This window comes from Drosophila serrata, unplaced genomic scaffold (assembly GCF_035046125.1).
Source record: "Drosophila serrata isolate PLE 108 unplaced genomic scaffold, ASM3504612v1 contig_125, whole genome shotgun sequence".
NCBI classification, from domain to species: Eukaryota; Metazoa; Arthropoda; class Insecta; order Diptera; family Drosophilidae; genus Drosophila; species Drosophila serrata.
The window spans coordinates 247,647-536,004 of NW_028257023.1; the positions used below are offsets into that span (position 1 = coordinate 247,647).

The 288,358-nt window shown below is 38.5% G+C and overlaps 9 protein-coding genes, 5 long non-coding RNA genes and 2 pseudogenes across 35 annotated transcripts; 9 read left to right on the top strand and 7 right to left on the bottom strand.

Moving 5' to 3' along the window:
- Nucleotides 1-13,346: 13,346 nt before the first annotated feature.
- LOC110188788 (uncharacterized) lies at nucleotides 13,347-122,212 on the bottom strand. 7 transcript variants are annotated; one of them, XM_086826032.1, is made up of 7 exons: nucleotides 91,100-91,334; nucleotides 78,314-78,509; nucleotides 38,807-39,012; nucleotides 38,641-38,752; nucleotides 14,453-14,608; nucleotides 14,233-14,400; nucleotides 13,347-14,179 (listed from the first exon to the last, which is right to left on the bottom strand). In XM_086826032.1, the coding sequence occupies exons 3-7, from the start codon at nucleotides 39,005-39,007 to the stop codon at nucleotides 14,013-14,015; spliced, it is 804 nt and encodes a 267-aa protein (XP_086682158.1). In that variant the 5' UTR covers nucleotides 39,008-39,012; nucleotides 78,314-78,509; nucleotides 91,100-91,334; the 3' UTR covers nucleotides 13,347-14,012. The 7 variants fall into 7 exon arrangements, with proteins under 7 accessions (XP_086682158.1, XP_086682161.1, XP_086682162.1 ...); XM_086826035.1 differs by lacking the exon at nucleotides 91,100-91,334 and adding an exon at nucleotides 78,746-78,889; XM_086826036.1 differs by lacking the exon at nucleotides 91,100-91,334 and adding an exon at nucleotides 78,726-78,831.
- LOC147644639 (uncharacterized) lies at nucleotides 14,616-27,474 on the top strand. The gene has a single exon (XM_086826052.1). The coding sequence runs from the start codon at nucleotides 26,290-26,292 to the stop codon at nucleotides 27,472-27,474; it is 1,185 nt and encodes a 394-aa protein (XP_086682178.1). The 5' UTR covers nucleotides 14,616-26,289.
- On the bottom strand, nucleotides 49,278-50,104 carry LOC110188785 (ER lumen protein-retaining receptor pseudogene; annotated as a pseudogene).
- LOC147644640 (uncharacterized) lies at nucleotides 51,677-56,090 on the top strand (annotated as a pseudogene).
- On the top strand, nucleotides 78,918-132,033 carry LOC110188499 (uncharacterized). 4 transcript variants are annotated; one of them, XR_015270174.1, is made up of 2 exons: nucleotides 78,918-79,344; nucleotides 102,828-104,433. XR_015270174.1 is itself a non-coding variant. In XM_086826040.1 (2 exons), exon 2 carries the CDS (start codon nucleotides 131,573-131,575, stop codon nucleotides 131,981-131,983), a length of 411 nt encoding a protein of 136 aa, XP_086682166.1. In that variant the 5' UTR covers nucleotides 78,938-79,344; nucleotides 131,570-131,572; the 3' UTR covers nucleotides 131,984-132,033. The 4 variants fall into 4 exon arrangements, 3 of the variants coding, with proteins under 3 accessions (XP_086682166.1, XP_086682165.1, XP_020813889.2); XM_086826040.1 differs by lacking the exon at nucleotides 102,828-104,433 and adding an exon at nucleotides 131,570-132,033 and having other exon boundaries at nucleotides 78,938-79,344; XM_086826039.1 differs by lacking the exons at nucleotides 78,918-79,344; nucleotides 102,828-104,433 and adding exons at nucleotides 111,602-111,729; nucleotides 131,570-132,033.
- LOC110188779 (asparagine synthetase domain-containing protein CG17486) lies at nucleotides 118,734-120,605 on the top strand. The gene has a single exon (XM_020958624.2). It carries the CDS (start codon nucleotides 118,833-118,835, stop codon nucleotides 120,540-120,542), a length of 1,710 nt encoding a protein of 569 aa, XP_020814283.1. The 5' UTR covers nucleotides 118,734-118,832; the 3' UTR covers nucleotides 120,543-120,605.
- On the bottom strand, nucleotides 131,530-175,733 carry LOC147644641 (uncharacterized). The gene is made up of 2 exons (XR_015270178.1): nucleotides 175,588-175,733; nucleotides 131,530-131,974 (listed from the first exon to the last, which is right to left on the bottom strand). It is a non-coding gene; the product is annotated as an uncharacterized LOC147644641 (long non-coding RNA).
- Nucleotides 132,176-135,616, top strand: LOC147644642 (uncharacterized). Of its 2 annotated transcripts, none has more exons than XR_015270175.1 (2): nucleotides 132,176-132,678; nucleotides 132,736-135,616. It is a non-coding gene; the product is annotated as an uncharacterized LOC147644642 (long non-coding RNA). The 2 variants fall into 2 exon arrangements; XR_015270176.1 differs by having other exon boundaries at nucleotides 132,748-135,616.
- Nucleotides 148,660-163,950, top strand: IntS3 (integrator complex subunit 3). 3 transcript variants are annotated; one of them, XM_020958604.2, is made up of 11 exons: nucleotides 148,660-148,956; nucleotides 149,049-149,659; nucleotides 158,410-159,043; nucleotides 159,100-159,298; nucleotides 159,961-160,154; nucleotides 160,217-161,029; nucleotides 162,811-162,968; nucleotides 163,032-163,176; nucleotides 163,248-163,373; nucleotides 163,432-163,620; nucleotides 163,673-163,950. In XM_020958604.2, exons 1-11 carry the CDS (start codon nucleotides 148,867-148,869, stop codon nucleotides 163,742-163,744), a joined length of 3,231 nt encoding a protein of 1,076 aa, XP_020814263.1. In that variant the 5' UTR covers nucleotides 148,660-148,866; the 3' UTR covers nucleotides 163,745-163,950. The 3 variants fall into 3 exon arrangements, with proteins under 3 accessions (XP_020814263.1, XP_020814264.1, XP_086682155.1); XM_020958605.2 differs by lacking the exon at nucleotides 160,217-161,029 and having other exon boundaries at nucleotides 148,669-148,956; XM_086826029.1 differs by lacking the exons at nucleotides 158,410-159,043; nucleotides 159,100-159,298 and having other exon boundaries at nucleotides 148,707-148,956.
- On the top strand, nucleotides 153,810-158,224 carry LOC147644643 (uncharacterized). The gene is made up of 2 exons (XR_015270177.1): nucleotides 153,810-154,453; nucleotides 154,552-158,224. It is a non-coding gene; the product is annotated as an uncharacterized LOC147644643 (long non-coding RNA).
- Nucleotides 172,370-174,213, bottom strand: LOC147644644 (uncharacterized). Its single transcript, XM_086826030.1, has 2 exons — nucleotides 172,640-174,213; nucleotides 172,370-172,575 (listed from the first exon to the last, which is right to left on the bottom strand). Exon 1 carries the CDS (start codon nucleotides 173,974-173,976, stop codon nucleotides 172,795-172,797), a length of 1,182 nt encoding a protein of 393 aa, XP_086682156.1. The 5' UTR covers nucleotides 173,977-174,213; the 3' UTR covers nucleotides 172,370-172,575; nucleotides 172,640-172,794.
- Nucleotides 175,734-191,393: 15,660 nt separating the features above from the next.
- LOC147644645 (uncharacterized) lies at nucleotides 191,394-192,901 on the bottom strand. Its single transcript, XM_086826054.1, has 3 exons — nucleotides 192,181-192,901; nucleotides 191,731-192,002; nucleotides 191,394-191,642 (listed from the first exon to the last, which is right to left on the bottom strand). The coding sequence occupies exons 1-3, from the start codon at nucleotides 192,899-192,901 to the stop codon at nucleotides 191,394-191,396; spliced, it is 1,242 nt and encodes a 413-aa protein (XP_086682180.1).
- Nucleotides 192,902-218,102: 25,201 nt separating this feature from the next.
- Haspin (haspin) lies at nucleotides 218,103-247,393 on the bottom strand. Of its 8 annotated transcripts, none has more exons than XM_086826042.1 (6): nucleotides 247,322-247,393; nucleotides 246,700-246,869; nucleotides 245,725-246,637; nucleotides 230,875-231,078; nucleotides 230,505-230,800; nucleotides 218,103-218,423 (listed from the first exon to the last, which is right to left on the bottom strand). In XM_086826042.1, the coding sequence occupies exons 2-6, from the start codon at nucleotides 246,762-246,764 to the stop codon at nucleotides 218,219-218,221; spliced, it is 1,683 nt and encodes a 560-aa protein (XP_086682168.1). In that variant the 5' UTR covers nucleotides 246,765-246,869; nucleotides 247,322-247,393; the 3' UTR covers nucleotides 218,103-218,218. The 8 variants fall into 8 exon arrangements, with proteins under 8 accessions (XP_086682168.1, XP_086682169.1, XP_020814313.2 ...); XM_086826043.1 differs by lacking the exon at nucleotides 247,322-247,393 and adding an exon at nucleotides 246,962-246,978; XM_020958654.2 differs by lacking the exon at nucleotides 247,322-247,393 and having other exon boundaries at nucleotides 246,700-246,924.
- Nucleotides 235,667-250,626, top strand: LOC147644646 (uncharacterized). Of its 2 annotated transcripts, none has more exons than XR_015270179.1 (2): nucleotides 235,667-235,742; nucleotides 250,444-250,626. It is a non-coding gene; the product is annotated as an uncharacterized LOC147644646 (long non-coding RNA). The 2 variants fall into 2 exon arrangements; XR_015270180.1 differs by lacking the exon at nucleotides 235,667-235,742 and adding an exon at nucleotides 250,108-250,377.
- A 9,262-nt stretch (nucleotides 250,627-259,888) lies between these two features.
- Nucleotides 259,889-279,789, top strand: cta (Guanine nucleotide-binding protein subunit alpha cta). 2 transcript variants are annotated; one of them, XM_086826047.1, is made up of 7 exons: nucleotides 259,889-260,026; nucleotides 260,223-261,229; nucleotides 278,157-278,295; nucleotides 278,356-278,561; nucleotides 278,648-278,779; nucleotides 278,840-278,979; nucleotides 279,041-279,789. In XM_086826047.1, exons 2-7 carry the CDS (start codon nucleotides 260,849-260,851, stop codon nucleotides 279,399-279,401), a joined length of 1,359 nt encoding a protein of 452 aa, XP_086682173.1. In that variant the 5' UTR covers nucleotides 259,889-260,026; nucleotides 260,223-260,848; the 3' UTR covers nucleotides 279,402-279,789. The 2 variants fall into 2 exon arrangements, with proteins under 2 accessions (XP_086682173.1, XP_086682174.1); XM_086826048.1 differs by lacking the exon at nucleotides 259,889-260,026 and adding an exon at nucleotides 269,873-270,218 and having other exon boundaries at nucleotides 260,386-261,229.
- On the bottom strand, nucleotides 277,371-277,791 carry LOC110188782 (uncharacterized). The gene is made up of 2 exons (XR_015270181.1): nucleotides 277,590-277,791; nucleotides 277,371-277,508 (listed from the first exon to the last, which is right to left on the bottom strand). It is a non-coding gene; the product is annotated as an uncharacterized LOC110188782 (long non-coding RNA).
- Nucleotides 279,790-288,358: the final 8,569 nt, after the last annotated feature.

Genomic DNA, 288,358 nt, shown 5'->3' on the forward strand with positions numbered 1-288,358 from the left:
TTCAGTTTTCAACAGAATTTGATCAAATTTGAGATATAGCCATTTCATATTATTCTTCAATTTTGTGTGAAATTGTATGAAAATTGGACGACTATATTATATAGCTCCCATAGGAACGATCAAAAAATGAATGAATTAAAAATTATAACGTTCTCAGTTTTCAGCAGATTTTCATTAAATTTAAGATATAGCCATTTTGTATCAGTCTCAAATTTTGTGTCAAATATTATGAAAATCGGACGACTATATCACATAGGTGCCATACAAAAGATCGTTAGATGTAGAGCAAAAATGCAAATCTGTGAATGTAAAACTGAAAATATAATATGTATAGGTGAATGAAATGAAAGCAGGTATTACTTCATTGTTGTCTAATATTAATATATATATTTTATATTGTATGGATTCCTAGTCATCGAAGTTCTATCTGCAAGGGTATATAAATTTCGGCGTGCCGAAGTTATCTTCCTTTCTTGTTAGAATTAATATTCACGGTGAAAACTTTAAGCGAAGGTAGAGCGAAGGAAAACATGTCCGACTCGTAGGCAAAAGCTTTGTTGAAAGTATAAGGTCTAAAAGTGACTCACCTCTGTCGTTTATATCGGGGATTCCCCACTCGCTGTGGCGCGCTTTGGCGTCTGCACCAACGAGTAGTTGCTGGTCCTTTGGGCTGAGTTCTATCAGGCTCCTTAGTTCTTCCGGAGGAGCTGGCCTATCTGTGCCATGTAGCAGGAAGTAGGCGCTTTTTCTTTATTTCTAGCAACACCACAGCCAGATCGTCCGAGCTGTAAAGAGACATAAGGTTAGCTTGAAGACCCTTCCGTACGAGTAAGGCAGTTCTGTTCCTGCTTTCCGATGGTTGGTGAAAAGCGTTGTAATTTGAGGACTTTAGTCCGGCGGCGACATTGCCCGAGTCTATCCATTGCTCTCGAACTAGAACTACATCGGCGGACCCGACGGATGCGACCTTACTCTTATGGAGATTCAGCTGCAGAACCCTTAGGGACATGGGTACCGGGGTCAACTCCACTCGACGGGTTGACTACTAACGTCAGGTCACCATTTTCCTCATCTTCGGACTCATCCAGCGTCAATTCCTGGGCGGCGTCGACAATGGTTTCCAGACCTAGGTCTTTCTCCACCTGGCCTGACTTCAGGTTGTGAGCATCTTTGTCCCCAGGGTGGCGTTTTTTGAGGTGCAGATGTACGCTACCCTTCTCCACGTATTCCCGGATCTGGGTTTATCAGGAGGACCACGCATTGGTCCCCCTCTTTCGGTAACGGGCTCATAATGTGCAGTACCTTCCAGTCTGCGGTTGGGATATCCGGATTCTGAGGCTGCCGCAGCTTCAGCGCTCGGTCCCCTTGGATAGCAATGGGGAGAGTACCTTCGTTTTTGGGATGGATTGGATTAGTTCCCTGTCCACCACCTTCAGGTTGCCGCCATTGGCTTCCTTGCTTTGGGTGGGGGGCCTCCCTGCTTGTGCCCTCGTTGCCGCTTGCTCATCGCAGCGTCTTTATGAACAATCTCGGCGGAGTATTACTGGTGCTGAGTGGTTTATTCGTAACATTGACTTTGCGAGGGACCTAAAAGTTCCCTTGTTAGGGGATATTATCAATGAACAAGCCGAACATTACACAAATAAGCTCATGTCTCACCCAAACATTGTAGCCAGAAGATTTGCGTCTCGGCGGGCAAGGCGCAGACTTTAAAGGATTCATCCCTCGGACATTCCAAGAAGGAAAATTTATTATACATTAACTAAACCCCCTGCCACTTGTTACACCCATCTTCATCTTCACTAATTCTTACACTTTTGTAAATTTCCATTGAACTCCTCCGCTCACTGTTGTATAAGTTGCTACACGACAGTAACGTACAATAATAAATTCAGCTCCAAAAAAAAAAAAAAAAAATGCAAAAATGAAAATATAATATGTATAGGTGAATGAAATGAAAGCAGGTATTACTTCATTGTTTTTTAATATTAATATATATATTTTATATTGTATGGATTCCTAGTCATTGAAGTTCAATCTGCAAGGGTCTTATTTTTATTCTTATGCTCTTCTATCATTATCCTTGCTCTTTTATATGCAACTTCTAATCTGTATTTACTTTCTTAAGCATAATCATCTATATTATATATAGTTTCTTTGCTATCTATCCTATTAAATTGCTTTGGCATATTACTTGTTTTACCAAATACTAGCTCATATGGACAATAATTATGTGCCATAAGGGGGGTTGTGTTGAAACAAAAGACCAAAGTATTGAAGACATACGTCTCAATCAGTTTTATCAACCGATATATAAGATCGTATGTATTCATTAAAAGTTCTATGACTTCTTTCTATTGTTCCAACTGTCTGGAGGTGGTGTTAAATAATTGCAAAAATTGTTTATAATTGAAATCTGTTGCTTTGTCCGTAATGAACGTCTTCATTGGACCGTACTTCGGGATAAAAGATTAAAATATTGCTTTAACGACAGTATTAGCGTTATTTGACACAGGTATGGCAACTAAATACGTAGTTAAGTCATATATTAAAGTGACTGCATACTCGTTGCCATTTTCTGATTTTGGAAGCGGTCCAATAGTGTCCACTATAACTCTGTCGAAAACACTAAAGTTTATGAAATGCCAGTATGACCTCCTTGTATGGGATCGTCAAGAAAATTAGACAGAATGGCTTCTTTATCTTTTTGTTTATCTATTAGAGTCACCGGGTTCCGTAGCGCTACTCTTAACGTTTTCAATATTTTTGCCCATTAATTTGAAAATATCTATTGAAATATATTCAAAGATATTTTCCCACGGTGCCACTTTGAGTTGGCTGATTTCATTTATACCGGATTGCAGTTCAAGCCTTTGGAAAAATGGACCTAAGTCTAGAATTCCATTGGTATATAAATTGCTAACATCGTATCTTGCAGTAATTTTTCTGCCATGTTTAAATAAACGTAACATATGGGCAATTCTCCAGAAAGGTCCACCGCGGCCAAAAACTTAAAATTGCTTAAAATCGAGTATTTTTAACATGATTACATAAAAAATTGGTCAGGATAATAAAGACTAAGAGAATTTTTAATTTTCTAAAATAAGTTTTAAAAAAATCGATGTGAAACACGCGCAAACGCAAATAATGTTGTTTTTATCAAAAAAGGCATAAAAAATGGAATGTTTGGTTTTGATGCCAATCTCTTAAACCGAAGCATTTTGCTTTGACTTTTGGTTTCTAATATAACATAAAAAACCCAAAGAGTCAATTTTAAATTCAAAAGAACATATGCGATTACCAATAGTCGTACAGTTTTAATTTAAATTATCGCTTTCCAAAATGTCCAAAAATTAAAATAATGTCTTGGCACATGTGTTTTTATACCCTTGCAGGGTATTATAATTTCAGTCAGAAGTTTGCAACGCAGTGAAGGAGGCACCTCCGACTATATAAAGTATATATATTCTTGATCAGGATCAACAGCCGAGTCGATCTAGCCATGTCCGTCTGTCCGTCTGTCCTTCTGTCCGTCTGTCCGTTTCTACGCAAACTAGTCTCTCAGTTGTGAAGCTTTCTGAATGAAACTTTGTAGTTAGCCTTCTATATACTCTCACTCGTATCTATGTCGGAACGGGCCGGATCGGACGACTATATCATATAGCTGCCATAGGAATGATCGGAAAATTTTTACAAAAAAATTTTTAACTTTTTCAGTTTTCAATAGAATTGGATCAAATTTGAGAAGTAGCTATTTTATTATACTCTACAATTTTGCATAAAATTTTATGAAAATCGGACTACTATATCATATAGCTCCAATAGGAACGATCGAGAAATTAATACAATTAAATTTATAACTTTTTCAGTTTTCAGCTGATTTTCATCAAATTTGAGGTATAGCCATTTTATATTAGTCTTAAATTTTGTGTCAAATTTCATGAAAATCGGACGACTATGTCATATAGGTGCCATACAAACGATTGTTTGGTGTAGAGGAAAAATGCAAATCTGCGAATGTAAAACTGCAAATATAATATGTATAGGTGAATGAAATGAAAGCAGGTATTACTTCATTGTTTTTTAACACAAATAAATATAATTTATATTGTTGAGATTCCAAGTCATAAAAGTTCTATCTTCGGCGTGCCGAAGTTAGCTTCCTTTCTTGTTTTTATTTGGTTCGTTAAACTTCTTTCTTAATATACGGGCAAATCGCCATAGTTTTTGGCTTCAATTGTTTTGAAAGAAACTTTCTTAATTATAAGGAGACTTTTCTTCAATGTAGAAAAAACTTCTTGTTTTTATGGCGATTTGCCCTAAAAAAAAAAAAAAAAAAAAAAAAAAACTTTTCTAAAATTAAAGGTACATTTTTTTTACATTCAGACATATTATATTAAGACATATTATATTCAGACATATTATATTATACAGGGTGCAGCACGAAAACTTGCTGATTTGGTTTTGGCGCCAAGCGGCGGGGAGTGGTCGGGTAAGGGTGGGGAGTGTCTCATGTTTTAGGGGACTTCCTGAAGTTTTGTCTACTCCGCAGTCAGTCGACATCATGCATTGGACGAAAGAGCAGCGCGCATTTGCCTGCGAGGCTTACTTTTCCAACGGTCGTGCCACTCAACTTAACATTCATCCTGCAAGTCGCGTTCCTGGCCGGCAGTCGATTGTTTCGTGGGCGAAAACATTTAGGGAGAGCGGGAATGTGACAAAATCCCATCCAGCTCACCGGAGTATAGCATTCGGCAAGCAATCGCAAAGATACCCGTCGATATGCTTGAGAGAGTTCAGCTGAGCTTGGAAAATCGGGTATCTCAGTGCATTGATGTCCAATGTAATCTTCAAAACTGTGTAATGAAAACCTCAGCATGTGTGTTACAAGAATAAAAAAAATTTGGAATGGTATGTCAACTACTTTTTTTTATAACCTTCTAAAATCACCAAATTTTCTTGCCGCACCCCGTATTAACAGTTTTACATTCAAAGATTTGCATTTTTCCCTCTATATCTAACGATCGTTTGTTTGGCTCCTATATGATATAGTTGTCCGATTTTCATAAAATATGACACAAAATTGTAGAATAATATGAAATGCCTAAAACTTAAAATTAATGAAAATCTGTTGAAAACCGAAAAAGTTATAATTTTTAATTGTATTAATTTCTCGATCGTTCCTATGGGAGCTAAATGATTTAGTAGTCCGATTTTCATAAAATTTTACACAAAATTGTGGAGTATAATAAAATGGCTATATCTCAAATTTAATCAAATTCGGTTGAAAACTGAAAATAATATAATTTTTTTGTAAAAATTTTCCGATCATTCCTATGGCAGCTATATGACAATCCATCATCTTTCCAAGTGAACGGACGTGTTTTTTTTCTTGCGCTCTCGTTTTGTGTTAAAGTTTCAATCTAACCACCGGGGTTAACTTAAATTTTCTAATTTGTGTTTATAACTTCCCGTTCACGTCGCGTGTGCATGCAGCTATCCTAATTTTGTGTATATAATTGGTTTTATTCTCCAATTTAGTTGTGCTGCTAGTGCTAGCTTTTGCATATTTTGAATTCCTTTTTGTGCCTTCTTCGTCTAGCTTTTGTTTGCGCCGTCGCAACAGCTAAACGTTTCATCTATTTATCTCCCACGCTCTCCAACTCTCTCGCTTTAGTTGTGCCGCTGCACTTCTTATCTTATCTAATCTATTACGCTCTCTCGCTCTCTCGCTCTCGCTCTCGCTTCTTTCTTCATTTTTTTCAATTGAAAGTACAGTGGTAAGTCTTTATAATGTCCTCAAATATTGTCTGTTCCGTTAAAACTTGCAAAAAGGCAATTGCTGCAGGTGACCTTACAATCGGCTGCTGGCTGTGCGACAACGTCATGCACGCCAAGTGTATTGGGGTTGCAGCTCGGACGGTAGACGATGAAAGGAAATATAAACAAATAAACAAATAAACAAATATATCTGCCCAGGGTGTTAGGCCCGGAATACCGGCCGACAATGGCACGGCAGATAACCAATCTGCCTTGCCAAAAGCCCTTATAGCTGTTCCACCAACGAGACATATTTTTGTCTCGCGGCTCTCCCCTGACCAAACATCGGAAGATGTTCTCGCCTTTATACAAGGCAAAACCAGAGCCGAAAAAATTAAGATAAAGGTGGAAAAGTTCAAATTTTCTTACGCAAGGGACATTTCATCTTTCAAAATAAATGTCCCTAACGAGCTCTTTAACACTATTTGCTCTCCCAACTTCTGGCCAGAGTACATAGTTGTTAAGGAATTCGAGGCGAAGAAAAAGAAAAAGCGGCCTGTAGGAATAACTCTTCCCAGGCCTGAAATTACCACTGCACCTTCTACGTCTTCCAATCCCCACCCAAAAAACTAACCTACTCCTTAGGTATTTCCTATCAGAATGCAAGAGGCTTACGTAGTAAGCTTCCTAACTTGTATTCTGATAGCCTTTCGTTTGCATCTCAGGTTATTGTGCTCACAGAAACCTGGTTAAAGCCGGAGATTCTGAGCTCCGAAGTTTTTCCAGCTGTGTTCACAGTATATCGGCTAGATCGCCCTATCAGACGCGGGGGTGGAGTTCTTATAGCGGTGGACTCCTCACTCGCGTCAGAATTATTAACCTTCGAGGAATGCAACGATGTTGAATTCCTCTGTGTGAAGCTATCTATCAAAGGTAGCTCAATTTTTATTACCTGTTCCTACATACCTCCACTGTCGGAACTTCCTATTTATTGGAATCACCTTTCCGCTATTCAGATGGTTTCCAGTAGACTTTTGGATAGAGACCAGTTGGTAGTTCTTGGAGATTTTAATATCCCTGGTGCTATTTGGTGCTCGAATAATTCCACCAATACTCTCAGTACACCTACACAACATGACTTTATCGCTGGCTTGTTTGACATTTCGCTGTCTCAAGTCAACCATGTGCGAAATTCCATACAGCGCTTGCTTGATCTTTGCTTCGTCTCTGATCCTGCGAGAGTCAGTTTAGCAAGGGTGGCGCCTCTGACGCAGCCCGAAGATCCCTATCATCCAACTTTCGATGTGACTCTTGATATTGGGTGTGACGTACAGAATATTTCTGACCGTCCAGCCAATAAAGTCCTATGTTTTCGCAAAACGGACTTTGAACGGCTGAATAATTTTATAAACGAGTTCAATTGGTCCGATCTATACATGTGCACTGACATGGCAGTTGCCGTTGATATTTTTTACAGTGCCATGAATTCATTTTTTACTGAATGTGTTCCGTTATATTATCCGCCAAGCTCGAATAAACCGACGTGGTTTACTAAAGAGTTGAGCCGACTTAAAAATAAAAAATCTAGACTGTATGCTAAATTTAAAATCACCGGTTCTCAATCTGCCCTTTCATTTTATTTATCAGCTCGGTCAAACTTTACCGTGCTGAACGCGCAGTGTTATAAAAACTATTTAACTCGTTTTAGGGCCCAGTTCTCACAGGACCCAAAACAGTTTTATAATTTCGTTAACACGAAACGTAAACCTAAAACAAATCCTTCCTCGCTTTCATTTGAAAATACTACCGCAAATAATGATCAGGCAATAGCCGATCTATTTTCGCAGTTTTTTCAAACAACCTATTCTAGCTCTTCGTATATATACCAGATTTATTCCTACGACATACCCAAATCGAACTTAATTTTCTGTCCTAGCCTAAACGAAAGCTCTCTCCTTTTAGATCTTCATCGTGTCAAGCCAGTTTATTCGCCAGGTCCCGACGGAATTCCTGGCTGTGTGCTCAGGTATTGTGCCGACGCCCTGTGCTGTCCCCTTCTGAAAGTGTTTACCTTGTCCTTAGAAACCTCCCACTTTCCCATTATTTGGAAGGAATCGTTTATTATTCCTCTCCACAAAAAAGGTAGCAAATTGGATGCCAGCAATTATAGAGGAATCTCTAAGTTGTCGGCCATCCCAAAATTATTTGAAAATATTATCACCCCTGACTTACAGCACCTTTGTAGATCGGTTATTTCTCCATGTCAACATGGTTTTATTAAGCGAAGATCAACAACAACAAATCTTTTGGAGCTCTCTTCCTATATTATAAAGGGCTTCCATAATAATTGTCAGACAGATGTAATCTATACTGATTTCAGTAAAGCATTTGACTCTGTTAATCATTCTCTCCTCGTTAGAAAACTCGATTCAATGGGTTTTCCAAATGATCTTCTTAGTTGGAACTCTAGTTATTTGAATGGCAGGACGCAAAAGGTCCTCTTTAAGAATAATTTATCCAATGTTCTAAGGGTTACATCTGGCGTCCCGCAAGGAAGCCATTTGGGACTCTTATTGTTTACATTATTTATAAATGACCTGCCCAAAGTCTTGACTAACTCCAGAGTGCTTATGTACGCGGATGACGTCAAGCTTTGCGTGCAATACAATGACGTTGCCTGCCAGTCGGATTTACAAACAGATCTTAATAGTTTTCAAACTTGGTGCCGTGTAAACTTATTAAACTTAAATGGCCCGAAATGCAAGCTAATGACATTCTCTCGTGTCGTTCCGAAGCTTGCTACTTACACGCTGAACTGCTGCTCTTTGGGAAGAATTAATACTGTTGACGATTTGGGCGTCCGCTTGGACCCAAAACTTGACTTTATTGATCATATTTCGTCTATGGTGAATAGAGCCAGGGGTGTGCTTGGATTTATTAAACGGTGGTCGAAGGAATTCAATAACCCCTATGTTACTAAATCCTTATATACTTCCTTAGTTCGTCCTATCCTAGAATATGGATGCTGCGTTTGGAGCCCTCAGTACGGCGTCCATAGTAAACGCATTGAGTCGGATCAAAAGAACTTTTTACTTTTCGCTCTACGCGGTTTAAATTGGGATGCAAACCAAAGATTACCTTCCTACTCTAGTAGACTCCTATTAATAAACTTGCCGTCCTTAGCCAATCGTAGAACGATGCTAGGGATAACCTTTATTTTTAACCTTATCCATGGTGATGTGGAAAGTGCTGACTTGTTGAGTCAGCTTAATTTCCATGTACCATGTAGAACCACTAGATCCTATATCCCATTAGTGTTGCGCCACTGTAGGACCTCCTTTAAACTGCATGAACCTTTTAGAGTGTTATGTGCAAATTATAATGATTTGTACACACTAATCTCTAACGTAGATTCCCTTCCCAAATTAAAATCTTTAATACTAACACACTTAGTAAGCATGCAAGCTAACAATCTGGCAGCACGCCGGTAGTCAATTTTCCTCGTATTCTGTCCTATATTTTCCATCGCGCCTACTAACACCTAACCCAAACAGGCACGTGCCTGGTGTCATACGGGCCACTTGTATGTACTGACCTTAGTGCATCAACGTTCAAGTATTTATATTTATATAGTCGCCCGATCCGGCCCGTTCCGACATATATAAGTAAGACCAACTACAAAGTTTCATTAAGATACCTTCAAAACTATGAGAGGGCAAGTGTTCATTAAAAAAACTGGTCAAATTAGACAAGTGGATGATAAACACTTCAAAGAAACAAATAGAGGCAGGAAAATCGTACATTACAAGTCCAAGTTCAAGAAACAAAAGAAAACTAACAAAAGTAAATACGATAATTCTAGACCCATCGAAGAAGATTAAGAGATGTCCCGTATTCCCCATAATGATTATATGTCTGGCAATCATCGCTCTCATCACCGTAGTCCAAGGCAGTAGCATAGAAGTAAATTCAATAAGTGCTAAAAATGGATACCTATTATTTCAAACAGGAGTTACGGAGATACTCACGAGTTACGAGTATCATTACTTAAGCATAAACATAACTAAGGCCATGTTAATGTTTGAGAATTTATTAGATGAAGCGAAATATTTTCTTGACGTAATCCAAATAGATTACTTAGTTGAAAAACTAAAAAGGGAAATAAATGGTTTGAGAATAATCAAGAGAACCAAACGAAGTCTAGTAAATATTGTAGGAACAGCGTACAAATATTTATTCGGCACATTAGGTCAGGACGACAGATATGAGTTAGAAAGCAAAATTAATAACTTGTCAGAAAATTCCGTTCAGAATCACGATTTGAATATGATTATAGATGTGATTAACATCGGGATAGATATCAGAAACAAATTCAAAATTGAAATGGAAAAACAACAACAGGTAGCAGTACTTATTTCCAACTTACAGCAATTTACTGAGTATATTGAAGATATAGAAATGGGTATGCAACTCACGAGACTGGGAATTTGCAATCCGAAATTACTTAATCATGATTATTTGAAACAAGTAAATTCCGAGAAAATGCTAAAGATTAAAACATCCACTTGGCTTAAAACAGATACAAACGAAATTTTAATAATTTTTGATGTTCCTAGGAGATAATGAGAGTCCCAATATTCAATATAGTCCCATATCCTGACGAGTCCAATTACATCCTTACCGAATCTGTATTTGATAAGTTTTATATTTACGAAGATAAGGTCTATAATACACATACAGGTAAACCAATGCTCGATAAATGTTTGGTAGGAATTATTAAGCAAGAACCTATTGAATGTAAACACACTAAAACAGACAAAAACTTCCAAATCAATTATGTAAAACCAAACATATTAGTCACCCAGAATATTCCAGAAACACTTGTTAATCAAAAATGCATCAATAATAGAGTTTCTAAACAAGGAAACAACATTATTAAAATAAAGAATTGTACTATGCAAATAAATGAATTCATAATTTCAAACAACTTTGCAGATTTTACACAGTCAATTTATATTGTTAACAACATAACCAAAATAGAACCTTTGGCATACATTCAAGCAAGAGATATAATTGAATCCCATGTAAAATATTACAGCATGTTTCAAATCATATGTCTTAAATCTTTTGTCATTACAATCCTAAGTTTAATACTGTATGTCAGTTATAAATTTAAGAGTATACCTAAGAAACTCATTGTTATATATAAGAAAACACAAGAAGAACAACCGATCCCGGAACAAATTGTAAATGATCAGATCATAGCGGAAAATAACATCATGATTTATCCCACATTATCCGCTTGAGAATAGGCCAAATTCAAAGGTTGGGGGAGTGACATATCCACAGTCCCATAGACTTTAGCACATGCCTACTTATTCCACATTTGTAAAACTATGAATCATCATCGAATGATAACCATACAGTCATCGGACACCACAACTCCACACGAGTCTGACAGTAGAATAAACACAAGTCCCCAGTAGTAGACTAAACAATTTTATTGTCTAAACATCCTTTCCTATTTGTCGCGGTCACACGCTTAAAGTTCGGACTCGTTAGCTCGAAAACAATATTATCAAATTTCAAAAGAGCACTTGTATTCAAGAGCGAATGCACTTGAATCCAAGAGAAATTAGAGAATCAATTATGCTCTCTCTCAGAATCTTTCGAAATCCATCAAGATCCACTAAAGCTCGAAACCGAGGCTTGATCGTCAGCCATCCTAGTTCAATAAGGGGAGTTCAGTTTGAGACACGAAATTATTCGGTCGGTGTTCTTCACATAAAAATATCTTGTAATAAATTCGGTTAAATAAAAATAATAATAATCTTTTTTAACTTACGAATAACCAAGTATTTAAATATATATATGTTTCTGTAGACGGACCTGGACAGACTGAGTATATACCCGTAATTCATGTTTTATTCCTTTTTATTTTAAGAATAAATCTCTCCAAAAATTATTAAACAACTGCCAATATATTTGAAAAGCACTTGTAGTAAAGATCAGTCTTGTTCTTACATCATTACCAAATTAACGCTAATATTCATTACTAGTTCAATTTGTCAGGTCCCGAAAAAATACCTAAATATCGAAGCCCTCTTCAATCCCTTTTTGAAAATGTTCACCTCATTCTTATGATCTAATTACTTTTTCCTTATTCGGGTGGAATCAAATCGGATCCCAACAACAGTAGAGGAATCTCTAAGTTGTCGGCCATCCCAAAACTTTTCGAATGTGTTTTTCTCATAACAGTATTTCTCTATTTCATTTTAATTTATTTTCAGTCCAGCATTTAAAATAGATTTAATGGGATTTCCGGTTGAACTGCTTGTATGAATCTCAACTTGTTTTATTGTCAGAACGTAAATATCCTATTGAAAATATACTTACCTTTTTGTTCCGCGTTACTTCTGTGGTCCCGCATAGGAGCCTCCTATTGTTTATATTATTTATTAAGGAGTAACTTACTAACTCTAGATTACTTATGTCCGGTTGGCAAGTTAAGCTTGCTTACCAGTCAAAAATTTCAAGGATAAACATAACGAGGGCTCAAATAATATAAAATAATACTATTTTTACTTGGAGAAATAAAAACAATAATAGTACAAAGTTATGACATTTTCTTCTCAATTTGATCGCAGCACCCACTTCCGGAACAAACATAAATTCAAATAAATGTAATGTAAAAAACATAAATGATTAACAACGATTTCTTGTAAACCAATTACGCAAGTCGATATTAAAATGAAAAAAGTTATGAAAATATAATTTTTCTTTCTAATTTTTAACAAGAAAGGAAGTTAACTTCGGTACGTCAAAGTTTGTATACCCTTGAACATTGCAATTCGATTATTAATATTTTATTTAAAATAACTTACATATATTTCTGTTATGTTTTCCTCTACATTTAACGATTGTTCCTATGGCAACTGTGTAAATGACATAGTCGTCCGATTTTAATAAATTAAAGCAAAAATTATAAAATAATACAAAATGGCTTTATCTCAAATTAGATGAAAATATGTTGAAAACTGGAAAAGTTTTCCGATCTACTATTGTAGTGGTACTGGCAAGGGACGGAACAGAAAACGTCCCCGTCTCCCTAAGAACGCTTTAAAGCGAGTTGGAGAGGAGCGCATACGCAGCAGCAAAGAGCAGATGGAGCAAAAGCTCCGCAACCAGCAACATATCAATAATCATGTGAAAAAAGAGCAATTATAAACTCAGCCACAACGTTCTGCATTTACCTCGGAAAGATTACAGACTGTTGGTGGGACTTCTCACAGGTCATAGTCTCCCCATCCGGCCTGTTAGTATTTCTATTCGAGACATAGTATAAAGAAGGCTATTTGCAAGGTTTCATTCAGAGAGAGACAAGTTGGCTAAGAAATTGACAGACGTACCTATCTAATTCGACTTGGCTCTTTTTACTAATCAAGAATATATATACTTTATGACTCCTTCACTGCGTTGCACACTTTTGACAAAAATTATAATTCCATGCAGGGGTATACCCTTTTATATGCTATGACCCTAGTATTTTTCATATTTTCGATTAACCTAAGGTTACAAAATAATTATTTTATATAATTTTAAATCATTATTTTATTTATTATAAAAGACTTTTTGTATAAGGAATTCTTCTTTTGTTTTCTTATATAATAAGTATATTTATATATATATTATTTAAAGGCGTAGGTATATCGTTAAATTATTCTCAGAATGTTTTAGAGATAAGCAAGTTTACAATAATTATAAAATTGTAAGCCCAAAAGATACGTTTTCAGTCATAAAAAGGATGTCTTAAATAATAAATATATTAATATATCCCGTAAAATATTTTCTCCTCTACAGCATTGAGATATTTGGATCTGATTCAATGGCCATTGGCAATGTGCTCGATTGTCGAGAGTTTTAAATTGTTCATTCGTTTAATAAATTAAACGTATTTATACATATATTCGCGATTCGAGTTCACATGCATACATACATTCGCATCATTTTTGGATGCCTTTTTCATTAAATAAATCTTTAGTGTTAATTTTTTGCAGCATACAAAATGAATGTTTCACAATATATTTAAGGTAAACACAAGTCACTTAACATAAACACGATCATAATATTACGTATTTTTTTATCTTTTTCTTGCTTATTTTATATATATATTGTTTGAAATGTAATTTTGCAGATAATTCTAATTTTATGCTAAGCTATAGAAAATAAAATAAGTGTTACATTTAATATATTTATATTCGTGTTATATTAATGGATTCGTTAATCGATTCTTTTCTTAAAAGCATCTTTGTATCATTTTCTATTTCAATTGGTGATATTCCCGCACTGCGATCATTTAAATATGGAGTGTCCTCTTCCACAATTTTTTCGAGAGGCACGTCACCGGAGTTGGCCAGACCTGAAAACTGATCTAATTAAAACTTGACTTACTGAAAAGAATTTTCTACAAACCATTACGTCCAATCATTGGTCCATTGGATATATTTTCCGAGGAGCCGCTATTAACCACAGCCACATCTGTCAGTGAGTTGGTACGTCCGCATTTCTGCAAGGCAACAGCTTTTCTAGCATGTCGTGTGGTTAAAACACCAGTTTCTACATCTCTCTCAAGACGGTGACCTTAATAATGTGGTTTAAACAAATGGCATAAGTACGGCAATATACAAATTACCGGAACGGGATCGAGTTAGCTGCCGTTGAACATAGTCCTCAAGATCTTCCTCTTCTTTTCGACTTATAAGGCAGTTCAACACGAGTAAAAATAAACCCAATCCTAGGGAAAATAAACCTGTACACGTAACATCATTCCACCAGGCGGAGCTGGAACCTAATAAGAAGAATAAAGAATTGTACCATCCATCCCAAAAGTAAGAGGTGGAAAATAAGCAGTAAAAAATTAATTCATGGGTATACTTCATTATAAAAAAAAAAAATTTGACTGCCTTGGGGGACACCAGAATACACATTAACCACAGACGATAATTGGTTATTGCAGAGACCGAAATCGAGAAGAGAAAGTTTGTGGAGGTGAAGGCAATGGTTTACCAAGTCAAAAGCTTTGTTAAAATCAGTAAAAATATTATTAGTTTGGCATTTGTTAAGGAAACCCCGGCGTCTGTATGAAGAAAATTCAAGCAGGTTTGTTGTTCTTAAATGAAAGCCATGTTGAGAAGGAGAAATTATGAAGGCACACATATGGTTCAGTTGATAGATTACCAGCTGTTCAAAAAGCTTCCGTAATGCTCAGAGCCACAATAAAACATGTGGAACATAAATATGGTTAATATGGGGTATAGGTTAATGATAAGAAATATTGCGATTGGGTTGGTCAGCAAACAGGTTGGTAATTTTCCAGGAGATGATTCAGGAGTAAAAAGGAGTCAAAATTGACTAGGGTAACTACGTATGTTATTCCTACGTTTAGCAACGTAGTGACCATAATACTAACTAGTCCCATGAATATATTCTGAACGGACACATTTTCCGATATGTCACAAGCGAAATAGGACTTAAGATATTTTTTGTACGACCTAGACTTTTTGTTTTTAAGATTTGACGAGTGCTTGTTGAACCAGGGGGCTTGCACGAGCTAAAACCCGTTCGAACATGAAAATAGACAAATACACAGACTTGTAAAAGGACGAAATTGCAGTTTCAAGATCATGACATTAAGGTCGACCAATCTGTAGTATAGTGTAATAAGTAACATGTAGAGTAGTGTATGCATATATGAGTTCATATTGCACAACATAAATATACAAAAGGGCATTGCCTTTGTCACTCATCGACAGCGTGCCAAGTACCTAAATACGTTTCAAGTGCAAACGTAATACGAGATGCACTTAATGCATTACTCGCATAAGAGCCGAGTCAGCATAGTTCCCACGCTGACCGCTCATATACATATGTGTACATATATGCATGCGCGACTCTCTTATTTGACTTTACATACTTTACTTATGTATAAGATAAAACGGCTGCTCTGCCGCTGCGCCGACAGCTAGCAAGCCTTAGTCTAAGATTCAATGAAACATTAATAAAAGACAAGCCGAACCAATCGGTTCATTAAAACAAATCCGGAGTGAAACTTATTTCAAAAGAAGGAACACACAACATGGCGACCGTGACAAAGTCCTCTGGGACTTAGGACAAGCTGGACAATCCAACAGGAGTAGCAGCAACACCTAGCTTGGCAGTTTGGCAGCGACGACGACGGCAACTACGTGGGAATAATTAAAATCAAAAATAATAAGTCTGAGTGAGTAGAGTGAGCGATGGTACGAGGGGGTCAAAAGAACAAGATAAATAAGAGAATAGCACACATAAAGTGGCTATTATACGCTCAACAAACGCCGCCCGCATGGTCGACGGCCCAAAAATTGCAAAACGAGCTAGATTTTTTAAAAGAAACCCTACTAAACAAAGTACCGAAAGTCGCAACTCACTCAGACAATAAAATACATATTATAAATGAAAAATTAAAATGCAAACCTAATATTCCAAAGCCACTACCGAAACAACCGAAGAGCTGCCCAAACGACTGCCCTGGACCCTTCTATTCAGTAACATGCGATTATGCATGTACAACGAGGAAACTAGCCAAGACCAGTGCGAAGACCAGCACCGGCACCGCCTGAGCCAATAGGCCCCGGACGTCAGTAGCAGAGCGATAGCGAGAGGGGCAAACCGCCACTTTCGCCTACGAAGGAGCGTCAGCGTAGCCAACCGGCGACGACCAGCTGACGCAGAGGATGCAGCAGGCACCACTACATATATATATATATATATTATAAAATTAAACCATTGTAAAATCGTGCGGAACCTTCTCCGCTCGGTTAGAAGTATAGCCCGTAAAGCTATACGAAAAATAGGCAGGACGCATGTAAAAAAAAAATATACAAATATGACAAATGAAACAAAAAAAAGCAAGATTAGATGAGAAGTAACGCTATAAGTAAATTCAGTAACGAAGTAAATGATAAGTATAATTATAAAAATAATTTTTGCGAAACCACAATGGGTTTAGTAGACGTTAAGTCAGTGGACTCCACTGCTAACGTAATAAATAAGGTACAATCAAACGAAATTGATATGGAATTTGTAAATATAATGCTAGTAATAATTGTTGTTATAATGTGCGCCAATTGTTTTTACAAAATATATAAACTACACAACAGATGCCTAAAGAAAAGGTATATGAGCCGAGCGAATGACTTGGACAAAATTTAAAAAAAAAAAATTTTTTCTTTATAAATCAGAACAAGCACACATCCAACAATTATTATCTAAGCAAAATATAGCGAAATGTACCTAAATAAGTAAAAAAAAAAAATAATAAAGAAAATGAAATAAAAATAAATAAATATAATTGAACCATAATATATATGTATGACCACACAAATAGCAAAAAAAAAAAAATCAAAAGTAGATAAAGAATAGATAGCACCCAACGTTAGATAGAGTAAATGTTATGATGGTGTCAAAAACTAATTCATAACCATACTATAATGGAATGGAATGAATTAACAAAAGAACTATCAAACATTAGATCAGAATTCGATAAATCATACAAGTCTCTAACACAGAATAGGCCTATACAAAAAACTACAGTTGAGAAACACGTAGAAGTATTAGTCAAATGCTTCAATGAAGCACGAACACTAATATACGAACATAGAGATAGATTCACTCAAGATCACTGGTCACAAGTATCAAAGTATTTGATCAGACTACGATCTAATTTAACGGCCATTAGACAAAAGTTTGAGCTTGAAATAACTATACCGAATATTCTCAATACTTCGATTGAAACTGGTGAAGAATCAGAGTCTAAAGAAGTTATTGATATTGACCAACACGGTCTTGACGAGGAAGATATTAACAATCTCACTATCCCAGCTATATTAATGTCTGAATTTGACAAGTCAATAGACTCAGACAGTAGCTCGAGCATAGTTGAAGAAAAATATATCAACATGGCACAATCAAATATCGATTTTATAAACACTGCATCTAAGCTTATACCACCATTCGATGGTAAAGCAGAAAATTTAACAAGTTTTCTCGATGCACTTGAAATAATAGAATCGATAAAAGGCGAACACGAGCAATTAGCTATTTCAATAATAAAAACAAAGCTAAAAGGTGTCGCCAGAAACTTGGTAGGAAATGAAACAACAATATCAGAACTCATTTCCGGAATAAAAAGCAATGTCAAAGGCGAAACTGTAGAGGTATTAACAGCCAAGTTGATGAACCTACAGCAACGCAATAAAACTGCTAACCAATATACAACAGAGGTTGAGCAGATGACAAAAGCTTTGGAAAGTGCATATATAACGGACGGCCTTCCACTAGCGTTAGCCAGAAGTTATTCCACACAGTCTGCAGTAAAAGCCATATCAAAGAATTGCGCAATTGATAAGGTAAAACTTATCATGCAGGCTGGCACTTTTAACACCATGAATGAAGCCATATCGAAATTTGTCAGTAGTTGCACAGAAGCAACTGGACAGCAAAATACTGTCCTATACTATAACAATTACCCACAGCGCGGCGGAAACCGCGGACGTGGAAACTTCAGAGGGAACTATCGTGGTCGTAGTAATAATAACTACAACAACTTCAATAGTTCCAATTATAACGATAATAATAGAAGAGGTCGATATATAGGAAACAATCGAGGACGTGGTAACTCAAACCGAGGCCACAATAATATTAATAATGTGAGAGTAGCCCAAAATACATCGGGAAACTCTCAAGTCCCTTTAAATACCCAGCAGTAGAGAATGTAACGGTTCATGCGATCAATCTCAGTCAGAATATATTTGCCAATTTTATTAATGTAACAACAGGGAAAGAACTGGTGTTTCTAGTAGACACGGGTGCTGACATATCAATACTCAAAGAAACTTCTGATGTCTACAATGACATAAACGTTAACCATATAATAGATATAAAAGGAATAAGTAATGAGATTACAAAATCAAAAGGGTTAACTTCTATTGAGATACAGACAAATAAATATATAATCCCACACGATTTTCATATCGTGGATTTACATTTTGCTATTCCATGTGATGGCATATTAGGAATCGATTTCATAAAGAAATACAACTGTCAATTAGACTTCAAGCCATCTGAAGATTGGCTTATAATAAGACCTGATAACCTTAAATTCCCAATTTATGTTCCAATAACATACAGTTCTGGCAACAACTCAATACTTCTGCCAGCAAGATCCCAAGTTATCAGAAAAATTCAATTAAATTCCCAAGAAGACAGTGTACTGATTCCAAATCAAGAAATTGACCATGGTATTTACATAGCTAGTACCATTGTAACAACAAAAAATGCATTCATAAGACTACTTAATACTACATATACAGATCAAGTAGTCAGTACAAGTAACCTAGCATATGAATCACTTTCGAACTACGAAGTAGTCAAAACCAATAATGGAAACAGAGAAACGACTGTATTATCTCAATTATCAAAAAACTTTCCTTCACAATTCAAGTCACAACTTTCAAACTTATGCACCAAATACAGTGATATATTCGGATTGGAAACAGAACCAATCAGTACAAATAATTTCTACAAACAAAAACTGAGATTAAAAGACGATGAACCAGTATACGTCAAAAATTATAGAAGCCCACACAGTCAGGTGAACGAGATACAAAAGCAAGTCGGAAAATTGATCACCGACGGAATTGTAGAACCTTCTGTATCTGAACACAATAGCCCATTATTACTTGTCCCTAAAAAATCACCTCCCGGTTCTCATTCAAAGAAATGGCGATTGGTAATTGACTATCGTCAAATAAACAAAAAATTATTGTCCGATAAATTTCCACTCCCTAGAATTGACGATATTTTAGATCAACTAGGGCGAGCAAAATATTTTTCATGCCTTGACCTTATGTCAGGATTTCACCAAATAGAACTCGAAAAATCTTCTCGAGATATAACGTCATTTTCAACAAGCACAGGCTCGTATCGTTTCACGCGATTGCCTTTCGGTTTAAAGATAGCGCCTAATTCATTTCAGAGGATGATGACTATTGCATTCTCTGGATTAGAACCTTCACAAGCATTCCTTTATATGGATGACTTAATAGTTATAGGTTGTTCCGAAAAGCATATGCTTAAAAACCTAGCAGACGTTTTTGAGAAATGCAGGAAATACAATCTAAAGTTACATCCAGAAAAATGTTCATTTTTCATGCATGAGGTGACTTTTCTAGGTCATAAATGCACAGACAAAGGAATACTTCCAGATGACAAGAAATATGACGTCATCATGAATTATCCAGTGCCGCACAATGCGGATAGCGCTAGACGTTTTGTAGCTTTTTGCAACTATTATAGAAGATTCATCAAAAACTTCGCCGAATATTCACGGCACATAACTAGATTATGTAAAAAGAATGTTCCCTTTGAATGGACAGTTGAATGCCAAAACGCATTCGAATATTTAAAAGCAAAACTAATGGAACCAACATTATTACAATACCCCGACTTTAATAAAGAATTTTGTATAATTACGGATGCAAGCAAACAAGCATGTGGAGCGGTTTTAACTCAAAACCATAATGGACTCCAACTTCCCATTGCTTATGCTTCTAGATCATTTACTAAAGGAGAAAGTAATAAGTGTACTACTGAGCAGGAATTAGCTGCAATACACTGGGCAATATTACATTTTAGACCATATATATATGGAAAACATTTCACTATAAAAACAGACCATAGACCCTTAATATATCTTTTTTCCATGATCAATCCAAGTTCTAAACTGACACGTATGAGGCTAGAATTAGAAGAATATGATTTTACAGTTGAATATTTAAAGGGAAAAGACAACTATGTAGCTGATGCGTTATCAAGAATAACCATCAAAGAATTACAAAATATAACTGGAAATATAAATAAAGTCACTACAAGATACCAAAATAGACAGAAAATCCGCGCGGAAAATAAAGAAAAAGAATTGCCAACGCAATCTTTAAGTACAGCTTCTAGGCCCAACGTATACGAAGTCATAAACAATGACGAAGTACGTAAAGTAGTGACATTGCACGTAAAAAATATGTTATGTTCATTTAAACATGGCAAAAAAATTACTGCAAGATACGATGTTAGCGATTTATATACCAATGGAACTCTAGACTTAGGTCAATTTTTCCAAAGGCTTGAACTGCAAGCCGGTATAAATGAAATCAGCCAACTCAAAGTGGCACCGTGGGAAAATATCTTTGAATATATTTCAATAGATAATTTCAAATTAATGGGCAATAAAATATTGAAAACACTAAGAGTAGCGCTACTCAACCCGGTGACCCTAATAGATAAACAAAAAGAAAAAGAAGCCATTCTGTCTAATTTTCATGACGATCCCATACAAGGTGGTCATACAGGCATTTCAAAAACTATAGCAAAAATAAAAAGACATTACTTTTGGAAAAATATGACTCGTGATATCACTGAGTACATAAGAAAATGTCAGAAATGCCAGAAAGCCAAAATAACTAAACATAGTAAGGCCCCACTAACAATAACAGATATCCCAATAAATGCTTTCGACAGAGTGATAGTGGACACTATTGGTCCGCTACCAAAATCAGAAAATGGTAACGAGTATGCAGTCACTTTAATATGTGACTTAACTAAATATTTAGTTGCAATACCAGTACCAAATAAAAATGCTAACACTGTCGCTAAAGCAATATTTGAATCTTTTATTCTGAAGTACGGTCCAATGAAGACGTTCATTTCGGACATGGGAACAGAATACAAGAATTCAATTATAGACAATTTGTGCAAATATTTAAATATTAAAAATATAACATCAACAGCACACCACCATCAGACCGTTGGAACAATAGAACGAAGTCATAGAACATTTAATGAATACATACGATCTTATATATCGGTTGATAAAACTGATTGGGACGTATGGCTTCAATACTTTGTCTTTTGTTTCAACACAACACCCTCTATGGCACATAATTATTGTCCATATGAATTAGTATTCGGTAAACGAAGTAATTTACCGCAACACTTTAATAGCATAGATAGCATAGAAACAATATATAATATAGACGACTATGCTAAGGAGAGTAAATACAGATTGGAAGCAGCTTATAAAAGAGCTAGAGTAATGATAGAAGATCATAAGAATAAAACGAAAGTACTATATGATCAGAAAGTAAACAATATAGATATATCAGTAGGAAATAAAGTTTTACTAAGAAATGAAACAGGTCATAAGTTAGATTATAAATATACCGGCCCGTATAAAGTAACAGAAATAGGAGATAGAAACAATGTCATAATAGTTAATGACAAAAACAAAAAACAGACAGTTCATAAGGATAGATTAAAACTCTTTATTTCATAATAGCACTAAGTATGGCCAAAAAAATACATATATAATAACATATATAGATAATAATACATATAAATAACTTTGAAAAAAAAATATCTTTTACGAACTCATTTCCTTTATTGTTAGTAAAAAAAAAAAAAAAAAAAAAAAAAAAAAAAAAACAATTATTATGATAATAAGAAATAAAATAACTCCATGAAATTACGTTATTTTTCAAAAGGAGGGAGATGTAGTATAGTGTAATAAGTAACATGTAGAGTAGTGTATGCATATATGAGTTCATATTGCACAACATAAATATACAAAAGGGCATTGCCTTTGTCACTCATCGACAGCGTGCCAAGTACCTAAATACGTTTCAAGTGCAAACGTAATACGAGATGCACTTAATGCATTACTCGCATAAGAGCCGAGTCAGCATAGTTCCCACGCTGACCGCTCATATACATATGTGTACATATATGCATGCGCGACTCTCTTATTTGACTTTACATACTTTACTTATGTATAAGATAAAGCGGCTGCTCTGCCGCTGCGCCGACAGCTAGCAAGCCTTAGTCTAAGATTCAATGAAACATTAATAAAAGACAAGCCGAACCAATCGGTTCAATAAACAAATCCGTAGTGAAAGTTATTTCAGAAGGAACACACAACAAATCAATAGAACACAAATAATGATTTAGGCCAATAAAATTTGCTCTGTGATAAGTTCGCATTAATATCTATGTTTAATAACAAGGTTAGGCGAATCCTCAGGACTAGAAAACGGGGAGTTGCTAGACATATTGACAAGGCATTCATTGTTAACAAATATAAGATTAAGTATTCTATTTATCTAGTTCATAACATAACTGATCTGACTCAGATCCCAGACACAGATTACTTCCGACCAACAGCAAAATATTTTTTGTTCTTTTCAGTCAAGAGCTTCCGAATCTCCATAAATCCAGCCCGAGTTTATCTCATAAAGGTACATCTCTCAACCTGTCCATTAAAACCGGCACCTGCGCATTTTACATGCGACCAATTGTCACATAACCAATAAGTAAGGTACTTTCCTCCAGTGATAATACCATTAAATACCATGCCGCGATCAGCGGATAACAATACCTGAGCAGCAGAAGGGCAAATAGCGTAGACGACTGCGGTGATGAAGAGATCGTTGGTGGTGCTGGAGCATTAATTGCAGTTCCGACGAGCAACAGTGGAACTATAGCAGAACTATAATTCAGCAATTCATATACTCCTATATACTATATAAGGGAAGAATGGAGAAGAGGTAGTGAGTGTACCCGACCCAGATAAGGTATCTACACCGATGGTAACAAAGGTAAGATAGTTTAGCGGTCATCAAATCTTTCGTAACGGCAAGGACTACATCTACTAAGTAACCGAATGCAAAAATTTGCTAAATAGACTCGTAGTAGATAACAGAGTATAAATAGCTTGTGTACCCGCGCATAACAACATCCCCGGTAACGAGAAAGCTGATGATCCAGAAAAAAATCAATTGAAAAGACATTCTTGTGTTTCTGAATTCAGTCCACATGGACTTTTTATTTCAAATGACTAGCTAGAAAGGAATGGTCGATGTAGACGAACTACAGAAGATAGAAACTTTGCTGGCCAGAATAAAATAGGGCGGGTCACCAAAGGAAGTGAGAAGACAGCGAATGACTGTCATCCTAGTTTACCTGAAAGAGACGGGCAGGCACTGAGACGGAATCGCTAATTACGACCAACGAAGGCGTAGAACAAAACAAAATTCAGCTCTAATTGAACGTTACCAGGGTAACCTAATCACTTAGATCTAAGTACAATAAAGACCTCAGCTAAATCAAAGAAATGTGGTCAAATGTGTAATTATACCTGTTCGGAGCAGAGCGCTAGCGCCTAATCATGCGCGCATGGGTGTATGGCTGCACCTGCTGCGCTCTTAGCTTTTCTCTTTCGTTATCTATTTATCTATCTCTTCTTCTTCTGTCGCCTTGTCTTTATGCTATGCTACATTGTAAGCGTTTTTATATGCGTTGAAGTCAAGCATTCGATCGGTAGTTGCAGCTCCGACCAGAGAAGTGAAAACGAAATACAGAGCATTTAATCAACCTAATTCGAACGTTAGTTATTTTGCTTAAGGGTGGCAAATTCGTTGTCTTCGCCACAAACATTTTGGTGACCCCGACGTGATTCTTTGGCTCGGAGCCTGCAACCCGGTGTTCGCTCTTTAATATTATTTAAACAAATCGCTTTGCTTCGCTGTCGCTTACTGACATTCGGTCATAAGCACACAAGCAAACTCACACACATACATTTTCGGTTACATCGCGCTGTTAAACAAAAGCTGTGTTGTGCCAAATATTATATACAAAGGTGGCTCGCGCTTAAGCGTCGTAAATAGCGCCTATTGAACATATACATACATATGCCTATAAAGCATAGACGCGCGTGTGCCAAAACTCCGCTGTTGCGACAATTACAACAACAACATTGTCGAGGTTCCGTTGCATCTCGGTGACGCTGATTAACCTCTAACTTTGCGCGGTGAAAACGAAACGGGTTCATACATACCGAAGCGGTCAGACATTTTTCTTTTATTAATTCTTTTCGCTTGAGAAAATAAAAATGTCTAAAACGGAAAACTCGGTTCGGCATCAAAAAGAACCGCCAAGTGACGTGGACTTCTACCGAGCCAAAGCCCAATCCCTTTTGCGGCAATTGAGCTCGATGAATTATTACATAAATCCGGAGACTGTAGATCAGTTTGATGAAGCTGATTTCCTGGCGCGGCTGGGGTGGATTAATTCATTAAACCTGGCCTTTGATTCCGCACAGACTTCGCTGGAAAAATTTAACTTTTCGGAGATAGCAAGCGACCATCGGATCGAATTCTACACGGCGTTCATAAATGTGAAGGCGAAGATAAATCGAGGTTTAGCGGCGCAAATCGCAACTGCCGGCTGCAACCGCTGCAAATTCAACATCCATAGACATTATTAATCATCCGGATATTTCTTTCCGATCTAGGAAGCCTCGGTTGCCAATTTTGGAGATAGCTCGGTTCCATGGATCCTATTCTGATTGGCCGGATTTTATTGCGACGTTCACCACGGTCATCGGAAATGATGAAGAGCTAAGTGATATTAGAAAATTACAATATCTAGAGTCAAGTTTAGGCGACGTGGCTTTAGAGACCATACGTTCGCTTGAGCCCTCGAATGCCAACTACAAAAAGGCTTTGGACTTACTCAAAAATCGATTTGATAATAGGGTTCTACATTTTCAGGCACACGCGAGTTACGTATAACCCCACTTCACTTCCCGCATATGTCCAAAACCCAATTTCTTCTTTACCACCTCTTAATAATAAAGTACAAGAATTGCTTAACTCAATAAATGCTAAATAAACAATATATTAAACAGGAAATGCACAGGTTAACGATCTGGCACATGCCAACCAAAATGAGTTCTAAGAAAATCCAAATAAGCAACATAACACAGTAAACAGGAAATGCATAGTTCATCGATCGTTATTAAATTCAGGCTAACTAAAGGCCAACGATCTGACACATGTAAATCAGAATAATTAATAAGCACTTCTGTAAACCTAAATTAAGTTTTCTTTAAAACATTATCAATAAAGAATAATCAGTTGATTTTTGCCCACCAAACCCGCTGGATGTGTTTTTATTCACGAATAATTTATTTTTTTTTAACTTCGCGACCCCTTTTAACAAAATTGGCGCAGCCGGTACGATCCTTTTTAATTAAAGAGGGTCCAGTGATTATTCAAATCGAACTTAACGTGAAGAAAAAAAAAAAAATATATATATATATAACAAAAATTTTTTGTGAAAAAAAAGAAAATACAAAAATCAGCGAACAGAAGCGAACTAAAAATCAGTCCGCTAAGTGAACGTGGTACAGTGCATAGAAAAGTGCATTGATCAAAGCAAAACCGGACCAAGCAGCGCAACAGCATTAAATCCAACTAAAAATCAGTGGATTAACGCCTGTAGAGATCGAACTAAAATCGACTTAGACAGCGCCAAGAAGGAAATCAACTCAACCTGGATATAAGAAGGCAGCGAAGGATCGCTTCATACGACAATAAAAGGATGGCTCACGATAACGGCCAAATGCCTCAAGCGGATCTTTTGGAACAATTGGCCATAAGGGAAAGACAGCTGGAGCAACTGCAACAAGCGTATGTACAGCTCCAAGGAAATGGAAACAACCCAGCCCAACAAGAGCGGTTGTTCAAAAACATCAATAGTTTGGCAACCTTTACGGGAACCGGGGAAATCTCCATCAACTTCTTCTTCAGTAGCGTGGAGTACCTGTTACAGACGATAGAGGACCCACAACTCAAGAGAGAAGCCACAAGGACAATATTCTACAGGACAATTCAGGGTCAAGCAAAGGATGCAGTAATAAATATCCCGGAGCCGGACAACTGGAACCTGATAAAAGCCACCTTGAAGTTAAGGTACAGACCAGACACGGAGCCGCACCAAATCTACAAGAGGATATGTGACCTGAGAGTGAATTCGGTGAGCGAGCTTGCAGTAGAAATTCAAAATATAAAATATAAAAATGATGAATTAATTGTGTATCATATGAATGATAACTTTATAGATTTAAGTAATGTCGAAAGCTTATTAGTTAACACAGCCAAAGAAATGACACAAGGCACTTTACTAGACAAGATCTACGAAGTCAGAGATTTAAGTACTATATTAAAGATGGTGCAACGCAGATATGAGAATAGTTGCATTAGGTATCAGTATAGGAAAGGTAGAACTAATCAAAACAATTACAGGAACAACAACCAAAATACCAATCAACAATATAATCAGCAAAACAATACAATGCAAAATGCACATCAAAATAAGAATACCAATCAACAATATAATCTGCAAAACAATACAATGCAAAATGTACATCAAAATGATCAGAGCAACAATTCAAGACAAGTTAGACAGAACAATACCCCTCAGAATTTTAGAGGCAATAACTCCGGACAAAGTAGACGATATCAAAATAATCAGTGGAATCAACAAGCAGGATCACATCGGTCTAGACAAAATAGGCCAGTAAATGTGGTACCTATGGAGGTAGATAACATAGAAGCCAACCAACACCAAAACAATACCGACCAAAGCAGATACGAAAATGACAACTACAACAGTGACCATAACTTGAACAATAAACATGATAATAATCAAATGGAAAACTACCCACAGGCAGGAGTCAATAATACGGTTTTTTTTACGAAGCCGCCTCGGATGGGTTACCATTAATAGAACTCAACATAGACAAACAGAAATACGTGGCTTAATAGACACAGGAGCCACCTTGAGTTTAGTTAGCGACCAGATTAACGGTTACAGAAAAATGAGACTAAATACGCCCATACCATACACTACAATTAACAGCAAAGACGTAATAACGTACGAAATTCATACCACAGCCCCAAAAGAATTTAACTTACCAAATAACGCAAGAGTACGATGGAAATTAGCCCCGCTTAAGGGAAGAAAATACAATTACGATACGACAGAAATTGAACACGAAATACGGACCAATACAGAGAAACAGTTAAACTCAAAACTTTATAGATACCCACCACAACACGAGGAAGAAGTTAGGAAACAAATAAAAGAAATGGAAGAACAGGGTATAATCAGAAAATGTAATTCAAGATACTCTAGCCCACTTATAGTAATCCCGAAGAAGATCGACAACTCAGGAAAGAAAAAGTTTAGGATAGTAATAGACTACAGAAAGTTAAATGAAGTAACCATAGACGACAAATTTCCTATTCCGAACATTAATTCTATTTTGGATAAACTAGGAAGAGCTCAATACTTCACTACAATAGATTTAGCCAAAGGCTACCATCAGATCTTAGTCCGAGAATCAGACAGAGAAAAAACGGCATTCGTAACGCCACATGAACTATACGAGTTTATAAGAATGCCATTTGGGTTGAAAAATGCCCCTGCCACATTCCAAAGACTTATGAATGAAATACTTAGGGATCACATTAATAAAAAATGCGTCGTGTATCTAGACGATATACTTATTTTCAGCACCTCATTAAAAGAACATATTCAAGCTATTAACGAAATATTCCAAATATTAGAAAAGAAAAAATTAAAAATACAGATTGACAAGTGTAACTTCATGAAAAAGGAAACTGAATTTCTAGGACATATCCTTACAAAAGAGGGCATTAAGCCAAATCCAAATAAGATCTCAATCATAGAAAAATTAGGGTTACCACGAACAGAGAAGCAAATAAAAAGCTTCTTAGGTATAACAGGTTATTACAGAAAATTTATAAAAGATTATGCTAAAGTAGCACAGCCAAAAACCAAGTATTTGAAAAAAAAATGTTAAAATAAATCTAAAAGACTCCACCTATGTCGAAGCATTTGAAAAATTAAAACATTTAATCAGTTCTCACCCAATTTTAAGATATCCCAACTTTGAAAAAAAATTTACATTAACTACAGATGCATCAAATTATGCAATTGGATCTGTCCTATCTCAAGACGGTCATCCAATCTTCTTTGCATCAAGAACGCTAAACAATCATGAAAAAATTACTCAGCAACAGACAAAGAATTCTTAGCAATACTATGGAGCGTCAATTATTTCAGACCATACCTTTACGGGAATAAATTCAAAATATTAACTGACCACCAGCCAATAAAATTCTTACACTCAAAACATAAAGGTAAAGATATTTCACCTAGACACCAGAGATGGTTATTAAAACTAGGAGAATATCAATTTGAGATAGATTACTTGAAAGGAAAAGAGAACAGAGTGGCAGATTTTCTTAGCAGACTGGAAGACAGCGACCTTACGAACAAAACCGAAAATGAAAGAGACAATGAATACAAAGATAATATTTCAGACATAAACATGATAGCAAACATTGAAGATAATCTCTCAACATCAACGGTACACTCAGCTGAAGAAAATTTACACAATCATTTTTATATAAAAGAGGAAATAGTTAACAAATATAAAACACAAATAATTATTACAGACAGTAAAACAGACGGGTATAAAACAATACATGGAAAAGCAATAATATTTATAGCAAAACATGACTTTCCAACAATGGGAGATATTTTCAGGAAATATATACACAAAGGAGAAGTCGGAATCTATTCAGAATAATAGAAATGTTTTCAGACAACAAACAATTAGAATTCATAAAATGCACACTCAGAGCTCAAGATATTGAACATGAAACAGAAGCAGTAAGACAAATTTCGTTTTATCATGTAAGAGAAAGTATGCACTCAGGAATTCAGGAAACATATAACCAATTGAAAAACAAGATTTACTTTCCAAAATTGTTAGAGTTGGTGCAAATGGTTATAAATCAATGCGATTTTTGCAAAGAAATAAAATATGATAGAAATCCTATTAAAAATAAATTCAGTAAAACGGAAACCCCATCAGATAAAAATCAGATAATACACGTGGATACATATGTAATAAAAAATACACATTTTTTAACGACCATAGATAAGTTTTCAAAGTTCGCAGCAGTATACCCATTAAATGATAGATATCATATCACTATAGTAGAACAATTGGAGGAACATTTTACGAAAATAGGCAAACCAGGTAAAATAATAGGTGATAACGAATTTGATTCATTCAGGATTAAAGAACTACTAAGACAAGAAGGGATAGAGCTACACTTAACAAAACCGAATAGTCACACTGGCAATTCAGATGTAGAAAGACTACACAATTCATTAGCAGAAAAGTTTAGAATAACATATAAAACGGAAGCGTCGAATATGTCAGTAAAACAAATTATGCAGAGAGCAGTGAGAAATTACAATGAAAGATATCACTCCACAATCAAATGTACCCCCAGCGAAGCACACAACAATAAGATAGAATTGACAAAAATAAAAGAAAATATAGATAGCAAAAAACAAAAAATGTTAGAAAAGCACAACGGCAACAGGGAGCATTATGAAGAAAAACGAGAAGAGGGTTTTATAAAGAACTACAAGGCAGTCAGACACAAAGAAGCTCCGAAATTCAAAAAAGCAAATCTCGGTAATATTGACCCAATAAATATTAAACGCCCTTATAAATTTACAGAAAATACTAACGACGACTATGTTGCTGACGACAATACTAATGACAATGGCAATAACAACAACAGCGGGAACACTAACGATTCAAGAAATACCTGATCAGGACGGGTATGCGCAAATAGAGATGAAAAATCAATATATAATTATCACAACAGATATAGTAGTACATATAATAAACTTAAAAGATATTGACAATATTTTGAACGAAATAGGAAAAAACATAGAAATGACAAACAACGACAACAAACACATATTACAATCGGAACTAACTGAAACAAAAAACAAATTGTATACCCTATATGGAAACCACAATCGCGAAAGAAGAGGATTAATTAATGTAGTAGGTAGTTCAGCAAAATGGTTGTTTGGAACTATGGACGATGAAGACAGGAAAGAAGTTGAGAATCATATCTCTACATTTAAAGAAAACATGCAGGAAACAGAGGAAGCATTAAACAAGCAAATTTACATAAATACGTATTTCAACGATACAATAAAATACATTGAACAAATAGTTAAATCAGATAGAGAGGCAATAGAGAGACAATTGAATGCAATTAGCAAATTCGAAAATAACAGATACCAGGAGAACTTATATTACGACCAACAGATAAAAATTCAGTTAATAAAAAATAAGATTGAACATTTGCAGGATAACGTTGCTTCTGCTAGATACAATATATTACATCCCAGCATATTAACAGATCACGAAATAAAAAAATACAATATCGATTTCAACAAACTAAACCATATAAAGTTAGCTACGGCTATGTTCAGAAATAATCTTTTAGTATTCGCAATAGAAATACCGAAAAACTTTATAACAGTAAAAATACAACAGATAATACAGATGCCTAATGAAGAAAACTTTGAAATAGATCAGGAATCAGAATTGATATTTAATTATAAAAATTCAACATGTACCTATAAAACAAATAAAAAATTAAAAGAAATGCGAAAAAGTAAACATTGTGTATTTAAGAAAAATTGCAAACTGATACAAAGAAAGGAAATGCAAATATTAGAACTAGACGAAGAAACCGTAGTAATTAAGAATGCAAAAAACGAAACATTATATCAAAATTGCAACAGCAATGAAATTAAAATGAAAAAAAAATATTCTAATACACTTTACAAATTGTACAATAGGTATAGAAAATAATTATTTTACAAATTCATACGAATTAGATAAGAAAATAATTTTATATGAGAAATCAAACCAAACTCAAAATTTTACTAAACAAATCACTTTTGAGAAAATATTGGAAAATAATAAGATTAACTGGTCGAACATAAGAAAGTTAAAAACACATAAAGACATAAATTATTTTTTTAATGCAACCATACTTTTGTCAATAATTGTATTAATTGCGTACATTGTTTTAAAACACAAGAAAATTAAAATTCAGCTTAATAACAATAGAATTCAGGAGAATTCTTATCTAAAAGGGGGAGAAGTTACGTATAACCCCACTTCACTTCCCGCATATGTCCAAAACCCAATTTCTTCTTTACCACCTCTTAATAATAAAGTACAAGAATTGCTTAACTCAATAAATGCTAAATAAACAATATATTAAACAGGAAATGCACAGGTTAACGATCTGGCACATGCCAACCAAAATGAGTTCTAAGAAAATCCAAATAAGCAACATAACACAGTAAACAGGAAATGCATAGTTCATCGATCGTTATTAAATTCAGGCTAACTAAAGGCCAACGATCTGACACATGTAAATCAGAATAATTAATAAGCACTTCTGTAAACCTAAATTAAGTTTTCTTTAAAACATTATCAATAAAGAATAATCAGTTGATTTTTGCCCACCAAACCCGCTGGATGTGTTTTTATTCACGAATAATTTATTTTTTTTTAACTTCGCGACCCCTTTTAACAAAATTCGCGCAGGCAATATTTGGTTTAAAAGGTGTCGAGAAGGGATCAGCCAAGGGTCTTCGGGAGTTAAGCGATTGTATGAATTCGCATCTGCGAGCAATCCGTACCCTGGCCACTACGCAACAAATCTTGGACGGATTGCTGATTCACATCTTTGCACGGAAGCTCGATCAGAGGACGCGGGAAAAATGGGAAGAGGATTTGTCCATCAACGATCTATCTACGTGGGATTCTATGGAGTCGTTCTTGCAAAGGAGTTGTAGGATGATAGAAAATTTGGATCAAGTCTTGGAAACGCAAAAACCAGGCCAGCAAGTGGGAAAAACCTGCTTAAATATAGCTCAAACGCGTTCATTGCTTCAGATAACTCAAATCCTCTTTTATGTATATTTTGTGATGCTTGGGATCATTATTTGGCAAAATGCTCTCGATTTTTTAATTTGAGTCCAAATCTTCGATATAGACAAGCAAAGAAGTTGCACCTGTGTCTCAACTGTTTGCGCAAGGGGCATAGCTTGCAGCAATGCAAGTCAACGCACTGCAGATATTGTCATATGAAGCACCACTCATTGTTGCATATCAATCAGGACCCATCCGTACGATCCACGTCAGTCTCATCAATATCATCCGGTCTACTTCTTAACTCTCAGGCATCAACATCTCTTCATCAGCATTAGTATCATGTTCGAATTCATCGAACCCTCCACCGAGCCCCACAGATATTTTGCCTGTTGATTAGGTGTTGCTTCCAACCGCTATTATCTATGTGAGGAATAAGGCTGGAGAATTTATGCCTTGCCGAGCCATCTTAGACTCGGCGTCTCAGATAAATTTCATAACTTCTCGCCTAGCAAATCGACTCAATTTAAATCATCGAAAGTCGCATACCCTAGTCTCTGGGATTGGTGAATCCTCTCTGAATTCCGATAAGGAAGTCGAAATTGTAGCGCAATCCCGCGATGCAAGCTATCGTGCCTCATTCTCAGCGGTTGTAACTAACAGTAACACTGATTATCAGCCTCATTTCAACATAAATGCCACATCATGGAAAATTCCGCAAAATATTTCGCTTGCTGATCCTTATTTTAATTAATCGGAACGAATAGATCTTCTAATTGGTGCTGGACTCTTTTTCGAAATAATTGCTACGGGATAAATTCTTTTGGATAGCGCGTTGCCAACACTCCAGAATACCTGCCTAGGGCTGCCGAGTGCGTCAACTCATAAGTCTGTATTAGCTGCCATCGTCAGGAATCCTACTAATCATTCTGATGATGACACACTTGCTGCCGTAGTAAAGCGATTTTGGGAAATCGAGGACTTCAGTTCGTCAGAACCAGTATTGTTGCCTGAGGACTTGCGATGCGAGCAGCTGTTCAAGGAAAGTTGCGTCAGGCTTGAAAATGGGCAGTATTCTGTTCGTCTCTTGTCCACATCAGGATTCGAATCTTTAGGTGATTCTTATTGCCTGGCTCGTCGTCGCTTCAAAAGTTTGGAAGCCAAATTGGATAAGAACCTAGCGTTGAAAACTCAGTACTCCGCATTTTTACGGGAATATGGAACTAAGCCAGCTGCCTTCTTGGCTATAAGAGCCATGCATCAGCTCTCTTATGATGAGGAGGAATCATTCCCGGTTGGAGCCAAAATTGTTCGTAGAGATTTCTATGTGGATGATTTAATTTCTGGTGGTGGTTCAGTTGAAGAGGTGAGAGATATTCGTCGCCAGGTAAAGGAGCTACTGTCGAGAGGGCACATTCCAATCCGCAAATGGTGTTCGAATGATGCAGGAGCTCTCGAAGGGGAGTCTGCCTGCGACAGGGAACAGTTAATAAAATTCCACGATGGCTCGGACATCGCCAAGGCCTTGGGTTTTGCCTGGGATCCGGCGTCTGATCAGCTTCTATTTAATTTCTCTCAAATACCGACGACTTATCGACCCACCAAACGAATTGCATTGTCAACAATTGCAAAATTCTATGATCCGCTTTGACTAATAACACCAATCATAACAAAATCTAAAAACTTTCTGCAATCCTTATGGAGTGCTAACGTGGATTGGAATGACGTTTTGCCAGAGCCCATTCTTTCGTCATGGGGGGAGTTGGCCTCTCAGTACCAACTGTCATCCAGAACATAAAATTTCTACGATTCGCAATGCAACCACAGACTTCCGTTGAACTGCATGGATTCTGCGATGCTAGCCTGTCAGCGTATGGAGCGTGTTTATATTTGCGATCGGAGGTTAATGGAGAATTAAAGGTCCATTTGCTCTGTGCCACATCGAGAGTAGCTCCCTTGAAGGCTTTGACAATTCCAAGATTGGAACTCTCAGTAGCACTATTATTGTCTGAGCTTATAGTAAACGTCAAGGAAAGTATAGATTTCGACTGCGCATTTTATTGCTGGTGTGACTCGTCTATTGTGTTGGGATGGATTCGCCAGCCCCCGAGGGAGTTCAACGTATTTGTGTCAAACCGAATCGCGAAAATACAGGAGATGACGTACGACGTGACTTGGCATCACCTTCCAACAATTTTAAACCCGGCAGATGTCGTGTCGAGAGGATGTACCCCAAGAGAATTGCTGGATCATTCCCTTTGGGCTAACGGACCTTCGTTCCTGCTTCAAAGCTCGTCGAATTGGCCCTCTCTGTTGGAGCCAGTTAAGGATTATTGGAGCCGTTTGCAATGACGTTTCATCGAGCAGCAAATTCATCAACACTTTTGATAAGTTGCAGCGCGTATTTGCGTATATTCATCGTTTCATTGCCAATTGCAAAGGCAAAGTTGTTCCATTAAAAGGCTTCTTTCGTTTAAAGAGATCAATCTTGGTACTGTGCTGCTTCTAAGGAGCATCCAGCAGGTTCACTTTGCCAAGGAGTATAGGGTTCTCAGCCAGGACAAGCCGTGTCCTCAGGAGAACAAACTGATCTCACTCGATGGATTACTGCGCGTTGGCGGAAAGCTGCAAAATTCAAAGTTGGACTACGATATGAGGCCTCCGATATTGTTACCCATGGATCACGCAGTCATAAAGGCGATCGTCATTTATTTTCATAGAAAATATTTACATGCAGGACCACAAGCATTGCTTGCCACATTGCGGAAAAGTTATTGGCCAATTGGAGGCCGCAAATTCGTAGCTAGCGTCGTCAACAAATGCATACGATGTTTTCGAATGAAGCCAGTAACTTGGGAGCACGTTACGGGTAGCCTGCCAGCAGATAGAGTGCGGCCTACTCCTGTTTTTCATGCCACAGGAGTGGGCTATTGTGGGCCCTTCTATTGCAAAGCGGAAAGCAGGAATAAAGCACCTCACAAGTGATATATCGCCGTATTTGTCTGTTTCTCCACGAAGGCGGCACATTTGGAAATCGTCCAGGACCTCACAACCGATTCCTTCATCGCAGCCCTCAGAAGGTTTATTAGCAGTCCGCGTTTTATTTGGAGCGACAATGCTACAAACTTCGTCGGCGCGAAGAGCAAGCTTTCCGAGTTAAAGGCATTGTTTTTGAGCGAGCAACACACGGCATCGATATCATCTGCTTGTTTGGCTGATGGCGGCAAAGTCGGCGAATTATCATTTTTACATGGTCGTCGGACGCTCCATCTTGACCCTTGATGAATTGCGAACCCTATCGTATGAGATTTCCGCCATTCTCAATTCTCGACCACTCTGTCCACTTGCAGAAGGTAGGATGACCTGGAAGTGCTAACGCCAGCACACTTCCTAAGGGGTTCCAGCTACGGCCGATTTCCTGAGCCTGACGTGACTCATCTTCGCGAAGGCCACCTCAGCAGATGGCAACGGGTGACCCAGATGCAGAAGCACTTTTGGAAGAGGTGGAGCAGCGAGTACTTGTCCCTACTGCACCTGCTGCGCTCATAGCTTATCTCTTCGTTATCTATTTTTCTATCTCTTCTTCTTCTGTCGCCTTATCGTTATGCTAAGCTACATTGTAAGCGTTTTTATATATGTTGAAGTCAAGCATTTGATCGTTAGTTGCAGCTCCGACCAGAGAAGTGAAAACGAAATACACAGCATTTAATCAACCTAATTCGAGCGTTAGTCATTTTGCTTAAGGGTGGCAAAATCGTTGTCTTCCCCACAAACAATACCCTTGCAGGGTATTATAATTTCAGTCAGAACATTGCAACGCAGTAAAGGAGTCACCTCCGACCATATAACGTTTATATTCTTGATCAGCATCAACAGCCGAGTCGATCTAGCCATGTCCGTCTGTCTGTTTCTACGCAAACTTGTTTGCTTAGCTTTGATGGTATCTAAATGAAACTTTGTAGTTAGTCTCTATATACTCTCACTCACTCTCACTAAATTAGAACTTTTCAGTTTTCAACAGATTTTCATCATATTTTTTTAGTATTCTAGAATTTTGTTTAAAAATTTTATGAAAATCGGACTACTATAGCTGCAATAGGAGCGATCGAGAAATTAATACAATTAAAAATTATAACTTTTCAGTTATCAACAAATTTTCATCAAATTTGAGATATATCCCTTTTTTATTATTCTAAAATTTTGTGTAAAATTTTATGGAAGACGGACTTCTATATTATATAGCTGCCATGTGAACGATCGAAAAATTAATACAATTAAAAAAAATAACTTTTTCTATTATATCATATAGCTGGCATACAAACGATCGTTAGATATAGAGGAAAATGCATAACTGTGATTGTAAAACTGTAAATATAATATTATATGTATAGGTTAAAGAAATGAAAGCAGGCATTACGTCATTGTTTTTTAACATAAGTTTATTTAATTTTTTTTTTTGACGTCAGCCAATAGGATACACAGGGATACAACGGATGACTGAGTCATCTGCCGTAACTGTGTACACCACCGGTACCGGATGGCTGAAAGCATGTCCCCAGTCGGGGTTCGACCGGGGATGCTGACCAATTGTAGTCGGGCTGACCTGGGCAAGTCTTTAAACAGTCTTCCTTCAAGTCAGATGTCTATTGCGACCCATGCCCACTGACTTCTAGGTTCGCAGCTGAGGGTATAATCCAGCTGTGTCAGTACTGAGTCTTCCCAGGGTCAGGCAACCCTGGGACGTAAGTTGCCAAGCCGCAGTTTTATGGCGAAGCTGCGGTCGACATTATTTCAATGCCCTGCTTGCCAGGTCGAGCAAAGCGGGCGAATATGAATGATAACGGAATCACAACGCCGAGCTTCGGAACTCCCGGGAGAGGATAAGCCCCGAACAATGTCAAAGATGGACGAGGAGGAGATGCTGAGGGCGAGACTGGGCGCGGTATCTCCTTTACTATCGGAGACCGACGAAGAAGAGTCGCAATCCGAGGGGAGGCCAAGTAGCACTCGTCAATCAAACCACACAGGTGGGTCTCAGTTGGGCACCACCGAAGAATTGGCAAAAATGTCTCAACATCAAAAGCGAGCGAGCGTCAATAGAACCCGCTTTGTTCTCGGCAAGATAGAGTAGAACGAGGCTGAGTGCAAGACCGACCCTCGAGACGCCGAGGACAAAGCCAAATTCCTTGCGCAGATCGCGGAATATGAGGCCTACAAAACGGCAAACCCATCGGCGTTCCAGCCCTCAAATGCGAAGCGCAATCGGTCACAGGAAGTGAGCGAGAGCGCACCCAAAAGGACGAAGGACCCACAAAGCAAGCCACGAGTGACCAACTTTGTCAGCAAGGCAAAGAAGTTTAGTAGGTGGCCAGAGACAGTCTGAATATGGCTGTGGTGGATGAGCACCAAGACGACGGTCGCCTGATGGTCTATACTCGGATAGCCAAGCGGCTATAAAATCTCTAGCTGCCGTGAAAACAAACTCACGTATATAAAGCAAGAAGGCCCTAAATAGACTTGCTAAGAAAAATGAGGTACAAGTAACCGGGACATAACAAGATCCCAGTTAACGAAAAGGCAGACTAACTAGAAAAACGGACTAGAAATACGGACATGATCCATGACCATTTCAAACAGACACATCTTCAAAAATAAAAATGTTCCCAAAACAAATTTACACATATTCAAAGACAAATTTAAACATCGCAGATTCAATTTAATTAAATAAAATTGTTTGGCCGCGCATGTTTTTCAGAGTTTTTGTAATTCAAAATTGTATTTTTTTTAGTCTTTCTCTTATTTTAAAGTACAAAGTAGGCAAATCAAAAATATTGAAGCAAACATTTTTCGGACCTTACGCAGCTATTCAAATATCAAATCATCACAGCCTTAAAAATAAAATAAAGAGAGTAAACCTGATCATGTGTAAGGGTATACAACTGAACTAAACAAATATAAATAATTTATAGCTGCAGGCTCACACATATATGTTAAAAATAATATATATAAATAATTGAAGTGCAAAAATAAGAGCAAAACAACGTTATCATTTGTAACAAATTGATTATAGATGCTTGACATATGTTACTTACTAAATACATTCCAGGACATCGCTTCATCAGGAATAATACCAGCCCCGCAAAGGAAAACTCCAAATACAATGAATACAATGCCAATATGCAACATTCCAATACTTGTGACTACCTGTTATACAAAATGATATACATTCTTACTTTATTATTAATATTAAACTGTAACCTGGCTATCTAGCATTCCGGGTTTCGCCGCATGGTGAGGATGATTATATTTTCGTCTAACCGATCCTGTTGGAGAGTGAAATGTTTCCCCACTCTCTGAGCTTTGCGTACTATATCGTCTTTCTCTAGCTCTCTTCTGTTCATCCCTTCGCTTTCGTTGTCGTTTAATCGCCATAGCGGAATGTATGCCCACCGAATGCATTTTTCCTTAAAATATAATATGTTTTTTAAAAGAGGAACTGAATACTAAATATATATTCTACAGCAGTTAGTAATAAACAACGCAATATATTTGCCAAATTTTGAACATATGTACATATTTGCCCTTAATTTATACCCATGCATATGGAACTTCGATGACTAGGAAACAATGAAGTAATACCTGCTTTTATTTCATTCACCTATACATATTATATTTGAATGGCACCTATTCAAATAGGTCTTATAAGTCATATAGGATATAGTCGTCCGATTTTATTAAAATTTTACACAAAATTTAAGACTAATATAAAATGGCGATATCTCAAATTTGATGACAATAGAATGGCTATATCTCAAATTTGATGACAATAGAATGGCTATATCTCAAATTTTTAATAATTAATTTTTAATTATTTAAAATTTTCCGATTATTCCTATGGCAGCTATATCATATAGTCGTCTGATCCGGCTCGTTCCAAATTATATACGAGTGTTAGTATATACATAGAAGACTAACCACAAAGTTTCATTTAGATAGCTTCAAAACTGAGAGCCTAGTTTGCGTAGAAACGGACTGACGGAAATGGCTATATCGAGTCGGATGTTGATCCTGATCAAGACTATATATACTTTATTGGAGGTTTCTCCTTCACTGCGTTGCAACGCGTTGCAAACTTCTGAATGAAATTATAATACCCGGCAAGAGTATAAAAAAAGCCAGCTTCTCGAAGTTTGTATACCCTTGCGGATCGCGATTTGATCATTTATAATTAATACAATGGTTGCGTTCACCAAACAATATGATCAATGATCACTGATGGAGTTATTGAGATAGCTCTGCTGAACTCGTATGATCAGCAAAAATGGAGCGCTATCTTTTCGCGATAGTGATGTATTGAAATATCGATGAGAATAATACAAATGCAAACCGAGGGAAATATAAATTCTTATTCATGAAAACAGAAGCTTCCGTAGTTATTCTTTTACAAATACATATTGCTTAGTAATTATTAGTTATTTGTTATTATTTAGACTTTATAGTTACGTTGAAGTGTGTAGTGCTGTAATGCGGTAATGAAACAACAAAATATGTGATTATTTTTTTTTACGAATGCAAAACCTGCTTGAATACTGATTACAGATCCATCACTGATCGATGATCATATGATCATCAGCTAAACGCATCCAATGTAACATAATATATTAGGTTGTCAAAAAAGTCTTGCGGTATTTTTATTGAATTTTCAATTGTTTATAAAATTGGTAAATCGCCAGAAAATAAATAATAGTTTAAAAAAACTAAAAAAACACGCTTTTATAAATAACTGAGCTAAAAAGAAGAAAATAATTTAGATAAGAAAAATCCTACAAGCAACAGTTTCACCAAAGATTGTATAAGTATAAGATTAGTAACGCCATACGATTTTTTTGCACACGATTTTTTCGTGCTGGCTTTTGAACTGGCTCCAGGCTCTCTCGCACTTCGTTCAAAAGCCAGCGAGAGAGCGCTCTAGAGCCAGCCGCTCTCTCGTGCTGGCTCTAGACTCTAGAGTCTAGAGCCAGCAGCACTCTCACGCATACAGCAATGTTTTCGTGATGGCTCGAGAGCCAGCAGCTCTCTCATACGCATACACCAACATGGCGTGCCTCAAAATACCGATTTCGCGGTTGAATTTATTAATAATTATAATTATAATAATTATACATACATATATAAATATGAATTTAAATGGTATTTTTTTGTTATTATAATAATAATATTTAATATATGGGCAATTCTCTGGTGTCGAATGCGACATTCGTACGCATTCAAACTAAAAAAACACATGTGCCAAGACTTTATTTTAATTTTATAAAAATTGAAACGTATAGCTCTTGGTTAGCACTATAATTGGTGCTAAGGTCGATTTTGAACCCTTGTTTGTTTTCAAGATATTCACTAAAATGTACTGCGTTCGCACGCGACAAAAATAGAAGTTACATTTGCAAAAAACAAGTTTAAGCTCTGATTTCAGCGAAACGTGATGAAAAATTGCAGTAAAATAAATTTTAATGAATTACGCAATGAATTCTCTTCATAATTTGTTTTGTTTGATTTTAAAATATTAAGTAGTTATTTTTTAAATTTAATTTTAGTCCCGGTCGCACGCGACAGTTTGGAAAGCGATAATTCAAACTAAAATTGAACGAATTTGATGATCGCATATATCCTTTTCCACTTTTTATTTACTCTTTGGGTTTTCTATGTGATATTAGAAAGCAAAAGTCAAAGCAAAATCCCTTTGTTTAATAGATTGACATCAAAACAAAACATTCCATTTTTTATGCCTTTTTTTGATAAAAACAACATTTTTTGCATTTGCGCGTGTTTGACATCGATTTTTTTGAAACTTATTTTAGAAAATGAAAAATTCTCTTAGTCTTGATCATCCTGACCAATTTTTTTATAATCATGTTAAAAATACTTGTTTTTAAGCAATTTTAAGTTTTTGGCCGCGGTGGACCTTTCTGGAGAATTGCCCATATGTATATATTTAATAATTCAAATATATAATATACATATATATTTAAATATTGGAATTAAACGAAGTATTTTTATTTTTTGCATTACTTATAAATATAATATAATTAAAAATAAAGAAAAAAATAACAATATAAAGGGACTCAAGCACTTTAAAAATGTAAACAAACTAAAATCAAAACAAACAAACACATCGATATGCACATGTATACATCAGCTGTTTTTGCTGCCGTTCTCGTCCCCCTCTTTACCTAACAAGCGGTCTTCAGCCAAAATATAAAATTTTAATTTTTCGTCGTTGGGCATGCGAACAGAAGCACACACATATTCACGCACACATGCGCACTTTTTTGTTCTGTGTTTACTCATACATGCAAACGCATTCTATTTTTAGATATTTACGCTCTCAACTTTGTGAGAGCAGGGAGAGCGCCATTGTCGTTTGAATCAAAAAATTAGCCTCATATTGCAAAACGAATGTATGGCCGTGAGGCATCTTATAAGTTATAAAGTCTTTGGTTTCACTGTACAATGTCTCGCCAAGTACATGTTTAACTATTGTTACAAACAATGATAAATGTTTTTCTATACAATATAAATTATATATATTTATGTTAAAAGACAATAATACCTGATTTCATTTCATTCACCTATACATATTATATTTTCAGTTTTACATTCACAAATTTACATTTTTGCTCCACATCTAACGATATGGCACCTATATGATATAGTCGATCGATTTTCATAAAATTTGACACAAAATTTAAGACTGATATAAAATGGCTATTCCTTAAGTTTGATGAAAATCTGCTGAAAACTGAAAACGTTATAATTTTTAATTGTATTAATTTCTCTATCGGAGCTATATGATATAGTAGTCCGATTTGCATATAATTTTTCACAACATTTTAGAATGGCTATATCTCAAATTTGATTAAATTCTGTTGAAAACTAAAAATTTTCAGACCATTCCTATGGCAGCTATATGATATAGTCGTCCGATCCGGCCCGTTCCGACATATACATATACGAGTGAGAGATAGAAGACTAACTACAAAGTTTCATTCAGTTAGCTTCAAAACTGAGAGACTAGTTTGCGTAGAAACGGAAAGACGGACATGGCTAGATCGACTCGGCTGTTGATCCTGATCAAGAATATATATACTTTATATAGTCGGAGGTGCCTCCTTCACTGCGTTGCAACCTTCTGACTGAAATTATAATACCGTGCAAGGGTATAAAAATGATTGATATAATTATATATATAAAATAACAGAAAAAAAACAGGTAGTTGCCGCGCTTTTAACTCTTAATTAAGAGATCATGTTTATAATTATATACTATTGCTCTGAATTTAATAATTTTGTTTGTAGTTATAAATTATTATCTTCTTTTAAGTTCGGTTATTTATAAGTGTTTTTTTTTTTTTTTGTTTTTTTTTTACTATTATTTATTTAAATGGTTTATTACGGTTTGATGACTCATGCCCAGGTCTTGACCCATGCTAGGACTGCTACTATGCCGATCTCTTTCGACCAATTGCGATTTTATCGCAATTTTCCACGACAGGCCTTCCGGAGCGTGGCGCATCTTCGACCACCTCCACACCAGAATGAAAACGTTGAAACCATCATTGTGCGGTGGAAATGGAAACTGAGTCAGGTTCATAAACTGCACAAATTTTATTAGCGGCTTGAGATGCATTTTTGCCTTTGAAAAGAGTTTTCTAAAAAGGTATATATTATGCGACGAATAAAACTAGAATTACGCATTTGCAGCAACAACTAGCGAAACCGCAAGACTTATTGGACAACCAAATATATATGTTATGTACATATATGTCTTTATGTTGAAGAACTACGAATTAATGCCTACTTTCATTACATTCACCTGAACATATTTTAAATGCAGTTTACATTCAGAGTTTACCATTTTTCCTCTTAATTTAACAATCGTTTCTATGGCAGATGTATGACTTAGTCGTTCTATTTTCAGAAAATTAAATCCGAAAATTTGAAAAATAACAAATATTTAGAGCTGAAAATATGTTGAAAAACACCAATGTACAAATACGTCTCATTATCATCACATATCTTTCTAGGTGAACGGACGTGTTTTTTTTTGCCCTCTCGATTTGTTCTTAAATTTTCCATACACCACCGGGGTTTTAATTTTATCTTCTATCTTGTGTTTAATAACTTCCCGTTTAATTCGCGTTTTATTCTTATTTCAGTATTTAATTGAGTTTATTTCTAAATTTTAATTGTGATGCTAGTTCTTGCTTTTTTCTTTTCTTTTGCATTCCTCGTTGTGCCTTCCCCGTTTAGCCGTTGTCTGCGCCGTGGCAACAGATTAACGTTCCAAAAAGTCCCGTAAATCCTCCAGCACAGCGTATTATGCCCTAATAGCAGTCCCACCTATTTGTCAAGGAAAAACTAGGGCCGAAAAAGTTAATTTAAGGTGGAAAAAATTCAAATTCTTTTACGCTATCCACTCTCGACTTTACTGTTAACCAGTTGAGACACCCCTCTTTTATATTTAGCTCGGGGAAAAAAAAACCAAAGCTTAAAATTATTTCTCGTGAATTTTTTACCATTCAGTCGGAAAAAATTGTCTTTTTTTTAAATCATTACAAATTGTTCATTCTATCAAAGAAAAAAAATATAAAAAGTATTCATTGTGCGTGGCTGGATACCCTGCTCGGCTTTGGCTTGGTGGTTTCTGCCATGCAGACGACACCCGCAGCTGGCCTCCTTATCATATGGGTGGCATCTGGCCCAAAGCCTTGACTCTTAACGTATGGGGACTCTGTGAAGCAAAAAAGTATTTCTATTTCCGCCCTTGCAGCCCTTGCAAGGTATTATAATTTCAACGCAGTGAAGGAGGCACCTCCGACTATATAACGTATATATATTCTTGATCAGGATCAACAGGCGAGTCGATCAAGGCATGTCCGTCTGTCCGCCTGTCCGTTTCAACGCAAACTAGTCTCTCAGTTTTAAAGCTATCTGAATGAAACTTTGTAGTTAGTCTTCTATATACTCTCACTCGTATATATGTTGGAACGGGCCGGATCGGACGACTATATCATATAGCTAAAATTATAACATGTTTTTAACAGAATTTAATCAAATATATATATATATAAATATATATTTATTTTATAAAATTCTACAATTTTGTGTACAATTTTATGAAAATCGGACGACTATATCAAATAGCTCCCATAGGAAAGATCGAGAAATTAATACAATTAAAAATTATAACTTTTTCAGTTTTCAACCGATTTTCATTAAATTTGAGATATAGCCATTTTATTTTAGTTGTTTACGTGAGGGGCCCACTGTGCCGCCTCTGCCCAGGAGCGACCTTTTTTTGTTCTAGGCTTGCGCTCGCTTTCCAACTATTGCCGATCTTCCGCTCTCGCTTTAACGAGGTAAAACGACCGGGAGCTCGTTTTTCACTTTAAGTTTAGTCTCTTGTAATCAGCAAATAAAAGCTGACGCTCAGAAACAACCACTTTGCGGGCAGGATCGCCCCACTAAACATTAGTCTTAAATTTTGTGTCAAATTTTATGAAAATGGGACGACTATATCAAATAGGTGCCATACAGACGATCGTTAGATGTAGAGGAAAAATGTAAAACTGTGAATGTAAAACTGATAATATAATATGTATAGGTGAATGAAATGAAAGCAAATATTGATTTATTGTTTTTTAACATAAATATATATAATTCATATTGTATGGATTCCTAGTCATCGAAGTTCTATCTGCAAGGGTATATAAGCTTCGGCGTCCCAAAGTTAGCTTCCTTTCTTGTTTTATATATGAATTTAATTGGTCCGATCTATATATGTGCACTGAAAATGCTGATGCCCTGGATATTTTTATACCCTTGCCGGGTGTTATATATTAATATATATATATAATATACATAATTATATATAATATAACTATATTATATAGCTGCCTTGGAATGATCGCAAAGTGTTTACAAAAAAAAAAATTATAACACTTTCAGTTTTCAACAGAATTTAATCAAATTAAGGATATATTCATTTTATAAAATTCTAAAATTTTGTGTAAAATTGTATGACAATTGGACTACTTTATCATATAGCTCCCAAAGGAACGATCGAGAAATTAATACACTTAAAAACTATAACTTTTTCAGTTTTCAACATATTTTCATCCAATTTAAGATACAGTCTTATTGTATTATTCTATAATTTTGTGTCAAATTTTACGACTTATCATATAAGTGCCATTCAAACGATCGCTAGAAATAGAGGAATAATGCAAATCTGTGAATTTAAAACTGTAAATATAATATGAATAGGTGAATGAAATGAAAGCTGGTATTACTTCATTGTTTTTTAACACATATATAGAATTTATATTACATTGATTCCTTGTCATCGAAGTTTTATCTGCAAGGGTATATGAACTTCGGAGTGCTGAAGTTAGCTTTATTTCTTGCTTAAAATACTGTTCGGTCAAACTGTTTAATTTCGCATGTCCCCAACTGTTTCTCTTTGACTGCACAATTTAAACAAAAGTTCATTAACATGCATTTACCAATATCAGTTTTCAAGTTTTGCTGCTTTTAATAAACGTCAGTTGCGGATGTTAGATCGTTAGAAACGGTTGTCTATTTGCCTTTGTTTAGTAAATTGAAATTAGTTTATGCATCTCTCAGGCCTTCAGCCGATAGGGTACACAGGGGGATCAATGAAAGACCTTGTCATCTGCCGTAACTGTGTACACCACCGGTAGCGCGACTTTTCTCTCCAAGTGAGGGCGGCTGGAAGCAGGTCCCCAGTCGAGGTTCGACCGGGGATGCTGACCAATTGTAGTCGGGCGGACTTAGGCAAGTCTTTAAACAGCCTTCCCTCAAGTCAGGTGTGTGACGCGACCCATGCACACTGACTTCCAGGTTTGCAGCTGAAGGGCTAATCCAGCTGTCTGTACTGAGTCTTCCCAGGGCCAGGCAACCCTGGGTCGTAAGTGGCCTTGCCGCAGCTTTGGGGCGAAGCTGCGGTCGACCTGGTTTCAAAGCCCAAAACCCCCTCTGGCCCGTTGTGCTTGCCAGGCCGAGCAAAGTGGGCGCTTATGAGTGAAAAATGGAAACTAAATGCCGAGCTTCGGAACTCCCGGTAGAGGATGAACCCCAAAAACTGTCAACGAAGGACGAGAAGGAGATGCTGAGGCCGATATTGGTCGCGGCATCTCATTTAGTATCGGAGACCGACGAGAAGAGTCGCAATCCGAGGGGAGAGCGAGTAGCACTACCCAATCTAAACACACAGGTGGGGCTTAGCTGAGCACCACCTCAGAGATGGCGAAAATGTCTCACCATCTAAGCCGAGCGAGGGTCAACAGAACCCACTTCGTTCTCGGCAAGATAGCCAAGAACGAGGCTGAGGGCAAGACTGACCCTCGGGATGCCGAGGACAAGGCCAAATTCCTTGCGCAGATCGCGGAATTCGAGGCGTACAAGACGGCAAACTCGTCGGCGTTCCAGACCTCGAAGGCGAAGCGAATTCGCTCACAGGCAGTGAGCGAGAGCGCGCCTAAGAGGGCGAAGGACCCACAGGGCAAGCAGAGAGTGACAAAAATTGTCAGTAAGGCAAAGAAATTTAGCGAGGTGGCCAGAGAAAGTCTGGCTATGGCTCTGCGGACGAGCTCCATGACGACGGTCGCCTGCTGTCGGAGAAGTGCGAGGAGATCGAGGCCAAGTAGGCCGACAAGGTAACCGACAGGTTGGTTAGCATGCTGACCGGTCCCATCACCTCCTTCGACTCCTCAGACGTGGTCAGGGGGCACCGGGTCATCAGATGTGACGACGGGTTCTCCCGAAGCTTCCTGGCGGAGTGTGTGGCTAAGATTAGCGACACATGGGCTGGCCTTAAGATTAGGCTAGTCCACGCCAGGGAGATCCCAAGGAGACCCAAAGCTCGCATCTGGTTATCAAATTGTAGGACGACATGGTCATCGATGACAAGTCCACGATGCTACCCCAACAAACTCCGATGTCGAAAATTGTGCAGATTAACCTGAAGTGCAGATCGCACGCTTCAGCAAATCTCACGATCCTTCTAAGGGAGAGGGATCCGGGACGGGCAAGTCACTGAAATGAGGATCCCAGGATATACAATGCTGTGCACTAACTCGAATGATAGGTCGAGAGCAGCATAGTAAATAAGAACCACTTTAATTCATTTCTCTGTCCAAATCTCAGCACACCTGACCTAGCTGTGACCAGATTCGTCGCAGCGGATGGCAGAGTTCTTATCACATCGGAATAAATGGCCCATGACGAGCCGGCCCCGCCTGAGCCAGTAGTCAAGCTGCTGCAAAGGGTCGAAGTAATGAAGACGACCCTGGTGCTCGGGTGTGATGCGAATGCGAGGCACACGCTCTGGGGGAGTTCAAAGATCAACGAAAGAGGTGGGTCACTCTTTGATAGTATCATTTGTAGAAACGTTACGGTATGTAATAACGGTAATACGCCGACCTTCATCTTTCCAAGCGCGGAAAATTGTCAAGGTTGGGAAGAGGTGTTAGATCTCACCTTGCAAATAGAACACAAAAATTACAGAGTCGAGAACTGGAGGGTATCGACAGAATACTCCTTCTCAGACCATATGTATATTTTTTTGACGGATTGGAACAAATTCAGCGATATTTTTCAATTTAAATTAAACGGCAGGAGGATCCAGACACAATCCACTGCAAAGGCACTCGACAAGGAAGTGGAGGACCTCTCGAATATCCGGAACAACGCCTTCAAAGAGACATGTAAGCTATCATTCTCGAAGAAGCAGTACAGACTGTATTGTATGGCAATCCCTTCTTCATTGCGTGCGAACTGATCGCCCGATGTCCCGTGGTGACTGCCGTGATCCTGCTAATATCCCGCTTGCTGTTGGATAACAGTTCCCTGGTTCGTTTCTTGTCGTACCTCGGCCAACATTCTTTTGACCTTCTGTGCTCACTCTTACTTAGCCATTCTTTGTTAGCTATCTGCTTGAAGTGGTCATGGGTCCTTGTCTGGATCGCGTTTAGGGAGAACGGTAATTCGATGTCTGTACTTAGCCCTGCCGAGCCTGCACGGGCTAGTTCATCTGCCTTTTTGTTACCTGGGATCTCGTTGTGTCCCGGTACCCAGGTTACTTGTACCTCATTTTTGTCAGCAAGTCTATTAAGGGCCTTCTTGCATTCTGCCACTAGTCGTGAGTTTGTTTTCACGGCAGCTAGGGATTTTATAGCTGCTTGGCTATCCGAGTAGATCTACACACTGGTGTCCCTGAGGTCCTGCCTTAAGGAAAGTTCGAATGCTTCCCTTATAGCTAGTAACTCAGCCTGAAAGACCGTCGCAGAGTTTGGGAGATTGAAAGCCTTTTCAATTCTCTAATTCTCAGCGTAGATCCCAGCGCCAACGGCGCAGTTCATTTTTTTGCCATCGGTTAGGAGGGACACTACGTTCTCTACGACTACTTTGCCCCTACTTCAGTCTTCCCTTGATGGGTATGAGGTCGAGAATGTGTTCCCGAAGTTTATCTTAGCGATCATGTAGTCGTTCTTTACGTTTGTATTTATACCGTTGCTCCCAAGAATCTTGCCGTGCCCGACACCGTATTCCCTCCAGAAATGGCTTGCCTTCAGTCTCACTACGCTCTGTGCTGCAATGTCCTTCTGTAATATATGATATGCTGCTCTCGCCGCGTTTCATCTCAATATTCACTTGTTTGTTATTGGCTCGGACTGATGATGTGGATTATGGATAAGGACTTTGGTAAAGTACACGAAGAAGAAATCACAGTAAAAAATGGTCTGAACGATTCCGTAAAAGATCGCGATGCGGTCTTAGTCCGACTCAACCATGAACCGCTACACCCAGTTGAGCAAGTAGAGCGCACGATAAGATCCCAGGGCGGAATGGTAGTGGCTGGTGATGGATTCGGCCTTTGCGGCTTTGCTCACCAATAACAGCTGCCTCAGAATGGCCACCGATTCCAGATAGATGGAGAAGGGCCACATCACCTCCATGACCGTTAACTCGTGATTGATCAGTGACCAGTGAGAGGAGGGCGCACGGCACCAGCAGGAATTCGAACCGGAACGAGTAGAAATTATGGTCCTACGTCGCCTTAAACATGACGGACATCAGGTAGACCGTAGCTCCGGACGTTGCCACGTAGGGGGTGAAGAGATTAAGGTAGCGGGTCAAGTAGACCAACGCAAACAGAATCTGCGACTACCTGGATATGCCGGCGCACGAAAACGACTTCCAGATCTTCAGAAGCAATATAATTATGGCAAAGACGGTGGGACAAGCTCCCAGTGAACCGGAAGATGTTTGTTCTGCACTTCGTCTACTTGGCTGTCTGTTTAGTGTCACCCGATTGGCCAACAAGTAAAATTTTCTTTGCCGCTTTACAAAAAAGAATTCTTAAATCTGAGATATTTTGTTACACCGTCGAACGTCAGACGCAGAGATGGATATGGCTAATCCAACTCGGTATTTTAACTTATGCCTGTCAAATACATACTTGTTTGGCTTTCATCATATCAAATTTTTTTTCGATTTCTTTATATTGCGATTTTATTGTTTAATAACCATATTTTGAGAGCATAAAATGAATCATTTTTTAGCCATTTTAACCACTCAAAAAATCTGGGTTGAATACATTTGCGGTTAAATGCACTGAAAAAAAAACAAAGCTTTTATTGCGTTGCAGAGGTTCCAGCTAGCAGCATTTGCCTGCGAACTGAAAAATATGTAGAAAATAAAGGTTGCTTTCGCCAGAAGAGCATAATCACTGATGGTTTTTTACGATAGTATTAGTATAGTATTAACCTTCCGTTCACTTCGTGTGTGCATGCACCTATTCTAATTTGTGTAGTTAATTAAGTTTATTTCTCAATTTTAATTGTGCTGCTACTGCTTGCTTTTGCAATCGCTCCTCCGCTCCTCCGCTCTTTCGCTCTCTTTGTGCTAGTTATCTTATCTTATCTATCGCTCTATCTTGCTCATCGCCCAACGTTTAAGTACAGTGGTAAGTCCCAAATATGAGTTCGCAAATTGTCTGCGTCGCCAAAACCTGCAAAACACCTATAAGTTCTCTGGCATTCTTTGAAATTTGGCGCTTTCCATATTTCACTCGTTTCTTGCCATCTTTGCTTAAATATTCGTAGTGAATGCTTAATATTTTACCGATTAAAAGAAGAGTTCAAAGTTGCACCAAAGAATTATCGGCTAACTATCGTCAAAACAAGATTAAATTCGGATGGAGTCTGGTTGGAGTCTGGTCAAAAACTATAGCTTTGACAATATATTTGCCATATACATAGTGACATATCCACAGTCCCACGGACTTTAGCACATGCCTACTTATTCCACATAAATCATAATCGAATAATAACCATACAGTCATCGGACACCACAACTCCACACGAGTCCGACAGTAGAATAAACACAAGTCCCCAGTAGTAGACTAAACAATTTTTTTGTCTAAACATCCTTCCCTATTTGTCACGTTCATACGTTCAAAGCTCAGAGTCGCTAGCTCGAAAACAAAATTATCAAATTTCAAAGGAGCACTTGAATCGTTAGCTCGAAAACAAAATTATCGAATTTCAAAAGAGCACTTGTATCCGCGAATGCACTGGAATCCAAGAAAAATTAAAGAATCAATTAAGCTCTCTCTTAGAATCTTTCCGAATCCATCAAGATCCACAAAAGCTCGAAACCGAGGCTTGAACGTCAGCCATCATCATCAGTTTGATACACGAAATTATTCGGTCGGTGTTCTTCATTAAAAATATCTTGTAATAATTCGGTTTAAATAAAATAAAATATTTTTTTAAACTTAAGAATAACCAAGTATTTAATAAGCGCAGTCGGTTGGATCAAAAGGATCCTTTTAGTACGGTACTGGTCAAATTTAAGGATACGATACACAACTAGCTGTCTAGACCAGCGAATTAAAACAGTGATTCAAAAAGTTGATCCGCTAAAGAATCTACGTGCAAGTAGTATTCTATACAAAAATCCCTTGCGGTCAGAAACATAATTCAAAATTGAATTTTTAATTCTGTGACTTTTTTAATACAACTAAAATTTAGAAAGAGTAAAAATGGCAACAGTGGCACAACTCTCCGAGCTTAATTTGAATCAGCTGTTAAGCCAAATCAAAGAACTACATTACTACGATGGCACACCAGGAAAGCTATCAATGTTCATCAACCAAGTCGACCCTCTACCCAACACAAGATGCTCGTCAAGTTCACATAATTTACGGCGTTATCAAACGAGTGATATTATTGGAAGCTGTGACTCAGGTAGGAGCAACATCATGGATGGAAATCTGAGAAACATTATCCACTTCGTTTAAGGATCACAGACCATACGTGACGCTGGTAAAATAACTGGAAGTGCCGCCATACTCAGGGAGCATCAGTAAGTTCATCCAGATGCTAGAAGCACACCATCGTAACATCTTTGATAAGTTACAATTAGAAAGTAACCCTGTAATTAAGAGCAACTATTCTGAAATGTTAAAATGGACTATCAAGTCCACAATCGATAAGAAAATACCAGATAGAACGTACATGTCGTTGGCTCGCAAAGATTTCGAAACTATCCCAAAATTAAAATTAATTAATTCCATTTTTTTTTTTTTTGTTTATTTGTGCAAAGATTGATTTAGGGAATTTGTAATTTTTATGATAATTACAAAATATCTGAATTTTAATTCACGAATGACAAAAAGCGGAAGAAACTTTTGAGGTCGACCAATTCCATTTGTTTAGGTAACTTGCATTTTTTAAATTGAAAATTCGCATGGGACTTTTTTTACCATTGCTATTTTTATGTTATTATACCAAAGACTTTAAAGTGTTGAAGATCCGTAACTTCATACGATTTTAAAATACCCCTTGCGGGGTATAATAATTTCAGTCAGAAGTTTGCAACGCAGTGAAGAAGTCATCTCAGACCATATAAATTATATATATTATAAAATATATATATATTCTAATATTCTCTATAAAGTATATATATTCTTGATCAGCATCAACAGCCGAGTCGATTTAGCCATGCCCGTTTGTCCGTTTCTACGCAATCTGGTCTCTCATATTTGAAACTATTTGACTAACAATTTGTAGGTACTCTTCTATATACTCTCACTCGTATATAGCCGGAACTAGCCGGATCGGACAACTATACCATATAGCTGCCATAGGAACGATCTGAAAATTGTTAGAAAAAATTATAACTTTTCCAGTTTTCAAAAGATTTGCAAAAAAATTGAAATATTGAAGTTCGAAAGTGTTTTAGAATTTGTTTTTAATTTTATTAAAATTTGACATTGGAGCGATCAGAAAACTTAAAAAAAAGATTATTACTTTTCCAGTTTTCAACAGATTTGCATATAATTTGAGATTTATAATTTATATATATAATTTTTTAATTTTATAAAAATTAGACGACTGTATCATATAGCTGCTGCCAGCAGTTGACTTTGAGAGTCACTGACCCAAAAATGGCGCCAAAAAGATTTTGGGTATGCCAGCTCACTCAATTTCTTTATTTATTTTCATAATCAACCACATTTCCCGCCTCCTACTTGACATAATTTGAAATATAGCCGTTTTTTATTGTTTAAGAACTTGGGTTTTTATTTTATTAAAATCGGACGACTATATCATATAAAGTTTTAATTTTATTAAAATCAGACGACTATATCATATAGCTGCTGACCAGTTGACTTTGAGAGTCGCTTGCCTAAGAATGGCGCCAAAAAAGATTTTTGGGTATGCCCGCTAATGGTCACTATTTCAATTTTAATTTACATAACGGCCTTTCCCGCCTCCTACTTGACATAGAAAAAGAAAGTTTAAACAAATCAATTAGTTAGAAATAAAAACATTTATTAGCTAATTTCTAGTCGTATAATTTTCGCGGCAGTTTCCGAGTGTAAATATATTTCAGTGTTTCGTTAATTTCTGTGTTTTTGTATTTACATAATCAACCGCATTTCCCGCCTCCTACATGACATATAACAACACGGTGTAGGCAAAATAATATAAAAACATTGCCTATTTATTAGGTAGTTTCTAGTTTTCTAATTTTTGAGACAGTTTCCTATTGGTACCAGTGCACCATTAATTATTGTGTTCGCGAATTTTTTCCTCTGTGAAAAAAAAAAAAAAAAAAAAAAACAAGAAAATGCCACGCATATCTTCTTTGTCCCAAGAGCAACGCCGCCAACCAGCACTTAGGCGAAGCCGTGCCGAATAAGCTCGAAATTCTTCCCAAGTTAGAGCACGAAATGCCGAGCACAATGCCTCCGTCCACCTAGAAAACTCTGAGATTCAGAGTAGGTTCGCGCGCAAAACACTGTAGCACGTTATCAGAGAAGGCGTAGTAAACAAGTACGAGCGCGCTAACGTATAATTGATGCAGCCGCTCATATCCGGATTAGGCAAAACTCTGGCAAGAGACGAGGACAGCAAGTGCAAAACACTGCGGATCACGCTTTCTGGAGAGCGATCGAAGAAAATCGCGAGCAAAAGCGTGATCGGGATGCTGCAGCACATGCCCTTGCCAGACAAAATTCATAGGAACGATGGCGGCAGCAGATTAAAAATACAGCCACTCGCTCTAACTAAAGAGCTGAGGAGGAAAATCTGAGACCCGAGCGAGCATGAAACGTCGAAGTAGGGATGCAGAAACATCGATGTGTGCATCAATCGATGTTTTCGATGTTTAAAAAAAAAAACATCGAGTGAAACATCGATGTTTCTAAAAAAAAAAAAAAAATGGAATTTAACAATACGACTAGACTTTCTTCGGGATCTGTGATTTCAGGACTATCAATAGTATTATTGAAATGTGAATTCTTATTGTTAAATAAAAACTTGTCCACAGAGCCTTGTCCTGCGGTCACTAATAGTTTGTCCAGCTTTGCTGATCATTTTTTCCGCTTCGCATGGCGAGGCTTGTATATACAAGTATTTGGCTGCTACCAATTTTAAAGAGCACTCATCAGTACTCATCTATAAAAAAATTGTTATTTAGCATTTTTCGCATAACAATTTTAAAGTCTTTCCTTCCAATATTTTAGAGGGTCTTCATTTTCTCCAAGGTTTTCTTTTTAGGAGTTGTGTGAAAAAACTTCGATGGTGGTGACCCAGCCATCGATGGTTCCGATGATTTGCAAACATCGATAACATCGATATTTCACTCGATGTTTCTGCACCTCTACGCCGAAGCTCATAGGATCAACCCAACTTGAGAAAGGGAGCAAAAAGAAACACAATCCATCATCGCAACACTCGTCTTTAGCGGAGAATTCGAAAGCAGGAACTTCATGAAATGGCTGAGGAGCGTCTCCCCCATATAGATGTTTCCCAAAATCGCCAGGCTGAATTTTTATGGCAGTCAGTGCGAAACAGTAATATTATAGCCGAACTTTCCACGGATAAAGAAGAGGATCAAAGGGAACGCCAACGCCAGAGGAAGCGAGGCAATGCGAGGGAACAATATTTTCGGAATATTAAGGTCGGACCAACTGAACGCTGTGTATGCTGTAGAGGAAAATGATTTCCGTCTCAGTGGTTTGAGCAAAATTTGCATATCTGTTAAATTTCCTAATTTGAATGGGGACAACTCATTTTATTTAAGTAGGAAATTTCCGAGTCCAACTGACAAATATAATTGCAGCACATGTCGTCAGTGTTTCAAAGGGTCGGCTACCATCCCTCAGTCTCACTAATGGGTTTGACTTTCCAGACATCCCTGAGTGTCTTAAAAATTTAACAAGCCTTGAAGAGCGCCTAATTTCTCCACGAATCCCTTTTATGGGAATTATCTCCCTAGGCTATGAAAGTCAATGTGGAATTTTCGAAAGAAAATTAGAATATTTCCACAATTTCATGACTGAAACTATTCGACCCGCTCGGGTCCTTAAAGCTGTCCGTTAACACATAGATAACACTTAACTCTACAGAAAGCACAATATAGCCTTTAGTGGTGGGTGGATTACTCAAATGGGAGGTCAAGAAAAATCCCATTTATAGCAGATGAAGCAGAGGGAGAGGAAGTGAAACAGGTCTTACGCCAATTGACCAGTACCCAATTAAATCAAGAAGATTTAAGCACAGGTGGCCACCCTTTTAAAAAATAATGGCACTGCACTTCAACGCATAGCTTTGTCCTGTGCAGAAGGCAGCCATCCAACTAATTTAACCCTTGACGAAGATTCAGAAGAACTGTCTTTCCCAACAATCTCTTGCCATGCAATATATAAAGCTAAGACCACCTAAAAATATGGCCACAAAAAAAAGAAAGGTCTTGGATTCGATAGTATCTAAGGTATTTTTAAATCTACAAGTTTTATGAAATGAAGCGAAATCAAAATTTAATCTCCATTGCTCTATGCAAAAAAATCAGGTGTGGTAACTGCTGCCAATGTAATGGATAATCCCTTTGTTAACAACCTGGTACAGCATGACGACGATATTTGGACTTTAGGTTTCGGCAATTAAAGAAATTGTTCAAAAGCTCCGAAATTTTTGGCGAGTATACCCTTGTCCATTACTATTAGAGGATCGAGTTCCAGCACAGGGGATTATCCCACTCTCATGGCATGTAATAGTTTTATGGCGCTTCCGATCAAGTTGTCCGTTTTATTGTTCGTTTTATTACTACCACCGGAGACGATTCTGAATCACAAGAGGTGATTCAATATCACCGCCATAGCCAGCATAGTTCTTCGTGCTTAAGAGAACTCCGGGGCCAGGAAATCTGCAGATTTCAAATGACATACCCTCCAATGCCTAAAACAATGGTTTTATTTCCATTTTAAGACAACGAAGCCAATGTTGACCTTTATAAAGAGCCTATAAAATTCTGTTCCGATGAAGAACCAGTAATTTTTAATAGTTTTTGAAAATTTCCCTACCCATTTAGAAAAAAACTTTTGAAGAGTATAGGTTCACCATCCGATCAAGCTTAAAAAAACCTCAGAGATTTCTCTACCGTAAATGCTTATAATAGGGATATCCTAGGAATAGGCCAATATGGATATACAATTTATTTTAGATGCGTTTGCTTCTTAATTAATTACATAAATAAGGCTAATAGGGGGTGTCCCAACTGCTTCGAAAAGCCATAACTGAAATTTGCCACGGAAATACTTCAGTTAAACGAAAACTGCAGTATCTCGGAAGCAAGTTTATTAATGCTACGGAAATATCAGCCCAAGACGCAGCATACAATATTTAAGGGCTACATATGTCTGAGGCGAGTGAAGGAAATTTAATTATAAACACTTGCCATCCAGACAAAAGGGTTCGGATAGTGCGATCTAATAGAGAATTAGAGCAGCTTTTTGGGAGTTAAACAGATATTTTTGAGCAAGGTTTACTTGATCGGTACGTGCAAAGGCATGGTGACTTGGAATCGATAAACAGAATTTGCAGCTTGATACAAAATTTCTGAGGCAAACGCATGATTAGACCCATCCAAGGAAGATTATGATGAAGCGATCGACGATGAACTGGGTGATGAAAATCCCATTGCTGTCAAAAGCTACCAACTGCTAGATAGGAGTGGAAGTGTCAAAAGGCGTAAGCATGCGCTAATTCTTACTCGGGTTCGATTCAGCTTAGAGACCACGAATGCTCTTCTTCCCATGGAGAGGTGAAGAGCCTGACTTATTTCGATTGTCATTGGAATGACATTCAGAAATAGTTATGCAATCATTAAGCGCAACAAAGAGCAATATGACGTGCTTGACGATATGGAGCTAGAGAAAGTTCTTCAAGATTTAGAAAATTTCAGCAGGGAAGATAATGGGCCTCTTCCGCGAGAACCTGCCAATATTTACAGAAGAATTCAGGGCCTTGGCAGTACCAAACGTAAATATACTTAAAAATGACAATGCTACAATAACCCAGAAGATGGCGAACTTCAACTTATTATTATTCCCCCGTTGGTATCTGATGACAACCTTTTCTCGCTTTCCAGGTCGTTTAACTTTAAGCAACGTCAGTACTATTGCCATGTAATGCGTAATATAGCAGTAAAAAATTAATTTAATTTAAATTAACTGAATTTCCATGTACCATGTAGAACTACTAGATCCTATATTCCATTAGTGTTGCGCCACTGTAGAACCTCCTTTGAACTGCATGAACCTTTTAGAGTGCTATGTGCAAATTATAATGATTTGTACACACTAATCTCTAACGTTGATACCCTTCCCAAATTTAAATCTTTAATACTAATACACTTAGTAAGCATGCAAGCTAACAATCTGGCAGCACGCCGGTAGTCAATTTTCCTCGTATTCTGTCCTATATTTTCCATCGCGCCTACTAACACCTAACCCAAACAGGCACGTGCCTGGTGTCATATGGGCCACTTGAATGTACTGACCTTAGTGCATCAACGTCCAAGAATTGAAGAATATCATACCCCTTATAGCCATCATGATGGTATTTTATTTAAATATAGCTTCTAAGACAGTACATTTAAGCTAATAAACGATAAAATTTTAAAATTTGCAATTTTTTTCTACGTATTTTAGCTTTTGTTTTTTAGCTTTGTGGATTGAGACCTTGTCGTGGTGTGGAGAAGAAAAGTGAGTAAGTGAATTTCAAATTGCAATCCTTAAATATAACATTATTAAGTTTTTCTTACTTACAGCAAGGGTATTTAAACTTTGGCTTGCCGAAGTTAATTTCCTTTTTTGTTACATTTATTTTATTTTATTTTTATAATTGAATTAATACTTCTAAATACATATATAATTATGTTACAGTACCACTTCAACCTCCCAAGAGACAAGTCGTATTAGAACATCGTCGAACCCGCGTTCGCAAAAAAACCCATTGAGCTTATCAGCAAAAGTTGAAAAACAAATATTAAACACAAAACAAAACAAAAAAACAACAGCAAAAAACACACCATTTCTTACTACTCGGGCGCAAGACCTTTATAAGCAACCATGCATGAGTCACCAGAAATAGCTAAATACACTACGAGATCGTATCAACTAGGAGAACCCAAATTTATTGTCATTAAAAGTATAAATGAATCCTCATTTAAAACTGTTTCACTTTGCATCATCAAGAAATCTGTGGACTTCGCCTACGGAGGAAGAGTTGATTCTGTTAAAAAAAAATACCAGAGACGGCGGACTATTGATAAAAACAAAAAACAACACACAAGCCACAAAACTTCTTAAACTTATTAAAACCGCAGATATGGATATAACAGCTACCGAATACAAGAAACTTAATTTTTCAAAAGGCGTTATCTACTGTAATTACCTTAGATACATAGACCAAGAAACAATCCTCCAAGAACTAAAACCACAGAAAGTAATTGAAGTCAAAAAAATTATGAAGAGATAAAACACCAACAATAACACCAACACCAGCACCAAAAACTACAGCAACACCACCAACAACAACAACACCAACAACCTAACAGAAACCGGACTCATAATAATTACTTTCGAAACCCATCAACTCCCTGAAATACTGCGAGTCGGCTATGAAACTGTTCGTGTACGCAACTACATCCCTCTCCCACTGCGTTGCAGAAAGTGCCTCCGCTTCGGACACCCTACACCCATATGCAAAAGCACCGAAAAATGCTTAAACTGCTCAGATGAAAAACACACCAGCGAAGGAGAACTCTACAAAAACGAAAAAAAAATGCCTAAATTGCGTAAACAATCCTGAAATCGATCCCCAACACAGCCCTTTGGACCGCAAATGCCCCACATTCCTTAAACAACAATAACTCACTGCCATAAAAACCACCGATAAAGTCGATCATAAAACTGCTCTGGGTATTTACTTTGAGCGAACGGATACAAAACAAGAAACTCTTATGCAAACACACTTACAAACACCACAACCACAATAAGAACTCGATCTCAAAATACGCTCACCTCAACATCTTCAAATGCACAAACTACATCCACATCCTGCGATCACAGCCAATTAAACACACCTTCAACCTCATCTGCATCAATCAAAACAACACCGGCACCGGAAAAAATTCTCCCAAGCCACAACCAACACGACCAGGACGACACCGAAGCCATGGAAACGGACAACATGAACCTCACCAGAATATCAACCTCATACGGATCTCAACTCACAAAGGACCTTAAACTAAAAATAAACTAATATAAACTAATAATAAATAAGTCAAACCTTCTGTGTACTAACTTCAAACCACCTAAATTAAAATCCAAATCCTCTAACAAAAACAAACAATCCACTAACAGCGACAGCGAATCGGTTTAAAAGCCACAGATCTCCTATACTTTAAGGTTCAACCTTAGAACTTCTTTCACTACTAGTATGTCACTAATTTTAATTCAATGGAACATTCAAGGATATACAAATAACTATAATAATCTCCTTATCCTGATCAAAAAATACTCTCCGCATATCATTTCACTTCAAGAAACTCACATACAATATACTCACAATATACCAACTCCAATAAATTACACACTACTAACAAACATAGCCACCAATAGATTTGGCGGCGTAGCGCTATTAGTACACAAGTCAATTCAATATTCCATAGTATATTCTAGGAGACTTTTACAGATGGCACCCTGCCTGGGGTTCCCCGAAAGCAAATTCTCGAGGAAAAACAAAAGCAAATTCTCGAGGAAAAACAATACAACAATTTACTGACAACACACAGCTAACTTTACTAAATGACAAATCCCCCACACATTTCACGACACACAACACATACACGCATATCGACCTTTCACTTTGCTCAGCTACACTAACCAAGTGGGAAATACTTAATGATCTCCACGGCAGCGACGAGACTCTCACACACAAAAATCAACAAAGAAGCCGCACAAATTAACAAAATTATTTTACATAGCGCAAACATTTCCATCCCACAAACCTCAGCAAATACAAACCCTACAAGGTTCCCTGGTGGAACAAAAAACTAGCACAGCTAAAAAAATAAAAACAATTAGCTTGGAAAGCACTTAATCGCAACATCAACCTTACAAATATTATACACTGCAGACGCTTAAACGCCAAGTACAAGTTTGAAATCAAAAAAAGTAAAAGCTAAGCTTCCAGCTCCTTTACATCAACCATACAGCCAGAAACCCCTTCAAATAAAATATGGAGCAACATAAGGCGCTTCTGCGGTCTTAACCCAAGCAAACAAATTCACGCCATACATAATCCCAAAAAAAAAAACACAACAAAAACAGGTACTCTCGAAACAGCCAACTCCCTCTCGCAACACTTCTCAGAGATCTTAAGCGACCTAAACTTCTCAGACGAATTCCGAAACAACAAATATAAAAACAACACAACCAATTATACACCGACCTCAACAGCCAAAACTATCGAGAAAAACATAACTCACATTAAATTAATTGCAGCACTACAAACACTTAAAGGATCCAATCCAGGATGAAACAGAAGTTCGTACGAAATGATACGCAACAGCTCCCTTACCACAAAAAAACTGAATTAAAAACCTCTTTACCAAATTTTCGACAGCCACATACCTCAAGTCTACAAAATAAGCTTAGTCATACCGGTACTTAAACCAAAAACTGACAAAACAAACATCTCTTCTTACAGACCCATTTCCCTCAACTGCTGTCTAGAAAAAACACTATACAAAATCGTAGCGAAAAGACTTTGGTGGTTTGTGACCCACAGCCAACTTTTAAATACAAACCAATTCGGCTTCAAAAAAGGCAAATCGACTTCGGATAGTCTCCTATACGTAGACCATCTCATAACGAAGTCGAAGAGACACACCTCCCTCGTTACTCTTGACTTTTTAAGAGCCTTTGATCGAGTAGGTGTACACACAATAATTGATCAATTCCAGGAAAGGAAGACAGGGCCTAAAATAATCAATTTTGTCAAAAATTTCATGCTCAAACGTAAAATAATTGTCAGAGTCGGTCCGCACATATCAAATTCACTCCCATTAACCAACGGTAACCCACAAGGATCACCTATATCGGTAATCCTATTTCTCATCGCATACAACAAACTCTTAAACGCAATATCTCTACACAGAGAAGCTAAATTTAACGCTTACGCTGACGATTTTTTCCTAATAATAAACTTCAGAAACAACAAAAACCTTAATTTTAACCTAGACAACCTATTACATGACTTAAGCAACTGGTGCTTATACTCAGAGGCATTTCTATACTTAGTTAAATGCCAACACCTCCATATATGCCAAAAACACAATTGCACTAGCACCATAAGCTGTAGCAATACACTAATAAAACAAGTAACAGCACTCAAAATCTTAGGGATAACCATAAACAGTAAATACAAATGGGACACACACATAAAATCACTTCTTTCATCACTACACCAAAAATTGAATATCATAAAATGCCTCTCCAACCTAAAATTCAATTGTAATACACAAACACTACTCTACGTCGCGAAAGCAACAGTCATAGGAAAAATCGAATATGGTCTGTTTCTATACGGACAGGCTCCGAAAAGCGTGCTAAACAAATTAAAAACCCCCTTTAACACTGCAATCCATCTAGCCCTTGGCGCCTACCGAACCACACCCATTAATATGGGTATATATATATAATAACTTGCTATACGAATCCAACATCCTCCCATTAGAGCAAAAACGAGACCTTCAAACAGCCAAACTCACAAAAAACCTTATATTTTCCAAAGATACGCCAATACACAAACTTTTCAAACAAAAAAAAAAAACAAAAAAAAACCCATCAATCATACACAATAAACCTTTGTCAAGCACTAAACCTACCCTACGAACCAGTTAACCAACACAAATTCCAGCCACCTTGGGATATCCCAAACCTCATAGACACAACATTTAGAGCGCACAAGAAACCAACCACACCACCAGATACATACATGAAACTATACGAACATACCAAAGACAGCCATAAAACACACAAATTCATATTTACAGATGGATCAAAAATGAACTCCACTGTATCATATGTAATCACAAAAGATACTTATATTATTAAATATGGTAATCTACCCCCGCACTCATCAGTACTCTCCGCAGAAATAATAGCCATATTAGTAGCGATCGACCAAGTCAAAAGCACAAGGGGAAAGTAATTGATCTGCTCTGACTCTCTCTCAGCAATTGACGCCATAAGAAACACAAACAACAACAATTTTTACCCCAACAAAATTAGATCACTTCTGCCCTGGTCATGTAGGCATAGCAGGCAACGAGATAGCCGACCAAACAGCAAAATCGACATGCAGTAGGCTCCTTATTTTCACCCCAAACATTAATTTAACAGACATAAACAGACACTTAAAACTAGAATTCCTAACAAGAAATAAACTAAACATAGAACACTGCAATCAATGGTATAAAAACATTAACAAAGACAACTGAAACATCGACAATTATTGCAGATCCTTCCATCCCAAATCGAGCAGACTCGATCAAATTAAAATAATACGCCTTAGACTAGACCACACAAAACTTACACACGAGCACTACTTTAATCAAAACCAAACCCCACCCTGCCCCTACTGCCAAGGCGACAATACCTTACCCAACCTATTAAATTCATGCCCATCACTTATTTCTACTAAACTGCCTATTTTCAAAAACACAAACCCATTAAATCTCCTTAACGAACTCAACCCCGATAATTTAGAAAAATTCTTAATTTTAAAAACTTTTAACCTATACCACAAAATTTAATAATACCCAAAATGTACATAAATGAAATCTACCAACTAAGTAGCCTAAATACAACGAACAATATGTAATTCAACTAATAGACTTGAATATCATTAACCTTAAAAGCCGAAGGCCTTGCTGCCAGCGCTTTACCAACTAAGTTAGTCTAGTTTTGCAAACTTCTCTATCTTTAATAATAAATAAATAAAATGTTTTATTAATAAAATAAAATGTTTTATTTAATTAATTAATTATTAAATAATATGATTAACATTTAGTTAAATAATTTTCTAAAACTCAAGTTTGTTTTGAATTCCGAACGCGGGTGAAAAAGCGGGCTAAGGAAAGCGAGCCAATTGTTTGGTTTCCCCTTTGGTTTCTTTTCTTGCTTTCGCTTGAAGCCCACAAGGGCATACAGTCCCGATTATTAAGTTTATTAAATACTCAAACGCTTTCGTATCAAATAAAATTTAATACGTGAAATCTGTGACAAAAATTATAATAAGTGGGTGTATTGTAGTTTATTTAATTTGATTCAATTTTCCATTTATATAGAGGAGACAGTGGGTGTGTGTGTTATTAGTTTTATTTAATAATGTTGGCAGCAGTGGTGCCGCTTTCATGGTTAAATCAGTTCTGAATTGTAACAAAGATATTTTATATCTAGAACCGTGCAACTGCGCTGTCAAGAACCTCGGCAGCGGAGCGGCTGCCTTATGTATATCTTATATATGTGTAAGTATGCTCTTCGCTACTGACAGTGGGTATCCTGCATTAACGCATGGCATCAATAGGCCACTGTCATCAACGCACCGACGCACGCAACTTTTACCAAGTCGACGTTCTGCCGACTGCGACTTCTACTTCGACGCTCTGCCAACGATACAGTTACGTTGGTAGTCTAGACGGCAGTCGTCGGCAGTACCATGGCCCGGCCGTTGAGAGAAATTTGTTGATGAAACATCGACGAATTGATAATGAAACATAGATGAATTGTTGATGAATTTGTTCATGAAATGTTGATGAATTTGTAGATGAATTGTTGATGAATCATTAATGAATTGTTGATGAATTTGTTGGTGAATTGTTGATGAACCATCTATGAATTGTTGATAAATTGTTGTTGATGACAGCCTAGAACATGCCCATGTTAAATTCATCAACAATTTGTATGGCCATTCATCGATGAATCATCAACAACACCGCCTTGGCTGTTGATGAAACGTTGATGAATTACTGATGACTGGTAACGAAGTTATCTTATACCCTCTTATGTCTTTGATTATACTCTTGAAAAGTAATTAATTTCAGTCAGAAGTTTGCAACGTAGAAGAAGTCATCTCCGACAATATAAAGTATATGTTGCAGCACAGTTGTTTTCCGACATCGTAATATCACAGCGAGTTTCGGTTTCGCACACACGACGATCTATACGTAACTGCCTGCGTCGTCCCTTCGTTTTTCTATGCTAACCACCGAACCACACTCGGCGACATCGACACTACGCTGTCGCCCTGCTAAAACGATGCTTCTTAAAGCGACAACATACACTCACCCAATCACAGCACAATTAGTGTCTGATGCAATATCCCTATTATGATGAAATCAAGCTTCTGGAGAAATTCCAACAACAGCATACCCATACACTCATACCAACACCCACACACTCTTAGTGTGCGCCGACACGGCCATCCTGACCATTACACGACCTCGTGCAATTTTTCCAAAAATGCTTTGTTACCATTCAATCAACCTATAACAGTTTATTCAAATATAACTTCTCATTTCTCATCTAACGTTATAATTTTCATTACAAATTACATCTTCATATTTCTGTGTTTTTCTCTTTGACTTAGCCCATTTTTAAACTATCATTAACGATTCAGTTTTTACATTATATTATCTAATGCGCCACACGCCATGATCAAAAAAATTGTTTTGTACTTGTGCTTACATTTTTATTACGAATTTCATTATTAGCCCTTAAGGCACCTGTACTGTCTCTTGCAACAGTTTCTCTTTACATGATTTCATTACTGTCTCTTTAAACAGTGTCTTTTTCATTACTGTCTCTTTCAACAGTTTCTGTTTTAATTTTTCATTACTGTCTCTTTCAATAGTTTCTGATTCAATTTTTCCATTACTGTCTCTTTCAACAGTTTCTTTTTCAATTATTTCATTACTGTCTCTTTCAACAGTTTCTTTTTCATTTATTTGTCAAAGACCTGAGCATATATCTATCCCCCTCTAACAATTAAGTTATTTGAAAAGGCCCCCTAAACTTTGGACTTAACTTTGTTTGATGCCTCTCTTCATTATTTTTAACAATACGAACAACAAAATCATTCTTCTCCGAAGTCAAAAGGTACAACGGTTTCATAAAACAGGAAAATCCTTGCATAAATTGCCTGAAATAAGACGCAAATCCAATAAATTGGCGTTAAGCAGAAACTGACTGAGGAGGTGCCAAGGTAGTTAACGCTGTAACTTTAAGCGAATTCGGGCGGATTTCACCTGCACTCACTTCATATCCTAGATATTGAACTGTTGACTTAAGGAAAGAACATTTTTATATTGAATGACAATTCAGCGTTCGTGAGACAATCTAGAGTAATTTGCAACCTTTCCAAAGCCTCACTTTTTGTTGCAGCAGCCACAATTACTTCACCCAACAACCGTATTTGCAAGGTCTGCAAGTGCTTGCATGACTGTGCGTTGAAATACTGTAGGTGCGTTTCTGAGACCGAGAGGCATTGCCAAAAATTCATATTGCCCGTCTGGAGTGACAAATGCTGTACACTACCGATTTTTTGTGCATGGAAATTTGGTTATATCCACTTGCCATGTCTAAACATGTAAAATATTTCGCTCCATAAAGTCTGGCTATCTGGTCTGATATGAGGGGCAAGGGATATCTATCTGCAACTGTATTAGAATTTAATTTTTAATTTAATTAATTTAATTTAATTCATTAATCTTGTGTCGTACCAATTCTCTTTTATTTGGGCTAAGCCGATATGGTTTTCTTTGAACAATTTTTCTCGGATCTACTAATTTATTTACATTTCACCCGAACTAACTCTAGTCGAAGAAATTTCATTAATAAAAGAATTTGAATATTTTTTCAATAAAACTTGTAATTAATCTTTATCTTTCCCAACAAGATCAGTATTTAATTCACGAAATTTCTCATCATTTGAACAATAGTTTACAGTTTTTGATCTAATAATTTCGAATTTTCCTGGTGATATTATAACATTAAATCCAGGGGACAGTACTTCTCGACCAATAATAATGTCATTCTTCAAATACTCATTATCCATTATCATTATCCACATGAAACAAAACTTCAATAGAATGTTGGTTAATTTTTACGTTGCTAAGTATTTGCAATGTGCTACATATGCCGCCACTACTAATACTCTTCAACATCACTACATTGTTAAATCTTTATACCAACTAATTTGTCACTTATCTTTTGTTTTATTAATGAACATTCCGCTCCAGAGTCGAACGTTGTTATAAACGTCTCACCTCGATGAACCATCTCTCCTTTGGGCTCAACAACTTCGCAGAGCTCCACTCTTTTCATCTTGTGTGTATCCTTGACCTTGTCCACTTTGGGCTTACTGCAATGTGTTGAAATATGCCCAAGTTCACCACACTTAGAGCAGGTTACATTCGCTTTTTGATGGTGGCCAGATACACTCCTGCCGCTACTTTTTGTATCATGAGAAGCAGGATGATTTTGTTGCTGTTTAACTCGACATTCCATCATCTTGTTGCCTAACTTTCCACAGAAATTACATTTTATTGTTGAAAGTTTCGAACGCTTTATGTCAGGTGACGATATTTCCTCTTGTAGATTTTTCACAGAAACTGCAATTTCCTCTACGTTCAGAAATATTGCCGCTGGCGTTTCTACAATGCCAAAACGCTACATGAAAAGTTCTTTAAATTCGTCCCAAGTTATCTCAGGATAACATTTTTGCGGAAGCCACTGCGACGCACTACCTTCCAACGATGCACTAAAAGCCATTACCAACTCGCTGCCTTTTACAGTATTTCCTGCCAAAATTATTTTTACGGTTGAACACCACGCCGACGCTTCGGCGCCATCAAGGTCTGCGTTAAATTTTGGAAGAACAATTGTTTTTTATTTGTTGTTTCAGGTGTCGCCGATTGTACAGCTTTAATAACCGCGATCAAGTTTTTATTTTGCATTTCCATTAAAATTTGCCATGGTCCATCCGAATCATTAGGTAGCGAGCCAGATCCCACTTCTGATGTTGCAGCACAGTTGTTTTCCGACATAATAGCACAGCGAGTTTTGGTTTCGCACACACGACGATCTATACGCAACTGCCTGCGTCGTCCCGTCGTCTTTCTATGCTTACCACCGAACCACACTCGGCGACATCGACACTACGCTGTCGCCCTGCTAAAACGACGCTTCTTAAAGCGACAACATACACACACCCAATCACAGAACAATTAGTGGCTGATGCAATATCCCTATTATGATGAAATTAAGCTTCTGGTAAAATTCCAATAACAGCATACCCATACACTCACCAACATCCACACACTCTTAGTGTGCGCCGACATATGTATATATATTCTTGATCAGCATAAACAGCCGAGTCGATCTAGCCATGTCATTGAAAACGACGCAGTTTAAATATATTTGCCTTGCAGTTTTTTTTATTTGTGTTGAGGAAATATTAAAAATAAACAAATAAAGTGATTTCGAGCTATATCTCAAGTAAAAATGGGAAAAGCTGCTGTTATTAGCTTTTTGGAACGTCAAAAATATACATTTTTCTACTTACAAAGACTGTCGAATTGGAAAAGATAAATCGTAGCTTCAGAGTTGTAAGATATTTTAAAGGCATATAGGAAAAACTTCAAAGGAGGGAAAAACATTTTAATATAGATGATCCTGATGGTTTAAAATATTGATATTAAAACTGTGTAAAATTAGTTTTTTTTTAGGTCGCCACCACAGCCGTGAAGGGGGAATAAAGTTCATATCATCAACTAATGCAAATTCAATTCTTATGGGGTTACAATCAGTTAGAGTCCCAAAAAAGTGAATTTTTCACAGTTTTTTCTGAAGAAACTTTTTAACTTATTGATCCAAAAATTTATACACAATAATAGTATCTTTTAACTGTATTTTAAGAGTTAGAACTAGTAAAAATATTTATTTGGAAAAGAGTTATACCTGATCCCCGAGAGCTCCTCTTAAAAAAGACGTTTTGCGGTGACCACTATATGTCGGAACTAGATCATCCGAAATTAAAAAACCAAACAGATTTCGTTAGAGTAATGTCAAATCTAGTAATTAGTCGAAGGAATAAGTAAAATAAATCTTTTTGACGAAATGTCAGTTTCGCAAAAAAAAATAGTTTTTTCGCCTAAATTTCCGCTTTAAATTTTTTATAAATAAATAAAATAATTATTGGAAAGAAAAAATCTTCGATTAATTACTAAATAATATATAAATGTAAGACTAATTGCGCAAGCCGTTTTCGAAAAATGTTGGTCACCGACTTTGAAAACACCATTTCGAGAAAAACACGTTTAAAGTTTGGAACGCACTTAACATAGAGCACTCTGAAATGCCTTTTAAAATTTACTTATAACTCAGGAAATATTCACCGGAACTAAATCAAGCTTTCTGTGTATATTCCTAAATATATTCACATTAAAAAAATAAAATAAAAAAAAGATTTTTTTTTTAATTGTAACTGTATGTAACCCCTTAAGGGGGCAAACATAAAGATTCGCGACCCGAAGGCGGTGAGAATTATGGAAAGAGTTCTCGCTCGATTCGGGGCGTCTCCGCTCTCTAAGATAAGTATTCCCGAATTTGTTGGTTTTTACCACGCTTTTATTAGTTCGGGATGTATGTATGTATGTATGTATATATGTAACGGAATCTTTGAACACTATTTTCAAGGGTTTCCAAATATCTGATAAACTTGAAACTATGCATACTTCTCAAGGACCGATGACAATGCAATAATTTGATACAATTTTTTCATTATTTTGATTAGGATCGTAAGGATTGATAAATACTTTTATAGATCTTCCATAAAGGAGTAAGAGAGACCGAGCTAGCGCGCGATCTTCGCATGCCTGTTTGCTGCTGGAAAAGCTTATGTACCACTTAGTCGTGTAAGAACTTTAGACGGTATTTGCATTGAAGAACTTGATTGCTCAAAGTTAATAGTAAAAGCCCCATGCAACAAAGAGGACTTAAATGAAATAATGAGATCACGCAATATGTAGTTCGTAAGATATTTCATAATTACATGTCCGCAAAAATTGATTATTGATAAAACGAACTAAAATACGAAAAATAACTGAAAGCTTAGAAAATTAAAAAAACACGCGAAAACACACCCAAACTAAAAAATAGAAAATAAATAATAAAAATAAAAAATACACTCTTTTATAAATAACCGAACTAAGAAGAAAATAATTTATAATTACAAACAAAATTATTAAATTCAGAGCAATCTATATATATAAAAATGCTCTGTTCGTGTCTACATCCTTCATAGACTCGAAAAGTTCTGAACCGTTTAAGCCCAAATTTTTACACAACATGCGTTGAGGTTCCAGCTCGGTTATTGACTACTTTTGATGTTGATAGCTTATCTGCGGTGGCGAATATATCTATTTTTTTAGCGTTTCCAAGTGCCCCTACTGCTGCGCCATCTACAGGCAGCCAGCTGAATCAAAGCATTTCCTGTCCAACATTCAAAACATATTGAAAGAAGAAACTTGAAAAGTTCTGAACCGTTTATGCCCAAATTTTTAGAGAAGATGCGCTGAGGTTCCAGCTCGGTTATTGACTACTTTTGATGTTGATAGCTTATCTGCGGTTGCGAATATATCTATTTTTTAGCGTTTCCCCGTGCCTCTACTGCTACGCCCTCTACAGGCAGCCAGCTGAATCAAAGCATTTTCTGTCAAACATTCAAAACATATTGAAATAAGGAATTGGAGATAAAAAATTTTTTTTTTTTGTTCAGGTTCAGTAAGAAACGAAGTCATGCCACCCAAGAAGTCGAGTTTGGGTCGTCGTACTCGCAATACAGAAGCAAAAAGACGTAAGATTACGAATATAACTGACGAAGAACGGGCCTCCATCCGAGAGACTGAGCGGCTGAGAGCAATGCAGATGCACAAGGAAGAATCAGCAGAAAGACGAGCAGATAGGCTAGAGAGAAAACGATTACGAGTTAGGCAGTCGCGTTCTGCAGCAATCGATTTGATTCACTCTCAAAATAATGAACGCGACAGGGCAAGGGTAGCTGAAGCGCGTTTACAGCTTGCAGCAGATCAAAACCTGCAATACAATCGTCTTGCATTCAGATATAATCCAACTGTTGATTACAGCTCGAATCGCAATGTCGTTATTGGCCGGATGCATCAGGTCTGCATATACTGTCAGGCTCCTTCGATTGAATCAGACGAAACTTCGGTCCGAGGAATATATCCATTTGCGGGATGCTGTGATGAATGACCGTAATACAACCAACGTTGGAAAGCTCACGATTTTGCCATCCTCATACATAGGTAGTCCACGCCACATGCATGAATATGCTCAAGATGCCATGGCATATGTTCGTTGCTACGGCCGTCCAGATTTATTTATCACCTTCACATGCAATCCAGCTTGGGACGAGATAGTACAGCTGTTATTTCCTGGACAATCATATAGGGATAGGCATGACATCACAGCCCGTGTTTTCAGACAAAAGCTCAAGCCACTGATGGATTTTATTGTGAAACATGGAGTTTTTGGATCTGTGCGGTGCTGGATGTATTCAGTAGAATGGCAGAAGAGAGGATTGCCGCATGCGCACATACTTATTTGGCTGTATGATAAAATTACTCCAGACGAAATCGACGATGTTATATGCGCTTCCACGGGCCGAGGTTGATACGGATTTGCATGAAGTTGTCATCAAGAACATGATCCATGGCCATTGTGGTACCCTCAACCCATGTTCAACATGAATGGTAGACGGGAAGTGTTCCAAGCGATATCCTCGAGCATTTACAGCCAACACCGTAACAGGGGACGATGGATATCCTCTGTATAGGAGACGGTCAACTGCAACTTTAAACATGAGAATTGGTGATATTGAGGTAGACAATCGTTGGGTGGTTCCATACTCAACACTATTGTCAAAATCATACAAAGCGCACATCAACGTAGAATATGGCAATTCCGTGAAATCGATTAAATATATCTGCAAGTACGTGAAGGCAGCGATATGGCAGTTTTTGGTGTTCAGGCAGAAAATGGGGACAGCAATGCAGTACGAGTTGTCGATGAAATATCTCAATACCAGGCTGGAAGATACAAAAGCAGCAACGAGGTTGCATGGAGAATTTGTTCGTTCCCCATTCATGAACGCTATCCAGCTTTAGTTCACTTGGCAGTCCATTTGGAGAATGGTCAACGTATCTATTTCACAGAAAGAAATGTGCAAGAAAGAGTCCTGAATCCGCCAGCGACAACTCTGACTGCCTTCTTCACCTTATGCCAGGAAGATGATTTTGCCGGAACATTGATGTATTCAGAAGTGCCCTCTTAACCACAATATGCCACAGAGAAACGTGGCAGGGTACAGCTAGTAGTATATAATTATACATACAAGATCAATTAAGAGTTAAGAGCGTGGGGTGCTTCTGGAGACACGGTAGTATCTCGCGCCAAGAACCTGTTTTTTTTTCTGTAATTAATTATATCAATCATTGTTTTAACATTTACCCAGTTCGACTATTGTTTAGTTTTTAGTTTTAGCTACTTAAAAATGAAAATGTGTGAATATCGCCTTCGAAAATTATTTTGAAAAAAATATATATTTAAAATATGTTTAAAATAGTAAAGGAAGTTAGTATTAAATATAAAAATAATGGCGGGGTGCTGATACAATCACGAACGAAAAAAAAAAAAAAAAAAGCAAAAAAATAAACGGTTTTGTACGCTTTTCATTGATTTTATAAGGTTACCCGTCTAGACCCGGGGTCTTAGACAGTTTGTCGAAAATATTATAAGGTAAGTTTAGAAGGGGAACTACTAAAGTTATGTGTATTGAAGTGCAAATATTTTCATCAGAAAACATGGAACGGCGATAAATGCATAACCTTTTAATTATTTCCAATGCGGAAATTGAAAAGGTTTTGAATTCTATTGATTTCGATGTTGTCATGGACGCAGAAGCCTTTTTTCTTTTTTTTTTTAAACGTACAGAAAAAAAAAATTAATAAAAGTTTGAATTTTTTCCAAGGACGATAAAACTGGATCCGTGTAAAAGTAAACATTTTCTAGAATAAAAGTTTAATTTTAAGACATAAGGAACACAAAATTAATTGTACAACATTTGGTATTTAGTACGTATTTTTAGTACGTAGTATTTAGTACGTACGTACAAGGAAAAATCACCTTATTATTAGTATCTTTAATATTTTAAAACACACAAGTTTGTCTACACATTTATTCTCATGATTGAATATTATAATTAAAGAACCATTTAGTACGAAGTGTTTTTACATAATAACTTATTTTTAATCATCATTAAAATAATTAAACGTGTGTCTAAACTAAGACCAGAAGGGTTCAAAAATGTCTTGGTTCAATCCTTGGGTCGAATTACAACCTGGTTAAATGAAGCTTTCCTGCTTATTATCTATTTACATCCCACCACGAACATTTTGTGACTTACTATTTGTTTTTTAAGAATTCTAAGTCATCTATATATATAAAAATGCTCTGTTCGTGTCTACATCCTTCATAGACTCGAAAAGTTCTGAACCGTTTAAGCCCAAATTTTTACACAACATGCGTTGAGGTTCCAGCTCGGTTATTGACTACTTTTGATGTTGATAGCTTATCTGCGGTTGCGAATATATCTATTTTTTAGCGTTTCCCCGTGCCCCTACTACTGCGCCCTCTACAAGCAAATCAAAGCATTTCCTGTCAAACATTAAAAACATATTGAAAGAAGAAATTGGAGATACAAATTTTATTTTTTGTTCAGGTTCAGTAAGAAACGAAGTCATGCCACCAAAGAAGTCGAGATTGGGTCGTCGTATTCGCAATACAGAAGCAAAAAGACGTAAGATTGCGAATATGACTGACGAAGAACGGGCCTCCATCCGAGAGACGCGGCTGCGCGATGAACTTTTACTCATACAGGTTAATGGTTCGGAGGACCGATTGCAATCATATATTGAAATGTCGTCAGTTGTTTCATCAGTACATTGTCGATATGTATGCAAAAATTGAAACAACGTTAGCTGTTCCTCCGATTGAATCAGAAGAAACTTCGGTCCGAGGAATTTATACATTTGCGGGATGCTGTGATGAATGACCGTAATACAACCAACGTTGGAAAGCTCACGATTTTGCCATCCTCATACATAGGTAGTCCGAGCCACATGCATGAATATGTTCGTTGCTACGGCCGTCCAGACTTATTTATCACCTTCACATGCAATCCAGCTTGGGACGAGATAGTTCAGCTGTTATTTCCTGGACAATCATATAGGGATAGGCATGACATCACAGCCCGTGTTTTTAGACAAAAGCTCAAGTCACTGATGGATTTCATTGTGAAACATGGAGTTTTGGGATCTGAGCGGTGCTGGATGTATTCAGTAGAATGTCAGAAGAGAGGATTGCCGCATGCGCACAAACTGATTTGGCTGTATGATAAAATTACTCCAGACGAAATTGACAATGTGATATGCGCTGAGATTCCACGGGCAGAGGTTGATACAGATTTGCATGCAGTTGTCATCAAGAACATGATCCATGGCCCATGTGGTACCCTCAACCGAAGTTCACCATGCATGGTAGACGGGAAGTGTTCCAAGCGATATCCTCGAGCATTTACAGCCAACACCGTAACAGGGGACGATGGATATCCTCTGTATAGGAGACGGTCAACTGAAGATGGAGGGACTTCGGCAACTTTAAACATGAGAATTGGTGATATTGAGGTAGACAATCGTTGGGTGGTTCCATACTCAACACTATTGTCAAAATCATACAAAGCGCACATCAACGTAGAATATTGCAATTCCGTGAAATCGATTAAATATATCTGCAAGTACGTGAATAAAGGCAGCGATATGGCAGTTTTTGGTGTTCAGGCAGAAAATGGGGACAGCAATGCAGTACGAGTTGTCGATGAAATATCTCAATACCAGGCTGGAAGATACAAAAGCAGCAACGAGGTTGCATGGAGAATTTGTTCGTTCCCCATTCATGAACGCTATCCAGCTTTAGTTCACTTGGCAGTCCATTTGGAGAATGGTCAACGTATCTATTTCACAGAAAGAAATGTGCAAGAAAGAGTCCTGAATCCGCCAGCGACAACTCTGACTGCCTTCTTCACCTTATGCCAGGAAGATGATTTTGCCGGAACATTGATGTATTCAGAAGTGCCCTCTTAACCACAATATGCCACAGAGAAACGTGGCAGGGTACAGCTAGTAGTATATAATTATACATACAAGATCAATTAAGAGTTAAGAGCGTGGGGTGCTTCTGGAGACACGGTAGTATCTCGCGCCAAGAACCTGTTTTTTTTTCTGTAATTAATTATATCAATCATTGTTTTAACATTTACTCAGTTCGACTATTGTTTAGTTTTTAGTTTTAGCTACATAAAAATGAAAATGTGTGAATATCGCCTTCGAAAATTATTTTGAAAAAAATATATATTTAAAATATGTTTAAAATAGTAAAGGAAGTTAGTATTAAATATAAAAATAATGGCGGGGTGCTGATACAATCACGAACGAAAAAAAAAAAAAAAAAAAAAAGCAAAAAAATAAACGGTTTTGTACGCTTTTCATTGATTTTATAAGGTTACCCGTCTAGACCCGGGGTCTTAGACAGTTTGTCGAAAATATTATAAGGTAAGTTTAGAAGGGGAACTACTAAAGTTATGTGTATTGAAGTGCAAATATTTTCATCAGAAAACATGGAACGGCGATAAATGCATAACCTTTTAATTATTTCCAATGCGGAAATTGAAAAGGTTTTGCATTCTATTGATTTCGATGTTGTCATGGACGGAGAAGCCTTTTTTCTTTTTTTTTTAAACGTACAGAAAAAAAAAATTAATAAAAGTTTGAATTTTTTCCAAGGACGATAAAACTGGATCCGTGTAAAAGTAAACATTTTCTAGAATAAAAGTTTAATTTTAAGACATAAGGAACACAAAATTAATTGTACAACATTTGGTATTTAGTACGTATTTTTAGTACGTAGTATTTAGTACGTACGTACAAGGAAAAATCACCTTATTATTAGTATCTTTAATATTTTAAAACACACAAGTTTGTCTACACATTTATTCTCATGATTGAATATTATAATTAAAGAACCATTTAGTACGAAGTGTTTTTACATAATAACTTATTTTTAATCATCATTAAAATAATTAAACGTGTGTCTAAACTAAGACCAGAAGGGTTCAAAAATGTCTTGGTTCAATCCTTGGGTCGAATTACAACCTGGTTAAATGAAGCTTTCCTGCTTATTATCTATTTACATCCCACCACGAACATTTTGTGACTTACTATTTGTTTTTTAAGAATTCTAAGTCATCTATATATATAAAAATGCTCTGTTCGTGTCTACATCCTTCATAGACTCGAAAAGTTCTGAACCGTTTAAGCCCAAATTTTTACACAACATGCGTTGAGGTTCCAGCTCGGTTATTGACTACTTTTGATGTTGATAGCTTATCTGCGGTTGCGAATATATCTATTTTTTAGCGTTTCCCCGTGCCCCTACTACTGCGCCCTCTACAAGCAAAACAAAGCATTTCCTGTTAATGTTTGACAATATGTTTGAAACATATTGAAAGAAGAAATTGGAGATACAAATTTTATTTTTTGTTCAGGTTCAGTAAGAAACGAAGTCATGCCACCAAAGAAGTCGAGATTGGGTCGTCGTATTCGCAATACAGAAGCAAAAAGACGTAAGATTGCGAATATGACTGACGAAGAACGGGCCTCCATCCGAGAGACGCGGCTGCGCGATGAACTTTTACTCATACAGGTTAATGGTTCGGAGGACCGATTGCAATCATATATTGAAATGTCGTCAGTTGTTTCATCAGTACATTGTCGATATGTATGCAAAAATTGAAACAACGTTAGCTGTTCCTCCGATTGAATCAGAAGAAACTTCGGTCCGAGGAATTTATACATTTGCGGGATGCTGTGATGAATGACCGTAATACAACCAACGTTGGAAAGCTCACGATTTTGCCATCCTCATACATAGGTAGTCCGAGCCACATGCATGAATATGTTCGTTGCTACGGCCGTCCAGACTTATTTATCACCTTCACATGCAATCCAGCTTGGGACGAGATAGTTCAGCTGTTATTTCCTGGACAATCATATAGGGATAGGCATGACATCACAGCCCGTGTTTTTAGACAAAAGCTCAAGTCACTGATGGATTTCATTGTGAAACATGGAGTTTTGGGATCTGAGCGGTGCTGGATGTATTCAGTAGAATGTCAGAAGAGAGGATTGCCGCATGCGCACAAACTGATTTGGCTGTATGATAAAATTACTCCAGACGAAATTGACAATGTGATATGCGCTGAGATTCCACGGGCAGAGGTTGATACAGATTTGCATGCAGTTGTCATCAAGAACATGATCCATGGCCCATGTGGTACCCTCAACCGAAGTTCACCATGCATGGTAGACGGGAAGTGTTCCAAGCGATATCCTCGAGCATTTACAGCCAACACCGTAACAGGGGACGATGGATATCCTCTGTATAGGAGACGGTCAACTGAAGATGGAGGGACTTCGGCAACTTTAAACATGAGAATTGGTGATATTGAGGTAGACAATCGTTGGGTGGTTCCATACTCAACACTATTGTCAAAATCATACAAAGCGCACATCAACGTAGAATATTGCAATTCCGTGAAATCGATTAAATATATCTGCAAGTACGTGAATAAAGGCAGCGATATGGCAGTTTTTGGTGTTCAGGCAGAAAATGGGGACAGCAATGCAGTACGAGTTGTCGATGAAATATCTCAATACCAGGCTGGAAGATACAAAAGCAGCAACGAGGTTGCATGGAGAATTTGTTCGTTCCCCATTCATGAACGCTATCCAGCTTTAGTTCACTTGGCAGTCCATTTGGAGAATGGTCAACGTATCTATTTCACAGAAAGAAATGTGCAAGAAAGAGTCCTGAATCCGCCAGCGACAACTCTGACTGCCTTCTTCACCTTATGCCAGGAAGATGATTTTGCCGGAACATTGATGTATTCAGAAGTGCCCTCTTAACCACAATATGCCACAGAGAAACGTGGCAGGGTACAGCTACGTATTTCATCGATGAATCATCAACAGCACCCCCTTGACTATTGTTGAAACGTTGATGAATTACTGATGACAGGTACTGCAGGGTGCATATGCATATAAACGTATTTATTTTTCAAAATAGACAAATTAGTATGAGCGTTTAGATACATACATATGTATGTACATACATACATATATATAAAAAATATACATAAATACATACATATAGGTACATACATATGTATATGTATATACATACATATATATACAAAAATATACATAAATACATACATATACATAGGTAAATACATATGTATGTATGTTAACAATAAACTGTATGAAGTGTACTCATTTTTGATTGGCACCTGTATAATTTACACACATATGTGAAATTTTATGCATATGTATGTATACATACATATGCAGATATAAATGTACTTATTTTTCAAAACAGACAAATTAATATGAGAGTGTATATACATACAGACATAAATATGTGTATATTTATGTTTATATGCTTATCAACGTGTATGAACGATTGTTGATTTTTTTTTATTTACAATAAGACAAATTTCTCATAAGATACATACATACATATGTATGTATACATATGTATGTATATTTATAAAAGTAAACTTACCTAAATTTGGCTTTCCTTTTACTGTAACTGAATAATGTTTTGCAAAATCAAGGACTTATAAACGATAACTCTTCTTGAAATTAAAAAAATATTTTTTTTATTGCATATAATATAATAATAAGTACATTGGATATGTGGCTTTATTATTATTATTATTCCATGTGTTTTCCGAAAAAATTGGTCGTTGATACATTCACTGAAACCACAAAATAAAAATTTAATGAGTTGAACAATTATTTCTAAATCTTTACTATATATTTTATTTATTTACAACCGAAAGCTATTCATTAACAAGGAATCAATCCACAACATTGACTCCTTTGGAATTTTACACAAATGTTCCTAAAAAATACTGAATTGGTTCCTGTCTTAAACTATCAAGGTCTAAAATGCATTATATGTAAACTTGTACGCGAAACGAAGAAGATTTACTCTATGATAAAGATAAAGGCGAAGCAGGGGATTTATATAAAAATACTGTTTCTAAAGACGAATGTCTTGCTGTTCGCTTTAGCTATGCTTTTAGTCGGGTTTAAAACACTGCTTATACTCGTCCTTGCAATTCTCGTCCTCAACATGTAATCGATAACAATGGCCGTGAAAGTGTCTCTAGAAACAGAGCTTAGACACAGCTGCTACAACAACGAGCTAAAATCCAAGACAATAAACTCAAAATAATTTTTGCTGTTTTGCTACAATTTCAAAATAAGAACCATTACCGTGCATATCATTTGCAAGTTACAGTTTGTGGGACGACCATAAACGTAAAAGAATACAATTTTAACACAGGTCTGAAAAGAAGTTTTTCCCATTTTAATAAAAAGTACGGTACGGTACGGCAAAAGAAAAACACCGCTTTAAAGCAGTGATAAAGAGCGAAAAACAAATAGCTTAGAACGACTGTTCGCGAGCCCCATTTTATAGGATTGTACGGTGACAAGATATCTAAATCTAAGGAGATTGCATGTCATTAGTTAAGTACGGAGAAAGAATAAATTCATACTTTTTGGAAAACTGGCTCAACTTAAAACGTAAGACACTTTAAGCATTTGATGATTTGTTTTACCCTTGCAGGATATTATTAAGTTTAAGGTATATATATTCTTAATCACGATAAACAGTCGAGTCGATCTAGCCATGTTAGTCTGTCCTGTTTTTTTCTACGCAAACTAGCCTCTCAGTTTCGAATGAAACTTTGCAGTTAGTCTTTATTATATTCCTTTTAAAGGACCTCCGTGGCATTTGGGCTGGCACCGTCTAGCTCTTTCTTCGGGCCATAGATACCCTAATCCTGCCCGCCACAGTCAACAATAAATTTTATCTATACTCGACATTAAACAACACTATACACCGCGCGGTTTGTTCCAAACAAAGACACCACTACCCTGCAGTACCACATGTCATCAATAGGCCACTGTCATCAAAGCGCCGATTGCGACTTCTACCGAGGCGACGCTCTGCCGACTGCGACTTTTACTAAGTCGACGTTCTGCCGACTGCGACTTCTACTTCGACGACCTGCCCACGATACAGTTACGACGGTAGTTTAGACGGCAGTCATCGACAGTACCATGACACAGCCGTTGATGAATTGTTGATGAATCATCGATGAATTTTTGATGAATTTGTTGATGAATCATTGATTAATAGTCGATGAATTGTTGTTCATGACAGCCTAGGACATATCAACAATTTATATGGCCATTAATCGATGAATCATCAACATTCATGCGAACCCTTTGACTTTCCTGTGGATAGGACCCACCCTTTACGTAAAGTTCTCATTGGCTTTTATTCATGAGTGAGCCGGGTAGTGCATGGTGCAGCCGTCGCTGCTCGGTTCATGAAATTCATCATGACTGGTATGGAAAAAATTCAAAAAAAAAAATTCAATTTAAAACAATAAAACGTATATGACGCTTTTACTTTTTTACAAGCTGATTTTTTTTACAATTTCAAGCATACTCACACTCTTAATGTTTAACAACTGAAATTGCGTCGGCGGTATACACACATGTGCATATCGCGTGTGAGATGGACAAAAACTTGCAAACCCTTTAGGACATTTATTTTTTTGCTCGCTTGATATTTGTCTTTACCGTCACCGAACTCTCCGTTGAACGGAGTAGCGTTTGATTCTGGTACCTGTATGCCGCACTTGCCGCATTGCTGAACTGGGGACCATGCATAAGGCCATCCCTGCTCGACATAGTTTTCTATCCAAAATCGCTCACCGCATGAAACAATGTCTGACTGGGCTCTCAAGGAGGGGTCTTAGGGGAAATATAGACGATAAAGAAAAATAAAATCCAAAAACCAAACCAAAAAATCCACAAAAACAAAGGTTCACTGCTGCACCGACTGAAGTATTTTAAATATGGGTAATTAAACAAATATTGGCAAGAACAAAACAAAAAATCATAGATTCGAGTATATAGGTAGGTAAATAAATAATCAAATATACAATAAATAAGGAATAAATGTGTAATAAATATGAAATAAAATATATAATAAATAATAAAATAAATAATAAATAAATATATAAAATAAAAAAACCGATAAACAAATGTGACAATTATATAAAGACGTTATATAAATAAATAGTTTAATAAGAAAACAAATTTCCACAAACAACAAAAAAAAAAACAAAAATTTAACCTAATACTAAAAAAATTTGACTGAAGCTAAAAGCTGCCGGTGTCGCCACTCGGAAGGCGTGTCGGCCTTTGTCAACAATTCTTTTTTGTTACAAATTTCTATTTAACTGCGGGTCTGCTCGAGCCTGGAAATGAGGGCCATGATATTAGGGCTTCAACTCCGTACCACGACCACTCATCTTTTGAGTTTCCTCGAGCAGGCTTCCCTTCCTCACTGATCCTTTCCAAACGTCGAAATGACTCCTCAGCCTTCCGCCAAATTTATTTCACAAATTTAAAGCTGTATCGTCTTAAGCGCACGCGCACAGAATTATTTAATTTTTTGTTTAAAAATGTAATACTGATTTCAAAACTTATGACCGGCTCGCTCGCTTAGCTTTCAACCAATCAACCGCTATATTCTCCTTGTGGTTTAGTTCCTTTCACCTTATCTTTAGTTTTCTGGTTGGAACCCTGTTGTTTCAGTTTCGAACCATTTCAGTCCAAGAACCTTTTCCTCCATAAGGTGGTGCATGCCACCGAGATCTACCGATTGAATTCTATCGATATTTATTGGGTGGTACAGCTGGGCCGAAATTGGCTATAACAGCTTCTATTTACTCTTACTCTTATATATCTATTATATACTAGCTATATCCTGCCACGTTTCTCTGTGGCATATTGTGGTTAAGAGGGCACTTCTGAATACATCAAGGTTATGGCAAAAGCATCTTCCTGGCATAAGGTGAAGAAGGCAGTCAGAGTTGTCGTAGGCGGATTTAGGACTCTTTCTTGCACATTTAGTTCTGTGAAATAGACACGTTGACCATTCTTCAAATTGACTGCCAAGTGAACTACAGCTGGATAGCGTTCAAGAATTGGGAGCGAAAAAATTCGCCATGCAGCCTCGTTGCTGCTTATGTATCTTCCAGCTTGGTATTGAGAGATTTCATCGACAACTCGTACTGCATTGCTGTCCCCATTTTCTGCCTGAACACCAAAAACTGCCATATCGCTGCCTTTATTCACGTACTTGCAGTTATATTTAATCGATTTCACGGAATTGCAATATTCTACGTTGATGTGCGCTTTGTATGATTTTGACAATAGTGTTGAGTATGGAACCACCCAACGATTGTCTACCTCAATATCACCAATTCTCATGTTTAAAGTTGCCGAAGTATATGATTTAGATAGTGTGACTGCTTGCTACATTAGTTTATTACAAATATTACAAAACCTTGAAGGAAAAAAAATATTTTAATTTTTTTTTTCTGCTTGTTCCTATGGCAGCTTTATGATATAATCCTCCGATACAACCCGTTTCGACAAATACGAGTGAGTATATAGAAGACTAACTGCAAAGTTTTATGAAGATACCTTTAAAACTGACAGACTAGTTTGCGTAGAACTGACAGACGCACATGGCTAGATTGACTCGGCTGTCGATGCTGATTAAATATTATTAAATAATATTAAATAATATTAAATGTATTGATTTCTATTGAAAGAGTTTATATTTTAACAAAAAGGGAAGCTAACTGTGGAACGCCCAGGTTTTTTAATGGACGTTGATGCACTACGGTCAGTACACTCAAGTGGCCCGTATGACACCAAAAACGTGCCTGTTTGGGTTTGTTAGTAGGCGCGATTCAAAAAATAGGACAATATACGAGGAAATTGACAACCGGCGGGCTGCCATATTGTTAGCTTGCATGCTTTCTAAGTGTGTTAGTATTAAAGATTTTAATTTGGAAAGGCTATATCACCATGGATAAGGTTATAAATAAAGGTTATTACTACGATTGGCTAAGCACGGTAAGTTTATTAAGAGGAGTCTATTTGAATAGGAAGGTAATCTTTGGTTTGCATCCCAATTTAAACCGCGGAGAGCGAAAAGTAAAAAGTTATTTGAACAGACTCGATGCGTTTACTATGGACGCCGTACTGAGGGCTCTAAACGCAGCATCCATATTCTAAGATAGGACGAACTAAAGAGGTATATAACAATTTAGTGACATAGGCAAGGTCATTGAATTCCTTTGACCACCGGTTAATAAATCCAAGCACACCCCTGGCTCTATTCACTAGAGATGAAATATGATGAATAAAGTCAAGTTTTGGGTCCAAGCGGACGCTCAAATCATAAACTGAATTAATTTTTTCCAAAGAGTAGCAGTTCAGCGTGTAAGTACAAAGCTTAGGAACGACACGAGAGAATGTCATTAGATTGCATTTCGAGCCGTTTAAGTTTAATAAGTTTACACGGCACCAAGTTTGAAAATGATTGAGATCTGTTTGTAAATCCGACTGGCAGGCGACGTCATTGTATTGCACGCAAAGCTTGACGTCATCCGCGTACACAAGCACTCTGGAGTTAGTCAAGACTTTGTGAAGGTCATTCATAAATAATGTAAGCAAAAAGGGTCCCGAATGGCTTCCTTGCGGGACACCAGATGTAACCCTTAGAACAGTAGATAAATTATTCTTAAAGAGGACCTTTTACGTCCTGCCATTTAGATAACTTGCGATCCAATTAAGAAGATCACTTGGAAAAGCCATTAAATCGAGTTATCTTACGAGGAGAGAATGGTTAAAAGAGTCAAATGCTTTACTGAAATCAGTATAGATTACATTTGTCTGAAAATTATTATGGAGGCCCTTTATAAAATATATATTTGTTTTAGGCTTACGTTTAGTGTTAACAAAATTATAAAACTGTTTTGGGTCCTGTGATAACTGGGCCCTACAACGAGTCAAATAGTTTTTATAACACTGCGCGTTCAGCACGGTAAGGCCAGAAGTTGGGAGAGCAAATAGTGTAAAGGAGCTCGCTAGGAACATTTATTTTGAAAGATGAAATATCCCTAGCGTAAGAAAATTTAAAATTTTCCACCTTAATCTTTATTTTATCGGCTCTGGTGTTGCCTTGTATAAAGGCGGGAACATCTTCCGATGTTTGATCAGGGGAGAGTCGCGAAACAAAAATATGTCTCGTCGGTGGAACCGCTATAAGAGCTTTTGGCAGGGCATTTGGGCCTAACACACGGGGCAAATATATTAATATGCACGGGACTTTGAGGGGTCAATATTTGTGACCCCCAGGGAGCAAAACAGAAATCACCGGCGGTACGGGCACTCCCGCTGCACATTCGGGTACAGAATCTTTCCTAGCGCTCAATCTCAGCACTTTAGGAATTAATGCTGAGGGCGGGGGCTGTTCCGAAGAAAGCTGTTGCTAAGAGCCCGTTGCGGGTGGTTGGGGTCCGTCTACATGCTGCCGTCTAGCTATTGCGACGGCGCAAACAAAAGTAAAACGAAGAAGGCACAAAAAGGAATGCAAATTATGTAAAAGCTAGCATTAACAGCGCAACTAAAGTGGAAAATAAAACCAATAGCTGTATGCACACGCGAAGTGAACGGGAAGTTATTGACACAAAATAGAAAATTTAAGTTAATCTATATATATATAAATGCTCTGTTCGTGTCTACTTCCTTCATAGACTTGAAAAGTTTTGAACCGTTTAAGCCCAAATTTTTACACAACATGCGTTTAGGTTCCAGCTCGGTTATTGTCTACTTTTGATGCTTATAGCTTATCTGCGATTGCGAATATATCAATTTTTTTAGCGTTTCCCCGTGCCCCTACTGCTGCGCCCTCTACAGGCAGCCAGCTGAGTCGAAGCATTTCCTGTCAAACATTCAAAACATATTAAAAGAAGAAACTTGAAAAGTTCTGAACCGTTTAAGCCCAAATTTTTAGAGAACATGCGTTGAGGTTCCAGCTCGGTTATTGACTACTTTTGATGTTGATAGCTTATCTGCGGTTGCGAATATATCTATTTTTTAGCGTTTCCCCGTGCCTCTACTGCTACGCCCTCTACAGGCAGCCAGCTGAATCAAAGCATTTTCTGTCAAACATTCAAAACATATTGAAATAAGGAATTGGAGATAAAAAATTTTTTTTTTTTGTTAAGGTTCAGTAAGAAACGAAGTCATGCCACCCAAGAAGTCGAGTTTGGGTCGTCGTACTCGCAATACAGAAGCAAAAAGACGTAAGATTACGAATATGACTGACGAAGAACGGGCCTGCATTCGAGAGACTGAGCGGCTGAAAGCAATGCAGATGGCCAACGAGGAATCAGCAGAAAGACGAGCAGATAGGCTTGAGAGAAAAGAGAGTTAGGCAGTCGCGTTCTGCAGCAATCGATTTGATTCACTCTCAAAATAATGAACGCGGCAGGGCAAGGGTAGCTGAAGCGCGTTTACAGCTTGCAGCAGATCAAAACCTGCAATACAATCGTCTTGCATTCAGATATAATCCAACTGTTGATTACAGCTCGAATCGCAATGTCGTTATTGGCCGGATGCATCAGGTCTGCATATACTGTCAGGCTCCTTCGATTGAATCAGACGAAACTTCGGTCCGAGGAATATATCCATTTGCGGGATGCTGTGATGAATGACCGTAATACAACCAACGTTGGAAAGCTCACGATTTTGCCATCCTCATACATAGGTAGTCCACGCCACATGCATGAATATGCTCAAGATGCCATGGCATATGTTCGTTGCTACGGCCGTCCAGATTTATTTATCACCTTCACATGCAATCCAGCTTGGGACGAGATAGTACAGCTGTTATTTCCTGGACAATCATATAGGGATAGGCATGACATCACAGCCCGTGTTTTCAGACAAAAGCTCAAGCCACTGATGGATTTTATTGTGAAACATGGAGTTTTTGGATCTGTGCGGTGCTGGATGTATTCAGTAGAATGGCAGAAGAGAGGATTGCCGCATGCGCACATACTTATTTGGCTGTATGATAAAATTACTCCAGACGAAATCGACGATGTTATATGCGCTTCCACGGGCCGAGGTTGATACGGATTTGCATGAAGTTGTCATCAAGAACATGATCCATGGCCATTGTGGTACCCTCAACCCATGTTCAACATGAATGGTAGACGGGAAGTGTTCCAAGCGATATCCTCGAGCATTTACAGCCAACACCGTAACAGGGGACGATGGATATCCTCTGTATAGGAGACGGTCAACTGAAGATGGAGGGACTTCGGCAACTTTAAACATGAGAATTGGTGATATTGAGGTAGACAATCGTTGGGTGGTTCCATACTCACCACTATTGTCAAAATCATACAAAGCGCACATCAACGTAGAATATTGCAATTCCGTGAAATCGATTAAATATAACTGCAAGTACGTGAATAAAGGCAGCGATATGGCAGTTTTTGGTGTTCAGGCAGAAAATGGGGACAGCAATGCAGTACGAGTTGTCGATGAAATATCTCAATACCAAGCTGGAAGATACATAAGCAGCAAATGTCACCGAAAAGCTCAAATTTTTTGACTGTCAAAATGTCAACTTTACAAAAATCGATGACATAGTGGTGCCAAGTTCGGCTAAAGCCGAATTCAAAAAAACTATTCTGAAAAGAATTAAGGTGTTTTCAACCTCTAACGAGGCGCTCACCTTCAACACATCGGTCATCGCTACTATTCGAACTACGAGTGACGAACCTGTCTACTCCAAGTTATACCCCTATCCTATGGGGGCAGCAGACTTTGTAAACAATGAAATCAATGAGCTGCTACAAAATAGCATAATCAGGCCGTCCAGATCCCCATACAACAGCCCTGCCTGGGTAGTTGACAAAAAAGGGACTGATGATAATGGCAGTAAAAAGAAGCGATTAGTAATCGACTTCAGGAAGCTGAACGAGCGAACAGTCGCCGATCGCCGATCCCATGCCGAGCATATCCATGATTTTAGCGAACTTGGGAAAAACCAAATTTTTTACTACCCTAGACCTGAAGTCAGGGTACTACCAAATATACCTGGCTGAAAAGGACAGAGAGAAGACCTCGTTCTCAGTTAATGGTGGGAAGTACGAATTCTGCCGACTACCCTTCGGCCTAAAAAACGCAGGGAGTATTTTCCAAAGAGCCATCGACAATGTGCTGCGGGAAGAAATCGGCAAAATTTGCTACGTCTACGTTGACGATGTTATCATCTTCTCCGAAAATGAAACGGAACACGTCAAGCATATTGACACGGTGCTTAAGCGCCTACTCAATGCCAACATGGTGGTACGAGAAAAAACAAAGTTCTTTAAAGAGAGCGTTGAGTTCCTAAGGTTCATTGTCACCAGAGGAGGGACAAAAACAGACCCAGAAAAGGTTAGGGCAATAAAAGAGTTCCCGGAACCAAAAAATCTGTTTAGCCTCAGGTCCTTCCTAGGCCTGGCGAGCTATTACAGAAGCTTTGTAAAAATTTTGCATCTATTGCTAGACCCCTAACCGCCATCCTCAAGGGGGAAAACGGGACGGTCAGGAAGAATATGTCGAAAAAAGTAGCTGTCAGGTTTAATGAAACCCAGCGAAATGAATTCGACCACCTTCGTAACATTTTGGCATCCAAAGATGTCATATTGACATACCCTGATTTTAAATCACCGTTTGACTTAACTACTGACGCCTCAGCGAGTGGAATAGGCGCGGTACTATCCCAGAATAAAAGACCTATTACCATGATTTCACGCACGCTAAAAGACTGCGAGCTGAACTACGCCACCAACGAAAGAGAATTATTGGCGATAGTCTGGGCAATAGGCAAACTCCAGAATTACCTGTACGGTAACAATGAGGTACGGATCTTCACAGACCACCAACCTCTCACGTATGCGGTATCCGACAAAAATACCAACGCTAAAATCAAGCGATGGAAAGCATTCATTGATGAGAACAATGGGAAAGTATTTTACACACCAGGAAAACAAAACCTGGTAGCTGACGCATTATCGAGGCAACCCCTGAATAACTTAGAAGCTGAAGTCCAGCCTGACGCGGCCACGGTGCATAGTGAGCTTTCGCTTTCGTACACCATTGAGACCACAGACAAACCTCTTAACTGCTTTAGAAACCAAATTATTTTGGAAGAAGCGGATCAACCGCTTCGGCGAGATTTCATAGTCTTCGGAAATAGAACTCGCCATATCATCAATTTTAATAACAAGGAGTTGCTTGTTGAATCCGTTAAAGAGATCATCAACGCCAACGTTGTGAACGCGATTCACTGCGATTTCCCTACCCTGGCTCGCATCCAACATGCCTTGAGGCAGGAATTTCCTGCGACAAAGTTCTGGCATTGTAAAACCTTTGTCAGTGACATAACCAACGCTAATGAACAGTTGGAAATCACTAACACCGAGCACAATCGCGCCCATGGGGTTGCCCAGGAGAACGCAAAACAAATTCTCCGGGATTATTACTTCCCGAACATGTCAAAATTAGCTAGCGAAGTGGTCGCAAATTGCAAGGTCTGCAATAAAGCCAAATACGACCGCCATCCGAAGAAACAGGAATTGGGAACTACGCCCATCCCATCATACGTTGGGGAAATGTTGCATATCGACATTTTTTCGACCGCCAAAAAAAATTTTCTTAACTTGCATTGATAAATTTTCCAAATTCGCTATCGTACAGCCCTTGACTTCTAGGGCAATAATAGATGTACGAGCACCTATTCTTCAGTTAGTAAATTTTTACTCTAACACCAAGACCATATACTGCGACAATGAGGCCTCCTTTAACTCGGAGATAATCACATTATTGCTGAAAAACCAATACAGCATCGACGTTGTCAATGCGCCACCGCTACACAGTAGCTCCAATGGCCAAGTTGAGAGATTTCACAGTACTCTGGCGGAAATTGCCAGATGCCTCAAAATTGATAAAAAAAAATTGAGGACACTGTGGAACTAATATTGAGGTCTACTATAGAATACAACAGGTCGCTACATTCGGTCACAGAGTCTAGGCCGGTAGAGGTCATTCACGCAAGCAGGTATGAGATGAATCTGTCAATTAAAGCCATGATTGACAAAGCACAACAATCCAACCTAGACAGGGTTAATCCTTCTACGCAAAACAGAATCTTCGAAGTCGGCGAAAGAGTACACCTTCGCAACAACAAAAGATTAGGGAATAAATTGACACCGCTCTATTCAGAAGAGCGCGTAGAAGCAGATCTGGGAACATCTGTTCTCATTAAGGGGAGGGTGGTCCATAAGGACAACATTAGGTAGGCACTCCACTCGCCACATTCGCCCTTATATTAAAACCCAATCTTTGCTAAATCCCCACAGGCTCTCCATTATATCCATCATAATGCTGTCCACCGCGAGCGCGAGAATCACTGATTTCTCGCACACTAAATACATTCCGGTGCTAGATGGCAATGTCTTAATATGGGAACAGTACGGCCTGGTCAGGCACTCGACAAATCTGTCCGAGTTTCATAATCGACTCCACAATCAGAATGCTGGAACTGTTCCGACAGTCCCATATGTAGAAGCTGCTGGAAGTGGACATTGAGCATGCTCAAAACCTATTGGAGAAACATAGGATACATCATATAATGGCCAGGAGCCTTGATTTTTTGGACTCAGTCCTTAAGGTCGTGGCGGGTACACCCGACGCGGACGATTTAAGTAGAATCAACACCAACCAAGCGTCGCTTATCGAGGCTAATACTAGACAGGTTATAATTAACACAGAGACACAGAAGCACATCAACCTACTCACAGACACAGTAAACAAGATCCTCAGGGAGAAGAGGGACGGGCTTGTCGACTCAGGCCATTTGTATGAAACACTCCTTGCCAGGAATAGAATGTTAATATTAGAAATCCAAAATTGTATGATCACCATCACTCTTGCTAAAAATAATATAATCAATCCTACCATTTTCAATCACAATGACCTAAAGGCTATTTTTGACGAACAGCTCACAGAGGTCCCAATAGTTAGCCTTATGGATGTATCTAAGATTAAAATTCTTCAAAATAATGTTCTTGTCCACATTATAGTCCAGTATCCTAGAGTTAAGCGTATTTGTAAAAAAGTCCTGCTCTTCCCTGTCGCACACTACCATACTATGCTACAAATAGAAAACAACATCGTAGCGGAATGTGATGACGGAATCCTAGCAGTCTCCGATTGCACTTCTACCAACTTGACCACATGCAGGCGGGGCGACTACATGCCGGACGCGGCCCAGCAATCTGGAACCCCTTACAATTGTGGACGACGGAGTAATTATCGTTAATGAGAATCTGACGAGGATTACCATCGATGACGGTCCCTCAACAACCATAATAGGGACCCACCTCATCACCTTTGAGAGAAAGGCGGTGATCAACGACTCCGTATATTTGAACTCCAACCACTCGGTGAATATGAGCCCGGGTATTGCGGCCTCCCCCTTAATTAACATCACGGGACACGATCACATACTGAGTCTGCCATTGCTACAGCGTATGAATGAGCATAACCTGCGTTTAATGCATGAGCTCCGAGAGGACGTGTCAGATGGAGGTACCCCGAGGATTTGGTTCGCCGCAGGAGTTGCCGTCAGCCTCACGCTATGCTGCTTGGTCCTGCTCCAACAACACTGCAGGCGCAAACGAGAGGCAGCCCAGCTACAAAAGTCCATCGACGAACTGGCTGTCACCGAGGACGGCGTCTAATTTAAGGGGGGAGTAGTTAACAACCAACTCCCAGCTTAGGCTGAGCAGGCCAGTTCTTATTTCCTTTGTTAATATTAATCATTTATCATGTTTATCATTCTCTAGTATTAATCCATTTTCATTATCATTACACTTCTCCCTCATGCATGGTCCACCCTAAATTGGGTCCGCCTTATTGGCCCTAGACCTGAGCCAGCACATTGTGCCAATCCTAGTCGTGGCTCCTTTTCATTGGCTGACAGCGATCGTATGACTTCTGCAAAATGTGCAAGGTCAGCGGTCTGCCACGGGCATCAGGCTATGCATGAGCTTTTGTTCAATCTTAAGTTTAGTTTTAATTTGGATTTGGAATAAAGAGCACCAGCTCGAATATACAATTCCGGCCTTAGACGTTACATTATTCTGATTATTGAATTTGGTTATCGTGCCGTAAGGGCCGTGACAACGGAGATAAGTATCTCCCACCGTATACTTCGGAAGAAGCAAAGGAGTCGAAGCGACCACCCGACTCCCCAGTGGCTGCCAACCTTGGTGGTCACCAATAGTCAACCAGCGGCAGTACCATACTGCCAGCCCCCCACGGATATATTACCTACCGGTTCTATCCCTGCCGCAAAGGATCCGCCAGCCGGCTCGGACAATTAAATAATTTGCATATGCGGACCGTTTGTTATGATTATGCTGACACTAGCACTTTCTGTGTGCGGGATAATTCATAACGATCGGTTCATATTTCAGCCACTTAGAGTTTATGACCGGGACTTGGATTATGTAAACACTGCAACAAAGTAGAGGTGGAGAACTATCGATGGCACTATCGACACTATCGATGGTTTTGCGCTATAGCACCGCCATCGATGGCAGCCCTGCACTATCGATAGTTTTGCACGCGGCTTATCACATCACAAAGAAAAAATAAAGTTGAAAGTGGAACGCCAAAATATAGTGAAAAGCTAAAGTATAGCTGAAAGTAAAAATCTCCTAATGCTCTTTTTAAAAAAGAATTAGTTTTGTACATCTTTTCCGCTCGAATACACAGTTCGACGATGTACTTTTTATACAATCCCTAATCAAAAAAATAAATAAATTAATTAATTTTTTATTTTTAAGGAGCTAAAAATATAATAAAGTTTTGTTCAAATTTCATTTTATAGCTTTTTTTACATCTAAAAATTAAAAAGCATAACACTACCGATAGTACTATCGACACTATCGATGGTTTGAGAAAAATAATCGCTCACTATCGATGGCGACGACTATCGATAGTTCTCCACCTCTAGCTGAGACTTGAACTGTGGAGGGAAGTTTTTTGATAGTTGTGATAGTACGGATTTTTTTTTATTGTCTGGATTTGTGTTGACTACATCGTAGTTCGAAAGTGATTCATATGTTAGATTATCTGTACTCACTACTTGGTCGGTATTTGTTGTGTTTAATAGTCTTAAATACCATGTTGAATTTCCTGATTTGGAATTAATACACTGTCTGCTTTTGAATTAAGTTCAATTTTCCGAATAACTTGGGATCTTGCTGGCAGAAGTATTGAATTATTGCCAGAACTATGAGCTATTGGTAATTTAATTGGGAATTTTAAATTATTGGGTCTAATTATAAGCCAATCTTCAGATGGCTTGAAGTCTAATTGACAGTTGTATTTTTTGATAAAGTCGATGCCTATTATTCCATCGCATGGAATTGGGAAATGTAAATTAAGGATATGAAAATCGTGTGGAATTATGTATTTGGTTGTCTGTATCTCTATAGAAACTAAACCATTGGATTTTATTATAGCTTGACTTATGCCTTTTATGTCTATGATGTAATCATCTTGGATGTTATCCGAAGTTTCTTTTAAAATGGAAATGTCTGCACCTGTGTCTATTAAAAATATAAGTTCTTTCCCAGTAGCTACATTAAAAAATGAAACGAATATATTTTAGCTGAGATTAATGGTGTGAACTCTGATTTCATTTATTGTTGAGTATTTAAAGGGTTTTGGGAGTTTTCCGATGTGTTTTGGTTATTATTTTGGGTCATTCTTACATTGCCTTGGTTATTGCTATTGTGGCCTCGGTTCGAGTTACCACTGCCACTTTTGATAATTGTTGTTATAATTATCGTTGTTGTAGTTATTGTGGTTGTAGTTATTGTGATTACCACGAAAACTACCTCTGTAACTTTCACGTTCGCGATTTGAGCCGCGCTGTGGATAATTCTGATAATATAGGACAGTGTTTGACTGCCCAGTTGCTTCAGTGCAACTATTGACAAATTTGGAAACGACTTCGTTCCATAGTACTGAATGTGCCAGCTTGCATGATAAGTTTTACCTTATCGATTGTGCAATTTTTAGTCATTGCTATGACTGCTTGCTGCATGGAATAACTCCTGGCTAGCTCTAAGGGTAAACCATCTGATATATTATATGCACCTTCTAAGGCTTTCGTCATCTGCTCAATTTCTTGTGTGTATTAGTTAGCAGTTTTATTGCGCTGCTGTAGGTTCATCAGCTTCGCTGATAATACCTCAACAGTTTCGCCTTTGACGTTGCTTCTTAGTCTGGCAATCACCTCAGTAATTGTTGTTTCATTACCGATTAGATTCCTGGCGACACCTTTTAGCTTTGTTTTAATAATGGTGACAGCTAATTCTTCGTGCTCGCCTTTTATTGATTGTATTATTTGTAAAGCATCAATTAAACTTGTTAAATTTTCAGCCTTACCGTCAAAAACTGGTATAAGCTTAGATGCTGTATTAATAAAATCAATATTTGATTGTGCCATTGTGATGGAATTACCTATTTTGTTTTCTATTACACTCGAAGTATCTGAATCTGTAGAATTATCCAGATCAGTGTATACCGACGGAATAGTAAGATTATTCAAATCTTCATCTTCTATTATGGGGTTTACTTTGGGAAGTTCTTCTGACTCAGATTCGTTCGTTTCTATTGATTCCGAGCCAGGTGCAGTGTCAACTGCTATTGGAGTGTTTAGAACGGTTGGTAACGATCATGTATTAGCATTCGCGCTTCATTAAAGCACTCTACTAATATTTCAACGTGTTTCCTAACCGTGTTCTTTTGAATGGGTCTATTCTGAGCTAGCGACTTGTACGATCTGTCAAAATTAGTTTTAATTATTGATAACTCCTCGTACAATTTGTTCCAATCCATGCCTTTAGTTTAGCCATACTTTGTAAAAAGAATTACGTAATATATTTTTTATATTTATTTTCTGTTATTTCATTTTCTTAGATTTTAGGTGTTTACATTTATGTGTAATAATTTTTTGTTTCTGGGTTTTTTTTATACCCTTGCAGGGTATTATAATTTCAGTCAGAAGTTTGCAACGCAGTGAAGGAGGCACCTCCGACTATATAAAGTATATATATTCTTGATCAGGACCAACAGCCGAGTCGATCTAGTCATGTCCGTCTGTCCGTCTGTCCTTCTGTCCGTCTGTCTGTCTGTCCGTTTCTACGCAAACTAGTCTCTCAGTTTTTAAGCTATCTGAATGAAACTTTGTAGTTAGCCTTCTATATACTCTCACTCGTATATATGTCGGAACGGGCCAGATCGGACGACTATATCATATAGCTGCCATAGGAATGATCGGATAATTTTTACAAAAAAAATTATAACAATTTCAGTTTTCAACAGAATTTGATCAAATCTAAGATATAGCCATTTTACTATACTCTACAATTTTGCATAAAATTTTATGAACATCGGACTACTATATCATATAGCTTCCATAGGAACAATCGAGAAATTAATACAATTAAATTTATAACTTTTTCAGTTTTCAGCTGATTTTCATCAAATTTGAGGTATAGCCATTTTGTATTAGTCTTAAATTTTGTGTCAAATTTCATGAAAATCGGACGACTATATCATATAGGTGCCATACAAACGATCGTTTGATGTAGAGGAAAAATGCAAATCTGTGAATGTAATGAACTGCAAATATAATATGTATAGGTGAATGAAATTGTTTCACTTCATTGTTTTTAACACAAATATATATAATTTATATTGTATGGATTCCAATTCATAGAAGTTCTATCTACAAGGGTATATAAACTTCGGTGTGCCGAAGTTAGCTTCCTTTCTTGTTTTTTGATTATATATATCCTCCTGGGTATATCCTATTAATCCCTCGATGTCTTTCCATCGCTGTCACGGTCGCCATGTCATAGGATAACTCCAGGGTTTGATTATTGTTAGGTTTTTATTTAGAAGGAGCAGCTGAGGTGCCGCTCCAACGATCAAAATGTATCTGTTCTTTTACAATAGTTCTTAAGTCTAAGTAAGGCTAAGTCTCGTAGCTGTCGCAGGCGGCGGCTGCGCTCTCAAGTGGAGGCGCGAGGGGTATGCATATGCGGACCGTTTGTTATAATTATGCTGCTCTAGCACTTTCTGTATGCGGGCTAAGTCATAACGTCGGTTCATATTTCGGCCACTTAGAGTTTATGACCGGGACTTGGATTATATAAACACTGCAACAAAGTGTTACAGTGCGCACCCTTTAAGTACTCTCGGTACAGTGGGTATTCAATATATGTGCATACTACACATGCATACACTCAAATGTTATATAAATTACCGAAATTTATTAAATCAAAAAAATACCGACATGATAGTATAATAATTTTAAAAATGTTATACTAAACTGATATGCAGTCTCCAAAGACCGCACAGCGGTCTATCTTGAGCAGAGTTTCGTCCAAGCATACGCATTTAAACATAAATATACTTGGCAAGCTTTGCGCTATTCTGCGCTAAGCGACAATTACCACATATTTACAGAATTTTGACACAATTTTTTATGAATTGTTCGTTGTGTTTCTTAGAGAAAATCAAAGGTTTCTAAATAATTGAAAAAAGTATTGTTAAAAGGCTAAAACATTTCAAAATAGCTAACTATTTAAGTTATTTTATAGCTATACTACAATTTCGATTGGCTCCTAAATTCTAAATCTAAATAAATAAGTGTCGAACTTATAAACCATTTCGAAAATACCAAAATATATAAAATCATAATGGATCCATCCGTTTTAAATAAATTTATTTTGACCTCTGACCGTCTGAGTCATTTCAATTTGAAATTCTGCAATCCAGCAGCGCCTATTCCATCTCAGTATACGTGTTAAATTCATCTTAACCAAGTCCGTGCGCTGTGGGATAAGGTAGAGAAGGAAGCGCTTGTTCAGCGCTGATTTCACTCGATTTTGAGGGCGGACGCCTTACCTACTCTCAAGACAATATATGAGTATTCATATTGGAAGACTAAGAAGTCGCATTGGTATAGAGTATGGATCTTGCGTTTGGAGCCCTCAGTACAGCATCCATAGAAAACGCATCGAATCGGTTCAAAAGAACTTTTTACTTTTCGCTCTACGCAGTTTAAATTGGAATGCAAAGCAAAGATTACCTTTCTATTCTCATAGACTCCTCTTAATCAACTAACCGACCATAGCCAACCGTTGAACTATGCTTGGCATAATCTTTATCTATAACCTCATTCATGGTGACGTGGAAAGTGCCGATGTGTTGAGTTAGCTTAATTTCCACGTATTGAGTAGAAATACTAAATCTAAAATACTAAATAAAAATCAGACAGGAGAAGACCCAAGGAGGGCACAATGTATAGTTAGTAGTACGATTAGCAGTAAGGATAGCGTTAGGAATAGAATTAAAGACAGGAGTTGAAGCAATACACGGCGGAGCCACACAACGGATTCAACCCACACACACGGCGGAGCCACACACGGCGGAGCCACACGCGGAGGAGCCACACACACAGCGGAGCCACACACGCGGCGGGGCCACAAACGCGGCGGAGCCTCACACACGGCGGAGCCACACACCTCACGGCAGAGCCACTGTAGTTTTTTTTTTTTTTAATATTTGACTTTGTTCATGTTATTTTAGATTAGAAAAAACACCTAAAGTAACTAAATGCTTAGAACTAGGAACGGGACAAGGACCCATATTGTGCGGTACGGCCGCAAAGCAATGCTTCGCACAATTGTATGCCTCTTAGCCCGTCCGCTCCCTTCTACCCCTCTCCAGCACTCTAAGGGCCTTCATCACCTTTGCAGAGAAAGTAGCTGCCGCTTCCCACATCCTTGGGGTCTCGACCATCAGCGGCACCAGCGTATCCACCCTGATCTTAGCTCCTGCTACCTCCTCCAGAGTGGCCCTCTCATCGTCGAATCGACGGCACTCGAACACTATCCGCACTCCGGGGAACCATACTCATCTTCATGGCCGAACCTCTTGAGGTAACAACGGAAGCAGCCATGTCCGCTCAGCACCTGGGTCATGTTGGGGACCAGCCTGTGCGTCCATCGCCCTTTAGACGAGGCGTCCCACTTCGCCTGCCAGCTCCCGTAGCTCCATCTTCTGCAGCGCTTTCCGCCTCGGCCTTAGTTCCGCCTCCCGGTCCTTCATGTCCTTGCAGCGTGCTCCGAATCTCCACCTTCTCGCGGACCAGCTCCCTCAGGGGGACCATGCCGGCTATCCAGAACGGCGTCGTCCGAGACCGTCCTGAATGCGCTTGCCACCCTAACAGTGAGAGACTTTGTCTCCGCTCGTCAGCAGCTTCCTAGGGATCTGCTTGGGCCCTCTAGTGTTGAGCAGTATGCGGACGAGACTTCCTGCCGTCCCACTGGCCTTCTTCTGGGCATACTCCAGGTGCTCCCTGAATGACAGCCGTGTGTCGATTAAGACGCCGAGGTATTTAATCGCACTTTGCGATCTGATCACGGCTCCTCCGACCCGGATCTCGGCCGTTTCCACCGCTTTCCTGCTCGATATCAGGACTGCCTCTGTCTTGTGCGCCGCTAGTTCCAGGCCAGCGCTCGTAAGTCATGCCTCGATCGCTTCGTTCGCCAAGTCCTCCGCATTGATGCGCTCCTTGGCGGTTGCGACCACTGCCACGTCGTCGGCAAACATGGCAACAGTAGTACCACTGGGCATAGGGAGTCGCAGAACCCTGTCGTACATGGTGTTCCAGAGCAGGGGTCCCAGAGGGGACCACGAGGGACTCCAATGTTCGGTTCCAGTCCGCGGTGTTGAAGGCTTTTCTTATGTCCAGCGTTACCACAAGACAGTATCTTTTGGAGCCGCCATTCCACTATTCTTGCCCGAGATGGCCGAACGGGCTATGTCCTTGACCATCTCAATGGCGTCGAGCGTGGAACTCCCTCTCCGGAAACCGAACTGGCTCGGGGAAAGACCTCCGGACTCCTCGATGGCAGCAGGCAGTCTGGCTGCCACGATCTTCTCGTATACCTTGCCAGTGGTGTCGGTGAGGCAGATCGGCTTATAGGGGGACGGCTCCCCCGGCGGCTTGCCCGCCTTGAAGAGAAGCAGTAGCTTCTACCTTTTCCACCTCTCTGGAAAGATTCCCTCCTCCAGGCACTTGGAGTACATTGTGGCGAACTCCCTCTGGTGCAGCGCGATAGATAATTTTAGAGCCCTGTTGGGTATGGCATCCGGGCCCGCCGCCTTCTTGTAGCGCACGCTCCTTTGCAACCGGATCACCTCCTCTTCCGAGCCACTGTAGTGTATGCACATATGCGCTATTATTACATTACATAAATATTAAGCGGCAACACTTTGTTGTTATGCCAATAAAGTACATAGGGCATTGCCTTTGTCACTCAGCGACAACATGCCAAGTGCCCACACACATTTCAAGTGCAAACGTAATATGATATGCACTCTTAGCATTCACCAATTAGAGCCGAGTCAGCATGGTTCCCCACACTGACTGCTTATATGCATTTGTGCATGCATAAATATCTCTCTCTGCCCATTTTGCATATTGTTACTTAACTTATATATAAAATATATAAAACGGCTGCTTTTATCGCTGCGTCGACAGCTAGCAAGCCTGAGCCTAAGAAATATAAAGAACATTCGAACTGGCACAGTCAATTACGGATTTTATCAACACTGCATCAATGCTTATACCAGTATTTGATGGTAAAGCAGAAAACTTAACGAGTTTTCTCGATGCATTGAAGATCGTAGAATCAATAACACAAAGAATAAGCTATTTTAATAATAAAAACAAAGCTAAAAGGTATCACCAGTAATCTAGTCGAAAATGACTATACTCTACTATATCAGAAGTCATTTCCGGACTAAAAAGCAATGTCAAAGTCGAAACTGTAGAAGTATTATCAGCCAAGATGATGAATCTACAGCAACGCAACAAAATTGCTAACCAATATACATCAGCGGTTGAGCAGATGACAAAAAGCTCTAGAAAGTGCTTATATAGCGGACGGCCTAACCCTTGAGTTAGCCAGAAGTTATACTACACAGTCTGCAGTTAAGGCAATGACAAAGAATTGCGCAATTCATAAGGTAAAACTTATTATGCAGGCTGGCACCTTCAACACCATGAATGATGCCATATCCAGGTTCGTAAATGGTTGCACGGAAGCAACTGGACAACCAAATACTGTCCTTTATTATAAAAATTATCCACAGCGTGGTGGTAACCGCAGACGTGGAAGTTTCAGAGGAAACTTTCGTGGTCGTAATAATTATTACAACAACTACAACAGTTCCAATTATAACAATCATGGAAGAGGTCAATACAGAGGAAATAATCGAGGTCGTGGTAACTTAAATCGAGGCCACAGAAACACCAATAATTATGTGAGAGTAGCTCAAAATACATCGGGAAACTCTCAAGACCCTTTAAGTGCCCAACAGTAGAGAATGTAACGGTTCACGCAATTAATCTCAGTCAGAATATATTTGTTACTTTTATTTACGTATCTACAGGAAACGAACTGGTGTTTCTAGTAGACACGGGCGCAGACATTTCAATAATCAAAGAGAATTCTGATGCCTATCATCACATAAACTTTAACTATATAATAGATATAAATATATATATATATAATAGATATAAAAGGAATAAGTCAGGAGATTACCAAATCAAAAGGATTAACCTCTATTGAGATACAGACAACTGAATATAAAATCCAACACGACTTTCATATCGTCGACTTACACTTTGCTATTTCATGCGATGGCATATTAGGAATCGACATCATAAAGAAATACAACTGTCAATTAAACTTCAAGCCATCTGAAGATTGGCTTATAATCAGACCCGATAAGCTAAAATTTCCAATTTATGTGCCAATAGCATACAGTTCTGGCAACAACTCAATACTTCTGCCAGCAAGATCCCAAGTTATTAGAAAAATTCAACTAAACTCCCAAGAAGACAGTGTATTGATTCCAAACCAAGAAATTAAACATGGTCTTTACTGACTGAATGACTGTCGAGCTACGAAGTAGTCAAAACTAACAATGAAAATAGAGAAAAGTCTGTATTATCTCAACTATTAAAGAAGATTCCTTAACAATTTAAGTCACAACTCTCAAGCTTATGCACCAAATACAGCGATATATTCGGATTGGAAACAGAACCAATCAGTACGAATAATTTTTACAAACAGAAACTGAGATTAAAGGATGATGAACCGATATATGTCCAAAATTATAGAAGCCCACACAGTCAGGTGAACGAGATACAGGAGCAACTCGGGAAATTGATCACCGACGGAATAGTCGAACCTTCTGTATCTGAATATAATAGCCCATTATTACTTGTCCCCAAAAAACCATCCCCCGATTTGAATTCAAAGAAATGGCGATTAGTGATTGACTATTGTCAAATAAACAGAAAATTTTTTTAAGGATAAATTTCCGCTCCCTAGAATTGATGACATTTTAGATCAACTAGGGCGAGCAATTTATATTTTATATTTTTCGTGTCTTGACCTTTTGTCAGGATTCCTCCAAATTGAACTCGAAAAAAGTTCAAGAGATATAACGTCATTTTCAACGAGCAATGGCTCGTATCGTTTCATCGATTACATTTCGGTTTAAAAATAGCGCCTAATTCATTTCAGAGGATGATGACTATTGCATTCTCTGGATTAGAGCCTTCACAAGCATTCCTTTATGTGGATGACTTAATAGTTATAGGTTGCTCCGAAAAACATATGCTTAAAAACTTAACAGATGTTTTTGAGAAATACAGGAAATACAATCTAAAGTTACATCTAGAAAAATGTTCAGCGCTAGAAGTTTTGTAGCTTTTTGCAATTATTATAGACGATTCATTGAAAATTTCGCCGAATATTACCGGCACATAACAAGATTATGCAAAATCTTGAATGGAGAGTTGAATACCTAAACGCATTCCAATACTTAAAAACCAAACTAATGGAACCAACATTATTACAATACCCCGATTTTAATAAAAAATTCTGTATAATTACGGATGCAAGCAAACAAGCATGTGGAGCGGCTTAAACTCAAAACCATGATGGACTCCAACTTCCCATTGCTTATGCATCTAGAGCTTTCACCAAAGAAGAACGTAATAAGTGTACTACTGAGCAGGAATTAGCTACAATACACTGGGCAATATTACATTTCAGAGCATATATATATGGAAAACATTTCCTAATACAAACAGACCATAGACCTTTAATATACCTCTTCTCAATGATCAATCCCAGTTCTAAACTGACACGTATGAGGCTTGAATTAGAAGAATATGATTTCTCAGTTGAGTTCTTAAAGGGTAAAGACAACTATGTAGCTGATGCGTTATCAAGAATAGCCATCAACGACCTACAAAATATAACTGGCAATATTAACAAAGTCACTACAAGATATCAGAATAGACAGAAAATCCGCGCGGAAAATAAAGAGAAAGCATTGCCTACGCAATCTTTAACTACAGCTTCTAGGCCCAACGTATATGAAGTCATAAACAATGACGAAGTACGTAAAGTAGTGACATTACAAGTAAACATGGCAGAAAAATTACTGCAAGATTTAACCCAATGGAATTCTAGACTTAGGTCCATTTTTCCAAAGGCTTGAACTGCAAGCCGGTATAAATAAAATCAGCCAACTTAAAGTGGGGGAAAATATCTTTAAATATACTTCAATAGATAATTTCAAATTAATGGGCAATAAAATATTGAAAACATTTAAAGTAGTGCTACTCAACCCGGTGACCCTAATAAATAAACAAAAAGATAAAGAAGCCATTATGTCTAATTTCATGACGATCCCATACAAGTAGGCCATATTGGCATTTTAAAAACTTTAGCAAAAATCAAAAGACATTATATTTGGAAAAATATGACTCGTGATATCACAGAGTACATTCGAAAATGTCAAAAATGACAGAAAGCTAAAATAACTAAACAATATAACAATATAATATATATATATATCTATACTATTATATAAAGAGGAAAGGTTTGATTTTTTGTTTGTTTGTTTGTATGAATTGAATAGGCTCCGAAAGTACTTGGCAGATTTGAAAAATTCTTTCACTGTTGGAAAGCTACATCATTCCTGAGTGACATAGGCTATATTTCATTTAAAAAAAAAATAGGCATCCTTATTAAATTACGATAACGTAATCCAAGGTGTTAAAAAAATATCAAAAAACTACCTTACATCTACCGCCCTCTACAGGCAGCCAGCTGAATCAAAGCATTTCCTGTCAAACATTCAAAACATATTGAAATAAGGAATTGGAGATAAAAATTTTATTTTTTTGTTAAGGTTCAGTAAGAAACGAAGTCATGCCACCCAAGAAGTCGAGTTTGGGTCGTCGTAATCGCAATACAGAAGCAAAACGTAAGATTACGACTATGACTGACGAAGAACGGGCCTCCATCCGAGAGACTGAGCGGCTGAGAGCAATGCAGATGCACAAGGAAGAATCAGAAGAAAGACGAGCAGATAGGCTTGAGAGAAAACGATTGAGAGTTAGGCAGTCGCGTTCTACAGCAATCGATTTGATTCACTCTCAAAATAATGAACGAGACAGGGCAAGGGTAGCTGAAGCGCGTTTACAGCTTGCAGAAGATCAAAACCTGCTGTCGGGAGCAGAAGCAGCAGATTTAATATTAGCATGTTTTAAATCATTATTTGTAAACAAGCGATCAGCTGCAGCAGAAGCTTTCCACCTCATAAGCCGGCATGAAAGCTCTTCCGCCGCAGCTCTTCTGTTTGGTTTATCTATTCTCTCGTTTCATTCGCTCACTTACGTTGAAACTAAAAACACACAAAAACTTTGTAACCAAACCACACACAAGCACACACAAATTAAAACATAACTAATTTTACGCCAACACAAAACAAACCCCTCGCTAAATCAATTCGCTTAATAGGTGGCATAAATAAATGCCCTCCTCAAAACACCTGCAATACAATCTTCTTGCATTCAGATATAATCCAACTATTGATTACAGCTCGAATCGAATGTCGTTATTGGCCGAATGCATCAGGTCTGCATATACTGTCAGGCCTCTTCGATTGAATCAGACGAAACTTCGGTCCGAGGAATATATCCATTTGCGGGATGCTGTGATGAATGACCGTAATACAACCAACGTTGGAAAGCTCACGATTTTGCCATCCTCATACATAGGTAGTCCACGCCACATGCATGAATATGCTCAAGATGCCATGGCATATGTTCGTTGCTACGGCCGTCCAGACTTATTTATCACCTTCAAATGCAATCAAGCTTGGGACGAGATAGTACAGCTGTTATTTCCTGGACAATCGTATAGGGATAGGCATGACATCACAGCCCGTGTTTTCAGAGAAAAGCTCAAGTCACTGATGGATTTTATTGTGAAACATGGAGTTTTTGGATCTGTGCGGTGCTGGATGTATTCAGTAGAATGGCAGAAGAGAGGATTGCCGCATGCGCACATACTGATTTGGCTGTATGATAAAATTACTCAGACCAAATTGACGATGTGATATGCGCTGAGATTCCATGGGCAGAGGTTGATACGGATTTGCATGAAGTTGTCATCAAGAACATGATCCATGGCCCATGTGGTACCCTCAACCCATGTTCACCATGCATGGTAGACGGGAAGTGTTTCAAGCGATATCCTCGAGCATTTCCAGCCAACACCGTAACAGGGGACGATGGATATCCTCTGTATAGGAGACGGTCAACTGAAGATGGAGGGACTTCGGCAAATTTAAAAATGAGAATTGGTGATATTGAGGTAGACAATCGTTGGGTGGTTCCATACTCAACACTATTGTCAAAATCATACAAAGCGCACATCAACGTAGAATATTGCAATTCCGTGAAATCGATTAAATATATCTACAAGTACGTGAATAAAGGCAGCGATATGGCAGTTTTTGGTGTTCAGGCAGAAAATGGTGACAACAATACAGTACGAGTTGTAGATGAAATATCTCAATACCAGGCTGGAAGCTACATATGCAGCAACGAGGCTGCATGTCGAATTTTTTCATTCCCCCATTCATGAACATTTGGTTCACTTGGCAGTCCATTTGGAGAATGGTCAACGTGTCTATTTCACAGAAAGAAATGTGCAAGAAAGAGTCCTGAATCCGCCAGCGACAACTCTGACTGCCTTCTTCACCTTATGCCAGGAAGATGATTTTGCCAGAACCTTGATGTATTCAGAAGTGCCCTATTAACCATAATATGCCCAGCAGGTGGTCAACTAGCTCATATACCGAGGATACCGATGATCCAAAATGATATGACAATCCCATTTAAACGGATTCAATTTCCGGTAAAAACATCTTTCGCATTAACAATTAACAAGTCACAAGGCAAAACCTTCGAATTAGTATGGATCGATCTGCGAAAGAACTGTTTTACTCATGGTCAACTGTATGTTGGTCTATCGCGAGTCGGAGCCAATGAAAATTTATTTATTTATTTTGCTGCCACAAAATAAAACATCAAATATTGTTTACAGAGAAGCTCTAACAAAATAAATGTATTTTCTTTTAGGGTTATGACCTCAATAATTGAAAAAAAAAAACAAAAAAATAAAGGATGAATATGTGTCATATTATTATTATTATTATGAATGTGTTAAAATTGACAAATCTAAATGTAATGTTTAATGCCCGTGCGAAGCCGGAACGGGCCGCTAGTATATATATATATATATATTTATATAATGTTTTCGACGGATGTAGCGCTTGCTCGGCAGAAGATACTTTTATTAGCGCCATCTGTTGGACGATCAAATGTCGAAAGCGTAGGTCGGCTAGGGCACGAAAGATCGGGTGAGAGAGCAACAGAGGCAGTTGTCAACGGTCTCCCCGTTTCCCCGCTTTCACATTGGGTTACCGCCACTTTTCCGGCGTCATCTTCCAGCATTCCATTTTTGGCTGCTGAAGTGTAGTGTCGCCTATCTTTTTCGACTGGCGGGCAGATTTTCGATTCAAAATATTCACGAGTGTTTAAAGTGCCAAGAATAAAATTTTGCTTATTGGCCACCGAGCCGCGAACAGAAGGTGAGGGTATAGATGAAGGAAGAGCATAGGCAGCTTGAATTTATTTGGCTGCAGTTTGTACCGCTCGGCGGCCCCAGAAGAGGAGAGGGGCAGGCTAAGAAGCGACGCCGGCGCAGCTTCTGGGAGAATTCAAGCGCCTGGAGCTAAAGTCCTGGACGAGGACATCCCCGTCGCCCCGCTCGACAGAGCTAGGGGAAAATATTCTTTTTTTTTAATTTATGTGGTTAAAGGAATAATTAGTTGCCGACTGCTGTAAATCGACCTCTGTCCCCCCTTTGGGAGCACAACTAAGCAAGAGATTTGTTAGCAGCCGTACGAGTTTTTATGCCAGAGTCGGCGTAGGCGTAGATTTCGGCAAAGCATTACAATCAATCTCATGTAATTTTTTGGGCCGTTTTGAACTCGCCGCCGCGATCCGATCCCGGTCAATGTATGGTTAATTTGAGCCCCATGCCCCATCGTGAAGAATAATTGCGGATAAAGGGAATTTTCGAGCCCCGCGCGGGCGGGGCGCGGGCCTAATGCGTCGTTTTTTTTGCAGTTTTCCCCCGATCTTCATATTCACTTTTAGGGCGTCCCCTTTGGATGTGAATTTCTCTTTTTTTTGCATGAGTCATTTCCTCCCAATTTTCAGTTAGCTTCCGAGGAAAGCGCTTTCATCGGTGGAGATATGAAAATGGTGAGTGTTGCGGTAATAATTTAAATAATTTCAAGTAAAACAAGAAAGGAAGCTAACTTCGGCACGCCGACGTTTATATACCCTTGCAGATAGAACTTCTATGAATAAAAAACCATACAATATAAATGATATATATTTGTGTTAAAAAACAATGAAGTAATACCTGCTTTCATTGTATTCACCTATACATATTATATTTTCAGTTTTACATTCAAAGATTTGCATTTTTCCTCTTCATCAAACGATCGTTTGTATGGCACCTATATGATATAGTCCTCCAATTTTATGAAATTTGACACAAAATTTAAGACTTATATAAAATGGCTATACCTCAAATTTGATGAAAATCAGCTGAAAACTGAAAAAGTTATAAATTTAATTGTATTAATTTCTCGATCGTTCCTATGGGAGCTATATGATATAGTAGTCCGATTTTCATAAAATTTTATGCAAAATTGTAGTGTATAGTAAAATGGCTATATCTCAAATTTGATCCAATTCTATTGAAAACTAAAAAAGTAAAAATTTTGTTTGTAAAATTGTTCCGATCATTCCTATGGCAGCTATATGATATAGTCGTCCGATCCGGCCCGTTCCGACATATATACGAGTGAGAGTATATAGAAGGCTAACTACAAAGTTTCATTCAGATAGCTTCAAAACTGAGAGACTAGTTTGCGTAGAAACGGACAGACGGACAGAAGGCCAGACGGACAGACGGACAGACGGACATGGCTAGATCGACTCGGCTGTTGATCCTGATCAAGAATAAATATACTTTGTATAGTCGGAGGTACCTCCTTCACTGCGTTGCAAACTTCTGACTGAAATACCCCTGCAAGGGTATAAAAAGGAAATAAATTGAAAACAAGAGAATGTCCCAAATCATGAGCCGTTAAAGAAAAAGAAGAAAAGAAAAAAGAAACGAAAATTTAACCGAACCAACGGCGGAAAACGAAGAGGGAAGAGGAAAAACAAATGAACGCCGATACATAAGGCGATTGCGCTTAAGGCTATTTAAGCTGAGAGCTTTTATGCTCATCCATATCTGCTTGTTATTTTTGTTGTTGCAACATGTACATGTATGTTGATTTTTAGTCAACGTCAGCAGGGAAAGCGAGAAATAATATCTTCCTTCAACTTGCCTTAAATTGCTTTGCCATTATTCCTTATTAATGTCCGAAATCGAGTTAAAGGGCGTATACCTATTTATTACTTGTATGTTTTAATGCTTAATAGCCTATCAACGTTCTCTATTTTAAGGAATGAATTTATATTTTTATAGGTTTAAATAAAATTATTATGTTTTAAATTGTCGAGAATTGGCCGCAGCTGGCATGCTTTGTAATACAGGGTAGCACTTATAGAAGGGGTCGCTCAAGCTATATAGTGCTGAGGATGGAAGCGACCATAGGAAGGGTGGGCAAACTAGGGCCTCCAGAACACCAGAAGTGCTGAGAAGGGGCAAGTAAGCCAAAGAGAGATCAATTTTTCCTCAACTTTTATTTATTTGTTGTCTGCATTTCTGTCCCGGTATAAGCTTGTTGTTGCACACATTCATTTCTGTTTAAAATTATGCAAAGGCAACCCGAGATCCGAGCAAGACCATCACCCCCGTAGCCGACGAGCCGAAGCCGGAAAAATATCTTGCGTGCGCTCAGATCTTGAGAAATATTCTCTGAAATATTCATTTGTGAGTGTAGCGATTCGTTACACAGAGTCATAGTGGACACTATTGGTCCCCTACCAAAATCAGAAAATGGCAACGAGTATGCAGTCACTTTAATATGTGACTCAAACTAAGTATTTAGTTGCCATACCTGTGCCAAATAAGAACGCTAATGCTGTCTCTAAAGCAATATTTGAATCTTTTATCCTGAAGTACGGTCCAATAAAGACGTTCATTACGGACATGGGAACAGAATACATGTATTCAGGTTTAGACAAATTGTGCAAGTATTTAAATATTAAAAATATTACGTCTACAGGACACCACCACCAGACAGTTGAACAATAGAAACAAGTCATAGAACTTTTAATGAATACATACGATCTTACATATCGGTTGTTAAAACTAATTGGCACGTATAGCTTCAATATTTTGTCTTTTGTTTCAACACGACCCCCTCTATGGCACATACTTATTGTCCATATGAGCTAGTATTTGGTAAAACAAGAAATTTGCCATAGCAATTTACCTCTGCACAACAAAAGGGGGTGTTTTTTAACGACGTACTCCGAGTCACATCAGGTGGGCAGAGCTAAGGACAGGTAATTTAATCAATTTTGAACATTAAACTCGATGGACAATTCAACATGTACATGAAAATATTAAATATTGTACATGGAACATAGAACACGGAAAGGATCATGCTCGTCATGGTTCGTCTTACAGACGTTAAGGGCTATTGGACGAAAATGACGAGAGGGCCTTACAGGGACTGCGAGTCGTAATTTGCTTAATAAGTAAGTGGAGCAAAATTGACCATTGATTAGCTTAAGAATAAAAATACCGCCATGCCGGGTTCGACGATCATTTAGGGTGGGGAGGCTTAAAAGTCTTAGCCTGTCGGCATACGATGGAAGACAACGATATGGGTCCCAGTTTAATCCACGTAGAGCAAACAAAAGGAATTGTTTCTGAACAGATTCAATAAGGTCTTGATACTTCGCATATTCAGGTGACCACATACATGAACACTGTTCTAGAATAGTGCTAACGAGGGAGATATAAAGAAGTTTTGATGTATAAGGATTGTTTATGGGGAAGACAACCAATTTGCCACCCTTGAGCAATAATTATAACGCACGAATAAGTTATTATATGCTGTGTATTTCGTTTTCGTTTGTTCTCTGGTCGGAGCTGCAACTACTGATCGAATCGCTAAGCTTCAATATATATAAAAACTCTTACAATGTAGCTTAGCATAAAAATAAGGCGACAGAAGAAGAAGAGATAGAGAAATAGATAACGAAAGAGAAGAGCTAAGAGCGCAGCAGGTGCAGCCATACATCCATGCGCTCATGATTAGGCGCTAGCGGTCTGCTCCGAACATACTTCCCCCGTTGGAAGAGGTACTGTTCCAACTATATCGGCATCGTGGGGCAGAACGGCTTGATACGCATTTGCGGCCTCCAATTGTCTAATAACTCTTCCGCAATGTGGTCAGCAACGCTTGTAATCCTGCATGGGAATATCTCTTGTCGTTAGAGAGCTGTTGCATTGCTCTTGTAGCCAAGAAGGCTGCTGGCTTTCCTACGGCAGCAAGTGTGTCATTATCAGAATGATTAGTAGGATCGTTGACGACGGCAGCTAAGACAGACTGAGGAGTAGACGCACTCGGCAGCCCTCCAGACACGATCCATCCAAGTTTGGTGTTCTGAAGAGTTGGCAACGCGCTATCCAAATGAATTTGTTCCGTAAAAAATGAAGGCAGAACCAATTATGAGATCTATTCGATCTGAACGATTGAAGTGAGGATCAGCGAGCAATATATTTTCCGGAATTTTGTATGATACTGCGTTTATATCGAAATGGGGCTTATACTCAGTGATACGATCAGTCACAACCGCGGAGAATGAGGCACGATAGCTTGAATCCCGGGATTGCGCTTGAATGTCGACTGTAATATCACAATTCAGAGAAGATTCACCAATCCCAGAGACTAGTGTATGGCGCTAGTGGTCTGCTCCGAACAGGCATTTTAACGAGTTTTCGTTAATATGTTCTTGATATGTTCTTGGCGCTGGACACCCAATTTAATAGCCTTACGCTGTTAAATGAGTCTCCTAAGCGCAAAAAAACTGCTATTGGTGGGCAGCATGTAGGCGGATCCCAACTACCCGCAACGGGCTCTCAGCACCAGTCTCCCTCGGCACAGCCCTCGACCCCAGCATTAATTTCAAGAGTGCTGAGATCGAGCTCAAGGAGAGTTTCGGTACCCGAATGTTCAGCGGGAGTGCCCGCACCGCCGGTGATTTCTGTTTTGACCCCTGGGGGTCACAAATATTGACCCCTCAAAGAAAAAAAAAGGGGCCTGTAGGAATAACTCTTCCCGGGCCTGATCATACCACTGCGCCTTCTACGTCTTCCAATCCCGACCCAAAAAACTAACCTTCTCCCTAGGTATTTCCTATCAGAATGCAAGAGGCTTACGTAGTAAGCTTCCTAACTTGAATTCTGATAGCCTTTCTTTTGCATCTCAGGTTATTGTGCTCACAGAAACCTGGTTAAAGCCGGAGATTCTGACCTCCGAAGTTTTTCCAGCTGTGCTCACAGTATATCGGCTAGATCGCTCTATCAGACGAGGGGGTGGAGTTCTTATAGCGGTGGCTTCCTGACTCACGTCAGATTTATTAACCTTCTAGGAATGCAACTATGTTGAATTCCTCTGTGTGAAGCTATCTATTAAAGGTAGCTCCTTTTTTATTACCTGTTCCTACATACCTCCATTGTCGGAACTTCCTATTTATTGGAATCACCTTTCTGCTATTCAGATGGTTTCCGGTAAACTTTTGGATAGAGACCAGGAGGTAGTCCTAGGATATTTTAATATTCCTGATGCTTTTTGGTACTCAAATAATTCCACCAATACTCTCCATACACCTACACAACATGACTTTATCGCTGGCTTGTTCGACATTTCGCAGTCTCAACCATGTGCGAAATTCCTTACAGCGCACTATGGTCCAGAAGTTGATTTTTTTGGCATAAATTCGAAATTTTCATGTTTAAATTTTGTATTTTTGATTTAAAATTATTAAAGTTAAAATATCAAACATAAACAAAACTAAGAAAAAATGCTTTACAAGCTTCTCTGAAGTTTTTTTTTGAGCTTTCGAAACCACACAATCGAATAGCTATTTGGTAATAAGAAATTAGCGGCAAATTGCTTTGTTTACTTTTTTACGTGAAAATAAAAATTCTTTGTCCGAACAAACTGTTGATAGTAATGAAAATTGTAAATCAAGGTATGTATTTTTTACTGAATATAGTCTGTTAATGTGTAGTCTTAGTGTTTGTGTTTTGTTTAATGTTCAATTTATGTGTATTTTCTATAGAAAATTAACATGCGTCCCTTGTGTTTCGTGGAAAAAAACTAACGACCTGACGGCTGCTGACAAAAACTAATTACGTCAGTTTATACTAAAATATGTCGTTCTTTATCGGTAATTAACAACTTTTCCCCGTTCGTCCCCCTTTTCACGCAATTCCCCAATATTTAGCGACGTTCGAATTTCACCATAGCGATCTCTTCGATATTTGGCTCAGCAATAATCGCAAAATATCATCTGTGTTAGATTGCATTTATAAGAAAATGAGCCATTACCACGTCGAAGATAATAAAAAATTAGAAATCAATAAAAAAAACAAGTAATTTTGAATCAATTATTAAAAAAATGACTACCAAAATGCAACTATATGGTCGAACGTTTTCAGGAAAAAATATGGAATGATATGATATGGGTCTACGAGTAAGCGTGCCAAAGCAAAATGGTAGCGGGAACAGCAATGCCGGTAATACAGCAAGAAGAGCTTTTGCAAATATTGAACAAATATCATCCATTACCGGCTTTGACAAAACCCTTTTAAATAATTTTCACGTTATATTAATAGCAGTTTCGTGTAACTTTTATATAAACTCTGACAAATTTCAAACTTTTTGTGAGAAAACGATTTGCCTATATATGCATAAATACCCGTGGTACCCCATGTCACCAACGATTCACAAAATATTAGTCCACGGTTTTCAAATAAATAATTCAACGTTAGTTCCACTAGAATGCTTAGGCGAAAATGCTTCAGAAGCCCGCAATAAAATCTATAAAAAAGACCGACTCTCACACGCAAGGAAAAATAGCCGAATCAATACTATGACTGACATTTTCCACAGGGCGATCGATTCCTCGGATCCGTTACTATCTAGTGTCTGTTTAAGGGAAAGAAAACGAAAAAACACAAAAAAAAGCAATTCCCAAAGAAGTATTAAGCCTTCTGGAACTGCCGTCAACCGAGAACAACATCCCATTTGAAAAGGAATTGCAATCTGATTGTGATGCGGATTACGACTTGAACGAAGGCAGCTCAATAATACTAGAAGAAGAAGAATATAATGTTTAAGACAAAACCCATACATAACATATACCTATGTATATATATAAATGTAAGTATATTGTCTGAATTCAGCTTCATACTAAATTTCTAATTATAATACTACGAATCGGTTTGTATGGGAGGCAATAGAGGGCGTGGTCTCTCAGACTCAAAAGTTTTTTTTTACATTATTGTCTTTCTGAAAAATCATAATGTGCAAAGTTTTAGGTCTGTAACTCTATTTTTTGAATTTATGCCAAAAAAATTTACTTCTGGACCATAGTGCAGCGCTTGCTCGATCTTTGCTTCGTTTCTGATTCTGCGAGAGTCAGTTTAGCAAGGGTGGCGCCTCTGACGCAGCCCGAAGATCCTTTTCATCAAACTTTCGTTGTGACCCTTGATATTGGATGTGACGTACAGAATATTTCTGACCGTCCAGCTAATAAAGTCCTATGACCTCAGGGGCAAAAGAGTTCGAATCTACTCGTATAACCAAGCGGCTATAAAATCCCTAGCTGCCGTGAAAACGAACTCACGACTAGTGGCAGAATGCAAGAAGGCCCTTAATAGACTTGCCGACAAAAATAAGGTACAAGTAACATGGGTACCGGGACACAACGAGATCCCAGGAAATGAGAAGGCAGACGAACTAGCCCGTGCAGGCTCGGCAGGGCTAAGTTCTGACTTCGAATTACCGATCTCCCAAAACGCGATCCAGACAAGGATCCATGACCACTTTAAGCATAACTTATTATTATTATTATTTATGAATAATTTTATAAACGAGTTCAATTGGTCCGATCTATACATGTGCACTGACATGGCAGTTGCCGTGGATATTTTTTACAGTGCCATGAATGCATTTTTTACTGAATCTGTTCCGTTATATTATCCGCCCAGCTCGAATAAACCGCCGTGGCTTACTAAAGTGTTGAGCCGACTTAAAAATAAAAAATCTAGACTGTATGCTAAATTTAAATTCACCGGTTCTCAATCTGCCCTTTCATTTTATTTATCAGCTCGGTCAAACTTTACCGTGCTGAACGCGCAGTGTTAAAAAAAACTATTGTAGGGCCCAGTTCACACAGGACCCAAAACAGTTTTATAATTTCGTTAACATTAAACGTAAGCCTAAAACAAATCCTTCCTCGCTTTCATTTGAAAATACTACCGCAAATAATGATCAGGCAATAGCCGATCTATTTCCGCAGTTTTTTCAAACAACCTATTCTAGCTCTTCGTATTTACACCAGACTTATTCCTACGACATACCCAAATCGAACTTAATTTTCTGTCCTAGCCTAAACGAAAGCTCTCTCCTTTTAGATCTTCATCGTGTCAAGCCAGTTTATTCGCCAGGTCCCGACGGAATTCCTGGCTGTGTGCTCAGGTATTGTGCCGACGCCCTGTGCTATCCCCTTCTGAAATTGTTTACCTTGTCCTTAGAAACTTCCCACTTTCCCATTATTTGGAAGGAATCGTTTATTATTCCTCTCCACAAAAAAGGTAGCAAACTGGATGCCAGCAATTATAGAGGAATCTCTAAGTTGTCGGCCATCCCTAAATTATTTGAAAACGTTATCACCCCTCACTTACAGCACCTTTGTAGATCGGATATTTCTTTATGTCAACATGGTTTTATTAAGCGAAGATCAACAACAACAAATCTTTTGGAGCTCTCTTCTTATATTATAAAGGGCTTCCATAATAATTGTCAGACAGATGTAATCTATACTGATTTCAGTAACGCATTTGACTCTGTTAACCATTCTCTCCTCGTTAGAAAACTCGATTCAATGGGTTTTCCACGTGATCTTCTTAGTTGGATCTCTAGTTATTTGAATGGCAGGACGCAAAAGGTCCTCTTTAAGAATAATTTATCCAATGTTCTAAGGGTTACATCTGGTGTCCCGCAAGGAAGCCATTTGGGACCTTTATTGTTTACATTATTTATAAATGACCTGCCCAAAGTCTTGACTAACTCCAGAGTGCTTATGTACGAAGATGACGTCAAGCTTTGCGTGCAATACAATGACGTTGCCTGCAGTCGGATTAACAAACAGATCTTAATAATTTTCAAACTTGGTGCCGTGTAAACTTATTAAACTTAAATGGCTAGAAATGCAAGCTCATGACATTCTCTCGTGTCGTTCCTAAGCTTGCTACTTACACGCTGAACTGCTGCTCTTTGGAAAGAATTAATTCTGTTGACGATTTGGGTGTCCGCTTGGACCCAAAACTTGACTTTATTGATCATATTTCGTCTATGGTGAATAGACCCAGGGGTGTGCTTGGATTTATTAAACGGTGGTCGAAGGAATTCAATGACCCCTATGTTACTAAATCCTTATATACTTCCTTAGTTTGTCCTATCTTAGAATATGGATGCTGCGTTTGGAGCCCTCAGTAATAAACTTACCGTCCTTAGCCAATCGTAGAACGATGCTAGGGATAACCTTTATTTTTAACCTTATACATGGTGATGTGGAAAGTGCTGACTTGTTGAGTCACCTTAATTTCCATGTACCATGTAGAACAACTAGATCCTATATCCCATTAGTGTTGTGCCACTGTAGAACCTCCTTTGAACTTCATGAACCTTTTAGAGTGTTATGTGCAAATTATAATGATTTGTACTAACTAATCTCTAACGTAGATACCCTTCCCAAATAAAAATCTTTAATACTAAAACACTTAGTAAGCTAACAATCTGGCAGTACGCCGGTAGTCTATTTCGTCGTATTCTGTCCTATATTTTACATCGCGCCTACTAACGCCTAACCCAAACAGGCACGTGCCTGGTGTCATACGGGCCACTTGAATGTACTGACCTTAGTGCATCAACGTCCATAATAATGTCTCAGCAGTCTGTCGCTGTATCGGCTGGTGTGACGACCGATCTGCTCCTCAATGGTATATACGTCCCTGTGTAATGTGGAGCCTCGCACATACCAGGGGCAGCCCGTTATTTGCCTAAGTGCTGGGTTTTGCAGAAATTGGATGTGTTTATGGTTAGATTTAGCCGCAATCCCCAATATTTGTATGCCGTATAACCATATTGGGGCTATGCAATGGGCATACACAGCCCTCTTAGCCCTAAGTGACGTGGTCCTCCTTTTGTTTACGAGCCATCGCAGTTACTGCATTTTTTGGCCACACTTTTTCTTCGTGGCTGTGAGGTGTGGATCAAATGTAAGGCGTTTGTCGAGTGTGATACCCTGGTACTTGGCTACATTCGGCTGCTCTAAGGTAACTCCTTCCAGCTGAATAGGGAGCGTGGTCGATCTTAGCGTTTTCAGCGTGAAGCATGGTATCTTTAGATACCATGGATGGTATTTTCAGATACCATCTCCTACACCAATCTGCCAGATTGACAAGATAGCCCTGCAATCCGCTAGCGGCTTCTGCGTGGTTCTTAATGTTGTACAGAACAGCCACATCGTCTGCGCATATGGCAATTAATGCTTTTGAGGGCAATTTCATAAAGTCGTCATTGAGCGTAAGTATATTTGCAGTGTAAAGCGAGTATAACAGAGGCACCCCTGCTCTTATTGACCAAACAGCTGAGTCTGTGTCTCTAATCCTGACTTTGAAAACATGTCGATCCAGATATGACTTAAAGAGTCCATAGTATGGTGCTGTCAATAAGTTGTTTATCTTGCATGGCAAGCCATCGTGCCAAACTCTGTCAAATGACTGTTGCATATCAATGAAGATTTCGTTGCAGTATTCCTTGTCGTCAAACGCCTGGAGGATATGTAGTGCAAGTCTATGGACCTGCTCCACTGTGCCGTGTCCCTGTCTAAATCCAAACTGGTGGTCCGGAAGTAAGTGTTGCTGATTTATGACTTTTTATGACGGAGCCGGACGGCAATTAGTCTCCTCCCACACCTTTAATAAAGCAGGGAGAAGATTTGTGGGGCGATATGACTCAAAATCTTTCCCCGGTTTACCTGGCTTATGGATCAACAGGATTGATGCCATCTTCCACTGCTTGGGATAAGCCTCCACTCTAATTATTGCGTTAAATATTAGCGCAATGTACAGGAGCGCTTTGGTTGGTAAAGCCTTCAGTGTGGCATAGCACTTGGGGCTTTGTTGTTCGGCAGTATCTTTGTTATGTCAGTAATCTCCTTAATCCTGATAGGGCGGATAGGCATGGACATCTGCAGTGGTGTCAGCAGAGTGTTCCGAGTCTTTCTTATATGCTGGAGTGAAGCAAACTCATTCGGAATGAAACGATCCTTCAGGTGTTGAGCGAACGCGTTAGCTTGCTCCTCCTCATTTTTTGCCTGTTCTCCGCCTGGGCACCTGATTGGAACTTGTCTGAATGGCTGTCTTTTCAGTGATTTAGTACACTTCCAAAGCGAATAATTTGCATCAACGGTGTAATCAATGTTAGCCAACTTTTGTTCGAAAAAATCACTTGGAAGTTCCTTCAGGACTTCGCGGAGTTGTTTCGCTGCTCTATTCCACAGAATGCAATCGCAAGGATCTTGGGATCGAATTGCTCGTCTGCGAAGGCGCCTTTCGATTTTGAGAAGCCCTCTGGCTTCTCTTGTGAGCACGATGCCTTAGTTCTTCTGGGCTGTCGGAGGGCATGGAGGCGTTGCCGCAGCAGCTGCCGTGTAAACTTTGGTGGTGAGTTGTCTATATCAGCCTCTATATCTTCCTCATTGTTCAGAGATTCATTAAGCTTGAATGCCGTGTCTAGATACTGCTTAAAGACCGCCAAGTTAGTGTGTTTAGTAAAAATTCGAGGACTGGAGTAATTGACTACTACTTCTGTTGTTATTGTGGCTATCAGAGCAAGGTGATCCGAGTCCAGATCCCAACAGTGGCTTATTCTGCTTTGATGATCCGGTATACAGTGGTGCACAGCGAAGTCTATGCAGGACGGCTTGTGGCTGGGTGCATATGGATACCTAGTGGGCGATCCTGTTGCGAGTATTTTGTTACCACAGGCAGATATGGCGTCAGCTAATTCTATCCCTCTTGTCGACGCGCATTCCAGTCGCCGCCAATCAGGTATCTGTGGCCGCAATTTCTAAAGATGTCTGTAAAATCTTTATCGAGTAGTCTATTTCCAGCAGGACAGTAGAAGGCACTAACCTCCATATCACCGAGCCCGGTGACTACCTTAATTGAAGACATTTGGATAGTTAATGTCTCAATGACTTTTTGTAGAAAATGTTTTAGTGAGGTTTCTACCAGAACCGCTGCTCCACCTACGCTCCTATTATTGTGAGATGGTTTATAAGCTGGGTAAATGACATAGCCGTGTACTTTGATGGTGGTTCCCCTGTTTAGCCGTGTTTCACTCAAAAGGATAATGTCAACGTTATTATTGTGCGCAAAGAGCTCAATTTCTTTAGCTTTTCCTGCGATGCCATTGACATTTCTAATTAAAATCTTAAGAGTACCTATTGTGTGTTTGAGGCGTTGTTCGGGATGTGGGGGTTCGAGGAATCCCCATTCCGTTGCTTAATCGTTTTTATCAGTTCATATACCATACTTTCAAGCCGGTCTAGTCTTTGACCATTTTGCTCGGTCAGTTTATGTTGGTCATGTTGCTGCTGTTGCAGAAACCATAGTAGTTGCTGTTGTTGTTGTTGTTGCTGTTACCCCTTGATCAACTTTGACAACCACGTTATCCAAACTCGACGCATCGCTAATGATTTGAAACAAATCGTTGAGGTTGGTGATGCTGACTACAATTTGCGGTGGTTTAGGTGTGGGATGCAGTTGACTGTTGCCAATCTGCTGTGGGCTCGTCTCTATTGAAGAGGCGATATGAACATCAACTGGTTCACTTGTGTTAATTTCACTAGTATTATCACTCTCTTCATCGCATTCCATATCTAAAAGGGCAAAACGGTTAGTATTATCTACATTGTTAGTTACTGACGTATTTAGTTAGTTATATTTGAACTTTTGGGGCTCATGTTCGGAGAGATCGGTTTCTTTCGTTTATTTAATTGAAGCTTTTGAGCATCTCGAAGCGGCTCCACTTGGGCGCATTGGTCGCAGCTCCACTTAACATTGGAGTTGAGGTGATAGGTGATACCATTCGTGCACCATGTCCAGCACTGCTAATTGTTACAGTTGCTGTAGTAACTATGGAGCTACTAGTGGCGCTAGTGAAAGTGATTGTTGTTGTTAAAGTACTTATGTTGTGAGTACCAGGCAGGCGCTGAGGGCCCAAAAGCTCTGCTCTGATTTCCGACGGAATTTTACCCGCTACTCAAAGCATTTCTTCATAATCAATCTGCTTATTGCTAAGCTGCGAGTCAGAAAAAATGTTGCACCCATTGCAGCTATAAAACTAAATTGCTCAAAATTGGTGTTTTAAGCAATCTATTACACATTTTCTGCAGATGCAAAAGTAGGTCCGATCAAAACAACTGATGACACAAAGATTTACCTCCCTTCTGTGCGGCTGAGCGCAGAGTGAGGGGAGATGCTTTGCCCAAATGGGTAGGTAAGCAATCTTATCAATCTGTTGTTTACTTTTTGTTATTGTCCAGCTGCCGACACTGTGCAAGACAGTGTCCGAAAATTATCGCTTAATCCCTTTTGCACACGATAAGCAATAGATCAATACGAATTGTCCGCGACACAACCGATCTCAACAAGAAATTTTAGTGAAATTGAAATGAATTTGAACAGATTGAATATTGGAATGCCGTTTATTGATGTATTCGCCGATATGGAACAGAAGGCGAGTAATCGCATGCAGCAACGCCTTTGCCTCCCAATAACAGATTTTTTTCGTACTTTAAAGCCGGCCAGCTTGAAAAGCGCATTTTATTTATTCAATTTCCTTCCGTCTTGGTTTTAAATATATATAAAAAATAATGTTGCTGGAATATCAAAGCCGTTCAGTTTTTTGATCCGGCAACGCTTTACACTTTTCGCTCGTTACATTTATCTTATGTTAGAACCCTCCCTAACAAATAATCAGAAAGTTTTCATACATGGAGTTTGTCCCTTGAAGAATATTTATCTTATGTTAGTACTTATCTTAAAGCTGAAAAACAATCGATTGTATATGAAACTATCGATGGTTATCCAAAACCGGGAACAGTCAGTATCGATGGTATTATCCATTGTCTTCCACCTCTATATATATTACTTATATTTCTAGAATTGGGTAATTTCACTTTTGTTTTAATGTGTGGAATTTTGTGTGCTGTTTCTCATGATCCTAATTGGAATCTTAGAAGTCTGATCGAGGTTCTTAAGAGCACTATAAAAAATCGTGGCCCTGACAAACAGGACGAAGTTATACTCAGTTTTCAAACTGGAAGTATTTTACTAGCTGGCAGTGTCTTATGGCAACAAGGAGCCAATGTGCAAAAGCAGCCCATAGATAAAGGCGATTTTTTAATTTTATGTAATGGAGATTTCTACAATTTACAGAAACCTGATAACATTTCTGACACTCTGTTTATAGCTAACAGATTAGCTGAGTGCATTAATGCAGAACAGATAATATCTGTTCTAAAGTCTTTGCAAGGACCACATAGTTTGTTAATATATGACAAAAGTAATCAAATACTTTACTTTTCCCGTGACACACTTGGAAGAAACTCATTAATTATTGAACGCACCCAACATGGTATTAATTTATTGAGTGTATCAGGCTTCTTTAATAACAATCAATTATCAATAGAACTGCCTCCATTGGGTATTTATCAAATGAAAGTTAATAATTTAACGTCATGTGTTGTTCATTTATGGCAGCCACTGAATGAATACTCGGAACAGCTTTTATACAACCTTGATGCTAAAGTTGGCTTGAAAACTACAGTAGAAAGTATCATTTCACCAAATTGGCTCTTAAAAAAAAAATCTAAGATTGATTACGACTTCTATAAAACTCCTTATAATACTGATCATGTGGAGCTTTATGAAAATCTTATTAGTCAACCAAAAATTAAAGCATCACTCAACGCTTTTGATAAATTACTTTCCAAGTCTGTAGCAAATCGTGTTGAATGCACGGCTCCATTATGCCGCATTTGTTTAAGCGCACTTAATACAAAAAAAACCGTGTGCAGGCATGCCAAAATATGCATTTTATTTTCTGGTGGAATCGATTGTACCATCTTGGCCTTTCTTGCCAACAAATTTGTGCCCCATGATGAGCCGATAGAACTTATTAATGTAGCTTTCGAAAGCCTTGGCGGTCAAAACGTATCTGAGAAACGTTGGGATGTACCTGACCGCAGAACTTCTTTAATGTCTGCGAACGAGCTTAAGAGTGTCTGTCCTGAGCGGTTCTGGAATTTCCTTGAAGTTAATGTCACTCGTGACGAGTTAAAAACACAACTTTCAACACGTATAAAGAACCTCATTTATCCACTTCAGACAATATTGGATGAAAGTTTGGGATGTGCCTACTGGTTTGCTTCAAATTGCTCAAATTCAACTGCTCGAGTAGCCTTGATAGGTAGTGGCGCAGATGAGTTATTTGGTGGTTATTGTCGTCATCGAAATGCATATAAACGTTGTCTAGGAAGCAGATCTGAGCGCCAACTTTCTGTGCAAAAAGAGCTTGATTTTGACTGGCAAAGACTACCAGCTCGGAATTTAGCTAGAGATGATCGAGTTATTGGCGACAATGGCAAAACGGCGCGTTCACCATTTATCGAGGAGAACATTGTTGAATTTGTTAGATCCTTAGAACCATACCAAAAATGTTGCTTTAATTTTCCCGAGGGTGTCGGTGATAAATTGCTTCTGAGACTGTATGCCTATAAAATAGGTCTGCGAGACGTGGCCTTGATAAAAAAGAGAGCAATTCAGTTTGGATCCAGAATTGCAAATAAAAAGGAGAATGCTTCAGCTCAGTCTGAACACCTTAAATTTTATATTTAAACTCCTTATTCTATAAATTATTTTAATAAAATTACACTACTTGTCTCGATTTCCTCGAATCAATTTCTATCTGCGTTTTTAGATTATTTAATGAATGAAGAGCTGATGTAAAATCAAGGAGCCCAAAGAAGTTGGGTTAAAAACTATATTTTCCAAATATATGTTTATCACCTAATTATTATTTTTTGTTGACGTTCAGTTTCGAAAATATTTAATTTTAAACATTTTCAGTTTTTCAAATGATGAAAAATACTTAAAAAATGTTTCTCACTTGTTAAATTTGAAACCAAAATTTAAAAAATCTAAAAGTTTACTCATATCAATTTTTTCTTTTAAATTAAAATACACTTTTTCCCCACCTTTTAAAATTTTGAAAATTAGAGCTTTAAAATACATAAAACAATAATATTTTATATGATAATTATTGATAAAATATATTGTTTATGCACGATATCACATTGGAACATTAGGGTTCAAAGCGTGCGATGTGTGAAAAATATGCGAAGAAAATGTTTTCAATATTTAATGCTTTCGAGCAGAAGCACACACATTCGCGCACACATACGAAATTGAGGGTCCCTGTCCTGCAGTACCAGTCATGAGTAATTCATCAACATTTCATCAACAGTCAAGGCGGTGTTGATGATTCATCGATGAATGGTCATACAAATTGTTGATGAATTTAACATGGGCATGTCCACGGTACAATTATAATTATTATTATAATTGTAGCATGGGCATGTCTTATGCTGTCATCAACAATTAATCGATGATTCATCAACAATACATCGATGTTTCGTCAACGGCCATGGTACTGCCGACGACTACCGTCGTAACTGTATCGTGGGCAGAGCGTCGAAGCAGAAGTCGCCAGACAGTCGATGACAGTGGCCTATTGATGACATGCGCTACTGCAGGGTGCCCTGTCATGTAGTGTACACATACGCACTTCCTTGTTCTTGTGTTTTCTTTTACACAAGCGCGATTGTCAGTGCCATCAAAAGATAGCCCCATATTGGAAAACGAATGTTTTGGACTTTACTCATCTTATTAATTCTATTGTCTTTTAAACCAAGTATTTTAACAAAAAACGCTTGCCAACATCATAAAACTAAATTCGTTTGCCATTCATTTTAAAATTATATTATTGTTTGCCCATCCTCTAAAAGTAAATACTAAAAAAAATATGTTTGACCTCCTCTAAGATTTAAGTATAGCAACACGATTATGGTTTATGAAATTGAATAATTTCGAAACTAACCGTGTGCAAGAATTTCGAAAATAAAATTTTTTCCAACTCGGCTCCTTTAACCTTAACCGGGGATGTTTGTCCCCAAGCAATCCACCCGTGTGAAACATTTTGTATTTTTCGCAGATAAAAAACTGCGATTCGTAGTGAATGGTCAAATTTTTACCGACAAGACGAAGACCCACACCCGAAAACTATCGTCAAAATAGGTTTAATCAAATTCGAATTGACAACGGATTGAGAACAAAGTGAGAAATTTCGGAAGGCAAAACTTTGTGGACCATCCGTTCAACGGATTAAGGAAGGCAGATAGATCTCTATGGGAAGACAATATAACTTTATTAACTTACCATTTATTTTTATACCCTTGCAGAGTATTATAATTTCAGTAAAAAGTTTGCAAAGCAGTGAAGGAGTCACTTCCAACTAGATAAAGGATAAATTCTTGATTAGGATCAACAGACGTGTCGATTGAGATATGTCCGTCCATCAGTCCGTTTGTAAGCAAACTAGTCTCTGAGTTTTAAAGTTATCTGAATGAAACTTTGCAGTTAGTCTCTTATATATACATATGGCGGACGACTATATCAAATAGCAATCATAGAAACAATCGGAAAATGTTTGAAAAAAAAATTATTTTACAATTTTAAACATATTTTCATGTCTCCGTTTGGAAGGGAAATGCTTCAAAAATAGGTTTTCAGTTTTGTTTGCAGCTTGCTTCTTAATGCGTCCGTTATATGGCTCCAAATAGAGACTTGGGTTATTATGCAGGACATCGTAAAGCCGCTTTCACGCACAAAGTCATTTGCCGCCTGGGATATGTGTCCACTGTACCACCATATAGTTTATATGACGGTTCGGACCGAAATACAGAAGCAGTTCACTTGGCTCTCTGCCTGCATCAGCATGACCTACGCCGCTTCATAAAGATTCAGATTAAGCTGAAAAAGTTGTATAGTTATGTTGTTTTACGACCGGAACTACTGCTTCAGAATCGGCATTTTTTCCTGCCTGCCTAATGCATCAACATTTAAGGGGGTAGACCACCCTGACAATTTTGAAAAATCGCTATTTTTTGTTTTACATAATTTTGATAATATCTCATCATTTGTCGATATTACAGCCATCAGAAGTGAGCGCTAGAGGTGGAGAACTATCGATAGTCGTCGCCATCGATAGTGAGCGATTATTTTTCTCAAACCATCGATAGTGTCGATAGTACTATCGGTAGTGTTATGCTTTTGAATTTTTAGATGTAAAAAAAGCTATAAAATGAAATTTGAACAAAACTTTATTATATTTTTAACTCTTTAAAAATAAAAAATTAATTTATTTATTTATTTTTTTGATTAGGGATTGTATAAAAAGTACATCGTCGAACTGTGTATTCGAGCGGAAAAGAAGTACAAAACTAATTCTTTTTTAAAAAGAGCATTAGGAGATTTTTACTTTCAGCTATACTTTAGCTTTTCACTATATTTTGGCGTTCCACTTTCAACTTTATTTTTTCTTTGTGATGTGATAAGCCGCGTGAAAAACTATCGATAGTGCAGGGCTGCCATCGATGGCGGTGCGATAGCGCCAAACCATCGATAGTGTCGATAGTGCCATCGATAGCTCTCCACCTCTACGATCAACCCGTATCGTATCATTGAGTTCCTTCTATAAGTACTCCAGATTGCTGTCATATTAAGAAGTCTGGGAGCTGTACACTGGAGACGACACCGCTTGAATACATGCCAATCGCTTTGGTACAAATCTTAATAAAAGATCAAGCATTTCACACTTCGCGCTACTTTATTTTTCCAATGTGATGCGTAATAGACTTCTGCATGAATATTCTCATTTGCAGCACAACAGTACTGTACAGTAGTGTAGTGTTCTTAAAAATACTGCACTCATTTCTTACTGTACAGTATTCTCAGTAGGCCAGAAAAAATAGCACAACATTTTCAGTGTACCCACTCCGAGTGAGAGCAGTAAATGGTTGTACTCTTCCTAAGTGAGTACTGTATTTGTATCAGCTGTACAGCTGTACAAGCTGTTAGTTGACTGTGTACTCCTGTCAGATGAGTGCAAAGGAAAACGACATAGAAATAGTTAAAAAATTCAAACTTTCGCTTTTAGAGTACTTAGATTCAATAGTCATAGAAAATTAAAAAAAATATCACAATATTGCCCTGTTTTTGTTTCCACCCACTAATAAACTAAATTAACTAAATTCTCTGAATTAGAAAAGGAACAAACTTTTAAAGACGTAGATGAAATTATGAAAAATTAATTAAGCCTGCACAAGTCATAATAATAAGATAAGATAATATATTTGCCGATTAGTCGGAACCTGTTCGGAGTACTAATATTTTGCAATATATTCAGGATGAACTTTAAACAAATAAAAATATAAATAAAGCTTACAGTGAAGATTTTGATGTTCTGCAGTGGTGGTCAATTAATAAAGACCGTTTTCCTTTACTGTATCAAATTAGCTGCAAGATATTAGCAGGCTCCCGCGAACTAAAATTGCCACTACTGAAGACTTGGTAAATAAAATAATAATAATTTTAATTTTTATAATTTAAATATAAATTCTTTAATAACATAAAATAATTATTATATCTATTTTTAAATCAAGTATTATTATTTTCTAAATTTTTAATTTCTTTATTTTATAATAAATACATTTGAAACGAAAATACAAATCAATTCTTTAATCGTATTCTTTCTATGACATACATAAACACGAGAACTCTATATGTGTGTATGTACCAGGCATGAAGTTTCACTCACTGTACAGTAAGTCAACTGCACAGCAAAACACTGTACAGTGCCTTGCTACTGTACACCAATTTCGATGAACTCATCAAAAGCTGTACAACTATGAAAAGAGTGAGAACACTGCCAATCGAAACCGACAATACTACCCTACTCACTCACACCCAAATATACTGTGTAAAAAAAAAAGTGTGCCCACTTTTAGACTGAGTAATTCATTTGCCGTTTTAGGTATGTCCGTCAAATTAGCGTCGATGAGTTAGCGTCGAAATGGAACGGTGGGAAAATGGAACACGGAGGGGATCTTTAATTTTTAATTTATTTCGTAATAAGGGCACTAATTTGAATTTTTATTTTTTTTTTTATGTATTTATAAGTGTAGAAGCAGTACAACATAATATACTTTGACAACACATGGATGGCTTATATAATGCAGGCCAAACCCTGTATCATCGTACAAGGAATACAACATTTTATTACTACTTCACTGGCGTGTCATGGTCTTTGCGAATCCTTGGCGTTTCAGTCGTCTTAGTGGACGGGCAGGTAGTAATCGTCTTGCGAGTCGGCTCTGATGTCTCAGCAGTCTGTCGCTGTAACGGCTGGTGTGACGACCGATCTGCTCCTCAATGGTATATACGTTTAAGTCCCTGTGTAATGTGGAGCCACGCACATACCAGGGGCAGCCCGTTATTTGCCTAAGTGCTGGGTTTTGCAGAAATTGGATGTGTTTATGGTTAGATTTAGCCGCAATCCCCAATATTTGTATGCCGTATAACCATATTGGGGCTATGCAATGGGCATACACAGCCCTCTTAGCCCTAAGTGACGTGGTCCTCCTTTTGTTTACGAGCCATCGCAGTTACTGCATTTTTTGGCCACACTTTTTCTTCGTGGCTGTGAGGTGTGGATCAAATGTAAGGCGTTTGTCGAGTGTGATACCCTGGTACTTGGCTACATTCGGCTGCTCTAAGGTAACTCCTTCCAGCTGAATAGGGAGCGTGGTCGATCTTAGCGTTTTCAGCGTGAAGCATGGTATCTTTAGATACCATGGATGGTATTTTCAGATACCATCTCCTACACCAATCTGCCAGATTGACAAGATAGCCCTGCAATCCGCTAGCGGCTTCTGCGTGGTTCTTAATGTTGTACAGAACAGCCACATCGTCTGCGCATATGGCAATTAATGCTTTTGAGGGCAATTTCATAAAGTCGTCATTGAGCGTAAGTATATTTGCAGTGTAAAGCGAGTATAACAGAGGCACCCCTACTCTTATTGACCAAACAGCTGAGTCTGTGTCTCTGATCCTGACTTTGAAAACCCGCCGTTTCAGATATGATTTAAAGAGTCCATAATATGGTGCTGGCAATAAGTTTTTTATCTTGCATAACAATCCATCATGCCAAACTCTGTCAAATGCTTGTTGCATGTCAATGAAGACTGCGTTGCAGTATTCCTTGTCATCAAACGCCTGGAGGATATGTAGTGCAAGTCTATGGACCTGCTCCACTGTGCCGTGTCCCTGTCTAAACCCAAACTGGTGGTCCGGAAGTAAATGTTGCTGATTTATGACTTCACGGAGCCGGTTGGCAATGAGTCTCTCCCACACCTTGGATAAAGCAGGGAGAAGACTTATGGGGCGATATGACTCAGGATCTTCCTCCGGTTTACCTGGCTTATGGATCAACAGGATTGACGCCATCTTCCACTGCTTGGGATAAGCCTCCACTCTGATTATTGCGTTAAATATTAGCGTAATGTACAAGAGCGCTTTGGTTGGTAAAGCCTTCAGTGTGGCATGGCAGATCCTGTCTGCACCTGGGGTTTTGTTGTTTGGCAGTGTCTTTGTAATGTCAACAATCTCCTCAATCCTGATAGGGCGGATAGGCATAGACATCTGCAGTGGTGTCAGCAGAGTGTTCCGAGTCTCGCTTATATGCTGGAGTGAAGCAAATCGATCCTCCAGGTGCTGAGCGAACGCGTTAGCTTGCTCCTCCTCAGTTTTTGCCAGTTCTCCGCCTGGGCACCTGATTGGAACTTGTCTAAATGGCTGTCTTTTTAGTGATTTTGTACACTTCCATAGCGAATAGTTTGCGTCGACGGTGTAATCCATGTTAGCCAACTTTTTTTCGAAAAAATCACTTCGAAGTTCCTTCAGGACTTCGCGGAGTTGTTTCGCTGCTCTGTTCCACAGAATGCGATCCCAAGGATCTTGGGATCGAATTGCTCGTCTACGAAGGCGCCTTTTGATTTTGAGGAGCTCTCTGGCTTCTCTTGTGAGCACGATACCATAGTGAGTCTGGGCTGCGGGAGGGCATGGAGGCGTTGCCGCAGCAGCTGCCGTGTAAACTTTGGTGGTGAGTTTATCTATAGCAGCCTCTATATCTTCCCCTGTGTTCAGCGTTTCATTTAGCTGGAATGCCGTGTCTAGACACTGTTTGAAGACGGCCAAATTAGTGTATTTAGTGACAAGTCTAGGGCTGGAGTAGTTGACTACTACTTCTGTTGTTATTGTGGCTATCAGAGCAAGGTGGTCCGAGTCCAGATCCCAACAGTGGCTTATTTTGCTTCGATGGTCCGGTATACCGTGGTGCACCGCAAAGTCTATGCAGGACGGCGTGTGAAAGGAAACATATGGATACCTAGTGGGCGATCCTGTTGCTAGTATTACCAGTAGTACTACCACAGACAGATATGGCGTCAGCTAGTTCTTTCCCTCTTGGCGAGTTGTAGGTGTCACCCCACAACCAGTGGCGCGCATTCCAATCGCCTCCAATCAGGTATCTGTGGCCGCAATTGCTAAAGATGTTTGTGAAATCTCTCTCAAGTAGCCTATTTCCAGGAGGACAGTAAATGGCACTAACCTCCATATCACCGAGCCCGGTGACAACCTTAATTGAAGACATTTGGATAGTTAATGTTTCAATAACTTTTTGTGGGAAATGTTTTATTGAGGTTTTTACCAAAACCGCTGCTCCATCTACGCTCCTATTATTAAGAGATGGTTTAAACGCTGGGTAAATGACATAGCCGTGTATTTTGATGATGGTTCCCCTGTTTAGCCGAGTTTCACTCAGAAGGATAATATCAACCTTGTTATTGTGCGCAAAGAACTCAATTTCTTTAGCTTTCCCTACAATGCCATTGACATTCCAAATTAAAATCTTAAGTGTACTCATTGTGTATTTTGGGCGTTGTTCGGGATGTGGGGGTTCGAGGAATCCCCATTCCTTTGCTTAATCGTTTTTACTAATTCATAAACCATACCTTCAAGCCGGTCTAGTCTTTGACTATTTTGCTCGGTCAGTTTATGTTGGTCATATTGCTGCTGTTGGAGAAACCGTAGTAGCTGCTGCTGTTGTTGTTGTTGTTGCTGCTGCCATTCCATGAATTGCTGATTTTGTTGTCTAATTAGAGTTTGAACGTCAACTGGGCGCTGCTGCTGCGTACTATTTCCATTAGAGTTGTGAGACTGTAGTTGAGGGTGGAGGTCATGTAATCGGCGATCGGCAGGAGCATAGCTATTTCTTGCAACAGATGCATAAGACAAGCCAGCAGTGTGAACTCCCGAAATGCTGGTTTGAGGGGGTTGTTGCTGTTGCTGTTGCTGTTGGTGTTGTGGGCGCTGTGGTTGTGAACGATTTGTCCTACCCCCAGTTTGCGTTGATGGTATCGCACGGGATTTTTGTTTCCTAGAGGACCCCATTGATTTCTTTAGATATTCCTGGTACCACTGGCAGCCTCTGTAGCTGGCCATATGGCTACCTCCACAGTGTAAACAAGTAGGTTGTTGCTCCTGAGGACGAACACACTCCTTGGTGGGATGTTTATCTCCACATCGTGCGCAATAAGCCTGCCGGCGGCAGTATTTCGCTGTGTGTCCATATTCCTGGCATCGGGCGCAGTGCACCATATCAGTTCTTTTTCTCATCCTCTCAACAGATACTATTTGTCGGCAAAGCATTTTTATGCCATAGACAGCGTTTATATTGGGACATTTTTTAATATTAATGAAAAAAATATTTAGATTTTGGTCTTTATTTACTTTTGATCTCAGGTTATGTACCTGCACAGCTTCAAAACCGAGGTTTTTTAAGTTTTCAACAATTTGTCCGTGTAGGGTGCTATGATGAAGTCCTTTAACTACAATTTTGTGCGGCTTCTCTTCTTTTAATTGATAAGTATGAAATTGAATTCCAATATTATCGAAGTGATTTACTACGGCTCTATAAGCGTCGCTATTCTTTGGGAAAATACGCTCTGTTACCCCTTGATTAACTTTGACAACCACGTTATCCAAACTCGTAGCCTCGCTAATGATTTCAAACAAATCATTGAGGTTGGTTATGCTGATTACAATTTGCGGTGGCTTAGGTGTGGGATGCAGTTGACTGTTGCCAATCTGCTGTGGACTCGTCTCTATTGAAGAGGCGATAGGAACATCATCTGGTTCACCTGTATTCACTTCAATATTGTTAACACTCTCTTCATCGCACTCCATATCTAGTATGGCAAAACGGTTAGTGTTATCCACATTGTTAGTTACTGACGAGTTTAGTCTCCCTATATTTGCCCTTTTGGGGCTCATGTTCGGGGAGATCGGTTTCTTTCGTTTATTTAATTGAAGCTTTTGAGCATCTATTAATCTCGAAGCAGCTCCACCTAGTGTTGGAGACGCATTGGTCGCAGCTCCACTTAACATTGGAGTTGAGGTGATAGATGATACAATACTTGCACCATGACGAGCACTGCTAGTTGTTGCAGTTGCTGTAGTAACTATGGAGCTACTAGTGGCGCTAGTGAAAGTGATTGTTGTTGTTATAGTACTTATGTTGTGAGTACCAGGCAGGCGTTGAGAGCTTAGAAGCTCTGCTTTGATTTCCGACGGAGTTTTACCCGCTACTCGAAGCATTTCTTCATAATCAATCTGCTTATTGTTAAGCTGAGAGTCAGAAAAAATGTTTTCATCCATTGCAGCTATAAACTAAATTGCTCAAAATTGGTGTTTTAAGCAATCTATTATGCACATTTTCTGCAGATGCAAAAGTAGGTCCAATCAAAACAACTGATAACACAAAGCTTTGTTTCCCTTCTGTGCGGCTGAGCGCAGAGTGAGGGGAGATGCTTTGCCCAAATGGGCAGGTATGCAGACTTATCAAACTGTTGTTTACTTTTTGTTATTGTCCAGCTGCCGACACTGTGCAAGACAGCGTCCGAAAATTATCGCTTAATCTCTTTTGCACACGATAAGCAATAGATCAATACGAATTGTCCGCGACACAACCGATCTCAACGAGAGCAGATTACAGACTCACTAATTTGAATAAAATAAAGTTTCCAAATGATAAAAAATGAATTTACTATTGTTTTTTACTGGGTTTGAAAGTATTTGACAGTTGGATATATTAAAAAATAGCATGTGAAAAATCGTGTTTTCACGGATTTGTTAATATCTCGGCTAATCGAACGCGTGCAGCAATACCCGATACGCCAAAATAAAGGACATTTATTGTAGATTTTCCGTACCAAGATTCAAACCTTCAGTTTTTGAGCAAATTGCATTACAGTGATCTAACCTCGGGGTCGGCTCCATACAAAATAGGGCATCAAAAATAGTAAGGCATATAACTTCGATTTACGAATGCGTGCGCATATGCACGGTATATAGGCTTACTAGGGGAAGATTAAGGAATATTTGGTGAAAATTTCAATTGTTTTTAACGGCCAGATTTCGAGAAAATCGAATAACAGTGGGTGGTGTATTTGGGCTGATATCCTAGGCGCGAACTATGAAAATGGAACCAGATGGGAATCAGCAGAGAACCACTCGCTGAACCAGACCATGGAACCATGTTAAGAAAAATACTAAATTAAATGAAAATAGCAATTTGTTGAATAAAATATTAAGAAAAGTGACTGACAATAAATAGAAGAGCCATTCAAAACAATTTAGTGTGATTTTCATCTAAATTAAGGAAAATGTATCTATTTTGTTATTTTTAGATTATTTTAGTATATACCACGGCGGTATGTTATGCCGCTCCCCGACAACCAAAATCGACGCTAACTTTTACAAAAATCTTACTCTCTTAAATGAACGCATGCAAACTTGCACGGTATCTCAAAAGATAGGGAAAAATATTCTCTAATTTCGAATTAAATCTTAATTCGATCTAACCGTAAGATTTTGAGAAATTCAAGTGTTTCTCTTTCCGACCTCATTCACAAACACTGGTTTCGTAATGACCCTAACGCCATGTGGCATGCCCCATACCATATTCCGACGCTAACTTTTAAAAAATTGTAACTCACTTAAATGAACGCGTGCAAACTTGCACGGTATCTCAAAAGAAAGGGAAACATATTCTCTAATTTCGAATTAAATCTTAATTCGATCTAACCGTAAGATTTTGAGAAATTCAAGTGTTTCTCTTTCCGACCTCATTCACAAACACTGGTTTCGTAATGACCCTAACGCCATGTGGCATGCCCCATACCATATTCCGACGCTAACTTTTAAAAAATTGTAACTCACTTAAATGAACGCGTGCAAACTTGCACGGTATCCCAACAGATAGGGAAAAATATTCTCTAATTTCGAATTAAATCTTATTTAGATCTAACCGTCAGATTTTGAGAAATCAGCGATTTCTTTTTCCAACTCATTCATATCGCTTCCCGCTTCCCATGCCCTATCGATGAATAGCCCGCCAGAAAATATTTCTATTAACCATTTAAGAATTGTATAAAATATGCATGCCACATGAATGGAATTGACATTCCAAGCATTTCAGTATTGTATATATTATATATTGTATATAATATATAAATTATATATTTCGATATATCGATAGGGCCGCTCCCACGCCCTTTCGATGAATAAGTCGGGAACTAAATTCCGGTAAATCCAATTTTTTAAAAAGCAAGCACGCGTTCTAAAGTAAGCACACAATATATTTTATAAAATGTAGTTAAATTATTTTAATTTGTTTTCTTTTTTAGAAAATGAATTTCTATTTTTTCGGCGGAAATCAGACTGGCGGTGGTGGCGCTGGCGGTCGACGAGGTGGAGGTGGACAAGGTGGAGGCGGCGGCGGTCGACGAGGTGGTGGTGGCGGCGGTCGACGAGGTGGAGGCGGCGACATTCGACGAGGTGGAGGCGGCGACGGTCAACGAGGTGAAGGCGGCGGAGTCCCTGGACGCGGTGGCCCTAACAGGCAACAACGCCAGGCATATGCCTTTAGAATATCCCAGAGCTACTCAAGAGACGACCAACGCCGTGTTCGGCTCGGCATAATGCAGGTGCTCCGCCCTTTGCCGGAACAGGAGCCTCCATCGCAGGAGATGCCGGCCGATGAAGAGCTGCAGCAGCTACAACAGCAGCAGCCGGTGGAGGAGGAAGAGGGGCTAAAATAAAATAAATATTTATGATATAATAAATAATAAAAAAATTTAATAAAAATAAATGTCCCATTAAGAACATTTTTTGAAGGAATTCTTTGCAAAACGAAAAATCCCTCACAAGACAAACTACAAAGTTTCAATCAGATTGCTTCGGGTGTTGATGCCGATCAAGAATATATATACATATGTCGCAGTGTGATTCCTAGTAAATGTAGCATTCTGGTAAATTTGGAATTCGGGGAATTCCCTGCTTCTGCTTTACTAGCTGATATTGAGCGAAAGCACGGCAGCAGAGGCAGAGACGCTCTGCTGCTGAGTGAGGTTCGATGGTAAGATACCAAGAGTCTTGAGTAAGACAGAGATGGCTGCATACGCTCGACTTGAGTGAGTTTATGACGTGAGCGCGTATGCTGAAATGGTCAGTTAGTGGAACTTGGGTATTCGAACCGATCGGAACTCGCTGTGCAGCTGCGTCAATTATCAAAAGTGTTAACATGGATAACATACCCTTGCCGCCGACCAACATACCCTTGCCGCCGACATATACTTCATTTCGCTGCAAACTTCTGACTCAAATTATAATACCCTGCAAGGGTATAAAAAGGAAAATACCATTCTTTAAGAAGACGAAGGTTTGCCTTGCCTAAAACGTAAAGAGAAATAAAGTCGCGATGCCAACACAAGTCAGCTACTCGACGAACAAAAAGGTGAATTGCATTATAATGAAATTATAATTGGCCTCGTGTCACTGACGGAAGTTGAAGCATACATTTCAGCGCAGCGGTAAAAATAATCTTCACAGAGACCCGTCCGCCACACATGTTAAAATTCCTAATTACTGATGAGCTGTGCTTCAAATAATTTTGTTTACAGAACTTCAAGTAAGAGTAACTTAACAAAGAAGTCAATGCTCATGTTTATTAATAATTAAATTGATTTTTTTTTAATTCTACTCAATAAAATTAACATTTTTTTTTTTTTCCAAACTTCACATTTTCTCCTATAATTCCCATAGTCGTCCGATCTGGCCCTTTCCGACATATATACGAGTGAGAGTATATAGAAGGCTAACTACAAAGTTTCATTCAGATAGCTTCAAAACTGAGAGACTACTTTGCGTAGAAACGGACAGACGGGCATGGCTAGATCGACTCTGCTGTTGATCCTGATCAAGAATATATATACTTTATATAGTCGGAGGTGCCTCCTTCACTGCCTTGCAAACTTCTGACTCAAATTATAATACCCTGCAAGGGTATAATTACGAACTAAATTATACAATTAACAGCGAATTATATTTTTTAAGTGCAATAAATAGAGGCAAACAAAATTATTTTCGACCTTATATGTTGAAGAATTTTTGAGGAATCATTGATTAATTGTTGAGTAATTTTTGATGAATCATCAATTGCCGATAAATTCCTGATGATTCATTGATTAATTCTTGAGGAATTGTTGTTGATAACAGTCGAGAACATGCCCATGTAAAATTTATCAGTAATTTGTATGGACATTCAACGATTATTAATCAACAACACCGCCTTGATTGTTTATGAATCGTAGATGTATTACTAATGAATGGTACTGCTGTAAAACTATGGGGCCTTTAAAACAATAACGTATGTATTTATAGGTGAACGTAACGCAACGTAACATAAGTAGTCATTACTTTTTTATATTAAAATTAATTTATATAATTTAAATAGTATTAATTATTAATGATTTGATTGAATTCTGCAAGGGCATACAAACTTCGTCGCGCCGATATTTGCTTTAATACTTCTTTAAATTTGAAATCAAAAACTTGTTATTAAATTGGAAGACAAAATTTGTAGAATAATTATTAATTTTTACATTTTTATGTCAAAGTTTAGTAATAACGTTAGTTTTTAATTTTTTAAATATTTTACATCAAAAATGATTGTCCAATTTCTCCTTTACCCCTGAAATGCGATCACTATGCATTAATACAATTTAAATTATATAAATTTATGTTTAAAAGCAAAAAAGTAAAACCTGCTTTCATTTCATTAACCTATACATACATATTATATTTACAGTTTTACATTCACAGATTTACATTTTCCTCAATATCTAATAATTATTTGTATATTATTATATTTATTTATTATGACTCCTTCATAGCGTTGCAAGCTTCTGACTGAAATAATAATACTCTTCAAGGATGTAACAATTTAAAGGAAGATTAATTTTAAAATTTTATTGTATAAATTAAATAAGATTAACTTTTACAAGGGGGCGTTATATTTGAAGTTTGACATATATTATATAAGTAATTTATATATACATATACAATGGCTTATTTCAGTGTAACCAAACACCACAAAGTGAGACATATTTAAGCTAATATCTTCTCCAATGGGTTGCAAGAATAAGTTATTTAAGAATAACAAATTACAAATTTAGTGTACTTTAAGTTCTTGGACGAAATAAGCTGTGACATGAAAAAAATGTCAGTATATTCAGTTTTTTGTTTAGATTTATGCGTTAACTAATGGTATTTAAAAATATTAAAATTTCCAAATAAATGCCCAAATCCTACTTAACACAACTGCATTTAACCATAAACCAATAAGCATATATAAGCAATGCATTGACTAACTGCTAACTGCATTACCCAATTGTTTGTTTTGTTTTTTTTTTTACTTGACAAGCTGTCATACCAAACATATGGAAATGTATTCTTAAATAAATTCCATTGTTGGAAATTAAAAGAACAAATATTCTTGTACTTTTGGACAAACGTCGGTTTTATAACGATCTTAAAATGTATTTATTTTTGTTATATGATTACTTTTAAAATACATATGTGATGCAAAAAAAAAAAACAAAAAACAGACGGACAGACGGACATGGCTAGATCGACTCGACTGTTGATCCTGATCAAGAATATATACACTTTATATGGTCGGAGGTGCCTCCTTCACTGCGTTGCTTCTGACTGAAATTATAATACCCTGCAAGGGTATAAATATTAACCAAAAATCGAACCATTTTTGAAGCGTATGGTGACTGGCGCTGAAAAGTAAATCTCTTACGACAACGTAGGGCGCAAACAGTCGTGTTCGAAAATCGGTGAAGTGGCCCAGACGGTGGCCAAGCCTGGATTGACGGCCAAGAAGGCTCTTCTGTGTGTTTGGTAGGATTGGCAGGGAATCATCCACTATGAGCTGCTTCCCTATCGCCAAACGCTTAATTCGGAGCTGAAGTGCTAACAACTGGAAGGCAGCACTTATGCAGAAGAGGCCATCCTTGAACAACAGAGGCCGAATTGTCTTCACACACATCACATTTTGTCTTGCACTCTGTGTATACATATGTACATAGCTTTAAACAGAAACGGGCAAACGGATGGACACAGCAACGATGAAACGGACGGACAAATGGACACAGCTAGATCGGTGTTTAGATGAGGCCCACTGTGCCGCCTCTGCTCGCGGAGCTTTCCGAGCACGCGCCTCCCTTGCTCTCACGCTCCGACTCTCGGGTCTAAAGTGCCGACCATCGGCGATCTCCCGCGCTCGTATTGGAAGAGCAAAGCGGCCGAGAGCTCGGCTTAGGTTTAAGCTAGTAGTTAGTCTTATGTATGCAGCGAAATAAAGTGACGAAAATTTGAATTGCCCACGACGCCCCCGCCTTACTTACTTTCGCTTGCGACGTGGGAATTTTTCCTTGGACTACTTTCATCCAGGATCTTGCGGCAGGACGCCCCCTACACATTTGGTCCTTCGAGCCGGATTACCTACAGGATATCCTTCCGCCGTCTTACCAGCAGTTCCCAGCAACTGTCCGCCAAGATAAGTACGACCTCTTCCGTTTTTCGTTCTCGCTGCCGTTTATTTTTAGCAGTGGGCCGAACATTTAAATTCGGTCGTACCGCTGAAAAATTTAATGTTTTTCTTCGTGTCAACTCCCCGTCCGAGTTTTCTTTTCTGACACCGCGGCGGTGAGAAAATTCATTTGCTATTCGCCTCCGAACTTCGAATTTTTCCATCCGTGTCCGTTTTGTGTGCGCCGCCATCTTCCTCGCCGTTTCTTCGATTCCCCGTTGCTCATCCACTTGCCAACGGTCGAGGCCTATGTGCTGCAACATACACTCACACGCATTCTACACTTGTGCTAATATTTCCGCATATAAAAAGTCCCCCGTGAACAGGGAAAGTGTGTTACCAAAAGAAAGGCAGAATTAATATCGGGCAGCCGGTGTGCGCTTGTTGCGGAATTCCCCCTGCTCGCCGAACAGTCCGCCGCTGTTACGCTATTCTTTTCGCTAATTTTCTCTACACATTGTTTTTGTTCACACAATTCAAATACAGTCCACTCCTCGACGCTCCACTGTGCCAATACCAACCCTACATATTCCAGCTATTACATACATATACATATACACACGCCCGCACAAGGGATTATCAAGTTATTATTTGTCATATTGAGCAGCTTCGCGCTAATCTATGCTGAGCGTCGAGCTCCCAGCGATTACAGCCATATATGTACATATACACACGCCCGCATAAGGGCATATCAAGAAATTATTTGTCTTTTTTTTCTCGTCTCCTCTTTGTGCTTAGAGCGTGTACCAGCGCCTGCACTGATACTTTCCACAGCCAAACAGTGCCGACGAAACAAAATCCGCCACCTACAAATTTTTAAAGAAAATAAAATGAACCAAGGATTTAAAATTATGCGAAATTTATAAATCCTATCTTTTATCTATATAAATTTACAATCCATACATATTTATTGGGCAAGCTTCGCGCGATGCTGCGCTGAGCATCGATCTCCACTATCATTTTACATACGTACATACATATGTATATCGGGCAAGCTTCGCACTACTCTGAGCGGAGCAGCATAACCCAAACACAAACGAGGGTTGTTTTTTTTTTGTTTTTTATTGTCGTTAATTTAGCCGCCGACACGGCCGTGTTGTTGTTGCCCTAACTCTTGGGTCCCTCATATACGCACTGCTTGCTGACGGCATCACACATCAAGCAGTTCCGCTACCAAGAAGCGAGTTCTTTTTATTCCACCTTTACGGCTAAACCAATAGGCATTCCCGGCTAGTTACAAATTAAAAGTTATTTTGTTTTCGGGTTGCGCGACAGTTACCAACACAACTAAAATCCGAACTCCCTCCGTGCTTAATTATTTTTACACTTAGCCACAGCCGGCGAGTTGTTGTTGTGTTGGCCGTTTAATTCTTGGGCCCCTCAAATATGCACTGCTTTGCCGACGGCATCACCCAGCAAGCAGTTCCGCAACAAAAAATCTAGGTTTTTTTAAAATTCCACACGGTTTCAAACCAGAAGCATTCGTGGCTAATTAAAAATTAAAAAAAAAGAGAATTATTTTGTTTTCGGGTTGCGAGACGGGTACCAATATAAAAGAGAAAAAAATTCCGAACTCCCTACCACACGATCGGCTACTGCAACGGCAGGTGTTAAATTATTTTTACACTTAGTCGTCACAGCCGGCGAGTGGCTGTTGGTTTGGAGTCCCTCACATGCGCACTGCTTTGCCGACGGCATCAACCAGCAAGCAGTTCCGCTACAAAACAAAATCGAGCTTTTTTTCTAAATTCCACACGGTTTCAAACCAGAGACATTCGCGGCTAATTAAAAATTAAAAAAAAAAAAAATTATTTGGGTTCGGGTTGCGACTCAATTCCCAATACCACTCGAATCCGAACTCCCACCCCCACGATCTGCGACTGTGGCGGTTGTTGACATTTCAGTCGGCTTCCTCGATCCGAGCGTCAAGCCTTGTGGCCGAGGTTCAGCTATTGTTTTTTCTTTTCTCCATTTTAGCCGTTTTGGGCGACCCAGTCTGCGCGTTAGTGTGACCGTCCTCTCGTCCTACAGACGACAAGTCCTGATCTCCAGCATTCTATTCCGAGAATGCCCACGGGAGACGACAAAAAACCGCGTCCGATCCCATCCGTTTGGACAGATCCCAATCCGCATCTCCGCGGGCGTCCCAATTGAAGCCAAAGGCTACTACGGCCATCTTAAGGGCAAAAAGCGACGAGTCTGTCGATACCATTCGCGGTTCCTCGCCGGTAACAACTCGGTCAGTTGCAAAAATGGCTCAGAATGCGATAGATGCCGCTCTCAAGCGCTTCATTGCCACCACAGATCGGGTTAGCCACTTCGAGGCTACGATCCACACTCCGGGCGTCCTGGAGACTGAACGATTCTCCCCCTACATGTGCCAGGTTCATAGGGACCAAATCCGGGCTTTGTGGGAAAAGGTGGAGACGAGCTACGAGAGCTGCTCCGAACTGCTCTTCGGATCCGACGACGGCGCGGACACTTCGACGGTGTTAGAAGCTAAATATAGCTACTGCTACTCCGTCTACTCCAGGTGCGTGGCCCAGCTGCAGGAGATTATAGAACGGGGCGCGACCCAGTCCACTCTGGCTGCCAGCAGCGCCCACACACCCCCTTCCACCGGTTGTCGTTTACCACCGGTAGACACCGAGGTTTTTGCGGGCGACTATCTTCGCTGGCCCACCTTCAGGGACTTGTTCACGGCGATTTATATTAACAACTCTCGGGTCACTCCAGTCGAAAAATTGTTCCACCTATTGTCGAAAACAAGTGGCGACGCGAACGCTATAGTTTCCAAGGCCCCGCTCACCAATGAAGGTTTCGTCTCGGCGTGGCGAAGCCTCACCGACCGCTTTGAAAATCGAAGATTATTGGTTAACAGCCAGTTGAAAATCCTTTTCAACATCCAGGCTGTACCTCAAGAATCGGGAGTCGCGCTGAAGGAACTGCAAGGCACCATCCAAAGCTGCCTGACCGCGCTAAAAATGTCCTCCATTCAAGTTGAGGCTTGGGATTGTCTGTTGGTTTATATGGTTTCCTCAAAACTTCCCAAAGTAACCCTTTCTCTGTGGGAACAATCCATCCACAACAAAGCCGAGATCCCAACCTAAAAGGAGTTGGATGCTTTCTTGACCGAGCGTCATCGCACTCTGGAGGTCATCGACGATGTCAGATCGGCACCCACGAGCGCTCCGGCACCCACGAGGCTCAACTCGTACGAGACCCGAGAGGCTCCAGCCTCCAAGGGGCGCGATCTCTGTTCCCGAGAGAACCACCCCGTGCGCTTATGTCCACGGTTCCTTGAGATGGACGTGAGTGGGCGCTCCGAATACATGAAGAGAAAGCAGCTCTGCCTGAACTGTTTTGCACGAGGGCATCAGCAGCGGGACTGACCCAGCGCTCACAGCTGCTCCACCTGCCACAGCCGTCATCACACGCTCCTGCACCGCGGTAATCCGTTTGCAAGCGGTCCAAATCCGTTGGCGTCGACCAGGCCCCGGCCCGGACCTACTACCAGAGGGACGGGAGATACAGACGAGCACTCAGATTTACAGGTGTGTTTCGCTTCCGGCTCAGGAGCCGTCCTGTTGGGCACCGCCCTCATCACTGTGTGCCATTTGGGGTGCAGTTTCCAAGCGCGAGCCTTAATAGACTCGGGGTCCGAGGCGACCTTCATTACGGAGCGGCTGTTCAACCTGGTTAAGCTTCCCTTCAAGACGATCCAAGCCCAAGTTTCCGGCCTTAATCAGTCTGTGTCCGCTCAGTCCACCAAAATGTGTCATTTTTCTATTCAGTCGCCAGTCAGACCCGGGTTACAACTTGAAGCCGCAGCTTACGTTCTCCCGCAGCTGTCCGGCAATCTGCCCTCGTATCCGATTCCGCGGGCCCTTCTCAAGGGGCTTCCCGACGTCCCCCTGGCAGATCCCAAGTTCTTCGAGAGCTCCCAAATCGACGTCTTAATAGGAGCTGACATTCTCCCGTCAGTCCTCCTCGGCAACTTCAAGGCTAACATCTGCGGGTCGCTTCTCGGCCAGGAGACCATTTTTGGATGGGTGTTGACAGGGCCCTTGTCTCCGGCCACTCCCCGCAGTTTGTCTGCCTTTTCCACACGAGTGTCCTGCGCCCCGGCCGACTCGCTGGATAAGCTCCTGACCAAATTCTGGGAGGTGGAGGAAGTGTCAACACGAATCGGCCCAAAATCGGATGAAATCTGCGAACTCAATTTTGTCCGGACTATTCAAAGGGACGATTGTGGCAGGTATGTCGTGTCGCTTCCCTTGCGCGATCCTGAGCACCATGGTTCAGAATTAGCGTCTTCACGATCCTTTGCTCTTGCCCAATTCCTGCGTAATGAGCAGCGCCTGAAAAGGGACCCGCCCCTAAAAGCCAGGTATGACGCGGTGATTCGGGAATACCTTGACTTGGGGCACATGATCGAGGTTTCTCCGACTAGCCACTCCACAACTTACTACCTTCCGCACCACGCGGTTCTCAAATCCGAAAGTACGACCACCAAGGTGCGGGTGGTCTTTAACGCATCAAGCCCTTCCGCAAACGGGATTAGCCTGAATGATATCCTTTATGCAGGCCCAGTCTTACAGTCCGACCTAACCATTCAAATCCTAAAGTGACAGTATTTTAAGTTTGTTTTTAATGCTGACATCGAGAAAATGTATCGCCAAATTTGGGTAGATCCGAAATATACTCCTCTCCAACGTATCCTCTTTCGTAATTCCGATGGGGACATCCGGGACTATGAGTTAAGGACTGTCACCTTTGGAGTCAATTCCGCCCCCTTTCTAGCGATCCGTGTCCTGCAGCAGCTCGCCGACGACGAAGCCTCGAGGTTTCCACGGGCCAGTCAAATTATCCGGCGTTTTATGTATGTTGACGACATTCTTGCGGGAGCCGACTCCCAAGCCGAGGCGAAGCTTGCAATCCGAGAGCTGCAGGAGGCCCTGGGTTCGGCAGGGTTCCCACTTCGAAAATGGACCTCCAATAGCAAGACGATACTGGCGGGCATTAAGAGCGACCACCTCCTCCGAGCTGATTTCCTGGAAATAGACGCAGAGAGCACGGCCAAGACTCTGGGGGTGCGATGGAAGGCGACCACAGACGAGTTTTTTTTCATTCCGCCAGAGTTGACCTCAGAGTCGCTATTCACGAAGCGCCAGGTCCTGTCCCAGATTGCCAAATTGTTCGACCCAGCAGGCTGGCTCGCCCCCTTTATTGTCCGGGCAAAGATGTTCATGCAGGACCTCTGGCTCCAGGATTTAGGGTGGGACGACGTCCTTCCCCAAGAGTTCTCTCAACGATGGGTTGACTTCCTAGAGAATTACTCCGCGCTCGACCAAGTCCGCATTCCTCGATGGGTCGCGTTCCGCCCTCATTTAAAAATTGAGCATCACGGGTTCTGCGACGCTTCGCAGAAGGCATATGGCGCCGCCATCTACGTCCGCGTGGAGGTCGAGTCCACAGTAATGACGAGCTTGCTAACGGCGAGGACACGAGTGTCCCCAGTGAAAACGGTGTCACTCCCTCGGTTGGAGTTGTGTGGAGCTCTGCTGTTATCCGAAATGGCCAGTGCCGTGCTCCCTGAAATGCCAGGGCCGGCGTTCACCCTACACTGTTGGACAGACTCGACGATTGTCCTCGCCTGGTTGCGCAGACCGGCGTGTCACTGGACGACATTTGTAGCCAATCGGGTGACCAAGATTACCCAGCTGACCGAGGTGGACAAATGGGCACATGTCCGCTCCGAGCAAAACCCAGCGGATCTCGCCAGCCGGGGGGCAACGCTTCAAGACCTCGCAAACAGTCAGCTGTGGTGGCATGGGCCCCCCCGCGTTGCGAGTGGCCGAGTCAAAGCACCGACTCCCCCGTGACTGAACTCGAGACTCGGGCAATCAAGGCCCACGTCGCGATGACCCCCCCCGAAAGACATCCTGGAGCGTTTCTCCACCCTCGACAAGGCCTTGCGGGTCCTGGCTTATGTCTATCGCTTCATCCAGCGCTCTCGGAAGATCAAGCTTCCGGCTGAGGATCCCCTGACGGCTACCGAGATTGCCTCGGCCGAACGACTGCTGGTGGCGGCTGCGCAACGCAGCGCGTTCACCCCTGAGATCAGCTGCTTAAGCCACGATCGACCAATACCGGCATCCAGTCCCATTCAAAATTTGAACCCGTTTATTGACGCACAGGGGCTCATGAGAGCCTGCGGCCGGGTCACGACCTCCGATCTTCTCCAATATGACGAGCGGCATCCGCTAATCCTTCCGTACAATTGCCGTTTGTCCCGACTACTTGTCCACTTTACGCATCGCATAACACTGCACGGCGGTAATCAGCTAATGATCCGTCTGATCCGCTCCAAATTTCGGATTCCGAGGGTAAGGAATCTGGTGAAGTTCGTCATCCGTTCGTGTAAAGTGTGTGTCATTCACCAGAAGAAGGTGCAGACGCAACTTATGGGAGAATTGCCCAAGGAACGGACGTCGTTCTCGCGCCCCTTCACCTACACCGGTATGGACTACGCCGGCCCCTTCGACATTAAAAACTACAAGGGCCGGGCCTGTCTCATTACAAAGGGATATGTTTTGGTGTTCGTGTGCTTCTCAACTAAGGCCATCCACTTAGAGCCTACCTCGGACCTTACGACGGAGAAATTCCTCGCCGCTTTCGCCCGGTTCGTGTCCCGAAGAGGATGCCCCCGTCAAGTGCAGTCGGACAACGGGAAGACCTTTATAGGGGCTGCGACGCTACTCTCCCGTGATTTTCTCTAAGGCTTGAAGGGGGCTGTAACGAGTGCCTATAGCCATCAACAACTTATCTGGCATTTCATTCCCCCAGGAGCCCCCCACATGGGAGGCCTTTGGGAAGCAGGTGTCAAAAGCTTCAAGACCCCCTTTTACAAGTCGACGGCAACAAGGAAATACACCTTTGAAGAGCTGTCCACCCTCTTGGCTAAGATAGAAGCATGCCTGAATTCGCGCCCGATTGCGCCCATGTCCGAAGACCCCGCTAACCTCTTGGCTCTTACTCCGGGCCACTTTCTGGTTGAGGGGCCCCTCCTCACTGTGGTTGAACCCGAGATAAACAACAGCAGTTTCGGCAGCGGTGGAAGGAGGAGTATCTCAAGGAACTCCATAAGCGAAACAAGTGGCGGGCCCCCTCAAGAGACCTCCGTGTAGGAGATATGGTGGTGGTCAAGGAAGACAACCTCCCGTCCAACGAATGGCGGTTGGGAAGAGTCGACGCGGTGTTTCCGGGTTCCGGTGGTTATGTTCGTGTGGTCGACATTCGTACTGCGCGGGGGCTCATCAAACGCCCTTTAGCAAAGGTGGTTCTCCTGCCGATGGATGCGTCCTCCGGCCCACAATAGTCTATCGCCAATAACCGACATCATGTGTTGTCTCGTAGCTCTAATCCGTAGTTCTTGTTCGTTGTCCACACCCAGTACTAATTTCTTTCTTCTTTATCATCATAGTGCAGCAGTCTACTCAGCACGATGCCCCCACGCCCACGCAACGCTATCGCACTGGAGCACAGACATACTCGAGGTACTGTGTCCTACCGATGCCGAGTCTGCAGGGGGATCCACCCATTGCGTAAGTGTCGCCGATTTCTGCGCCTGAATGCCGAGAAGAGGCTACGGGCAGTACTCGCCAATCGGTACTGCCCGAGGCCCACAAGCACTCGGACGGAGCGTGTCGGCGGGGGGACCGGTGCAAAACATGCGGCCAGGAGCACCACACGCTGTTGCACCTGAACGAGCAGCCGATGACTCCGCACCAACCGCGTCAGGAGGCGCGTCGGTCGCGAGATGCCCCCGCCACGTCTCGGCGCTCTCCCAGCTACATCGACGCGTCGCTGGCGGCGAGTTTCCGCTTGCCTACGACGCGCGTTGGCGGTGACCAAATCTGTTTGGCCACCATTGGTTCGAGAATCGATAGCCTTATCCGGTGGACGTGATGTTTAAGATTGAGCCTCACGTTCGCATTCGCACTCCAATCCGGGAAGTGGGCGAATCGGTGCGGACCCACTTCCGGGACATCACATTGGCGGACGAGCGGTTTTACTTACCGGCTACGATCTCTGTGGTCCTCGGCGCGGACATGTATCCGCGAGTGATGCAGCCAGGGTTCGTTAAAATCCAGGACGGACTGCCAGTGGCCCAAAGCACCGTTTTTGGATGGGTCGTCTCCGGAGCCTGCCACCAGCCATAGCCGCAACGACCTCGTTGCAACCCGAGCGATTGCAAGGGGGGGCTGCTCTCGCGCTCCGACTCTCGGGTCTAAAGTGCCGACCATCGGCGATCTCCCGCGCTCGTATTGGGAGAGCAAAGCGGCCGAGAGCTCGGCTTAGGTTTAAGCTAGTAGTTAGTCTTATGTATGCAGCGAAATAAAGCTGACGAAAATTTGAATTGCCCACGACGCCCCCGCCTTACTTACTTTCGCTTGCGACGTGGGAATTTTTCCTTGGACTACTTTCATCCAGGATCTTGCGGCAGGACGCCCCCTACACAATCGGTAAATAGTTAAAGACTATACATACATATGTATGCATACATCTTATAGGGTCGGAAAAGCCTGAAAATAACTTATAATATATAAATTATATATAGGAACAATATGCATATGTTTTCCATCTACACCTTTCTTCCATGAAATGAAAGTTGCTTCTTGTTTCGCTGAAAACAAAACGAATTTCAGTTTATTGTAAATATTAGCATTCATATGTACTTACACATTTTATAAATTTCGTCAAGCAGCGTGCTCACTTTAGGATTCTAGAAAATTGGATTTACCGGAATTTAGTTCCCGACTTATTCATCGATAGGGCGTGGGAAGCGGCCCTATCGATATATCGAAATATATAATTTATATATTATATACAATATATAATACTGAAATGCTTGGAATTTCAATTCCATTCATGTGGCATGCATATTTTATACAATTCTTAAATGGTTAATAGGAATATTTTCTGGCGGGCTATTCATCGATAGGGCGTGGGAAGCGGGAAGCGAAATGAATGAGTTGGAAAAAGAAATTGCTGATTTCTCAAAATCTGACGGTTAGATCTAAATAAGATTTAATTCGAAATTAGAGAATATTTTTCCCTATCTGTTGGGATACCGTGCAAGTTTGCACGCGTTCATTTAAGTGAGTTACAATTTTTTAAAAGTTAGCGTCGGAATATGGTATGGGGCATGCCACATGGCGTTAGGGTCATTACGAAACCAGTGTTTGTGAATGAGGTCGGAAAGAGAAACACTTGAATTTCTCAAAATCTTACGGTTAGATCGTATTAAGATTTAATTCGAAATTAGAGAATATGTTTCCCTTTCTTTTGAGATACTGTGCAAGTTTGCACGCGTTCATTTAATTGAGTTACAATTTTTTAAAAGTTAGCGTCGGAATATAGTATGGGGCATGCCACATGGCGTTAGGGTCATTACGAAACCAGTGTTTGTGAATGAGGTCGGAAAGAGAAACACTTGAATTTCTCAAAATCTTACGGTTAGATCGAATTAAGATTTAATTCGAAATTAGAGAATATTTTTCCCTATCTTTTGAGATACCGTGCAAGTTTGCACGCGTTCAATTAAGAGAGTAAGATTTTTGTAAAAGTTAGCGTCGATTTTGGTTGTCGGGGAGCGGCATAACATGTACCACATATACTAAAATAATCTAAAAATAACAAAATAGATACATTTTCCTTAATTTAGATGAAAATCACACTAAATTGTTTTGAATGGCTCTTCTATTTATTGTCAGTCACTTTTCTTAATATTTTATTCAACAAATTGCTATTTTCATTTAATTTAGTATTTTTCTTAACAAGGTTCCATGGTCTGGTTCAGCGAGTGGTTCTCTGCTGATTCCCATCTGGTTCCATTTTCATAGTTCGCGCCTAGGATATCAGCCCAAATACACCACCCACTGTTATTCGATTTTCTCGAAATCTGGCCGTTAAAAACAATTGAAATTTTCACCAAATATTCCTTAATCTTCCCCTAGTAAGCCTATATACCGTGCATATGCGCACGCATTCGTAAATCGAAGTTATATGCCTTACTATTTTTGATGCCCTATTTTGTATGGAGCCGACCCCGAGGTTAGATCACTGTAATGCAATTTGCTCAAAAACTGAAGGTTTGAAACTTGGTACGGAAAATCTACAATAAATGTCCTTTATTTTGGCGTATCGGGTATTGCTGCACGCGTTCGATTAGCCGAGATATTAACAAATCCGTGAAAACACGATTTTTCACATGCTATTTTTTAATATATCCAACTGTCAAATACTTTCAAACCCAGTATGAAACAATAGTAAATTCATTTTTTAGCATTTAGAAACTTTATTTTATTCAAATTAGTGCCCTTATTACGAAATAAATTAAAAATTAAAGATCCCCTCCGTTTTCCATTTTCCCACCGTTCCATTTCGACGCTAACTCATCGACGCTAATTTGACGGACATGTTTTAGGTGCATTCATGCAGGAGTCTAATGCGTAATATTGTGTATTAATATTCAGCCAAATGTACTATACTTAAATCTACTATATTCGAATGAGTATCATATAAAATATTGTTTTTAATATAGAAAGCACCAAGTGTCTTCAAAATTTAACTAAGAACTTATAAAGTAAAGGGTATATTTGATCCATGAGAATACGTGTGCTGTCGCTGCAAGCCTTTCACATAAATTACTGCCGAAACTGTTAAACAAGAACGCGACAACACATAAACATCCCAGTCGGACTTTGCTTCATGGATAGAAAACTATGTCGAGAGATGGCCTGGTTTTGTTCCGTTCAGCAAACAGTCAAGTACATGAATCGAACGCTGCTCCGTTCAACGTAGGATTCGGTGCTGAGGTATTTCCCTTTTAGGATATTTTTTAACACGAAGTGCGAAAATTTCAGCAATTATTTTACTTTTTGCTTTTTAAACGGCGTAGAATTCCTCTAAATGAGAATCGGAAAATATCTATAGAAAAATATCCTATTATTATGAACTTAGTATTATATTTTCAGGAGTTTATGTGATTTTTATGTGGTATACTTTTGATATATTATTTAAACACAGTCATTTTAATGTTGTTGGTCAATCTTTAACTGAAACAAAAATTAAACAAAAAAAAAAAATTGAATACACAATTTTAAAATTTTTTTAAAAAGTTTGCCTCTTGCGGGATTTGAACTCTCGCTATCCTTTTTGAAGGCGGATGTTCTAACCCCTGAGCCACGTGCCACGATCTCCTCGCGTCGACAAAAACAAATATCAAGCGAGCAAAAAAATAAATGTCCTAAAGGGATTGCAAGTCTTTGTCCCTTGCACTTGCGATATGCACATGTGTGTATATCGCCGACTCAATTTTAGTTGTCTACGTGGCGCGATGCGTAAGCGGCCGGACTGTTAGACATTAAGACGTAGGTTCGATCCCCAGGTGGTCGTATTATATTCTAAAAAAGCTTTTGAGTATGCTTGAAAATGATTTACTAAGTGTAAATGTAAATGTTAAAAAAACAGCTTGTAAAAAAGTCAGAGCTTTTCATACATATATTTTTTTGGCAATCGAAATTTTTTCCTGAAATTCATCCTTATCCCTCACGATGAATTTGATCATGGCCCGAGATAAGACGGCGGCACCATGAATTACGCCGCTCACTCATGAATAAAAGAGAATGAGAACTTTACATAAAAGGTGGGTCCTATCCACCGAATGGGTTCGCATGAAAGCACTAAGCAAGAAATACATAGAGAAGTCAAACAGTACAAAAAAGTACTATAACAAAAATGGCTGAGCCTGGAACCCCAGAGCACCCGAACGAAATGTCTAGAACCCCAGAGTGCCTTCGGCTTTTTCGAGTTCGAATCATTCGTTCGAAACCGAGCACAACAAGATTTTACTTTTCAGTGGCAAGTCGACCGTAGAACGATGAGCAGGGGTGCGTTTTTTTGCGCTGTGCTCTCGTTTCTGTGTATATGTGTATATGTATGCAAGCGCTCGCACGTTTGTATGCGTGTGCAAATTTCAGCATGCAGAGGTTTTTTTTTATAGATTTCGGACGGTCATAGCCAGTTTGCCGAAGCGGCGGCTCACTTACTTATGACGTCACAGCAATACTAAGCGGCTAGCGCTTGCATTGGGGGACAAATTATTTAAGTTATCTAACTATAATTACTCCTTATTTTAATTTAAGTTTTTTTTTCTGACCGACCAGAAATTATTGAATTCCATATCGTATTAAAACACTTTTATTTGTTTCAGTATATTTGCAAATTTATAAAACTATAATATGAATTTTTATTGATGACAGCAACAATTCATCGATGATTCATCAACAATTGATGACAGCCTAGGACATGCCCATGTTAAATTCATCAACAGTTTGTATGGCCTGTCATCGATGAATCATCAACAGCACCCCCTTGACTGTTGATATAAAGTTATATTGTGTAACAGCCATAACAAAAAAATAACAATTAATAAGAACAAAAAAAAACCAATGCATTTTAACTTTCTTTAAAATTACTGGTACTGTTAAATGAATGAAATCTTTATATATTAGTTAAAAATAGATATGTATATAGTTATGTAGCGAAAGTTCTTCCATCAGTTCTTCATTAACCTTAATGTGTTTATGTGATGGATGGGCCACAACTGTTCGATGACTTGTCATCGGGAGATTCAGCTCTGTGGGAATCATATTTTCACATATTTCAAAAATTTCAACTGTTTCACATGCATGCACTGTGTGATAAAACAATATTAGCTAACAAACTATTTTGGAGCTTTGAGTACCTTCCCTTAATAAAATTTGTATACGGTAGTATGGTAACTACAACACGGCTCCTGGATCTGGCAACTCTGATCAGAGGATCCATATTTTTTCTTTCAACACCAAACCAAAACAGTATACTCAGATTTAAGGCGTTTATATTTACAACTTAAACTATCAACAGAATTTTTCATTTTATTTGTGTTTGCGCGGCTATGAAATTGACTCGAAAATAAAATCCATACTGTAGCAAATGGAGCAGCTGCAGCAACAAAAAAGCACTGCCCATGTCTCAAAATTGTTTGTCTGTACGGCCGTCGACTGTAAAGATGAAATTGAAGAGGTAAGCCAAGACCCTTAGACCTAAAGGGATTTCTAATATGCATATGAATATGTATCAAAGATGTTAATTTATTTTTCGCTTGTTTTATTTAGAAATTTGAGCGGTCGTTTGTTAATCTGCAGCAACAAATTGCAGGACTCAATGATAAGGAAATGCACGATGTTTTGTCACAGTTGGTGTGCAAAGACAAACATCACGAAGAGATCTCAATTGGCTTCCTATACATATTACTTACCGATCCGGATTCGGCTCCAAAAACGTACCGCGACATAACTCTTGTATCTAGAGACGGAATGAATGTGATAGTGGCAAACCTCACTGTGCTTGTCGCCGAAAAGTATGCAAAGTTAACTGACATAGCACGCAGACAATTGATATGGGTGCTACGGGAATTCGTAAAGCACCAAGTATTGAGTGTAGAAAACGTTATATGGAACTGTCTCCGTCAAGCTGGCGGGGGAGATGCGTCTATAAGAAACGTTTTTCTCGTCGAAAGCCTTTTGGATATATTTATCGACTATAGAACATGGTTAGAAGGCAACCCATTTTTAGTGCAGTCAACCGTTTACAGCTACGTCCGCCTTATAGAGGACCACGCCAATCCTGCTTTAATGCCTCTTCGCCAAAAAGAAGTGAAGTTTACAATATCGTTAATACGGGAACGTTTCCATGATATTATACCTTTAGGAAGGGATTTTGTCCGGTAACTATTACTATTTAAGCTAATTATATAAGGTTCTGATACTGCTTCACCAGCATCACAATTCTTTAACAATTATTATTGATTGTTTGGCTTCCTTTAGATGGTTTAAATTAAGTTAGGCAGTTACATAGTTTAATGGCACCTAAGCATCAAAACAAGTCAGCCGGTTAGGTTTTACCACCATCCTGTGAGTCAATTACAAACTTCCTAAAGACAGCTAAACTTAAAACCCGACTGGAAAGGGTAATGCAAATATATATGTTTAAGCCTCAGTGCACCACGAAGGCACTGTAGTTTTTGAGTTCATAATAAATAATAGTAAAATTAATTAGAAAAGCAACCTTTAAAAACGTATAAGCAAAATGTTCAAAAATCAAACTTAAGTTCTAATAATGTTTTGGAATCGAACATTTTAGTTTGCATGAAAGGAAGCTAACTTTGGTACGCCGAAGTTTCAGATAGAACTTCGATCACTAGTAATTAATACAATATAAATTACATATATAAATATATGTTAAAAAACAATGTAATGTCTGCTTTGAGATCATTCACCTATACATATTATTTTCACAGTTTTACATTCACAGTTTTGCATTTTCCTCTAATTCTAACGATCGTTTATATGGCAGCTATATGATATAGTAGTCCGATATTTATACAATTGTACAGAAAATTGTATAAAAATATAAAATGGCTATATCTTAAATTTGATAAAAATCTGGTGAAAACTGAAAAAGTTATAATTTGTAATTTGTAATTGTATTTATTTCTCAATCGTTCCTATGGCATCTATATGATGTAGTCGTTCGATTTTCATAACATTGTACACTAAATTGTAGACTAATATAAAATGGCTATATTTTAAATTTGATAATATTCTTTTGAAAACTGAAGTTATTATTTTTATTTTTAAATTTTCAGATCGTTCCTATGGCAACTACGTGATATAGTAGTCCGATCCGGCCCGTTCCGACATACAAAGGTAGTCAAAAGTATTTACACAACGACCATTTTTATAGCCAAATTTTTTTAGTTGTTATTCTTGTTGTTGACCGTTTTCCCTGAAATTTTCTTTATTGCGTAGATTGATCTATGCAGAATCGAGCTAACAAGGAATTAGAAAGATAACGGTTCATAGAAAAGTGCTATAAGTAAAAGAATAGATTCATCTACAGTGTAATATTTACACATAATTTGTTTTCATCTTATGTTTAATGCTATTAAAATTTAAATAAATTACTTTATTAATAGTTCAAAAAATGTTCTTAAGAATCGATAAAGGCTTTCAATTGGTTAGAATTGAGTTTATTAAGCTATATCCAAAATAAATAGACATATTTTCTTTTGCTTTTAATATTTTCCTAAGAACCGTTATCTTTTGTTTTCGTTTTCTGCTTGTTTCTGAATAGATCAAATTATGCGATAAAAAAAATTTCATGAATATCGGTCAATAACAAGAATAATAACAAAAATAAGTTCGGTGGTGAAAATAATTGTGAATTTGTGTAAATACTTTTGACTACCCCCCATATATACGAGTAAGAGTAAATAGAAGACTAACTGCAAAGTTTCATTCAGATAGCTTTGAAACTAAGAGACTAGTTTGCGTAGAAAAGGACATGGCTGTTGATGCTGATCAAGAATATATGTATACACACTATATGGTTGGAGATCACTCCTTCAATGCGTTGCAAACTTCTGACTGAAATTATAATATCCTGCAAGGATATGAAAACTATACAATAAGAGGAATAAGTGCCGAAGTTAGCTTCCGTTCCGTACGAAATATAAACTTCGAGGTTTTTTACCCTTGCAAGGTATTAAATTTTCAGTCAGAAGTTTGCAACGCAATGAAGGAGTCATCTTCGACCATATAAAGTGTATATATTTTGGATCAGCACCACGTCCTTTTCCACGCAAACTAGTCTCTCAGTTTTAAAGCTATCTGAATGAAACTTAGCAGTTAGTCTCCTTTCTCTCGTATACTCTTACTCGTATATGTATCGGAACTGGCCGGATCACAGGAATGATCGGAAAATTAAAAAAAAAAATTATTACTTTATCAAATTAAAATTACAGTCATTTTATATTACTCTTCAATTTTGTTAAAAAATTTAAAAAAATATGATCACTATACGGATCGGACGACTATATCATATATTTGCCGTAGGAACGATGGAGAAATTAATACAATTAAAAATGATTCCTTTTCCAGTTTTGAACAGATTTTCATTAAATTTAAAAAAAAACAAGAAAGGAAGCTAACTTCGGCACGCCGAAGTTTATATACCCTTGCAGATAGAACTTCTATGAATAAAAAACCATACAATATAAATTATATATATTTGTGTTAAAAAACAATGAAGTAATACCTGCTTTCATTTCATTCACCTATACATATTATATTTGCAGTTTTACATTCACTGATTTGCATTTTTTCTCCACATCAAACGATCGTTTGTATGGCACCTATGTTATATGATATAGTCGTCAAATTTTATGAAATTTGACACAAAATTTAAGACTTATATAAAATGGCTATACCTCAAATTTGATGAAAATCAGCTGAAAACTGAAAAAGTTATAAATTTAATTGTATTAATTTCTCGATCGTTCCTATGGGAGCTATATGATATAGTAGTCCGATTTTCATAAAATTTTATGCAAAATTGTAGAGTATAGTAAAATGGCTATATCTCAAATTTGATCCAATTCTATTGAAAACTGAAAGGGTAAAAAAATTTTTTGTAAAAATTTTCCGATCATTCCTATGGCAGCTATATGATATAGTCGTCCGATCCGGCCCGTTCCGACATATATACGAGTGAGAGTATATAGAAGGCTAACTACAAAGTTTCATTCAGATAGCTTCAAAACTGAGAGACTAGTTTGCGTAGAAACGGACAGACGGACAGAAGGACAGACGGACAGACGGACAGACGGACAGACGGACATGGCTAGATCGACTCGGCTGTTGATCCTGATCAAGAATATATATACTTTATACAGTCGGAGGTGCCTCCTTCACTGCGTTGCAAACTTCTGACTGAAATTATAATACCCTGCAAGGGTATAAAAATTGTATTACCTTACAATCTTATGAAAAAAGGATTACTATATCATATAGCTGCCATACAAACGATCGTTAGATATAGAGTAAAAATGCAAACCTGTGAATGTAAAACTGTAAATATAACATGTATATGTGAATAAAATGAAAGCAGGTATTACTTTATTGATTTTTAAACAAAAATGTGTTTCTTATCTTAGTAATTTATTTTGAATCTGTGTCAAATAATTTGTAAATATTATTTAATGTTTTTATTATAGTTTTCTTTTTTAAGTTTGATCGGTAACTTCGATTAACTGATACAAATAATTTCTAGTTGACTTCCAAACTGAAAAAAAAGACTAAAAATTTTATATTTATATATTTTGTGCTAAAAACTCAGTTGCAAAACGCTCACAAAGGAACAAAGCAAAAAAACAGGGAAAACACGTGCAAAAATTGTGCGCTTTTGTGCATCAACGGATACTTTAAAATTTATTTCATTTAATGAAATACTGAGAAAGGTAGTTTATATTATTAGGGCACAAAAGGAGGGAAAACTAGAAACTTTCCTTTTCTAGGCCACTAACCTTTAGCAAACTTAGATCAATTGACACAAAAAGCGATCCCCCGTTAAGTAACTATATATATAAAATCAACCTGAATAGACATCCTTGGATTAAATTATGAATGTGCAAACGAAGCCTATAGACATTCTCATTTATTTAAAATAACAATGAAACTGCGGCGTTTTGATAATAGTTGATGATGCCGTCTTCTTCGATTGCATTTAATATGATCAGGATAATACGTATATGTGAATAAAATGAAAGCAAGTATTACTTCATTGTTTTTTAAACAAAAATGTGTTTTAACTTATCTTGTTTAAAATCCTAGTGATCGAATTTCAATCTGCAAGGGTATAAAAACTTCGGCGTGAGAAAGTTAGCTTCCTTGCTTGTTTCCCTTAGTGTATTTACTCGATTTTCATAAAATTAAAACCGAAATAAGTTATATACAATATATATATATATATATATATATATATATAATTTTATGAAAATCGAGTAACTACACTAAGGGAAACAAGAAAGGAAGCTAACTTTCTCACGCCGAAGTTTTTATACCCTTGCAGATTGAAATTATATATATATATATATTTACATATATCTTCAGTGGCTTACAGAGGTAAACTTGAAATGCAAACTCGTATAGTTGACGAAGTGAAGGTTCGCAGATAAAGGCCAGAATGCTCTGAATATAACTTTCGCAGAGTTGTAGAAAAGGCGAATTATACGCAAAACTTAATTTAATTAATAAATTAATGCCAAAAATTGAGCACCAAAACTTACAGTACTTACGGTGGACTCCTGGCGTTAATCGAAGGAACTATGGAAAAACATAAGTACCTTCAATTATTGAAAGATAACATTGACCAGAGCGCCATGAAATTGGACAAAGAGAATACCTATCTAAAATCTGATCTTTTGCGACCAGGATGCAATGGAACTGCCCTCATGGAACACCGGCCTAGTCTCCTAACCTTAACGTCATTGAGATGTTCTGGACAATTTAGGATCTGGCTACCCGCAGGAGGTCGATATCCAACAAACATTAGCTCAAAACAGCCCTCTTGGAAGAATGGTTCAAGATCCCAAAGGTTTAAGATGTAAATAAGCAAAATGGAGGCCACACTAAATATTAAGCTTAGTTATTTGCACGAAATAAGCTGTGACATGGAAAAAGTTAGTATTTGTATTTTTTTTAAGCGTTATCTAGTGGTATTTAAAAATAATGAAGGGTCAACAAAACTGCATTTAAATTTTGTTCATATCTCTTACAGTTCGTCAACTATACAAGTTTGAATTTCAAGTTAACCTTTGCACGAAATAAGTTGTATACACTGTATGTATAAACAAGTTGGCGGCGCAAAAATAAACAACAAACAACACGTTCCAACACGGGAACATGCTATGTACAACTGACCATGCGAAATACAGGGATATTCAAGTTTAATCTTACAGACTTCCAACGATTGGCCTTGGTATATATTGACTGTCATCCCATGCCAACTTAACTGGGAATTGAATCCGCTTAAATTGAAATGGAAGATTATTTGGCATTACTGTGACTTCCGCTCATTTGAATTTGCCCTTGATGATCGTTGCTTGAATTACACTGTTCATTAGTTTCTTAACGGACAACCGCGTACCATTGTACAATTTCGCATGATTCAGATTCCGTAGCATAATTATGATTGAGGCAACTTTCAGATGAAAATTATGCGGCGAAAGCCCTGGCACATCAAGAGAGTTCAAAATACCGTCGGATAGTTAGTACCTTCATCCTCGCTGGTCACGCCGTTGGCGGATTTGTATGAATTTAGTTCTCCCGCGATTTGACTTTGAAAAATGGAATTCAAACTATCGACGTCCTTATTCTTTGCCTTTAGTATTGCTCGTTCACTAACCTAATTAAGATTTTTATAACTTTGGGTAATGCCGAGGAAAACTTTATTAATGAGTTCGTCCTTCAAAGACGAAAAGTGTTGGACAAAAATCTCGGGATAGCAATATTTAAGTCCTACCTTATAATCTTGAATCATTTCCTTAATCCTGTTTCGATTGGTCTACTGTAGTATCTTGCCATTTATTTGAAATCAAGTAATCCCCTTGTGGTTTATTCAAGAATCTTTATTCGAATGTTTTTTAGATTTCTTAAACTAAGGCTTGCTGTCGGCGCAGCGGCAAAGCTGCCGATTTATTATATTATATATTACAAATATATATAAGCGGTCAGTGTGGGAACCGTGCTGACTCAGCTCTAATCGGTGAGTGCTAAAATTGCACGATTGCACTTGAAATGGTTATGGGTGCTTGGCATGTTGTCTCTGAGTGACAAAGGCAATGCCCTATGTACTTTATTGGCATAACAACATAGTGTTGTGACTTCGGCTGACAAAGTGTTGCCGCTCAATATTTATGTAATGTAATAAGAGCGCATATGGGCATACAATACACTACTGCTACCAAACCTCGTTTATGCCCCATCGTGTATTCATCCCAAATAAGAATTTTACATTTTTGCATCAATTTTGATGTCACCGAATTTTTGTGCACTTTGGATTTTCAATCAAAAGAAGATTGAAAGGCAGCTTTAATGCGGAACGTGCAGTGCGACTGCCTTCCAGCAATGTGGCAGCAATGCCAGATAATGCAACAGCTAACGCTATTTGAGATCTTGACCGAATAGTTCCCAGAATCAGCGCGATTCAAGTCTAAATGTACAGGTTGTCTTCTATTAAAATTTCGTATATTCTGAGGTAGCGTTTCAGCAGGGCGAACTTGTGCATATTGGTTCCGTCTTAATGCATTTTGTTCGGCAAGTTCATCTTGTGTTTGATTTTTACGAATATTCATTTGCCGATGTTACGTACTTCACATCGGCAAATGAATATTCGAGCAAAATGCATTAAGACGGAATCAATATGCACAGGTTCGCCCTGCTGAAACGCTACATCAGAATACGCCGACCCATGTACGATCTCCTAAAGGCAAGCATTATTTACAACAAGAAAGGATGCTAACTTCGACACTATGAATTTAGTGATCTTGTTTATAATTATATACTATTGCTCTGAATTTAATAATTTTGTTTGTAATTATAAATTATTTTCTTCTTTTTAGTTCGGTTATTTATAAAAGCGTGTTTTTTTTTAGTTTTTTTAAACTATTAATTATTAGTTTAGTATTGGTGCTGGTGGGCAAATGTTTGGATGCGTACTTTTGGTTCTTGCTACATTTTAAGTTGCGTCTTTTCCAAAAAAGGTCGTAACTTTTACCAATATTCGCCGTAAAAGAAAAAATAAATGTAAGGTGTCGTGTATTTACACATAAATTGTTTTAATCTTAAATTTAATTAAATTTTAAAAATTATATATGCAAAAATCTTGTACGTTGTTTTAGTAATAATTAGAAAAATTAGCTTTGGCTTCGATTTGGGCTTTTAGCCTGCCTGGAAATAAATTTATTGAGTTATGTCCAAAATAACAGGCATCTCTTATTTTGCTTATGCTATGTCCTCTGAACTGGTATCTTTCGCCTTGTTTTTCGGATTGCAGATCAAGATAACAAGAAAATCTATTTCAGGGATTTTTTTATATTTATTTGGCATAATAAAATGTCTATTATGTCTATTATTTTAATACCCTTGATGGTATAATAATTTTAGAAGTTTGCAACGCAATAAAGAATCGACATAAAGTCGATCTAGCAGTGTCCATCTGTCCTTGTTTTGTGAACTAGTCTCTCAGCTTTTTGAATTAAACTTTGCAGATAGTCTTCTGTATAATCTCTCATATAGCTGCCATAGGAACGATTAATTAATAATTATAACCTTTTCAGTTTCAACATATTTTTTTCAAATTTGAAATTTACCGGCCAGCCTCGGCATTCACTTTTATTTCGATTTCGATTACTTTTTTTTTAGCTGCTACGGGTTTCACTTAATTTTTGCTATCGGAATGTTTCGTTTTTTTATCATTTATTACTGCTCAAACATCCGACTTCTTGTCTGATCAACAGCAAACAACGTGAAAAATGTTTTTTTCATTTAATATGGCTTACATTTTCATATATGAATTTAACTTTAAACAGCTGTTTCCCACAGAAAAGAGCTGCCACATTTTTCATTTTTCCGGTGGCACCAAATACCTCTGCAAATTTGGAAAATCTTTCAACTAATTATCCACACTTTACAAATGTTTGACCCATCACAATAATATGGTGCGCCAACAAATTATAAACATATAAAAATGTAATTTACAGCAATGCTTTAACAAATTTGTTGCTACATTTCTTTTTTTTAAATATTAAGCTAAATACCAGCATTCTGCATAATATTATTATTAATAATATTTTATTTATTATTTTTTATTTTAACTCCGTCGCGATTTATTTGAATTTCGGTCCGGTGGTCCCAAATACTTATTATTATTATTATTCTTACTTGGCCACACATACCTAACAAACGCCCACTACCTCAACAGAACTAAAAACAGCCTCTGCCCATTGTGCAACAATGCACAAGTTACCTTACATCACATTATAAACACTTGCCCCGCCCTTGCCAACCAACGATCCAAATTCCTCCACAGCCCTAACCTTTTCACTATGATAGCAAACCCATATAATCCAAACTCCAAAAACATCCTCAAATACCTTGATAGCTGCCAAATCTTCTATGAATCACATGAAAAATAAAATAAATAAATAATACAAAAAAAAAAATAATTAAATTAAATAAATAAATAAAAAACAAAATACAGCAGTAAGCAATAAATTATTTTTGTAAATACATGTAAACTATTATAGCAGTAAGCAACATGTAAGTTCTGTAAATAATAACCAGCGAGCTGAAGGCCTTAGTTGCTATAGCTCTAGAACATAAGTTAGCTCCTAGTTTTTTTAACTATCTGTTAGCTTTAGATAAATAAATAAATAAATAAATATTACTTATTATTACTCATTATTATTAACGGTATGTAAAGTTTGAACGATGGACCTATCGACCCCTTGCAAATCGAAAATTCTTGTTGCCGACGGAAAATTTTTTTTGTGAAATCTAGAACAATCTAGAATTTTAATATTTTATTTTTATATAATTAATAATAAATATTTGTATTTTTTATATAAAATGACAGGCTTTTACAAAACGTAGCACGTATACCGGAATTCGAACAATTATGGCGTGATATTCTTTATAATCCGAAGAGCCTACATCCAACATTCAACGGAATTTGGCACTTACTACAAATTCGGACCAGTCGAAGATTTCTGCAATGTCGTCTTTTGCCCGAGATGGAACGAAAAATCAGCTTCCTAGCATCATCTGTAAAGTTTGGCACACAGAAAAGATACCAGGACTGGTTTCAGGATAAATACTTTGCAACACCGGAGTCACACAGCTTACGCTCTGACTTAATCCGATTCATCATTAACGTAATCCATCCGACTAATGATATGCTATGTTCGGATATTATTCCGCGATGGGCAATCATTGGTTGGCTCATCTCCTCATGCACAAATCCAATTGCTTCGGCAAATGCCAAGCTATCATTGTTTTATGATTGGCTCTTTTTTGATCCTGCCAAAGATAATATTATGAACATAGAGCCGGGAATTCTAGTTATGTACCATTCAATTAGAAATCACCCTTTTGTTAGTAGTACATTGTTAGACTTCCTTTGTCGAATAACAAAGAATTTTTATGTGAAGCACGACGATAAAATACGAATGGGAGTTTACAATTCGTTAAAACTAATTCTCGACAAGCAGGTACGACTTGTATAAATCTAATATGTAATTTTAATATTTAATTATGTATATTTCAGGTTATTCCAAATATACAGCCACTTTTTGAATCACCGAAACTGGACAGAGAACTTCGTAATTTAATAAGGGAAAACTTTAGAGAATTTGTATCGTTACCAACTTCAAACGTGGGCCAATCCGTCGTGTACCCTCTAACGCATTCAATTCAAGCTGCTACTACCTTAAAAAAAGATACTGATCAGCAGCGAACAGTACTTGGTGATTAAGTTTTCCTTAGAGCTATTAAATAACAGTTGGCTATTTTGTTCTTTGTGTTCTTATTACTGATCGAATAGGGCAAACATAGTGATTAAATACCTCAGGTCAATCCCGTTTCTGTATGTACCTACTACTAAAAAAATCTGAAATCTTATGATTCTGATTCTGTTCCGACTTATAAAATACTTTCCATACAAAATGAAAATTATTGTATTTAGCTAAAAAACAGACAGATTTTTTTAAAAGGAACAGCCAGAAGGGCGTAAACAGATACACACTGAACTGTCAAGAATATACATATACGTATGAACTTTAAAGAGTCGCTGCGTTGCAAACTTAGGACAAAATAATTATCAAATTCTCAAGACATATGATATTCAGCTTTAACTTTATTCTTGAATCTGAAAACAAAAAGACTCCCTATTAAATATATAATTAAATCAAACTTTCGAAATCAAAAGACTAGGCAAATGATCTGACTTATAGATACAAACTAATAAATTATTGTACATAGGCCAGGTTGATTTTACTCATTCCTAAGAGTTCGTTAATAATATTATTGGAACAATTAATTATGGTCAACTGTTATTGCGAAGCTCTGCATGTGAAGAAATGAAAATTTATGAAACAATAAATATTTCTCTTTATGTATTTAATTACAGAACACGTTGATCTGCCTATTATTGGTTTTAGTCATAATAGTGCAACATCCTGTGCATTGGTGGATGAAGATAACAAAGCAACAATGACAACGGAGCGGGAAAATGCATTTAGCGACGAGGAAGTGGAAAATGTTGGAAAAACTTTCAAGAATGAAGAAAATACTGACGATGATGATGATTTGCCACTTTCTAAGGTATAAAATTCAAGAAAATTGCTTCAACTTTAAATAATTCTTTGTTAATACACTTTTCGCAGGTCAGATTAAAAGAGAAACCAAAAGTTGAACTGAGTGAAGCAATAGCTGAATCATTTGACACATTTATTACAAAGCGAAACTCATTTACATGGGAGGCATTCTTGAAAGATTTTCGACCTTTGCCAGCTTCAGCTTTTGAAGAATATCAGTTAAATTATGTGATCTCAAATACAGTTATAATTCTGCGCGAGACTTTGCCACCGCATCAGAATATTTTCTCCGAGAGCAAGACTGATGAAAAGTGTTTGGCGAAGAGTATAAGCTACCCCCTTTACGGCCTGTTTCGCTTTCTATATGAAAATGAAGAGAAAATAAAAAAACCATTTCAAACATTAATGTCGGAAATTTGCCATCGTATACCAGAAACGCGGTTTTTACTTCTATATTTTATGAAAATTCATTATAAATTACAAACTCGCAAAAATTCTCAACAATCATACCAGTTTAAAACAAATATTTACCGACAAATATGCGATGCGACAGATAACAAGATAGGGGATTGCCTAGTGCGAGACCTTGATCTGCTTGAGCAGGAAAACACAGCTATCTACTTGTGGCTTTTACCTGACATTTACAGAGAGTTCAAATCTATAGCTACGAATAACACTGACCTTCTGCGGATTACACTGCGCTGCATAGATGCTAAAAATGTCCGCGACATTATATACTCAGTGGCACAAGGAAAGCTTACAATATTTAAACAAGAAGGGTTAATTGATTGTCTTAGAGAAAGTTTGGATTTTGAGACTTACGAACAGTTTTGCCTATGGCAACTCGTACAAGCTCACGATGTACCCCTTAAAAGTATCCAGGTATGAACTAATAGCTATAGCTGGGGTTTCAAAGACATTTTGAACGATTTCTGAGAGACATTTTACCCTTAAAGGGTCCAATTTATATAATTTTATACACTATATTCTGATCAAAAACCGAGTGGATCCATGTCCGTCCGTCAGACTGCCTGTTTCTTCGCAAGCTAGTCTCAGTTTATGAGGTACCTGAATAAAACTTTGCAAATAGTCTTCTGACTACACTCACTAGTATTTTGCCAATTTTTAAACATATTTTCATCTAATTTGGGACATCGGTTTTAAATATTTTATAAAAAATATTCATATTCGTTAAAATAGACCACCAAATTAAGGACGGGAGCTTCCTGAAATTTGTAAAACATAATTTTCATGAAAGTCAGTCGGTGGGATGGTTGTAGGTTTATTTTACCAAACTTTTTTGAAAGTATAAGGTATTCCAAAAAAACCAAATTGTATTCTTTTTCCTGAGAATTGTTTCTTAATAGGTTTCTGTAATACCCTAAATCTATAGGATTCCTTACCCTGCCAGGGTTTTATAAAACAAAAAAGGAAGCTTACTTCGGCACGCCGAAGTTTATTTACTCTTGCAGATTTAACTTTTTATACTTATGTTAAAAAAAATGAAGTAATGCCTGCTGTAATTTCTTTATCATATATGTACATATTATATTTACAGTTTTACATTCACAGTTTTGCATTTTCCTCTAATTCTAACGATCGTTTATATAGCAGCTATATGATACAGTAGTCCGATATTTATAAAATTGTACAGAAAATTGTATAAAAATATAAAATGGCTATATCTTAAATTTGATAAAAATCTGTTGAAAAATGAAAAAGTTATAATTTGTAAATTGTAATTATATTTATTTCTTGATCGTTCTTATGGCATCTATATTATGTAGTCGTTCGATTTTCATAACATTTTATACAAAATTGTAGAATAATAAAATGGCCATATCTTAAATTTGATAAAATTCTGTGGAAAACTGAAAGTTATAATTTACAAAGTTTCATTCAGATAGCTCCAAAACTGAGAGACTAGTTTGCGTAGTAACGGACAGATGGACGGACGGACATGGCTAGATCGATTCGGCTGTTGATGCTGATCAAGAATATACTTTATATGGTCGAAGATGACTTCTTCACGGCAAACTTCTGACTGAAATTATAATACCCTGCAAGGGTATACATAACCATGTCTGTCTGTTTGTTTGTCCGTTTCTACGCAAACCAGTCTCTCGGTTTTGAAGAGATCTGAATGAAAATTTTTCATTAAATTTAAAGTATAGCAATTTTATATTATTCTACAATTTTATTTTAAAATCAGATCACTATATCATATAGCTGCCATAGAAACTATCTAAAAATTAATACAATTAAAAATTAAAATTTTGTTAGTTATCAACAGATTTTTATTAAATTTAAATTAAAGTCATTTTATATTTCTCTACATTTTTTTTTTTTATTTTATACTAATCGGACTACTATATCATATAGGTGCCAAACAAACGATCGTATGTAAATGTACATCTGTGAATGTAAAACTGAAAATATAGTTGGTACAGGTAAATTAAATGAAAGCACGTATTAATTCAGTGTTTTTAACCATTAATATATATAATTACTATTGCATTAGTTCCTAGTGATCAAAGCTCTATCTGTAAGGTATAAATTCGGCGTGCGGAAACTATCTTCCTTGTTTTATTAAATATTTTATAGTATTAATATATATATATATTTGTATATAATCTGACAATATTTATTACATTCTTAATTAGGATCTATTGCCTGAATTGGAAGCCGGAAATCACCCTGAAGCATTAAGTCATTTTCTGTTACTGTTAAAAAACGAAGAGCCAACAAATGAAATAATTCGATTAATTCTTAGCAGAGAAGCAAAGTCTCGTGGGGACCCATTTGTAACGTCTGCTTTAAGGTGAATTAAAAATATTCATTCATAACTATCTTAAACTTTATATGATTTATATCACTTAATTAGGTTTTGGTATCAGCGGTATGAAGAAAAGCTGTCTGAAATTATAGCGTCTCTTCTTACATCCAAATATCCCAGTTCATCCCCCAATAAAAGAAAACGACCTTCTAAAGGTGGCTCCATTGTGACTAGTTCACCTTCTGCTGATCAAGTGCGTTAACTAGTCATGTATAATATTACAAATAACATTATTGTAATTATTGTCATGTCTTTAATCTACAGGTATTAAACCATCTAGAACATTATAGACGAAGTTGTAGACACGGAACTGGAACTGGACTTTATGTTCACGATATGATGCAGCGTGCACTGCAGGCGGCCTACTCAAACAGTAATGAAAGCACAAAGGTATCTAGCTACATAATATCGTAAAGCATATATTGCTTATTATTAATTGTGCTTACAGAAACAATTTAGCGATCTTTTCGCTCTGGCAGCGGAAGATGAAACCACAGCGGTTGGCCGGCGTGGAGGAAGTGGTCGTGGACGTAAGCAACCGGTCAATAAAAAAGATAGTAACAATCACAGTACTTCAAATAAAAAAAACTCGGATCTGGTTAAAACAATATACTCATCAGATGAAAACTCGAGTGAGGTTGGTGCTAATCCCATATATTGTATACAATTTATAATATTATGACTTTCAGGAGGATTGGTCCAAACATAAAATTACACAAGCGGCCAAAAAACGTAAAAAGGCAGTTAATGATTCGGATTGACAGTGTGAATATAAAAAGCATATTGCAAATATCTTTGAAATTGATGAGTACGCAATTCGTTTTGTTTTTTTTAACGCAATAGAAAAGTTATTCGAGGAAAAAAATTTTGTAAATTAATGCGTAATAATTAGTAAAACAAATTTTAGTCTTGAATGTTGAAAATGTAAAGTTATATTTTTATTTTTAAATAAAATAAGACCAGCTTATATCTTGATTCATTTATTCTATTAGTATATGAGATAACCGGTAACCAAAACATTGAGCCATTATCTTGCCAAGGATCAATCAAGCAGCTTTCTATGGTAGGTACTTACAAGAAAGGAAGCTTACATTGTGCACGCCGAATTATGTATACACCTTGCAGATTGCAATTGGACCATAAATAATCATGTTCATATCCATCGTATACAATATGAATTATACATATTGATTAAAAAAAAAAAACAACGAAGAAATGCCTATTTTCATTATATTCACCTATACAAATAATATATAAAGTTTTGAAGTTACAGTTTTACATTCGATAGATTTACATTTAACGAATGTTTCTTTTGCAGCTTTTTTTTTTTTGGACGTTGATGCACTACGGTCAGTACATTCAAGTGGCCCGTATGAAACTAGGCACGCGCCTGTTTGGGTTAGGTGTTAGTAAGCGGGATGGAAAATATAGGACAGAATACTAGGAAATTGACTACCGGATAGGATAGGAATCCATACAATATAAATTATATATATTTCTGTTAAAGAACAATGAAGTAATACCTGCTTTCATTTCATTCACCTATACATATTATATTTGCAGTTTTACATTCGCAGATTTGCATTTTTCCTCTACATCAAACGATCATTTGTATGGCACCTATATGATATAGTCGTCCGATTTTTATGAAATTTGCCACAAAATTTAAGACTTATATAAAATGGCTATACCTCAAATTTGATGAAAATCAGCTGAAAACTAAAAAAGTTATAAATTTAATTGTATTAATTTCTCGATCGTTCCTATGGGAGCTATATGATATAGTAGTCCGATTTTCATAAAATTTTACACAAAATTTTAGAATAATATGAAATGGCTATATTTCAAATTTGATTAAATTCTGTTGAAAACTAAAAATGTTATCGCCACCGCGATTGTCAGTCTTCCGACAACAGCCACCGCCTTTCTCATTCCTCTCAAATTTCTCGATCGTTCCTATGGGAGCTATATGATATATTAGTCCGATTTTCATAAAATTTTACACAAAATTGTAGAATAATATGAAATGGCTATATCTCAAATTTGATTGAAATCTGTTGAAAACTGAAAATGTTATACTTATTAATTGAATTAATTTCTCGATCGTTCCTATGGGAGCTATATGATATAGTCGTCCGATTTTCATAAAATTTTACACAAAATTGTAGAATAATATGAAATGGCTATATCTCAAATTTGATAAAATTCTGTTGAAAACTAAAAATTGTATAATTTTTTTTGTAAAACTTTTCCGATCATTCCTATGACAGCTATATGATATAGTCGTCCGATCCGGCCCGTTCCGACATATATACGAGTGAGAGTATATAGAAGACTAACTGCAAAGTTTCATTCAGATAGCTTCAAAACTGAGAGACTAGTTTGCGTAGAAACGGACAGACGGACAGACGACTCGGCTGTTGATCCTGATCAAGAATATATATACTTTATATAGTCGGAGGTGCCTCCTTCACTGCGTTGCAAACTTCTGACTGAAATTATAATACCCTGCAAGGGTATAAAAATAAAGGTTATCCCTAGCATCGTTCTACGATTGGCTAAGGACGGCAAGTTTATTAATAGAAGTCTATTTTAGTAGGAAGGTAACCTTTGGTTTGCATCCCAATTTAAACCGCTTAGAGCGAAAAGTAAAAAGTTCTTTTGAACCGACTCGATGCATTTGCTATGGACGCCGTACTGAGGGCTCCAAATGCAGCATCCATATTCTAAGATAGGACGAACTAAAGAAGTATATAAGGGTTAAGTGACATAGGGGTCATTGAATTCCTTCGACCGTTTAATAAATCCAAGCACACCCCTTGCTCTATTCACCAGAGACGAAATCTAATCAATAAAGTCAAGTTTTGGATCAAAGCGGACTTCCAAAACATCAACAGAATTAAATCTTTCCAAAGAGCAATGTAAATCCGACAGGCAGGCGACGTTATTGTATTGCAGTATTGACGTCATCCGCGTACATAAGCACTCTGGAGTTAGTCAAAACTTCATTTATAAATAATGTAAACAATAAACACTAAACTGGGCCCAACAACGAGTTAAATAGTTTTTATTACTATGCGCGTTCAGCAGTCAGTGCACATGTATAGATCGGACCAATTGAACTCGTTTATAAAATTATTCATAAATAATAATAATAATAAGTTATGCTTAAAGTGGTCATGGATCCTTGTCTGGATCGCGTTTAGGGAGATCGGTAATTCGAAGTCAGAACTTAGCCCTGCCGAGCGTGCACGGGCTAATTCGTCTGCCTTCTCATTTACCTGGGATCTCGTTGTGTCCCGGTACCCATGTTACTTGTACCTTATTTTTGTCGGCAAGTCTATTAAGGGCCTTCTTGCATTCTGCCACTAGTCGTGAGTTCGTTTTCACGGCAGCTAGGGATTTTATAGCCGCTTGGCTATCCGAGTAGATTCGAATTCTTTTGCCCCTGAGGTCCTGCCTTAAGAAAAGTTCGACTGCTTCCCTTATGAATTGAAAGCCTTTTCAATTCCCCAATTTTCATCGAAGATCCCAGCCCCTACGCCGCAGCTCATTTTTGAGTCATCGGTGTAGAGGGACACCTCGTTCTCCACTACTAGTTTGCCCCTACTCCAGTCTTCCCTTGATGGGTATGATGTCGAGAATGCGTTCCCGAATTTCATTTCCGCGATCATGTAGTCGGTCTTAACGTCTGTGTTAATGCCGCTGTTTCCAAGGATCTTGCCGTGCCCGGCGCCGTAGTCCCTTCAGCAATTGCTCGCCTTCAGTCTTACTGCGCTCTGTGCTGCAGTGTCCTTCACGAACAGCTCTATCGGCATTATATCCAGGACAGCGTTGAGAGCAGCCGCGGGGCATGAGCGCATTGCACCCACGGCCCCCGCACTCGCTGCCCGTTGCATCCGTGTCAGCTTCGTTCTGTTGTAAGCCCTAGCTAGTGCCGGCTAGGGCTTACTAGGGTCGTCTTCATCACTTCCGCCCATTGCAGCAGCTTGACTACCGGCTTAGGCGGGGCCGGCTCGTCATGGGCCATGTACGCAGAGGATAAAGTGACTCCGCTCCCATCCGCCGCCACGAATCTGGCCACTGCTAGGTCAGGTGTGCTGAGATTGGGACAGAGAAAAGCATTAAAATGATTAATTACAATGCAAGCTCTTGACCTACCATTCGAGTTTGTGCACAGTAGTGTGTATCCTTGGATTCTCAGTCCAGCGACTTGCCCGTCCCTGGTCCAAGGCTCCTGGATCAAACCGATGTCGATATCCCTCTCCCTTATAAGGATCGTGAGATTAGCTGAAGCGTGCGAGCTGCGTTTCAGGTTAGGCTGCACGATTATCGATTTCGATGTTGGTGGGGGTGGCGTCAGGAGATTTGTCGTCGATGACCATGTCGTCCAACAATTTGTTGGTGTCATCGACTTCCTCCAGAATCTCGTCCGGCTCGGCCAAGAAGAAATTTATCTTGGCCGTCCTGATGCCGTACCGGACCTTGTGGTCATTTGCCTCCAGCTGTGGCAGACAGCGCTGGTTAATCAGCAGGAGGAAAGGCTGGCTCGCCTTCATTTCCTGCTCTGCTCTGAGGATGGTCCAGTCCTCTGTATGGATGTCTGGGTTCTGGGCCTTCAGACAGGCAATCACCCTTGCATGGTCAGTTTGGCCCTTTGGTAACCAGATGCGAGCTCTGGATCTCCTTGGGATCTCCCTGGCGTGGACTAGCCTAATCTTAATGGACGTTGATGCACTAAGGTCAGTACATTCAAGTGGCCCGTATGACACCAGGCACGTGCCTGTTTGGGTTAGGTGTTAGTAGGCGCGATGGAAAATATAGGACAGAATACGAGGATATTGACTACCGGCGTGCTGCCATATTGTTAGCTTGCATGCTTACTAAGTGTGTTAGTATTAAAGATTTTAATTTGGGAAGGATATCTACGTTAGAGATTAGTGTGTACAAATCATTAGAATTTGCACATAACACTCTAAAAGGTTCATGCAGTTCTAAGGAGGTTCTACAGTGGCGCAACAGTAATGGGATATAGGATCTAGTAGTTCTACATGGTACGTGGAAATTAAGCTGACTCAACAAGTCAGCACTTTCCACATCACCATGTATAAGGTTAAAAATAAAGGTTATCCCTAGCATCGTTCTACGATTGGCTAAGGACGGCAAGTTTATTAATAGGAGTCTACTAGGAGTAGGAAGGTAATCTTTGGTTTGCATCCCAATTTAAAGTTCTTTTGAACCGACTCAATGCGTTTACTATGGACGCCGTACTGCGGACTTCAAAAGCAGCATCCATATTCTAAGATAGGACGAACTAAGGAAGTATATAAGGATTTAGTAACATAGGGGTCATTGAATTCCTTCGACCACCGTTTAATAAATCCAAGCACACCCCTGGCTCTATTCACCATAGACGAAATATGATCAATAAAGTCAAGATTTGGGTCCAAGCCGACACTCAAATTGTCAACAGAATTAATTCTTTCCAAAGTGCAGCAGTTCAGCGTATAAGTAGCAAGCTTAGGAACGACACGAGAGAATGTTATTAGCTTACATTTCGAGCCATTTAAGTTTAATAAGTTTACACGGCACCAAGTTTGAAAATTATTAAGATCTGTTTGTAAATCCGACTGGCAGGCAACGTCATTGCATTGCACGCAATGACGTCATCCGAGTACATAAGCACTCTGGAGTTAGTCAAGACTTTGGGCGGGTCATTTATAAATAATGTAAACAATAAGGGTCCCAAATGGCTTCCTTGCGGGACGCCAGATGTAACCCTTAGAACATTGGATAAATTATTCTTAAAGAGGACCTATTGAATGGCAGGATTCAAATAACTAGAACTCCAATTAAGAAGATCACTTGGAAAACCCATTGAATCGAGTTTTCTAACGAGGAGAGAATGGTTAACAGAGTCAAATGCTTTACTGAAATCAGTATAGATTACATCTGTCTGACAATTATTATGGAAACCCTTTATAATGTAGGAAGAGAGCTCCAGAAGATTGTTGTTGTTGATCTTCGCTTAATAAAACCATGTTGACATGGAGAAATAACCGATCTACAAAGGTGCTATAAGTGAGGGGTGATAATGTTTTCAAATAATTTAGGAATGGCCGACAACTTAGAGATTCCTCTACAATTGTTGACATCCAGGTAGGTAGGTTGCAGTGGTGAGGCCCATTGCTGGGGCCTCCAATTAGAGCTAAGCTCCTTTTTGTTCCACTCCCTCTGTTTGTTGTTGATTATACACTATCAGTACCATCCAGAGTCAGCCAGGAAACCTAGGATTGCCGAAACTTTCAGCTTTCCTATGTTTCTCAGTGACTCCATCTGGTAGGCACCGAAGTGGCGAAATCTGATGTGGTTTAGCGCTGGGCAGAAGCATAGCAGATATTCCGGTGTCTCTTGCTCTGTAGGTTGCTTACAGCTTCTACATATTGCGTTGTGTGGCAGTCCCAACTTCATTGCGTGCGAACCGATCGCCCAATGTCCCGTTGTGAGTGCCGTGAACCTGCTGATATCCCGCTTGCTGTTGGATAGCAGTTCCCTGGTTCGTTTTTCGTCGAACCTCGGCCAGCATTCCCTTGACCTTCTGTGATCACTCTTGCTTTGCCATTCTTTATTGGCTATCTGCCTAAAGTGGTCATGGATCCTTGTCTGTATCGCGTTTAGGGAGATCGGTAATTCGAAGTCAGAACTTAGCCCTGCCGAGCCTGCACGGGCTAGTTCGTCTGCCTTCTCATTTCCTGGGATCTAGTTGTGTCCCGGTACCCAAGTTACTAGTACCTTATTTTTGTCGGCAAGTCTATTAAGGGCCTTCTTGCATTCTGCCACAAGTCGTGAATTCGTTTTCACGGCAGATAGGGATTTTATAGCCGCTTGGCTATCCGAGTAGATTCGAACTCTTTTGCCCCTGAGGTCCTGCCCTAAGGAAAGTTCGACTGCTTCCCTTATGGCTAGTACCTCAGTCTGAAAGACCGTCGCTGAGTTAGAGAGATTGAAAGCCTTTTCAATTCCCCAATTTTCAGCGAAGATCCCAGCCCCTACGCCGGAGCTCATCTTTGAGCCATCGGTGTAGAGGGACACCTCGTTCTCCACTACTAGTTTGCCCCTACTCCAGTCTTCCCTTGATGGGTATGATGTCGAGAATGCGTTCCCGAATTTCATTTCCGCGATCATGTAGTCGGTCTTAACGTCTGTGTTAACGCCGCTGTTTGCAAGGATCTTGCCGTGCCCGGCGCCGTAGTCCCTCCAGCAATTGCTCGCCTTCAGTCTTACTGCGCTCTGTACCGCAGTGTCCTTCGCGAACAACTCTATCGGCATATCTAGGATGGCATTGAGAGCAGCCGCGGGGCATGAGCGCATTGCACCCACGGCCCCCGCACTCGCTGCCCGTTGCATCCGTGTCAGCTTCGTTCTGTTGTAAGCCCTAGTTAGTGCCGGCCACCATACTAGGGCTCCGTATCTTAGAATTGGCCGTACCACTGCAGTGTAGAGCCATAGAATTATCTTTGGGTGCAGTCCCCATTTGTTCCCAAACATTTTCCTGCAGGAGTAGAATGCAATGCTTGCTTTCCTTACTCTTTCTGCAATGTTATCTTTCCATGAGAGCTTTTTATCCAGGATAACTCCTAGATACTTCGCTCGCTCCGATAGTTTTAGCTCCATGCCGTTAATACTGGGCATGTTGAAGGGTGGTATCTTAGTTCTTCGCGTGAAGAGCATAAGTTCCGTTTTAGTGGGGTTGATACCTAGTCCGCAGGTTTTTGCCCATTTGTTTAATCGACCTAGCGCACCCGTCATTATTTCGCTAATAACGTCAGGGTATGGTCCTGATACGAGCAGTACTACGTCGTCCGCGTAGGCAACTGCTTTGACTCCATCCGTATTGAGGTCTGTCAATATGGCGTTCATATTTGTGAGCCAGAGTAGGGGCGATAGTACCCCGCCCTGAGGTGTGCCTCTCTTCACAGTCCGCGTGAGGTGAGTGCCACTCAGTTCGGCTGTGATCGTCCTGCTCTTTAGCATGACTCCGATCCACTCTCTGATGCCTCTCTCAATACCTAGCAAGTTGAGGGAGTCCAGAATAGAGTCGGGGTTCACGTTATTGAACGCGCCTTCGATGTCTAGGAAGGCTGCCATCGTATATTGTTTGTGTTGTAATGTCTTCTCGACATGATGTACAAATACGTGTAGCGCTGTTTCCGTAGATTTTCCTCTGCGGTACGCATGCTGCGCATCCGAGAGTTGATGTCCTTCTAGAGATTCTCGGATGTGGACGTCCAGCAGTCTCTCTAGTGTCTTCAGGGCGAAGGAGGTGAGACTTATCGGTCTATAATCCTTTGCTAGGATATGCCCCCTTCTGCCCGGTTTGGGTTTAGCCTCTCTCCACAACAGTGGGATGTGCGTCAGTCTTAAACACGCTTCGTAAATGGCTTTTAGCCATTTGCAGATGCTATCCTTGGCTGATTGTAGCATTGCCGGTATTAAGCCGTCTGGGCCCGGGCTTTTATATTTATCGAAAGAATCTATTGCCCACTGAATTCGCTCCGTAGTAATGATGTCTTTCGTAGGTGTATCCATTTGAGAGTTCGTTCCCTCCTCGGGTTCCGAGATCACTCTTAGGCTTCCTGGGAAGTGGGTTTCAACTAGTAGCTCTAGTGACTCCTCAATTGTCGACGTAGCAGAGCCGTCTGCTCTGTTGATCAAGGTAGGGCTTATGTGCCCCTTGGCGAGGATTTTGCTTACTCTCGCCGTGTCCTTTATGCTTTCCAGTGACTCGCAGTATTTCTGCCAGGACTCTTTCTTGGCTTTGTATACTGCCTTCTTGTAAATTTTTTGTGCCTCTTTGTATGTTCCCCAATCCCGGATTACATAGCTGTGGTTAAAGGACTTTCTCGCGCTCTTCCTGAGCTCGCATAATTCCTTTGTCCACCACGGTGGGTATTGCCTCTTCGAGAATGTTAGCTTACAAGTCTCTTTGAAGGCGTTGTTCAGAATATTAGTTAGGCCCTCGACCTCCTTGTCGAGTGCCTTTGCAGTGGATATAGTCTTGATCCTCCTGCCGTTAACTTTAGATCGGACAATCTCGCTGAAATTGTTCCAATCTGTCTAATGGGGGTTCCTTCTTGGCACCTGTTTCTTAACTGGTGTCGTTAATTCAAAGAAAATGTACCTATGGTCTGAGAAGGAGTGTTCTGTCGATACCCTCCAGTTCTCGACCCTGTAATTGTTCTGCTCTATATGTAATGTGAGGTCTAACACCTCTTCCCAACCTTGAAAATTTTCCGTACTCGGAAAGATAAAGGTCGGCGTATTGCCCTTATTATATATTGTTACGTTTCTACAGATAATATTATTAAAGAGTGACTCACCTCTTTCGTTAGTCTCCGAACTCCCCCAGAGCGTGTGTCTTGCGTTCGCATCACACCCGAGCACCAGGGTCGTCTTCGTCACTTCCGCCCATTGCAGCAGCTTGACTACCGGCTCAGGCGGGGCCGGCTCGTCATGGGCCATGTACGCCGATGTTATAATGACTCCGCTCCCATCCGCCGCCACGAATCTGGCCACTGCTAGGTCAGGTGTGCTGAGATTGGGACAGAGAAAAGCATTAAAGTGATTCTTAATTACAATGCAAGCTCTCGACCTACCATTCGAGTTTGTGCACAGTAGTGTGTATCCTTGGATTCTCAATCCAGCGACTTGCCCGTCCCTGGTCCAAGGCTCCTGTATCAGACCGATGTCGATATCCTTCTCCCTTAGAAGGATCGTGAGATTAGCTGAAGCGTGCGAGCTGCGCTTCAGGTTAATCTGCACGATTCTCGACATCGATGTTGGTGGGGGTGGCGTCGGGAGATTTGTCGTCGATGACCATGTCGTCCAACAATTTGTTGGTGTCATCGACCTCCTCCAGAATCTCGTCCGGCTCGGCCAAGAAGACCTTAATCTTGGCCTTCCTGATGCCGTACCTGACCTTGTGGTCCATTGCCTCCAGCTGGGGCAGACAGCGCTGGTTGATCAGCAGGAGGAAAGGCTGACTCGCCTTCATCTCCTGCTCTGCTCTGAGGATGGTCCAGTCCTCTGTATGTATGTCTGGGTTCTGGGCCTTCAGACAGGCGATCACCCTAGCATGGTCAGTTTGGCCCTTTGGTAACCTGGGTCTCCTTGGGATCTCCCTGGCGTGGACTAGCCTAATCTTAAGGCTAGCCCATGTGTCGCTGATCTTAGCCACACACTCCGCCAGGAAGCTTCGGGAGAACCCGTCGTCGCATCTGATGACCCGGTGCCCTCTGACCACGTCTGAGGAGTCGAAGGAGGGGATGGGGCCGGTCGGCATGCTAACCAACCTGTCGGTCACCATGTCGGCCAATTTGGCCTCGATCTCCTCCCACTTCTCCGACAGCAGGCGACCGTCGTCATGGAGCTCGTCCACCAGTGCCATAGCCAGACTGTCTCTGGCCACCTCGCTAAACTTCTTTGCCTGGCTGACAAAGTTCGTCGCACGCGGCTTACCCTGTGGGTCCTTCGCTCTCTTAGGCGCGCTTTCTCTCACTTCCTGTGAGCGAATTCGCTTTGCCTTCGAGGGCTGGAACGCCGCCGGGTTTGCCGCTTTGTAATTCTCGTACTCCGCGATCTTCGCAAGGAATTTGGCCTTGTCCTCGGCATCCCGAGGGTCAGTTTTGCCCTCAGCCTCATTCTTGGCTATCTTGCCGAGAACGAAGCGGGCTCTGTTAACCCTCGCTCGTCTCTGATGGTGAGACAATTTCGCTATTTCTGAGGTGGTGCTCAACTGAGCCCCACCTATGTGTTTCGGTTGGGGAGTGCTACTCGCCCTCCCCTCGGATTGCGACTCTTCTTCGTCGGTCTCCGATACAATGTGAGATGCAGCGACCAGTCTCGGCCTCTGCATCTCCTTCTCGTCCTTCGTTGATAGTTTTTGGGGTTTATCCTCTCCCAGGAGTTCCGAAGCTCGGTTTGAATTATTCATAGCATATCATGAACGCCCGCTTTGCTCGACCTGGCAAGCGCAGCGGGCCAGAGGGGCTTTGGGGCTTTGAAAACAGGTCGACCGCAGCTTCGCCCCAAAACTGCGGCAAGGCCACTTACGACCCAGGGTTGCCTGGCCCTGGGAAGGCTCCGTGCAGACACAGCTTGGAATTACCCCTCAGCTGCGAACCTGGAAGTCAGTGTGCACGGGTCGCATCACACACCTGACTTGAGGGGAGGCTTGGTTAAAGACTGCCTAAGTCCGCCCGACTACAATTGGTCAGCATCCCCGGTCGAGCCTCGACTGGGGACCTGCTTCCAGCCGCCCTCACTTGGAGAGTATAGTCGCACTACCGATGGTGTACACAGTTACGGCAGATGACACAGTCATCCGTTGATCCCCCTGTGCACCCTATCGGCTGACGGCCGCTGACATCTATTTCCTACCTTTTTTGTGGAGAGGAATAATAAACAATTCCTTCCAAATAATGGGAAAGTGGGAGGTTTCTAAGGACAAGGTAAACAATTTCAGAAGGGGGTAGCACAGGGCGTCGGCACAATACCTGAGCACACAGCCAGGAATTCCGTGGGACCTGGCGAATAAACTGGCTTGATACGATGAAGATCTAAAAGGAGAGAGCTTTCGTTTAGGCTATGACAGAAAATTAAGTTTGATTTGGGTATGTCGTAGGAATAGGTCTGGTGTAGATACGAAGAGCTAGAATAGGTTGTTTGAAAAAACTGCGGAAATAGATCGGCTATTGCCTGATCATTATTTGCGGAAGTATTTTCAAATGAAAGCGAGGAAGGATTTGTTTTAGGCTTACGGTTAGTGTTAACGAAATTATAAAACTGTTTTGGGTCCTGTGAGAACTGGGCCTTACAACGAGTTAAATAGTTTTTATAATACTACGCGTTCAGCACGGTAAAGTTTGACCGAGCTTCAACGCAATACGAGAGCTAAAGAAAAAAACACGTCCGTTTACTTGGAAAGATGACAATGTATAGATATATATATGTATAGTATAATAAATGTGGTATATAATGTGATAAGAGACCCATGAGCTTTGGTACCAATTCCTGCTCCTAATGATATACCGATACTATATAATCATATCAGCCTAGGCTTTAAAAATAACGTTTTGACCTTTCTATAAAAAAAGGAGATGCCAAAGACTGAGCCCTAAACCACTGGATATGAACGATTTCCCAACGAAAACGATTCTCCAAAATAAGGCTTGCCAGCAGTTTAGAGTCTTCTTTAACGATCAAGGATACTTCTCGAAACACGTGGCTAAGGACCGAACAGACTGGGTACCATTAACAGAGAGGTGGCAATCATGAAAAGGGGATGGTTAACGTCAGCCAAAGGAAAATTAGATAAGACGAAGTTGGTATCTTTTATTACTCATACAAAATACAAAATATCCCTCCAAAAATATTGTAGGAACTTATGCTTACTCGACGTGAGTGCACGGCGGCTTTGGGGGGTAATTCGGGTCTCCCATATTGAAGTTAGTAGTGAGCACTCTCGAGAACAGAGAGTTTTTCCCACTCACGTCTGGACACAGCAAAATCCCGCAGGTTATTAAACTTTCGTTCGCTAACTTACCTACCGTTGCTTGCCTGGAGCGGCCGCCGGTTGTGTGCTAGAAATAACTTAAATAACTATTTACATATTTCATAATCTTCTACCAATTTTGGGGCCCTCACACAATATAGGGCAAACTAATGAAGTAAAAAATGTATTCATTTATCGATTACTCCTTTTTTGACTTTTGGTTGGCATTTAAGCCTAGTAACGACGACGGTAAGAGATGGTAAAAAAGTGTCTAAGCAGTCGGAGACAAATAGTTCAGAACGGCGTTTTAAAGGCCTGCTTATATACGCGAAATTAAAAGACTAGAAAATTGTATGGCGACACATTTTTAGTATTTTAGAGCGGGGTGTAATTAAATTGGTAGCGGCAAATACAATACAATCGAAACTGAGATGAAAAGAGGAAATTTAGATGTTCAGAATAGCTGAAACAGTTAATACTATTAAATTTATAGGGGAAAATACAATACAATCGAAACTGAGATGAAAAAAGCACACGTTTAAGCATTGTAAAAACTTAAGTTCTTAACGGCATTTTAAATGTCCACAAACAAATTTGTTGTAATATCACATGATTTTGCATTTCCACCTTGCAAAAGGTGAAAATTATTTCAAACAGTTGGTTTTTCATATTTCTAATACCTCGAACTCTTATCTTCCTTTTGCGAATGGCATTCTTTTCCAACAGTTCATTTAAAAAAAATATATATATGTAAAAATGCATCGCATCACTGCATATTAAACCTACATGAATTTATCTAGCACTCAAAGTTTGGATCGGATCACTTGACCTAAATAGACAGAATCTAATTTGTGTCCGGTTTCGTTTTTTAGTATTACTTTATCTCCTATTTGGATGTCTAATTCTAGCTTCTTATCATAATTTTCTTTATTCTTTGTCTTATGCTCTTCTAACATTATCCTAGCTCTTTTATGTGCTATTTCTAATCTATATTTTGTTTCCTTAGCATAACCATCTACATTATATAGGGGGTCTATTGTATGGTCGCTATTAAAATATTTTGCAAGTTGATTTGCCTGCCAAACACAAGCTCATATGGACAATAATTATGTGCCATTGAGGGTGTTGTGTTGAAACAATAAACAAAGTAAGGAAGCCAAACGTCCCAATCAGTTTTGTCTACTGATATATAAGAACTAATATACTCATTGAATGTTCTATGGTTTCTTTCCACAGTACCTACCGTTCTATGGTGGTGCGCTGTAGAAGTTATGTTTTTAATATTTAGGTGTTTACACAGGTCATTTATGATTGAATTCCTATACTCTGTTCCCATGTCCGTAATGAACGTCTTCATTGAACCGTACTTCAGAATAAAAGATTCAAAAATTGCCTTTGTGGCAGTATTGGCACTTTTGTTTGTCACACATAAGTGTGACTGCGGATTCATTACCGTTTTCTGATTTACGCAATGGGCCAATAGTATATACTACAGATTACACTGTCGAAAGCTTTTAAGGGGGTTTTTGTTAGTATCAATGGTATGTATCGTTGTTTACGATTTCTGACATCCTTGACATTTTCTTACATATTCCCTTATATCATATTCATAGTCATATTCTTTCAATAATAGGCTAGCTTTATTATTGATATCGTTTTAGTAATTCCTGTATAACCTCCTTGTATGGGATAGAGGTGGAGAACTATCGATAGTCGTCGCCATCGATAGTGAGCGATTATTTTTCTCAAACCATCGATAGTGTCGATAGTACTATCGGTAGTGTTATGCTTTTTAATTTTTAGATGTAAAAAAAGCTATAAAATGAAATTTGAACAAAACTTTATTATATTTTTAGCTCCTTAAAAATAAAAAATTAATTAATTTATTTATTTTTTTGATTAGGGATTGTATAAAAAGTACATCGTCGAACTGTGTATTCGAGCGGAAAAGATGTACAAAACTAATTCTTTTTTAAAAAGAGCATTAGGAGATTTTTACTTTCAGCTATACTTTAGCTTTTCACTATATTTTGGCGTTCCACTTTCAACTTTATTTTTTCTTTGTGATGTGATAAGCCGCGTGCAAAACTATCGATAGTGCAGGGCTGCCATCGATGGCGGTGCTATAGCGCAAAACCATCGATAGTGTCGATAGTGCCATCGATAGTTCTCCACCTCTAGTATGGGATTGTCATGATTTGTAAACAGTATTGCTTCTATATCTTTTTTATTTTCTACTATGGTCACCGGCTTGAGTAGCGCTACTTTTAATGATTTTAATATCTTATTGCCCATAACTTTGAAAGATTCGATTAAAATAGTTTCAAATATCTTTCCACTCGGTGCCACTTAAAGTTGACTAATACCTAATGCATAATGCCTGGCATCTTTTTCAAGCCTTTGGAAGAACTGACCTAAATCAAGGGTTCCATTGGTGTAAAGGTTGTCAACATTAATTCTTGCTATAACCTTCTTTCCATGTTTAAATAAACATTTATCGGTCACTATTAGCAAGGTCACTATTTTACGTAAATCGTCATTATAAATGACTTCGTATACGTTGGGCTTAGAAGCGTCGACTATAGTTTGCATAGGCAAACAATTTTTTTCGCCTGCGCAGGAATTTTTCTGTTTACTTTGTTGCCTGGTTGTCACTTTAAGGACTTTCGTTTGTAATTCCTTGAGATCACTTATTGTGATTCTACATAGGGCGTCTGCCACGAAATTGTCTTTTTCCTTTAGGTACTCGACCGTAAAATTATATTCTTCTAGTTCAAGTCTCATTCTTGTTATTTTAGACCTAGGGTTCACCATGGAAAATAGATAGGTTAGTGGCCTATGGTCTGTTTTTACTGTGAAGTGCCTGCCATAAACATATGGTCTAAAGTGGGGTATTGCCCAATAAATAGCTGCTTTTTCTTGTTCTGTTGTGCTTTTGTTACTTTCACCCTTATTAAATGTCCATCTCTGTTTTGAGTTAAAATAGCTCCACACGCTTGCTTACTAGCATCTGTTATTATACAAAATTCCTTACTAAATTTTGGGTATTGCAGCAAAGAAGGTTTCCTTAACGCAGATTTTAAATGATCAAATGCGCGCTGGCAATCATCTGTCAAAAAAAAAACTCAAATTTAACATCTTTTTTACATAACCTTGTTATGTGACGGGAATATTCAGCGAAGTTCTTAATGAATCTTGTATAATAATTGCAAAATGCAACGAAACGTCTACCGTTGTCCGCATCATGTGGGACTGGGTATTTTTTTATGACATCATATTTTTTGTCATCTGGCAAGATTCTTTTATCAGTGCATTTATGTCCCAAAAATGTGACTTCATGCACGAAAAATTAACATTTTTCTGGATGTAGCTTTAGGTTGTATTCTCTGCATTTCTCAAAAACATCAATCAGGTTTTCAGAGCAATCAATGACTATTAGATCATCCATGTATAGGAATGCTTGTGAGGGTCATCAATTCTAGGGAGCGGAAACTTATCTGATAGTACTTTTTTATTTATCTGACGATAATCTATTATTAATCTCCTTTTTTTCTCATCCGAACCCGGGAGAGATTTTTTAGGCAATAGCAACAGTGGGCTATTATATTCAGACACCGACGGCTTTTGTTTTCTATAAGTTTATCTACCTGTTTTTTTATTTTTTCAAGGGTGCTCTGTGGGCATCTATAATTTTTAATGTACACTGTTTCTTCGTCTTTAAGCCTCAAATTCTGCTTGTAAAAATTATTTGTTGTTATTGGTTCAGTTTCAAGTCCAAACACATCACTGTATTTTGTACATAAATCAGTTAATTCTGATTTGAATTGTACTGGAAAATTCTTTTTTAATTGAGACAAAACTTCTTCTGTTCGTGAATCATTATTTGTTTGAATTGCTTCGTAATTCGAAAGTGGGTCATATTTCAAATTTTTTATATAAATTAGCTTATCGGTACTTGTTGTGTTTAGTAAACGGACAAATGTGTTTTTAGATGTTGCGACTGTGTTTGAAACGTATATTCCAGGTATAATTTCCTGGTTTAGAATTAAAACATGTTCTTCTATCGAGTTTAATTTTAATTTTCGGACTACTTCGGATCTTGCCGGGAATATTATTGTATTGTTACCGGAACTAAATTCTATCGGGACATAAATTGAAATATTTAAATTATTAGGTCGCAAAATAAACCAATTGTTTGATGGATCACGTTCTAATTTCTTATGAAGTCAAGTCCTATTATTCCATCACATGGGATTGCAAAATTTGAATTAACTAAATGAAAATTATGTGGGATTACGATTATTTCCTCTATTGTTATTATTATTATTTCGGCCTATATTGTTGTTGATATTATTGTTACCGTTGTTGTTATAATTATTGTAACCGTTGTTTCGGTAATTACCTCGTCCACGGTTATTACCTCTACCGCCTCTATTATTTTGTCTTCATTGATAGTGCAAGATTGTGTGTGCCTGGCCGGTTGCTTCAGTGCAACTGTTTACAAATTTGGACATGGCATCATCCATGCTATTGAATGTGCCGGCCTCCATGATAAGCTTAACCTTATCAATAGTACAGTTTTTGGTCATTGCCTTTATGGCTAGCGCCATGCTGTACTTTGAGACCAAATCCGTGGAAAGACCATCGTGCAAGTAAGCTCCCTGCAACGACTTTGTTAGGTTTTTCAGGTTAGGTTAGGTTTTTTTCCTGCACATATTTATTGGCTGTCTTTTGTTTCTGCTAAAGGTTTAGGAGTTTTACAGAAATTACTTCCACTGATTCTCATTTTACCTTCGTTTTCAGTGCATTGCTTATCTCCGCAACTGTTTGTTCGTTGCTAATGAGATTTCTTGCGTGACCTTTCAACTTGGTCTTAATTAAAATAACTGCTGTTAGTTCATGTGCTCCCTTGAACGAATCTACCAGCCGCAATGCATCTAAAAAGCTTTGCAAATTTTCTGCCCTGTCATCAAAATCTGGTAAGATTGATGGGCTAATTTTAAAAATTCTGGCTGTGATAAGGCCATCTCTATATTTATACCCTTGCAGGGTATTATAATTTCAGTCAGAAGTTTGCAACGCAGTGAAGGAGGCACCTCCGACCATATAAAGTATATATATTCTTGATCAGGCTCAACAGCCGAGTCGATCTAGCCATGTCCGTCTGTCCGTTTCTACGCAAACTAGTCTCTCAGTTTTGAAGCTATTTGAATGAAACTTTGCAGTTAGCCTTCTCACCCGTATATATGTCGGAACGGGCCGGATCGGACGAATATATCATATAGCTGCCATAGGAATGATCCGATAATTTTTACAAAAAAAAAAAATATAACAATTTCAGTTTTCAATAGAATTGGATCAAATTTGAGATATAGCCATTTTATTATACTCTACAATTTTGCATAAAATTTGATGAAAATCGGACTACTATATCATATAGCTCCCATAGGAACGATCGAGAAATTAATACAATTAAATTTATAACTTTTTCAGTTTTCAGCTGATTTTCATCAAATCAAATCAATTCAAATCAAGAGGTATAGCCATTTTATATAAGTCTTAAATTTTGTGTAAAATTTTATGAAAATCGGACGACTATATCGTATAGGTGCCAAACAAACGATCGTTAGATGTGGAGAAAAATGCACATCTGTGACTTTAAAACTGCAAATATAATATGTAAAGGTGAATGAAATGAAAGCAGGTTTGTTGTTTTTTAACACAATTCCAAGTCATAGAAGTTCTATCTGCAAGGGTATATAAACTTCGGCGTGCCGAAGTTAGCTTCCTTTCTTGTTTCTTTTAAGATTGGTAAATCAACTGTTAGAACTTCCAAGTATTCTTCTTCACTATCTGAACTCGTACCTATCGTAGGTTTGGATTCATCCAAATCCTCTAAATGTGTTTCCTCAAACTTTGCATGCGATTGTAAATCTTCCGGAACATCTACAACAATGCTTCGCCTGGTCGCTATATTATTTAGCCTACCACCAAGGCGAAGTAACAGTTTTGTACACTGTCTCGTGTGTTATTCTGTTAACCTCGCAGTATTTTTGTTAACAACATCAACGATGTCGTTGTATTGTTGTATTATAATTTTAAAATGATGAACCAGAGTGTCAATTTTTATGACCGTAAATCGGTTTATGCATTTATACGATCTATCAAATTTATCTCGACTTTCGTTTATTTTATTTACTATATATATATATATCTATATATTCCATATTTAAGAAAGGAACAAAATTATTTTAATATATTTCTGGTATTATTTCGTCCATAAGCTGTAAATCGTCCTGTTCCACGTCAAGATCTATTACATTGTCATCGTTTTCCATCCTTATCTCTTATAATAAAATGCTTCCTAATTCAAACATTTTTGTAATCTAAAAGCGGAATATCGTCTAGATCATCCATTTTAATTTTCTTGTAATTTAATTTAATTTTACTATTTTTGTGTATTTAGTAAAAAATATTGTCAAATATAATTTTTGTGTTCTTGTTTGTTTTGTTTTTTTTTTTTTGAATCTTATCAAGGTCATTCGCCTTGCTCAAATATTTTTTTAAGCACTTATTGTGCAGCTTGTACATTTTGAAGAATAGATTTGCACACATAATTACTGGTATAATAATTAGAAGGGTATTAGTCAGTCCAAGTTCAATACTTAATGACTCACCTTGTTAATAACGTTTACCGTAGAATCTACAGTCTTAGTATCAATTAAACCCATTGCGGGTAGAATAATTTTGTAATTATAAGGTGCATATCCATTACTTATATTATATTTTATTTTTATTTTGTACACTGTAGGCAGAAGTTACAAACTTAGGCTACAGGACGGGATTGGCCATAACAGCGGAGATTTTCGGCCGACTTATATTATATATTTTATCTATTCTGTTATTATTCATGCGATTTACAAATTCCCTACCTAGTGGGTCGCATGGCTTTATGGGCCACACTCTAATCGGACAAAATTACTGTCGCTCAATTTTACAATAGTATTCTTTAAAACTATTTATGCATCGAAGTGAATATATATTTTAGGTATTTATTTTAATAAAAATATGCGCACTTGGTTGCGCTGTTAAATCCTCTTTCAAGGTCTGACTTGAAGCGCCGTTGCCGTTGCCGGTGCTGGTGTTGCACAGGCTTCCTTCTATCTATTTACTTGGTGGGGCACCGGTGCCGGCAGCACAGGTGTATTTGCAGAAAGAAAAATGTAACGGTCCGTTACAATCCTTGGGGCACCGCTCCTTGTATTTTGCTTCGTGTATCTTTCGGGGAGTAGTTTGTATTAATTTCTATTCCAAAATTATTTTTATAGAGTGGGAGTAGGTAGCTGTGTTTTTTGTGCTTGTGCCATTTTTCTTTGATACTAGTAACATTAATGTGGTCCAGCTCCGCATGGAGTTTAACAGATAAATCCCAGTTAACTGGGTCGTTACTGCTTAGCAGCTTTAATAGTTCTGCTTTGCGACGCTTGAGGCGTTGAGCGCCACCGCCTCTTTTATTGCTCTTCTAGTAACTTTGTACACACTTTTTCACAGTACAATACTCTACTCACTCAGATTGAATTGTTGTGGTGGCCTATTGGCGTGTTGTCATCTTTTTTTTTGGGGGTAGTCCGGGCGATCTTGGTTTTTCACTGTCAATGCGGTTTTTCTCAAAAAATTTTCATGGTTCAAGAACGTATATATGTATATAGTTCTTGGAAGGCCCGGACACATGTCGCGGTCGCCATTTAGACTTCTTGTTCGTTTCATCGTTCTTTATTAATTTAATTGAATTTTATATCTAACAATTTTGTTACTTTTGTTAATTCCATATACTTATGCTAGCAGTGAGAGAGTTGTGAGTTCGTAACATACATGTGCTGTTTTGGGTCTTCGTGGGAATTTGAAGTCTGAGTGTGGCGATCGATTACATATTACATTTGCACTTGAACTTGTGCTTGCATTGCAACAAAGTGTCACAATGACTTTGTAGTTTTAAGCATTGGCATGTATTGTTCTTATGCATTATGCTTATATGTTTTTATATTAATATGCGCACATCACAAACTATTAATAAAGTAACTTATGAGGTTGTCACTAAAAAAAATATAAAATTTGTATAGCATTAAACTTAAGACGAAAACAAATAATGTGTAAATATTACACTGTAGATGCGCTATTCTTTTACTTATAGCCTTTTTCTATGAACCGTTAACTTTCGAATTCCAATAAAGAAAATTTCAGGGAAAACGGTCAACAACAACAAGAATAACATCTAAAAGAAATTTGGCTTTGAAATTGGTCGTTATGTAAATACTTTTGACTTCCTTTGTATTTATAGCTTTTCAGTTTCCAAAATAATTTTATCTAATTTGAGATATAACCATTTTGTATTATTTTAAAATTTCAGTTTTAATATTATAAAAAATCTGACTATTATATCATATCAAATTTGATTTTATCTTTCCAAGTGAACGGACGATTTTTTTTCTCTTTATTTGTGTTAAAGTTTCCAAATAACCACAGGGGTTAACTTAAATCTTCTATTTTGTGTCAACAACTTCCCGTTCACTTCGCGTGTGCATGCAGCTATTCTGATTTGTGTATATAATTGGTTTTATTTCCCAATTTAGTTGTGCTGCTAGTGCTAGCTTTTGCATATTTTGCATTCCTTTTTGTGCTTTCTTAGTTTTGTTATTTGCGCCGTCGCAACAGCATTCGCTCTCGCTGCACCTCTTATCTTGCTCCTCTTATCTAACGCTCTCTCTTTTATCTACAAGAGTTAAAGTTCAGTGGTAAGTCATAATAGTATCCTCCTATATTGCAAAAACCTGCAACAAAGCCAGGTGATCTTACCTTCGGCTGCTGGCTGTGCGACAACATCATGCACGCCAAGTCTATTGGTGTTGCAGCTCGGACGGTGGACGATGTTGGCAAAAACATCGGCTTGCGCTACTGCTGCGGGCCTTGTCGCGAGGTGGAAAGGGAAATTTGGTCTTTCATGCTGCAAACCAAAAACTGTTTTAAGGACATTTTATCGAGTTTTCGTAAAACTCATGAAATGTTCTTGGCGCTGGACACCCAATTAAATAGCCTTACGCTATGAAATGAGATTCGGTGCTCGAAAGTGCCGCGGGAATGCTCATTCTGCCTTTGATTTCCGTTTGTCTCCTGGAAGGTCTCAAATTAAGAGCCCTCAGAGTCTCGCTAATCCTTCAGACCAGGGCGTCAGGGCCGGACTACCGGCCGAAAACGGCACGGCAAATAATCTGTCTGTCATACCAAATGCCCTTATCAACCCGTTACGAAACATATATTTATTTCGCGTCTCTCCCCTGCTCAAACATCAGAAGATCTTATCGCCTTTATCCAAGGCAAACCCAGATCCGAAAAATTAAAAATAATGGTGGAAAAATTCAAACTTCCTTATGATAGTGACATTTTGTCTTAAAAAAAAAACGTCCCTAACGAACTCTTTGAAACAATTTTCTCTACCAAATTCTGGTAGTCCTAGTCCCGATCAGACCATTGCACCTTCTACGTTTAACTCCGCCTAAAAAACTAACAACTATCTAACCATTTCCTATCAGAATGCAAGAGGTTTATGTAGTAAGCTGGCTAGCGTGTTTTCTGATAGTCTTTCGTTTGCTTCTCAGGTTATTGTGTTCACAGAAACCTGGTTAAATCCGGATATTCTGAGCTCTAAAGTTTTTCCAGCTGTGTTCACAGTATATCGGATTGATCGGCCTATCAGGCGTGGGGGTGGTTATTAACTTTCGAGGTATGCAATGATATTGAGTTCTTCTGTGAGAAGCTTACTGTCAATGGTAGATCAATTTTTATTACTTTTTCCTACATACCTGCTCTGTCGGAACTTCCTATTTATTGAAACCACCTGGTTTCCAATAGGCTTTTGGATAGAGACCAGTTGGTAGTCCTAGGTTATTTTAATATCCCTGGTGCCATTTGGTGCTCAAATATTTCCACCAATACTCTCCATACATCTACACAACATGACTTTATCGCTGGCTTGTTCGACATTTCGCTGTCTCAAGTTAACCCGATCATTGTTTCGTCTTTGATCCTGCGAGAGTCAGTTTCCATAACAGCCAATTTTTGATGTGACTCTTGATATTGGGTCTGACTTACAGAATATAACTGGCCTTCGAGCCCAAAAAATCCACCAATTTTCCGCCAAGCTCGAATAAACTAAACTATTTTTACTAAAGAGTTGAGCCGACTTAAAAATAAATAATATAGACTGTATGCTAAATTTAAATTCACCGGGTCTCAATCTCCCTTTTATCTTATTTATAAGCTCGTTCAAACTTTACCGTGCTGAATTCGCAGTGTTATAAAAACTGTTTAACTTGTTGTTGGACAGTTTTATCAAACAACTTATTCACCATTTACAGCTGACTTATTTCTACGACATACCCAAATCAAACTTAATTTTCTGTTCTAACCTAAACGGAAGCTCTCTTCTTTTGGATCTTCATCGTATCAAGCCAGTTTATTTGAGAGGTTCCGACGGAACTCCTGGCTGTGTGCTCAGGTATTGAGCCGACGCCCTGTGTTATCCCCTTCTTAAATTGTTTACCTTATCCTTAGAAATCTCCCACTTTCCCATTATTTGCAAGGAATCGTTTATTATTCCTCTCCACAAAAAAGGTAGCAAATTGGATGCCAGCAATTATAGAGGAATCTCTAAGTTGTCGGCCATCCCTAAACTTTTTGGAAACATTATTACCCCTTACTTGCAGCACCTCTGAAGATCAGTTATTTTTCATGTCAAAATGGTTTTATTCAGCGAAGATCAACATGAACAAATCTTTTGGAGCTATATTATAAAGGGCTTTTATAATAATTTTCAGACTGATGTAATCTATACTGATTTCAGTAAAGCATTTGACTCTGTTAACCATTCTCTCCTCGTAAGAAAACTCAATTTAATGGGGTTTCCAATTAATCTTCTTAATTGGTTCTCAAGTTATCTGAATTTGCGTCATGCAAAAGGTCCTCTTTAAGAAAAATTTATCTAATATTCTAAGGGTTACATCTGGCGTCCCGCAAGGAAGCCAATTGGGACCCTTATTGTTTACATTATTTATAAATGACCCGCCCAAAGTCTTGACTAACTCCAGTGCTTATGTACGGGGATGACGTCAAGCTTTGCGTGCAATACAATGACGTCGCCTGCCAGGCGGATTTGCAAACAGATCTCAATAATTTTCAAACTTCGTGCCGTGTTAACTTATTAAACTTAAATGGCTCGAAATGCAAGCTCATGACATTCTCTCGTGTCGTTCCTAAGCTTGCTACTTACACGCTGAACTGCTGCTCTTTGGAAAGAATTAATTCTGGTGATGATTTGGGCGTCCGCTTGGACCCAAAACTTGACTTTATTGATCATATTTCGTCTATGGTGAATAGACCCAGGGGTGTGCTTGGATTTCATAAACGGTGGTCGAAGGAATTCAATGAGCCCCTTTGTTACTAAATCCTTATATACTTCTTTAGTTCGTCCTATCTTAGAATACGGATGCTGCATTTGGAGCCCACAGTACGGCGTTCATAGTAAACGCATTGAGTCGGTTCAAAAGAACTTTTTACTTTTCGCTCTACGCCGTTTAAATTGGGATGCAAACCAAAAATTACCTTCCTAGTCTGGTAGACTCCTATTAATAAACTTGCCGTCCTTAGAACGTAGCATCGTAGAACGATGCTAGGGATAACATTTTTTTGTATCCTTATACATGGTGATGTGGAAAGTGCTGACTTGTTGAGTCAGCTTAATTTCCACGTAACATGTAGAACTACTAGATCCTATATTCCATTAGTGTTGCGCCACTGTAGATTCTGCTTTGAACTGCATGAACCTTTTAGAGTGTTATGTACAAATTATAATGATTTGTACACATTAATCTCTAACGTAGATTCTCTTCCCAAATTAAAATCTTTAATACTAACACATTTAGTAAACATGCAAGCTAACAACCTGGCAGCACGCCGGTGGTCAATTTCCTCGTATTCTGTCCTATATTTTCCAGCTCGCGAGTTCGTTTCCTATTATAATAGGGCCAGCTTAGTTTTTATCTTCTGTGCTCTGTTTTCATTGACGATTGCTTACTGGCTGGTCATTTAAAATGGCCATGAATTTCCGTCTGGACTAAGTTCAGAGTGAGTGTGTGAGTGTGTCTGTTGTGTTGGAGCTTTTCTCTGAAACTTTTCTGTCCAACTCGTCAGCTTTCTCGTTTTCTTGGATTTCATTATGTCCGGATACCCAAGCTATTTGTACCTCTGCTAGTCTGTTTGGTGCCTATTTGCATTTGGGAACTATTGTCAATGTAGTCAATGTAGGTGCTGTAAGGGGTTTAATGGCCGCTTGGAATTCGACTTCCAGATACTTTGCTTGTTGTAGTCCTAGTTATATATCTTTTATCTGATGTTGGGGTTCTCCGTATACCTGGGTTGATGCCGAATCCACAGGCTATTGCACATACTTTGAGTAAGTGCCCTTGGTGAATGCCCTTGTCATCCGTTCGCACTGTTAAGTGCTTTTAGTGCAGCGGAGACAGAACTCCCTATTGAGGTGTGACTCTCTCGCATTGCGCCGATCCAAGTTCTGATACCTTCTTTAACTCCTCAGGATGGAATTTGCGTTTACGTTATTGAAGGCCGCCTCTATGGCTAAGAAGATGGCCAATGTGTAATTCTTGAGGAGCAGTGACTTTTCTGTGTATCGTACCACTTCATGTAGTGCGGTATATGTAGATCTGCCTTTCCTGTATGCATGTTGGGCGTCGGAAAAGCTTTTCTCCTTTTTACCTCTGATGTGGATATCTAGTAAACATTCCATTATATTCATGAGGAATAAGGTCAGGCTAATCGGCCTGTAATCCTTGGCTTAGATGTGTCCTTTTCTTCCTGGTTTGGGTATGAAAACTACTCTTCCTTCCTTCCATGGAAGTGGAGTGTGTGCTATTTTTAAACATGCTTGGAAGATTGCTGGTAGCCAACCACCCATGAATGTTTTTTGTTTTTTGTAGCATTGCTGGTATAGTTCCGTCCGGACCCGGCCTTTGTACTCGTCGAAGGAGTCGATCGCCCAATGAATCCTTTCCGTAGTGACTATCTCTTCCACTCGTATTTGTTGGACTACCCTTTGGCTTTCTGTTGTTCCGGATTCTTCTATCTGGTTTCCTTCTAGCAATTCGCACTAGCTGTTCAAAGAGTACTTCTTGGCTGCGTACATCGCTGTTTTGTATTCTTTCTGTATATAAGTATATAAGTATATAAGTATATAAGTATATAAGTATATAAGTATATAAGTATATAAGTATATAAGTATATAAGTATATAAGTATATAAGTATATAAGTATATAAGTATATAAGTATATAAGTATATAAGTATATAAGTATATAAGTATATAAGTATATAAGTATATAAGTATATAAGTATATAAGTATATAAGTATATAAGTATATAAGTATATAAGTATATAAGTATATAAGTATATAAGTATATAAGTATATAAGTATATAAGTATATAAGTATATAAGTATATAAGTATATAAGTATATAAGTATATAAGTATATAAGTATATAAGTATATAAGTATATAAGTATATAAGTATATAAGTATATAAGTATATAAGTATATAAGTATATAAGTATATAAGTATATAAGTATATAAGTATATAAGTATATAAGTATATAAGTATATAAGTATATAAGTATATAAGTATATAAGTATATAAGTATATAAGTATATAAGTATATAAGTATATAAGTATATAAGTATATAAGTATATAAGTATATAAGTATATAAGTATATAAGTATATAAGTATATAAGTATATAAGTATATAAGTATATAAGTATATAAGTATATAAGTATATAAGTATATAAGTATATAAGTATATAAGTATATATATATAAGTATATAAGTATATAATGTATATATATAGTATATATGTATATATGTATATATGTATATAGTTATAGTATATAGTATATATGTATATAGTATATATGTATATATGTATATAGTATATATGTATATATGTATATATGTATATATGTATATATGTATATAAGTATATATGTATATAAGTATATAGTATATATGTATATATGTATATATGTATATATGTATATATGTATATATGTATATATGTATATATGTATATAGTATATATGTATATATGTATATAAGTATATATGTATATATGTATATATGTATATATGTATATATTATATAGTATATATGTATATAGTATATAGTATATAGTATATAGTATATATGTATATATGTATATATGTATATAGTATATAGTATATAGTATATATGTATATATGTATATAGTATATATGTATATATGTATATATGTATATATGTATATATGTATATATGTATATATGTATATATGTATATATGTATATATGTATATATGTATATATGTATATATGTATATATGTATATATGTATATATGTATATATGTATATATGTATATATGATATATGTATATAGATATATGTATATATATATATGTATTATGTATAAGTATATATGTATATATGATATATGTATATATGTATATATGTATATATGATATATGTATATATGTATATATGTATATAGTATATATGTATATATGTATATATGATATATATATAATATATGTATATATGTATATATGTATATAGTATATGTATATATGATATATGATATATGTATATAGTATATATGTATATATGTATATATGTATATAGATATATATATGTATATATATAGTATATATAAGTATATATGTATATATGTATATATGTATATATGTATATATGTATATATGTATATAGTATATATGATATAGTATAAGTTATAGTATATATGATATATATAAGTATATATGTATATATGTATATATGTATATATGTATATATGATATAGTATATATGTATATATATATAGTATATATGTATATATATAAGTATATATGATATAGTATATATGTATATATGATATATTATATATGTATATATGTATATATATATGTATATATGTATATATGTATATAGTATATATGTATATATGATATATATATATGTATATTATATATGTATATATGATATATGTATATATGTATATATGTATAAGTATATGTATATATGTATATATGTATATATTATATATGTATATATGTATATATGTATATATGTATATATGTATATATGTATATATGTATATATGTATATATGTATATATGTATATATGTATATATGTATATATGTATATATGTATATATGTATATATGTATATATGTATATATGTATATATGTATATATGTATATATGTATATATGTATATATGTATATATGTATATATGTATATATGTATATATGTATATATGTATATATGTATATATGTATATATGTATATATGTATATATGTATATATGTATATATATATATATCCAGTGCAGCACTGTTTTAGAATCCGTCCAGAGTACGTATCTTCCTATCTGTACACTGTGCTCCTGTTTCACAGGTTTCATCAGCCGTGTTCCCAGCACGGCCGCCTGTAGTTCAAATCTTGGGACTGACATTGTCCTCATCGGAGTACATTTCGTTTTGGAACATACGAAATGCACCCGCATGTCGTCGGTTGCGTAGGTGACCCGCCAGTACGCCGTCGCAGCTAACGCCGACTGGCTGGAGTTCACGAAAACGTGCAGCTGGAGTGCTCGTACACGTCCAGTACCAAAATAGTAGCGTGGACATCGAAACTCCTTTACTTAACTCATCTGTTGTCGCCAGCTCTCAAATGCCGTGGCTAGCTCGCCTGGCAATGGCTCATTCCATGTGACTCCTTTCCGCTAAATCTCTAGCAATAAGTAGCTTGGCGGTTACCATGTAGGAGCTCAAGAACCCAATCGGATCAAACGTGGACATCACCAAGCTGAGGAACTCCTTCTTGGTAGGGACGCGTTCCCCCGTCATCACGCTCCTGGGAACCTGATAATACTTGACGCTAAATCTGAAGTCATCTGTAGCCGGGCCCCTTCTGCTCGGATTCGGTCCACTCGACGTTATCGTTGGTGTCTAGCGGATTTAAGGCTCTAACCACTCTCGCCGAGCAGGAAGAAAACCGACACAGATCAAAACCGGCACTTGCATGTATCTCTCTTACTCGATTTGAGACTGCTATAGCTTCATCCTCGTCTGCGAAGCTGTCTACGTAATCGTTCACGTAGTGGTACTCATTAATAGCCATGACCGCTCGGGGATCAGTGTGCACGTGCCTTGAAGCATTTACAGTCTTCACGTGCTGCGCTGAGCATGGCGAACAAGCAGCTCCAAACGTCATCACTGTCATCTCGTAGATCTCCCGGTCTTTGCGGTCATCTCCGTGCCCCCAAAAGAATCTCTGGGCGCATCTATCAGACTCCCACGGCTCCTTCCCTAAGGTGGAAGTGGACAGCCGGGAGTGACTTTTAGTTCTGGGGGCCTTTCAGTAGTGCTGAATTCAGGGATACGCCGTTCACTTTGGCTGCTGCATCGAAAACTAGACGGATCTTCCCAGGCTTGTTTGGGTTTTCGACCCCGAAGTGTGGCAGGTAAAACAACTTGTCACGGTTACCATAAGTGACATTCTGCTGCTCTAGTCTTCGTGCGTATCCCTTCTTGACGTAGTCATCCATGATCGCATTGTAGGCCTGCGCGAAGTTCGCGTCGCGCTTCATTTTCCTTTCGATGTTGACGAGTCGCCGAAATGACATGTTGTTACTGTCTGGCAGTCTCACCGCGTCATCCTTCCATAGCAGCCCAGTCTGGTATCGTTGACCAATCCGTTTAGTCGTCCTCTCCAAGATGCCCAGGGCCCGTTCATCGTCGCTGGCTGCGACCGGTTGCGCTGGCTTCACTCCGAAGTTCTCTATTTCGAAATAATCGCGGACCATCTTCTTCAGAGCATCATCCTGGGTACCGGCTAGAAGGCACGATCTCTCCATCAGTGGACTCGCTTGACGTCTCACTGGTCCATATACTACCCATCCTAATTTGGTAGCTGCTGCGTATGGTCCTCCTGCGCCGAAGCTTTTGGTCTGCAGGGGTATTCCTAGGTGCACATGATCCAGTCCAAAAAGGATCCTTGGCTCTGCATTGTTGTACGGCTTCACTGGTAGGCGTGCGCTCGCTCTTGCCGTCTTTACATCTTCCCGACGTAAACTCTGCAACGGAAGACTCAGGTTGCTTACTTCGGGCTTCGGTTTGTCCTCATGTAGCTCCCATCTGTGGTTGCTCCGTAGCTCCCTCCTGTGGCCACCGTCTGTGTGACCGTCTGGGGCTATCAGCTTCGTCATGCAGCAGGTAGTGATGCTTCCTCTGGCATCCGTAGACGTTGCAATTACGGCTCCTTTTGCAGGAGGCCGCTGGTCGCCGCTGTCGGTTGACTGAAAAACGCTGCAAGATTGCTCACCCTCGTGGCGAACGATACAATCCTGCCTATGTTGTGCTTCTGAATTGGCTGTAGCTCCCGCACGCTCTCCAGCTGGCTCCGGATCAATTGCTCCGGACGCCCATATCGAAAGCGAAGCTGTTCCATTACGGTCTGTACGGTGTTGGGATGAAAAGGCAGTGATTTGACTGCCGTCCTCGCTTCACCCTTCAACGCCTTCACTAGCCTTTGGTTCTTTTCCAATGCTGTATGCTGATACGCCGCCGTCGTCTCCAAGAACGCACACAGGAATATTGGCCATTCCTCTGGCTGACCTTCGAACTTTGGAAGATCCGGCAATCTGCGTGGCGTCCATTCATTGGCCACACCCGCTGTTCCAAAGGATCCGGGAGATGGCGTGGGTACAGTGAATCTGCGTTGTGGCTCCCGTGGTGCGTGAACATAACCTCGTTCTGGCTGCACCGTGGCCGTCACGCAACATGGCGGCGAGTAGCTTACAGTTGTAGAGTCTGTCCGTGTGACTCGTTGGCCTATTGCCGCATTACCACTCAAATATGGCGGCAAACTTCCACTCAATTGTGGCGGCAGATTTGCACTCAATTATGCCGGCAACTGTTCATCATAAAATGGCGTCACTGACGCTAGTGGTCCCGTTGGCAGATTTTCACTCAAGAGATGCCTTACCGTTCCGCTCAAACACGGCGCCTCTCCTAGCGGTTTATTCGCCGCACCGCTCACTCCGATGCCACTCGACCCGTTCCTAACGGAATTCCTGGCGGGCGCCGCAAGTCCTTCATTTGCCCTTGCCTGTTGGAGCTCACTCTCTAGATTTGCGATCCTTGCCATGAGCTTCGCAATTTGTGAAGTCGTGAGGTCCACATCCTGTCCCGGCGCTTCCGCCTGGGCAGGTCCAGTGGTGCCATTTACCCCGATTCCTTTCTCTAGAGTCCGTGGCCGCTGTGGGCCACCGTCTGCATGGTAGCTGCGGTAGCCTCAGGTTGATTAAGTCTGGGGCTCCGTCTGGGCGAATGTGTCGTCGGCATGTCACGCGTTAAACTGTACGTGCGTTCCCAAATGCCGTTAGAGTTCCGACTCTTATGCGAATAAAAGAAATGACGCCGATCTAATCCCCGGAAGTTGCGTCCACCGGCTCCACCGAAACAAAAAAATACCAGATCTTGATCTTGAAGCGTGGTAATGAGCTTGCTCAAGAGTGTTTTATTCTGTTGAGGAATACAAAGTTAGATTTAACCTCGACCTATTCCTTATACATACCGCAGTATCTCCTCCCTTCTCTACTGGAATCGCCTATCGGAATAACCGCGGCGCCGAACTTAACATAGCTTTCGGTCATAAACAGTGTGGCCAGTTAAAAACATAGTTCGAATACCAAATACATACTTAACGAAGGTTCGCCTTAGTGGCGCGTAATTCAAATTTTGGAATTTATAATTTTTTTGACTTGGTCCTTGTACATTTTTGCTTTTTCATTTGATTTTAGTTTTTTTAGTTTTATTGGTTTTCATATTGATGATAGTTTTGAACTAGCTTATACTTAGGATTTGATTTACCAGTGTTATAATTTTTAACATAATCATTTTCAAAATTTTCCCTATTAATATTATTATTTTTTTAAATTTAAGAGTTCCTTATTATGTTTAATTTTATTCACAATGTTTTGTTGTTGTTCTGCGCTTAGGAGGTTGTTTACGAAATCCATTTGTTTTATTTTTGTAATAGAGTGGATAGTATTATTATAGCATACAATTGTTTTTCTATTCTGCATTAAAAATTCGGATGTGCTCATTTAATGTCAAGTACAGTCTCTTAACATCTGAGTTCCCTGTTTTTTTATATGGTGTCGAGAAATAGATTTCTATATTATTATCTACATGAAACTGTTTTATGCAATTCATGTTAAGTTAATTATATGTTATAATGAGCTTGGGCTTTCCTAGGTACTGGATTCTCTGTTGTATAATATTTTCCTAGGTACTGGAGTCTCTGTTGTATAACATTTAGCAATGAAAACTATGATCTATCTATACTATTATCTATACTATTATATAAAGAGGAAAGGTGAGTTTGTTTGTTTGTTTGTATGAATTGAATAGGCTCCGAAAGTACTTGGCAGATTTGAAAAATTCTTTCATTGTTGGAAAGCTACACATTCCTGAGTGACATAGGCTATATTTCATTTAAAAAAAAAAAATAGGCATCCTTACTAAAATTACGATAACGTAATCCAAGGTGTTAAAAAAATATCAAAAAACTACCTTACATCTACCGCCCTCTACAGGCAGCCAAAGCATTTCCTGTCAAATATTCAAAACATATTGAAATAAGGAATTGGATATAAAAATTTAATTTTTTTGTTCAGGTTCAGTAAGAAACGAAGTCATGCCACCCAAGAAGTCGAGTTTGGGTCGTCGTAATCGTAATACAGAAGCAAAAAGACGTAAGATTACGAATATAACTGACGAAGAACGGGCCTCCATCCGAGAGACTGAGCGGCTGAGAGCAATGCAAATGCACAAGGAAGAATCAGCAGAAAGACGAGCAGATAGGCTTGAGAGAAAACGATTAAGAGTTAGGCAGTCGCGTTCTGCAGCAATCGATTTGATTCACTCTAAAAATAATGAACGCGACAGGGCAAGGGTAGCTGAAGCGCGTTTACAGCTTGCAGAAGATCAAAACCTGCAATACAATCATCTTGCATTCAGATATAATCCAACTATTGATTACAGCTCGAATCGAATGTCGTTATTGGCCGGATGCATCAGGTCTGCATATACTGTCAGGCCTCTTAGATTGAATCAGACGAAACTTCGGTCCGAGGAATATATCCATTTGCGGGATGCTGTGATGAATGCTGCAACTCTTTTGAAGGATGGCAAAACTGCTCATTCTACTTTTAAACTTCCACTATCCGTCAATCTTGAACAACAATCTACATGTTCCATCCGCAAAAATGGACCTATTGGTAAATTACTACAAGACGCCTCATTGATTATGTGGGACGAATGCACGATGATCCATAGAGCACATATAGAGGCCGTGAACAGAAACTTACAGGATCTAAGGAACTCCTCTGCAGTCATGGGCGGGATTACTTTTGTATTTGCTGGAGATTTTCGACAGATATCATAAAGCATGCTTGAAATCGTCTCCCAAATGGACTACGATTGAAACATTAAAATTAAGGACAAATATGAGGACTCATCTTCATGGAATCACTGATAGCGATTTCCCACAGCAACTGCTAAAACTTGGGGAAGGAATTTTTCCAACTCCAAATTTAAGCGGTCATTGTGACATTCTTCTGGATGAGTCTCTAGGCCAAATACTTCATAATTTGGAAAATTTAATAGATTCTGTATACCCTGATATCGAGAATTTGCACGAAAGAGACTTCCATTGGCTGTGTTATCGGGCTATAGTATCACCTAAGAATGATACTGTCAATGAAATAAATAATCTGATTGTTCAAAAAGTCCCCGGCCAAACAAAAACATACAAATCGATCGACACTGTAACGAATATTGAAGATGCAGTCCATTATCCACAGGAATTTTTAAATTTGTTGAACCCTTCTGGACTGCCACCCCATGAATTGACGTTAAAAATCGGAATCCCAATCATGCTTTTAAGAAATTTAAGCCCTCCGAGCATGTGTAATGGGACGAGGCTGCTTATTAAGAAGTTAAAGGACAATTTAATAGTAGCAAATATTATCACTGGCCCAGCAAGTGGTCAACTAGCTCATATACCGAGGATACCGATGATCCCAACTGATCTGCCAATCCCATTTAAACGGCTTCAATTTCCGGTACAAACATCTTTCGCATTAACAATTAACAATATACGTAATATCATCTTTCCAAGTGAACGGACGTGTTTTTTTCTTGCGCTCTCGTTTTGTATTAAAGTTTGAATCTAACCACCGGGGTTAATTTAAATTTTTCTAATTTGTGTTAATAACTTCCCGTTCACTTCGCGTGTGCATGCAGCTATTCTAATTTTGTGTATATAATTGGTTTTATTTTCCAATTTAGTTGTGCTGCTAGTGCTAGCTTTTGCATATTTTGAATTCCTTTTTGTGCCTTCTTCGTCTAGCTTTTGTTTGCGCCGTCGCAACAGCTAAACGTTTTATCTATTGATCTCCCTCGCTCTCCAACTCTCTCGCTTTGGCTGTGCCGCTGCACTTCTTTTCTAATCTAATCTAATACGCTCTCCCGCTCTTTCGCTCTCGCTGTGACTCTTCACTTCTTTCTTTATAGCTCTGTTGTTATTTTTTTCCAAACACAAGTACAGTGGTAAGTCCTCATAATGTCCGGAATTATTGTCTGTTTTGTTAAAACCTGCAAAAAGGCAATTGCTGCAGGTGACCTTACAATCGGCTGCTGGCTGTGCGACAACGTCATGCACGCCAAGTGTATTGGAGTTGCAGCTCGGACGGTGGACGATGTAAGAAAAAACATCGGCCTGCGTTACTGTTGTGAGGCCTGTCGCGATGCAGAAAGGGAGATGACGTCTTTCATGCGGCAAACCAAAAGCGGTTTTAAGGGCATTTTAACGAGTTTTCGTAAAACTATTGATATGTTCTTGGCGCTGGACACCCAATTCAATAGCCTTACGCTATTAAATGAGTCTGCTAGGCGCAAAATGCTATTGGTGGGCAGCATGTAGACGGACCCCAACTACCTGCAACAGGCTCTCAGCAGCAGCCTCTCACGGCACAGCCCTCGACCTCAGCATTAATTCCAAGAGTGCTGAGATCGAGCTCTAGGAAAGATTCGGTATCCGAATGTGCAGCGGGAGTGTCCGTACCGCCGGTGATTTCTGTTTTATCCCCTGGGGGGTCGCAAATATTGACCCCTCAAGGTCCCGTGCACACAAATATATCTGCCCAGGGTGTTAGGCCCGGAATACCGGCCGACAATGGCACGGCAGATAACCAATCTGCCTTGCCAAAAGCCCTTATAGCGGATCCACCGACGAGACATATTTTTGTTTCGCGGCTCTCCCCTGACCACACATCGGAAGATGTTCTCGCCTTTATACAAGGCAAAACCAGAGCCGAAAAAAATTAAGATAAAGGTGGAAAAGTTCAAATTTTCTTACGCAAGGGACATTTCATCTTTCAAAATAAATGTCCCTAACGAGCTCTTTAACACTATTTGCTCTCCCAACTTCTGGCCAGAGTACATCGTTGTTAAGGAGTTCGAGGCGAAGAAAAAGAAAAAGCAGCCTGTAGGAATAACTCTTCCCAGGCCTAATGATATCACTGTGCCTTCTACGTCTTCCAATCCCGACCCAAAAAACTAACCTACTCCTTAGGTATTTCCTATCAGAATGCAAGAGGCTTACGTAGTAAGCTTCCTAACTTGTATTCTGATATCCTTTCGTTTGCATCTCAGGTTATTGTGCTCACAGAAACCTGGTTAAAGCCGGAGATTCTGAGCTCCGAAGTTTTTCCAGCTGTGTTCACGGTATATCGGCTAGATCGCCCTATCAGACGCGGGGGTGGAGTTCTTATAGCGGTGGACTCCTCACTCACGTCAGAATTATTAACCTTCGAGGAATGCAACGATGTTGAATTCCTTTGTGTGAAGCTATCTATGAAAGGTAGCTCCATTTGTATTACCTGTTCCTACATACCTCCACTGTCGGAACTTCCTATTTATTGGAATCACCTTTCCGCTATTCAGATGGTTTCCAGTAGACTTTTGTATAGAGACCAGTTGGTAGTTCTTGGAGATTTTAATATCCCTGGTGCTATTTGGTGCTCAAATAATTCCACCAATACTCTCAATACACCTACACAACATGACTTTATCGCTGGCTTGTTTGACATTTCGCTGTCTCAAGTCAACCATGTTCGAAATTCCTTACAGCGCTTGCTCGATCTTTGCTTCGTCTCTGATCCTGCGAGAGTCAGTTTAGCAAGGGTGCGCCTCTGACGCTGCCCGAAGATCCTTATCATCCAACTTTCGATGTGACTCTTGATATTGGGTGTGACGTACAGGATATTTTTGACCATCCAGCCAATAAAGTCCTATGTTTTCGCAAAACGGACTTTGAACGGCTGAATAATTTTATAAACGAGTTCAATTGGTCCGATCTATACATGTGCACTGACATGGCTGTTGCCGTGGATATTTTTTACAGTGCCATGAATTCATTTTTTACTGAATGTGTTCCGTTATATTATCCGCCGAGCTCGAATAAACCGCCGTGGGTTACTAAAGAGTTGAGCCGACTTAAAAATAAAAAATCTAGACTGTATGCTAAATTTAAATTCACCGGTTCTCAATCTGCCCTTTCATTTTATTTATCAGCTCGGTCAAACTTTACCGTGCTGAACGCGCAGTGGTATAAAAACTATTTAACTCGTTGTAGGGCCCAGTTCTCACAGGACCCAAAACAGTTTTATAATTTCGTTAACACTAAACGTAAACCTAAAACAAATCCTTCCTCGCTTTCATTTGAAAATACTACCGCAAATAATGATCAGGCAATAGCCGATCTATTTCCGCAGTTTTTTCAAACAACCTATTCTAGCTCTTCGTATATATACCAGACTTATTCCTACGACATACCCAAATCGAACTTAATTTTCTGTCCTAGCCTAAACGAAAGCTCTCTCCTTTTAGATCTTCATCGTGTAAAGCCAGTTTATTCGCCAGGTCCCGACGGAATTCCTGGCTGTATGCTCAGGTATTGTGCCGACGCCCTGTGCTACCCCCTTCTGAAATTGTTTACCTTGTCCTTAGAAACCTCCCACTTTCCCATTATTTGGAAGGAATCGTTTATTATTCCTCTCCACAAAAAAGGTAGCAAATTGGATGCCAGCAATTATAGAGGAATCTCTAAGTTGTCGGCCATCCCAAAATTATTTGAAAATATTATCACCCCTCATTTACAGCACCTTTGTAGATCGGTTATTTCTCCATTTCAACATGGTTTTATTAAGCGAAGATCAACAACAACAAATCTTTTGGAGCTCTCTTCCTATATTATAAAGGGCTTCCATAATAATTGTCAGACAGATGTAATCTATACTGATTTCAGTAAAGCATTTGACTCTGTTAACCATTCTCTCCTCGTTACAAAACTCGATTCAATGGGTTTACCAAGTGATCTTCTTAATTGGATCTCTAGTTATTTGAATGGCAGGACGCAAAAGGTCCTCTTTAAGAATAATTTATCCAATGTTTTAAGGGTTACATCTGGTGTCCCGCAAGGAAGCCATTTGGGACCCTTATTGTTTACATTGTTCATAAATGACCTGCCCAAAGTCTTGACTAACTCCAGAGTACTTATGTACGCGGAAGACGTCAAGCTTTGCGTGCAATACAATGACGTTGCCTGCCAGTCGGATTTACAAACAGATCTTAATAATTTTCAAACTTGGTGCCGTGTAAACTTATTAAACTTAAATGGCTCGAAATGCAAGCTAATGACATTCTCTCGTGTCGCTCGTAAGCTTGCTACTTACACGCTGAACTGCTGCTCTTTGGAAAGAATTAATACAGTTGCCGATTTGGGCGTCCGCTTGGACCCAAAACTTGACTTTATTGATCATATTTCGTCTATGGTGAATAGAGCCAGGGGTGTGCTTGGATTTATTAAATGGTGGTCGAAGGAATTCAATGACCCCTATGTTACTAAATCCTTATATACTTCCTTAGTTTGTCCTATCCTAGAAAATGGATGCTGCGTTTGGAGCCCTCAGTACGGCGTCCATAGTAAACGCATTGAGTCGGTTCAAAAGAACTTTTTACTTTTCGCTCTACGCGGTTTAAATTGGGATGCAAACCAAAGATTACCTTCCTACTCTAGTAGACTCCTATTAATAAACTTGCCGTCCTTAGCCAATCGTAGAACGATGCTAGGGATAACCTTTATTTTTAACCTTATCCATGGTGATGAGGAAAGTGCTGACTTGTTGAGTCAGCTTAATTTCCATGTACCATGTAGAACCACTAGATCCTATATCCCATTAGTGTTGCGCCACTGTAGGACCTCCTTTGAACTGCATGAACCTTTTAGAGTGCTATGTGCAAATTATAATGATTTGTACACACTAATCTCTAATGTAGATACCCTTCCCAAATTAAAATCTTTAATACTAACACACTTAGTAAGCATGCAAGCTAACAATCTGGCAGCACGCCGGTAGTCAATTTTCCTCGTATTCTGTCCTATATTTTCCATCGCGCCTACTAACACCTAACCCAAACAGGCACGTGCCTGGTGTCATACGGGCCACTTGTATGTACTGACCTTAGTGCATCAACGTCCAAGTCCCAAGGCCAAACCTTCGAATTAGTAGGGATCGATCTGCGAAATAAATGATTAACTCATGGTCAACTGTATGTTGGTCTATCGCGAGTCGGAGCCCCTGAAAATCAATTTATTTTGCTGCCACAAAATAAAACAACATCAAATATTGTTTACAGAGAAGCAATAACAAAATAAATGTATTTTCTTTTAGGGTTATGACCTCAATAATTGAAAAAAAAAAAAAAACAATAAAGGATGAATATGTGTCATATTATTATTATTATTATGAATGTGTTAAAATTGACAAATCTAAATGTAATGTTTGATTCCCGTGCGAAGCCGGGACGGGCCGCTGGTCTTTAATATAACAAGCGGTATCGTATTTTGTGAATTTGTCTATTGTAGTAAGGTACATAATGTTTCGCATGGGAAACCAAATATCTAGATGGATTAACTCGTTGTGTTACGAATGTTATATTTAGCTTATATTTTAAGGGGTTTTGATCATATTTGGCCAATTCACAAAATTTACAATTATTAACATATTTCTGAATTTCTTTCTGAAGATTCGGGTAGTAATAAATTTTTTTTAATAGTTGTTTTCTAAATGTTCTTCATTTATTATTTTTAAAATGTGTTCTTTATCTGTAACATCTTTTAGCAAAATAAACAATCTTATTAGTTTTAAGTTTTCGTTGCATGCAAAGTATTGTCTGTAACATTCGTCTGTAACGTCTTCGCAATATATGGCTACTGGGTTTATCTGGTAAGATTTCTTGCATTAATTCCAAAATGGTAGATTTATTTCCTTTTGTTTGTATAATATGTCTTATTATTTGTTTATACAAGATTTTGGTGGCTCGCGATTCCTTTTGCGATTCTTTTAGTACTAATTGCGACTTATATATGCTTAACGCGTTATCTGTATTTTTTATATAGTTTAAATTATCGGATTGAGCACTGTGGATGGTTTCGCAGTTAGTAGATTAATTTGAAAAAAGGTTTATAAGGTCTAACGAAAAGTCATTGTTTAGTTCGTCAATTGTTTTGACGGTTTGCATTGTTTTGTCGAGTTCGCTTAGCAATATACTAGCTTCTGAATTAGATCGCTTTTATTTATTTTGGGACAATCTAACAAATTATTATCAGTGTATATTCTACTTAGTCCGTCCGCTAGAGCATTTTCTTTTCCTTTAATGAAGGCAATATCGAAATTATATTCGTTTAGTTGAATTTTCCATCTCTGTAGCTTTAAATTGGGTTCTTTTAGTTGTTTAGCCATACTAGGGGGCGGTGGTCGGTTTTTATTAAAAACTTTCTCCCGTATAAATAATATTGAAAATGTTTGACGCCCCAGAAAACAGCTAGAAGTTATTTTTCTTTCGTGCTATAGTTCAGTTCATGGTCTTTTGAAGTACGGCTGGCATAACATATTACTTTGGTATCCTGTTTTTGAAAGTCATGGTATGCTACAATAGGTTCGCTTTTAATTAAGACTTTTGGTTTTTCGAAAAATTCTATAAATTCTATAAATCATTTGTATTAGTTTTGGAATTTTTTTTTCAGGTATTTTATTAGATGTTTTGCAATTTTAGAGTAATCTTTTATGTATCGCCTTAAGCAGCTAGTCATGCCAGAAAACTTTTTATTTGTTTTTGCGTTGTTTTCAATTTAATCCTATCGATTGCCTCAATTTATTTTGGCTCGGTTTTAGACCGTCTGAATTCAAAACGTGCCCTAAGAATTCTATTTCGCATTTCGCAAACTGGTTACTTGAAGCTTTAAGTTCGCATTCTCCAAGCAATTTAAAATTTTGGTAGGATTCTCAATATGCTCTTCGATTGTTTTCGAAAAGATAAGAATATGTTCATAATCTGTTAAAATGTTGCGGGTGCATTTCGAAGGCCGAATGGCATACGCAAGAATTCATAGTGACCGCTAGCAGTTGAAAATGCCGTCTTTTGGATATTGCCCTTGCTCATATCAATTTAGTAGAAATCTTTTGCTAAGTATAAGAAAGAAAATATTTTACATCCGTCCAGCTTATGAAATATCTCATCTATATTAGGAATAGGATAACGATCTTCGATTGTTTGCGAGTTTAACTTTCTGTAGTCGACAACGAGTCGCCATTTTGGTTTATTTGATTTATCCAATTTCTTTTGGACAACCCATAAGGGACTGTTGTACGGGCTATTCAAATGTCTTATTATTCCTTGTTTTAGCATATCGGATATTTTTTTTGTTAACTTCGTTATTATGGGCCTCAGTATACCTATAAGCTTTCGAATAGATAGGAATACCATTTTTTGTATGTATTTTTCACTTGTAAAGGTTAAATTATTTCCCTTTTTAATAAAATATACCTTCAAATCGTTTTAAAACTGGAGTGAGTAGTTTTTGCGAAATCGGATTGAGATGTTCTAACGACACGCTATGGCTAGTGTTCACTTCCGGACTATTTAACGTATTAGGGGGACGTGTATAGAAGTTTAGTTTAACGCTATTCAAAGTAGTCGTCTGTTCTGAATAGTTTATTATTGCGTTTAAATCATTTAATATGTTGCCTCTGACTATGCCATCAAATATACATATCGTGAATAATGTTTCTGATATAATGTTTCCCATTGCATTTACTTGAACTTCAATGTTTAATTTCAATTTCGGGTGGCAAATGTTTTCAGTAATGAATAATAATAACGAATAGGAGGTCTCTTTGAGATGATCGTTGTTTAATATAGGGTAGTCTTACTGGTCCCCTAATTGAAAATTTATATTAATATGACCTACGTCCATTTGACTTACTGAATTTTTATTTTGAGGGATACGGCTAGCTACCTGTTGAGGCTGGATAGTGTTATAGGACATTCTGGAATTACTAGATGGATTAGCGGCATTATTGTTATTATAGCTGGTTCTATTTTCATACCTATTTGAATTTTGCCTGTTGGAACTGCCAGGACTTTCCTGTACTTGTGGTTGATTTTGGTAACCATATGGAGTTCTTTTATTTCGATTTTTACTATCGTTACTGCATTTCTAATTTATTTACTAAAAGGAGGCTTGTTCCTAAATTGTTTTCGAATTGGTCCATACAAGGTATAACTTTGATGACGGGCATCTTCAATAATTTTGTATGAATGAAGGGTTTTCGGGCAAATATCATTGTTTTAGTTGGCTCAGGAAGATTGTCTATATACTCTAAGCGAAATTCTGTTTACTTCTTCAGTGGTATACTAATATCCGATTATGCAGTCTATTGGCAATGTCGTTTATTTCGTGGTAATATTGCTCTATTGTGGATTCTATTCTACATAGTTTTAACGCTTCCATCAATTCGTCACTACTCTTCTTTTCCCCGAAATGTTTTATTATTATTTCTTTAAGTCTTACCCAGGTCGTAACGGTCTACAACATTTATCTATATATATAAAAATGCTCTGTTCGTGTCTACTTCCTTTATAGACTTGAAAAGTTCTGAACCGTCTAAGCCCAAATTTTGACACAACATGCGTTGAGGTTCTAGCTCGGTTATTGTCTACTTTTGATGTTGATAGCTTATCTGCGTTTGCGAATATATCAGTTTTTTTTCGCGTTTCCCCGTGCCCCTACTGCAGCGCCCTCTACAGGCAGCCAGCTGAATCGAAGCATTTCCTGTCAAACATTCCAAAAATATTGAAGGAAGAAATAGGAGATTACAATTTTATTATTTTGTTCAGTTTCCGTAAGAAACGAAGTCATTCCACCCAAGAAGTCGAGTTTGGGTCGTCGTACTCGCAATACAGAAGCAAAAAGACGTAAGATTACGAATATGACTGACGAAGGAAAACATTCCTCATTACATTGATTCTGGCTACGGTTCGAGCTAACAAAGACATAGCTTTAGATCTTGCTTCATCTGGAATCGCTGCGACATTGTTACCTGCTGGGAGGACTGCTCATTCAGCGCTGAAGTTGCCGTTGAACATGCAAATCATCGAGACTAGTACGTGCAACATTTGATGTAAACTCATTGTTTGGGATGAATGCACGATGGCACACAAAAAATCGCTGGAGGCTCTCGATCGATAATTGCGGGAATTGCGTGGAGCTGTCCAACCATTTGGGAATGCGTTAATATTGCTCGCAGGGGATTTCAGGCAAAAGTTGCCTGTGATTTCACGATCGACACCAGCTGACGAGATAAATGCTTGCCTGAAATATTCTATATTGTGGCAAAATGTACAAATATTACAGTTGAAGACGAATATGCCTGTCCAGTTACAGAACGATGACTCAGCCGACTTATTCTCACGACAGCTACTGGACATAGGGAACGGAAAGCTGCCAGTCAATGAGACGTCGAGAAAAATAGTATTGCCTGAGAATTTCTGTAATTTAGTTACATCGAAGGAAGGACTTATCCAAAAAGTGTTCCCCGATATCCGAATAAATTATAGGAATCACGATTGGCTCAGTGGACGTGCGATTCTCGCTGCCAAGAACAAAGATGTCTACCAGCTCAATCATGTAATCCAATCCAGCATAGAAACTGACGAAATTACATATAAGTCGATAGATACCGTTGTGGAGGCAGAGGAAACAGTTAATTACCCTACGGAATTTCTAAACTCACTTGATCTGCCTGGAATGCCACTACACATATTAAAATTAAAAATAGGTGTGCCGATTATCATGCTCCGGAATGTAAATCAGCCGAAACTCTGCAACGGTACGCGACTCGCAGTCAAGAAATTGATGAACAACGTAGTAGAAGCGACGAAAATAACTGGTCCTTTCAAAGGTGAAGATGTCCTTATTCCTAGGATTCCTCTGATCTCGACTGATACACCGTTCCAGTTCAAGAGATTGCAGTTTCCCATTCGTTTGGCGTTCGCAATGACCATTAATAAAGCTTAAGGTCAATCTCTGGAGTTGTGAGGTCTAGATTTGGATGCAGATTGTTTTTCACACGGACAATTATATGTTGCGTGTTCCCGTGTCGGAAAACCAGATAGTCTTTATATTTACGCGGAGAATGCAGAAACGAAGAATATTGTATACCCACAAGTATTACAGAATTAAATGAATTTGAATATTATTCTTTTTTGTTAGACTTATTTCTTATGCGTGCAACCACAATATGCCACAGAGAAACGTGGCAGGGTACAGCTAGTTTTTTATATAGTTAAAGACATTTTTCGATTGCTAGTCGAACGCTTGAAAACATGGCAATGGTACGTTAATTTGATTTATAAAATCGGAAAGCTGGTTTTTATCTAAACCATCCAAAACTTGGATATTTTTTATACAATTTAAATAAAGGGTAAATTATTCAGTTACTTCGAACATCATTTTAAAGGCCTAGTTTTTTTTCTTAAATTGGATGTAAAATAAAATTAGAACTTACTTAAGATTAACAAAGACGTCTGGATTGTGAATAGAAAGTAATAAACAATGATAGATCTTACAACTCCAGTATTCCTAGGCGGACGCTGTTCCTCTCAGAATATATATTTTTTTTGCCAGCGCTGTCTCCTCCGAAGTCCAAAATAATGCGAAATCGATGATCCCGATGCTAGAGCTCGTCGTAGTGAAAATAGGTGGATAAGTTGAGCGCAAAAACAGAGCTTTGTCTTTGCTGACAAAGGTGACGTATGTATGTGTAGCTTGGTGTAATATTTTCGAGCCGCTTGTCTCAGACCATTACGCAATATCATGTGCACGCAAATACATGTGGTAATTTGAAAAAAATTTAAATTCAAAATTCGGTGGTTTTTAAGTCCTCGTCGCCAGTTAGATCGCGGCTTGGCCCAGTGTACTCGATACCGTCGCTTTATGTTCTTGAGAGTATCGAGTCGGGTAAAACGGCATTCCTAGCCAATGCGATAAGCCGGTTTCGATCGGGTCGTTACCAATCTAATTGCTGGTTAGGTTCCGCAAAGATTGAAAGGTGAAGTCTCATTTAAATCCGTTCGAGGAGATGCGCTTCTTGTTGCTTGTGTGGTCAGTACACGACTGCCAGTTCCGAGGTTTTATTTCGATATCTTTCTTTCTTATCTCTATTATTATCTCTATTCTTAGGCTAAGCTTATACTTGTAGGTTACAATGAAGGGTATGCAAATAGTGACTCATGTATATGTGACTATATTCATAATGGAGAGAACCTCGAAGATCGTTTTACGCGCAGCAAGAACTTTAGGCCAAAAGTTACGAAAAGGTCGTTAACGGACTGATATTCTTAACTGATTGAATAGTTAGTTAAAAGAAATATTTCCATTAATTAACTTGTATAATAAACCCTTGAAAGTTTTTTAGTACGGCTCGATAAATATGTTGCAATCCAATTTGTCAACAAAACAGGGAAACCCAAGAGTATACGTTTTTTTTTTAATATTAGGGTGTGGTGTACCAAATCAGAAGCTTTACTGAAATCTGTGAATATAACAAAAGCTTGAAATTTATTATTATCTTAAAGCGTTTTTAATAACAGCACAAAACTAAAGAAGGTTTGTAGAAGTTGATCTGTGTTTCATAAAGCCTTTCTGTGAGGGGGTTGAGCCAGATTTATGCAGAAGTGTCACAGTATTAAAAAATTCGAATAACTTGGCAATAACACTAAGTTTTGCAATCCCTCTCTAGATGTCGATATTGGATTTACTACCATTTTTATAAAGGGGCGTGATGAAAGATTTCTTCTATCTTTTGGAAAAAAATGAAAACAGAAGGAATATCTGAAAAAGTTTGACAGTGGTTTACAAAAAGCAGTAGTAATTTTTTTCAAAACACAGCTATGTATGGGGTCTGGACAAGAAGAGAAGGTTTAAGTTTTATTGAGATTCGAAAAACATAATCTTCACTGATTGTGCGCAAAAAAATTGAATTGGAATGGGGAAGGAAATATGGATTTGATAAGGTTGTATCGAAACTAATTACTTTGGCATCGAAGGAGACTTTATTGACGTGAAAACTACGAGCTCGGCTTCTGCATGAATACACTCAAAACGGCAAATGAACCCGGAAGTGGGCACTTTTTTCTCTACGGTAATATTGAGTTTGAGTAAATAGGGTAATGTTGCCTGTATTGACCGACAGAGCGAAAATCACTTCATAGCCATGAGTAAACCAAAATTGATGTGTAGTCTAAAACTGTAGTGTTTTGGTCTGCTGTATTTGCTGTACAGTGAGAGAAATTTTATGACTTTATGACAAGAATAAAACAATATATTTTGTGTTATAAAGGATTCTATATTTAAGTTGTTAGTATAAGGGCGTGGAAACAGTATTCCGTTTACCGTGTCGCAGTGGCAGAAATTTTGACGCGGTTTTTGTATTTACAATTTTTTGCCACCGAAAATCTCTTTCGGTTGTTGCACTACTCGCCGGAGATGCTAATATCTGGAAACTTGTTTGAACAAGTAAAGAAAACCATCGTTATTTATTGACTATCACCGCATCTATCTTTCCAAAAAGCCATATTTACAAATTTAATTTCATCAAATACATATGATAAATTTTTGGTGTTCTGAATAGGTTGGGAATAGTCTGCAATAATGTTATCTATTTAAAAATAAACATTTTTAAATTTCTTTCTCCCTCTCTCTACAACCTCTAGAACCTCTTACTTATTGTACTGAAAATCGCACCGCAGGGGTGCGTTTCTTCCCGCTGTGCTCTCTTTTCTGCGTATGTGTGTATATGTGTACAAGCGCTCTCACGTTTGTATGCGTGTGCAAATTTCCGCTGCAGTACCTGTCATCACTAATTCATCAACAGCCAAGGGGGTGCTGTTGATTTTTCATCGATGACAGGCCATACAAACTGTTGATTTATTTAACTAGCTGTACCCTGCCACGTTTCTCTGTGGCATATTGTAGTTAAGAGGGCACTTCTGAATACATCAAGGTTCCGGCAAAATCATCTTCCTGGCATAAGGTGAAGAAGGCAGTCAGAGTTGTAGCTGGCGGATTCAGGACTCTTTCTTGCACATTTCTTTCTGTGAAATAGACACGTTGACCATTCTCCAAATGGACTGCCAAGTGAACTAATGCTGGATAGCGTTTATGAATGGGGAACGAACAAATTCTCCATGCAGCCTCGTTGCTGCTTATGTATCTTCCAGCCTGGTATTGAGATATTTCATCGACAACTCGTACTGCATTGTTGTCACCATTTTCTGCCTGAACACCAAAAACTGCCATATCGCTGCCTTTATTCACGTACTTGCAGATATATTTAATCGATTTCACGGAATTGCAATATTCTACGTTGATGTGCGCTTTGTATGATTTTGACAATAGTGGTGAGTATGGAACCACCCAACGATTGTCTACCTCAATATCACCAATTCTCATGTTTAAATTTGCCGAAGTTCCTCCATCTTCAGTTGACCGTCTCCTATACAGAGGATATCCATCGTCCCCTGTTACGGTGTTGGCTGTAATGGATATATTCCTCGGACCGAAGTTTCTTCTGATTCAATCGGAGGAACAGCAAACGTACTGTTTCAATTTTTGCATACATATCGACAATGTACTGATGAAACAACTGACGACATTTCAATATATGATTGCAATCGGTCCTCCGAACCATTAACCTGTATGAGTAAAAGTTCATCGCGCAGCCGCGTCTCTCGGATGGAGGCCCGTTCTTCGTCAGTCATATTCGTAATCTTACGTCTTTTTACTTCTGTATTGCGAATACGGCGACCCAATCTCGACTTCTTTGGTGGCATGACTTCGTTTCTTACTGAACCTGAACAAAAAAATAAAATTTGTATCTCCAATTTCTTCTTTCAATATGTTTTGAATGTTTGACAGGCTGCCTGTAGAGGGCGCAGCAGTAGGGGCACGGGGAAACGCTAAAAAAATAAAATAACCGAGCTGGAACCTCAACGCATGTTGTGTAAAAATTTGGGCTTAAACGGTTTAGAACTTTTCAAGTCTATGAAGGATGTAGACACGAACAGAGCATTTTTATATATATAGATGGGCATGTCCTAGGCTGTCATCAATAAAAATCTATCAACAATTAATCGATGATTCATCAACAAATTTATCAAAAATTCATCGATGATTCATCAACAATTCATCGATGTTTCATTAACAAATTTCTCAACGGCCGGGCCATGGTACTGCCGACGATTGCCGTCTAGACTACCGCCGTAACTGTATCGAGGGCAGAGCGTCGTAGTAGAAGTCGCAGTCGGCAGAGCGTCGACTCGGTAGAAACCTCAGTCGGCGCGTTGATGACAGTGGCCTATTGATAACACGCGGTACTGAAGGGAACATACACAGAAACGAGACAACAGCGCGAAGAAACGCACCCCTGCTATTCGTTCCGCGGTCGATCTGCGACTGAAGAGTAATTTCTGGTTGTGCTTGGTTTCGAACAAATGCTTCGAACTCGAATCAGCCGAACGCACTCTGGGGTTCTAGACATTTCGTTCGGGTGCTCTGCGGTTCCAGGCTCAGCTGTTTTTATGATAGTCCTTTTTTGTTCTGTTTGACTTCTCTATGTATTTCTTGTTCTTACTGTTAAAAGTTTACAAAAGTAGTAGTCAGTCATAAAGAATACAACCATAAACTGTTTTCACTATGACAATATAAATTTTGTGCTACCCTTTTCTGAGTGCAGTATGAATGAAGGTGTTGAAATTGTAACCTCCGTAGGTATCACACGGTGTGCATCCTAATTTTAATCAGACGCCAGCGACTCGTCATTTAGAAAGCTGCCGACGTGGATGCCTGATAGACGTTGACAGGTTGCAGGCTAAGCGATTCACACGCAGAACTCTCACCAGCTGAGCCCTGAGGTACGGCTATGGTTTTATCACAGTATTTGTTTTGTTGACTAAACTGCACAAGGTAAGGTAACTGCATAAGGTAAGGTAAGCTGCGAAACATGCATCAAATTTTCTGTAAGTCATTAAAAAAAGAGAGAAAATATAAAAGCTTTTGTCTTTCCACCGAAAAATGATGGTTTTCAGTGATTTTTCAGCGTTAAGCGGTAAACGAAATGTACAAGAAAAAGAAACACAACACAAAATAAGGAATGTGTAAAACCGAATAAGCTTTGCAAAATTAAAGTCGCTATCTTTATTTTATATGATCCAGTTGTTTTGGGTTGTTAAAGCACACAGATACATTGACCTCTTGCTGGAAATTCGCGCATACTAAAATAGATTTTCACGGTGACAACTTTATACGGAGGTAGAGTATATCCGACTGAAAGCTTGGCTTTCTTCCACCTGAGCTTCAGGAGTCTAGCCGTTTCTGGGGTCTTCTCTATATTGGAGCAGAGGTTTTTCCAACACTTTTTTTGCGCCCTGCGTAATTCCTTGGTAGTCCCTGAGTATGATTTTGTATTCCTCGTTGAGTATATCACCATATCAGGTTTTTGCGTTGCAGCGTATTGGAACTGTATTTACTTGTGGTTTGAGTAGATTGGTCTCTCGAGACCTCTGCATTTTGATTCCATAGTCCCCTGTCGCGCTACGACATTTATATCTAGAACGTAAGTCTATGTGGGGTCTACGAAGGTGTGCTCCTCCTCCCACGTTTGCTACGTATAAAAGTGACTCACCTTTGTTCTTTATATCGGGCTTCTCCCACACGCTATGATGCGGGTTGGCGTCTGCACCCCCGTGCAGTTGCAAGTTTTTTGGGGTTTTTTGACCGTTGCAGCTTGCTCACCGCAGCGTCCTAAATGGCGCTCTCAGCGGAGCATGCCTTTTGGTGGCAAGCATTCCTTTAACTTTTAAGAGTTGGGCGAAGTGCTCTCAACTTTGCTCTGCCCAAGTAAGTTTTGCCTTCTCTTGGAATAGGGCTAGAGTCTGCTCTGAATGCGAGCAGGTTCGGTTGAACGCTTCGGTTCGTCCCTAAGCGGGGAGCTGGTGCATGCTTTTGGCAAGCGAAGGATCCATTTCTCCTCTTCTGCTCCAGGTCTATGGCACCTGTGCGGCTTAGCTTCCTCTGCGTTTTTTTATACGACCTGCTTCCGACAAATCAGAGGTGTGACCGCTGGCGACACGCAGAGAGGATTGCCCTCCACGGTGGAAGCAGTCACGTCTTCCACCGACGTTTGGGGTGACAGCCCAGCCCCGGTTGAATCTTTACGATGTCCATACAAAGATAAACTGGTTTATTTATGCCTACCGCCAGACACCTTATTTCCTTCGGTTTTGACAGGGGGGAATTCAACCAAATCGAACACTGCATTACCCCGAACAAAACATGCGCCATACATCATTACCCGGTCAACAGAGCCTATTCCCCAGTCGGCGCTCTAGTGGAGGGTTCTACTGAATGATATTCGCCAACCATTTTATATAGTAAGTCTATGTTGATCATATTAAACAAATTATTTAAAAGTCGTTAAAAATAATGCTGCCGTTTTTGCCGACCTCTCTACCTGACAAGCAGTCAGCAGCACAAAAAATAAGATTTTAATTTTTTGTCGTTGCGCTTGCGAAAAGCACACACATACGCACTTGCGTGTTCTTATGTTTACTCATAGAAGCAAAGGCATTATTGGACGTTGATGCACTACGGTCAGTACATTCAAGAGGCCCGTATGACACCAGACACGTGCCTGTTTGATCTAACTTAAAGGTTAGTAGGCGTGATGGAAAATATAGGACAGAATACGAGGAAATTGACTACCGGCGTGCTGCCAGGTTGTTAGCTTGCATGTTTACTAAGTGTGTTAGTATTAAATATTTTAATTTGGGATGGTTATCTACGTTAGAAATTAGTGTAAACAAATCATTATAATTTGGATATAACCCTCTAAAATGTTCATGCAGTTCAAAGGAGGTTCTACAGTGCACTATGGTCCAGCGGACCACTTTTCTTGGCCAAAACCCATTTTTTGAAAGTGGTCAAAATAAAAAGATTTTGGTCTCGATGGATTAGAAATAGAGTGACCATCAACGTGGCATACCCAAAATGTTCATAGGTGGCGCCACTCTAGCGGACGACGCCTTTAAAATCAGCTGTTTGTATGCAGACCAACTAGCAGAGTGAAAATGAGTAATAAATGGCAATTTTAAAATTACGAAAACTCGGAAAAATCATACCGAACTGAACCAAATTTTTTTTTTAATTGAATAAGTAACGTTTGAACTACTTTTTTTGTGATGGGAAATGTTTGAAGCTAATCTGTTATTTTTGTTATTTGATGTTAAATTTTGTCTTCAAAAATATGTAAATTTTCATTAAAAGCTTGTTTTTAAAAAGCTATACAAAGTGAGTCCCACCTAGTCCCACCTTGAGACCTATCGGGATTTGTAGGGAATTTCATACTTGTTTATTTTCATATAGTGAAAAATGCCACTTTTGACCACATTTCTTGGAATTGCCTTAAAAGATCACCAAATTTTGTATGAATATTTTTTTTGTATGATGCTTTTAATGAAAACTATAGTAATTCGTTAACCGATTTTGATAAAATTTTGTGAATTTAGTTAAAATGACATTATTTTTACGTTACCGAAGTTTTATTAATTTATCTCAAAATGTATTTTTATCGTTCCTATGACAGCTATAGGATATAGTTTTCTGATCCGGAAAATTTTTATCCAGTATCATCCTATAAGTACTAAATTACGATTGGGAAGTTTCAAGTCGATATCTTTGAAATTACCGGAGTTATTCATTTTGGCCTAAAAAAAAGTGGTCCGCTGGACCATAGTGCAGTGGCGCAACACTAATGGGATATAGGATCTAGTAGTTCTACATGGTACGTGGAAATTAAGCTAACTCAACAAGTCAGCACTTTCCACATCACCATGGATAAGGTTAAAAATAAAGGTTATTCCTAGCATCGTTCTACGATTGGCTAAGGACGGTAAATTTATTAATATGAGTCTATTAAAGTAGAAAGGTAATCTTTGGTTTGCATCCCAAATTAAACCGAGTAGAGCGAAAAGTAAAAAGTTCTTTTGAACCGACTCGATGCGTTTGCTATAGACGCCGGGCTGATGCTAAGATAAGACGAACTGAAGAAGTATATAAGTATTTAGTAACATAGGGGTCATTGAATTCCTTCGACCACCGTTTAATAAATCCAAGCACACCCCTGGCTCTATGGTGAATACACGAAATATGATCAATAAAGTCAAGTTTTGGGTCCAAACGGATGCCCAAATCATCAACAGAATTAATTCTTTCCAAAGAGCAGCAGTTCAGAGTATAAGTATCAAGCTAAGGAACGACACGAGAGAATGTCATTAGTTTGCATTTTGAGCCATTTAAGTTTAATAAGTTTACACGGCACCAAGTTTGAAAATTATTGAGATCTGTTTGTATATTTTTAGATTTTTACGCTCTCTATTTTGTGAGAGCCGGCAGAGCGCCATTTTCGTTTGAATAAAAAAATTATCTTCATATTGAAAAACGAATGTATGGTCGTAAGGCATCTTATAGACTCTAATGTCGTTGGCCCGAGTGTCTCTCAATCTCAAAAAGCCTTGAGGTTAGTTCCGATTACATACCACTAATTACTTAATTCAGAGTTGCTGCGCATAAAATTTACCGGCTTGTTTACCTTAATTTGGTATGAAATCCCCCTGACGAAATCCATGAAACTGTCAAGATGTTTGCCCGGAACACCATAAGACTGCCGAGTGCCTCTACTCAAAACATGTCTCAACCATCACCAACCCACTTCAGGCACTTTTAAATCCTGAGGTTATATACTTTCTAGTCTTAAACAAAAACCCCCCACACAGATATTTGAGATCTCAAAACCTCGTGGACAAAAGGGCATATAGACATGCTAAGGACGACCCCAAAAAACTCCTCCTTAAAACCAAACATAAATATTTGATTGAGATGCTCCTCTATGCGGACCCAGCCAAACCGTACGGCTTCAACCTAAAGAAATATACACGGAATATTAAACGGCAGCCTATCCGAAAGATCCCTATAAAAACCAGACAGCACATTGTGTAGGTCTGACTCTGACATTTCTGTAGCTTTCGCGGACGAGCTAGAGAACCGCTTCCAGCCATTTTACCTCGCGAGCCCCGAGGATGTTGAGGAAATTCTTCCCCAGAGCCACTACCGATAAAACATGTAAGCCAAGAAGAAGTTTCTCACCATATTCAAAAGCTACATCATAATAAAGTGCCAGGATTTAATGGCATTGATAGCAGATGCCAAGGCTTTTTTGCCTAAAAATGTTCTTCCAGGTTCTCATTTTGAACTCCATGCCGGGGTATTGGTCATCTTCATAAGCAGAAGTCATTGCTTCCGATCGGTCAATTTCTGCTACTTAAATCGTACCTTCAGGACAAAAGATACATGGTCGGGGGAAAGGCCAAGCATCAAAACTGATGGTGCTCGAAAACGTCCTTGGTCCCGTTTTGTACACTTTGTACACCTCAGATCAGCCATGGCCTGGGAAGACTACTGGCATCCTACACTGACGACACGGTCTTCCTTGTTAACAACTCCAGTTGCCTTGAAGCGTAAAATATCACCTAGGAATTTCTTGACTCATACGGCAAGTGGACCAACAGATTGACCATTGCGGTAAGCGGAAGAAAGTCGCAGCACTATAACTTCAGTTTGAGAGGTGCTTCCCATGGTCAAAACCCCCGACGTCACCATTCCACAATCTTCAGTATAGTACTGGGGTCTGATCCTGGACAAGCGGCTTACCTGAAAGCAGCAGAGAACAAAGATATCAGGTAGATACCGTGCTAAACTTAAGAAGGTTAACTGGTTACTAAAACCAACTAGCATCCCTCGATGACCTATTGATTGCAAATATGGAGCACGGCTTTGACACCAACGTTATGAAGGTGCAACGTGTCCAAAACCGAGCGCTGCGCATGTTTGCAAGGGTGTCCTCTGTCAGGGAGCAAATTATCAAACACTTGAGTCAGTAATGAACGCTATACAGCCCGTACGAATCAGCTAGGAGCATCTCTGGCCGATCCGATGTTTAGTGGGCAACTCAAGCAAAGGCATCCCGGAGAGCTTTGGACAAGAAGACGACACACTTCTCGAGTCCTTAAACTGTAATTACTTGATTGTTATTCACATGTCATAAAAACGTTTATTTCCTTTTCCTGTTATGTTTTCATGCCACATGTACCTATTTTTAAAAAAAGTATTATAACCATTGAGTTGGTTGATTATTGTTAATAAACTTATTTGTGGGAAATGTGGATGATTTAAAAAAAACGTTAGCCCAAAACTAATTTAAAAAAAAACTAGAATAGGTTGCTATTTAGATTTTTCCTTAGCGTAATAGCTTCCTAGTAGCGTTTATTTAAAACTTGTATTAAACAAGTGAGTTGTTAAATTTATTAATCCAATGCAGCGAAATCAGCACTTCACACTGCATTCGTGGGTACGCCCTCACGAAATCGAACAGTAATTATGCTGTTCTCGTAAAGAAAAACAGTGTTGTTTTCGAACCGCTTTTCAAGCTGCAGGTAGGATATATGAATGGTTTTCCCAAAGTTCTGAAAAACTCCCACATTTATATTAAGGTTACAGGAAAAATAAATAAATAAATAATAAAATAAAGGTTGATGATTATCTCGATTGTCTTATCAAGCTTCTTAAACTGTTCGATTGCCTGTTCCTTGAGTTCGTCAACTATTTAATTTTACAGCTGAACATCATTGTGCACGAAACAGCATATATAGTGCATTCTATTTTGCCGTCCTACTCCCGTCCCGCTTTGGCCATCGCCCGGAACTCTCCAGCGGCAGTGACGCGCCAGCGGGAGGGGACTAGTTAGGAGGACGAAGAGGAGAATGAGGAGAAGAGAAAACAGCGAGGAGCATTTTTAGGTCTTATTATATGTTCTAATATTTCTACTCCCTATCCTACTCATGCCACATACACTTAATAAAAAGAAGGCTAACCGCTTGTAGCGCGTCCTGGCAGAGACGCCTCCTTGTCCTGGTACAAACACGTGGGTTCCCCGGTCGGGGAGGTTAATCTAATTCATGACGATATTAACTGCCCTGGTCCTTGGTTTGGACAAAGTGTCCTGAGCTTTTTTTGACGGCGTGCCTGTGGCCTAGTTCTGCCATCGGTCTCGGCGGCAGCGCTGCCTCGATCCTAAGGCTTCCCGTTCCTATTCCAAGCGTCTCTAGGAACAGCAACCCCGGCCCGATTTCGGGTGGCTGCTTCGTGTTGGTTTTGATAGGGTCGACCTTGCCGATCGTTTGCTCGGCAAATCTGGGCCGGCTCTGCCGGATTTTTAGCTCTGCCAATCTGAGACTCGATCGGGATGCTGGATCTTCCACTCGTTGGCTCTGCCGAGATGCGGCTCGGTCGCTTGTTGGGCTCTGCCCTGTATGTTGGCTCTGCCGGTGTTATGTACATATAATTTATGTGACCTCGTTACAATGGAGAGAAAAATTAGCCCCTTTCGGAGTGAACAATTATCAATAAAATTATTATCAATAATCATTGCTCATGTAAACATGAGCTTAAATTAAATTAAATAATTATTAAAAAATAAATACTTCATATTTTAAAATTAAACAAAATACATTATTAAGATTAATTCATTAAAATTTATTGTACTACAATTTTTCATCACGTTTCGCTGAAATCACAGCTTAAACTGTTTTTTTGCAAATGTAACTTCTATTTTTGTGGCGTGCGAACGCAGTACTTTTTAGTGAATATCTTAAAAACAAACAAGGGTTCAAAATCGACCTTAGCACCAATTATAGTGCTAACCAAGAGCTATACGTTTCAATTTTTCTAAAATTAAAATAAAGTCTTGGCACATGTGTTTTTTTAGTTTGAATGCGTACGAATGTCGCATTCGACACCAGAGAATTGCCCATATTTAATACATCTTTTGAAAGAAAACTAGTTTTATTAAAAATAGAAAATAGTTGTAGCTTTAGTTTATAGAACAATTAAATAAAAACATGAATTTTGATTAATTGATTCCTCAGTGAAAACAATTGTTTTAAGTTAGCCTAAACATATTTTTTACACACGTTGCAGCACTGTCATAGCTTAGCATATTATTTTGCAATTCCTTTAGCTTTTTAATATGCTGCCTGTGAATTTTTGAATTAACACATTTGTAGTTTACTCCCTTTAGTAGCTTTGAAACTAAGTAGGACAACCATAGAATATTGGTTTTTGGAGAAAAAGAAGCCCAGTTGTTTCTGAAAATAGAAAAGAAAAAAATAATAATAATTCACAATAAAAATAAATTCTAAGGATAATTCTAGGGTTAAGCCCTAGCAGCACAGAGTTCATATCTAGAAATTTTTTGTGTAAATTATGAGACGACCAAGACACTTAAACCGAATATTTAATACGTATTTAGAAAAAATGGCAAGGCCTTCTCAACGACGATCTCGGTGCCGATTACCTTCCTCACCACCGCTCTGGTACATTTGTCACACCATCAGAAGGCCAAGGAGCTCCAGGTATATTGAAGTCCCGCAGGGCCAATAAATGGTCCCTATCTGAAAGGCTTTTGGAAACGGCCCGAATTGCCGAAAGGTGTTTCCAATAAGTTTGATCTTCAGACGATGAAGGGATATACAAACAAGAGATAAAAATAAAACTAGTGGAAATGATAGTTTCACACAAATAAATTCTATATCCGTGAAATCTTCAAACACTACCAGTTAAGGCAGGAGTCAACGGCAATTAAAAATCCACCTCCTCGCTGGAAAAGCCAGTCTAATCTATAAATTGTGTACTTACCCGGAAGAATTTTGGAGCTGAGTATCTTCGGCTTCAACCTGATTTCAATAAAGACAATTACCTGGGATGCCAAAGACTACAGCTTCGAGAGCTTGCTGCGTAAGCCCCTAGTATTCTGATAGGAAAGATAGAAGGGAGAGGCTCGTTTTTGGGACTGAAGGTGCAACGGTAGATACTGTAGCTTGTGCCGGCTTGGGTAGATGTACTCCCACAGGCCGTGTTTTCTTATTTTTTAGCCATGTACATCCGAGCAAATAGAATCAAAGAGTTTGAGAAGACACCTATCTTTAATGAAGAAATGTCTCTGGCATATAAAAATTTACATTTTTCCACCTTGACATTATCGGCTTGGGTTTTGCCTTGGACATTTATTACTTTTATATTAGAAAAACCCAAATTATTTGCATATTAGTTAATTTTTTTTAATATTACTCGAAGAAGAATCACTTATTATTTTTAGTTTTTTTTACGCGCAGGTGAGCGTAAATAGAAGATTAACTGTAAAGTTTCATTCAGATAACTTCAAAAATGAGAAACTAGTTTGCGTAAAAAAGGACAGACATATGGTACATAAGGTACATAACTTCAAAAATGAGAAACTAGTTTGCGTAAAAAAGGACAGACATATGGTACATAAGGTACATACGGCGTGGAGCATGGGTAGCGTATAACTGCTCCTCAAAGAGCGCCACCCCGGGTTGAAGGCAGGCGAGGTGGAGAAGGACCTAGGTCTGGAAACCATCGTTGACGTCGAGTCTGAAGAGGTCAAATGAAGTTGAGCCCGATACCAATGTCCCTAAGGGTGCTACAGCTCAATCTCAATAAGAGCAAGATCGCGTCGGCGAACCTACTCATTGTCATGGAGCAAGGGTCCGCCGATGTAACTTTAGTCCAAAAGCCATGAATTGCCACGAGCAATGCCGTCGCCGGACTAAAATCCTCAAGCTACAACGCATTTTACCCACAATCGGCAAGCAGATACAGAACCGAAAGACATAGAAAATCCCTAGAGACACATCATGCCCGATATCAAGAAGGGGGCCGACTACCCTGGTGGGACCTTTCGCTACATTGCGTTGGAGAATATTTCAAAATCGCCAAGGAGGCGAAGGATGAGATAATCAACGAGCAGGAAGAAAGAAGAAGGAAATACGCAGGGCGCAAAGAAGATTTTGGAGAAACTTCTGCTTCAACAAAGATACGGCCCTAGAAACGACTACGGAAGTTACTTTCAAAGCAACCCACTATACAGTCAGCTCAAACGTGACGGCGCACAGTGGACTAAGGGCAGCGAAGAGGCGCTAACAGCACCAATGCACGCGCACTTCCCAGGTTGCACAGAGGTCACCGATGCCCACGAGTACCGGGTACTAGCACCTATTGAAGAGCATTTCAGATCTAATATCCTCCAGAAGAATCCGCTGGGCTATAGACTCCTTCGAGGGGATAAAAGCACCAGAACTAAAAGGAATATTTCCAGCCATGCTGTAGGCGACCAAAGAAGTCATATACACAGATTGTCTGAGTACGGGCTATATCCCAATCCAATTGAGGACCTCTTTGATTGTCTTTCTGCCTAAAGCAGAAAAGAGCAGCCACGTTAGTCCCAAAGCCTCACATCATTTTTACTCAAGACGCTAGAAAAGCTGCTGGACATACATCAGAAACAATATGGGCAGACTATAGTTAACCAACAAGCATGCATACACAATAGGTAAATCAGTGGAGACGGTACTACATTCGTTAGTAGCCACCATTGAGAGAGCCCTGCACAATAAGTATATCGCTCAGAGTCTTTGTAGACATATTTGGGGCATTCAACAACGAAAGCACAGAAGCAACAATTTACCACCTAGGAGCGACCAATACACACTCCGCCATCAACATCTGGATAAGAAATCAATAATTTTTGTAGGCGGATACAATCGGATTGAGGCACCGCTTTCACGGTGAAAGGAGCGCACAGAGGCACGCCGCAAGGTGGAGTCCTACCCCCCAATGAAATCTAGTGGTCGACGACCTTATCAAGACGTTCGAGACGAAGGCCCCGAAGATACCAGCGTATGCTGACGGGAGTCAGCTTATCAACCCTTAGCTCGATTATGGAATCAACACTCATTGAGATATGTGAGAGGGCGAACAATGTAGGACTCAATATCAACGCCAACAAGACGGACATCATTCTCTTCACTAAGAGATACAACGTACCGCTATGGATCCCCCCAAAAATCAATACAACCAGGCTGACTCCGAAACACACGTCAAATACCTCGGCACTGTACTAGACAGCAAGCCGGCAGGGAAACCCAATGTACTAGAGAGGGTAATCTCCTTGCTAAATAATTGACGTTAAACGTCGATCCACTTCAGTATAAATAATTTGTTGGTACGCTTCTTTTTTTTTGTTGTTCCAAGATTAAATATTGGGGATCCCTTAAGTCACTGATGCTTTCAGTCGGATAATCTATTTTAGTATGCGGGAATTTCGGCAAGTGGTCAATGTTTCTGTGTGCTTAAACAACCCAAAACAACCGGATCATTTAAAATAAAGACAGTGACTTTAATTTTGGAAATCTTATTCGGTTTTACACATTCCTGATTTTGTTTTGTGTTTCGTTTTCTTGTACACTTCGTTTACAGCTAAGTGTTATTTTTATCACAAATGTTTTGCATATGCTAAAAATCACTGAAAGTCATAATTTTTCAGCGGAAAGACAAACGCTTTTATATTTGCTTTCAGTTTAATCGGTTTCTGCGACACGGTATTATACGCTAATTGTCGTAACGGCCTCAAATCAATAATTCGTAAAAAATTCTGTCTCCTTGAAAAAAACTCGTTAATTCGTAAAAATTCCATACATTTTGGTCCCCTCGTTAATTCTTAATTTTGCAAAGAATATTGAACCTCTTATAAATCGTAATTTTGTTTCGTAACCTCTTATAAATCGTAATGCGATGTGAAATTTTTTGTAGTTAAAGCACCGTTATATTTTGCAGACAGCTATGCCGCCTTTGTCGCTATGCATTATGAATTTTGTGTTTCTCTCGCTGTTTTCATTTAGTTTGCTGATTTTTTTCGGAGAGTAACATTGTTCTGTGAAAATGTCACAAAAAACGTACGCAACAATTCTGAAAGTGACGAGGATGATAACGCCGATGGAGAAGAAATTTTAACGAATTTACAAGCCAGAGCGTTAATTCCTCAACTTAAACATTATATTTCGACCCATGATGTGCCAAATATGTATATGGAAAAGAGAAAGTTTTTCTATTACTCCCCGAAAATAATTTTAAATAGAATATAAATGTGCAAATAGTCAAGCAAAATATCAATTCTGAAAGTTAATTTATAATAAATAAAAATGTATTATAAATTTGAAACCAGACTTAAAACGCAGAACGCGAAAACACTCGCAATTAAACCAAAGAGGAACGAAAAAATTTATTGATTGATGAATAGTCGCTTCAATTACCAAGCCCAATTTTTAAAATAAAAAAATTGTGAGGTTGTGGATAGGAAGCTTGGAATGCTGAAGGAAAGGCTTTGTGGGTGGAACCAATCGATGTTGTGACATCGCAGCGGGTGCTGAAAGTTTATGAGCTGAGCTTCCTGATATTCTAAATTGGATCTGGTGTGTGTGTGTGCCGAAAGCAGCATTCTTGTAGGGGGGCGATCCTGCCGCTAAAGATCCTGGAAAATGTAGCAAAGAGTGGGCGCGGGAGCGCTTAGACCAGCCCGATGAGCAGTGCGCGAAGAGCCGACTTGCGGGAGTGCAAGAGCGGCCAAAGCTTTGGAGGCTCGGTGGACAGAGGCGGCGCAGCGGCCGCCGCGAAGGGCCTTCTGACGTGAACATTCTCCCCCCCTTGCAACAACTCGGGTTGCAACATATTCGTCCTGTATAAGCACTGCCGCGTTCTGCAGGGTGTCCTGGCTAGCGGCGGAAATTGCCTATGCGCACCGGAGTGGAGCGGTGGACGGAGGCCGTGGAGTGGCTGAGGAGGGCGGGAGAGAGGCCCAAGATGGAAGGGGACGTCGACGTCGGTAGCGGATGAAGTGCGGTGGCAACCTCGGAATCGGTTGGATTGGACCTCTGATCAGAGCGTTCGCATGGTGCGAAGCGGTGGCATCTTCTCGAAGCGGAATGGAAAAAAAATGTATCATTTAGAAGAGCGGTCAGTAAATAAAGCGAATTGGGAGCACTGAGTCATCCGATGCTGCGATCGGGGTGCGGGAACTGGACTTCCCGGCATATGCAGGAGCGTGTGGTGATGCTGATTGCACGTCTTGCATCGGTCACCACTGCGGCACTTGCCTTGGGAATGTTCGTGGGCCAAACAGTTGGAACAGTAGCGGTTGGTGGACACCGCGCTGAGCCTCTTCTCAGCACTAAGCCTGAGGAACTTGTGGCATTTTCGAAGCGGATGGATTCCGCTGCAGACTCGGCATGGGTAGGATAAAATACCTCGGGAACGTCTGCTCTTGATATCGTAGGGTACCTAGTAATTGAAGGCGTTGGGAGTAGTGATTCGCGTGGAGAACGCGGATATCCTTTGGACCGGTGCGGTTACTGGGCTGGAAGGTTCAGGAGCAATTTGAGCACTGGAGGAACAGCTTCTGGGATGCATCAGGGTGTGATGCCGTCTGCGGCATGTAAGGCAGGAGTGGGCACTGGGGCAATCCCGCCACTGATGGCCTCGTGCCAAACAATTCAAGCAGAGTTGCTTTCTTCGGATGATATTTGACCTCTCGACTACGGTCATTTTAAGGAAACGGGGACATCTTCGCAGGGGGTGGTTTTCCCTGGAACATAGGTCACGCCTTCTGGGTCTGGTTGTTGGAGTCACTCTGAAGTCGGAAGAATGGAGCCGGGGCGCTGGGGCCCTCGGAGTCGACCATTTTGGCGGAAAACGCCTTGAGTTGGTAGGCGTAACGTAGTCGATGGCCTCCAGCGTACGATGGCGTTCGGTCAGAAACGCGTCTAGCTCGTTCCAAGTTGGAATTTTGTCCTTATTGTGGATCGATTGCTCCCACTTGGAGAGCGTGAGCTTGGGGAGCTTCGAGGAAACCATGTACACCAGGAGGCAGTCCCAGGCTTCGACTTGAATGGCGGTCATCTCTAATGCCGCTAGACAACTCTCGATAGTGCCTTGCAGCTCTCTTAGCGCGCTGCTCTTGGGGGATAGCCTGGATGATGAAAAGGATTTTCAACTGGCTGTTGACCAACAACCGCCGCTTCTCGAAGCGGTCGGTGATGCTTTGCCAAGCTGCGACGAACCCCTCAATGGTGAGCGGGGCTTTGGAAACAATGGCGTGCGCTTCGCCAGTTGTCTTGGATAGTAGGTGGAACAATTTCTCCACCGGGGTGAGACGCGAGTTGTGAATATAAACCGCCGTAAAAAGGTCTCTGAATGTGGGCCACCGAAGACAGTCACCAGCGAAAGTTTCGGTGTCCACCGGTGGCAGGCGACAACCAGCCGACTCCGGGACGGAAGAGTTTGGGGAAATCGGCACGGACTGAGAAGCGCCCTTTTCCATCAACTCTTGGAGGTCAGCACTACATCTTTCGTAGACCGAGAAACAATGCTCATATCTGGACTGGAGCGTTAGCCCGATGGTGTTACTCTCACCGGATGCCGATATAAGTTCAGAACAAATATCGTAATCCCTTTCGACCTTTTCCCACAGTACTCTAATCTGATCGCGACGCACTTTACACGTGGAAGGAGAGGGCTGGGTGGTTTCTGGGGCGTCTAGAGGTTGGATCTTTGCCTCGAATTGACTCACACGGTCTGTCGTGGCAATAAACTTCCTCAACGCAATGTCGATGGCGGTTTGAGCCATTTTTGTGGTCGAGCAGTGGATTTTAAGTTAATCGGGGAGGGTCGCGGAGATGCGGACTGGGATCTTCCCAAACGGATTGACGAAATCGGCCGTAATTAAAATACAGGAATAATTTTTATTTTACTTTGAAATTAAAATTTTTTTGTATTTTGGAATATATGTATATATATATATATCTATATAGATATGAGTGGTAGTTCGGGCTAGTATTGAATAGTAGTGCAAATTGAAATCCTTGTATTTTCTCTTAATATTCAATATATTTCGGACATGGAGGTTTGCTTAAATTTTGCTTAAAAAATTGTTCACGAAATGTGGATGGATCCCGTAATAAATTAAATACGAATTTAGGAACGTATTGGTCGGAAGTAATTAATTGTTGCCAATTTTTTTGATCACTGATGAAATGGTCGAAATAAACCCTTGGCTTAAGTTTGAGAGAAAACTCAGTGGGTCATGCCGTCGGCAAAGCAGTGCGGAACTCAAAAGAACCAAGAGGAAAGAACAACACGACCGTTGCGGCGGCTCAGTTGAAGGGATTAATTAACTTAAATTAATTAATTAAATTTAAATTCTGGATCTATTAATGAATGTTTAACTATGAACCTCAGATGATTAATTATTTAAACGCTAGGAAGGTAAAATTTAAAAAACAAACATCCGTTTTTGGTCACGGAGAAGAGCTCACTGGGATAAGCCGTCGGCAAAGCAGTGATGAGTGAGGGACCCAAAGAACTTATGGCCAACAACAACACAGCCGTTGCGGCGGTTAAATCGAAGACAATTAAAAAAAGAACCACTCTCATTTGAGTTTGAGTTTGGCTGCTCAGCTCAGAATATTGCGAAAAAAAATTACAAATTATTACTTGCCCTTATGCGGGCGTGTGTATATATGTATGTAATAGCTTGGATCGCTCAGCGCAGAACAGCGCGACGCTTGCCCAATATACATGTATGTATGTAAAAATTGATATAAATAAAAATAGGATTTATAAACTTCGGATAATGTTAAATCCTTGGATCACGAAAGTTGTTGAAAGTTGTAGATGGCGGATTTTGTCTCGTAGGCACTGTGCGGCTGTGGAATGTATGAGTGCAGGTGCTTGTACACGCTCTAGGCACAAAGAGGAGACGAAAAAAATGACAAATAATTACTTGATATGCCCTTATGCTGGCGTGTGTATATATGTATGTAATAACTTGGATGCTCAGCGCAGAATAGCGCGAAGCTTGCCCAATATATATGTATATATGTAAATAATTGTGGAAATCGATGCTCGATATACATATGTATGTAGATAATTGTGGAGATCGATTCTCAGCGCAGAATAGCGCGAAGCTTGCCCAATATATGTATCGTAAATTGATATAAATAAAAAATAGGATTTATAAAATTCGGATTATTTTAAATCCTTGGCTGACGAAATTTGTTTCTTGAAAAACTTTAGGGTTTTTATTGGCACAGTGGAGCGTCGAGAAGTGGACTGTATTGAATTGTGCGAACAGAAAAATGTGTACGATACAGCATACAAAAATATAGTGACAGCGGCAGACTGTTCGGTGATCAGGGTGAATTCCCGCAACAAGTGCTCACCGGCTGGCCAATATTAATTATGCCTTTCTTTTTGAAACACACTTTCACTGTTCACGGAGAACTTTTTTTGTACGGAAATATTAGCACAAGTTTAGAATGCGTGTGTGTGTATGTGGATGCACATAGGCCTCGACCGTTGGCAAATGGATGAACAACGGGAAATCGAAGAGACGGCGAGGAGGATGGCGGCGCACACAAAACGGACACGGATGGAAAATTTCGAAGTTCGGAGGCGAATAGAAAGTGGGATTTCTCACTGCCGTGGTGTCAGGAAAACTCGGACGGGGAGTTGACACGAACAAAACAATAAATTTTGCAGCGGTGCGACCGAAATTAAATGTTCTAAGACCGGCAGCGAGAACAAGACGGAATCAAGCATATACTTATCTCAGCGGAAAAATCACCGGGAACTGCTGGTGAAAAGACGGAAGGATATCCGTATCCGGCTCGAAGGACCAATGCTTCTAGGGGGGCGATCCTGCCGCTAAAGATCCTGGAAAATGTAGCCCAATGAAAACTCCCACGTCGCAAGCGAAATCGAAGAGTAAAGGCGGGGGCGTCGTGGGCAATTCAAAATCGTCAGCTTTATTGCGCTGCATACATGGTACTAAATAGCTTAAATGTAAGGGCTGCGCTCCCGACCGATAAGATACGCTTAACAGTGCGAGAGCGGGCCCGAGAAGTGGAGCGCGAACTAGCCGTTCCTCAGCTCGCTTAGCAGCGAGCGAAACTCGGGAACTCGGGAGCGGGCGTTAACGAACATCATAGAGTGGGCGCGGGAGCGCTTAGACTAGCCCGACCATGACCATGGGCCGAGAATCCGCAAAATCTTTAAGGTCTGTGAAGCATAAAAAACACCGTTTGATTTGTATGTTTAATTGTATAAACAACTAAGAAATATACTTTCCCGATAAATTTTGATGCGCTGTTGGGCTTTAATTCGCCGCTCTTATATTAATCTCTCAAGAGAAATAATTTCCTATTTTTTATAGTTTAAGAGAATGGTTTCTTATCCTATATAAATCTTTTTTTATGAACTTAGAATAAGTATATATTTAATATTTTCTGTGTGTGTTAGAACCGTGCCGGTAACTTTTTGGTTTTTAATTGTTCATTGTTCATTTTAAAGATGCGATGGTTCGTATTTTAAGCAAAAAAAAAATGGTCTAACAATCTGTCACATAAATTCTCTGAATCTGTGTAACAAAAGCAAATTACTTGACGATATTGAATCTTTAGGTGTATAAATAGACCGTCAGCCGATAGGGTACTCAGGGGGATCAACGGATGACCGTGTCATTTGCCGTAACTGTGTACACTATCGGTAGTGCGACTATACTCTTCAAGTGAGGACGGCTGGAAGCAGGTCCCCGGTCGAGGTTCGACCTAGGATGCTGACCAATTGTATTCTGGCGGACTTAGGCAAGTCTTTAAACAGCCTCCCCTCAAGTCTGGTGTGTGACGCGACCCGTGCACACTGACTTCCAGGTTTGCAGCTGAGGGGTTAATCCAGCTGTGGCTGTACGGAGCCTTCCCAGGGCCAGGCAACCCTGGGTCGGTCGACCTGTTTTTCAAAGCCCCAAACCCCCTCTGGCCTGCTGCGCTTGCCAGGACGAGCAAAGCGTGCGTTTATGAATTGACATGAATACCACAAACCGAGCTTCGGAACTCCCGGGAGAGGATAAATCCCAAAAACTGTCAACGAAGGACGACAAGGAGTTGCTGAGGCCGAGATTGGTCGCGGCATCTCACATTGTATCGGAGACCGATGAAGAAGAGTCGCGGAGATGAACTTTGGGAACGCATTCTCGACCTCATACCCATCAAGGGAAGACTGGAGTAGGGGCAGAGTAGTAGTAGAGAACGAGGTGTCCCTCTACACCGATGGCTCAAAAATTAACTGCGGTGTAGGGGCTGGAATTTACGCTGAAAATTGGGGAAGTTAAAAGGCTTTCAATCTCTCTAATTCAGCGACGGTCTTTCAGTCTGAGTTACTAGCCATAAGGGAAGCAGTCGAACTTTCCTTAAGGCAGGACCTCAGGGACACCAGAGTGCGGATCTACTCGGATAGCCAAGCTGCTATAAAATCCCTAGCTGCCGTGAAAACAAACTCACGCCTATTGGCAGAATGCAAAAAGGCCCTTAATAGACTTGCTGATAAAAATGAGGTACAAGTAATATGGGTACCGGGAAACAACGAGATCCCAGGAAATTAGAAGGCAGACGAATTAGCCCGTGCACGCTCGGCAGGGCTAAGTTCTGACTTCGAATTACCGATCTCCCTAAACGCGATCCAGACAAGGATCCATGACCACTTCAAGCAGATAGCTAAGATAGCAAAGAATGACTAAGTAAGAGCGATCAAAGAAGGTCAAGGGAATGTTGGCCGAGGTAGGACAAAAAACGAATCAGTGAACTGCTATCCAACAGCAAGCGGGATATTAGCAGGATCAGCGATCGGTTCGCACGCAATGAAGATGGGATTGTCAATACAGTCTGTAGAAGCTGTAAGTAAGCTACAGAGCAAGAGACACCGGAACATCTGCTCTGCTTCTGCCCAGCGCTAAATCACATCAGACTTCGCCACTTTGGTGCCTACCAGATGGAGTCACTGGGAAGTATAGGAAAGCTGAATGTTTCGGCAATCCTTGGTTTCCTTACTGACTCTGGTTGGTACTTATAGTGATCAGGATCGCCAACAACAAATAGAGGGAGTGGATCAAAAAGGAGCTTAGCTCTAATTGGAGGCCCTAGTATCGGGCCTTACCACTGTAATCTACCTACCTAAATTGAAACTCCGTGATACTAACACATTACACCAGTACAGTAAGTACCTTGCTTGAAGTAGTTTTTTTTTACGATAATTGACTTACAACGAACAAATTGACTGCACTAAGGAAAACTTTAAGTATAGAGACTTTAGAAATATTGACTATGATATCTAAAACTATGACGCGTGTCAATCTGATCGCTAACATTGAATATCTATATGGGATTCGAAATAAGAGGGTTTCCTTAAGCTTACCCGTAAGGCAACCCGTAATCAGTTCGCCATTTAAATAATAGCCGATATTCTAAGACCACCTAAAATAAAGCGATTTGTACAAGAAATGGTCGTTTGGCATCACTAGAGAGATGTGAAAACGAAAAAAACTTCTAAACTAATCTAATAAGAGCTATATTTTGAACAAATCCCAAAGGAAGATCTTTATATATAAATATACGAATATGAATATATGAATAAATCACTACATCTTTCATGAAAATACGTGTTAAATACTCTACTTCCTAGTTTAATAATAGCATTAAGAGGACTATAGATAAAAAAGACAAAGCATATGCCGACTGGATATAAATCTGCTTATTTATATGGGCTATTTAAAATTAAATGGGCGCATTCGTTAAAATTGTAGAGGATATTTGCCGAAAAATAAAAAAATGCATACATCTCAAACAGAAAGCAAGCTGTTGTTGTTGGGGAAAACGTGTTAGGACTTTGAGTCACCACTCGTGGTGTTTTAGGGCCGATACAGTTTAAAATCTAAGATAATGACCAGCCGAATGTTTCGTCTGTGGGTATGAATGAGGATAATGTTTAGATGGACGTCAGGCATTCGTTAAGTCAAGTTGAGGAATGTATAAATATATGTAATCTTGATTTGATAAATGTTCACAATTGGGCTAAGAAAAATGTTCTAAACCGCTGAAATCGAAATGTCTTTCAACATATAAGAGAAAAACATACAAACGGATCATTTACAGAAGCTGTAATCTACATTAAAAAAATGAAATATTAACTTTTTTTATAAATTATAATGTTGATGATTTTTTGACCTACAGAATATTGTGATATTACAAAAGTCAAATCAAAACTTTACGTCGTACCTTTTCACCTAATTTGGTAAAGTTAGATTTTATAGTCGACGAGATCTGTTGTTTCCAACGTAGGGACTGTCGGTTAATCTTTATCAAGACTATAAATAATTAATATTTAGGAAATGCGAAGTTTTCGATCTTCCAGAAAAATGAAATCTTTCCCCAAACAGGAAGCAAAAACAACTTCTTTTAAGTGACTACGGCTTAAAGAGCACTTACTTTAATTCATTCCGCATCATACGGTAAATATCGTACTGATAGTCTCCAGTAGCTGAAAAAAGGTCTTCATCACTTGACAAATCATTAAAATAGCAAGATTGGCCAATAGTTATTCTTGAAAGAGTGTAGTCAATAATAGATATTTTAACTCCTTTTGAAGGAAGTGTCAAGTCATTGTTCATAAATTTAAAATAAATGTCTTTCTTTTTAGTATCTTTAATTAAAACGTTGCCCCAATGAAGATCTCTGTGCTCAAATTGGCACTCCTCTTCACCAATAGCCAGGGATAAAATAATCTAAAATGAAATACAAGGTCAAGGTTTTACAATACTTATCTGTGTAATTCAGTTACATATTTTAAGCAATTTACCTGTTGCAATACAAAATATGATTGTTCTGCATTGGTAAATTTAAAATTTGACATGTCATTTCCCGCAAACTCCAATTCTAGAACTAGATATAGTTGGTTGACTGCAAAAACTCGAGGATGGTCATTCTCAGAATTCTTTTCAGAGTCGTATTTTTCCCAAAGCTGTATTAAATGATGTGGATATTTTCCTCTAACTAATGTTGCCTATTGGTTTAATATAAATAAAAGAAGAACAAAATTTTTAATTTTGATTATTTCTCAAAGTCGATATTCAATTAAACAAGAAAGAAAGCGAACTTCGGTACGCCGAAGTTTATACATACTTGCATATAGAGCTTCAATGACTAGGAATCCATACAATATAAATTATATATATTTATGTTTAAAAACAATGAAGTAATACCTGCTTTCATTTCATTCACCTATACATATTAACAGTTTTACATTCACTAACGATCGTTTGTATGGCACCTATATGATATAATCGTACGATTTTCATTAAAGTTGACACAAAATTTAAGACTAATATAAAATGGCTATACCTCAAATTTGATGAAAATCTGTTAAAAACTGAAAATGTTATAATTTTTAAATGTATTAATTTCTCGATCGTTCCTATGGGAGATGATACAGTAGTCCGATTTTCATAAAATTTTACACAAAATTGTAAAGTAATATGAAATGGCTATACCCCGAATTTGATCAAATTCTGTTGAAAACTGAAAAGCTATAATTTTTAATTGTATTAATTTCTAGATCGTTCCTATGGGAGATATATGATATAGTAGTTCGGTTTTCATATAACTTTACACAAAATTGTACAATAATATGAAGTGGCTATAGCTTGAGTTTGATAAAAAGCTGTTAAAATCTGAAAAAGTTTTAATTTTTAATAGTATTAATTTCTCGATCGTTTTACACAAAACTGTAAAATATTATAAAATGGCAACATCTTAAGTTTTTATAATTTTTAATTGTATTAATTTAATTGAATGCTGAAAAATTTATAATTTTAAATTGTATTAATTTCTCGATCGTTCCTATGGGAACATTTATAAAATTTTACACAAAAATGTAAAGTAATATAAAATGGCTATATCTCAAATTTGATCACATTCTGTAGAAAACTGAAAATTTTATAATTTTTTTTTGTAAACATTTTCCTATCATTCCTATGGCAGCTATATGATATAGTCTTTTGATCCGGCCCGTTCCGACATATATACGAGTGAGAGTACACACAAGGCTAACAAAAAAGTTTCAATCAGATAGCTTCAAAACTGAAAGACTAGTTTGCGTAGAAACGGACAGACGGACATGGCTAGATCGACTCGGCTGTTGATGCTGATCAAGAATATATATACTTTATACAGTCGGATGTGGCTCCTTCAGTGCGTTGAAAACTTCTTACTGAAATTATAATACCCTGCAAGGGTATAATAAATTAATTTATTAATATATTTTAATTGCGTTGGACCACTAAGCAAGAAATACATAGAGGAGTCAAACAGTACCAAAAAGTACTATCACAAAAACGGCTGAGCCTGGCACCCCAGAGCACCCGAACGATATGTCTAGAACCCCAGAGTGCGTTCGGCTTTTTCGAGTTGGAAGCATTTGTTCGAAACCGAGCACAACAAGAATTCACTTTTCAGTGGCAGATCGACCGTGGAACGATGAGCAGGGGTGCGTTTCTTTGCGCTGTGCTCTCGTTTCTGTGTATATGTGTATATGTGTACAAGCGCTCGCACGTTTGTATGCGTGTTCAAATTTCTGCATGCAGTCTTTTTCAAAGATTTTGGACGGCCACAGCCAGTACGCCGCGGCGGCGGCTCACTTGCTCATGACGTCACAGCAATACTTAGCGGCTAGTGCTTGCATTGGGGGACAAATTATTTAAGTTATTTCACTATAATTACTACTTATTTTAATTTAAGTTTTGTTTTTCCTGACAATGTATTTCCCAAGTCATTTTGTTGATGAATCATCGATGAATTGTTCATGAATTTGTTGATGAATCATCGATGAATTGTTCATGAATTTGTTGATGAATTGTTGATGAATGATCGATGAATTGTTGATGAATCATCGATGAATTGGTAATGCATTTTTATTGATGACAGCTTATGACATGCCCATGTTAAAATCATCAACAGTTTGTATGGCCTGTCATCGATGAATCATCAACAGCACCCCCTTGACTGTTGATGAAACGTTGATGAATTACTGATGACAGGTACTGCAGCGTATGTTGTTGTTGTCTTTGCAAGTGATTTGCGCGTGTCACTTTTTGTTTTGTTTTGATTTTCTAAGATTCTTTGATTTGTTTTGATTATGCTTACATACATATGTCAATATCTATGTATGTATGTACATATGTAAGAATATTTGGGCGCGCTTTTGTTTTAGCGCACTTTTTTGTTGTTGCTTAGCAAATGAAAAAAAAATTAAGTTAAATAAATAAATACTTAAATAAAAATGCATAACCAATTCATCGATGATTCATCAACAAATTCATGAACAATTCATCGATGATTCATCAACAAAATGACTTTTGGGAAATATATTGTCAGGAAAAACAAAACTTAAATTAAAATAAGTAGTAATTATAGTGAAATAACTTAAATAATTTGTCGCCCAATGCAAGCACTAGCCGCTAAGTATTGCTGTGACGTCATGAGCAAGTGAGCCGCCGCCGCGGCGCACTGGCTGTGGCCGTCCAAAATCTTTGAAAAAGACTCTGCATGCAGAAATTTGAACATGCATACAAACGTGCGAGCGCTTGTACACATATACACATATACACAGAAACGAGAGCACAGCGCAAAGAAACGCACCCCTGCTCATCGTTCCACGGTCGATCTGCCACTGAAAGGTGAATTCTTGTTGTGCTCGGTTTCGAACAAATTCTTCGAACTCAAAAAAGCCGAACGCACTCTGAGGTTCTAGACATATCGTTCGGGTGCTTTGGGGTTCCAGGCTCAGCCGTTTTTGTGATAGTACTTTTTGGTACAGTTTGACTCCTCTATGTATTTCTTGCAAAAAACAAATTTGTCATTTGCGATTTATTTGTATTTGTCGGACCTATGCGAAAGTATTTACTTAAAATGGCTGATAAATTTAAAAATTTCCCCTTTAATACCCAGTATTTTTTTTTTTTATAAAAAACAGTAGTCCAGGGTCAATGCAGTGTCTTATATGCCGGTCTTTAGTCACAAAAAATAAAATTAAACGGTGAAGGGGGTAAAGGGATAGTTTAAGTTAAGAAACATTGATGTGCCCTTCTATCATCGACTAAATCACCAAGAAGCACTCTGCGCAAAGGCCTTAAATATCAAAGACACTATGGAGTCTGTCGTACAAATGATTAATAAAATACGGGGAGGTCATAATGCCTTAACATACCGTAAATTTAAGTTCGTGTTACATGAACTCAAAACGCAGTATGTCGATTTATAACAGATTTTCGTTGGCTGTGCGGGGACGTTGCCTGGAACGTTTTATCTCTCTAAGAAAGGAAGTGTTAATATTTCTGAAGGACGAAGAGAGAAGATCGGAAGAACTAATTTGCCAAATTAGAAGACCCACAATTTCCATCACAAGTGTATTTTTTATCAGATATAATGAATTTTCCTAACATTTTGAACTTCAAACATTGAAGCAGTGACAACGCTTTCCAAATTGATGGATTCAAAATAAAAATGACTCTATTGAAAAATGATTTGAATAAAAATATTTTAAATAATTTCCCTGTTGCGACAAACTAATGGCAGAGTTCCCCACATTAATGTTTTCAACATATTCTTTATATGTAAAAAATTTAAAGAATTTTTTAAAGAGCGCTTCAGAGAATTTATGGAAATTAAAAAAAACTAGTTGAAGTATTTCTAAATCCAAAAGGCATAAATATATACCGCCTAAGTTCCAAATGGATCTCGGTGGCCTGCAAGCCGACTAAAAATTATTTGCAAATAAGGAAATCGGCAGGGATTTTTGGAAACAAGTGCCTACTGACCAGTATTCGAACCTTAAAGCTTCAATGCTTCAGTTGGAAGCATGGTTATGCTCTTTTTCTAAAAATTTTTTGGCGTACTAAACATATATTTTTATTTCAGACAAATTAAATACAACAAATAGATTAGAGCTATTTACCTAATTGTATCCGCAATATATTTTATATTGTTTAAATTAATACAGCCTAAGCAGAAAAATGTAATTAATTTTCAGACAGAAAAATAAAACGACATTAATAAAACTAGAAACCAAAAAAACTCTTATACTGTTCACACTTCCGTGACTCTTCTCGAAGAGCCACTTGCGAGTCCTTTAGAAGAGTCGCTTTCGAGTCCCATTTTCTCCCGACAGAAGATCAGAAAGCGATATCGCGGGCGATCAAATTAATCTTCTAGAAATGGTTTGCATTAAGTAAAGATTAAGTTGACTTCGACCAGTTAATAAAAAACATTCTTTAAAAAGAAATCACAAATTTTTGTCTGTGTATTTACTTTCCTAAAATTTTTTTCAGGCCCATAATTGCGACGCGCAGCGACTCTGATTTTTGTTAAAATTCCTTTATTTTTTGTGCCCATGTATGATTTAAATCATTTATTTTTCTCATTGCAGTTAACAGCACCATTAGGGCAGATGCAGTCCAGTGTGACCAACACCCAGTACAAATGGTCTTAATCGAGAATTTTCCCAAGACTCAATATACAAAAAAAAAATGTTTCAGAACAGCCATGTGCGCCTCCCTGACGTCAAGTTTCAGTAGCTTCTTTATGCATCTCTACACGTGAGCCACAGCCTTGATTACAAGTGGCACCAATGTGTCCTGCTCCTGAAGAGCGTTCGAGATCCCTGGATACTTGGTATGGCTAATTTGCAGTTACATATATTGCACGTGATTGCCAAAGAAAATATAATTACTAAAATGATTAACGGCCACACATTAGTTGCGCAATATCAGGCTTTTTTTATGGCAACGACAATCGCGCTGGTGTAGAACAAGCAAGTGCGTATGTGTGTGCTTTTGTTGAAAATTGAAATTATTTTCTTCACATGTTTTTCACGTCGCACGCTAATACCCTTATGTTTCAATGTGATGTCATGTATAAAATTAATTTGTTTATAAACATCCGGCCATTACTATCAAACTACAGGGGTAGTCAGAAGTATTCACAAATTCACAATTATTTTCACCGCCAAACTTATTTTTGTTATTATTCTTGTTTTTGTTGACCGATTTCCATGAAATTTTTTTTTATTGCATAAATTGATCTATTCAGAAACAAGCTGAAAACAAAAGATAACGCTTCATAGAAAAATATTAAAAGAAAAAGAAAATATGTCTATTTATTTTGGATATAGCTTAATAAACCCAAATTCAACCAATTGAAAGCCTTCATCGATACCAAAGAACATTTTTTGAACTATTAAAAAAGTAATTTATGAGATTCTTGCTAAAAAAATATTAAATTTTAATAGCATTAAACTTAAGACGAAAACAAATTATGTGTAAATATTACACTGCAGATGAATCTATTCTTTTACTTATAGCACTTTTCTATGAATTGTTATCTTTCTAATTCCTTTTTAGCTCGTTTCTGCATAGATCAATCTACGCAATAAAAAATTTCAGGAAAAACAGTCAACAACGACAAGAATAACAACTAAAAGATATTTGGCTATGAAAATGTTCGAAGTGTAAATACTTTTGACTGCCTTTGTATATTCGAATAATTATAATATAAAATATTCGTTTTTTGATATGTGAAGCAAGTGTCTTCCAAAATGAACTTAGAACTTATAAAGTGAAGAGAATATTTTAATCCGTTAAAATTCGTGTGGACACAAAAATCGGCAACTATCGCTGCACGCGTACTCGAGAGCGGCTGGCTCTAGAGCCATCTCTCATTGGCTTTTGCACGAAATATAAGAGAGCCTAAGACCAGTTCAAAAGCGAGCACGAAAAAATAGTGTGCAAAACAATCTTCTCATCTCATCTTAATTAACAATTCTATTGACTTTGGTATTGCTGTATGACTCTTGGACGTTGATGCACTAAGGTCAGTACATTCAAGTGGCCCGTATGACACCAGGCACGTACCTGTTTGGGTTAGGTGTTAGTAGGCGCGATGGAAAATATAGGACAGAATACAAGGAAATTGACTACCGGCGTGCTGCGAGATTGTTAGCTTGCATGCTTACCAAGTGTGTTAGTATTAAAGATTTTAATTTGGGAAGGTTATCTACGATAGAGATTAGTGTGTACAAATCATTATAATTTGCACATAGCACTCTAAAGGGTTCATGCAGTTCAAAGGAGGTTCTACAGTGGCGCAACACTAATGGGATATAGGATCTAGTAGTTCTACATGGTACATGGAAATTAAGCTGACTCAACAAATCAGCACTTTCCACATCACCATGTATAAGGTTAAAAATAAAGGTTATCCATAGCATCGTTCTACGATTGGCTAAGGACGGCAAGTTTATTAATAGGAGTCTACTAGAGTAGGAAGGTAATCTTTGGTTTGCATCCCAATTTAAACCGCGTAGAGCAAAAAGTAAAAAGTTCTTTTGAACCGACTCAATGCAAACGCAGCATCCATATTCTAGGATAGGACGAACTAAGGAAGTATATAAGGATTTAGTAACATAGGGGTCATTGAATTCCTTCGACCACCGTTTAATAAATCCAAGCACACCCCTTGCTCTATTTACCATAGACGAAATATGATCAATAAAGTCAAGATTTGGGTCCAAGCGGACACTCAAATCGTCAACAGAATTAATTTTTTCCAAAGTGCAGCAGGAACGACACGAGAGAATGTCATTAGCTTGCATTTCGAGCCATTTAAGTTTAATAAGTTTACACGGCACCAAGTTTGAAAATTATTAAGATCTGTTTGTAAATCCGACTGGCAGGCAACGTCATTGTATTGCACGCAAAGCTTGACGTCATCCGCGTACATAAGTACTCTGGAGTTAGTCAAGACTTTTGGCAGGTCATTTATAAATAATGTAAACAATAAGGGTCCCAAATGGCTTCCTTGCGGGACGCCAGATGTAACCCTTAGAACATTGGATAAATTATTCTTAAAGAAGACCTTTTGCGTCCTGCCATTGTTTGATTGTTGATCTTCGCTTCATAAAACCATGTTGACATGGAGAAATAACCGATCTACAAAGGTGCTGTAAGTGAGGGGTGATGTTTTCAAATAATTTAGGGATTTAGGGCCGACAACTTAGAGATTCCTCTATAATTGCTGGCATCCAATTTACTACCTTTTTTGTGGAGAGGAATAATAAACGATTCCTTCCAAATAATGGGAAAGTGGGAGGTTTCGAAGGACAAGGTAAACAATTTCAGAAGGGGATAGCACAGGGCGTCGCCTGAGCACACAGCCAGGAATTCCGTCGGGACCTGGCGAATAAACTGGCTTGACACGATGAAGATCTGAAGAGAGAGCTTTCGTTAAGGCTAGGACAGAAAATTAAATTTCATTTGGGTATGTCGTAGGAATAGGTCTGGTGTAGATACGAAGAGCTAGAATAGGTTGTTTGAAAAAACTGCGGAAATAGATCGGCCATTGCCTGATCATTATTTGCGGTAGTATTTTCAAATGAAAGCGAGGAAGGATTTGTTTTAGGCTTACGTTTAATGTTAACGAAATTATAAAACTGTTTTGGGTCCTGTGAGAACTGGGCCCTACAACGAGTTAAATAGTTTTTATAACACTGCGCGTTCAGCACGGTAACCGAGCTGATAAATAAGATGATAGGGCAGATTGAGAACCGGTGATTTTAAATTTAGCATACGGTCTAGATTTTTTATTTTTAAGTCGGCTCAACTCTTTAGTAACCCACGGCGGTTTATTCTAGCTTGGCGGATAATATAACGGAACACATTCAGTAAAAAATGAATTCATGGCACTGTAAAAAATATCCACGGCAACTGCCATGTCAGTGCACATGTATAGATCGGACCAATTGAACTCGTTTATAAAATAATAAAAGCCGTTCAAAGTCCGTTTTGCGAAAACATAGGACTTTATTGGCTGGACGGTCAAAAATATTCTGTACGTCACACCCAATATCAAGAGTCACATCGAAAGTTGGATGATAAGGATCTTCGGGCTGCGTCAGAGGCGCCACCCTTGCTAAACTGACTCGCAGGATCAGAGACGAAGCAAAGATCGAGCAAGCGCTGTAAGGAATTTCGCACATGGTTGACTTGAGACAGCGAAATGTCAAAGTGATAAAGTCATGTTGTGTAGGTGTATGGAGAGTATTGGTGGAATTATTTGAGCACCAAAAAGCACCAGGGATATTAAAATCTCCTAGAGCTACCAACTGGTCTCTATCCAAAAGTCTACTGGAAACCATCTGAATAGCGGAAAGGTGATTCCAATAAAAAGGAAGTTCCGACAATGGAGGTATATAGGTACAGGTAATAAAAATGGAGCTACCTTCGATAGATAGCTTCACACAGAGGAATTCGTTGCATTCCTCAAAGGTTAATAATTCTGACGTGAGTGAGGAGTCCACCGCTATGAGAACTCCACCCCCGCGTCTGATAGAGCGATCTAGCCGATATATCGTGAACACAGCTGGAAAAACTTCGGAGCTCAGAATCTTCGGCTTTAACCAGGTTTCTGTGAGCACAATAACCTGAGATGCAAACGAAAGGCTATCAGAATACAAGTTAGGAAGCTTACTACGTAAGCCTCTTGCATTCTGATAGGAAATACCTAGGGAGTAGCTATGTTTTTTGGGTCGGGATTAGAAGACGTAGAAGGCGCAGTGGTATCATTAGGCCTGGGAAGAGTTATTCCTACAGGCTGCTTTTTCTTTTTCTTCGCCTCGAACTCCTTAACAACGATGTACTCTGGCCAGAAGTTGGGAGAGCAAATAACAGGCCAAGCTAGGTGAAGCTACTTTTGTTATTTGAAAAAAGATGAAGAAAAAAGAATTTCGTGTGCTGATAAAATATTGCTTTTTGAAGGGAAAAAATACAATTGAAGCAAAATCTTGGCTTGATGAAGAGTTTCCAGAGTCTGCACCAGGAAAATCAACCATCATTGATTGGTATGCCAAATTTAAACGTGGTGAAATGAGCACTGAAGATGGCGAACGCAGTGGACGCCCAAAAGAGGCTGTCACTGACGAAAACGTCAAAAAAGTTCACAAATTAATTTTTAATGACCGTAAACTGAAGTTGATGGAGATAGCTAACATTGTGAAGATATCATCTGAATGGGTACATCATATCATTCACGAATATCTGTGCATGAGAAAGCTGTGTGCAAAATGGCTGCCGCGCGAGCTCACAATCGACCAAAAGCAACAACGTTGTAATGATTCTGAGCAGTGTTTGAAGCTGTTTAAGCGCAATAGACCTGAATTTTTTCATCGATATGTGAGAATGGATGAAACATGGCTCCATCATTTCACTCCGGAGTCCAATCGACAATCAGCTGAGTGGACTGCACATGATGAACCGAATCCAAAGCGAGGAAAAACACAACAGTCAGCTGGCAAGGTTATGGCATCAGTATTCTGGGATGCGCACGGTATAATATTCATTGATTACCTCAAAAAGGGTCAGACCATCAACAGCTATTATTATATGGAGTTATTGGATCGTTTGAAGGATGAAATCGCTAAAAAACGGCCCCATTTGAGGAAGAAAAAAGTTTTGTTTCATCAGGACAATGCACCGTGTCACAAATCCATGAAAACAATGGCAAAATTGCAGGAATTGCGCTTCGAATTGCTTCCACATCCACCGTATTCGCCAGATCTGGCCACCAGTGACTTCTTCCTGTTCTCAGACCTCAAAAGAATACTCGCTGGAAAGAAATTCAGCGCCAATGAAGAAGTAATCGCCGAAACTGAGGCCTATTTTGAAGCAAAAGACAAATCGTACTACAAAAATGGTATCGAAAAGTTGGAAGACCGCTATAATCGCTGTATCACCCTCGAAGGGAACTACCTTGAATAATTAAAAAGAATTTTCAAAAAAAAAAATGTTTTACTATGGTAGACCGGGGAATTTTCAATTGGCCTGTTAGTGTTAAAGAGCTCGTTAGGGACATTTATTTTGAAAGATGAAATGTCCCTTGCGTAAGAAAATTTGAACTTTTCCACCTTTATCTTAATTTTTTCGGCTCTGGTTTTGCCTTGTATAAAGGCGAGAACATCTTCCGATGTGTGGTCAGGGGAGAGCCGCGAAACAAAAATATGTCTCGTCGGTGGAACCGCTATAAGGGCTTTTGGCAAGGCAGGTTGGTTATCTGCCGTGCCATTGTCGGCCGGTATTCCGGGCCTAACACCCTGGGCAGATATATTTGTGTGCACGGGACTTTGAGGGGTCAATATTTGCGACCCCCCAGGGGATAAAACAGAAATCACCGGCGGTACGGACACTCCCGCTGCACATTCGGATACCGAATCTTTCCTAGAGCTCGATCTCAGCACTCTTGGAATTAATGCTGAGGTCGAGGGCTGTGCCGTGAGAGGCTGCTGCTGAGAGCCTGTTGCAGGTAGTTGGGGTCCGTCTACATGCTGCCCACCAATAGCATTTTGCGCCTAGGAGACTCATTTAATAGCGTAAGGCTATTAAATTGGGTGTCCAGCGCCAAGAACATATCAAGAGTTTTACGAAAACTCGTTAAAATGCCCTTAAAACCGTATTTGGTTTGCCGCATGAAAGACATCATCTCCCTTTCTACATCGCGACAGGCCTCACAACAGAAACGCAGGCCGATGTTTTTTTTTACATCGTCCACCGTCCGAGCTGCAACTCCAATACACTTGGCGTGCATGACGTTGTCGCACAGCCAGCAGCCGATTGTAAGGTCACCTGCAGCAATTGCCTTTTTGCAAGTTTTGACGAAACAGACAATATTTCCGGACATTATAAGGACTTACCACTGTACTTGTACTTGGAAAAAATAACAACAGAGCTATGAAAAAAGAAGGGACGAGTCACAGTGAGAGCAAGAGAGCGGGAGAGCGAATAAGATCGAATAAGATAAAAAGTGCAGCGGCACAGCTAAAGCGAGAGAGTGGGAGAGCGTGGGAGAAACGTAGATAAAACGTTTAGCTGTTGCGACGGCGCAAACAAAAACTAGACGAAGAAGGCACAAAAAGGAATGCAAAATATGCAAAAGCTAGCACTAGCAGCACAACTAAATTGAAAAATAAAACCAATTATAAACACAAATTAGAATAGCTGCATGCGCACGCGAAGTGAACAGGAAGTTATAAACACAAATTAGAAAATTTAAGTTAACCCCGGTGGTTAGATTCAAACTATAGTACAAATCGAGAGCGCAAGAAAAAACACGTCCGTTCACTTGGAAAGAGGAAAGACTATCGAGCACCAAAGAGAAGTCGCACTCCATCACAGCAGCCGTTTCTCATGGCTCGGCGCTGGAAACTTTTGTGGAACCCCATGTAAGGTGTTCTCAAATTTTAGGCTTTGCGGATGATGTAACGTTAAAAGTGGTCGACCAAGAGCTTTGGGCAGCTATCGCGTAAATCAGGGCAATATTGCTTTTGTTTGCAGAGTTGGCAGAGGAGGCAGCGTCGAAAAATTCTTTCAAAATATACCTGGAGATGTTTATGCTTTTGATTCTATTTAAAGAACTGTACTGTAAGGTTTTCTTCTAAGCACAGTTTGCAAATGAGAAGATTCGCCATTTTGAAGACGATTTGTGATTTGATTTTTTAATATTTTCTGATGCTTTGACCTTAGTAAAACGAAATACTTGTAAAGCAAAACATTTAAAACTTAAAAACTAATAAAAAAGAGGAAACGAAGGTAAGTTCGCCACGCTGCAGATTGTATACCCTTACAGTTTGCAATATGATTAATTCCAAAAATTAAATTTAACAAGGAAGGAAGCTAACTTCGGCACGCCGAAGTTTATATACCCTAGCAGATAGAACTTCTATGACTAGGAATCCATACAAAATAAAATAAAAATATATGATATAGTCGTCCGATCTGGTCCGTTCCAACATATATACGAGTGAGAATACAGAGAAGGCCAACTAAAAAGTTTCATGCAGATAGCTTCAAAACTGAGAGACTAGTTTGCGTAGAAACGGACAGACGGACATGGCTAGATCGACTCGGCTGTTGGTCCTGATCAAGAATATATATACTTTATATGGTCGGAGGTGCCTCCATCACTGCGTTGCAAACTTCTGACTCAAATTATAATACCCTGCAAGGGTATAAAAATTAACATTAGAAAAACTTATATGTGAATCATTGTGCGTTTGCCGATTTCCCTAGGTTTTTCTATGAATTAACCGATCGCTCAATGATAGCTATATATGATTTTCAATTCTTAAAATATGTACGATCTTTCTAACCAGAGTACATGCATTTCACTACTATTTTTCTATCAGAATAAAGGAGGTCTATCGACCTGTCAAGCAGGAATAATTTTTGTTACCCTTGTTACAACACAGATAGTAAAACAGATGCCAACAACGATAGATGAATTTTTAAGTTGTCAACCATTCCAAAGCCTTTTGAGAATATAAATAGTACATAGCATTTTGTTCGTTTTAACATAAACTGCATAAACTGCAGACCGAGAACAACTAATCCTTTGGTCTCGCTTTCATATAAGGTTTCAGACATAATGTTATTTATACTGATTTCAGTAAATTATTTGATACTTTATGCGTGTTAGGAAACGGGGTTTCCGAGTGATCTTCTTAGATGACAGATCTCAAGTTGTCTGATTGACAGGAAATAAAAGGTCCTTATTAAATATCTGGGATCCAGGCGACAGAAAAATAAATTTTTGATGTCGGATCAACCGTAATTGGATTTTTATTATAACATAGGAAGACAATTTTAAATCACAGAGCCTCAAACCTGAAAAATACATTCGGTAAAATTTGTTTTAAGCGCTGTACTTGAAGCATCCTTAAATCCGTTTTTACATTTTTGAAAAATCTGTATTGTACGATGTATTGTATGTACTCCTAACTCCTTAAAAATTAAAACGAAAATAAAAACCGCTCACCCAACTTTTTGAGAGAGGGAGAGCGCAGGAGAGATAGATACCTACATGACATTTTTATACTCTTGCAGGGTATAATAATTTCAGTCAGAAGTTTGCAACGCAGTGAAGGAGGCACATCCGACTATATAAAGTATATATATTCTTGATCAGGATCAACAGCCGAGTCGATCTAGCCATGTCCGTCTGTCCTTCTGTCCGTCTGTCCGTTTCTACGCAAACTAGTCTCTCAGTTTTTAAGCTATCTGAATGAAACTTTTTAGTTAGCCTTCTATATACTCTCACTCGTATATATGTCGGAACGGGCCGGATCGGACGACTATATCATATAGCTGCCATAGGAATGATCGGAACAATTTTACAAAAAAAATTTTTACTTTTTTAGTTTTCAATAGAATTGGATCAAATTTGAGATATAGCCATTTTACTATACACTACAATTTTGCATAAAATTTTATGAAAATCGGACTACTATATCATATAGCTCCCATAGGAACGATCGAGAAATTAATACAATTAAATTTATAACTTTTTTCAGTTTTCAGCTGATTTTCATCAAATTTGAGGTATAGCCATTTTATATAAGTCTTAAATTTTGTGTCAAATTTCATAAAATTGGACGACTATATCATATAGGTGCCATACAAACGATCGTTTGATGTGGAGAAAAAATGCAAATCAGTGAATGTAAAACTGCAAATATAATATGTATAGGTGAATGAAATGAAAGCAGGTATTACTTCATTGTTTTTTAACACAAATATATATAATTATATATATATATAATTTATATTGTATGGATTCCTATTTATAGAAGTTCTATCTGCAAGGGTATATAAACTTCGGCGTGCCGAAGTTAACTTCCTTTCTTGTTTACTGGTAAAATTATACATATTTATATTTATATATTTTTTAAAATTAAATATCTTCAGAAGAATATTGTGTCAAAATTTCAAGTTAATTAAAATAAAATTGACGAAGTTATGACTATTTTTATACCTGCGGGATTTTTGTTTTACACTGGATATTTTTTGTGTTTAAAACTTTAAAACGCTTTTCCCACAACTCACGTTTTCAAAGTCGGTGCCCATCATATATTCAAAACTACTGCACCGATCCTTTTGAAATTTTAAACACTATTTCTGTACATATTTTGCGCGGTAACGCTGTCAAGTTTTTTTTTGTTCATAATTTTAATTTAACAATGATAAATTAGCCGCCTTTTTTCCAAAAAAAATGGGCTTTCACTTCAGTCTTCAAAAAAATTCAAAATTTGGAATTAAATAAAAAAAATTGACAGCGTTACCTGGGGTATTCTAGATTTTAACGAATAAATTTGGATTTTTGTATGGCAGCTATATGATATAGTATATATATATATATATATAGTAGTATATTTCAATACCATTTTACACAATTTTCTAGAAAAATTTTTAATGCCTATATCTCTGAAAATCTGTTAAAACTAGAAAAGTTATATTTTTTTTTCTGCTCGTTGCCATGGCAGCTATTTAATATAGACGGCCAATCCGGCCTGTTCCATATATATACGAGGGAGAGTATATAGAAGACTAACTGAAGTTTTATTTAGATAGCTTAAAAACTGAGGGAGTAGCTTGCGTAAAAATGGACGGACAGGCGGACATGGCTAGATCGACTCGGCTGTTGATGCTGATTAAGAATATATGATTCCTTCACTGCGTTGCAAACTTCAGACTGAATTTATAATACCCTGCAAGGGTAAGAAAAAGGATGCATACAACTATTATATACATAATAGAACAGCCCACCCCATTACCTTGTGTATATTTACAAATCCGTCAGTGGAATTATTTGCATTCGCTTGGAGACTGGACATTTTTTTAGTTATGATTATTTCTGGCAAGATTTCGGCAAATGATTTTTGCTTCTCTCCGTTAATTTCCATGGATCCTTCGATTGGTATTATCTTTAGTACGATATCAAGGTTATGTTTGGCGTAATTATTGGCAGGAGTGGTGCACCTGAAAACCTCACCGTAAGCGCCTTCACCAACTTTAATTGGGTCCATCATTCGTTTTAATGAATATGTAGCATGAAATGAAAGCGGGTTTAACTGATCGCAATATTTTAAAACTTCTTGTTCATGATCACAACTAATTTCATTAAAATCAGTTAAACATACTGACATACGACCCGTTACTAGTGATCTTGATTTCCCAGCTTTTATAGAACCGCTTGGTGTTATACATTTGCTTATTTCCCTTTGTTTAGTTTCATGAGTCTTTCGCCAAGTGTTTAAAGATTTGCGCCACTTTCCTGGCTGTAATGCAAGAGGAGGCCAATTGACAAGATTGTTTTTGCAATTTAAAGTAATTTCATGAACATCCTTATAACCATTTTTAAGAAAATTTTTAAATCCAATTTCGCTTTTAACATTTGCTTCTGTTTCATTGTTTCTGAGATTATTACATTCAAATCCGTCAAGTTTTATACCAGTTATTGGAGATAGTCCGCAATGAAATAAATCTGAATTAAAACGTTTGGAGCATGGAGTTGATATAGAACAGCTACGATCATGGTTCTTTTTTAAACAATCGGAATAAGAGGAATTTTGCTTTGCTTTAAATGACTCTTGTTTTTCTATGGCCTTGATGCTGTTTTCGACACTTGAGTCTATGTTGAATGATGCTCTTACAGTATCTTTAATTATATTAAGTTCACGTAGTTGCCTGAGGAAAAATTTTTTTAAGTATGTATTTTTATTATAAATCATAATGATATTTCATCTTACGGCCTACGGTTTAACAATTTATCAAAAGAGTCAATCCATTCATCATTTTGTGAAGTCTCTTCCATGGCGTCAACACGATTGTCCGTATGCTTGCATCCAAAATATTGTTCACTTGGCGCATAGAGATTTAATCCTTCAATAGTATTTTTCCTTTGTGAAAGTAACGCAACCTAGCGGTGACAAAAGCGAACTTTCGGTCTATTTATACTTATCGATATTTAAACTGTGGTCAAGGTGTCATAAAACATTGTGGATACGTCACTGCTTTTTTTTTAGAAATAAAATAATATAAAAATTTAATTGGCAACAAAATAACTTATGTGCAATCCTCCAGAAAGGTCCACCGCTATTGATCAAGACTAAGACAATTTTTCATTTTCTAAAATGAACTAAAAAAAACGATGTCAAACACTCGCAAACGCAAATAATGTTGTTTCCATCAAAAAGTCATAAAAAATGGCATGTTTTGTTTTTATGACAATCATTTAAACTTTTTTTTTTTGCTTTTACTTTCAATATTTATTTTAATATCAATATTCGTACAGTTTTAGTTTGAATTATCGCTTTCGTGCAAAATGTCGCGTGCGACCGGGACTAAAAATGAATTTAAAATATAACTTACAATTTTTTATCATCCTTCGCTGATATCAGAGGTTAAACTGGTTTTTTGCAAATTTAACTACTGTTTTTGTCGCGTTCGAATGGAGTACATTTTAGTGAATATCTTGAAAACGAACAAGGGCCCAAAATCGATCTTAGCACCAATTGTAGTGCTAACCAAAATTAGAAACGTATTCTAATTTTGAAAAACTAAAATAAGGTCTTGGCACATGTTTTTTTTTAGTTTTGATACGTACGAATGTCGCGTTCGACACCAGAGAATTGCCCATATACAAAATCTGAGAAAAATAATATATTAACAATTTAACAATTAAATGAACTGATTATATTTCGGAAGACAAGATGGTGGGAAAATTGAAGGAAAACACGATTGCGAGAACGGCACTATTTCTTAATCATGACAAAGTTGTCTTAATAACGGCTGAAAAAACTTTGGTGATTATGTTTTAAAATCTACATTAATAGAGCCATCAATCATTAATAGCAAAATTGTTGCTGTTTTCCAAAAGAGATCCATCTGCCTTTCTCCTTCCGTTGAAGTAATGTCCATAAGTTTGTGCGTTTTCGATGTTTCTTGATTTGCCGATGGAAAGGCAACTCCGAATTTTTCTTCTAGTCTGTGAAAATTTTAGAAGTTAAAAGTGTGTCACAGAAATTAGAGGTGTTTTCCGGTATGTTCTAGCCCTTAATTTAGTTAACTTATTTCGCAGCAGCCATATTAACAAGCTTTGTCTATATTTTGGATGAGCCACAGCTGTTCGATCAGCTACTATCGTATGGAAGATGGAGATATAACTCTGTGGGAAAATGACTGTGTGTGATGGACTGTGTGGGAAAACAGTATTACGGCTGTAATTCAAAAGTAAACCCCCATCTAGGTGTTAGAGCTCGAAAATATGCCTGCAGTTCGGAAAAGAGACAAGGCATCATCAGTATGTATCTAAACATCTATTAGAAAACTCTTTAGAGAAAAAGTTTTGCCGCTCTTCTAATCAAAGTGCCTAATAAAAACTACCAAAGTGGAAACGAAGCCCAACTACGGTTTTTATTTTCTGGAAGAACACCATGTGGAACAACAACAACAACAACATTCAATCAACCCCTGCCATCGACCGCCGACGAATTATTGGGTTGACGACGGCTACAGATTTTTGGACACCATCCGCCCACTCCTCATCGATTAATTAATGATGAATTGTTTATGAATTTGTTGATGACTTGTTGATGAATTGTTGTTGATGACAGCCTAGAACATTAAGTTCATCAACAATTTGTATGGCCATTCATCGATGAATCATCAACAACATCGCCTTGACTGTTTATGAAACGTACATGAATTACTGATGACTGGTACTGCAGGGAGAACAGGCAAGTACGTATGTACATATGTGTGTGCTTCTGTTCGCAAGTGCAATCACGAAAATTTTTAGTTTTATATTTAGTGCTGCTAACCGCTTGTTTCTGCACTACATATACGTTGTTCCAGAATAAATATTCTTTAATTTACTTGTTGTTTAAAAAAATTAAAAAAAAAACTTTAAATGGATTTTACAACCATTAATAAATATATCAGATTTTGCTTTGCTTTTGAAACAAAATGGGGAAACCAAACAGTTAGCGCGCTTTTCTTAGCCCGCTCTTTTACTCACTCGGGCCCATCCAAAAAAAATTTGACTTTCAGAAAATCATTTAACTAAATTTTATTTTTATATCAATAACAAAAACGGGTAAATTACATTATATGTATTTATAGAATATATATATGTATATATATTTTATATTTGAATTATTAAATAATTATGATTAATAAAAATGAAATTCAAGATCATTTAAATTCATTCCATACTAAGAACTTACAATTTTTAAATGATATATTATAACACATCTACAAAAAAAATAAAATAAAATAAATGTAACAAAATATAATAGCTTCAGTCGCGAAACAGGTTTTATGAGGTACGTCATGTTGCTGTATGCGTAAAAGAAAGCGGTCGGCTCTACCCTGCAGCACCGCATGTCATCAATAGGCCACTGTCATTAACAGTCATCAACGCGCCGACTGCGACTTCTACTAAGGCGACGCTCTGCCGACTGCGACTTCTACTAACTCGACGCTCTGCCAACTGCGACTTCTACCGATTGATGACATGCTGTACTGCAGGGTACTGACCTCTATGATTCTATTGTCTTTGGCACATCTACATATGTGAAAAAATTAGAATTTTTGGCAGATAAATAGTTATAGCTCATCCAAAAATTAAACAATATGTTTGAAATCATTTCTGCGGGAATATTATATTATTCCTCCAGCTATAATGCCTAATGTACAACACCAAAACACTAAATAACAGTAAACAAGAAAGGAAGTTAACTTCGGAACGCCAAAGTTTATATACCCTTGCAGATTGAAATTCATTCACTAGAAATTAATACAATATAAATAATATATATTATTGTTAAAAAAACAACGAAATAATATCTGATTGAATTTCTTTAAACAATACGTATTATACTAGTTGACCCGGCGCCCTTTGTTCCGCCCCTAATTGATGTTTTACTTAACTCCACAGTCATAATTAAATGCAGATAATTCAAATTTCTTTAAAATTTTTTAAATCTCATTATTTGAGAGCAATATGGTAAACTATACTTTTTTCTTTATTTCCGTGCGCAAAAATAAACAACCAAGACGGGATTCGAGCACGGGAACATGCTATTTCCAACGATTGTTCTTGCGATATATTGATTGTCAATGCAAAATCCAACCAAACTGGAAACTGAATCCGCCTAAATTAAAATAAAAAAATTATTTGGAATTACTTCCTCTCCTTTGAATTTGTCCTTGTTGGTCATTGCTAGAATTACATTGTTCATTAGTTTCTTGACTGACAACCGAGTTCCATTTCACAATTTCGGATTAGTCAGATTTCACAGCATGATCAAAGATTGTATAAGTATAAGATTAGTAACGCCATACGATTTTTTTGCACACGATTTTTTCGTGCTGGCTTTTGAACTGGCTCCAGGCTCTCTCGCACTTCTTTCTGTTACTTGCGAGTGCTTATTGCGATTTATTATTATTTCAACATAATGTAAACCTGTTGTGTCACGGATTGTCCACAGGGCCGCAAAATTACTTCGCGGCAAGCCACTGTTTATTGTTGGCTGTGCACTAATGCCGCACGCCCTGGCTGTACCGATCTTGGGCATGTTGGCCCGCGCATCGCCTACCTCATACGGGCTTGGACTGGACGTGCCCGAGCTGCCTACATATTAAATATGAAATGCGGATTTTTATGAGACAAACCCATTTGGAGTTTCATTCCTGGGCGGCTGGGTTCAAGGATTTGGCAAGCCGTTTCCAGAAAACGGAATTTTTTTTCAAAACGATGAAACTGATAAGTGTCACACCAAATATCAATACGGGACCTATTTCAAATAATTTCTTGCCTGTTGCAGACCCTGCGAGCCCCCTTTTGCTGTTTAGCCCACGCAACTCACTTAATGGTCATTCCTTGGGTGTTGCCGATGACTCAGCTGCCGATGTCGCTGCGTCTGGTCAAGTAGTGAATGCTTCCCCTTGTCCTTTACTAGCCGATATCGTCGCATCTCCGACCTTGCAACCAGTCAACGTGGATCAGGCATCTACGTCGCATGATGCTGCCGCAAGCAAAGCCTTGCTGGCCTCGAAGGATGCTCACTTTGCGATCGGCCCGGCGGTCACCATCGCATCTCCTTTAATTTCTAGCCTCAGACAATCTCTTTCAACTATCTCTGGAGTTGCCCCAAGGAGTCCAGCGCCTCTTGCTGGCGTTGCCAAAAGGGCTAGTTTTTGTCTCTCGCCTTAATCCTGGTGCATCCGTGAAAGACATCGCTATTCTGAACTCCTCTGTTTCTGATTGCGAATTATTTGGTGGCAGCTATATTGTCTACAGGCGTGACCGTCAAATACGTACTGGCGGCGACGTTCTTATTACTCTGAAATCTGACCTTATTTCTGAACTGGTTCCCATAACCTACTCAGATAATGCTTTGGAGTTTGTTGCGGTTCGTGTTCAAGTTCACGACTACTCACTCTATGTATCATGCTCTTACATCCCACCCCGGTCTGACGCTACTATTTATCTTCAGCACCTGTCCTTAATCCATCGAATTTACTCAACTCTGGTTGTTAACGACCATTTGATGGCTAAGGGCGATTTTAACCTTCCTTCCATATCTTGTATGCCATCACCTGACACCAATTTTCTAGTTCCCACTGCAACTCATGACTTAGTCCAAGGTCTTATTGACTTTTCTTTGGGCCAATTCAACTACGTCAGAACTGTGGTGATACAATCTTGGACCTTATCTTTGCGTCCGAGCTCGCCAACGACCTTGTCTCAAGAATTGACCTTACAGAAACTGACTACAGAAACCACCAAAATCGGTGTAGAAATGAGTTCCAGGCTAATCCTAAAAACTTTTTTCCTTCTTGTCTTCATCTCAATACTAAGTCCGTGTCTAACGAGCCAGATATAGCGAACCTATTCGCAAAACTTTTCCAGTCTACGTACTCATCCATTGGCTACAATACAACCTCTTCGTATCCTTATTCTCTTCCACACTCTATTTCCATTTTCACGCCTGCTATATGCGAAGACGATGTTTTTCAAAACCTCAAGATACTAAAGCCTTCCTTTTCTTCTGGTCCTGATCGTGTTTCTAGATGTGTTTTGAGACACTGTGCTGGTGCTTTATGCCGACCTCTGTCAATTCTTTTTCAGGTGTCGCTTCGTTTTTCATTTTTCCCAGAAAGTTGGAAGGAATTTTTCATCATTCCTCTCCATAAAAAGGGAAGTAAATCTGATATCGAAATCTACAAAGGAATTGCAAAGCTTAGTGCTATTCCCAAGTTATTCGAACATCTGATTACTGCACAGCTGCAGCAGCAATGCCGGTCAATTATGTCTCCCTCTCAGCACGGCTCTATAAAAAACAGATTAACGTCTACAAACCTTCTTGAATTTTGTGCTGTCATTAGAAATGCTTTCAAATTAAACCAAACGAACGTTATCTTCACCGATTACAGCAAAGCCTTGACTCGGTAAGTCACCTACTATTACTAAAGAGACGTATGCTCTTGGGTTTCCCTGTTTTATTGACTAATTGGATTCCAACATATTTATCCAACCGTACTCAACGTGTTGCCTTTAAGCGCTCTCTCTCAAACCGGGTTCTTGCCACTTCTGGCGTTCCTCAGGGGAGCCACCTGGGGCCACTTCACTCAAATGTGATGATGTACGCAGATGACGTCAAAGTATGTTTGCCATTGACGATTTTTCATTCACATAAGCTTCTGCAAACGGACCTCAATAACATGCAATCCTGGTGCGCTAATAATCTCTTTCTCAACAACTCCAAATGCAAATTTATGTCATTTTACCGGAATAATTGCATCCACACCAATTATTCTATAGGTGCGAGCGATCTTGAACGCATCTATACGGTTACAGATCTCGGAGTCCTGTTTAACGACACCCTTAATTTTAATGACCACATTGGTCTAATTATTGTTAAAGCTACAGGGGTTTTTGCTTTTGTTAAGCGATGGTCAAAGGAGTTTAATGATCCTTATACATAAAAACTTTTTTATATCTCACTCGTTCGCACTATTCTAGAATATTGTTCGTGTGTGTGGTCACCTCAATATGCGACGTATGAAGACCTAATTGAATCTGTTCAGAAACAATTCCAATCCAACAATTGCTCTACGTGGATTAAACTTGGACCCACATCGTCGGGTTCCATCGTATGCCGACAGGCTCCGACTTTTAAACCTCCCCACTCTAAAGAAACCTGCAACGGCGATATTTTTATACTTAAGCTAATCAACGGTCAAATTGGCTCTACATACCTAGAAACAAATTACGACTCGCTGTCCCTGTAAGGTCTTCTCGACATTTTCGTTCAATAGCCCTTAACGTCTGTAAGACGAACATTGACGAGCATGATTCTTTCCGTGTTCTATGTACCATGTGTAAGAAGTATTATTTTCTGTTACTTGTTGAATTGTCCATCGAGTTTAACGTACAAAATTTGTTAAATTACGCATCCTTACCTCTGCCCACCTGATGTGAGTCGGAGCACATCGTTAAAAAACACTCCCGTTTGTTGTGCAGAGGTAAGGTATATTTTAGGAATGGCAGTCATTGCTATTTATTTTTATTAATAAATAAAATAAAGACTTACCATTTGGCCCATTTCTTTTAATTTATATTGATAATATTTTTTGTTTAATTTGGTGAAAATTTTTTAATAATATAACAACTACAGTTCACGGCTCCATACAAGCCGAACCACTGTGCAATGCCGGGAAAAACTCACAAACAACGTCAATTTGCCCAATGCAAACGCTAGAATGCAAACTGTAATCATTGCTGCAATCGTATCGAAACGCTGCTCGATTCAAATCAGAAATTGGTAAATATCGTCGCAAATTATCTATTTGTTGACCTCTGATGTTCGCTCGACGACTCCGCATTGCCAACCGATCTGTTTCACGTGATTAAGAAGCCCGAAGTCGAGCCATACTTTCGCGGCGGTGTTCACGTGTTCTTCTTCAGTCATTTTATTTGCAGTATTCCGTATTCTTCTTGCATTACGGCTTTGTTTCCCGGCTACCTCCCTACCGATTTTCACCCAAATCTGTTCTGCCGTTCTTGAGTTATAAGTGGTGTAACCGACACGACTTTCTATTATATATATAGATAAATATATAATAGAGTCCGATATTCATAAAATTTTACACAAAATTGTATAACAATATAAAATGGCTCTATGCCCAATTTGATAAAAATCTGTTGAAAACTAAAAAAGTAAAAATTTTTTTCGTAAAAATTTTCCGATTGTTCCTATGGCAGCTATATGATATAGTAGACCGATCCGGGACGTTCCGACATATATATGAGTGAGAGTATAAAAAAGATGAACTAAAAAGTATTATTCAGATAGCTAAAACTAAGAGACTAGTTTGCGTGGAAACGGACAGATGGACATGGCGAGATCGACCCGGCTGTTAATGTTGATGTAGGAAATGACAGAATCTATAAAAGAATGCATAATAACTTGCGATGAAATCACAAATGATAAACCTTATTTTAGCTTCAATAATACTAAATATTATAGTTTTCTGATTTTCCGCATCTTTTCAAACCTATAAGTAATAACTTACTAAAAGTTTGAAACCCCTGACGGTTGATAGTTGATTTTGATGTTTGATGTTATGCTTTATAATTAGAGCAGGGATCAGTAACGAGAATATTAGCTTATGCGGGTATGTTTGGCAACACATACATTTAGTCACACTGTTTCTGCGGGCACTAACCAAAACAAGCAGATCCATCGAAATAGTTCAGAAGTGAAAGCCTCTACTAATGCATATGTCCAAAGAGCTAATGATTTCTTTGATTTCCTGAATAGCAGAGTATTAACTGACAAAAACCCCATGAAATGCGCACTTTAACTTGAGAATATAGTTTGGAACAAACAACGTACCTAAACAACGTTAAATACCAAGGAAATAATATAATATAATATAATATATGTCGGCGAATGGATATACCATTCGTATATCAGCGTATGCAGAATGCTAGTTCCTGGAAAGTTTGTCTTACGCGGAACTTTGGCATTCTTGGTTCTATTCTATGATTGGTCCTCTTAGTTCGTTGTGGCGCGACACAGCTGCGCTGTTAGTTTCCTTTTTCACAGGAATCGTTATAGCGAGGCGGCAGCGTGGCGTCGCTGTCGCCGTGTGTGGTTCGAAGGCAGTTCTTAGGCAGAACGATCGGACAGTCTTCAGTGATCGTCAGCCAGGAAAGTCGAAACTCACTCCGCTCGAAAATGGAGCGCGACCACGAATCGACATCAGAAGTGGGATCGGGTCCTCAACCTAATACATTAGATGGACCATGGCGTGCCATCATGGAACTACAAAATCATAATTTAATCGAACCTGTGCGAGCAATTAAAACAATAGATCCTGATGCAGAACAAAGAAAATCGGCGCAACTACCAAAAGTCAATCCAGACAAAGCAGGCGCCATCGCCTCATCGTGGTGTTCAAAGAAAATACCTTAAAAGGCAGTGCGTTGGTCGTGGCTTTAAGCTCAGCATTGGAAGGTAGCGCTTCGCAATTGCTATCTCAAGTGTGCTATGCTGATATAACCTGGCTCGAGTTCAAGGAATTGTTCATACAACGTTTTGATTCAATAGAAACACCAGCCGCTATGTTTCTAAATATTTTAACAAAGCGACCGACTGATGGCGAGTATCTCGCAGTGCACGCCAGCCGCATGGTAACCGAGTTAACGTCGAAATGGCGCAAAATGGAAAAAGAAGAAATTGCCGTATCCGTGACTCTTGCTGTGCTGGCAAATTTCGATAATCGCTTGCAGCGTTTGAGTTTCACATCAAATGTTCGAACCCGAGGCGATCTACAGTCAGAATTAAAAGCGTTCACATTCAATAAAAGAAAAAGTGGATTTGTTGAGCAGCAATCTGAAGGCTATCCAAAAAGGCAAAAGCAATCCTCGATAGAGTGCCATTTTTGTGGAAAATTAGGCCACAAGATGTTTGAATGCAAACTGAAGAAGCAACAACATCACCAGGCGAATGACAAAGAGCGACATGGCAGACACGATGAACATCGACGTGACAAAGCAAATGTTACTTGCTACAAGTGCGGAGACTGGGGTCACATATCCACCCAGTGTACAAAGAAGGAAGCTGAGAAGAACAAGACATTCAACCGGGAAAAGCGAGTGGAACAGTGCAGCGTTGCAGTACCTAAAGGGAGCATGAACCATAGAGGCCTGGAATATGTAGTACAGTACAAGTTCTAAGTAACGTAAAAATTGATAATAATTATATTGAAATTTTGTTTTATGTAATAGGCGATGATCACATGCAAAACGATATCGCCATTGGACGTAAAATACTAAAACAGGGTTTTGATATTGTCATATCATTAGACAAAGTTACGATTTCAAGAGCCAAAATAATTAATTTGTGAGCCAGCTGATATTGATACAGAACTTGACGGAGAAAATAAAATAAAACTAAATTCATCTTTGGCAAAGTACTCAAAATGTTTTAGCAAAGGAATTCCGTGCAGTAAAGTTAAAGTAGGTGAAATGAAAATTAGATTGATCGATCCTAGTAAAACTGTTCAGAGAAGGCCATACCGATTAAGTCCATGCGAGCGAGATTTAGTTCGAGGGAAAATTGAGGAGCTGTTGAGGTGTAATATAATAAGGCCAAACTGTTCACCTTATGCAAGCCCTATACTGTTAGTTAAAAAGAAAAATGGTTCGGACAGACTCTGCGTTGACTATAGAGAGCTTAATTCAAACACAGTGGCTGATAAATACCCGCTGCCACTTATACAGGATCAAAAAAATAGACTTCGAGGAGTTAAATATTTTACGTGTCTAGATATGGCCAGTGGATACTACCAAATTCCTATGGATGCTAATTGGATAGAGTACACAGCGTTTGTGACGCCAGATGGTCAGTATGAATTTGTGTCTATGCCATTCGGGCTTAGAAATGCGCCTTCTGTTTTTCAACGGTTCGTAATCCAGGCGTTAGGGGATTTACCGAATTCTTATGTTATCGTCTATATGGATGACATTATGATAACTGCCATAACATTAGAGGAAGCTTTTGAAAGATTGGAGATTGTTTTAAATGTTCTGACAGAGGCTGGATTTTCGTTTAATATTACAAAGTGTTCCTTCCTGAAAACATTGGTGCAATATTTAGGCTTTAGTGTCAGTGCTGGAGAAATTCGTCCAAACCCTCAGAAAATTGTAGCGTTAACAGCCCTTATGCCTCCACAATATGAAACATCACTTAGACAATTTATTGGATTAGCATCGTATTTCCGACAGCTTATTAAGGGGTTTTCGCAGTTAATGAAACCGTTATATTTCTTAACTTCTGAGAAAAATAAATCTAATTAGAAAGCAGAACATGGGCAGATACGGAAGAAGGTTATTTCTGTACTTACTAAAGAGCCAGTTCTTGTTATTTTTGACCATCTGAGCTTTTTATACATGAAAAATCTACTCGAGAGACTCGGACTTTAGAAAATTAAAATCACCATCTGATATATTTTTTAATGTCTGTAAATCCAAATAAGGTTTTTGAAGATATTTTTAAATATAATAAACAAAAACTAAAAATTAGAAAATTTGTTAGAAAAAAAAAAAAAAAAAAAAACAATATATAAAGGCATTCAAAGAAGAAAAAATAATACCAAAAAAACACATTGACATGCACACGTATACAAACAATACTTGTTTGAGATCAGATGTTTCTGCTGCCGTTCTCGTCCCGCTCTCTACCCAACAAGAGTTCACCAGCACAATATATAACATTTACATTTTTCGTGGTTTCGCTTCCCTGCAGTACCATTCATCAGTAATTCATAAACTATTCATCAACAGTCAAACAGGTGCTGTTGATGATCCATCGATGAATGTCCGTACAAATTACTGATGAATTTAACGTAGGCATGTCCTAGACTGTCATCAACAACAAGTCATCAACAATTAATCAATGATTCATTAAAAAATTCATCAATGATTCATCATTGATTCATTAACAACTCAAAAACAATTAGTCAACGATTCATCAACATTTTATGACGAAAAAAATTTGAACTTGAAAAATAGAAGTCCCTGATAATTGGAATTTAAGCTTTTTATACCCTTGCAGGGTATTATAATTTCAGTCATAAGTTTGCAACGCAGTGAAGGAGGCACCTCCGACTATATAAAGTATATATATTCTTGATCAGGATCAACAGCCGAGTCGATCTAGCCATGTCCGTCTGTCCTTCTGTCCGTCTGTCCGTTTCAACGCAAACTAGTCTCTCAGTTTTGAAGCCATCTGAATGAAACTTTGTAGTTAGCCTTCTAAATACTCTCACTCGTATATATGTCGGAACGGGCCGGATCGGACGATTATATCATATAGCTGCCATAGGAATGATCGGAAAATTTAAAAAAAAAAAATTTTTACTCTTTCAGTTTTCAATAGAATTGGATCAAATTTGAGATATAGCCATTTTACTATACTCTACAATTATGCATAAAATTTTATGAAAATCGGACTACTATATCATATAGCTCCCATAGGAACGATCGAGAAATTAATACAATTAAATTTATAACTTTTTCAGTTTTCAGCTGATTTTCATCAAATTTGAGGTATAGCCATTTTATATAAGTCTTAAATTTTGTGTCAAATTCATGAAAATCGGACGACTATATCATATAGGTGCCATACAAACGATCGTTTGATGTGGAGCAAAAATGCAAATCAGTGAATGTAAAACTGCAAATATAATATGCATAGGTGAATGAAATGAAAGCAGGTATTACTTCATTGTTTTTTAACACAAATATATATAATTATATATATATATAATTTATATTGTATGGATTCCTATTCATAGAAGTTCTATCTGCAAGGGTATATAAACTTCGGCGTTCCGAATTTAGCTTCCTTTCTTGTTTAATTTAACCTTTGGCCAATTAAAATACATACATATATTACTCCAAACTCCTAAAAATTTTAAAACGCAAATATAAAAAACCCACGCCGTTTATTATTGAGAAAGGGAGAGTGCAAGAGAATCTATATGCTGATTTTTTCTGATGACAGGCCCACGCGTTTCGTCCTTTTTTTCATTACCGTTAGAAAGTGGCTCGATAGAAATCGCTGTCGGATCGTTTATGAATGTTGATGACAGTGGTCTATTGATGACATGACCCTGCAGTAGAGCGTGTCATCAATAGACCACTGTCATCAATGCACTGACTGCGACTTCTACCGAAGCGACGCTCTGCCGACTGCGACTTCTACCGAATCGACCCTCTGCCGACTGCGACTTCTACTACGATGCTCTGCCCACGATACAGTTACGGCGGTAGCCTAAACGGCAGTCGTCTTCAGTACCATGGCCCGGCCGTTGAGAAATTTGTTGATGAAACATCGATGAATTGATGATGAAACATCGATGAATTGATGATGAATTTGTTGATGAATCATCGATTAATTGTTGATGATTTTTTATAGATGACAGCTTAGGACATGCCCATGTTAAAAAAATCAACAGTTTGTATGTCCTGTCATTGATGAAAAATCAACAGCACCCCCTTGACTGTTAATGAAACGTTGATTTTTTGTTGATCACAGGTACTGCAGGGCTGCGAACAGATGTTCACTCATTCACGCACACATACGCACTTGCTTGTTCTTGTGTGTACTCATATTATCAGGTGCATTCTGATTTTAGATATTTACGCTATCAACTTTGTGTAGTTGGAATAAAAAAATTAGCCTCATAGCAAAACGTATGTATGGTTTTAATTCATCTTAATGACTCTATTGTCTTTTGTTTTAAAAAAGTGCGAGCAAAGTGACTTGGCTAATGAATTCAAAAACGATAGACTTACATAAAATATACTTGGTGACAAATTGAACCGATAACAATATACTGATCTAATGGCGCTGTGACAGTAATGCAGTTTTCATTCATAGGAGAGTTCATTAGAACAGTGAAAGAGACAACTATATGGTTTATTTTCCTCGGATTTCTTTTGTAATGCAACTACTGTCACATTGATTAAAATTTAAACAAAAGACTATCAACCTGGTGAGTGGGTCACTTGATTTTTTTTTTTCTTTTGTGAGACGTTAAGTAAGCGCTCGCTTCTGGTGATCCGTGGACATTTTAATTTGATTTCAGAGAATCGGAGAATTTATACGCGCTACGATCTCGAGTTTTCAATTATTCTTTCATCGGAATAAAAATAGCTATTGCTTGTATTAATTTTTTTATCCTATTTTAGTTTGATATCTTATAGGTGTTCAATATCGATTAGCTAACAATGCACTCATGAAGTTTAAAAATTTTGATTCTGTTCAATACTGGATTTTAATGTGACATAACGAATCAAGAAGTAGAAACGAGACGTAAGTAAATATCGATATATACTTATTACTGGACATATTATACTATCGATTTCCAATGATATTGCCAGCTCTATGGGATATGCGAATTTATTTACTAATTTTAATTTTGTCAATTTATGTTTTTGCCTAATTCAGTGAAAATATCGGGTGGTTCTTTTAAAGCTTCTTAGATTTATTCATGATTTCGTGCTGTGGTCGTGTTTGTTATGTTTCTGAACTTTGTTACTGCGATGCAGACATACGACAAAGCTAGTGTATATTATGCGGCAGTGTTTTGGAAATTTCGACATTGCGACAAAAGTCATAAACCGTCTATGCTTTGCAGACCCTAAGTATTGCAAGAGCAAAGAAGGTATTAACGAGAGGAGCAAATACGATTATACATATTACAAAGGGCCTACAGCTGAAGCTTGGTTTACTGTGAATGCGACAGTACAGCTTGTCTCTGTGTCTTTGTGTGTGTGTGTGTCTATAGAAAGTGCGCACGTCAGGCTTGTCAGTAATGTCCAGAAGCAAATTGACCACTTTAGCGCACGGCGAAGGCATAAACATAACCGATATTAACACCAGTGGCAGCGACAATAGAAAAAACAGTGGCAATCGGAGGGGTACCCTGACACATCTTATGGAAGGACATGAAACTCGTGGTGTAACGGGTCCTGGTGAGGGAACTGCGGACGGGTTAATATCAAGTGGAGCGGAAAATTTACGACGCCAAGGTAGTCGGTTGCAGAGTTCCCGTTATGCTTGCCTTAGAAGCTGCGGAAACTTTCTCACATATTTGGTACGACTGCGCAGTACTCCTGATGAACTCGAGCAACGTTTTAAATCTAAAGAGATTGATAAGATCTTGGAGAAGGAAAAACATACGTTTCGACGTCAGGTAAGTCAGGATTATAACATATAAACATATGCAATTTAGCAGACAGTCCCTGAACTAAAGTTAGTTACTGAGCAGTGCTTACATTTAGGAACATCATTAGCGCGATATATGTATGTACGTCCAAGTAAAAGTACAAAACAGAGATAAGACGATTATTATAATCAATCTTTTCGTTAATTGGTATGAAACATTGTTAATCTTTAAAGAGGAACATTATATTAAATATAGTAGATTTTAATCTTATTATTTTGTGTGGCTTTCATATAGTTGGATTATATCCTTAGAACGGGTTTTCATAAAAAAAAACCTACTTTTATGTGGTCTTTGGAATCTTGGCCTATTCTTCCAAGAGGACAGCTTTGACCTAATTTTTATTGGATGCAGCCCTCTTGCGAATAGCTAAACCCCAAATTACCCACAAGTTCTCAATGAAGTTAGGGTCTGGGATTGGGCAGGAGGGTTCACCACATAAGGGCAGGTTCAGATCACCCAGGTCTGCACAAGAGCCTGGCTTTTCATTGTCCTGGTAAAATCGGCAACTCCGCTCTAAGCCTAATTTTTGGATCGTAGGATTAAAATTTGTATTGTATAGCTCTGTCTTCGGTAGTTGCCATTTCGTCTGAGACCAAATGATCAAATTTAGCTATTCGTGAATATTTAGAAAAAACAATGCCACTGTAATTGAGCGTCAAGTACCACGCACATCGCAAAAAATTAATAACTCCGGTAACTTAAGGGGTTACATACAGTTAGAATTAAAAAAAAATAGATTTTTATTTTATTTTATTATCTTAATGTAAATATATTTAAGAATATACACAGAAAGTTTGATTTATTTCCGGTGAATATTTCCTGAGTTATAAGTAAATCTGAAAAGGCATTTCAGAGAGATTTCTATGTAAAGTGTTCCTATTTAAGTACATTCCAAACTTTAAACGTGTTTTTCTTAAATTGGTGTTTTCAAAGTCGGTGACCAACATATCTCGAAAACGGCTAGTCCGATTAGTCTCAAATTTTAACACGACCTTCTTAAATATATTTTTTATAAATTAGTCGAAATTAATCTTTCCAATAAATATTATATTTTTTATAAACAATTTAAGGCGAAAAATAAATTTTTTTGTTTGCGAAACTGCCATTTCGTAAAAAAAAAATATTTTCTTATTCCTTCGATTATTTACTAGATTTGACATTACTCTAACGAAATGTGTTTGGTTTTTTAATTTCGGATGATCCAGTTCTGACATATAGTGGTCACCGCAAAACGTCTTTTTTAAGAGGAGCTTTCGGAGATCAGGTGTAACTCTTTTCCAAAGAAATATTTTTATTAGTTCTAACTTTTATAATACAGTTAAAAGATATTATAGTATGTATATACATTTTTGGATCAATTAGTTAAAAAGTTTCTTCAGAAAACACTCTTGAGACTTTATTTACTTATAGGATGATACTGGATAAAATTTGTTCGGATCAGAAAACTATATTTATCCTATATCTATCATAGTTACATAAAAATAATGTAATTTTAACTAATTCGAACGAATTCCTATAGTTTTCATTGAAAGAATAGAAATGTAGTGTTGTTTTTGCTTATAATTGCAGAAAAATTAATTATAAACACTTTTTAAGATATTCAATTTAATTTTGACATTTGTCTTACCTTAATGACTATATATGATCAATTTTATTGCATTTCTATCAGTTTGCTTTAGTATAAAGGCAGTGTTACAACTTTTTAATTGGCATTTTCATAGAAAATGTTGTGATATTTCACTATATACAAATAAAAAAGTATGAAATTCCCTACAAATCACAATAGGTCTCAAGGTGGGACTAGGTGGGACTCACCTTGTATAGCTTTTCAAAAATAAGCTTTCAATGAAAAGTTACATATTTTTGAAGGCATATTTTAACATGAAATTACAAAGATACCAGATCAACTTGAAACATTTCCTATTACAAAACAAGTACTTTAAATATCACTGATTCAATGTACGAAAAATTTGGTTCAGTTCGGCATGTTTGTTTTCGAGTTTTTGTAATTTTAAAATTATGATTTTTTTTCTCAATTTCACTCTACTCGTTAGCTTGCGTACAAACAGCTGACATTAAAGGCCTCGTCCGCGAGAGTGGCGCCACCTATGTACATTTTGGGTATGCCACGTTGATGGTCACTCTATTTCTAATCCATCGAGATCAAAATCACTTTATTTTGACAACATCTAAAAAATGGGTTTTGATCAAGAAAAGTGGTCGCTGGAGCATAGTAAATCCGATATCGAAAACTACAGAGGGATTGCAGAGCTTACTTTCTGATTTCAGCGCAGCTGTAATCTCAGCATGGCTTTATGAAAAACAGATTAACGTCTACAAACCTTCTTGAATTTTGTGCTGTCATTAGAAATGTTTTCAAATTAAACCAAACGAACGTTATCTTCACCGATTACAGCATAGCCTTGACTCGGTAAGTCACCTACTATTACTAAAGAGACGTATGCTCTTGGGTTTCCCTGTTTTATTGACTAATTGGATTCCAACATATTTATCCAACCGTACTCAACGTGTTGCCTTTAAGCGCTCTCTCTCAAACCGGGTTCTTGCCACTTCTGGCGTTCCTCAGGGGAGCCACCTGGGGCCACTTCACTCAAATGTGATGATGTACGCAGATGACGTCAAAGTATGTTTGCCATTGACGATTTTTCATTCACATAAGCTTCTGCAAACGGACCTCAATAACATGCAATCCTAGTGCGCTAATAATCTCTTTCTCAACAACTCCAAATGCAAATTTATGTCATTTTACCGGAATAATTGCATCCACACCAATTATTCTATACATAGGTGCGAGCGATCTTGAACGCATCTATACGGTTACAGATCTCGGAGTCCTGTTTAACGACACCCTTAATTTTAATGACCACATTGGTCTAATTATTGTTCAACCTACAGGGGTTTTTGCTTTTGTTAAGCGAAGGTTTGTCCTATTCTTGAATACTGTTCGTGTGTATGGTCACCTCAATATGCGAAGTATTAAGACCTTATTCTGTTCCGAAACAATTCCTTTTGTGTTGCTCTACGAGGATTAAGCTGGGACCCACATCGTCGTCTTTCTTCATACGCCGACGGGGTACGACTTTTAAGCCTCCCCACCCTAAAGAATCGTCGAACCTGCCACGGGCAAATTTGCTCCACATACCTAGATGCAAATTAAGACTTTGTCCCTGTAAAGCCTTCTCGTCATTTCGTCCAATAGCCCTTAATATGTGTAAGACGAATCTTGACGAGCATGATCCTTTCCGTGTTCTATGCTCCATGCACAATAATTCATATTTTCTGTCACATGTTGAATTTTCCATCGAAACTAATGTAGGTACTAGGTACTAGACACCTATCCTTGCCTCTGCCCACCTGATGTGAGTCGGAGCACATCGTTAAAAAACATTCGTTTTTGACGCGCAGAGGTAAGGGTATAGTTTAATAGTGGCAGATAGATTGCTTTTTCTTTTTATAAATAAATACTGCATGGCCGGGATCACGAGTTTGAAATAACACAAGCTAAGCATTGGGCCTCATCAATCCTAAAACATAAATTTTAATAGGAATTTCGCAACTGGCGGGGACATCTGCCCTTAACAAACAATTTGTCTTCTTTAGTCGTTAGTCGTAAAATGGCTTAAGAAATGTTAAATTCCCAATTTAACACAAAATCACAAAACAAAAAAAAAAAATAATAATAATAATAATAAATAATAATATATATATATATATATATATGATTTATATATATATATATATATATATATATATATATATATATATATATATGATTTATATATATATATATATATATATGATATATATATATATATATATATATATATAATTTATATAATATATATATATAATTATATATATTAAATATGATTTATATATATATATATATATATATGATTTATATATATATATATATATTGAGCTGGGTCTTTTGTTTGTATCAAAGCGCTGCAAAGTGCTGTGACTGTTTATGTTTACGATAAGTGCTTGGGTAGGATTTCTAAATATCAAGTGCGGTGACGGTTTAGGTTTACGTTAAAGGCTTGGGTAGAATTTCATAAATATCGAGTGCTGTGTAATTAAGTAAGGAGGCTGGGGTGTCGGGAGATGAATATGTCACTATATATATTTCTCAGTGTATTTTCTTTTCTAGCACATTCTGTCGGGCTTGTAACAAATACGCATTCCGACGGTGTCGTTTGTAGTTCTTTTTTGGAAGGCCCAAGCTGCTCCACTTTCCGTTAGATCTCGTGTCCAATCCTGCGGTACAGCAAAAGATGGGTGGCGGTACTTTTAAGAACACTTCAATACTGTACAGCTCTATGTACATGTGCAAATGTGTGTTATTGCTACCACTACAGGCAATTGTAATAAATACAGTATCTATCTTTATATAAATGGTGTCAATTATTGGTGTTATCACATCGGCTAAACAGATTTTGATGGATTTATTTTTCAATTGTTTAAAATTGTCAGGCGAATTTTGTTGTTGCTAAAAACAAAAGATGTTGACAACACACTGCTTACGTATACAGTTACATTAGAGAGCAAAATTAGTTGTCTATACTATTATATAAAGAGGTAATGTAAGTTTGTTTGTATGTATTGAATAGGCTCCGAAAGTACTTGGCAGATTTGAAAAATTCTTTCACTGTTGGAAAGCTACATCATTCCTGAGTGTTATAGGCTATATTTCATTTTAAAAAAAAATAGGCATCCTTACTAAAATTAAGATAACGTAATCCAAGGTGTTAAAAAAATATCAAAAATCTACCTTACATCTACCGCCCTCTACAGGCAGACAAAGCATTTCCTGTCAAACATTCAAAACATATTGAAATAAGGAATTGGAGATACAAATTTTATTTTTTTGTTCAGGTTCAGTAAGAAACGAAGTCATGCCACCCAAGAAGTCGAGTTTGGGTCGTCGTACTCGCAATACAAAAGCAAACAGACGTAAGATTACGAATATGAGTGACGAAGAACGGGCCTCCACAGAGAGAGACGCAATGTTGTTATTGGCCGGATGCATCAGGTCTGCATATACTGTCAGGCTCCTTCGATTGAATCAGACGAAACTTCGGTCAGAGGAATATATCCATTTGCGGGATGCTGTGATGAATGACCGTAATACAACCAACGTTGGAAAGCTCACGATTTTGCCATCCTCATACATAGGTAGTCCACGCCAAATGCATGAATATGCTCAAGATGCCATGGCATATGTTCGTTGCTACGGCCGTCCAGACTTATTTATCACATTCAAATGCAATCCAGCCTGGGACGAGATAGTACAGCTGTTATTTCCTGGACAATCGTATAGGGATAGGCATGACATCACAGCCCGTGTTTTCAGACAAAAGCTCAAGTCACTGATGGATTTTATTGTGAAACATGGAGTTTTTGGATCTGTGCGGTGCTGGATGTATTCAGTAGAATGGCAGAAGAGAGGATTGCCGCATGCGCACATACTGATTTGGCTGCATGATAAAATTACTCCAGACGAAATCGACGATGTTATATGCGCTGAGATTCCATGGGCCGAGGTTGATACGGATTTGCATGAAGTTGTCATCAAGAACATGATCCATGGCCCATGTGGTACCCTCAACCCATGTTCACCATGCATGGTAGACGGGAAGTGTTTCAAGGGATATCCTCGAGCATTTACAGCCAACACCGTAAAAGGGGACGATGGATATCCTCTGTATAGGAGACGGTCAACTGAAGATGGAGGGACTTCGGCAAATTTAAACATGAGAATTGGTGATATTGAGGTAGACAATCGTTGGGTGGTTCCATACTCAACACTATTGTCAAAATCATACAAGCGCACATCAACGTAGAATATTGCAATTCCGTGAAATCGATTAAATATATCTGCAAGTACGTGAATAAAGGCAGCGATATGGCAGCTTTTGGTGTTCAGGCAGTAAATGGTGACAACAATGCAGTACGAGTTCTCGATGAAATATCTCAATACCAGGCTGGAAGATACATAAGCAGCAACGAGGCTGCATGGAGAATTTTTTCATTCCACATTCATGAACGCTATCCAGCTTTAGTTCACTTGGCAGTCCATTAGGAGAATGGTCAACGTGTCTATTTCACAGAAAGAAATGTGCAAGAAAGAGTCCTGAATCCGCCAGCGACAACTCTGACTGCCTTCTTCACCTTATGCCAGGAAGATGATTTTGCCAGAACCTTGATGTATTCAGAAGTGCCCTCTTAACCATAATATGCCCAGCAGGTGGTCAACTAGCTCATATACCGAGGATACCGATGATCCAAAATGATATGACAGTCCCATTTAAACGGCTTAAATTTCCGGTAAAAACATCTTTCGCATTAACAATTAACAAGTCACAAGGCAAAACCTTCGAATTAGTATGGATTGATCTGCGAAAGAAATGTTTTAATCATGGTCAACTGTATGTTGGTCTATCGCGAGTCGGAGCCAATGAAAATCAATTTATTTTGCTGCCACAAAATAAAACATCAAATATTGTTTACAGAGAAGCTCTAACAAAATAAATGTATTTTCTTTTAGGGTTATGACCTCAATAATTGAAAAAAAAAAAAATTAATAAAGGATGAATATGTGTCATATTATTATTATTATTATGAATGTGTTAAAATTGACAAATCTAAATGTAATGTTTAATGCCGTGCGAAGCCGGGACGGGCTGCTAGTGTTTTATACAACTTTTAGTTTGTTATAAAATTTTTTTTTAATTGCATTTATAACAGTTTTTAATTAAAAGCTTTCGCAAGCCCTCATGATTTCGGGCAACACTATTAAAATTAAAACGAGGAAGCAAACTTCGGTACGCCTTGCAGATTGCAATTCGATCATTAATAACTAATATAATATAAATTATATATGGAAATTATATATGACCTGATTAATGATTTTTTGCTATATAAAATATTTCTAGGACTTTTTTTTTTTGAAAGAGCATGCCACGTATAACTGCCACGTGAAAAACATGGTGTGCTGGGATTACAAACAATACGTATAAATTTAATGGGGATATCTGTGGGTATAAAATAAATTCGTGGTAATAATATAATTTGACCTAGAAACTTTCCATTTAAAATACTGGCTTTGATATCGTTTTTCATTAATTTTTGAACGTCTACTCGTGTACCATTGCACTGCTGTGGTAATTGCAGCTGTATTTTTCCAACATAAAGCCACAATGCTAATGACTTAAGGCAAGCGTTGATCTCATTAGCATATGTTGATCGTGGATTGACGGGAGTGTTTGTCTGAAGCCACCTGAAAGGACTATAAAAGTGCCGCCAAATAGTTCTCTGTTGTTTTTAATATCCTTTAATGTCCCGGCCAACGCCTCAAAATAATGTTGATATGCCACAGTACATTCATCACGAATTATAATTTTTTACTGTTTTAGCACTTTAGCCATGGGCGATTGTTTTTTATGTTGCACACGTCAAGGGTTTTTTTTTTTAATATTCAGTAGCAGCTTAAAAGTTGTTCTGCCTCCATCTAATAAAGTTCCCGCAATACTTGATGATGCAACGGCCAATACGATACCATTATTTCATCTTAGGATTAATTTGCCAGATCCTTAATTAGGATTTTTTGCCAGATCTTCCTGGTGCATCCAAAAAGAAGAACCCACCTCATCCTGCTAAAAATGAGTTCATAATGCAGCCCTAAACGATTCTTTATTCCTTATTCATAGTGTTTAGTTCACTATGTGTTTCAGCGTTTCTTAAATCGGATGCACTTCGATTTAGCGAATTTAAATCGAAGTAAGTAAGTTGGCAATAATAATGCAAAGATTCTCAAGAGCAATTAATGCTTTGCACTTTTTATGGTGTTGGTGTAATATAAATCAGTCGGGGGTTGCATACTTGTAGACAACACTTTAGTGAAAAATAAACGAATTGGTTTTGGTATACAGATCAATGCTGCTTCAGCAGATATACATTTTCACTCGTTGACATCCAGTAGGCCGAGTACAAGCTAAGAGTCTTTATACATTGGATTCTGTTGCCCATTTACTTTACGTATATCTTGAAATGACAATGAGCCAGTAACTTGGATTTCCTTGATTGACTAAAATTGTTTTCACTGATCATTTTTAAAACTGAACTTTTTTATCACCATTTCCAACATCGAAAGATGCCTGGGGGGGGGGCTTTAAGGGGTATAATAGATAATAGTAGTATTAGCATAAATAAATAAACAATTTCATAAAAAAAGCTGCTTTGGAGGGTATGGTAACTAACACTGTGACACGAAATTTATATATATATAATAATTAAAAGTAAACATTGAAAATTACAAACTAAATTATACTATTAACAGCAAATTATATTTTTTTAATAAAAAAAAAAATACATATATATATATATATATATATATATATATGGGTCATCCTACAATATCTACGAATTGTTGATGACTATTTGATTAACGGTACTGCAGGGTTCTGTTAAAAAACAACGAAGTAATGGTTTATATTTATGTTCAAAGTTTATGTATCATATAGTCGTCTGATTTTCATTAAATTATAACCGAAATTCTGAAATAATAAATATAATATTTCCTTAAAGGGGTGAAAATAATTTGAAGAACTTGTCAAAAGACAAGTGCCACCTACGTGAAAAAGTGAAATTAATAAGTCGACGTAAAAACGATGAAAAACTAAAAGAAAGTGTGAGTTTTTGAATTGTAAACTTAAGAATAACGACGACGCTACGATCTGCAGCCATACAGGAGAGAAGACGTGGAAAACTACGACGAATACGAGTGTGAGAACGACGACTTCCAAAGAGTGATACTTATTTCACTTTAATATTTCTTAAGTTTCAAACTTGTTTTCACTCTGTACGAAGCAACACATAGCAGCAAAAGAAGACAACGAGCGCAGTGTTGCCAACTCTTCAGGTCATGAAAAAGGTAAACCACCCCTTGAAAAAAGCTAGAAATAGGTAGATTTTAATGATAGCTAAAAAATAACACTAGAGTAGTGAAACAATATTTTTTATTAATTATTTAAGTATTTTTGCCTACATATCAAGTTCTTCAATAATCTCTTCTCCAGCTGAATATGAATTTTTTGATATTTTTATATCGATAAGTTTAGGAGAAATTGAATAATTATAAAAATATATGTACTTTGAGACAATATTTAAAAATAATTACGCATTCTTTGTACGGATATTTATATGAGCATTTTTTCGGCAAATCGAAGCTCAAAAATCTCATACCTAAGACAAAACTCCATTAAATTCGATACGGAAATCAGTTATGTGCTAGTTTTTAATCTATATATATATAAATGCTCTGTTTGTCTACTTCCTTTATAGACTTGAAAAGTTCTGAACCGTTTAAGTCCAAATTTTGACACAACATGCGTTGAGGTTCCAGCTCGGTTATTGTCTACTTTTAATGTTGATAGCTTATCTGCGTTTGCGAATATATCAGTTTTTTTCGCGTTTCCCCGTGCCCCGACTGCTGCGCCCTCTACAGGCAGCCAGCTGAATCGAAGCATTTCCTGTCAAACATTCAAAACATATTGTAAGAAGAAATTGGAGATTAAAATTTTATTTTTTTGTTCAGGTTCAGTAAGAAACGAAGTCATGCCACCCAAGAAGTCGAGTTTGGGTCGTCGTACTCGCAATACAGAAGCAAAAACACGTAAGATTACGAATATGACTGACGAAGAACGGGCCTCCATCCGAGAGACTGAGCGGCTGAGAGCAATGCAGATGCACAACGCGGAATCAGCAGAAAGACGATCAGATAGGCTTGAGAGAAAACGATTGAGAGTTAGGCAGTCGCGTTCTGCAGCAATCGATTTGATTCATTCTCAAAATAATGAACGCGACAGGGCAAGGGTAGCTGAAGCTTGGATGCTCCAGGAGGAACGGGGAAAACATTCCTCATTACATTGATTCTGGCTACGGTTCGATTTAACAAAGACATAGCTTTAGATCTTGCTTCATCTGGAATCGCTGCGACATTGTTAGCTGGTGGGAGGACTGCTCATTCAGCGCTGAAGTTGCCGTTGAACATACAAATCATCGAGACTCCTACGTGCAACATTTCCAGAGCATCTGGCATGGGAGAAGTATTGCAAAGATGTAAACTCATTGTTTGGGATGAATGCACGATGGCACACAAAAAATCGCTGGAGGCTCTCGATCGATAATTGCGGGAATTGCGTGGAGCTGTCCAACCATTTGGGAATGCGTTAATATTGCTCGCAGGGGATTTCAGGCAAAAGTTGCCTGTGATTTCACGATCGACACCAGCTGACGAGATAAGTGCTTGCCTGAAATATTCTATATTGTGGCAAAATGTACGAATATTACAGTTGAAGACGAATATGCGTGTCCAGTTACAGAACGATGACTCAGCCAACTTATTCTCACGACAGTTACTGGACATAGGGAACGGAAAGCTGCCAGTCAATGAGACGTCGAGAAAAATAGTATTGCCTGAGAATTTCTGTAATTTAGTTACATCGAAGGAAGGACTTATCCAAAAAGTGTTCCCCGATATCCGAATAAATTATAGAAATCACGATTGGCTCAGTGGACGTGCGATTCTCGCTGCCAAGAACAAAGATGTCTACCAGCTCAATCATGTAATCCAATCCAGCATAGAAACTGACGAAATTACATATAAGTCGATAGATACCGTTGTGGAGGCAGAGGAAACAGTTAATTACCCTACGGAATTTCTAAACTCACTTGATCTGCCTGGAATGCCACCACACATATTGAAATTAAAAATAGGTGTGCTGATTATCATGCTCCGGAATATAAATCAGCCGAAACTCTGCAACGGTACGCGACTCGCAGTCAAGAAATTGATGAACAACGTAGTAGAAGCCACGAACATAACTGGTCCTTTCAAAGGTGAAGATGTCCTTATTCCTAGGATTCCTCTGATCTCGACTGATACACCGTTCCAGTTCAAGAGATTGCAGTTTCCCATTCGTTTGGCGTTCGCAATGACCATTAATAAAGCTCAAGGTCAATCTCTGGAGTTGTGTGGTCTATATTTGGATGCAGATTGTTTTTCACACGGACAATTATATGTTGCGTGTTCCCATGTCGGAAAACCAGATAGTCTTTATATTTACGCGGAGAATGGAGAAACGAAGAATATTGCATACCCACAAGTATTACAGAATTAAATGAATTTGAAAATTATTTATTTTTGTTTGACTTATTTCTTATGCGTGCAACCACAATATGCCACAGAGAAACGTGGCAGGGTACAGCTAGTAGTTTAATAAATCTACATAGTCAAAAATTTTTGTCTCTCCTATATGCTCAGAAAGATTCCCTTTTTCTTGCTGATCAATAATATATATGACTTATAGGGTCGGAAACGACTCCTTCACTGCATTTATACCCTGCAAGGGTATAAATATTCGCATTCTTTGGGTCGTTTTTGTATGACGATTTTACTACAACCAACAGTTTTAAAAACTCACAACTTAGACAAAAATACATTAATTTCGATTCCGAAAACTGTTCAGTGCTAGTTTTTAATGGGTTAACAAATCTGCATACTCAAATTGAAATTTTAAAATATTTCAATTTATGTAAATTTTTCAAGATGTTAAATGGTTTTTTAACAATAAAATTTGAAAAAAAAAATATCAAAAATGTTGTTTAAGACAATAAAATACTTTGGGATTAAGCATTTAAACAAAAGACTCGCCACGCAAAAACAAAAACAACGCCTCAGCTCAAAATTGTTAAAAATTAAATTATAAAAACAAAATGTTCTACTCGTTTTATTACAAGAGAAAACTTAAAGCCCCATACATCATCTAAGGGTTAATCAATACATTCTATTGTTGTCTTGCTCGCACTTACTAGGTTGAGCCCCTCTCACTCGCACTCATTACTATGATTGAAGAGGTACCAGATTTTTTTTCGGTGGCTTCAATTATGTATTGGGATGATCTCCAAAAATTAATTTTTGCGAAACGGTCTCTCAAATACCTTGCCAAAATGTTTATTATGAGTGAGCGCGGTATTAAATCCTGGGAAATGTTGAAATTTACATAAAAAGTTGTCTGAGGGAAAAATTAAAAACAATAAGGGCGTACAGGAATAGGATGGTATAAACGATTTGAGCGTCAATAAATCTATTCTGTACAATGCAAAACACATGAAACATCTCAAAGCAAAGTCAAAAAGTTACGAGAAAATTCGGTGAAAGTACGGAAAACCTAAAAATCAGGACAAAAAGTTTAAATATTTAAGACGTTTCCGTTCCAATGAAACTGAATTGCTTTTATTTTGCGCTAATAGCAGCAACGCTCGAAAGTGTTTTAATTGTATCAATTATGGTCATATTTCGAAAAATTGCACAGTTGACGAAATCGAGCAATACGCGTAAAGTTACCGAAGAGAAATTTTCGATGGGCAATGAAATTTCTATGAAGCAAAAGAAGTATACGTATAAGTATAAGTAATACAACGTCATGAGCAACATGGGTAAACTTAAATAAGCCAAAGCTAACTGCTGTAAACATTGTTCTTGTTGGGTTTGGAAATCAAAACAGGGTGGAACCATTCGGTTCATTTAAAGATGAGTTTGATGTTGACGGTCACATGTTTCAAGAAAACTTTTTGATAGTTTCATCTGATTTTTTAGACGCACAAGTTGTGTTTGTTGCAGAATTTTGTTATAATGCCGAAATTCAAATAAATCGCGACGGAGTAAAAATAAAAAATAAAAAAAGTCACGAATCTAAAGTCGAAATAACATATATATTCAGCAAGCTTGATCTCAAAAACGGGTTCTTTTATATAACCCTTGAGAAGGATAGTCGAAAGTTTACATCCTTCGTTACCCACAATGTCCAGTGCTAGTTCCTAAAAGTTCCATTTGGACTCACGAATTCTCCAGGTGTATTCAAAGACACGTAAACGCAATCTTCCGAAACTTGACTCATTCTGGTATTGCGATATGTCGATGATATTTTAGTTCCTGTTGCAAATGAAGAACAAGCCATATCCAACCTTAAAACAGTTATTCGATGTGAAGAATTTGGCTTGATGGTAAATCTAAAAAAAAAATTTTTCTGAAGGAAAAATTTGAATTTTTAGGACACGCTATCGAAGACCAAAAGATTAGTATCTCCGACGAAAAGCCCAAAGCCTGATGAAATTCCCGTACCGATAAACTAGAAACAACTACAGAGCTTCCTAGGCTTAGTTGGATATTTTCGGAAGTTTATTCTTTTCGATCATTGCAAAGCCTCTTACTGATCTTTTAAAGCACGACGCCAAGTTTGTCTTTACTGATAGAGAGATAAGTGCTTTCAATACGCGTAAGAATTTGATAACCCAAAAGCCTGTGCTCAAGATTTTTTATCCAAAATACGAAGCGAAGCTGAATACATATGCGTCGATTGATGGTTTCAGAGCAGTTTTACTACAAAAGTCTCCTCTGGTACCTCTTCAATCATAGCAATGAGTGCGAGTGAGAAAGGCTCAACCTAGTAAATGCAAGCGGGACAACAATAGAATGTTTTGATTAACCCTTAGATTATGTATGGGACAAAAAATGTCTTTTTAAAATAAAACGAGTAGTACATTTTTTCTACATTGTAATTTATAACAATTTTGAGGTGCAAATGAGGCATTATATTTCTTTTCGTGTTGCGAGCAAACCCCAAGCGCTTTGACTCCCGAAGAGACTACCCTCGTAAATGTATCATGGTCAGATCCATTCAGTCTACTATATGAGTAATAAAACAACAGACGCCTACCGAAATTTTTAAAGCTATGAGAAAGATTTTGGCAGTGGTTGAATTCATCCGAAAATTCAGAGTTTATATCCTAGGAATGCACTTCAAATTAGTTCGCGATTGCAACACTACGATGGAGAAGAGAGCAGTAAGCAGTGTAAGCAGATACCCTGTTATGATGATCTCCGTTGAAACTTTGCACAGCCAATTAAAACATATTCAGTCCAGCACGAGAAACGAAAGCTATTATTGGTGTCCTGAAAGAGAAGCCGAACCACACTAATTTCTTTATGAATTCTGGTCTCCTTTGTAAGCTAGTTGACGACGACGAGGTGATAGTTGTGCCACCAGCATTTCAACGCGAAATTAAATTCAAACGTTTCACATCGATTTCTTAGGTCCGCTCGAATCTACTCATAAGGCGTATAAGCTCATTCTTGCTGTCATTGATGGATTTACCAAATTCTGTTACCAAATTGGCTGTATTCAACAAAAACAATATCTTCAGAAGACGTCATGGCCAGATTGGATGCACAAAGCGCAATTTTTGGGAATCCTGACCAAATCATAGCCGATCGTGGTACTGCCTTCAGATCTGAGGATTTTAAGCAGTATTGTACCAACAAAACATCAAACTTCACGCAGTGACAATTGGCCTTCTAGGACTAAACTGCCAAGTGGAACGTCTTAACACTAAAATTATTTGTCCTGTCCAAGTTATCCTAAGACGATCCAAGCAAATGGTACAAATTTGTAAGCGTTTTTCAGCAGACTATTAATATGACTTACTCTAGGAGTACACACACGACGCCATTTGAACGACTATAGGCCTAAAGATGCGCCCAAAAACTGACGTGCATGTACATTGTTCATCAAGAGTTGATCTATATGTTTTCAGCAAATTCTAGTTAAACAGGGCGAGAAGAAGCACACGTATAACCAAAGACAAAGACCTGCAGCAAAATACAAAGTCTGCGATCTTGTTGCAAAAAGCGTACTCAACTTGGCGGTGGACTTGAGTTAAAGCCTAAGTTTATCGAATTACCAAGGTGAATCAGAAAGATATATATGACGTTAAAAAAATATATATTGTATCTGCTGATGGGCCGAGATACTCTACCGTGGTATTATATAGCCACAATGATGACAATATATTCTGAACGAATGATTAAAAGAAAGGCCGAGTTGTGGGAAAGGGGCTGGCATCTTCAATCAGTCTAACCCACCACACTCCAGATGGAGAAGACCGCTAAAGGTCAAGAGGATGTTTTCGCGACGAGAGACGACGATGAGAAAACGTGCGACGGCTGAAACCACCATTAACTAAAGAAAACGACGCGATCAAAACCCAACTAAAACTACGTGTATTTATGAACTATATTCACGTTATACTAATCTAATATACTGAATGCATAATATCATTAAATACTATAATAAAACTTAAAACTAGTGTGACTTTTTATTTTAAAAGAAAACCAATTCGACCCAACAAAGGTATGACTTTGCCAAAAACAACAAAAATAACTTTGTCAAAAGGCAAGTAGCAGCTGTGGTTACGATCGTTTCATTGGCGCTATCAAAATTTGCCCAACATTTCTGTAATCCCCTGCGTTTCCTCGTGGAACTTGTATCCGATTTTAGTGAAATCGGTATTTTTGTCAGTGATTAGGCCTGCAGAGATTGCTCTGGCTAATTTGTCTGTTTTTTCGCTCCCTCGGATGTTGGTTGTGATCCGGTACCCAGGTAACTTGTACATCATTATTCTCAGCAAGGCTATTAAACGCCTTCTTCGTTTCTGCTAGTACTCGGGACTTGGTTTTTACTTTTTACCTCTCTCCCTGATATAGTCTCTCTCTTGTAATAATTTCTCCACTCTCGCCAGGAATTTGGGGTGACAGCAAAATGTTCTATAACAACCCTTCAGTACCATTCCCTTAGGATTCAGGTCTGAATCAGGTTGGAATAGACAGGACTCCATCCTGAATCATTAGGGAGCTTTCATAAAAGCCATCCAGGCGTTAGCAAACCTGAATTCGGACTACCCGAGGAATTTTCAGGGAATCATAAAGGAATCCTGCCAGGAATTTGTCGTGAATTTCGGCACGATTTCCCCCCTGAATCAGAAGGGATTCTGAACAGAATCATCCAGGAATTTGGGACGGAATCAGGCAGTAATCGTAGGGGAATTCAGAGTAGAATCAGGTAGGACTCTCAAAGGAGTCACCAAAGAATCGTAGTGGAATTTAGAGTAGAATCAGATTGGAATCCCAAGAAAACGTGTAGAAGATCCCTGTAACCCCCCGCCTCATAGTAAATATCTGACGCAATTTATAATACATTTTTTTATTAATTTAAAAAACTTTATAATTTGTTCAATAATTACAACAATTTTTCTTAGCATAACTTCTTGCATTTCCCCTAAACGTTTGTTACGTGTCTTTCCTTCCGGCTGTTGCCTCGTCAATCTGTTAGTAAAATACATATGATATTCATATACATATGTATGTTAGAATCAAATGGACAATATTTTCCATAAATATACACACCAATTAAGAAGAAAACAAATACTGAATATATAATGGACTTCCGTTCACATCGTCTAGGTTAAAAAAGAGTCCAGGTTTAAAAGTTTTTATTAACTGAATACAAATAAGTACAATATAACACTAACAATATTTAATAAATTACATTGCAAAACACTTGTGAATACTTCAGCTTCCATTAGAGCTGTGAAAAAATCGATTTCACTGACGAGACTATCGATTCTTTTTTTTTGTTAAATAATATTTTTCATCATCTCAATCTAATTTCGGAACCACTGCTCCGAATCCCTTTAAAAACAACAATTAATTGTTTGGCAGTATCCGAACACAGATAGAATTTTCATTGCCTACTTTGTTTCGGAGTTCTCTTACCGAAACCCATGAGATTTGTTTTTGTTTTTATAACATGACACCAGGAATCGGGCAGGAAAGGAATTTTGGTACTGAAGGGTACATGTATATCTAGTGAATTCGAATCGTTGTAGGCTTAGTGGGAGTGGAAAATTGAACTATACTAATAATAACGGAAAAAATGTTATATTTTTAATCTTAACATACATTTGGCTATAGGTTAAACTGCTCCTCCTAGGCGCTGGAGAATCGGGAAAGTCGACTTTTCTCAAACAAATGCGTATCATTCATGGGATAAATTTTGAACCCGAATTGCTACGTGAATATCAGCATGTGATTTACCAAAATGTTATTAGGGGTGAGTCCGAAATTTGTTAAACTAAAATCTGTTACCTAACTAACCTTTTTTACGTTGAAGGTATGCAAGTGTTGCTGGACGCTCGGGAAAAGCTGGACATCCCATGGGGAAGCGACGGCCGCGAGGCGGATGCTAAAGAAGCTAAATTAATGGAATGCTATTCAATAGAGACACCTAGATTTATGGAGTACGCTCCATTAATACATCGCCTATGGCAGGATCGAGGCATTAGAAGAGCGTATGAGAGACGACGTGAATTTCAAATTGTAAGCCTTTTTTGGTGGACAGAAAATTAAGATTTTCACTTTAATTTATGAATTTAATTATTTATGTAATTTATGTAATTTTTCAGTGCGATTCTGTTAGCTATTTTCTAGACGACATTGAACGACTGGCCAACCCAGAATATGAACCCTCGCACAAAGATATTTTACACTGTCGCAAAGCAACTAAAGGTGTTTATGAATTTAGTGTGAAAATACAGGTGGCTTAATAGACTCACTTATAATCTAAAGTTGATTCTAAAAACAACTTGTAATTGCAGAACATTCCATTTGTATTTGTTGATGTTGGTGGACAGCGAACTCAACGTCAAAAGTGGACAAGATGTTTTGATACTTCTGTGACGTCGATTATATTTCTGGTATCTAGTTCAGAGTTTGATCAGGTGCTTGCGGAAGACAGGTAAAATTGTACACAACTATAATCGTTTAAGGTGGCTAAACCGCACTTATTTCAATTACAGAAGAACAAATCGTTTAGATGAATCTAAGAATATATTTGATACCATTGTCAACAACAACACATTTAAGGGAATTTCAATTATATTATTTTTGAACAAGACCGATTTGCTGGAGCAGAAAGTTGGTAATCCTGAGACTGATATTCGCTGGTATTATCCACAGTTTAATGGAAATCCTCACTCTCTTATGGATGTCCAAAACTTCATATTACAAATGTTTATGAACGTTCGCCGAAGGAGCAGCCCCAGTAGGATCTACCATCATTTTACCACTGCCATTAATACGCGCAATATTAATATTGTTTTCAATTCTGTTAAGGATACAATATTACAGCGTAATTTAAACGCTCTTATGTTGCAGTAGCAATATTTATAGAATTTTAAAAAACGTGTTATATAAATACAAGCAAATAGAACAATATTTTTCATACCGGTTCTAACGTCTGTAATATATTTTATAATCATACTGGGGATCCAAATTGTTGATATCTTTTTAAAGATGGTTAAATTATTTAGTAGTTGAGTTGAATAAAATTATATTACTACTATATATATTTAAGTAAGTTTGTATTTTATTTATAATGAACAACTGTATATATATGTACATATGTATATTGCTGGAAGAAAAAAATAGACCCAATTGGAATATTGGAGTTTAGATCTAAAAATTTAGTTTTAAGAAATCATTTTATGAAAAATTTGTACTGAATTTTTTTCTAATCAAATAAATTTATATCCAATTTATGCAGAAAGCTGGTATTTAGCTTGAAATTTAAGAGAAAGAAACATAGCAAGGCATTGCTGTAAATTAAATTAAACATTTTTATATGTTTATTATTTGTTGGGGCATTATATATATTGTTGTGTACCATTTGGTAATTTTTCTAATTATTACTAAAACAACGTACAAGATTTTTGCATATATAATTTTTAAAATTCAATTAAATTTAAGATTAAAACAATTTATGTGTAAATACACGACACCTTACATTCATTTTTTCTTGTACGGCGAATATTGGTAAAACTTACGACCTTTTTTGGAAGCGACGCAACTTAAAATGTAGCAAGGATCAAAAGTGCGCATCCAAACATTTGCCTACCAGCACCAATACTAAACTAAAAAGAAGTGCGCATCCAAATATTTGCCTACCAGCACCAATACTAAACTATGGCATTTCCAGGTGGAACCAATTTTTTTGTTTGGATGGCGTTAACGACAAAGTAGGAAGTAGTAGACAATCCGGAAACTCAGTTGTTTGCTTGACAAGTTCGCTGAGAATGCTGAATCAGAACTACGACGTTTGCTGATAGACGGTTTTGAAACGAAAGAATCTCTATACGTACTTTCTTTTAACCGTCAAATTAAGAAGGATATCATATTTTTGTGCGAAAAGGATACTTTTCGTCTAATAGACGAAATCCTGATCATATTAAATGCATTCGAAGAAGACGACATCATCAACTATTATCAAAACGCAGTTTCATTGTTATTTTAAATAAATGAGAATGTCTATAGACATCGTTTGTACATTCATAATTTAATCCAAGGATGTCTATTCAGGTTTATTTTATATAGATAGTTACTTAACGGGGGTTCGCTTTTTGTGTTAATTGATCTAAGTTTGCTAAAGGCTGGTGGCCTAGAAAAGGGAAGATTTTATTTTATTTTATTTTATTTTATAATATAATATAAATTATCTTTCCCAGTATTTTATTAATTGAAATAAATTTTAAAGTATCCGTTGATACACAAGAGCGCACAATTTTTGCTTAGTTTTTGCTTTGCTCCTTTGTGAGCGTTTTGCAAGTGATTTTTATACCCTTGCAGGGTATTATAATTTCAGTCAGAAGTTTGCAACGCAGTGAAGGAGGCACCTCCAACCATATAAAGTATATATATTCTTGATCAGGATCAACAGCCGAGTCGATCTAGCCATGTCCGTCTGTCCGTCTGTCCGTCTGTCCGTCTGTCCGTCTGTCCTTCTGTCCGTCTGTCCGTCTGTCCTTCTGTCCGTCTGTCCGTTTCTACGCAAACTAGTCTCTCAGTTTTGAAGCTATCTGAATGAAACTTTGTAGTTAGCCTTCTATATACTCTCACTCGTATATATGTCGAAACGGGCCGGATCGGACGACTATATCATATAGCTGCCATAGGAATGATCGGATAATTTTTACAAAAAAAATTATAACAATTTCAGTTTTCAACAGAATTTGATAAAATTTAAGATATATTCATTTTACTATACTCTACAATTTTGAATAAAATTTAATGAAAATCGGACAACTATATCATATAGCTCCCATAGGAACAATCGAGAAATTAAGACAATTAAAAATTATAACATTTTCAGTTTTCAACAGATTTTCATCAAATTTGAGGTATAACCATTTTATATCAGTCTTAAATTTTGTGTAAAATTTTATGAAAATCGGACTACTATATTATATAGGTGCCATACAAACGATCGTTAGATGTGGAGAAAAATGCACATCTGTGACTGTAAAACTGCAAATATAATATGTAAAGGTGAATGAAATGAAAGCAGGTATTACTTCATTGTTTTTTAACACAAATAAATATAATTTATATTGTTGGGATTCTAAGTCATCTGCAAGGGTATATAAACTTCGGCGTGCCGAAGTTAGCTTCCTTTCTTGTTTGAAACAAAATATATAAACTTTAATTTCTAATAATTAATGTAATATTTTTACACTTTTTTTTTAAGTTTGGATGTAAACTAGAATTTATTTGTATAAGTTAATCTAAGTTACTGATCAAACTTTAAAAAGAAAACTATAATAAAAACATTAACAAATATTTACAAATTCTTTGAAACAAATTCAAATTAAATTACTAATCATAACAAATCACCTTAACGAAATTTGGGTTTGAGTTAGTTCAGTAAAATTTTCCTCGGTTTCCAATTCTTTTTAAAATAAATATATATAATTTGTACTGTATAAATTCCTAGTGATCGAAATCCTATCTGCAAGGGTATACAAACTTCGGCGTGCCGAAGTAAGCATCCTTTCTTGTTGTAAATAATGCCTGTCTTTAGGAGATTAAACATGGGACGGCGTATACGTACTTCGCATCGGCAAATGAATATTCGTAAAATTCAAGCACAAGGTGAACTTGCCGAACAAAATGCATTAAGACGGAACCAATATGCACAGGTTCGCCCTGCAGAAACGCTACCTCAGAATAGACGAAATTTTAATAGAAGACAACCTGTACATTTAGACTTGAATCGCGCTGATTCTGGGAACTATTCGGTCAAGATCTCAAATAGCGTCGGCTGTTGCATCATCTGGCTTTGCTGCCACATTGCTAGAAGGCAGTAGCACTGCACGTTCCGCATTAAAGCTGCTTTTCAATCTTTTTTTGGTTGAAAATCCAAAGTGCACAAAGACAAAAAATTCGGGGACAGCAAAATTGATGCAAAAATGTAAAATTCTTATTTGGGATAAATGCACGAGCATTTGGTAGCAGTAGACCAATCGATAAAGGATTGAGGAAGTGATTCAAGATTATAAGGTAAATATTGCTATCCCGAGATTTTTGTCAAACACTTTTCGTCTTTGAATGAAGAACTCATCAATAAAGTTTTCCTCGGCATTACCCAAAATTATAAAAATCTTAATTAGGTTAGTGAACGAGCAATACTAGAGGCAAAGAATAAGGACGTCGATAGTTTGAATTCCATTATTCAAAGTCAAATCGCGGGAGAACTGAATTCATACAAATCCGACAACGGCGTGACCAGCGAGGATGAAGCGACTAACTATCCGACGGTATTTTGAACTCGCTTGATGTGCAAGGGCCTTCGTCGCATAATTTTCATCTGAAAGTTGCCTCAATCATAATCATGCTATGGAATCTGAATCATGCGAAATTGTACAATGGTACGCGGTTGACCGTTAAGAAACTAAGCAAAGATCATCAAAGACAAAGTCAAAGGAGCGGAAGTCACAATAATGCCAAATGATCTTTCATTTCAATTTAAGCGGATTCAGTTCCCAGTTAAGTTGGCTTGAAATGACAATCAATAAATACCAAGGCCACTCGTTGGAAGTCTGTTATATTAAACGTGAATATCCCTGTATTTCGCATGGTCAGTTGTACAAAGCATGTTCCCGTGTTGGAAAGCGGTCTTTGTTGTTTATTTTTGCGCCGCCAACTTGTTTATACATACAGTGTCTCACAGCTTATTTGTTCAAAGGTAAACTCGAATTTCACACTCGTATAGTTGACGAACTGTAAGAGATAAGAAAAAAATTTAAATACAGTTTTGTTAAGCGGTATTATTGCATTTTTTTTAAGGTCCTTCATTATTTTTAAATACCATTTTATAGCCCTTAAAGTTTACTTTACTTTTTTTTATATCACAGCATATGTTATTTCGTGAAAATAACTTGATCTTAAATAATAATTATATTAATAAGCTTAATAATAATAATATACTGAAACTGCAGTTCCGCCCTCACACACATCCACTCACAGACGAGTCGCCGAGTACGGTTGCACGACGGTACTCCCGTGAAGAACGCCCAGTGTACGGTGTACAAACTAGCCGAAGACATTAGCCACGAGCACTCACCTAAAACGGCAAGCCTTAGGATCCCTGCAGTATCCTCTGCCTCCGTGATCTTCAAGAGCAGAAGGTACCTTTTTGGGCTATTGTTCCTGATCCAAGGCTCGCACTGGGGAATAATAGGTGGTAAAAGTCACGGAGCAGACCAATGACCAACCCAACTCATTTGCGTTACACACATAAGGAGCTCTGGCTACTGATCAGGAGCGGTATATCTCCCAGTCACGTGAGACCCCATCGAGGAACGGGCGGCTACGTGATCGCCGTCTGCGCCAAGCCTGGCAGCAGTCACTAGCTGCACCCAGATTTAATCTATTACGCGTCTGATCCATATTGGGCTGCTAATCGGTCTGCGTCTGAAAAATATTGGTCGGCCGTTGAACTTATCTGGCAGAAGGTATAAAATCCAGCCCCTGCATTAGGTTAAAATGCAAATAAAAAATGGAGCAACAGGATCCAGAGATCACTGATCCGCCCTGCGAGCAAAGCTCCAACACTAAGCGGTTACGGCAACCTCGATTCCCAAAAAGGTCGCGCGACACGACCAGGCAGTAGAGCGAAATGCCTGGAATACTGTGTCCACATTGGCTGAATCTCTTGCTCCATCTGAGAACGGAGTGGCCTGCCAAAGTGGCCCGAACCTCATAGAGCAGCATGCAATTGATTTAACTGTATTTGAATCAACGGTCGCGCAGGACCTGCTCACGCAGTCCGTGCGTGATCTCAATACAGGGTTGGCCATTCCTAGCGAGCGGTACAAAGCTGCTAGCTCATTCGAAAGATACCGCTTGGGCAAGGCGGCTCAGTGGTTCTGTGGTGGAGGAGCAGAACACTTGTCCGAAGCCAGGTCGGCGGAGGTATTCGCTCGCGGGAAAGTAGAAGGGGTGTGGGTATACAGTTACTACCTGGCCCCAAGGGGCCTCCTTGGCTGTAGACAGGGGTTCTCTGTCAACCAACGCCAGAGGCTGCAGCTGACTTTTATCAGGATGCACCCGCCGCCAACGATTCAGCGCCTTTAGGAGCGTATCTGACGAGGCGTCCCTAGTCATCGGGGGGCGGGTGCCGCTAGGCGAGGTAGCGCACGAGGCCAAAGAAACCCGTATTACGTGAAGGCCGGGCCCCAGACATAGGAGCATCTTAAATTGGCAAGGAAGGTGGGATAGCTTATTCAAAGGTCGATGGATTCTCTATTTTCGGACATCAACAGCAGGATAAGCCGGAAGCACGGGGTGGCAGAGTTCTACCTGACACAGGTGCTACCTCAAAGGCTTCGGTTACGACGAGGAGGACAACTGCCCACGGCTGACAACTTGGTGACCACCATGCTTGCAAATCAGGAGGCCTGGGATACAATATCCTAATTTCTGCGGACCCTAGAGATTATGAACAGGGCACGTGCGGACTAAGAAGTCTATCTTTCGCGCGAAGCAATTCTTTTGCGGAAGTACCGCCCAACTAACACCCTCTATTATGAATCACACTTGTGTGATGACATGACACTTGTAAGGGGCTCTTATCTCTGACAACGCCATTCACTCTCACGGATCCAAATAGTTTCCTTAAGCCACCTTGAAACCAGAGTTATCTCCACCGCACGCTGCACAATAAGATCAGATGAACATAGTGTTAAGTAACGTAGTGGTCGTAATGTTGGAAAACTCAGCCCGTCGGAGCCACGGCAAGGCCACTTCCGACCCAGGGTTGCCTGGTCCTGGGAAGGCTCCGTTCGAACACAGCTGGATTTACCCCTCAGCCCTTATACATTATAGTCAAAAGGCAGGAGTAGCCCGGGTCAAGGAGGTGGATGGGAGTCAGAGGATTCTTTAGGTGTCGGAGTCACAGGACTCTGCCGCTCTCATTAGCTGCACCGTAGAACGTTTCCAGAGGGCACCACGCGGAGGACCTTCTCCGAAGGGAATCAAATTGATTTTCACCTGCGAGTCGACTTGATGCACCATATGGCCAAGGAATATAAAACAGCAAAAGCTATGCTGTTCTTGTAAATTTATAATTTTAATTGTATTAAGGGAGTAGACCACCCTGAAGTCCCTAAAATTGGAGGGCTTTTCAAAAATTCATTTTTACAAAGTAATTAAGACTACAACATTTTATTTATTAGTTCATCAAAGTACATATGTTAAACTAAAAAATACTTATCGAAGGAAAAAAAAATATTTACCAATGGCGGAGATATTGCCAGTCAAAAAAATAATTTTATTTAGGTAATGGTCGTATGGTGTACATGCTGCACACCACATTTGTTTTCTGAAATTCAAAACCAAAAATATTTTATAAACTATATAAGTAGGGTTAAATCATGACGTAGCCGTTTTTGGAACATTTTTTTTAGACGAAATTTTTGTTTTAAACATATATAACTTTAAAATCAAATTATTTCGAAAAAATCCTACGTCATGCCACAGAGGACGGTATAGAAAAGCTGCGTAAAAAAATTGAAGACAATCGCTCCGGCAGTTTTTGAGAAATCATGTACACTATTTAAAAAAACATAGTTTTGAGAAAAACGCAAAAGAAGATTGTTTGTAGGGGGGCGATCCTGCCGCTAAAGATCCTGTACTGGAAAATAGCTCCCGCGACGCAATCAGAAAATATATAACCAGTAGTGGTTAAAATCATAAGTCGGGGGCGTCGTGGAGTTCGAAATGAGTGTTTCCGCTTTATTACGCATCATACATAGAACTAACTAGCTTAAACATAAGGGTTGCGCTCCTGACCGATAAGCTAAGCTTAACAGTGCGAGAGAGGGCCCGAGAAGTGGAGCGCGAACTAGCCGTCCCTCAGCTCGCCTAGTACCGAGCGAAGCTCGGGAACTCGGGAGCGAGCGTTCGCGAACATCAAAGAGTGGGCGCGGGAGCGCTTAGACTAGCCCGATGAGCAGTGCGTGAAGAGCCGACTTGCGGGAGTGCAAGAGCGGCAAAGCTTTGGACACTCGGTGGACAGAGGCGGCGCCGCGAAGGTCCTTCTGACGTGAACATTCTCCCCCCTTGCAACCACTCGGGTTGCAACATATTCGTCCTGTATAAGCGGTGCCGCATTCTGCAGGGTGTCCTGGCTAGCGGCGGAAAATACCTATGCGCACCGGAGTGCAGCTGAGGAGCGGTGGACGAAGGCCGTGGAGTGGCTGAGGAGTGCTGTGGAGAGGCGCAGGATCCTAGAGGAGACGTCGACGTCGGTAGCGATTGAAGTTCGGGGGCAACCTCGGCATTGGTTGGATTGGACCTCTGATCAGAGCGTTCGCGTGGTGCGAAGCGGTGGCATCTTCTCAGCACTAAGACTGAGGAACTTGTGGCTTTTTCGAAGAGGATGGATTCCGCTGCAGACTCGGCATGGGTAGGATAAAATACCTCGGGAACGTCTGCTCTTGATGTCGTAGGGTACCCAGTAATTGAAGGCGTTGGGAGTAGTGATTCGCGTGGAGAACGCGGATATCCTTTGGATCGGTGCGGTTAGTCGGCTGGAAGGTTCAGGAGCAATCTGAACACTGGAGGAACAGTTTCTGGGAGTGGACACTGGGGCAATCCCGCTGCTGATGGACTCGTGCCAAACAATTCAAGCAGAGTTGCTTTCTTCGGATGGCATTTGATCTCTCGACTACGGTCATTTTGAAGAATCGGGGACATCTTCGCAGGGGGTGGTTTTCCCTGGAACACAGGTCACACCTTCTGGGCGTTGGAGTCACCCTGAAGTCGGAAGAATGAAGCCGGGGTGCTGGGGCCCTCGGAGTCGACAACTTTGGCGGAAAATGCCCTGAGCTGGTAGGCATAACATCGTCGATGGCCTCCATAGTACGATGGCGTTCGGTCAGAAACGCGTCATGCTCGTTCCAAGTTGGAATTTTGTCTTTGTTGTGGATGGATTGTTCCCACAGAGAAAGGTTTACTTTGGGAAGTTTTGAGGAAACCATATACACCAAAAGACAATCTCAAGCCTCAACTTGAATGGAGGACATCTCTAGGGCGGTCAGGCAGCTTTGGATGGTGCTTTGCAGCTATTTCAGTGCGATTCTCGATTCTTGAGGGACAGCCTGGATATTGAAGAGGATTTTCAACTGGCTGTTAACCAATAATCTTCGATTGTCGAAGCGGTCGGTGAGGCTTCGCCAAGCTGCGACGAGCCCCTCATTGTTAAGCGGGGCTCTGGAAACAATGGCGTGCGCTTCGCCCGTTGTTTTGGATAGTAGGTGGAACAATTTCTCCACCGGGGTGAGACGAGGGTTGTGAATATATACCGCCGTGAAAAGGTCTCTGAACGTGGGCCACCGAAGATTGTCGAAGCGGTCGGTGAGGCTTCGCCAAGCTGCGACGAGCCCCTCATTGTTAAGCGGGGCTCTGGAAACAATGGCGTGCGCTTCGCCCGTTGTTTTGGATAGTAGGTGGAACAATTTCTCCACCGGGGTGAGACGAGGGTTGTGAATATATACCGCCGTGAAAAGGTCTCTGAACGTGGGCCACCGAAGACAGTCATCAACGAAAATTTCGGTGTCCACCGGTGGCAAACGACAACGGGTGGAAGGGGGTGTGTGGAAGCTGCTGGAAGCCAGAGTAGACTGGGCCGCGCCCCTTTCTATTATCTCCTGCAGCTGGACCACACACCTGGAATAGACGGAGTAGCAGTAGCTTTACTTAGCTTCTAACACCGTTGAAGTGTCCGCGCCGTCGTCGGACACGGAGAGCAGTTCGGAGCAGCTCTCGTAACTCTTCTCCAC

Excerpts from the sequence above, each read along its gene's own strand:
- LOC147644639 (XM_086826052.1), top strand. The coding sequence starts at position 26,290 with ATGGCTCACGATAACGGCCAAATGCCTCAAGCGGATCTTTTGGAACAA.
- LOC110188788 (XM_086826037.1), bottom strand. The coding sequence starts at position 39,007 with ATGCATTCGGTGGGCATACATTCCGCTATGGCGATTAAACGACAACGA. Across the intron at positions 14,401-14,452 it reads GCTAACTCGATCCCGTTCCG|GTCACCGTCTTGAGAGAGAT; the intron begins GTAATTTGTATA and ends CACATTATTAAG. Across the intron at positions 14,180-14,232 it reads ACCAATGATTGGACGTAATG|GTCTGGCCAACTCCGGTGAC; the intron begins GTTTGTAGAAAA and ends ATCAGTTTTCAG.
- LOC110188499 (XM_086826039.1), top strand. The coding sequence starts at position 111,679 with ATGTTTAAGACAAAACCCATACATAACATATACCTATGTATATATATA. Across the intron at positions 111,730-131,569 it reads ACCTATGTATATATATAAAT|AAAATGAATTTCTATTTTTT; the intron begins GTAAGTATATTG and ends TTTCTTTTTTAG.
- LOC110188779 (XM_020958624.2), top strand. The coding sequence starts at position 118,833 with ATGTGTGGAATTTTGTGTGCTGTTTCTCATGATCCTAATTGGAATCTT.
- IntS3 (XM_020958604.2), top strand. The coding sequence starts at position 148,867 with ATGGAGCAGCTGCAGCAACAAAAAAGCACTGCCCATGTCTCAAAATTG. Across the intron at positions 149,660-158,409 it reads TTAGGAAGGGATTTTGTCCG|GCTTTTACAAAACGTAGCAC; the intron begins GTAACTATTACT and ends ATAAAATGACAG. Across the intron at positions 160,155-160,216 it reads ATGATTTGCCACTTTCTAAG|GTCAGATTAAAAGAGAAACC; the intron begins GTATAAAATTCA and ends CACTTTTCGCAG.
- LOC147644644 (XM_086826030.1), bottom strand. The coding sequence starts at position 173,976 with ATGAATAATTCAAACCGAGCTTCGGAACTCCTGGGAGAGGATAAACCC.
- LOC147644645 (XM_086826054.1), bottom strand. The coding sequence starts at position 192,901 with ATGACGAAGCTGATAGCCCCAGACGGTCACACAGACGGTGGCCACAGG. Across the intron at positions 192,003-192,180 it reads GCAGCAGAATGTCACTTATG|GGAAGGAGCCGTGGGAGTCT; the intron begins GTAACCGTGACA and ends CTTCCACCTTAG. Across the intron at positions 191,643-191,730 it reads CTATAGCAGTCTCAAATCGA|ACACCAACGATAACGTCGAG; the intron begins GTAAGAGAGATA and ends TAAATCCGCTAG.
- Haspin (XM_086826042.1), bottom strand. The coding sequence starts at position 246,764 with ATGGAAGAGACTTCACAAAATGATGAATGGATTGACTCTTTTGATAAA. Across the intron at positions 246,638-246,699 it reads AAATTGTTAAACCGTAGGCC|GCAACTACGTGAACTTAATA; the intron begins GTAAGATGAAAT and ends ATTTTTCCTCAG. Across the intron at positions 231,079-245,724 it reads GATTTGTAAATATACACAAG|GCAACATTAGTTAGAGGAAA; the intron begins GTAATGGGGTGG and ends TTAAACCAATAG.
- cta (XM_086826047.1), top strand. The coding sequence starts at position 260,849 with ATGTCCAGAAGCAAATTGACCACTTTAGCGCACGGCGAAGGCATAAAC. Across the intron at positions 261,230-278,156 it reads AACATACGTTTCGACGTCAG|GTTAAACTGCTCCTCCTAGG; the intron begins GTAAGTCAGGAT and ends ATTTGGCTATAG. Across the intron at positions 278,296-278,355 it reads TTACCAAAATGTTATTAGGG|GTATGCAAGTGTTGCTGGAC; the intron begins GTGAGTCCGAAA and ends TTTACGTTGAAG.